At 36.2% G+C, this 245,399-nt stretch overlaps 8 protein-coding genes across 10 annotated transcripts; 5 read left to right on the plus strand and 3 right to left on the minus strand.

Moving 5' to 3' along the window:
- Window positions 1-16,123: 16,123 nt before the first annotated feature.
- Window positions 16,124-24,577, plus strand: LOC121424543 (NADH-cytochrome b5 reductase-like). Of its 2 annotated transcripts, XM_041620264.1 has the most exons (8): window positions 16,124-16,212; window positions 18,712-18,903; window positions 19,821-20,003; window positions 20,387-20,541; window positions 20,779-20,866; window positions 21,776-21,880; window positions 23,266-23,469; window positions 24,300-24,577. In XM_041620264.1, exons 3-8 carry the CDS (start codon window positions 19,830-19,832, stop codon window positions 24,501-24,503), a joined length of 930 nt encoding a protein of 309 aa, XP_041476198.1. In that variant the 5' UTR covers window positions 16,124-16,212; window positions 18,712-18,903; window positions 19,821-19,829; the 3' UTR covers window positions 24,504-24,577. The 2 variants fall into 2 exon arrangements, with proteins under 2 accessions (XP_041476198.1, XP_041476199.1); XM_041620265.1 differs by lacking the exons at window positions 16,124-16,212; window positions 18,712-18,903 and adding an exon at window positions 18,928-19,002.
- A 10,508-nt stretch (window positions 24,578-35,085) lies between these two features.
- Window positions 35,086-74,165, minus strand: LOC121423696 (sushi, von Willebrand factor type A, EGF and pentraxin domain-containing protein 1-like). Its single transcript, XM_041619122.1, has 33 exons — window positions 73,147-74,165; window positions 66,288-66,543; window positions 64,369-64,545; window positions 63,220-63,384; window positions 62,271-62,444; window positions 60,920-61,099; window positions 59,966-60,163; window positions 59,347-59,595; window positions 58,715-58,954; window positions 57,915-58,106; window positions 57,448-57,566; window positions 56,970-57,039; window positions 56,436-56,597; window positions 55,469-55,723; window positions 54,817-54,978; window positions 53,754-53,915; window positions 52,675-52,836; window positions 51,874-52,023; window positions 50,064-50,177; window positions 49,371-49,484; window positions 48,955-49,156; window positions 48,669-48,826; window positions 48,182-48,383; window positions 47,362-47,534; window positions 46,488-46,727; window positions 45,752-45,931; window positions 42,983-43,156; window positions 40,779-42,665; window positions 40,098-40,391; window positions 39,006-39,733; window positions 36,404-38,432; window positions 35,828-35,953; window positions 35,086-35,556 (listed from the first exon to the last, which is right to left on the minus strand). Exons 1-33 carry the CDS (start codon window positions 73,846-73,848, stop codon window positions 35,489-35,491), a joined length of 10,464 nt encoding a protein of 3,487 aa, XP_041475056.1. The 5' UTR covers window positions 73,849-74,165; the 3' UTR covers window positions 35,086-35,488.
- Window positions 74,166-81,167: 7,002 nt separating this feature from the next.
- Window positions 81,168-112,717, minus strand: LOC121423838. Its single transcript, XM_041619345.1, has 17 exons — window positions 112,655-112,717; window positions 109,080-109,170; window positions 106,253-106,300; window positions 105,057-105,135; window positions 104,047-104,248; window positions 99,885-99,991; window positions 98,943-99,064; window positions 97,196-97,259; window positions 95,533-95,696; window positions 94,156-94,311; window positions 93,546-93,638; window positions 93,070-93,162; window positions 89,174-89,243; window positions 87,533-88,951; window positions 86,825-86,999; window positions 84,732-84,798; window positions 81,168-81,463 (listed from the first exon to the last, which is right to left on the minus strand). Exons 2-17 carry the CDS (start codon window positions 109,161-109,163, stop codon window positions 81,410-81,412), a joined length of 2,997 nt encoding a protein of 998 aa, XP_041475279.1. The 5' UTR covers window positions 109,164-109,170; window positions 112,655-112,717; the 3' UTR covers window positions 81,168-81,409.
- Window positions 112,718-118,121: 5,404 nt separating this feature from the next.
- Window positions 118,122-189,271, plus strand: LOC121424198. The gene is made up of 25 exons (XM_041619808.1): window positions 118,122-118,423; window positions 136,083-136,240; window positions 137,144-137,256; window positions 145,960-146,090; window positions 149,157-149,293; window positions 150,072-150,187; window positions 152,181-152,332; window positions 153,609-153,757; window positions 155,239-155,357; window positions 164,128-164,267; window positions 165,530-165,847; window positions 166,793-167,074; window positions 168,357-168,491; window positions 168,794-168,943; window positions 169,635-169,777; window positions 175,723-175,754; window positions 178,245-178,315; window positions 178,871-179,145; window positions 179,481-179,580; window positions 180,183-180,256; window positions 181,031-181,159; window positions 184,403-184,531; window positions 185,890-186,044; window positions 186,517-186,652; window positions 187,838-189,271. The coding sequence occupies exons 1-25, from the start codon at window positions 118,315-118,317 to the stop codon at window positions 187,913-187,915; spliced, it is 3,531 nt and encodes a 1,176-aa protein (XP_041475742.1). The 5' UTR covers window positions 118,122-118,314; the 3' UTR covers window positions 187,916-189,271.
- LOC121423863 lies at window positions 157,817-161,167 on the minus strand. The gene is made up of 2 exons (XM_041619375.1): window positions 160,402-161,167; window positions 157,817-160,005 (listed from the first exon to the last, which is right to left on the minus strand). The coding sequence occupies exons 1-2, from the start codon at window positions 160,702-160,704 to the stop codon at window positions 158,698-158,700; spliced, it is 1,611 nt and encodes a 536-aa protein (XP_041475309.1). The 5' UTR covers window positions 160,705-161,167; the 3' UTR covers window positions 157,817-158,697.
- A 2,728-nt stretch (window positions 189,272-191,999) lies between the features above and the next one.
- On the plus strand, window positions 192,000-198,018 carry LOC121424490 (melanocortin receptor 4-like). The gene is made up of 2 exons (XM_041620197.1): window positions 192,000-192,323; window positions 197,300-198,018. Exons 1-2 carry the CDS (start codon window positions 192,117-192,119, stop codon window positions 197,984-197,986), a joined length of 894 nt encoding a protein of 297 aa, XP_041476131.1. The 5' UTR covers window positions 192,000-192,116; the 3' UTR covers window positions 197,987-198,018.
- Window positions 198,019-214,326: 16,308 nt separating this feature from the next.
- On the plus strand, window positions 214,327-222,890 carry LOC121424346 (E3 ubiquitin-protein ligase RNF170-like). The gene is made up of 5 exons (XM_041619997.1): window positions 214,327-214,551; window positions 219,055-219,338; window positions 220,532-220,605; window positions 221,302-221,415; window positions 222,166-222,890. The coding sequence occupies exons 1-5, from the start codon at window positions 214,439-214,441 to the stop codon at window positions 222,430-222,432; spliced, it is 852 nt and encodes a 283-aa protein (XP_041475931.1). The 5' UTR covers window positions 214,327-214,438; the 3' UTR covers window positions 222,433-222,890.
- A 9,875-nt stretch (window positions 222,891-232,765) lies between these two features.
- LOC121424314 (mediator of RNA polymerase II transcription subunit 26-like) lies at window positions 232,766-240,735 on the plus strand. Of its 2 annotated transcripts, none has more exons than XM_041619947.1 (3): window positions 232,766-233,091; window positions 237,061-237,135; window positions 238,695-240,735. In XM_041619947.1, exons 1-3 carry the CDS (start codon window positions 233,083-233,085, stop codon window positions 240,084-240,086), a joined length of 1,476 nt encoding a protein of 491 aa, XP_041475881.1. In that variant the 5' UTR covers window positions 232,766-233,082; the 3' UTR covers window positions 240,087-240,735. The 2 variants fall into 2 exon arrangements, with proteins under 2 accessions (XP_041475881.1, XP_041475880.1); XM_041619946.1 differs by lacking the exon at window positions 232,766-233,091 and adding an exon at window positions 233,115-233,330.
- The last annotated feature ends 4,664 nt before the right edge of the window (window positions 240,736-245,399 follow it).

The raw sequence follows: 245,399 nt of genomic DNA on the forward strand, positions 1-245,399 counted from the left end.
TAAATTGGCACTTTAAAAAATTCATAAAAAATAAGGATGAAATTCGGGGGTTGAATGTTTACTACCAGTGGATAGGATTTATATCTGGCAATCCATATCTGACCAGAAAAGGGTCCCTCGACCGGCTCATTTTAAAAATAAATTGGCGTGTTTGAAGACACCTTCGGGGGGAGCAGATTCATCACCTCAAACAGCAAAATAGCCCTAATCCTTCCGCCGGTGAAAATATAGTCCAAAATTGGTGATATTTCTTCCCAATTTGGGAAAAGGAAGTTCAGTAATTACCAAAAATAGAATCAGTGTTAGATGGACAATCATATGCATACACTTTGTCTATCAGCCATATCAAAATAAAAAAAATAGCAATGGGTTGGCTCGAATGAATATTTATGGCCTGCCACTAGTGATTAGGCCCGTGAAACCTGTATTGTATGGCACATGAAGGTTTCTTTTTAATTTACCTTCCTGGCTTTTCTTTAACATCTGTACACTCACTTTATCACAAAGAAATGCATGAAATATACAGATGTGTTATGTAATGACCATTTCTAATGTTACTCCTAATGTCCAGTGCCCTATGGATTTACACACATCCTACATGCCTATATGTAGCTCAACAATGGATGCAATGTAGGGCCCAAATCCTATAATACAAATTATAGATATGAATAGTGTGCATATCTGGATTCAAGATCTGCCCACAATATCAATACCAGATTCACATGAGTTAAATTAGATAACAATAAAAAGAAATGAGAATCAACATACAAGCATACTATACATTCACATCTTCCTATGACAAGGGCCCAAGCCAGGGTGTAAGAGAGAGAGACAGGGAGAGAGGGGGTTAGATGGCTTGTATTCTAAATGGATGGGGGCTAGTCTGGCTAGAAGTCAGTAAAAGTTGAACAAGATAGCAGTATAGAACTCATTCTCAGCCCCCCCCCCCCCCAACTAACTATATGCTTTTCTCTACCCCCCCCCCCCCCCCCCTCCCTCTTGAATCCACCACTCTTCAGTCAAATTCTAAAGTTTTCTCTTCTCATTCCCTTCCCCATGAACCAATTTCACAAGTGCAATTGATGCAAGGCCTATCTAATGTGTACTATATCTTGTGATGGGTGCTATACACGATTTACAGCAGCGCTCGTCGGTATACGAAAACACACGACAACATGCAAGCAACCCAGTTTTAGTGACAAACACACGCACAGCCTAGCTAGCCTAGGTACACACAAACACAGAGGTACTAATAACAACTTGTTACCTGTTATACCCCCTATGTAGCCTTGTATATAGCCATGAAGTTCAGTTTTTGGACCTCTTGATGATTGGAACATGTATACTAGTGAAATGCAATCTGCTACTGAAGAGTTGGGCAGGTATTTCATCCACTAGGGAATCCCCCATGTAATAGGCTATGGTCAGGGTTGTATTGTATGGCACATGAAGGTTTCTTTTAATTTACCTTCCTGGCTTTTCTTTAACATCTGTACACTCACTTTATCACAAAGAAATGCATGAAATATACAGATGTGTTATGTAATGACCATTTCTAATGTTACTCCTAATGTCCAGTGCCCTATGGATTTACACACATCCTACATGCCTATATGTAGCTCAACAATGGATGCAATGTAGGGCCCAAATCCTATAATACAAATTATAGATATGAATAGTGTGCATATCTGGATTCAAGATCTGCCCACAATATCAATACCAGATTCACATGAGTTAAATTAGATAACAATAAAAAGAAATGAGAATCAACATACAAGCATACTATACATTCACATCTTCCTATGACAAGGGCCCAAGCCAGGGTGTAAGAGGGAGAGACAGGGAGAGAGGGGGTTAGATGGCTTGTATTCTAAATGGATGGGGGCTAGTCTGGCTAGAAGTCAGTAAAAGTTGAACAAGATAGCAGTATAGAACTCATTCTCAGCCCCCCCCCCCCAGCTAACTATATGCTTTTCTCTACCCCCCCCCCCCCCCTCCCTCTTGAATCCACCACTCTTCAGTCAAATTCTAAAGTTTTCTCTTCTCATTCCCTTCCCCGTGAACCAATTTCACAAGTGCAATTGATGCAAGGCCTATCTAATGTGTACTATATCTTGTGATGGGTGCTATACACGATTTACAGCAGCGCTCGTCGGTATACGAAAACACACGACAACATGCAAGCAACCCAGTGTCAGTGACAAACACACGCACAGCCTAGCTAGCCTAGGTACACAAACACAGAGTTACTAATAACAACTTGTTACCTGTTATACCCCCTATGTAGCCTTGTATATAGCCATGAAGTTCAGTTTTTGGACCTCTTGATGATTGGAACATGTATACTAGTGAAATGCAATCTGCTACTGAAGAGTTGGGCAGGTATTTCATCCACTAGGGAATCCCCCATGTAATAGGCTATGGTCAGGGTTATAGGTTTCACAGGCTTAATTCATTCCCCATAGACTCATGTGTTAAATTGGCACTTTAAAAAATTCATAAAAAATAAGGATGAAATTCGGGGTTGAATGTTTACTACCAGTGGATAGGATTTATATCTGGCAATCCATATCTGACCAGAAAAGGGTCCCTCGACCGGCTCATTTTAAAAATAAATTGGCGTGTTTGAAGACACCTTCGGGGGGAGCAGATTCATCACCTCAAACAGCAAAATAGCCCTAATCCTTCCGCCGGTGAAAATATAGTCCAAAATTGGTGATATTTCTTCCCAATTTGGGAAAAGGAAGTTCAGTAATTACCAAAAATAGAATCAGTGTTAGATGGACAATCATATGCATACACTTTGTCTATCAGCCATATCAAAATTAAAAAAATAGCAATGGGTTGGCTCGAATGAATATTTATGGCCTGCCACTAGTGATTAGGCCCGTGAAACCTGTATTGTATGGCACATGAAGGTTTCTTTTTAATTTACCTTCCTGGCTTTTCTTTAACATCTGTACACTCACTTTATCACAAAGAAATGCATGAAATATACAGATGTGTTATGTAATGACCATTTCTAATGTTACTCCTAATGTCCAGTGCCCTATGGATTTACACACATCCTACATGCCTATATGTAGCTCAACAATGGATGCAATGTAGGGCCCAAATCCTATAATACAAATTATAGATATGAATAGTGTGCATATCTGGATTCAAGATCTGCCCACAATATCAATACCAGATTCACATGAGTTAAATTAGATAACAATAAAAAGAAATGAGAATCAACATACAAGCATACTATACATTCACATCTTCCTATGACAAGGGCCCAAGCCAGGGTGTAAGAGAGAGAGACAGGGAGAGAGGGGGTTAGATGGCTTGTATTCTAAATGGATGGGGGCTAGTCTGGCTAGAAGTCAGTAAAAGTTGAACAAGATAGCAGTATAGAACTCATTCTCAGCCCCCCCCCCCAGCTAACTATATGCTTTTCTCTACCCCCCCCCCCTCCTCCCTCTTGAATCCACCACTCTTCAGTCAAATTCTAAAGTTTTCTCTTCTCATTCCCTTCCCCATGAACCAATTTCACAAGTGCAATTGATGCAAGGCCTATCTAATGTGTACTATATCTTGTGATGGGTGCTATACACGATTTACAGCAGCGCTCGTCGGTATACGAAAACACACGACAACATGCAAGCAACCCAGTGTCAGTGACAAACACACGCACAGCCTAGCTAGCCTAGGTACACAAACACAGAGGTACTAATAACAACTTGTTACCTGTTATACCCCCTATGTAGCCTTGTATATAGCCATGAAGTTCAGTTTTTGGACCTCTTGATGATTGGAACATGTATACTAGTGAAATGCAATCTGCTACTGAAGAGTTGGGCAGGTATTTCATCCACTAGGGAATCCCCCATGTAATAGGCTATGGTCAGGGTTATAGGTTTCACAGGCTTAATTCATTCCCCATAGACTCATGTGTTAAATTGGCACTTTAAAAAATTCATAAAAAATAAGGATGAAATTCGGGGGTTGAATGTTTACTACCAGTGGATAGGATTTATATCTGGCAATCCATATCTGACCAGAAAAGGGTCCCTCGACCGGCTCATTTTAAAAATAAATTGGCGTGTTTGAAGACACCTTCGGGGGGAGCAGATTCATCACCTCAAACAGCAAAATAGCCCTAATCCTTCCGCCGGTGAAAATATAGTCCAAAATTGGTGATATTTCTTCCCAATTTGGGAAAAGGAAGTTCAGTAATTACCAAAAATAGAATCAGTGTTAGATGGACAATCATATGCATACACTTTGTCTATCAGCCATATCAAAATAAAAAAAATAGCAATGGGTTGGCTCGAATGAATATTTATGGCCTGCCACTAGTGATTAGGCCCGTGAAACCTGTATTGTATGGCACATGAAGGTTTCTTTTTAATTTACCTTCCTGGCTTTTCTTTAACATCTGTACACTCACTTTATCACAAAGAAATGCATGAAATATACAGATGTGTTATGTAATGACCATTTCTAATGTTACTCCTAATGTCCAGTGCCCTATGGATTTACACACATCCTACATGCCTATATGTAGCTCAACAATGGATGCAATGTAGGGCCCAAATCCTATAATACAAATTATAGATATGAATAGTGTGCATATCTGGATTCAAGATCTGCCCACAATATCAATACCAGATTCACATGAGTTAAATTAGATAACAATAAAAAGAAATGAGAATCAACATACAAGCATACTATACATTCACATCTTCCTATGACAAGGGCCCAAGCCAGGGTGTAAGAGAGAGAGACAGGGAGAGAGGGGGTTAGATGGCTTGTATTCTAAATGGATGGGGGCTAGTCTGGCTAGAAGTCAGTAAAAGTTGAACAAGATAGCAGTATAGAACTCATTCTCAGCCCCCCCCCCCCAGCTAACTATATGCTTTTCTCTACCCCCCCCCCCCCCTCCCTCTTGAATCCACCACTCTTCAGTCAAATTCTAAAGTTTTCTCTTCTCATTCCCTTCCCCGTGAACCAATTTCACAAGTGCAATTGATGCAAGGCCTATCTAATGTGTACTATATCTTGTGATGGGTGCTATACACGATTTACAGCAGCGCTCGTCGGTATACGAAAACACACGACAACATGCAAGCAACCCAGTGTCAGTGACAAACACACGCACAGCCTAGCTAGCCTAGGTACACAAACACAGAGGTACTAATAACAACTTGTTACCTGTTATACCCCCTATGTAGCCTTGTATATAGCCATGAAGTTCAGTTTTTGGACCTCTTGATGATTGGAACATGTATACTAGTGAAATGCAATCTGCTACTGAAGAGTTGGGCAGGTATTTCATCCACTAGGGAATCCCCCATGTAATAGGCTATGGTCAGGGTTATAGGTTTCACAGGCTTAATTCATTCCCCATAGACTCATGTGTTAAATTGGCACTTTAAAAAATTCATAAAAAATAAGGATGAAATTCGGGGTTGAATGTTTACTACCAGTGGATAGGATTTATATCTGGCAATCCATATCTGACCAGAAAAGGGTCCCTCGACCGGCTCATTTTAAAAATAAATTGGCGTGTTTGAAGACACCTTCGGGGGGAGCAGATTCATCACCTCAAACAGCAAAATAGCCCTAATCCTTCCGCCGGTGAAAATATAGTCCAAAATTGGTGATATTTCTTCCCAATTTGGGAAAAGGAAGTTCAGTAATTACCAAAAATAGAATCAGTGTTAGATGGACAATCATATGCATACACTTTGTCTATCAGCCATATCAAAATAAAAAAAATAGCAATGGGTTGGCTCGAATGAATATTTATGGCCTGCCACTAGTGATTAGGCCCGTGAAACCTGTATTGTATGGCACATGAAGGTTTCTTTTTAATTTACCTTCCTGGCTTTTCTTTAACATCTGTACACTCACTTTATCACAAAGAAATGCATGAAATATACAGATGTGTTATGTAATGACCATTTCTAATGTTACTCCTAATGTCCAGTGCCCTATGGATTTACACACTTCCTACATGCCTATATGTAGCTCAACAATGGATGCAATGTAGGGCCCAAATCCTATAATACAAATTATAGATATGAATAGTGTGCATATCTGGATTCAAGATCTGCCCACAATATCAATACCAGATTCACATGAGTTAAATTAGATAACAATAAAAAGAAATGAGAATCAACATACAATCATACTATACATTCACATCTTCCTATGACAAGGGCCCAAGCCAGGGTGTAAGAGAGAGAGACAGGGAGAGAGGGGTTGGATGGCTTGTATTCTAAATGGATGGGGGCTAGTCTGGCTAGAAGTCAGTAAAAGTTGAACAAGATAGCAGTATAGAACTCATTCTCAGCCCCCCCCCCCCCCAGCTAACTATATGCTTTTCTCTACCCCCCCCCCCCCTCCTCCCTCTTGAATCCACCACTCTTCAGTCAAATTCTAAAGTTTTCTCTTCTCATTCCCTTCCCCATGAACCAATTTCACAAGTGCAATTGATGCAAGGCCTATCTAATGTGTACTATATCTTGTGATGGGTGCTATACACGATTTACAGCAGCGCTCGTCGGTATACGAAAACACACGACAACATGCAAGCAACCCAGTGTCAGTGACAAACACACGCACAGCCTAGCTAGCCTAGGTACACAAACACAGAGGTACTAATAACAACTTGTTACCTGTTATACCCCCTATGTAGCCTTGTATATAGCCATGAAGTTCAGTTTTTGGACCTCTTGATGATTGGAACATGTATACTAGTGAAATGCAATCTGCTACTGAAGAGTTGGGCAGGTATTTCATCCACTAGGGAATCCCCCATGTAATAGGCTATGGTCAGGGTTATAGGTTTCACAGGCTTAATTCATTCCCCATAGACTCATGTGTTAAATTGGCACTTTAAAAAATTCATAAAAAATAAGGATGAAATTCGGGGGTTGAATGTTTACTACCAGTGGATAGGATTTATATCTGGCAATCCATATCTGACCAGAAAAGGGTCCCTCGACCGGCTCATTTTAAAAATAAATTGGCGTGTTTGAAGACACCTTCGGGGGAGCAGATTCATCACCTCAAACAGCAAAATAGCCCTAATCCTTCCGCCAGTGAAAATATAGTCCAAAATTGGTGATATTTCTTCCCAATTTGGGAAAAGGAAGTTCAGTAATTACCAAAAATAGAATCAGTGTTAGATGGACAATCATATGCATACACTTTGTCTATCAGCCATATCAAAATAAAAAAAATAGCAATGGGTTGGCTCGAATGAATATTTATGGCCTGCCACTAGTGATTAGGCCCGTGAAACCTGTATTGTATGGCACATGAAGGTTTCTTTTTAATTTACCTTCCTGGCTTTTCTTTAACATCTGTACACTCACTTTATCACAAAGAAATGCATGAAATATACAGATGTGTTATGTAATGACCATTTCTAATGTTACTCCTAATGTCCAGTGCCCTATGGATTTACACACATCCTACATGCCTATATGTAGCTCAACAATGGATGCAATGTAGGGCCCAAATCCTATAATACAAATTATAGATATGAATAGTGTGCATATCTGGATTCAAGATCTGCCCACAATATCAATACCAGATTCACATGAGTTAAATTAGATAACAATAAAAAGAAATGAGAATCAACATACAATCATACTATACATTCACATCTTCCTATGACAAGGGCCCAAGCCAGGGTGTAAGAGAGAGAGACAGGGAGAGAGGGGGTTAGATGGCTTGTATTCTAAATGGATGGGGGCTAGTCTGGCTAGAAGTCAGTAAAAGTTGAACAAGATAGCAGTATAGAACTCATTCTCAGCCCCCCCCCCCCCAGCTAACTATATGCTTTTCTCTACCCCCCCCCCCTCCTCCCTCTTGAATCCACCACTCTTCAGTCAAATTCTAAAGTTTTCTCTTCTCATTCCCTTCCCCATGAACCAATTTCACAAGTGCAATTGATGCAAGGCCTATCTAATGTGTACTATATCTTGTGATGGGTGCTATACACGATTTACAGCAGCGCTCGTCGGTATACGAAAACACACGACAACATGCAAGCAACCCAGTGTCAGTGACAAACACACGCACAGCCTAGCTAGCCTAGGTACACAAACACAGAGTTACTAATAACAACTTGTTACCTGTTATACCCCCTATGTAGCCTTGTATATAGCCATGAAGTTCAGTTTTTGGACCTCTTGATGATTGGAACATGTATACTAGTGAAATGCAATCTGCTACTGAAGAGTTGGGCAGGTATTTCATCCACTAGGGAATCCCCCATGTAATAGGCTATGGTCAGGGTTATAGGTTTCACAGGCTTAATTCATTCCCCATAGACTCATGTGTTAAATTGGCACTTTAAAAAATTCATAAAAAATAAGGATGAAATTCGGGGGTTGAATGTTTACTACCAGTGGATAGGATTTATATCTGGCAATCCATATCTGACCAGAAAAGGGTCCCTCGACCGGCTCATTTTAAAAATAAATTGGCGTGTTTGAAGACACCTTCGGGGGGAGCAGATTCATCACCTCAAACAGCAAAATAGCCCTAATCCTTCCGCCGGTGAAAATATAGTCCAAAATTGGTGATATTTCTTCCCAATTTGGGAAAAGGAAGTTCAGTAATTACCAAAAATAGAATCAGTGTTAGATGGACAATCATATGCATACACTTTGTCTATCAGCCATATCAAAATTAAAAAAATAGCAATGGGTTGGCTCGAATGAATATTTATGGCCTGCCACTAGTGATTAGGCCCGTGAAACCTGTATTGTATGGCACATGAAGGTTTCTTTTTAATTTACCTTCCTGGCTTTTCTTTAACATCTGTACACTCACTTTATCACAAAGAAATGCATGAAATATACAGATGTGTTATGTAATGACCATTTCTAATGTTACTCCTAATGTCCAGTGCCCTATGGATTTACACACATCCTACATGCCTATATGTAGCTCAACAATGGATGCAATGTAGGGCCCAAATCCTATAATACAAATTATAGATATGAATAGTGTGCATATCTGGATTCAAGATCTGCCCACAATATCAATACCAGATTCACATGAGTTAAATTAGATAACAATAAAAAGAAATGAGAATCAACATACAATCATACTATACATTCACATCTTCCTATGACAAGGGCCCAAGCCAGGGTGTAAGAGAGAGAGACAGGGAGAGAGGGGGTTAGATGGCTTGTATTCTAAATGGATGGGGGCTAGTCTGGCTAGAAGTCAGTAAAAGTTGAACAAGATAGCAGTATAGAACTCATTCTCAGCCCCCCCCCCCCCCAGCTAACTATATGCTTTTCTCTACCCCCCCCCCCCCCCCCTCCTCCCTCTTGAATCCACCACTCTTCAGTCAAATTCTAAAGTTTTCTCTTCTCATTCCCTTCCCCATGAACCAATTTCACAAGTGCAATTGATGCAAGGCCTATCTAATGTGTACTATATCTTGTGATGGGTGCTATACACGATTTACAGCAGCGCTCGTCGGTATACGAAAACACACGACAACATGCAAGCAACCCAGTGTCAGTGACAAACACACGCACAGCCTAGCTAGCCTAGGTACACAAACACAGAGGTACTAATAACAACTTGTTACCTGTTATACCCCCTATGTAGCCTTGTATATAGCCATGAAGTTCAGTTTTTGGACCTCTTGATGATTGGAACATGTATACTAGTGAAATGCAATCTGCTACTGAAGAGTTGGGCAGGTATTTCATCCACTAGGGAATCCCCCATGTAATAGGCTATGGTCAGGGTTATAGGTTTCACAGGCTTAATTCATTCCCCATAGACTCATGTGTTAAATTGGCACTTTAAAAAATTCATAAAAAATAAGGATGAAATTCGGGGGTTGAATGTTTACTACCAGTGGATAGGATTTATATCTGGCAATCCATATCTGACCAGAAAAGGGTCCCTCGACCGGCTCATTTTAAAAATAAATTGGCGTGTTTGAAGACACCTTCGGGGGGAGCAGATTCATCACCTCAAACAGCAAAATAGCCCTAATCCTTCCGCCGGTGAAAATATAGTCCAAAATTGGTGATATTTCTTCCCAATTTGGGAAAAGGAAGTTCAGTAATTACCAAAAATAGAATCAGTGTTAGATGGACAATCATATGCATACACTTTGTCTATCAGCCATATCAAAATAAAAAAAATAGCAATGGGTTGGCTCGAATGAATATTTATGGCCTGCCACTAGTGATTAGGCCCGTGAAACCTGTATTGTATGGCACATGAAGGTTTCTTTTTAATTTACCTTCCTGGCTTTTCTTTAACATCTGTACACTCACTTTATCACAAAGAAATGCATGAAATATACAGATGTGTTATGTAATGACCATTTCTAATGTTACTCCTAATGTCCAGTGCCCTATGGATTTACACACTTCCTACATGCCTATATGTAGCTCAACAATGGATGCAATGTAGGGCCCAAATCCTATAATACAAATTATAGATATGAATAGTGTGCATATCTGGATTCAAGATCTGCCCACAATATCAATACCAGATTCACATGAGTTAAATTAGATAACAATAAAAAGAAATGAGAATCAACATACAAGCATACTATACATTCACATCTTCCTATGACAAGGGCCCAAGCCAGGGTGTAAGAGAGAGAGACAGGGAGAGAGGGGGTTAGATGGCTTGTATTCTAAATGGATGGGGGCTAGTCTGGCTAGAAGTCAGTAAAAGTTGAACAAGATAGCAGTATAGAACTCATTCTCAGCCCCCCCCCCCCAGCTAACTATATGCTTTTCTCTACCCCCCCCCCCCCTCCTCCCTCTTGAATCCACCACTCTTCAGTCAAATTCTAAAGTTTTCTCTTCTCATTCCCTTCCCCATGAACCAATTTCACAAGTGCAATTGATGCAAGGCCTATCTAATGTGTACTATATCTTGTGATGGGTGCTATACACGATTTACAGCAGCGCTCGTCGGTATACGAAAACACACGACAACATGCAAGCAACCCAGTGTCAGTGACAAACACACGCACAGCCTAGCTAGCCTAGGTACACAAACACAGAGGTACTAATAACAACTTGTTACCTGTTATACCCCCTATGTAGCCTTGTATATAGCCATGAAGTTCAGTTTTTGGACCTCTTGATGATTGGAACATGTATACTAGTGAAATGCAATCTGCTACTGAAGAGTTGGGCAGGTATTTCATCCACTAGGGAATCCCCCATGTAATAGGCTATGGTCAGGGTTATAGGTTTCACAGGCTTAATTCATTCCCCATAGACTCATGTGTTAAATTGGCACTTTAAAAAATTCATAAAAAATAAGGATGAAATTCGGGGGTTGAATGTTTACTACCAGTGGATAGGATTTATATCTGGCAATCCATATCTGACCAGAAAAGGGTCCCTCGACCGGCTCATTTTAAAAATAAATTGGCGTGTTTGAAGACACCTTCGGGGGAGCAGATTCATCACCTCAAACAGCAAAATAGCCCTAATCCTTCCGCCAGTGAAAATATAGTCCAAAATTGGTGATATTTCTTCCCAATTTGGGAAAAGGAAGTTCAGTAATTACCAAAAATAGAATCAGTGTTAGATGGACAATCATATGCATACACTTTGTCTATCAGCCATATCAAAATTAAAAAAATAGCAATGGGTTGGCTCGAATGAATATTTATGGCCTGCCACTAGTGATTAGGCCCGTGAAACCTGTATTGTATGGCACATGAAGGTTTCTTTTTAATTTACCTTCCTGGCTTTTCTTTAACATCTGTACACTCACTTTATCACAAAGAAATGCATGAAATATACAGATGTGTTATGTAATGACCATTTCTAATGTTACTCCTAATGTCCAGTGCCCTATGGATTTACACACATCCTACATGCCTATATGTAGCTCAACAATGGATGCAATGTAGGGCCCAAATCCTATAATACAAATTATAGATATGAATAGTGTGCATATCTGGATTCAAGATCTGCCCACAATATCAATACCAGATTCACATGAGTTAAATTAGATAACAATAAAAAGAAATGAGAATCAACATACAATCATACTATACATTCACATCTTCCTATGACAAGGGCCCAAGCCAGGGTGTAAGAGAGAGAGACAGGGAGAGAGGGGTTGGATGGCTTGTATTCTAAATGGATGGGGGCTAGTCTGGCTAGAAGTCAGTAAAAGTTGAACAAGATAGCAGTATAGAACTCATTCTCAGCCCCCCCCCCCCAGCTAACTATATGCTTTTCTCTACCACCCCCCCCCCCCCCTCCTCCCTCTTGAATCCACCACTCTTCAGTCAAATTCTAAAGTTTTCTCTTCTCATTCCCTTCCCCATGAACCAATTTCACAAGTGCAATTGATGCAAGGCCTATCTAATGTGTACTATATCTTGTGATGGGTGCTATACACGATTTACAGCAGCGCTCGTCGGTATACGAAAACACACGACAACATGCAAGCAACCCAGTGTCAGTGACAAACACACGCACAGCCTAGCTAGCCTAGGTACACAAACACAGAGGTACTAATAACAACTTGTTACCTGTTATACCCCCTATGTAGCCTTGTATATAGCCATGAAGTTCAGTTTTTGGACCTCTTGATGATTGGAACATGTATACTAGTGAAATGCAATCTGCTACTGAAGAGTTGGGCAGGTATTTCATCCACTAGGGAATCCCCCATGTAATAGGCTATGGTCAGGGTTATAGGTTTCACAGGCTTAATTCATTCCCCATAGACTCATGTGTTAAATTGGCACTTTAAAAAATTCATAAAAAATAAGGATGAAATTCGGGGGTTGAATGTTTACTACCAGTGGATAGGATTTATATCTGGCAATCCATATCTGACCAGAAAAGGGTCCCTCGACCGGCTCATTTTAAAAATAAATTGGCGTGTTTGAAGACACCTTCGGGGGAGCAGATTCATCACCTCAAACAGCAAAATAGCCCTAATCCTTCCGCCAGTGAAAATATAGTCCAAAATTGGTGATATTTCTTCCCAATTTGGGAAAAGGAAGTTCAGTAATTACCAAAAATAGAATCAGTGTTAGATGGACAATCATATGCATACACTTTGTCTATCAGCCATATCAAAATTAAAAAAATAGCAATGGGTTGGCTCGAATGAATATTTATGGCCTGCCACTAGTGATTAGGCCCGTGAAACCTGTATTGTATGGCACATGAAGGTTTCTTTTTAATTTACCTTCCTGGCTTTTCTTTAACATCTGTACACTCACTTTATCACAAAGAAATGCATGAAATATACAGATGTGTTATGTAATGACCATTTCTAATGTTACTCCTAATGTCCAGTGCCCTATGGATTTACACACATCCTACATGCCTATATGTAGCTCAACAATGGATGCAATGTAGGGCCCAAATCCTATAATACAAATTATAGATATGAATAGTGTGCATATCTGGATTCAAGATCTGCCCACAATATCAATACCAGATTCACATGAGTTAAATTAGATAACAATAAAAAGAAATGAGAATCAACATACAAGCATACTATACATTCACATCTTCCTATGACAAGGGCCCAAGCCAGGGTGTAAGAGAGAGAGACAGGGAGAGAGGGGGTTAGATGGCTTGTATTCTAAATGGATGGGGGCTAGTCTGGCTAGAAGTCAGTAAAAGTTGAACAAGATAGCAGTATAGAACTCATTCTCAGCCCCCCCCCCCCAGCTAACTATATGCTTTTCTCTACCCCCCCCCCCCCTCCTCCCTCTTGAATCCACCACTCTTCAGTCAAATTCTAAAGTTTTCTCTTCTCATTCCCTTCCCCATGAACCAATTTCACAAGTGCAATTGATGCAAGGCCTATCTAATGTGTACTATATCTTGTGATGGGTGCTATACACGATTTACAGCAGCGCTCGTCGGTATACGAAAACACACGACAACATGCAAGCAACCCAGTGTCAGTGACAAACACACGCACAGCCTAGCTAGCCTAGGTACACAAACACAGAGGTACTAATAACAACTTGTTACCTGTTATACCCCCTATGTAGCCTTGTATATAGCCATGAAGTTCAGTTTTTGGACCTCTTGATGATTGGAACATGTATACTAGTGAAATGCAATCTGCTACTGAAGAGTTGGGCAGGTATTTCATCCACTAGGGAATCCCCCATGTAATAGGCTATGGTCAGGGTTATAGGTTTCACAGGCTTAATTCATTCCCCATAGACTCATGTGTTAAATTGGCACTTTAAAAAATTCATAAAAAATAAGGATGAAATTCGGGGGTTGAATGTTTACTACCAGTGGATAGGATTTATATCTGGCAATCCATATCTGACCAGAAAAGGGTCCCTCGACCGGCTCATTTTAAAAATAAATTGGCGTGTTTGAAGACACCTTCGGGGGGAGCAGATTCATCACCTCAAACAGCAAAATAGCCCTAATCCTTCCGCCGGTGAAAATATAGTCCAAAATTGGTGATATTTCTTCCCAATTTGGGAAAAGGAAGTTCAGTAATTACCAAAAATAGAATCAGTGTTAGATGGACAATCATATGCATACACTTTGTCTATCAGCCATATCAAAATAAAAAAAATAGCAATGGGTTGGCTCGAATGAATATTTATGGCCTGCCACTAGTGATTAGGCCCGTGAAACCTGTATTGTATGGCACATGAAGGTTTCTTTTTAATTTACCTTCCTGGCTTTTCTTTAACATCTGTACACTCACTTTATCACAAAGAAATGCATGAAATATACAGATGTGTTATGTAATGACCATTTCTAATGTTACTCCTAATGTCCAGTGCCCTATGGATTTACACACATCCTACATGCCTATATGTAGCTCAACAATGGATGCAATGTAGGGCCCAAATCCTATAATACAAATTATAGATATGAATAGTGTGCATATCTGGATTCAAGATCTGCCCACAATATCAATACCAGATTCACATGAGTTAAATTAGATAACAATAAAAAGAAATGAGAATCAACATACAATCATACTATACATTCACATCTTCCTATGACAAGGGCCCAAGCCAGGGTGTAAGAGAGAGAGACAGGGAGAGAGGGGGTTAGATGGCTTGTATTCTAAATGGATGGGGGCTAGTCTGGCTAGAAGTCAGTAAAAGTTGAACAAGATAGCAGTATAGAACTCATTCTCAGCCCCCCCCCCCAGCTAACTATATGCTTTTCTCTACCCCCCCCCCCCCTCCTCCCTCTTGAATCCACCACTCTTCAGTCAAATTCTAAAGTTTTCTCTTCTCATTCCCTTCCCCGTGAACCAATTTCACAAGTGCAATTGATGCAAGGCCTATCTAATGTGTACTATATCTTGTGATGGGTGCTATACACGATTTACAGCAGCGCTCGTCGGTATACGAAAACACACGACAACATGCAAGCAACCCAGTGTCAGTGACAAACACACGCACAGCCTAGCTAGCCTAGGTACACAAACACAGAGGTACTAATAACAACTTGTTACCTGTTATACCCCCTATGTAGCCTTGTATATAGCCATGAAGTTCAGTTTTTGGACCTCTTGATGATTGGAACATGTATACTAGTGAAATGCAATCTGCTACTGAAGAGTTGGGCAGGTATTTCATCCACTAGGGAATCCCCCATGTAATAGGCTATGGTCAGGGTTATAGGTTTCACAGGCTTAATTCATTCCCCATAGACTCATGTGTTAAATTGGCACTTTAAAAAATTCATGAAAAATAAGGATGAAATTCGGGGGTTGAATGTTTACTACCAGTGGATAGGATTTATATCTGGCAATCCATATCTGACCAGAAAAGGGTCCCTCGACCGGCTCATTTTAAAAATAAATTGGCGTGTTTGAAGACACCTTCGGGGGGAGCAGATTCATCACCTCAAACAGCAAAATAGCCCTAATCCTTCCGCCGGTGAAAATATAGTCCAAAATTGGTGATATTTCTTCCCAATTTGGGAAAAGGAAGTTCAGTAATTACCAAAAATAGAATCAGTGTTAGATGGACAATCATATGCATACACTTTGTCTATCAGCCATATCAAAATTAAAAAAATAGCAATGGGTTGGCTCGAATGAATATTTATGGCCTGCCACTAGTGATTAGGCCCGTGAAACCGTGACTGTGACCGGCTGTGTCTGAGAATTTTTACGTAATTTTGTTTAATACACTCTTCTTCAAGGTCGATCATGTTTAGCATTTTGAGATGGACGGTAAATACTCTATACTGTTTCATTTTAATGATTATTACTTTGTTAGAATCGAATAGTATTAGGTAATTATTGCGCTTTCGCTACCGAATCCCCGGCCATGCGGACACCGGCACTTGCTCTCGTTCGACGGGAAACTCCCGGGATGCTCACCGCGCCGTACGCGTGTATTTCATTTTGGCCATAGACATAGTCACGGGATTAGGGTAATTTATGGTCAATATTTTTATCAAACTGAATTGTGAAAACAGAAATTATGCACTTACCACGATTATATGGATGAAGGGGCATTATCGTGATATTGGGAACCACCGTTCAGTTCATACAGCAGCGCTTTATTCAGTCACACGCACGGTTCCCTATTTCCACCTCAATTCACTTTGTACACAAGTGCGCGTACACAAATCTACGAGTGGTTCCTAAATCCCAAAACCACGATTTGGCCAATGAAGGTCTAATCTAATATAGCTATACTATGTGTGCAGTATTGATAAGTATCTAACCCAGGGCGGGCGGGAGCCCAGGACCTTACCGTGTAATTGACCATACTCATCTGACTAGCGTGAAGTATGGTCAAAATAATTCTCCGAATAAATAGTTAAAACAGAAATCAAGCACTTACCACGATTATATGGATGAAGGTCTAACGAGTGGCAGTTTCCTGACATCTGGGCACAAACTGGAACCTCAAAAAAAAACGAAAAAGTTATCTCCTACCCCAGTCTCGATCGACCATTTTGTTACGATTCATAACAAAAAAGGCTGATCGAGACGGGGGTAGAAGTAGCCAGGAGGCGTTCTGGGGTAAAAAATCATAGTACTATTCGTACCTTAAAAGGTACGAATAGTACTATGATTTTTTACCCCAGAACGCCTCCTGGCTAGGTAGAAGGAGAGAACTTTTCATTTTTTTGAGGTTCCAGTTTGTGCCCAGATGTCAGGAAACTGCCACTCATTAGACCTTCATCCATATAATCGTGGTAAGTGCATAATTTCTGTTTTCACAATTCAGTTTGATAGATATTTTGACCATAAATTACCCTAGTCCCGTGACTATGGCCAAATAACCTTGTTCATTGAATAATACACAGTGAGTCCCTGGGCTCCCTGGCCTGGGTTAGGTGGAGCGTGGAAACTAGCTGAGGCTGAGATAACCGTTTATGAAACAACTGTCAGGAGTTTGGCAAGAAATCTGGCTTTTTTTACTTATTTTTGGAATACAACCATATGTCTCCTCCCCTCCACTAATCTAAATTTAGAAATAAAAAAGTAAGCCTAGCTATGGTCTTGATTGTGATTATGGCAATGCCTTTTTTTACTTTTAGTTTTACTTTTAGTGTTACAGAGGAAGTGGGCCTTCATTCAAGATAATATAACATTTGTCATTTAGAATAAAAAAATCTGGACAAAAATGGTCGTCCGCATTGCTGACCTGATTAAACATGCAGGCTCGCACTAACTACCGTCGGTGAATGGGGATTATAGTAAAATGTCAGAAATTGTTAAATAAATCCCCACAAACGACGGTTATTCCTGTCTACTCGTACACAGACTTTCTCACGATCATGCAGCTGCTATTAAAAAAGGCATTAGGGGGTTTACAATGCAAAATAGACTGGGCTATTTTGACACCTAAGATTGAAGACTGAGGGGGGGGGGGGCTGATTCAGCCCCCACTTATGATCACTGGCGTCGATCGCGACGAAAATTGGCTCGTGCGTTATCTATGGCATAATCTCCAAGACCAGAAGATCAAATTCTGCAAAAATCTCATTGCTCATTAATTATGCCATAAATGTCATAGAACGAGAGAAGTGAGTCAGAGAGTGGATGAGAGCGCTGTGGTGGGAGTGGTTAAAGTGTAAGGGTTGCAGAGATAGGAAAGTTGATCGAGAGAGCAGTTGGGGAGTGGTGAAGAGAGAGTTGTAACATCAGAGGGAAGATTAATGGAAAGCCAAAGAACTTGAATTTGGAATCAGAAGACGCACATTAATTAGTTCCCTTTTATAAACTAATTTTACAGGCAGATTATTTTGGTACATTGCACCAAAAGTGATATGACCAATTTGGTGAGGGTTTTGTCGCCACGTTTTTTGAGCCAAGAAGTGCTATTAAAGCCGGGCGGGATAGTACTTTTCGTTCATGATTTGTTTTGCTGCCGTTAGCCATGCTGGTTTAGTTCTACCCCAATATCGGTCGTCCAGTCCAGAGATGCGACGTTATACCAGCCTATTGATTTGACACTGATTTGAAATAAATATTATGTACAACTTCATCTCATCGTTCGAATTTGTCATTTCTTGACTCCTTCTTTCTTTGTTCGTGTGCAGCACAAGACAGTAGGCGGCCACCTTCCGTCTTGCAAAGCTGTGCCGCTATATTTTATTACTTTTTTTAGTTTCTCTACACATATAAATGTCTCATCCTGGATTGGGTTTTTGTTATAATCAGAGACTATAAATGTTTATCTTTTGGTTTGCTTTTTGGCGTGTGTTCAATCAGAGCCGGAGCTAGAGAAAGTGATCAGTCAGAAAAGGAAACGGGAGAGTGAAGAGGAACCAAGGCAGTGTGCAAACAGCAAGCAAGTAGTAGAAGAAGGAAAGTCATGGTGGACATGTATGATGCTAGGGATCTCACAAGATAACACAAAGCCCCAGGGAAGGAGAGTCGACATGACACAGAACAACTCTCAAAGTAAATGATCAGCGAATGACAGCCGAACATTGTACTAGTCCCATTGATCTGATTTTATCCTAATTCCTTGATTTGTGCATGAGGCCATTTATCATACAGGTAATATTGTTACAGTTAGTTTTTTTTTACCTTCTATTTGAAAATGCCAAGCCTACCCCAATTAAAATATTGATATGAATTCAAAAAGAAAAATTGGGCAGGAATTTATTTGTTGATATCCTCAACTGCCTAATTGTCAGCTACATTATTGTTTGTGTTGTGTGTTAAGGTATTAACCCACCCCTTTCAAAAGTGTAGGCTATGACTCAGTTGAAAACTCTTCATTCATCAGATAACATGTTAAATGGAGACCTTGTGTAGAGAAGAGTCACCTCCTTTGCAACTTGCATTTTAAGAGACCCTGAGTACTCATATTCAGTTTATTGTTTTTGTTTTTGTTTTGTTTAGTTTTTTTGCCTCCCAGTCACACTTGATGCCAAAACATATAATTTTGAAAAAAGGATAAGTTTTCAATGATGAACATGTTTATGTATACTCAAGGTAGACTACCAGTTTATATCTGATCATCCCATGAGTGAAAATGTAGTGGCCGGATCAGAAGAATTTAACCAAATTGATCACGACTGACAGAAGATGCTGGAGATGGAGAATTGTCAGGGATAAGATGGTCTTACCAAAATTTATGAAAACTTCCATGTGTCTTACACATGGAAATGCTGATAAATAGTATCATTTTGATGAGAGGTGACCGATTATTATACCAAGTCAGTATAAGTTATTGATGAAAGCTAATTCAAATGTTGAAGTATATCCCATTTTCCTCCTGTTTAGTTTTGTGGATCCAATCCGTATTTTGTCAGTACTTACTCTTCCATGGTTTTGCTCCTAATTTTCACCTATTTCATTCATCCAAGCAGAGTTGATTCATGGCTAATGAACCTGATGTTTGTGAGGAATGTCAATCAGTCCGCCCAGCCACGCCCCCTTCTGATTCCTGCTGTGGTTCAGGATGTGCGGTCTGTGTTTATGATATTCATGATCAGGAGATAGATCTGTGGAAGAAGACTTGCAAGCGTAAACATGGTGCTGATAAAAGTCAGGTCAGTCAGTTAGGGGAATCCCCCTTCATGAATATTAATGCTTTAGTAACTTGGGGAAACCAAACTCAACTCCTTTGTACAGGGAAAACAAACTCATCTATTTTTCTTTTCATCATTGACCAGTTTATACATGCATTGTCAACACAAATATCCAAGTTTAGTTTTATATGATATGCTTCTCTGGATTTATTTTTTACCAGATTATGTATCTCTTACGGGGGTGTGAAAATTCAGGTTTTAAGCTGATTTCAGCAGCTTTTTGTGTACTTTGTACCAAAATATATGAGCTTTGGCAATTTCAGCTATTTTTTTTTATTGTGGGCATTCACACCCTGGTCACAATAATTATTTATCAATTTATAATTGTCTCGCTTATTTTCCAGTTAGAAAGCAGTGAAACTGTCATGGATCTGATGGACTATAAATATTACACTCTGCAATCTATTGTCGCGGTTTGTACCAATACAGCAGTCTACAGATTCGCATTACCACCTGGGAAGAAACTGGATCTGTCTATTGCAAAGCACATCATACTCAGGTAAGAGCTTAGTTGTCATCTTTAGTATTTCAAAATACAAAGGATGGTGGTGAAGGGCCCCCGTGATAATTAAATGGCAATGAAGTTTGGGATTGCAGTGGGTGAAAAAATTATTCCCCCCCTTTCTCTCTCTCTGTCATCTTTCTTTTCTCTCACCTCTCCCCCTTCTCTCTCCCCTTCTTTCCCCTTTATCACCAACTCTCTGCCTATCTCTCCCATTTGTATTTTTTTGGACAGGGGTAAACACGATGGCAAGATGATAACCAGGCAGTACACACCCATCTCTCAGCCGCATGATACAGGATTCTTTGATGTTCTTATTAAGGTATGAAAATGAAATATGCAACAGTGCTTTGCATTAATGTTGTAGAAATTATTCCAAGATAATGCATTGGTTTCTACCATATTTGGTGTGTTTGACATTGGATGCACAATTTCTTTGCATGTATGGATGCCACATGTAGGTGAGAGATTCTTCATGTCACTACTTTTCTTTTACATGTAATATATTATTTTTTATTAGTATTTTTGTGGGGATTTTAAAGCACCTCTGTAGATCTCATAACACACTTGAAATGAAAACTGCTGCTACAATAGAAATAATCAGTGTCAGGTTTCTTGCATCTAGGCTCTTATGTCAAAACACTGCTTGATATTCAATTCTGAATGTGCTAGACTAGTTACAGGTCTGTGGGCTTATGTGTGTTATGAATATGTGTATGCCATATGGCAATATATTTGGACATTAAGTGTTAAGGTGCCTGCATACCAAATACAGTCTGGGAGATGACTTTGATAGTATGCCTACTAATCATGAAGTGAAAAAAGAATTGTTCGTCTATCAAGAAAGACTGAGAGATTCAAGTTGCAAGGCTGATGGAGAAAGCATTCTCCCTTAGATAATACACATGACTCTAAACTGTCGGCCAGCAACTATGGCCTTGATGCAGCCTTAAACCCATCTCTGAATACCTTCATCTAGAAAAAAAAAATACCAGAACAGTTTTGCAATCATTTTACAAGTGTTTATTAGGACATGGGATATGGTTACCCAGACCATAATTGGTGTTTAGGCGCCTGGAGTATGTATCAGACTAGTGATGTTTGTAGCGCTGTTGATTCTTGGAAGACCATCTAGCTGATATCTCACCAAGTATTGTAACTTCAGGTAATAAAGAGAACCCTATTGATCAGGTATTATCTTGTAATGTTATGCATTTAATTTTTCTTGCAGTTGTATGTGGATGGGGATATGTCTCAGTACATTAAGGAGTGGAAGATAGGTGATAATATAGAATGGAGAGGACCTTTTGGGTCTTTTACATACCAGCCAAACAAGGTAATCTATCAAGACTTAAAGGTCAAGTCCACCTCAGAAAAATGTTGATTTGAAATAATAGAAAAAATCAGACAAGCACAATGCTGAAAATATCATCAAAATCGGATGTAAAATAAGAAAGTTATGACATTTCAAATTTTTGCTTATTTTTAACAAAAGAGTTATATGAACGAGCCAGTTATATCCAAATGAGAGAGTCGATGATGTCACTCTCTCACTATTTCTTTTGTTTTTTTATTGTTTGAATTATACAATATTTCAATTTTTATGAATTTGACGATTAGGACCTCCTTGCCTGAAGTATAAAATGTTAAAATAATGGAATTCCACATGTTCAGCGAGGAATGAAACTTCATTTCACATGACAATGATGAGAAAATAAAAATATTTCATATAATAAAATACAAAAGAAATAGTGAGTGATGTCATCAGTTCCTCATTTGCATACCGACCGATATGTGCATATAACTGTTTTGTGAAATGAAGCAAAGCTTTAAAATGCCATAACTTTCTTCTTTTACATCCAATTTTGATGAAATTTTCAGTGTTATGCTTGTTGAATTTTTCTCTTTTTATTGAAATCAAATTTTTGTTGGGGTGGACTCGTCCTTTAATGTACCTTTCGCATGAAAACTTTTATATCGTTTCTGTTGTTTTCCATAGAAAACACCTGCTGTTTATTTTGCCAGGTTTGGAAGTTTGATTGAGTCCAATTTCTTGTGTGGTACATTGTTCCTGCAGGAATTCCACAAGTGACCTTTCATTACGAATTCTCACACTTTCATCATAGACAAAAGAAAACAGGGTTGAATAATTATCAGAGAATTTTTAAACTTCATCAAGGAAAAATCAGGGAATTTTGTTTTCTTTAAAAGCTTGGAATCCTGGAAAGGGAAATGCAGGAAAACTGCTGTAAAAATGATGCACAGTCTCTTTGTAGCACAATTCTTGCTTAAAGATGCTGCACAAAGATTTGACAAGGTACTGCATTTGACCATCATTGATGCATTTTACACCAGTAAATTTAAAGAGAAATGATGATGTAATGATTTTGTTCCCTGAATTTTCTTTAGGTATTATTGGTATTTCAAATTTGGTACTAGTCAACTACTATACCCTTAGTTTCATTTCGTATCTATCATTTACAGGACCATTTTTTTTGCTATTGCCGCTGGTACTGGTAAAACACCCATGACACCCTTAGTTTCATTTCAATTTATGATGTACAGGGCCATTATATTCTTGCTATTGCCGCTGTTACCGGTATAACACCCATGATACCCTTAGTTTCATTCCAATCTACCATGTAAAGACCAATATTTTCTTGCCGGTACCGGTATAACACCCATGATACCCTTAGTTTCATTCCAATCTACCATGTACAGGGCCACTATATTCTTGCTATTGCCGCTGGTACCGGTATCACACCGATCATCCAGGTAATGAGGCATCTTGTTGAGAATGAGGAAGATGAGACAGTCTTCAGATTACTCTACACCTGTCGTTCCTATGATGAAATTCTACTCAGGGAAACCCTTAATGAGCTCGCTCTCTACTGGAATATCACTATCATCTTTAATCTTACACAGGTATTGAATGCATTAGGTTTCATATCAAAATAGTTGTCCATATCTAAGCAAAAAATTCCATATTTCCTTGTTCGAAATGGAAATCTGAATTAGAAATAAAAATCTTGTTCTCGCGATAAGTAAAGAACAGTTATAGGACTTAAATTTTGACCGTATGCAGTCAAGAGTCCGTTTAATTTTGCCTACTTTGATGAATATCAATTGTTCAAATAAATTGTTTTGATTATTACAGGCATGATATTCTCCCAGCTAAAATCGGAATTGCAATTTTTTTAATAGTTTTTTTCGGATTTTTTTACGTGAACTCCTTTGCCCAAGAACATTCTCATGCTGTTATTTACTGCTCTTTTAAGTCAAATGAAGATATCCTGCAGACTCGCCTTGAAAAATCACTTTCGATTTCTTTACTATGCAAGAGCTTGTAACCCCGACTGGGTGTCTCGGACTTGGCGGGGACTTAGCCACCCTTGGCTACTCATCAGATTTTTTTTCAGAGGGGAATATCATGCCTGTTATTAACAAAATATGAAGCAAGAATTTATTAAATTCTATGATACTAGAACATTTTTATAATGTATAGAATTTGTGTAGTGCACTTTCCATTTCTCGTTGATACTCAAGGCCCTTAACTTTAACCTGCATTGATTAGTGGGTAATTGAGATATTGTGCATTAATAATTTTATTAGTAATTCTTCAATGCAAGGCTTGGTAATAAGTTCATGATCTAATAGTTTCCACTGTAGTTGCTTAATTGCCTGTGCATATTCCATGGGGTTTTCATGCATATTGAATAATCCTTGTTTTTTGTGTTTATTTTATGTTTTCCTAGAGCTCGCCTGGCAGTCATCCTATTGGTTATGGCGAGACTATCCAATATGGTCGCTTCACACGGGAGAGGCTATCCAAAGAAGTAGCAGCATCAATGGGACGTCATGTAAGGGCATTGATATGTGGAACTCGTTCTTTTGAAAATGACATGAGCACATTCCTGAAAGAATCAGGAGTACCAGGAGATTCCATTGAAAAGTTTTGATATGCAGGGTATTTTATTCTAGCTTTCTGTAAAGGTTATTTTAAGTTATGATAAATTTCTTTAAAAATGTAATAATAGGTTTCATTTCCAATTCACTACTAAATTGTATAAATGTTTATGCCCCAGAACAGTTATGTGAGGTACTTGTATGAAAAGGAATGATCATAATATTACAATATCACAAACTTAACCCCTCAAAAAAAGTTTGGAAGTCTGAGTTTGTCCATTAATTTCTCCCAACTGCCAATTTTACACAATGCATATTTGACATCATTCAAAAGATCATTAAATTTTCTTTAAAATGATACCATGCTTGTTATGATCATGCCATCACAAAAAGAGTAGGATTCAAAAGTGTTGGATGAGGTCTGAATTGAAAAGCTGCAAAACAAGAAAAAAGTTTGGAAATCTGAGTTTGGCCAGTAATTTCTCCCAACTCCCAATTTTACACGATGCATATTTTATATCATTTCAACAGATCATTTAATTCTCTTTAAAATGATACTATGCTTTGTTAACATCATGCCATCCCGAAAAGAGCAGGATTCAAAAGTGTTGGATAAGGTCTGAACTGAAAAGCTGATACACGAGCAGAAATAGTCATAAAGGGTCAAATACAGAACATGATTCTTTTGTCTGTGTCAATACAGATGAAAATCCATTCAAATCAAGCCCCTGCTTCTGTAGTGATGGTTCTGTGAAATAACATGGTTTGAGTCGTGGTCTGGAAAATCCATGCATGTTTGATTGTTTTTAAGTGTTTGCTTGTGCAGAGGTGCGTTTGATTCCTTGTTAATGTTGATGTTAAGGTGCATGAGAATAATTAAAAGAAAACCGCTGAGAAACTCACTCATCACCACTGAAAAAAAAGAAGAGTGACATTCAATATTGTGTAATTCTGCATCTTTTGAATTTTGACCTTGCCCCACATTTGAAGGCACTGCACCTCCATTTGAACCATAATCACATAATGTAGGGTATCATTTTAAAGAAAATTAAATGACCTGTTCATTGATATTTACTAAAACCGATGTGAAATTATCGATCAAAGTCAAAAGAAACCGCTGAGAAACTCACTCATCAACACAGAAAAAAGAACAGTGACTTCCAATATTGAGTAATTTTGGAACTTTTGAATTTTGACCTTGCCCCACATTTCAAGGCACTGCACCTCCATGTGAACCATTATCATATCATGTAGGGTATCATTTTAAAGAAAATTAAATGCTCTATTCATTGATATTAATTATACATTGACATTTACTAAAATCGTGGAGGGATTATCAATCAAAGACAGATTTCCAAACTTTTTTTGAGGAGTTTATATAAGTGCATTCAACAAGGTCATTTGTCACAATTTTTATTGCACTCCTAATCTGATGAATGAAAATAACATTCATTGTTTTTTAATAAATATATATATAAATTCTTTATCCCGAAGTATTATGAAACCCAGGGCCATAATAGTATATGAGAATGGTTTTGATGGTGGGAGGGGAGGTATCAAGAGTTCTAGAAAACATACTAGTGATAGAATGAGGCTACCAAACTTAATATAAAAGGCATGTTTTTAGTTTGAATTGAATTAAAGGATCTGGTGCTTGGGCGTTACTGAAAATTTATTTCTTTTTTTCTTCAGGGAGTTGTTGGCTCTTGCCAGTAAGTCCACTTTGTAATGCTAAGACCAAGGCTACTAGATTTGTATGTGTATAAAAGTGAGGCCAACCATAATATGACAGTGACCATCAGTGAACAAGTTTGAATAGAAATTGAAAAACAACTATTATCAAGCATATCAAACGAAAATGGAGCGATAAAATGTGTGTGTTTGGAATGCAAAGCATAATGGGTAATAGGCATTTATATATCGCCATCTATCTAGAAATATTCTATTCTGACGCGCGTTGTTATTATTACCCCGGCTTTAGCTCGAGCTGCCTTTCAGCGCTCATGCATTCAAGGAATTAATCCTTCCGGGTACCCATTCACCTCACCTGGGTCTAGTGCAGCAGAATGTGAATGTGGATAAATTTCTTGCTGAAGGAAATTACGCCATGGCTGGAATTCGAACCCACGACCCTCTGTTTCAAAGTCAGAAGACTTATCCTCTGGGCCACAATGCTCCACAAACTTTGTGTGCATTCCAATTGATCTCATCCTACCTGCTCTGAACATATTTTTCTACAACCAGTTTGCTGACTAACCATTCGGTTCATCTAATCGGGCTATACATGGGATATAAACTTGGTCTAAATAATGATAAGATGAACCGAACCAAATTTCATTGGAAACAAATGCACAATAACGTATAGAAGTTGAAATAAACACAGTGAACTAAACTAAATGGTAGTTTGACCAAGTGAGTGTTGTGTAACCTCTATTTCTGACAGATGTTTGAAATGTACCCCTCCCCCCCCTTGCTTCAGATCAAGGCCTTGAATGTTTGGTCTAAACGATGCATACTTTTATAGAACTATTATACAGGTGTAATTAGTGTTGATTTCTATTGTAATCTGTAAATTATATTCAATCATGCGAATCGGGTGCAAAATTCTATTTTCTATTTAAATATTAATAGGTTCCTTGAATTACATTCAGTTGTATAGATGTTGCATCTTTGCAGATATTTGGTGAAAATGATTCAATTTGTTGTGGCACATTGACCGTCGATGTTTTCTTTTGTTAATTGATAATTTGCTGCTTTTTTTTAGATCTGTTATTAGCATACTGTATATCATTGCAGGATAAGTCCACCCCAACAAAAAGTTGATTTGAATAAAAATAGAAAAAAACAATTAGCATAACACTGAAAATTTCATCAAATCGGATATAAAATAAGTTATGACATTTTAAAGTTTGCTTAATAATATCTCAAAATAGTTATAGACTGATGACATCATCCACTTTCTATTTCTTTTGTATTTTAATATATAAAATATTCGAATTTTCCCCTCATTGTCAAATTGAGACAATTAATTCCTCCCTGAACATGTGTTTTAGCATTGTTTAAATGTCATTTTGCCTCCGAAGAAGATTCTGCTAGGATCGAAAGCTTAGGCCCCTTTTGACTCTTGTTTAAATGGTTCAGTGAAGTTGGTCCTTATCTTCAAATCTGTAAAAATGAAATACTGTATAATTCAAACAATAAAAAACAAAGAAATAGTGAGTGTGGGACATCATGGACTTTGAAATTTTCAGTGTTTTGCTAGATTTATTTTTCTCTATTTATTCAAATAAACATTTTGCTGAGGTGGACTTGGCCTTGAATAATTTTGCTTTGTGTGATTCCATAGACTCCAGCTTGTATCTGTGGGCTCAGTCTCCTTACAATGACCACAGAGCTATTTGCAATGACAGTACATTTTGGAGATCAACCTTTAATCCAAAAGATGATCTGAATTAAAGGTCAAAATTTAAACAAACTCCAACATGACTCTATTAAGAGCTTTTTTCTGTCATTTTTTGTATTTTATCATGTTTTATTCTTGTACATGTTATTTTATTATATTTATTCATCATACTTGATTCATTTTTGTGTGCAATCCATTTACTTGCACAATTTTATCTTTAATTACCTCTCCTGCAAATACTTGAAGAATGCTGTAGAAGCAGTTTAGCTTCCAGGTCTATCTTATGTTCAACTATATTCTTAGAATTTTAACCTGTATATTATTCCTTTGATGAAAAAAAGTGAAAATCTACAAAAATATTTGCAATAAATAAAAAAATATTGACTTCTCACTATATTGTGTTCATTATACTTGTGAATGTCCAGTGTATAAACTTCACCCCCCCCCCAAAAAAAAAAGAAAAATCCTAAAGATATGGCTACATGTAAATGAATAAATACAATTTTTCATTCTATTATCATAACTTTTCTCAACAAGTTTTGAGGTTGTCAGCTATATTTTGTAGAGAACTTTTCATTTGGAGTACGTAAAGATACATATAAGGAAATTCACTTCTGCCGAAAATTATGACACATGCAATTTAATACAAGTACATTTCACATTTCTTTTATCATTACTTTAATTCAAATGGAATTTACAAAAATAATCTACAGATATAAACATTTACATGTAGATAGTGCAATCGCAGCCTCAAGTATAGACTAATTTGGCTTGGTTGCTGTTTTCTGTAAGAATTTTTAAATGGGGGCCTCAAGTATGGCTAACAAAAGATAATTTCTACACTGACAATGTACCTGGCTCACCGTATGATGCGCTGAAGGTATTTTTTATTCTGTGGAAGCACCCCCCCCCCCCCCCCCGTTATAACCACCAGAAGTTGCTAGTCTGCTGTGCAAACCCTTCACTCGAATTAAGGGTCTGAATGTGCAGCCTACTCATGCACTGTGTACTGAAGGCCCTCTCTCTCTCTAGCAAGTTTTGTATGTCCTAGTCTTTGCGTGGAGACACACCTGTTGATCAAAGTTTCAATCAAGGTCTGTGCCTGCAGACTTAGAGTTGCAGTGACCTGAAATCAATTCATCTATAGGTATTCACTGTCCTGATTTTAGATCACTGGTTGTGAAGGTCAAGAAAAAAGACAGAATGAAAGAGGCATGGAGAAAGTGAAATAATTGTTAAGGGAGGAAAGGTTGTGTTAAGGAGTGGAAGCTGGATGTTATATAAGATATTTCAGAGCCGTTCCAGCTGATTTAGATTTTGGAGCAATATACATGTAGTGCTTGATGGTTAGCTCTTCATAACTACTACTGTGTGAGTAAAAGAGATCTTGACACCTCACAAATCTCCAATTTAAGGAGAAAATATGTCATGAACAAATGAATATATGGCTTGAAAGAGTATGTTCTCCCAAATAATTTGATACAATATTAATTTTATGTTGTATGTGTTAACGTATGGATAATCAGGAGGTATTCTTAGTCATTTAAATTTTGATTTGCACCAAAGTAAGGCATGACTGCAATGAATGAATTCAGAGGTCAATGATGCCATAATCCTACAAGGGTTGCATTAAAATCCATATCAAAACACCTTTTCAATAATTTACATTATAATTTTTAAAAATAAATGTTTTAGTATCAATTCTCAAGTTAATTTCATTGAAGAGGGATTCGCAAATATTTACTAATTCATGTAGGATTATGACATCATTGACATCTGGATTCATTCATTGCAGTCATACCTTACTTTGGTGCAAATCAAAATTTACATCACTGCATAGAATGCCTACTAATTATCCAAGCATGAAGTCATCTACCACATACTGGTATCAAATTATTTGGAAGAAAATACTTTTTTCATACACTGTAAAACTGTGGTGTTAAAACTGACACCAATTTGTGTTAATAGCGGACCACACCCTGAGGTGTTAAAATAACACCCTAGAGATTGAACACATAACACCAAAGAGTGTAAATTTAACAACCATATGTGTTGTAATAACACCTATAGGTGTAAAACTAACACCACCAATTTAAATATTAATAGGTTCCTTGAATTACATTCAGTTGTATAGATGTTGCATCTTTGCAGATATTTGGTGAAAATGATTCAATTTGTTGTGGCACATTGACTGTCAATGTTTTCTTTTGTTAATTGATGATTTGCTGCTTTTTTTTTAAATCTGTTATTAGCGTACTGTATATCATAACAGGATAAGTCCACCCCAACAAAAAGTTGATTTGAATAAAAATAGAAAAATCCAATAAGCATAACACTGAAAATTTCATCAAAATCGGATATAAAATAAGTTATGACATTTTAAAGTTTGCTTAATAATATCTCAAAATAGTTATAGACTGATGACATCATCCACTTTCTATTTCTTTTGTATTTTAATATATAAAATATTCGAATTTTCCCCTCATTGTCAAATTTGCCTCCGAAGAAGATTCTGCTAGGATCGAAAGCTTAGGCCCCTTTTGACTCTTGTTTAAATGGTTCAGTGAAGTTGGTCCTTATCTTCAAATCTGTAAAAATGAAATACTGTATAATTCAAACAATAAAAAGCAAAGAAATAGTGAGTGTGGGACATCATGGACTTTGAAATTTTCAGTGTTTTGCTAGATTTATTTTTCTCTATTTATTCAAATAAACATTTTGCTGAGGTGGACTTGGCCTTGAATAATTTTGCTTTGTGTGATTCCATAGACTCCAGCTTGCATCTGTGGGCTCAGTCTCCTTACAATGACCACAGAGCTATTTGCAATGACAGTACATTTTGGAGATCAACCTTTAATCCAAAAGATGATCTGAATTAAAGGTCAAAATTTAAACAAACTCCAACATGACTCTATTAAGAGCTTTTTTCTGTCATTTTTCTTATGTATTTTATCATGTTTTATTCTTGTACATGTTATTTTATTATATTTATTCATCATACTTGATTCATTTTTGTGTGCAATCCATTTACTTGCACAATTTTATCTTTAATTACCTCTCCTGCAAATACTTGAAGAATGCTGTAGAAGCAGTTTAGCTTCCAGGTCTATCTTATGTTCAACTATATTCTTAGAATTTTAACCTGTATATTATTCCTTTGATGAAAAAAATGAAAATCTACAAAAATATTTGCAATAAATAAAAGAATATTGACTTCTCACTATATTGTGTTCATTGTACTTGTGAATGTCCAGTGTATAAGCTTCACCCCCCCCCCCCCCAAGAAAAATCCTAAAGATATGGCTACATGTAAATGAATAAATACAATTTTTCATTCTATTATCATAACTTTTCTCAACAAGTTTTGAGGTTGTCAGCTATATTTTGTAGAGAATTTTTCATTTGGAGTACGTAAAGATATAAGGAAATTCACTTCTGCCGAAAATTATGACACATGCAATTTAATACAAGTACATTTCACATTTCTTTTATCATTAATTTAATTCAAATGGAATTTACAAAAATAATCTACAGATATAAACATTTACATGTAGATAATGCAATCGCAGCCTCAAGTATAGACTAATTTGGCTTGGTTGCTGTTTTCTGTAAGAATTTTTAAATGGGGGCCTCAAGTATGGCTAACAAAAGATAATTTCTACACTGACAATGTACCTGGCTCACCGTATGATGCGCTGAAGGTATTTTTTATTCTGTGGAAGCACCCCCCCCCCCCCCCCCGTTATAACCACCAGAAGTTGCTAGTCTGCTGTGCAAACCCTTCACTCGAATTAAGGGTCTGAATGTGCAGCCTACTCATGCACTGTGTACTGAAGGCCCTCTCTCTCTAGCAAGTTTTGTATGTGCTAGTCTTTGCGTGGAGACACACCTGTTGATCAAAGTTTCAATCAAGGTCTGTGCCTGCAGACTTAGAGTTGCAGTGACCTGAAATCAATTCATCTATAGGTATTCACTGTCCTGATTTTAGATCACTGGTTGTGAAGGTCAAGAAAAAAGACAGAATGAAAGAGGCATGGAGAAAGTGAAAGAATTGTTAAGGGAGGAAAGGTTGTGTTAAGGAGAGGAAGCTGGATGTTATATAAGATATTTCAGAGCCGTTCCAGCTGATTTAGATTTTGGAGCAATATACATGTAGTGCTTGATGGTTAGCTCTTCATAACTACTACTGTGTGAGTAAAAGAGATCTTGACACCTCACAAATCTCCAATTTAAGGAGAAAATATGTCATGAACAAATGAATATATGGCTTGAAAGAGTATGTTCTCCCAAATAATTTGATACAATATTAATTTTATGTTGTATGTGTTAACGTATGGATAATCAGGAGGTATTCTTAGTAATTTAAATTTTGATTTGCACCAAAGTAAGGCATGACTGCAATGAATGAATTCAGAGGTCAATGATGCCATAATCCTACAAGGGTTGCATTAAAATCCATATCAAAACACCTTTTCAATAATTTACATTATAATTTTTAAAAATAAATGTTTTAGTATCAATTCTCAAGTTAATTTCATTGAAGAGGGATTCGCAAATATTTACTAATTCATGTAGGATTATGACATCATTGACATCTGGATTCATTCATTGCAGTCATACCTTACTTTGGTGCAAATCAAAATTTACATCACTGCATAGAATGCCTACTAATTATCCAAGCATGAAGTCATCTACCACATACTGGTATCAAATTATTTGGAAGAAAATACTTTTTTCATACACTGTAAAACTGTGGTGTTAAAACTGACACCAATTTGTGTTAATAGCGGACCACACCCTGAGGTGTTAAAATAACACCCTAGAGATTGAACACATAACACCAAAGAGTGTAAATTTAACAACCATATGTGTTGTAATAACACCTATAGGTGTAAAACTAACACCACCAATTTAACACTGGTGTAAAATAACTGGTGTGGGCCTCTATGTACATCGGTTAACACCACAATTTTTGCTGTGTATATAATAATTATGTGTTTGAGATATATATTTTTTCCTTAAAGGGATGGTCCAGGCTGGAGATATTTATATCTCAATAAATAAAGTAAAATCTACAAAGCAAAATGCTGAAAATTGGATAGCAAATAACAAAGTTATTGAATTTTAAAGATTTGCATTATTCAGGTGAAACACTTCTGGGCATGTCTTTATGAACATGCATTAGGTGGACTGATGATGTCATATCCCCACTTGTTCTTAAGTATTTTATTTTCTGAAATTAGGTTTATTCAAAAATTTCCTACCAAGAACTAAAACAATTGGATTGAAAACTGATTAAATGCATTAGTTTTATCGACGCAATGTGTTTCATCATAATGGAGACACATCATTTATACATGCATGAAAAAAATGAAACATTTATGATTTCATTTAATAACATAAGAAAAGGGAAAGTAGGGATGTGAAATCATCAGCCCACTTAATGAATATTCATGATGATGTGCATATAACTGTTTTCACAGAAGGAAAAATACAAGTATATTATATTAGAAAACATCACGGTCACATTCCATTGGTATCTCAAGTAAAATCTACATTAAAAAAAATATTAAAAGCCTTTAATATCACTGAAATGGGGTAGGCCCACAAAGATCTTTGAAAACCACCATCATTCCCATTTTATGTTAGATACAAATATCTGACCTGCTTGTCAATAGAGGAATTGAATTACATGTACATCCAGCAATGGGCACCTAATGTAAGAAAAATATAGTTTGTCTTCGTTTCTAAATGCAAAGTGAAAATAATTCCTAAAATATTTCCAGTTCTCCAGAAATAATATTCATATTTCAGTCTTTTTTTCAGGGGGGGGGGGGTTAAAAATACATAGAACATCTCTAGCCCTTGAGAAATCATTACCTCAGTCACAGGATTCTGTGTTTACCACATATGATTGTAATTAGATATGAATTACTACAGAACCCTTCAGCATTCTTTGACGAGCACTACTATAACAGTACAAAACACTAGATCTTGTTCCCTCAATAAAAAAGTGAACTAATGACTACATGTACATTGTACTTCAACAAACTACCACATCAAAACAGTTATCGAAATATCATGAATAATAACAGAGTCTTTGCATGTCACATGATACACAAACAACCAATCAAGACACAAATTGTTAGTACACTATTTACAATACCAAATTACAAATATGACCACCTAGCTCAAACATGGTTTGCTTTGCAAAGCCTTTCGCTCGAGGATAGTGGTCTGAATATGCAGCCCAAGATCTCTGACTAGGACTTGTGCGCAATAGGTACCTCTTGTTCCTTAACCTGAAGCAAGTTGTATTTCTGCTAGTCTTGTCCCAAAAGATTCCAGACACATTTGTTGATCAAAGTTTGAAATGAAGATTACTAAAATCCTACAAACCATTACCAGACGAGGTTCTCAGTAAATATTGCAAAAGGTCATTCAGGCTTCAAAATAAAATTTGGAAAATCGGGTTAAATTACAGGGAAACTCTTCCTCTTGTTGAAGTGTCAGAATATGGAGTTCGATATTCAACCAACCACAAAATACAAGCATTTCTTTAAAGCCATTTTATTATTTAATATCTGGAACAGCATGCAGGTCTGATGTTCAAGTGACCTACAAATTTCAAACATTTTCTCCATCTTTTTAGAATTTCTCTGTTGAATTCTTCCACATTCAATCAATGTTTCAGATTGTTATGTTTTTGATTGATCTAAACTAGTTATATATCATTTTGTAGCTTCATTTCTCTCTCTTCAAGCTGAATAAATAAAATTAATTTCATCAGACTGTTTAATGACTTTTGAGCCTGTAAGTGACAAATATAAAAAAATGTATACATGCTGTGCTTTAAACAGATGTAATAAGAATATATTTGTCAAACAGACATAGCTCCAGACTGGTATACAAAAAAAATCTCCATTATGAATTAATAATAATCAATACAAATAAACAATTATCAAAGTAATCATCAGAAAGAAACTGCAATTAGAAAGCAAACATTATGCAGACTTACAAATACAGACTAGAGGTTTTGAAATAGCAAGAATTGAAATACAAATTTTCTTTAACATCACATGAGTTATAAAGAAAATACAAAGTTTTGCATTGTTTTGTTGTGTGAAGTTCAATAATGATTTTGACATCCAGACTTATTCTTTGGCATTTTATTATACATTGATGAAATTACAATTATTCATTTTTTTTCAAGCATCTGAAAACATTTTTTAAACATTTATATAGAGGTATAAATAATAAAATGTTTCAGATTTCATACAATTATTAAAAAACAAGAAATGGCGGATGTGACATCAGCTCAGCAGCATATTCATGATAACATGCAAATACCTTTTAACCACAATAATTCAAAAGTTAAGAATTCAATAAAAACAAAGTATTATTGCTCATCTGATTTAGATGCCAAAATTTTCAGTGTTTTTCTTTATCAATTTAATTTTTCTACATTGTATTTCAAGCTCAGAGTAGACCTTCTTACATCACATTCAACTTTGGGTATATCCATTGAAAAGGCAGCCAAGACACATCTGATTATGCACAAAACTCATCAATAAGATAAGCAGATTTCTGTCAGCCAAGCAGTTGATATCATCAGTGAAAGGCTCATAGAGTACTTCATGTTTGGCAGCTTGGATGTCTTGCTTTACAACGTGCTCCTCCAATACAGCGTGTAGTACACAAAACTGGAAGAAAAAAAATGATGCATAATTCTGTAAGACCGAGAGCAAATAATATATTGAATCATAGTGCAATGGGTACAATCTTTGTAATTTATTGTAAGGTGTGCCCTTGTATTTTGTATCGTATCAATACCCACCATTTCCTGTTTATATTGAATTTGTAAAGACATTCATAAGAAATAAGACAGTAGCCTGATATTCAAAATACATGTATCAGAGTTTAAACCACCTGATGTAGATTGGATTGGGAAGATAAAAGGCTTCTCATATTTACCATGTTCACATCTGGAACCAGTGAATCCATAAGGACATTGACATGTGTATGGTCCCACACACTTCCCTCCATGTAGACAGGGTAACACACAAACGGGCCTCTCAAGAGCTGCTATAGATCCAAAGGCTATTAAAAACAACAAAGAAATGAACAGAGGAAGATGAATCATCAGGGATGAAAATTTTATATTAGATTGGATTTATAAAGAATTCACAAGTTTCAGGAAGTTTGGAACTAACCACAGTCTATCAGGGGACGAACACACATTTTATTCATCAGTATTACAAACAATGACACCTTGTTCTTGTGACTTCATAAAAATCAAGTGGCAAATACTTATCTATAAATACGTGTATATGTATGATGCAAGTTTGGGTTCAAAAGAAAAACACTTAATGATTTAAATTATCCCATAATCAACATATAATTGTCTCTGAAACATGAAGAGATATAACAAACTGAAAGGTATATTGCACTTGAACTAGAAATATGTTGCCATTGACCCTAGATTGATATCAATTATAAGATACTTTGTATTTTTTTATGTTGCAGATTATAAATGATACAAATACTTACAGACACATCTGGGTGTTGAATCACTCCATGTATAATCTGACATACATCTGATTGAACCACTCCCAACTCGGTAGAAACCACGGTTACATCTAAAGCTGACAACATCTCCAGGAGAATAGCTCTCTCCAAAACTTCTTCCATTCGCAACGGGGGGAGGTGGTCCACAGCTGGCTGCTTCACATCTTGGCAAGGAATGACTCCAGGACCCTTCAGTGGTACAAAGAATCCTGCTAGCTCCAACCAACATCAAACCATCCCTGCAGGAAACAAAGACGGCCTCTCCAACTGAATTGGACACACTGGAATACACCATGTGTTCGCTGATGGGAAGCTGTGGGCAAGTCACAGGCTGACAACGTGGTGACAGGTTACTCCATCTTTGATTCTCATCACATGATGCCATTGCCTGACCACTTAGGGTGTACCCAGTATCACATGAATATGTTACAATAGATCCAATGGATAGTTCTCTGTATTCTGCATGACCATTCTCAGGTGCTTCTGGTCGAGGACACTCAAGAGGATCACATGAAAACTCCACCGTTGACCATGACTGATCTGGGAGGCACTCGACCATACCTTCCGCAGAGGGTTGGAAACCATTCTCACATTCTAGCTGCACAAAGTCTCCAACCACAAAGTTAGTCTTATCAGGAGGGTAGATGGCATGTGGTATGAGAGGTAAGGCTGAACAGGGGTTTGGTGTACAGTCGGGTTCCCTTCCACTCCATGTCCCGTTAGCCAAACATGTCCTACTCCTTGGCCCATTCGTTGAGTAACCATCATGGCATACATAATGAACTTGGCTTTGGTACACTTTGCTTTCTAGTATCACCTTTCCATGTTGAGGGTTGGTTAACGGTCCACATTTGACAGGCCTGCAGTGTGGAGGGTTAGGTAACCAGCTACCATTACTCGTACATCTGACTAATCTTGCACCATGCAGGGTGTAGCCAGAGTGACAGTCATAAACTGCAGAATTGTTGAATGTAGTTGCCTTGTAGGAACGAACTCCATTCATCACCATTGGAGGAGTATCACATGACACCGGACGACACTCTGGTAATGACCCACTCCAGTTCTGGTCTGCTTGGCATATTCTCCTACTGACTCCTTGAATCTTGTACCCTTCAGTGCAGTGATATTCTATTTCATCAAAAAGTTGCCAATTGCCGTGACTGATGATGATACCATGCTCTATATCTTCAGGATGAGCGCAAGAAATAGGTTGGCAATCTGGTGTGGATCCAGACCATTTTCCAAGTAAACTACAAGTGCGTGTCCTTGATCCATTGAGCACATATCCATGATTGCAAGAATACCTTGCAATGCCATCAAGTGTTATGTTAGTAGTTGTTACTTCTCCATGTATTGGCAGAGGCAGTGGTCCACAGGACACAGGTTCACATGATTGGCTTACAACACTCCATGAGCCATTAGCTAAACACGTTCTTACACTTTCACCAGTAAAGGTATAACCGGTCCAACAACGATAAGTTGCTTGCGACCTAAATGATGTGACATTGAAGGAAACAATCCCTTTGTACAAAGAAGGTGGCATTCCACATGAAACAAGTTCACAACTTGGTAAGGTGTTTGTCCATGATCCTTGTTCATCGCATGTTAGAATGTGGTCTCCTCTTACTGTATATCCCACATCACATGTATACGTTAGCTTGGACTTGTAAATTGGAACCTGGGTATTCATAGCAAATGTCCCATGTTCAATTGGTTGAGGACTTGGGCACTCAATGACTCTACAATTATGGTTGGAAAATGACCATGATCCATTTGACAAGCATTGCCTAGAAGTAGGTCCATCCAGAGTATACCCCAAGGAACATGAGTAAGTAGCATTGCTTTCATACTTGTCATTGGGTAAAGTTACATTGCCATTTAGCAGATCTGGAGGAGGACCACATGTTACTCTGATGCATGTAGGTTGTTCACCAGCAAGTATTCCATCGTTTCCACAGATCCTGAAAGCTTGACCAGCTATCTTGTAACCAGGATTGCAAGAATACAGAACCTTTGATAAAATTAAAGATACAAGATGGTTAATTTGCATTTGGTGTCTGCAAATATTGACACAGAAATACAGTTCCAGTTCTAGTAGGATCCATGTTCTGATGAAATAGCAATATTTACATTCAATATTGAAAAAAAAGTATATAAAAAATTCAAAAATCTAGTTTGAAGAAGAATTGTAAATTAAGATATTCTGTTACAAGTATAATTCATTCATTCTTGCATGAAATCTCAAGCTTGACACCAGTCTAAGAGTAAAACTTAGATGAGTGATATTAAAATTTGGTAAAAGCATGGCATTCATGGTTTAAGAAGTTTGGCTTCAGTTAGAAGATTGCACAATGTACCTATTTTAGTTTTCTTTCTTCATTTGAGAAAGCAAGCAAATGAGACTGAGAGTATGAAGGTTTGGTCAAGGTGGGGGATGCACTGAATCATTAAAAATGGAACAAGATGGTAAAGGTGGTTACTGCTTGTGCAAGGTAAATCAGGCCTACCTGTTCAATAGGACAAAACGTGATATCATGTAAATATCTTGATATACTACTCCTACCACAACTACAAGAAGGCTTACCTTATCCCCTCTGAACACAGTATGGTTCCTTATGACAATGCCGAGAGGGAATGCTTCGTTTACTCTGCATTCAACTGGAATACAAGTAGGCTGATTGCCACTCCAGGTTCCGTTCTCTTGGCAGTGTCGTCTTGCTAACCCTACCAACCTATACCCTGGTTCACACTGAAATGTCACTTCATCCCGGTACCGATTGTTGATGAATATTGCAATACCATGAGCGGGGTTGATAGGTAGTGGACATTCCATAAGGGTGCAGACAGGGGGTGGGTTTGACCATATACCTTGACCACTACACTCTGTAACCCTCTCTCCAACCAGTTCAAATCCATTATCACAAGCATATACCCCCTGACTTCCATAGGATACCCCATTGGACTGTACAGATCCATTCTGAGGTGTTAACAGATCATCACAGATGATTGGTAAACATCTAGGTATGTCTCCACTCCATTGCCCATCTCCTTCACAAAGCAATGTGTTGTTTCCTACCATGGAGAACCCCTCATTACAATCAAACACCATGGACTCTCCATTTGAGCTAGACTTCACTGCAATGAAACCATTGTCCATTGGAAGCACTGGTGGACATGTTATTGGTATGCAAGTGATGTTCAGCGGATCCCATGTTCCATATTGAGAGCACCGCATCTTATGCACTTCGGGGGCTTTGAAACCTTGATGGCAGTCAGCTCTGACAATGTCTCCATAAACAAACTTGCCTTCACCTGAGCAAAAGAGCATGACACATATATTTGCAAAAAAATCATCGCTACATAAGATTTTTCATCAAAGCCCATCACTATTCTTACTTTTTCATTGCACATTTTAGTGCAGAAAGATTGTAATTTGTGCTATATAAAAACTGAGTACTTTTTTATTAACCATATAAGAATTCAAAATGATAAAAATCATCAATCAATAAATCTGAACCATTAGTATCATTAACGTCTCTAAAACATCTTTTACACCATGTTTTGAATAAGAAATCTTTAGAAATAACATAATGCTAACATTCAACCAATTCTTAAAGGCCTAAAATGAAATCCATTAACATCATAATAGCAAAAACACCACAGATTATAATGTTACCTTCGATCAATCCATTATAAACAAAGGGAGTATCTAAACAGGCAACAGGCTGGCAGCTATTGTTGGTAACAATCCCACTCCATACACCAGCTTCATCACACCTTGTTCTGATGGGTGAAAGAGAATGATAGCCTACATCACAGTGATACTTGGTTGTTGATCCATACGTCGTAGTAGTGTTCAAATCATATGCAGCGTTGTCTATATCTGGAGGTAACCCACAGTCCAGTGGATCACATCTGGTGTCCAGGTAACTCCAGGTACCATCTGCAGTACAGGTTGCTGAATCTGAGCCTGTGATAAATAGAAATATCAAAGAGTAACTTATGAAACCTTATGGATGACAATTTTTATGAAACTTATGGATGCAGCTATTATGAAAACCTATGGATGACAACCCTGATGAAACTTATTGATGTGGCCATTATGAAAAACCTTTGGAAGACAACTTTTATCAAACTTATGCATTCAACTACTAAAAAACTAATAGATAATTAGTATTATGGCAACTTATATAATCCATAACATAACAGCAACATTTGTGCCAAGTTAGGGTACTTTGAGACTGAGATAATTATCTACTTGTTCAGAGTTTATTTTCAAAATCCACCTTCTAATAGCAGTGCCCCCACCCTGCCTTAGATGCATAGAGTGTCTGAAAAAGTTAATACATGTACATACCAGTCAAGACATATCCTAGGTCACATTCAAACTGTACACTGTCTAAATAGCTGAAATTTGATCCAACAATAATGCTATGTGGGGGAATAGGAGGCATCCCACAAGTGACTGCCTCACAATCTATAACTTCTTCACTCCATCTTCCATCAGACTGACAAGTGGTTTCCATGGAAACAATATCATCTCCAAAGATGAATCCATCAGCACAGAAATATACAAGAGTACTGTTAAATGTAAAGTTATTTCCCACAAAGAAGCCATTTTCTATCAAAGGAGGGTTGCCACATTCAATCAATGTACAAGTTGGGGGTTCCTGAGGCCATTCCCCTTCAGCAGAACAATTCCGAGTTGATTGCCCCACAAGAATGTATCCATCATGGCATTCATACATTGCAGTGCTTCCATAGATGAGTTTGTCAAAATGGACACTGCCATGGGGTATTGTAGGAGGTTCTGGACACTTTATTGGAATGCATGCGGCGGAAATGTTTGACCATTGACCTGAACTTTGGCATTGTACCAATGCCCTGCCCTGTAGATGGTAACCAACATCACATTGTATAACAACTTCACTCTGGAAGGACCGGTTGGTTCCAATGATGAACCCATGATCAGGTGCTATCGGTACATCACAGGTGATGGGATTACACACCGGAAGATCACCCTGCCACTGTCCCTCAGCAGAGCATCTGAGATCGGAGGAACCTTGAGGAACAAAGCCAGATTCGCATGTATACGTCACAGATTCACTATAAAGCCTTTCCTGTGAAACAACTGCATGAAGAACAGCAGGAGGATCTTCACATTGTATAATATCACATCGCACAGAACTTTCCATCCATTGTCCTGATGCCAAACATCTGACAACAGGATCACCAGATAGAATGAAGCCAGTTTTGCAGTAATAGGTGACAGTGTGGTTGAATGAGTAGTCTTCCCCTTCAAAGTTGGTATTAGGTATTTCATTTGGAGGACCACAAGATATAGGGTCACAGTCAGACAGGGTACCAATCCATTCTCCATCTGCTCCACATGTTAGTTCAATACTGTCTGAAGCAAACAAGTATCCTATTTTACATGTGTACTCGACAGTCATTCCATATGTGAATTCTGTCACTTGATCTACAAGAGGTTGATGGATGTCCATCTCTGGAGGTTTTCCACAAGGAACTGCTTGACAAAAAGGAGGGCTACTTGACCACTGTCCATTGCTCATGCACAAAATCTCTCTGTCACCGTTGATTATGTATCCGTGGTCGCAGTCATAAGTGACACTACTGTTAAATCTGTAATCCCCTCCTGTCATTGAACCATTTGCTATGGCAGGAGGCATGGAGCATTGTATACGTCTACATTCTGGAGGAGAGGGTTCCCATTGGCCATTTGCTCCGCAATGGCTGACAGTCCAGTCTGCCTCGTATCCATCATGGCAGGCATACACCACACTGTTTCCATATGTTATTCCTTCATATGAGGAGGTGGCATGGGAAACATCTGGTGGATGTCCACAAGACATGATTGTACAGGTTGGTATTGGATTGTCCCAGCTTCCAGTCTCTTGACACTGAAGGACATTGGCCCCTGTCATCCTGTATCCTGTGATGCAGCGGTACTCTGCGATGCTGGTGAACACACTCCCGTTAGTCGTAATGAGCATAGAGTTTAGTGGGGATGCCAGTGGTGGACAGGTGACGATCCTGCACGTTGGTGGTGCTGTCCATTCTCCGTCTATCTGACAGGTAACATTCGGTGAACCGATCAGACGGTAACCTTGTGCACACTGGTAGGTTGCATTCTGGTGAGGAAATGCCATGTGGACAGGCCTAGCACCCTCAGAGGAAAAGACAACAGCATTAGGAACTTGCTGTGGTTCTCTGCAATATATATCTATCAGGAAAATGATACAATATCAAAATAAAGATGTTAGAAATTAATATATAAATATAATTCAAGGTTCTATGATTATTCGCCATTCCTAATTCTTTTGCCATATTTGAAAGAAAAATGTATTGAAAACTTTTAATTAATATACTTTGCCATGGTACCTGCATGTATTTGCAACATTGTAACTCTTTTACAAACTATGAGACAAGGACAATAACATTCTTATGTTTAGAATAAAAGCAATTCTCTTTCATTCAAGTTGATGGACCAAACTATCATAAATATTTCTTCTTTTTCATGGATGGTGAATTTGCACTCACATCTGCATTGTGGTGTGAAAGCTGACCAATAACCGTTCTCCATACATTGCCTCGTTAAAGGACCAACAAGAGTGAAGTTTTCCACACAGGTATAAAAAACTTGGTCCCCATACAGATACATCCTGCCGATCACATATCCATGCTTCAGATGTCCTGGGTAGCCACAGTTTATTCCTGCAAGGATAATAGTAATACCAAATCAAAGGAAAGTTACCGATATTAGAGGTAATAGTTTCAGAGGAAACATTTATTTTGCATTTATTTTTTTTTTCATTTACAGTGGAAACACTATTTCCCTGTTCAGTTGTGGAGCTACCTTTAATGAAAAATATTCAAATTCAAAATAGTTTATTATTAACACTGATTTCTCTTTTACTCTAAAGTAAATTAATTCATATTCGGGGGAAAAAATCAATAATTCTTGGAATGGGATTGATGTGTTTGATTTCATTACTTAACCCTATCTAGGCCGGGGGGGCCTCAGAGGGCCCCCCTCAACGAATCGTGCGATATTTCCGCTGTGCAAAATTTTTTTACCACGCCGCTGGCTGACTTTTTACTTTCAAGTCTTGGGCAAATTTTGAGACCAATTTTGCGTCACCCGGGTACGTGGTTCCGAAATTACGCAACATTATGTAAGAGCATGTCAGACCAAAAATTGCTCAAAAATGTGATTTCGTGTACAAAGTCAATGCAAATTGTGTTTTCAACCAAAGTTCATAAATGCATGATTATTTTTAGTTTTGCTTGTCTAAATGTACTTATTTTATAATAATTATGATCACAGAAAAGTCCCCAACGAATTTCATTGAAAAAACAATGAAAAACAAAGGTAAAAAAACAAAGAAATACATAAGAAATTGCAAAAAACAATATAATACATAAGAAAATGATTTGATATCGCAATTTTTTTCACGTACAATTGCTAAGAACACCACATAGAGTTTGTATACCAAAAATTAGTACATTTGGAGCTTTATTTAGGGAGAAAAAGTATGATTTTGCATACTAATTTCGAATAAATTAGCATAATCACTGAATAGCAATTCGTATGAAATAAATCACTATACAATCTTGTAGATCATGTCCAAGGCAACCCGCATGCCAATTTTCGGCGCGATCGCGCGGTCGAGATCATAACGGGGGCCTGGGAGGCCCCCCCCCGGCCAGATGAACTCCCAAAATACACCAGCCTAGATAGGGTTAAGAGTGATTCTGTTTTCTTACATGATCCTTACTAAAGTAATGTGCTGTGGGTAAAATACTTGAACCCATAATATGTAGCTGTGTTACAAAGATCTCTATGGGTTTTCAGACTATCTGGTGTCATCAATATGTATCTGTATATGTATCTGGACATTTGAAATGTCCAGATATTGTGACCTGAGCCACAAAGATGTAAGCATGTTACAGAGATTTCTAATTTCTGATGTCAAGAATTTGCAATATATTTTTCTCTTACCTTATAACAAGTGGAATGCCTCTGGCTGTCTCACCTGCATCACGCGGTTCAATATAGCAGCAGTGCTGACTTTGAATACTACTCTAACTCGCACAAGATGTTCAGTGATACATGGTTACTCTTATGTCCACTTTTTATTAACTAGACCAATAAACTTACAGAGATATGATGGTTATTCAACAAAAAACCCCAACATGGCCAAAGTTCATTGACCTTACATGACCTTTGACCTTGATCATGTGACCTGAAACTCAAACAGGATGTTCAGTGATACTTGATTACTCTTATGTACAAGTTTCATGAATCAGATCCATAAACTTTCAAACTTATGATGGTAATTCAACAGATACACCCAATTCGGCAAAAGTTCATTGACCTTTGACCTTGGTCATGAGACCTGAAACGCGCACAGGATGTTCAGTGATACTTGATTACTTTAATGTCCAAGTTTAATGAACTAGACCAATAAACTTTTAAAGTTATGATGGTAATGTACCCCCGATTCGGCCAAAGTTCATTGACCCTAAATGACCTTTGACCTTAATCATGAGACCTGAAACTTGCACAAAATGTTCAGTGATGCTTGATTACTATTATGTCCAAGTTTCATGAATCAGATCCATAAACTTTCAAAGTTATGATGGGAATTCAACAGATATCCCAATTCGGCCAAAGTTCATTGACCCTAAATGACCTTTGACCTTGGTCATGTGATGTGAAACTCATGCAGGATGTTTAGTAATACTTGATTAACCTTATGGCCAAGTTTGATTAACTAGGTTCATATACTTTCTAAGTTATGACGTCATTTCAAAAACTTAACCTCAGGTTAAGATTTGATGTTGACGCCGCCGTCGCTGCCGCCGTCGGAAAAGCGGCGCCTTTAGTCTCACTTTGCTTCGCAGGTGAGACAAAAACGTGTAATACTAATAGTAATAATTGGCTATATGTAGCGCAATATCAACCTAGGATCTGCTCAAATCCCTTTATATTTATCATAACCCGGTCAATGGAATCATAGTTCTTTTTAGCAGCCTGTTAAGAACATACTTGCTAAAAACAACCACAGAAGCGGTTGTTTCCTACCGGTACCCAATCAGCATCTGGGTGAGAGTGGCAAAGTATGGATTGATGCCTTGCAAAAGGCCGCTAAGCCATGGTGGGATTCAAACAAAAGACCCTGTGATTACAAGGTGAGAGTCAGAAATGCTAAACCACAGGGTCCATGGCCATGAACGAAGGTAAATCGACCCAATTGTTGAGATGTCAATTTAGACAGGCTTTCATGGGATTTGAATGATACTTACTGTCACAATAAGCTCTGTCACCAGGACTCCATTCTCCTGATATCTGACATTCAGCCCGACGGACTTCATGTCTTGGCATCTCAAAGCCTAGATTGCAATGGTATGTAACAGAGGTCAAAGGTCGTCCTGGTAGGTATCCTTTCACAAAACCCATCTCTGGCATAGTAGGACGAGGACAACCTAGATTGAATATATAAAAAGCGTACATATTTATGTGAGAAAAAAGTTATGATTATTCTCTTAATTCACTCTGACACATTAGAAAATCATTGTGTTTGAAAGAGAGAAAAATATTAAGTAAAACCAAGAGGCAAAGAGTCCCATCAATATTTAGAAATACACAAATAAGCACAACAGAGAGGTTAGGTTTATTATCTGACAATTTAGCTATATTAGGCCAGTCTTTTGCTTCTATTTAAAGCATGATATGACATTAAAAAAATCACCAGATTTTTAGAAAATAATAGAGTTAGTCTCTTACAAAAAAAAATTATTACTTAAAAACACTAACACTAGTAATTTTCTCTGAGAAAATTTGTAAATGCATTTTGTTGAATTTAAAATGCACTTTCATTTAAAAAGTATAATATTGTCATCAATAGCACCAGAAAATTCAGGCCAAAAGAAGTTTTTGTAGATGAACAGTTGTGCTATAGGAATTGTTCAAAACCCCAAATCGTTGCTCAAAGCGTTCTGGTGCTACTCCATGAAAATGAACAATATGAACTCCCCCTACCTTGGCAGAAGGTATTATTCACTTGTTTAATTTGGCCTTCTATTCCAGATAAAAAGTCTGGCCAAGCTATGATGACATCTGATGGCTTTTCACATGTTCTACCAAGCTCATAAATCTCATCTGCTCCAAGAACCCTATCCCAAACAGTCAGAAATGTGATCTCTCCAATGAAAGATTCAATATGGGCAAAGCCTCCACCAAGGGCATCTTGGTCTTGACCGATAATCAGCTTACCACCACCTGTAACAGAGGCAATGAAAGTATCAGACAAATATTATTCTAATTGGGTATTCCTGTTTTCAATATAATGCTTTTCATTGAATAGCTAGATATTTAAAGTGCTTTTTGCCCGAGGAAACATATCGCTGCTACTATTACCCCGGATATAGCTGTGCTACCTACTGGCACTCTGGCACTGAAGGACATTCTTCATACCGGTTACCCGTTCACCTCACCTGGATGGAGTGCAGCACAATGTGGCTAAATTTACTGCTAAAGGAAAACATGCCATGGCTGGGCATTGAACCCACGACCCTCAGATTGAAAGACGAGAGTCTTAACCATAAGAACATGATGCCCAGAATCAGATTCTACTATTATAAAATTCAATAACATATTTGTATGAATAAAGGTCTAAATGTAAACCCGAATGGAAAATTCAATACTATCACAGTTTGATAAAAATAATGTTAACTGAAATGTACTTCCAATGTAATAAAACAAGGAATGTGGGTTATCTCATCAGCAAAGATAAATGCACTTGTCAGAGGTACTTATGAACAGCTTAATGTTTAGTTTGTATGAAATTTAGAAAACAATATGAAATCTTGGATATATCTAAACCTCAGATAAACAAATATTCCATTGTTTTTACCTGGGACAGTTGTTCCACTTGCAAGTCCCGTACCATTCGCTTCAAGTACCCCGTCTTTGTACATTGTATAAGTGCCTCCATTGGAATCCCATGTTGCTACTATGTGGTGCCATCTCCCGTCATTACCCGTGATGTCACTCACTATATTCTCTTCATTCACACTCAGTACAAATCTACATAAAACATTCAAGAAATAAATGATACAGTATATTATGAACATCATTTAACCAAGAAATGCTGCAGAAAGAGTTTCAATTAAATACAACACAAAAAAAAAAAACAGTCGGCCTTGCAACCGAAGAACTGCATTTATTCTTTTTTTTGTTGAATTAAAACACAGCTCTATTTTGGATGGCCGGTGATGAAAATGTTTGGTATAGTCATTTGGATTTTTCTGGTTATTTTTTGAAAATGTGATTCGTTTTATTCAGAGTGGACTTATAGAACTACACTTCATGTTGATTAGTTGGATTTGAATGCAACTGTTTTGACAGCCTGCAATGACAATGGGTCAATACTAAATGACTTATCATTTTGTTTTGTTATGTTTCGAGAATGCTATCCACATAGATTAAATTCACCTAAGCTGAATTTGTGGGAATGTTAGAGAATGAAAATGTATTAATTCACTCTAGTGGTAATCTAATGAAAAAGTTTTTTTCTAAGATTAACAAAATTCAACAAGTTTCAAATTGACGTATTTATTCAAAGCACTTTAACAGCAAAGGAGCATAGGCCCCTATATATTACTTCTATAACAAATCTTTTAACTTAAAACAATTTTTGAATATGTACTCAACTCAAATTGCAGTCATCTTACCCTGTATAGTCTTTGATGGTCAAAGCATTATCAATTGTATCGCTGACAGCATACGAAAAAACAGTACCATAGTTTCCTTCATTGTCCGTATACATCCAGAATGAGATTGTAACAGCAGTGAGAGTTGGGAAATCATGCTCCAGTAAGACATAGTCATCTATACCTCCTCTATCAAACACCATGGTGTAATCCCATGACATTTCTGGAATAAAGAAAATAATCGTGTATATAGTTAAAACTAAGCTGATCATCGTAGCCGTTTTCTCTGTTATAATAGCACAAAAATGTTAAATTTGTCTGTTGGGTTATTCTTCAAGTGTTTCAAAAGGGCGATGAAAGTTGCCCATGTGATAAGCAGTTTTACCAACTTGTTAGTTATTTGACATGGTGTCATTCATGCTGTTGTACGGTCCTAAGGGTAATAAAATGCTTGATAATTTCAATTAGAGATATATTCAATTGGTATTGAAATGGTACTAATACATACCTTCTTCACAGAATACCCCTGTATAACCAGGCATACATACACAATGTATACCATCTATGAGATCATTGCAAGTCGCTCCATTCTGACAAGGTCTTGATGCACATTCATCTATATTGATTTCACATAGTGAACCAGAGAATCCAGCTAGGCACTCGCATCTATATGGAAATATGATTATGAATCATGAAAAACAATAAAAAACTAATGATAAAGAATAGCACAAAGACATGTTTAGATAGAGAAAGATCAAACTTGGTTAACATTTTTAATAAGATCATTTACCTACCGGAATTCATTGACAAGGTTGTGACAGGTTGCATTGTTATCACATGGATAAGAAAGACACTCGTCGATCTCCATCTCACATAGATCACCATGGTAACCAAGAGGACAGGTGCAATTATAACCTCCAATGAAGTCAGTACAGGTCGCATGGTTGTAGCATGGGTCAAGGGCACAGTCATCAATATCTTCTTCACAGTTTTTCCCTGAAAATATAAGTAAACAAATAAGGCTAGTAAAGAAAAGAATCTAAAACTCAGGTAATATAGTAGGAGTTGCTCCAATCCAAACAGATATTCTTGTCCTTCAGCAATGCACAACTGTTAAGTGTTTTATAACTATACATGAGGAGAACAGCTCATTTCACACTGAAACCATGACCTGAATTTGTCAAATGATACATATGTAAAAGATACTAACCTGTATAACCATCAGGACAGATGCATTCGTAATACTGTGGTCCATCAACACATGTTGCTCCATTGAAACATGGGTTTGTATTGCATTCGTCTACATCTTCTGAACAATGTCTACCTATATCAAATAGAAAAAGAAAGAAATATTTCCATGCATTAGTATTGAAGGCAATAAATATTGCTTTGTAATAAACCACATGAAGAGTGCTCAACCCTATTTCCCTGGGTTGACTATCTATGGTTGATTCACATTAGCAATGTCTCCTTTTAACAGATAGGGCTAGCATATTAGCAAGTAAAACCCCATTCAAGCTTAAAAATTTTCATACATTTACCTCAAAATTAACAGCCCATTTTCCTTTTGTCTACCAAGCTATGATCAAATATTAACAGCCCATTTTCATTTTGTCTCCCAAGCTATGATCAAAATCTTGTATAGAATGATTTTATAGCATTATGAAGTTACTTCCACATCCAACTTCTCAAAACCTATGAAAATATGTTTTGAGGATTTTTTTATAGTATTCAATTGAAATGAACTATTTATAAACCATTTGACTTTTTTATATCACAAACATATATTTTGTTTTCTGTAGCAATGTATAATTTGTGTCATTTCTTGTGTTTTGTCTGTTTCTTCAGGATTTTGATGAATTATTTGTTTTGCTTTGATATCAAGATTGTGATAATAACTTACCAGTAAAACCTCTTCTGCAATGGCACATATATCCATCTATAAGATCACGACATGATCCGTTATTCATACATATTGCTGTTTCACATTCATTGATGTCGACTTCACATCGTAATCCTGTTAAAAAGTGAGAAACATATGCATCTCAGTAATTTTTTACATAGTGTCATCATGTATTGTTTTTTTTTAATATTAGAATGATTAAAGCATATTTAGCATTTGACACTGCTCAATAGTTAGGGGAAACACATATACCTAAGATCTATTATCATCTAAGCATACTAAAAAAAATTGATCAATATCCAAAATAAAATCTATTTTCTGTTTCTGCTACAATCAATAATTTTCAAGGTAGTATCAAAGTCCATATTTTCCATTCATTTGATCCTATTTTGTGTAGATTTACATGTTTCTTTAACTCTTTTCATGCTGGAATAATTTTTTTTTTGGGGGGGTAATAATGACAATTGTTTACATGCTATTTTCTTTGTATCAAAATTTCCATTTTGAACCATTGATACTGATGATTGTTCTTTAGAGGTTATCCAAGAGTTTTGGCCATTTATTCGCATCTTTAATATGAACTTAGGGGAGAAAACTGATTATTAAGATTGTTGAATTTGATTGTATGAATGTGCAAAATTGCAATATCAGTGTGCAAAGGGTTAATAACTCGGAGTGGAAAGAAGACCTAATGGTAACAATTATTTAGTTAAAGGTTTTTCTTTCTCCAATTGCAACATCAGTGTGCAAAGGGTTAATAACTCGGAGTGAAAAGAAGTCCTAAGGGTAACAATTATTTAGTTAAAGGTTTTTCTTTCTCCAATCTCAACATCAGTGTGCAAAGGGTTAATAACTAGGAGTGGAAAGAAGTCCTAAGGGTAACAATTATTTAGCTAAAGGTTTTTCTTTCTCCAATTGCAACATCAGTGTGCAAAGGGTTAATAACTAGGAGTGGAAAGAAGACCTAATGGTAACAATTATTTAGCTAAAGGTTTTTCTTTCTCCAATAGCAACATCAGTGTGCAAAGGGTTCATAACTCAGAGTGGAAAGAAGACCTAAGGGTAACAATTATTTAGCTAAAGGTTTTTCTTTCTCCAATTGCAACATCAGTGTGCAAAGGGTTAATAAATCGGAGTGAAAAGAAGTCCTAACCCCTACAGAAATTTAAGCGTGCCGCTTGCTAGTAACTAGCATGCGACTAGCAGGGCGCTCGCTTAATAAGCGAGTGCATGCTAGCGAACAGTCCCTGCTTGCTAAAAGATCGCTTAACTATTACTCTGCACGCATATTACACGCTTATTAAGCTAGCCGCATGCTAGTTACTAGCATGCCGCAAGCTTGCGCAAGCTAGTCGCACGCTTCCCGCAAGCTTGGAAATTTCTGTAGGGGAAGGGTAACAATTATTTAGTTAAAGGTTTTTCTTTCTCCAATCGCAACATCAGTGTGCAAAGGGTTAATAACTAGGAGTGGAAAGAAGTCCTAAGGGTAACAATTATTTAGCTAAAGGTTTTTCTTTCTCCAATTGCAATATCAGTGTGCAAAGGGTTAATAACTTGGAGTGAAAAGAAGACCTAAGGGTAACAATTATTTAGTTACAGGTTTTTCTTTTTCCAGTATTCATGTGGGGTTTTATTTTTTATAGTTATCACGTCTGTTATTGTTTTTTCTTTTTCTGTAACATATTACATACGTCCCATCTCTCACGAATGACATAATGAATTTAAATAATTACTGCATTTGTATTTCAAGCATCATCATCCTTAATATCTATGGAAATTAGATGAGTAATAAAATACTGAAAATAGATACCAGTGTATCCCGGACGGCAGGTGCATATGAAACCACCGGGTGATGACTCACAGGTTCCTCCATTACGACAGGGTGAAGAGAAACATTCACTGAATGGCAAGGATCTCAAAGACATCATACGACCAGCTGGGCTTCTCTGTTTAGCAGAATCTAAACATTGTATGATTAGCTTGTATTAGGAATTCAGGATATCATTCAAATCTCTCACAGAAATGTGAGCAGTTTTATAATAATTTGAAAAAAAATAGTATATTATAGATATAATGACTTGAAAATGTGAAAAAATTGGTTGTGTAAAAAGAAAAGAGCATGGTACGTTAGATACAGATTGCCTTTGCATAATAAAACATCAAATAGGGAAGATAAATATGTACATTGTTAATTAAGTTCATCAATGTATGATATAGGTCTATATGTACATGTTTCATAAAAAAATATATCAGGTTTTTTATGCATATGTAACATTTGATCTCATATTAAACTGAGGATGAACAGAATTCTGGCATGATATTTGAACTACAACTTAAAGGCTTTAAGAAAATTACTCGAAAATGAACCAGGAAAATTATTTCAAGAATGTCCTTAAAGAATAACTTAATATGCATTGATTATCATACACTCATATGCATAAAACTGTGATACCATAACAATATGAAATAAATGGTTATTGTAGTTAACTATGAAATAACTACTACAAAATTCAAATAATAACAATGAAAATATACTGTTACTACTTTGATGCAGTGGTTTTCAACCATATTTCTTTCTTCTCTTTCCTTTAAGAAAATTAGTCAAACTCACTTCTGCAGTATGTAATTGTGATAGAGCCTGGATTAGAGAGTGGGTAGTCCTCTGGACACAAGAGACAATAGCTTGACCGTTGACTCATCTTGAAAGTACCAGCTGGACAAGGCAGGCATGGTGTCAAGCCATTGGCCGAAGTTTTACCACGAGGACAGTAAGCTGTAGGAAGGATATGATGGATGGAAAGTGTTCTTCACTTCAAGGGCATTCATTTAGAAATAATATTTACTTGATAAAATATGAATTGTCCTTTAGTTTCGAGATACTAGTAGTAGTAAATAGTCTAATTAGGTACCTTGTCAAGATTAACAGCTGTGTCTATCATGTGGGAATCCCACAAGTGGCCTCTCATTACTAATCCTCACGCTTCATCATTGACAAAACAATAGGAATTGCAGGAAAGCCGCATGAAAAAATGCAAAGTGCATTTATAGCAGGATAACATTATTCACATTAGTGCCCCGTCTTACAAAGAGTTACAATTGATCCAATCAATCGTAATACTATGGATATCCATCAGTGCCATAATTTGTTCTACAGGAAATGTGCACAATGTCCTTGGTAAACAAAGAGAAGCACAGTGAATTTTCAAGGAAACAATGAATGCTTGAATATACATCATAGTTTGAAAATATTTTGAACAAACATGCATTGTAGATGTTGACGTTGCTGGCCATCCATAGTTGTGATTGATCGGATCAATTGCAATTCTTTGTAAGATGGGACCCTGTTTATTGAACCCCTAAGTTTATTTCTTTTGGATCACTTTATTAATAAGGTTGAGGAAACACTGAATGGCCTGAGGAAAAGGCAAAATTGTAAAAGGTACCTATTGCACATAAAATACTGAGCTCCCCTAAAATAAAACATATCAAATTTAAGTTAGCCTTTTATCAGTCTGATTGGAATCTATGAAAATTACATACAAACTTGTCTGAATATATTGATTAGTTGTGTAATCTAAATCTGACAAAAAAATATCAATAACTTTGAATAATTAGCGCCCGAGGTGCATTGTCATGGTATCTTTGATTATCTGTCGAACAGGAAGATTTCTGTGTAATTAATGGTTTTACCTCTGCAGTCTGATAGTGTCCTAGCACCATGTGATGCAGTATAACGTCTTCTTGGGCATTGGAGACATTGGGTACTACCCCTGTTGGGTTGGTATGTGTTCGTTGGACACAGTTCACACAGCTCTAAGCCAGTTGATGATCTACTCCCAGGCTCACAGTACGCTGTTGAAGGCATTGGTTAAACAAGAATTTCTCAAAACTGAAACTCAATCTTGAACTTTAATGGTTCTACCTTATCATGAAAACTACACAAGTTTGAAAATTAATGGTTATAACTTTTAATGAAATATATAAAAGTATAAACAATAATAATTGTGAAGCGCTTTGTAGATTAATAAAGCGCTATATAAATGCCAATTATTATTATTATTATACAATGCAGGTCATTGGAAGAGTAGTTGTTTGTGTCATTGACTATGCCAAGTATGTCTCGTAATATGGATATGATTGTGAGCATCTGTAAATGTTTATTTCAAGGACAATGATCAATCCAAGTATCAAACAATTAGGCAGATAAATCTCTAGAATCTACAAAAGCTCAAAGTGAAAGGATCGCATTGATATTTCTTTCACGCTCACAGTGAAAAAGAAATTGAAATGTAAAATGATATAATATCAATTCATTTTTATTTACTTGCAATTCTATTTGACAAGACAAATACAAGAGTGATCAAGTTAGTTATTTCAATATTAGATCACTATTGCACTATTCAATAGAAGAAACAACAAAATAGATATAAGTCTGTATACCACAACACAAATTAAAAAGATATCTGAATGTCAATAAGCCATCGGGATCAGATCGCATTGAAATTCTTTTGGGTTATAGTTGGATAACCCAACTAGAAATAACACAGTGCCATAAAGTGTCTTAAAACGTGTGAACACTGTCGAAATGCTCAATTTAACAGAGAGAAAATAATTTCACACTGTGGACACCATAATAGTGTAAGAGTTAACGATGTGTTCACACTGCATTCATTCCAGTGGGGATAAATCAGAAGAATAATGTGAGTTACAGATCACTAAAATGCCAAATGCTTGAATATAATATCTCACTCACCTTTGCAATCTGCTAGTGATGTGGACTTCGTACTGACTGTAGAAGTTCCATTAGGACAATGTATGCATGTTAATTGACCAATCAGATTCTGGTATTGACCAATCTCACAGTACTCACACGATGATGTCATCATATCAAAGTATGTTCCAGGGATGCATTGCACTGCGAAAGAGAACGACGTACAGGTTATTCATAATCTCACATTATCATAGAAAGTCTGCAACCATTCTGTACCTAATAACACTCGTTTGTCAAAAATATGTTCGGAACTGAATTTATGAATCTGAATATCAGATTCATAAATTCAGTTATGAACAAAACTCTGCTTACAAACTTTTGCAGCATATAAATAGTCTGTACCTTTTTGAATAATCATAAAAAATATTGAACCCCTTGTCATGAACTAAGAGCCTTAAGGTGTCAACATAATAAATCTTCATTCTTCTAGATGGTGAAATAAACTTTTCTTCTGCGACAATTGTTCCTGTTTTAATATTGAGCAAGACATAGGTTTAGAATTAAAGTTGTGACATGGTTTTAGGTTAGGTTCGAGGTTAGGTTTCAAGTTTGGTTTAATATATAATTTTCATCAAAATAATCGTTGCTCAACTATCATCATGGAATCTGTAGAACTCATAATTTCGACACCTACCACATTTAGCATCTTCTCCTTCACCCCGTCTCACCGAACCAACCGAACACTCTGGCTGGATATCCTCCCGGTAGACGGTTATCCTATCAATCTGAAATGATCTATCTAGAGTACGGTTGGTACTGCTCGCAATAGTCCCGTTAGCAAGATTAGATTGTATTTGACCTGGAACAGAAGCAGCAACCTGTACCACCATCTGATAGGTCTGCTCTGTTGGACCAGTTAACGCTGCTGTCTCGTTTGGACTTGCAGATGCTGTAATGGGATGATGTGAGCAAAATGTTAGATTCATCCAAAACAATAAACCAACCATATTGCATAGAATATGAAGAGCAATTTAGATTTGATATTACTCTTCAAAACTATCGACACTGTGCTGTGCTTGACCAAGGTGAGGTATAAATGGGAAGCTGGCAGGAATCACTCACTCACATGATTGTGCATGGTGTAAAAGCCTTAGGTAAAATCCAGAGTAATACAATTGAAAATACAAAAGTTACAGTGAAAACCATTTTCAATTTTCTGAGAAAATGACATTTCATTGATTTTTTACCATTCGCTATGTAGGAATGCTGCTCGCATATGACGTCACAAATCAAATAATTGAAATTCTAATAACTTTTTAATTATTTGATGAATTTTTCTCAAACCTTCGGCAATATTTCTCATTAATTTTTCTGCTATTTTTACAATAAACTTTTTGTCAGGGTGAACTTCCCCTTTAAAAGGGTAAATTAAATATCTAAATTTTCACGATTTTGCTTTAGATGTCTGATTTGGATAATAATAAAAATATTGACTGGCTCTTCTTTCGGGAAACATTAAATATATTGCCCTTAAAAGAACCATATTGCCCTCATAAAGATTCAGGCCAATATGATTCTACTGTGGGCAATATATTTGGTATTCCCCTCAAGGCCAGTCAATATTATAAAAATATCTTTTAATCCACTGATTCAATACTCACCATTTACAACAATGTTGACAAATAGATTCGGAGACTGTAATATTTGAAGTCTTTGAGCAGTCAAACTGACCTCACCACCACCCTGTAGAGCAAGACGGGAATCAGATACAGAACCTGATTGCTGCAGGCTCGATGATGCACCATGAAGGAATCGAATAGGATCTAATACACATAAAGAATGTTGAAATTAGGATGGATGATTAATGGGTAGAAGATCATGTCAAGGAATTCATGTCTGTAATATTTCATTTTAACTATCATAAAAGGCTAGATACGGTTTAATAATAAGGCAATAGCATGACAAACAAATCAACTTTGAACAGCAGAGTTTTCTGATTTAAAGAGTGTTAATAGAGATTTTTAGAATGAGTAAACATGGTACTGGTATATTAGATAACACAATATCTTCCCATGTGAGGATCATGAATGCAATTGATAAATGTAGTACTAAGCAAATTTCTCTTCATAATTCCTGGAATAATGATATTCCAGTTTCAGAACAGAAATTTCATAACCTGATTCATTTCAACCTACCTCTGTCTTCACAGTCGGCCCTGACACTGGCTAGCTCACATCTCACATTGTCTCCACAGTAGTCCCGAATCTATTCCAAAAGCAAAACAAAGACAGAACTATTAATCCCATGTTTCATACGTTATATGATACCAGTTGGACTATGAGAATCATGTAATTTCTTTAAAAAATGGGATGAAAGACAAGAAATAAAGATTTAAAAAACCATGTCTATATACATTTTCTAGCTATTGTAATTTTAAATTCAATATCGTTTCAAAAACACAGATGAATTATCAGCACAGGTCGTATCCCACCGCTGCCACCATAAGTCATACTCGAATGGCAAATCAGGGTGATTAATAAACAGCGATGGATGCAGTTTGTGAAGAGGATCATGTCAAACTTTAACAAGTATCAAATCTGATAAACACTGAAACTATGGAAAGCCATTTGTGTCAAAGATAATTATCCCCTACTGGCATATGCAATATCTTACCGGTTCTTCCAGGTTGGTTGCCAGTAACTTCTCCATGTTCCGAGCAAATACAGAATCGCATTTGGATGTCTCATATAGAAAGGTCATAGGTTGTAGAACATTGTTGGCATGATGGGTTTCTGCAAGTCAAAAATAAAATCAAAGACACCTGTACTGAGTGAGGATTGAATAATTATGTAGTAGTGCTACATTAGATCATACCATTCTGGTAATGATATTCCAATGCTTAATAATGGCATAATCTCTACCGAAGTAGTGATTTGTCTCTTTCAACAAAGTTGACTGTCTGTAATAGGTAATTCTTATGCTAAGAAAAGTCAGAGTGTTCATAATCCACCTTTAGTGAAGGTGATCTGGTCCCTTAAATAGATATCCAATGCTCTTCATGGGTGTTGTGTGGTTGTGAAATGTGCTGACAAGCACAACATTTAGGGTGTAATCAATATCAATAGCAAATAAACTATTACCTGAACAGTCATCCCAAGGTACTTTGCCATCAGGATACCAAGTACCATTGAGCGCACAGAAGTATTGATTCCTTGGCCGTGTTGACATAGCATAACCTGGTCCACAGGTTACTGAGCAGTTCATTCCTTGAGTAGTATGGAAACAGATTGCTGATCCTCCTACAGGGTCACGTGGCTTCTCACACAGGTTTTCTGATATCAAGAGATAGTGGCATAAGAAGATGATGGATTTCATTAAGATACCCTATAAGGACACATTATGTCCAAAGTTTTAAAGTTGTGAATCAGCCTAAGTCAGTTTAAAGACACAGGTAAATTACAGGGTAGCAGAATAGATAATATTCATGAAGTTTTTAGAAAAAAAATGTTGAAGACGTGTACGATATTACTCTTCTCTTTTCTTCCTCCTTCTTTATGATGTCTACATCTCCTTCTCAATTACTGTGCCTTCCTCTTCATCCTCCTATTTCTTCACCTTCTTTCTTCTTCTTCCTGCTTCTTCTTCCCTTCCTGTCCCTTTTCCTTCATCCCCTTCTCTTTCTTATTTCCCTGTCTTTTCTGTGCATATTTTAATACAATGTTTAGATGAAAACCATATCAAAAACATATCAACAATGTAATGGATAGTGGTATGACTATTAATGATGTTGGTATGAATGAAGTTTGTGGGTAAATTAGATACCCATATATCCTTTTTAAGCATTACAGTATCCACGTATATATAATTCACATTAACAGGTGTAGAGTCTTGTTACATGTGCATTCTTATCATGCAACTGTAAATTGGCAAAGCTACTTACGCTGAACATCCACATAGATTACACATGAACGTGTGTTTCCAGCTGCATCAGTTGCTAGATACTCCACAAGTGTAGTGCCCAATGGGAATGAGCTTCCAGGGTCATGTGACCTTGTTACTGTGACATCACCTCCAGAGTTGTCTGAGAAGAGCGGTTCTTCCCAAGTTACTTCATGTTCTTGCTTTGATGTAATGAAGGTGGTAGGTGAACGACATCGCCTGATTGATGGTGGCTCACGATCTATCACATTAAAAAGTCACAAAAAGAAAAAATTACTGTATAATAATAAAAACATCAAACAGTAGTTCTATCATTCATCATAGCGTTGGAACATTGCGATCAGATATAGGTTAGAAGAGTCAATCAAGCCATTTGTGTTGATATTGGTTTACCCTCCAGCACTAGGCGGTACTAGTACTCTACTATATGAAACTTTATCACTATATAGATACTTGCCATTTAATAATATTAATAATAATAATAATAGTTACATTTACATAGCACTTGATACTTTGTTTCTAAGCATTTTACATTGTATTCATTATTACCCCTGTCATTGGATCCTGACATGCCTGCACACAATGTATGCACTTTCTCCACACCCTGGGGAGCATTCTAACCAGCATCCCTACCTTCAACAATTACACTGAAGACACACTGAGCGATGTTTCCAGACTGGTCAGTAGCACTGTAGGTGATGTTCCAGTGACCAAGAGGAAACGTCCAGGGTGGATAAACATTAGGAAGAGCATGTAGGAGTGGCATTTCTCCCGAGTTATCTATTGGTCTGGGTACTTCCCACTCTAGGACTACTCGGTCCATGTGAGGGGAAGTCACCGTGTTGATATCTGATGGACATTCCAAGGAGGGTGGCATGTAATCTGTACAGGTTGTAAAACAGACAGACAAGGAAGGATTATATGATCTGAGTTAAAAGTTTTACTTTATATCCCACAGACATAGATATTGGTACAACAAAGATATCTTAATTGCACCACTCACACGTATTGCTAGGTTAGTATGCTATACATTTCCTTGGCACTTCCTTTGGCAAGAACATTTCAGTCAGTTGATACTGGGATAAACTTGAAAAATCTCAATATTTTTGTTTCTGTTTCTGTAATGTAAATACATTTGGAGTACAAAGCAGAAATGGGAATTTAACATTATTGGTCAATATTAAGTATGGTTTGTTAAATTCAACTAAAAAATATATTGTTTCATGTTAAGCTTTAGGATGCATTTACTTACCAATACAGGCCCGACTAGGATCAAACTTGTTGTTCCATCTTCCATTAGCCAAACATTCTTTCTTCCTTGGTCCTCTTCTGTAGAAACCTTGACTACATTCAATCTTACAAACATTCCCGTAGTCTTGTCTGTGTGTGCTGCAGTGTGATGGGGTCATATACCCATGAGGTATGGTGGGGAGCATCGGGCACTGGATTGCTAAAATCAACATTGAATTATAGTGTAGGACTATTATTTTGGCATTGCGTTTCAGTTCAGTTATTAACTTTAGTTATTCAGTTCCAGCTTTAGTATCTAGTTCAGCTTGTCTATAATCTTGATGTGTATCCTTTCTATTTAACCTTCACTCTGCTTTTTTTTGTTATTTGTTTCCTATTCAGATGTGTTCATTCATTACATTCTCACATCTGATTCTTTTGTTCAACCATGGAGTAGTAGCTCAATGGTTCAACATTCTTTCATGTAATCATGGAGCTAGTAGCTCCATGATGTAATTGTCCCAGCATGTTATCAATCTCTAATTATCTCTTGCTGATTTTACTATGAAATTTTGACAACAGAGATTAATATTTTAAATCAATGATACATATGTATAAAATATTATTTTGATTATCATATTTGTAAGAACATCAAAGTACAAATACTTGAGTTTCATTGAAAATAGGGAATTCAAACAGGCTATGCAAGATTAAAATACCGAAGTTTAAACTGGGTACCCAATAAACATTTAAAAGTATGAGTAACCTACTTTTTCAAAACCAAGTCTGGGATCAAAAGTTATTTCTTCACAATAGGCTTTTTGACTATTTGCAACCAATGCAATTGTCTTCAAAATGTGTTGTAACCATCTGTGGGGTTACCTTCACACAATTATTCATACCAGGTGTGCTCATGTACAAGTTATGTTGTAATTAACTGGTCCCTAGTGATTTTTGTGAAAGCCCTCAACCATACCTCTACAGTGAACTGGTAGTCCATCCCAATGTGCGATAGGTAGACAACGTCTTGACTGTGATCCTATGAGCTTGAAACCAGTATCACATGTAGCAGCACACACTGTACCAAAGGCATGATCATCAGAGGTACACTGAAGAGAGCCGTTCAGAGGAGCAGTCAACACCTCACAAGTCTTTACTGTAATGTCAATGAAAGGGAAATAATATCATGAGGTATCTAAAGGCGACCGCACACCTTACAAATGGACTGCGACTCAATTTTGAAATAAAATGAAGTAGATGCTAATATTGAGACTTGGAAGATCTTACTGTGTAATGTTCGAAATCATCGTTCAAATCTGTGACTATGCTGTATTCCTTCTTAGAATAAAATCGAATTCAATATTTAGTCGTAATGACGTCATAGGAGTCGTACGATTGGCTACGATTTGAAACTAATTTTGCATTTACTCTAAAATAAAGGCTTACAATCTTACAAAATGGTTACATTAGTATTCTTTCAATTAATTTCAACCTCAAATAAAATTATATGTTCTATTCACATATTTCGAAAATGAGCAAAATGCGATTTGCTCCAAAATCGGATCGCGAACAGTGTGCGGTGGCCTTAAGATGTATGGCATGGAGCGATATATAATGCAAACCCCATTGGGGAATAAAGAGATCAGACTGCATGGCGTACCTTCATTGTGGAAAAATCATGTGTAGGCATGAAAAAAATTATACAAAACAAAACATGGAGAAAATGTTAAAGAATAGTCTTTCCAGAGTATAACAGAAACATGATACAGGAAGATCAGCATAGGCTCCAAAAGTTACAAGACTAAACATGATGTAAAGTAACTACATAATATTTTGAATTTTGTTACTAATTTTATTTGACAATTCATGATAAGGTATATATATCACTATGTCAGATGACAGTTCTTGTGAATATGCAACACTTACTTAGCAGGATATTCATATGGAAACAGACCAGGCACGGATCCAGGGGGCACAGGGGGAACATTCCCCCCCCCCCCCTTGATAAGCAAAATTAAAATTTCTAATGTAAATATCCTTTTTTTTCTTTTTTTTTGCTTGTCAAATTTTTTCGGGTACAAATTATCCTTAATTTTGGTTGAAAACCTTTTCTTTTTTTTTTGGGGGGGGGGCTTGTCAAAATTTTCCTCCGAAAAATTTGCCCCCCCCTCCTTTTAGAAAATCGTGAAGCAGGCATTTTAATGTGCGGATCTAAAACATTTTCATTATTCCATTATTTAAAAAAAAAACATTCATTTGAATATTACAATCTGTGCCAAGAATCATCGCATAAAATCAATGGACAAATACATCATTGACAGGTATACCTCGACAATTAAAATCTTCTCCAGACCAGGACCCATTTGAGAAGCAGAGTCGGATACTGCTTCCAGTCACTTCATATCCACGGTTACACCGTATCGCACAGGCTCCATTCACAACGTTGCTACATTCAACAAACTCTCCATTCTCGGGCCTTTGAAGCAGAGGGCAATGGATAACTAGAAGAGAAAGTAAAAAGATCAAGAATTAAATTGAAGAAATTGCCATATATAATTAACAACTTAATGCACAAACAGATCATGTTATTCCTTTAAAAAGGGTAATAACACTAAACTGTATGCCTGGATATCACCAAAATGTGTACTGTTAATTGCATTTAATAATAATGATAATATTTGCTTCTTATAAAGCGCTTTTTCAAAAAGTTACAAATGACAAAAACAAATACAATCGGTAAAAACTTGAAATAAAACGACACAAAATGAAACATTGCTTGCAATATATCAAAACAAATGAGATTTGAGCATCTTCTTTTAATATTTGATATGGATTCATGTATTCAACTCAGTTAATTTAATTAAATATTTAGAAATAATTACTTTCAAATTTCAAATGTGTTAACAACTAGCAATGGCAAAGTAATCCAAGTTATGCTGTATGGAGCTACCTCCATAATTGCTATTTCGACAGTATCTTAGGTCCTACCTGTGGTGTATGTATCAAATTAATTGAAATTTGAATTGAAATTGAAATTAAATTGAAATGCTTCCCAAAAGAGCGTTGCGAACATATGGGCCCCACTAAAATGCGGCCAAATTCAATATATTATGCTCAACTGATCTGAATACCTATGTTTCTTAAAACACAAGTAAAAAATTATATATAAATTGCATTATCATCTTTATTTCATAGAAATGAACTCTGTATATGAAGCAAGAGTGAGAGAGAGAGTGTGTGTTGGAGATGTCAAGAAAGGAAAAGCTAAGATATTACCTTTACATCTCTGTGTAGCAATATCCCATCTGTATCCATCTTTACATACACACATGTTAGGACTAGTATTGTTGAGAGGGCTCACATGGTTTTGATCAGGACATGGTAAACACGTGTTGATTCCTCCAGGTAAAGCTTCACGTTTGTAGCTTCCGATTGGACAAGCTGGATTGAATATTTTAAGAAAATAAACATTCATGGGGTTTTTTTACGAGGGATTATGTTTTGTTTTCACTACTCTTTGAAATCGGTTATAATCTCAGATTTAGGCCTATAAGTCAGAAGTTTTTTTTTCAATCTTCTGTTGATCTAATGTAAGCTCTTCAAGCCACAATCGCTTACATGTCGTTGAAATAGTTAAGGAACAAATGTTTTTGCAACAAACAAATCCCTTTAATCCAGAGAATAAAAACTGTAATTCTGATTCGACTGACAGCTGAACTACATTTGTGAAGCTATCACAGAAAAGCTGATTTTTTTTCATCCAAATGCAAGAAATTAAGATAAAATTATTACTGCAAATTTTTCGGCTGAATCATTCACTATTAAGAGAATTGCCCTTTGTTCTAACCTCGACCAAAATTGTTATATTCGGATGTAGATATTTTACATTAATTAATTAATAGTATTTTGTGACGGCCACATGTTTTGTGATGGCAGCATCCCACCGCTGCCACCAATAATGCCGACGATATATGGAACAAAGCATAAGGTAGTGTTGTTCCTGTCAGTCACGCACAGACAGATATAGGCAATCACACTTACACCCACGCAGAAACATGAACCCCCCCCCCCCCACTACACACACACACACACACACCCTCACACATTTCTTTTTTTTTTTCAACATATTTTTAATAAGGATTTCATTCAAATAAATTCAAGGTAAATACAAAAAAATGACCGATTTTCATTTTACATCAATAAGAATATACACATATATTTACCCGGGTATTTACCAAAAAAAGCTGAAGCAAATAATGATGAAATGAAATACCTTTGGAAATATATATTTATACTGAACTCACACTCACGCACGCGCAAACAAATGCCAGCGATTCTTCCATCAATTTACAATTTATTTTGTCATTTTTCGAATACCAACATGATAGGAAGATTAATTTGTTTCCATGCTTTCTTTGTACTTACGACTGCATTTTCCACGAAGCCCACTACCATAAAAACCAGCCGGGCAGACACAGTCATAGGATCCAGTATGGGTTCCACACCTACACGATGCCATTACATCACAGCAGTGGCTCTCATCTAAACATCGTGATGAACATTTCTCTGGCGTCTCCTCGATAAACTCTCCCATGCGAAGATCTATTAGGAGGAAAAGCATAAGATGAACGGACATTGAAAGAACTATGATGGATTTAAATACTTCATAATAGTAAAGATGATGATGGTGTACGTAGTTTTATATGATTTAAATGAATTTGAATGTATTCAGCAACATTAAAAATCAAAGGCACCCTCAAAATCATTTACCATCACATACCCGGGACTTCTACATGATAGTGATTTTGCATGATGATGCCGATCTTGATGATGATGGTGATGACGATGCTGATGATGATTGTGATGGCGATGCTGATGATGCTGATGATGCTAATGATGATGATGATGGTGATGATGATAATGATGATGAAGATGATGATGATGATGATGATGGTGATGACGATGCTGATGATGCTGATGATGCTGATGATGATGATGATGATGATGATGGTGATGATGATGATGATGATGATGATGATGAAGATGATGATGATCATCTCATTATAATGACGACCACCACGATGACGCTAGTGATGACACTGTTGATGACAAACCAATTACGATAATAATGAAGCTCTCATATATGAAGATGGTGATGATGGCGATAATGATGTTGATTTTGATGATGATAATGATGATGATAAATGTGATCTTGATGGTGACAACGACGATGACGATGAAAAGGGCAAACATGTACGTATTAGAGGTATTGGCGATTGTGAATATGATAACAGAAATAAAAAAAACACATTGAGATAAATATATTTGTATAATTTACATGTCTTATAATCAGGATTAGTATTTTTCATTCCAATATGAATATCAACACGGAGTATAAAGAAAAACAGTGATTTCCCCCATATATTTCTATCCAGTGAATATACTTAGATGTAGGTTCAGGGAAGAAGCACTCTCGGCACCAAGAAAATAATAAGAACAATAATAACAATAATAATAATAACAATGATAAAAATAATAATAACAATTATGATAACATGAAATATGTATATAGCGTTTACGTTTCTAAGCACTGCATATTACCCCGGCTTTAGCACGGCTTTCCTGATCGCACGCTCGAGCATTTATTCAAGGAATTCCGTCCTACCGGGTACCCATTTACTACCACCTGGATGGAGAGTTGCAAATGTTGATGTGCTATTCTTCACTTTGCTTCACATTTCATTATCAAATGAAAACAATTCATGAGCGCTTTATACACGAACTGTCTCGCACCATCTTTTGGAAAGTTCTTTACACTTGTATATATATATATCGGGGTTAAGCATAACCCATAGGCATGATAGGTCTACTGTTATATCTGATAGCAATGACAGGTAAAATTTATTCACGGCTATGACATTGATAAGTGTCTCTGCGGCTGCTCTTTTCGACATTGCCCTACTTTCTATGAATATTCTTGATGCATTCTTAGTCTATTTAAAGGTTATATGTCTAAGAATATTTTGTATCCATATTCCTCTCACTACCCATCGGAGATAACATGAGGAAAGGTATATGGAGAAGAAAAGGGAAGAAGGAGGAGCAGAAGAAGAAGAAATAAGAAGAAAAAGAAGAAGAATAACGGGTATTTATATGCGCTATACACAAAAAGTATCACAGCACTTATTTACAATTGTCAAAAATAAAAGATAAATATGTAACAAAAAAGTATAGAATTATATACATTAAATTGCATCAACTATTGAGGAGGGGGGGAGGAGGAGAAGGGGAAGAAGAAGCACTATTGAAATAATTCATTAAAATATTCAAAGTGTTATAAGTACCTTCGTGAAGTGCCCGTCGTGCTAAGGCTTCAAACTCTGCAAAGCTGTCAAGAATATAACAGTGTTCGTCTTTCTTTTCAGATGCCATTTCAAGCAGTTCTGGGATATAACCATCCCTAATTCCAAATGTGAACACCTCCACGCCATCTTCCTTGAGACTAGCAGCTACGGGTACAGGATTTGGCCCATTAGAAAGACCGTCAGTGAGTAAGAACACGGCTTGAGTGGAGTTGCCACGAGCCCCCTGCAGCACTTTCTGACAAAAGGTGAAATAAAGAAATCTAAATTCAGAACTGAATATTGAATAATTTGTGGTCAACATGAGACTATAGCTACCATGAAATATATGTTGTCTGTGCCTTTATCAGCTGAGACATGCCTCTAATGAATAAGAATTCATGTCCCGACTCCTAACATTTTCACTTCTAACCAATGGCCTATAGGGAAGCCAAAGCTTGGGTGGGACCATATCCCCCCCCCAAAAAAAAAAAAAGAGAGAGAGAGAAGAAAAAAAAGCTCCGAGACCAAGGGGAAATAGGAAAAGCATGAAAAAGAGACAGGAAGGGGAAATGAAAATCAGTAAGATATCAGGTAGGATGTCATTTTCTGTACATCATGTCAAAATATAACACAAATTAAATTTACATTTTCAAACGGGCAAGATTTGTGTTCGCTTCCTGAGCTTGCTCGGGACTTTTAAGAAATATTGTTCCACACGCCATTGTCATGATTGTGCCGCTCAACTACTTATAGCTCATAACGCCACTGCACATTTATACGAATCATGATACTTTGAAAATTCCCTAAATGAATATTAAGGGGATTGTCAAAATATGTATACCACTTCCAACATGTCCAATGATTCATTGGCTTAATTAGTTTCAGTTTAGCAGGATGTATCTTACAGCAAAATGATGTTTACCTTCAAGGTTCTGAAACAAAGGAAAACATTGTTCAGTACACTATTGATCCACATTAACATTCCAATTGTTATACAATCCATTATTCTATCATCCAATTATTATACAATTTATTTATTAGAACATATTTAATCAGGTACAAAAGATCAGTATAAAACTGTTTTTCATCAATGACCTGATGAAAACATAAAGAACAACATAAATCATCATATCATACATGAAAATAAAGTCAAAATCTAAATCAAAGAAAAAAATACTTAGTAACATAAATAAACATATATTTTTACTTAAGTGATAATATGTATCAAACTAAAATATTGTAAGTAATCAAAAGGAAACAGTTACTAATTTAAAAACTACTAATTGTATCATTTATTCGCTGATAAAAACACTGAACAAGGAAATAATTATGGCATTATAGAAAATCGAGTGAAACAATGGCAATCAGTAATCTATAAATGTATGTCTAACAATCCATTATTCTATGAATTAAAGTAAGATGAGCGATTTTGATAATTTTCTTATTCACACTTGATATTTTATTTCCAATATGTTGCAATGGAAGAGCTTATCAGAATAATTCTACCTGCTCTTTTCTTCGTGGCGGAAACCGTTTCATCGGGAAGGAAGTCGAACCAAATCAATACTCTCTGGTAAGAAGATATTAATAGTCTAATAACCACAAGAAATGGGTAGGATTTGACACAATATATTGGATAAAGTGAATAATGTAACGATTTGAGTAGTACATCAAGCTAAAAGATTGCAATAGAAGGAAATCGTTTAGCAATCAATTAGCAACTCTTTTTTTTAAACAAAAGCATATCAATTACCTGATCCCCTGTATATTATAATCATTCATTAATGACACCTATTACATCAATTTATGCAAAACTAGAACAATCCAGTTCCCTTTAGTTGACCCTCCATCATGTCCATGCTCTTGATTAACAATCGTGATAACTGGTTTTTCGTCTTGTATTATGAATGTTTCCTCTTCGTTTGTCTCCACATCCTTATTTCACGAAATTTATTTTGGTTTGGTTTGGTTTGGAAAACAGAGAAATAAAATAATCAAAAAGTGAAGATTTGCAGGCGGCGCCACACCTGGTGGGAGCAGGGCAAACGCTCCTATTTGGTAAACGAAATGCAATATCACTTTATTTAAGAATTTAAAAAAAAAGAGACAGTGACGGTTGTATATAGCTAACCAACTATTCAAATTGATATTATGAAGACCTATATTTCTAAAAATAGACACACAAAAAGTCACCCCAGAGCTGTCTTTATTTAAAAGTAATAAGGAATTTTATAATACTTTAATAAGGAAATAATGACAGGTTTAATCTTCACAAATTAACGCAATGTATGGATGAACGAGGAGTCGTGATGTTTATCTTTCGCACTGATCTGTTGAATGTGCCTTTAACTTCATGTTCGAACCTCCCATTTGCCAAACAAATGATGCACATAGCAATGGTACTGCTAATGAGTTAATTTCCCTTTGGTCTTGATTTCCATCTAAACTACTGTTACAGATCTTCTGACCCAATGAGGTAGACCTATCATGAATTGTTCTGTTCAATCGTTTTAAGTAAACACTTCCGGTGGCATTGACGTTCATGCACATCTGATGTCTGCCTTACCACTTAAACGAAATTGTGTGAACTTAAAATTCAACAACCGTTCAAATTAATTCTTCACCACTTGATAATTAAACTATTCTTTTCGCATTTACTCAATAATCCATAGATATCCATGAAATGTCGGTCGTTACAAAATTGGATGCAATGGTGCCGTAAAGTTTTGGCAAGACAAAAAATAAGAGAGGCGCAATGTACCTGGGAGCGCACCATTGTATGGATAGAGATGAGAGATAACAGTAAAAAAAAACTACCAGACGTCTGTTACACATAGGTACACGTAGTCTTACCAAGGAGTTACCAGCACTGGAGGTTCGGCCAATGTTTTTTTTACGATCGCTTACGATCAGATAACGACCTTTTACGATCAGGTAACTTCTTGGTCCTATTTATATTGCCCTTTGGTATGTATGGGGTTATCCCTCCTTCGTGATGAATCGCCAAAAATATAAACACGAAACTTTATTTTAAGACTAAAGTTCTGCAATTGTTACACTTTTTATACAGTTGCAAAAATCTTTTTAGAGCCGGTTGTCAAAGACCCTTGCTATAGTTTCGCTTGTCCTCAGCTTTGTCATGTGTCATGTCTGTATACTGTATCTTGTAAACAGAATATTTCTTTCACACCTGTTTCAAGTGTTTTTACCACCAACACAAAGAGGAAGTAATATAAACAGAATCCCATGTGTTATGCAGGTGACTGTGGCTTGGTGTGGGAGCGCAGAACTTTGAAGGTTTACAGTATTTATTATTGTACTCTCCGAGGCGTGTTATGATTTATTATATGTACAAGCTGATTCGATCCCTAAGCTGTTTCCCGATGAAATGCAGCTTAATACTGCTTGATATATAAGGCGGGAAGTTGTTTTCCTTATCACTTTCATAATCTATTGATTAATTTTCGCCCAACAAACAAATAAAAATGGTGGCTCTAGAATCTAGATATACGCTGGACAGAAAATAAGTGTAGGCCAATATAATACTTCGGACGAGCACGATGATGCCCAAAGCCAATCATAAGTCTCGTATCTATGCTTCTGAAGTTCAATTGAAAATCATTATGTACATTGATACATATTATATGAGTCTATTAAAGCCAATAATGGTATTTGATTTCACAAATTCAATAGCATACATGGCAGCCAACTGACTGAAATTTTAGCATGCTTACAAGAATTCTCCAACACATTACATTTCAAATTAGAAGACAGCAAGTATATACATGTAGATAACCACAGTAGCATGATATCATTATACACATACAGTCATAATGAGAATACATTTTATTAAGTATTCTATAAAAAATCGAAAAATTGATTATGTAACCAAATATGCATATGACATTTGTTAAAAATTACCAACCCAAAAACCTAACACATTATTTTAAAAAAATCTTAACGGAAAACGCATAAATTAGTAGTGCAGTAGTAGTAGTAGTAGTAGTATTAGTAGTAGTAGTAGTAGTAGTAGTAGTAGTAGTAGTAGTAGTAGTATTTATTCAAACCAAATCAAACACAAACAGTGGTAAAACACATAACATTGTAGAAATCAGAATGACAGGTTTGGGACCCCAGTGAAACACATCTTGTTGATGGGCCCCTTTACATAGTGTTATATCACAAAAAGTTTTTTTTTAAGATGTAACAATCTAATAATAGGGGTAGGTTATAGTGATGTTTCTGTCTGCCCAGGGTGCCAGCCTAAATGAAGCAGGACGTTCCCCGAGCATCCTACTATACCTCATCCTTCTGTTAACCGCTCTATGCCTCATCCATTAAAATCGGTCAAAAATTTAGAATTACATTAAAATAATAAAGTAAAGTAAGAGTGATGGTGACAGACTGGTATAAAGTATTGCACGGACTAACACATTGAGAATGAAATTAATAAATCATTGTCAATTTCAAAGATTTATCATAAAAGGTATTACACTTTTATTTATTCATAATCATGTTCAGAAAAGAATGGCTGCGAATTCCCCATCATAAGAATGATGAATATCAAACCAATATAGTGAAGGAGAAATGAATTTCAAATAAACTTCAAAAAGATCGTATTCAGCAAAATGACAATATAGCTATGCCTATATGCTATATTATTGGGAAATATATTTTCAACCTAAAACAGTCTTCGCAAGACTTCTCGATCACACTTCGTCCCATCTGATAGGCTCACTGCATGATTATTATCAATAAAATCAAAGTTCTACCCGTTGGGTTTTAGAGAGCGACCGAGAAATCCAGCCATGATTTCCCTCTCCAAATACCAGGATAACCTGGACAGACCACAATGTTATTCTTTGCCGAACGATTGCTTGTTTAATGCCCTGTAATTACGAAAAGATCGTTTCCTATCCATATTTTCTCTCCTGTCAAGTGTATTGTCGAATTCACGAGCTGCTATCCTAGCTAGCGCCCCGCAAAATTATGGTTTTGTTTTCCTTTTACATGAAAAAAGCCGGGAAAAAAAGTAAAAAACCAAGCACTCTTGAAATTGTTTGCATGGATCTACTCCTTTGGTGATACACATGGATCGAAGTAAGAGGTAAAGATATAAGGTAGAATGCCCACCTCCTCGCCACCACCCCCCCCCCCCCAAGAAAATAGAGGAGCATTTGCTTTAGTCGGACTTATATTTTTGCTCCTCATGACAAGGCTTTCCAGGTACACATCAATGCATCATATACAGATATAAATGCGAAATTAATTTCTGATGTCATGTGCAGCTCGGCAAAGAAACTTTTTATCGTTGAATTTTGTTTTTAATATAAAAAGTTCTGTTATACTCTCAGTGGTGGAAATGTATAGATTTAAATTAAAGTTTCTTTTGTATATTACAATCAATTATCAATTCACTCTAATAATGAAAAGTAAAATTAAGATTAAAAAGGTTGGAGGAGTTACAACATTTTCTTAATGTTTCAATAACCCTTTTAAATGGTTCGATCCTGTAACCATGCATGGTAACACTTAAAATATTGGGTTTACCTCTTCATCATTTCTCTTTTCAAAGATTATGAGTTATAAGTAGACCGAAAGTTTCAGTCTCTGATTTGTCGGTTCTTTCACTACTAATCGTCTTGTCTCACTTTATACACCTCCTCTCCAGAGGGGAAAATTTGTTAAATAAAAAAAAATGTTTAAAACCTCATCTTAACAGAATGATTCCAGCTGTCTTTTTGACCTAGTGCAGCGGTCATTTTAGAGCGTAATAGTTATGATCCCCATACGAACAAAAGATCAAGATCGAATTGGTCGTGCTATATCTATCATCAAATGATTGTTCGATCATTCAAAGGCATGTACTCTATTATGTTATCATAACGCAATACAATACAACAATCAATTAAAGCAACATAACTAGTATATGATATCAGAAACAATCCATAATGTATATCAAGAGCTTACAATGTCTTACACCAACCTGCAAGTTGATAAGTTGACATATAGGCCCTACACTGTTACAAAACTGATTTTACTGAAAATAAAAAGATTTTGCAGAAAGCAATAACAGAATCATTCTGTGAATTCATAAAACAAGAATTTTTCTGCAATTTATCAGAACAATTCTGTTTAAAAGGGGGAAAAGGGTGTTTTATTGAAGGAAATTTGTAAGGTTCCATACACCGAATACCAATTTCCTGTAAGATTACGCAATCTGGTAAGATTACAGGTGTTCTCGAGAATCTACTGCATGAACTTCTTTTATTTTAAGGATAAATTTTATAACAGTGTATATAATGTGTTAATTGGTCGAGGCGTTTTCAGTCATCCTCTTTAAAAGTTACTTTCGGGTCATCAGGAAATCACTTTGATGTAATCTTCCTTCCTTGAAAGAAACATTGATCAGCTTATCATGAACCATGATGCACCTGAACATATTTAACATTTTATTTTACAAAAAGTTTGTGTTTGTGTATTCCACAAAGGTAAAGATTATTGTTTCAACATTTACAAGACAAGCATTTATTGAAAGCAAGCTATTCCAGAAATATAATGCATTGACCAAGTTAACAGTATCGGAAAAGATTGCCATTTTTAATGGATAGTTTTTCCCCTATTCCCATAAGACATTATAAATCAAACAATAAGTCAGGGTTATTAAAAATTAAATCTAGGATTTAAGTCATATGACTTTCACACTGGTTGGCATTTTGTTTGAGGTTAATTTTAGTAAGGATATTATAATATAATTAACAGACAATACACTTGCACAATATTTGAGAAAGGCCCGTGAATACAGCCCCTCCAGCTCTATGAAATAAAATAAAGATAATGAAAAGTATAAAGTGATTACCTTGGCAAGCTCGAAGGCTCCTTTAGTGTATGTTCCTCCACCAACGTAGGTAATCATAGGAAGATCTTCATTCAATAGAGCACATTTATGATGATGTTTACCAGGGATGCTGTTATCAAGCTGATTAACATTCAATTCAACTCGATGTTTGGAGGAGAAGGTGATGATAGCTACTCGGGTCGCATCAGGTGCCACTGTGAAGTCCGCCAAAAGTTTCTTCACAAATTTCAGCTCATTGAAGAAATTCTCTATCCCGACACTGGCCGAGCTATCGACAAGAAACACCAACTCAACCTGACCATTGCTCACCCGCCGAAGTTTTTCCACTTGTTTCTTGAGGAGGTATCCGAGGACATCTATTTTAGTAGCAGATGTGGTATCCATGGGAACGTCTGCATTCCTCCATAGCGCTTCGTAAAGCTCGTGATGGGATCGTTCTAGGTCGATATTAAGGTATGAAAGAGATTGAAGGAGAGGGAGAGGGAGCGGATCATCAGCGGGACGGGGCTGGCTGGCTAAGCCATCAGCTTGAGGGTAATCCGCAAAGTCCAACTGTCGGTGTTCATCTGGGAAAGAGACGTTTATTCCTGAGTCGAGGAGGAGCTTTAAATCTGGAGCTCGAACTGGAAGTCGCCGTTCATACGACACTTCGAAACACATGAAAAGAAGCAGAATATTGATTAAATAATACATCCCCATCATTACACAGTAAACCGCGTTCAAACTATGAATAAAACGATGATGTCATCTAAAAAAAGTATCATCCACCAACTTTCCACCAGAAATAAATAGACGATATCATCAATACACATTCCGTGATCATGTTTGTAATGTATAGATACAGCTGTCTATTCAAGATAATGATCAAATCAACACATTATATGGCAGCAGCAGGAACATGATGTCGACCAACAAAGAGAGTTCATTGGAAGTGACTCTACAGCGAGCGACAAACTCACAGCCAGACTCCGGAAAAGGTTACGTTTATTCTACCAGTACTATTAGCCTGTCATGCAAAGATCTCTTTCCTATATTGGTAGGAGGGTTCGGGGAAGGACACCTGTCGTGTGCTCTTATAACGGGAATCAATGGAAATTGGAGTTCCATTGCAGAGTCGGGACGAGGGGGATTTCCAGATGTCAAAAACCATAATTATCAAACATATCTTTCATCTATGCAATGAAAAGAAGCTATGTATATGAAAAACGCAATAACTCGATACTCTCGAATCAATATTTTCTCTTTCTCTAGCTGTCACCGTTCACCACAAATTACAATGAATTTTACACTTTTTCTGGTCGGGCTATAGCTATCAATCGGTATGGAAGAAGAGTCAAGTGTTTTGTTTTATAACCATTGCTCATACGATTCGTAAGGAAAACATTACTTTGTTATTGGTAGTCTTCACAAATCTAAAGTCACTGACCAAAATATAACACCGACAACTCCTTTAAGATATATGGGGCACCTAGAAGCATATTCATTGTGGGAGAAATTCTCGGCAAATTGTGGGGAAAATGTTCATGAACAACGAGAAAATTATTTAAAGGGATGGTCCAAGCTGGAATTATTTATATCTCAATAAAGAGAGCAAAATTCACAAAGCAAAATACTGAAAATTTGATCAAAATCGGATACCAAATAACAAAGCTATTGAATTTTAAATATGTGCATTATTCTGGTGAAGTTCTAGGCATGACTTTATGAATATTGATTAGCTGGGGTGATGATGTCATATCCCCATTTGTTCTTTTTTATATTTTGTTAAGAAATTAAGTTTATTCAAAACTTTTCTACCAAGAACTCAAACAATTGGATTGACAACTGATTAAGTGCATTAGTTATTTATTGCCGCAACTTATTTCATCATAGTGGAGACACATCATTTACACAATCATGTATGAAAAAAAGAAACATTTATGATTCAATGTAATAACATATTAGAAAAAGGAAAGTGGGGATGTGACATCATCAACCCACCTAATGAATATTCATGACGATGTGCATATAACTGTTTTCACAAAATATTGATAAACTTTAAAATTCAATAGCTTCATTATTTGTTATCCGATTTTTATGACATTTTCAGCATTTTGCTCCGTGAATATTACTCTATTTATTTTCCGTGTGTCACCAACGCGCAAAATAACTATACAATTCATAACATGAACATTAGTTGGTCGTGTTTTTTTTCCTCAATTCATCCTGCGGATAAAAAATACCCTGAGTTCACTACATATACTCGCTCATCATCAGCAGTAGGAGTGCTATTGGGCATCGCCATGGGGTAACTATGGTATCACTTAACACACGCGCCCAGAACTCTTTTTATGTCAATAAGCTTTCATCTCATTCTTTCTCGACTGTCAGTTTGAATGTCGTTTATTCCAGTGTCACGGTGATGGGAGGTCATGTAATTTATACCTGTGGTGAAGCTCTTTGATACTGACTTTCAGCTCTCCTTGTGAGGTATACATGTCATCCAAACTTTCCTCACCTTTCCTCGGAGCTTCCTCATAAAAATATCATATTATAATAATCATTCTACCCGATGGAGCAAGACGATCGAACTATACACTTCTAGAATGTTCATGAATAGATTTATAATTTTGCGTATCATTGGTTCATATTGTTTAATCATGGAGCTAACAGAATTTTAACTTCATGTCTGATAATGTCTGATAAGATTAAAAATAAGAATAATTTCACTCAAACCAAATAATCTGAATCCTCTTTTCGTCAGTAGGCCTAACAATTTTTACACACTTAAAACGTTGGACAAGCTTAGGTATATCCATGGGTATAGTAGGCCTCAATTTTTGGTTTTTAAAAAAATCATGATTATGGGGTATTGTAACCCACTTGGGTATTCGAGTTAATTACCCATTACTACCAGCATCGTATTATATGGCAATGAGAGTTGGGAATTTTTTTACCCCGTAATTGGTTAACTTTGTTGGCATCTGAAGGTTGGGTACTTTGCCTATATCCTCTCTTTACTATTTAGGCGTACTAATTACGGTAGGCGTTTTCTCCTGTAATACCAAAGTTGGGGATTTTTGTTGGTCATTTTTCGATTATGCATATTCGTTAAACAGCATTTTCATTTTTTGTAAAATTGTACTGGACCCATTGTGAAATATTTCAAGAAAAGAAAAAGTGTAATACACTATTTTTTCAATGATATTTGTTCCGAATAGTTCTGAGAAACTTCAAAAATGGAATGCACCGGACGATATCGTTTTGTTCTTCGAAATTAAAAGTCCTCATGGCATGAAATACAGAAAAAATCATGTAACTATTTCCTGATATAGGCATTGGGTCATTCTTGAATAAATTCATGTACTCGAATTCCATGACATTATTATTTCATATCCAATTTTGATCCATCAGGGCTCCCTTATAAAAGCAGCCCACTTGGCTTGAAAAGGACAACCCTGTCTTTTGAAGAAAACGTGAATAAATGATAACATCAAATAATGTTCATTCTCACATTTTTTACTCTTCTTTTTCTCATAATTTTTTTCTTCAAATCAGTTTAGATATAACGCTTCCAATTTGCAAGGTCTTCGCCAATATGTCCTAAAATGGTCATTTCGTGTCAACCATTTTCTAAAGCAAAGGCAGCCTTATCTGGCATCCCGGTCGAGCATACAAATATAAGACACAATTGCAGAAATGTGGCTCGCGCCTATGATTGGCGGCACCCAAGTGGGCGATAACCCACGATATGGTATATAATTGATAACCTACGCTGCTCGCACCAATCACGAAGGTTCGCATCTGTACGACAGGTGTAGCTCCGACTCGCTTCATATAATTGAGTGACAGAAAGGGGTTGAACTTCAGGAATGGTTGATTTCAAATATGTCTTTTAGTCTGATATGTCGAATTCCAAAACATCAAGTCTACATAATGATTACATTGTGATTTATATGGTTATTTGTAAATCGCCAAATAGTGGAGCGAGTCCCGGGAGCGAGTGCAATCATATTTTTCGGTAAACAAATAATATAAATCAAACAAAAGCAAAATATTTTTTTTTCTGAGACTACTCATTGAAATTTGCAAATGCTAATATTACGACTCATTAAATTGTTGATATTATGCAACTATTGAGGAAAGTCTCAAAAATCATCTCGAATAACCCCTTTCCTACATGAAAAAAAGTGTTTTTCCATAGCCGAAAATATGCTGAAAATTTCTGAAATGTGTCGTCCGTGAATTACGGTGTTTGCAATTTGATATTTCAGCATTCTTTTTCCCTTAAACTGCACAGTATGAAACAAATCTCGTGATGCATATGAGATGATGCAAAGCAAACAAAAACCTAGTAATCTTCTATTTTAATCATAATGGGATTTTTTAGCTATCAGAGCAAATTAATGTTTTCTAGGACCAAGGTAGGGCATTAAACACAATAGATTTGGATTGTCTTTTAATTTGTTTATACATGATATGCATACACTAGGCTTGGTAAAGACAAGGGGAAAGCATAGATTTGCAACACACAACTCCAACCCTTCTCCCCCCCCAAAAAAAAAAAAAATAAATAACTAAATAAATAAATAGAATATAAAATATTCTATCAAATTTGTTGAAAAGAAAGAAATTCATTTATAGTCAAGTAGAATTATGTTGCTTATTATCCAACGTATATTCTCTTAGTAATTCTGTACGTGCAAAACGAGGGCAATAACATGACTTTGCAAAGTACAATACACATTAATCAAAATGGAATATTTTAAGACACTGTATTTGTGATAATTCATTGAATACCTTTAATATTTCAAATTCTTGAAAGCTCCATGTAGCGCATCGAAATTTTGAAAAATATCACATTAAAAAAGCACATCAATATCAAACACAGATCTACATTTGTGTTCAAAAGTTAGTGAACCCCGCCACAAAATGGACTCCTTCATGCTGAGTGTTGGATGGAGACAACAACACTACAGTTTTTAGCAAGCCCAGAGGAAGAAACTTTATTGAATACAATATTTAATCACCTGACTTCACAATTAAATATCTACCGGGGGGTAATACATGGTACAACCTGAACAGTTCATATATTTTCATTTTCTGGTGGGGTTGACTAACTTTTGAGCACCAATGTATATCAAAGCATAGACAATGAAAATTAATCCTATATATATTTGGCATTTGCCTAAATATATTCTTATAACTTGGATGGCAATAATACAGACATACAGAGGAATCTGTCAAAGTCAAATCTATTGGAATTTGGAACCTCATAAATATTCACATGGAAGAGGAAAATAATGTTTTTTTCTGAAAAATAACTTAGACTGGAGATTATTTGAATTTTGATAGGTTGAATTATGTAGACTGTGGCACTTATTTATCATAATACATGAATATAATGCATATCATCTCACAACAAATTTGTCTAACATAATGCATAGAGAGAAGTCATGAAGTACATTGTCATAATTGAAGAGAGAGGAGATCATTTCTTGTTTCTTGTTCTTAGCAGCATGGGATGCATGGTCAGGCAAGTAAGTTTGTGGAATAAGGCAAAATGGTTATGACCTGTGTAAGCGGAGGGCCACGTAGTATATATTAACTGGTCTAGAATAAGGCAAAGCGTCATCAATACACATAGGACACAAGATTTTTTGTTTTCTGCAGATATCACCGCTTGGGAGTGTGGCACTCATTCAAATAATAAACACTTATTTTCTTCCATTATTCACACACAAAAAAAATAATTTTTACTTTAATATCTTGAATGATATCAGTTTGTGTTAACTTGGTCTACTAGCAGATGTTCTACTTTAATATACTATCATTGAATACCATCATGGCTAATATAAACCCACTTAGTCTGCTATCGGTCCTGTTACTACTTGGTCTACCAATCACTTGGGCTACCTCTTATACAGTCTTAATGCCCACATGGGCTAACTACTTACCTTATTTTGAACTTTGTGAAAATGAAAATTTGGTTCTTGAATAGTTCGTCTTATCACATAGAATGGGTGGTATAAGACCAAGTGGTTATAAGGTGAAATAGCAAAACCTAACTGGAAATTAGACAAAGAGGTTAATTTGGAAATATGTGGGGGTGTCATGGTCTAGTGGTTAAGACTCGTCTTTCCATCTGAGGGACGCGGGTTCAATTCCCAGCCCTGGCGCGTATTCCTTCAGCAAGAAATTTACCCACGTTGTGCTGCACTCAACCCAGGTGAGGTAAATGGGTACCTGCAGGAATTCCTCAAATCCTGTGAGTGTGAGCACCGAAATCAGTAGATTAGCTTAGCCAGGGCAATATAAGAGTGCCTGGAGACCAAACAAGGTGGATATGTGCGCTATACAAATCATATTTTATATGCGAAAGTTTCATGAACGAGATTCATATACTTTCAAAGTTATGACAAACTAGACAAAGTCCATCCAGGATTAAACAAAGTGGGTGAGACCAGATGGAAAGTAGACAAAGTCGGTGTGGACCAAGTGGCAAATTACCTACCCATCATCACTTGTCAAGGCTTAGTCTCAAAACAATGTCAAGTGAAACTACAATGCATTATCAGTAATATCAGAGAAGTTTTACTCTTTACCATTATAAGAAAAACAAATTGGATGAAAATAAAATCAATTATTTTTAAATTATTACACAAGCTGGCCAAGATAAGTAATTTTATTTCACAAACAAGGGTGACTTTCCATTTAATCATTCATTGGCTCTTTTGGATTGATAAATACATTTCCAGCAATTAGCTGTAATTATTTTTTTATTGAATTCAAAAATTTGAGTGTGAATTCCATACAACTTTATTTAATAATTAGGCTTACAACAGATCAAAATAATCAACAGGTAAATACATCTTCAATAGAGCATGAGAGGACTTACAATGGTAGCATTTTAAAACTAATTTGTCTTCCTCATTTACCTGAATAGTCGTATATTCTGTGTGGATGGTGTAGCATGCAAAACCTCTAAAGAGGGCGACATTTACTTTCTATGTTTATCTCCATTGACGGGACAGCAAATACAAGTTAAATCGTATGAAACATAAGAGTAACAGATCTATGAAAGTTTGAGATAAATTGAAGACATTAAAAGACATGACCATTTGAGTGTCCAGATCACTGATGGTATGTAGAACACCCCACTGACAATACAACCATGATGTGTTATGTCACACATTATCAACATTTGTAGACATTGCATTTAATTTGGCTCTTTTAACATGTTGGTAGATTAGATTTTCTCTTCATGGGAGGATATGTAATAATGATTTCACACAAAATGTATCATGGACGAAGAGTTTGTAGAATGAGCAAAACAATATGTTTTGAGGTAAACTATTGTTACCATCAAATAATAATAACAATATGCAACATTTATATGGCGCTTAATACAAATGTTTCTAAGCGCTGCATACTATTACCCCGGCTTCAGCACGGCTACCCTGATCGGGTGCAACAAGCATTCAAGGAATTCCTTCCTACCGGGTGCCCATTTACTACACCTGGGTTGAGAGTGGCAAATGTAGATAAACACCTTGTCAAAGGACGTTATTGCTGCGGTGGGATTTGAACCCCAGACCTTGTGGTTCAAAGTCCGAAGACTTATCCACTGAGCCACAACACCTCAAAGGAGGGAGTGAACTAGTTGGCTGCCAACTACCTCCCCAAGAACAGACTGCTTTAATCATGCACTTAAAACATCCAAAAATATTATGTAAGAAGAAAAAGATATGACTTTTATTTCAAGGATTTCTTTGGTACATTTTCTTTACCATGAAAATTGAATGAGGGAGATGAAATCTCCGTAGAAATTTGGACTTGATTTCTTGATTAGTCTGAAAAAGACAAATGCCCTTTTTTATCCCGTTTCCTGATACAGGAGGAAAACGTTACCTGAAGCAGGAAAATGTTTCATCAATATTTTTGTCAGACAAGTTGTCAGATCTGACAACTTTCCTCTATTTTGATTGACTGAATAGCACTGTTATGGTAAGTATCGGATCCAACAAGTCCTTTCATGAAATAGCAGATTAATGGGATGATTCCAGGGAAGATGTTAGGTTGATCTGTGAGCCTTGAGAGCAAAGAATTCCTCTTTTCCTGGTGATGTTAGGTTGATCTGTGGGCCTTGAGAGCAAAGAATTCCTCTTTTCCTGGTGATATTAGGTTGATATGTGGACTTGAGAGCAAAAAATTCCCCTTTTCCTGGTGATGTTAGGTTGATATTTGGCCTTGAGAGCAAAAAATTCTTCTTTTCCTGGTGATGTTAGGTTGATATGTGGGCCTTGAGAGCAAAGAATTCCTCTTTTCCAGGGGAATCCTGGAAACAAGCAAGACAGAAGTTTGATACATGATTCTATTTTATTATGTGTTACAACAAAATATGCAAACCAGCGATGACAATACATGGTAGTTTACATAACAGTAACAACACTTAACCCTATCTAGCCCCCCAAGGAGGCCCCCCAAACGAATCGCCCAATATTTTCGCTGCGCATAATTTTTTTTACCACACCCCTCGCTGACTTTTTACTTTCAAGTCTTCTGCATCTTTGGAGACCAAATTTGTGACACCAGGTACACGGTTCCAAAATTACGCAACATTTTTTTAAGTGCATGTCAGACTAAAAATTGCTCCAAAATGTGATTTTGTGTACAAAGTCAATGCAAATTGTGTTTTCAACCAAAAATCATAAATGTATGATTGTCTTTGATTTGCTAGTCTAAATGGATTTACTTTATGCTGTTTATGACCTCAAAAGAATCCCATACAAAGTTCATAACTGAACAATGAAAAAAGGTTTAAAAAAAAGAAATACATATGAAATTACAAAAAACAGTAAGAAATTGATCTGATATCACAAATTTTTCATGTACATTTGCTAAAATCACCATAAGGAGTTATTACATCAACAAGTGGAATGCCTCTGGCCGTCTCACCTGCATCACGCAGTTCAATATAGCAGCAGTGCTGACTTTGAATACTACTCTAACTCGCACAAGATGTTCAGTGATACATGGTTACTCTTATGTCCACTTTTTATGAACTAGACCAATGAACTTACAGAGATATGATGGTTATTCAACAGATACACCCAATTCGGCCAAAGTTCATTGACCTTTGACCTTGGTCATGTGACCTGAAACGCGCACAGGATGTTCAGTGATACTTGATTACTCTAATGTCCAAGTTTAACGAACTAGACCAATAAAATTTCAAAGTTATGATGGTAATTTAACAGATACCCCCGATTCGGCCAAAGTTCATTGACCCTAAATGACCTTTGACCTTGATCATGTGAGCTGAAACTCAAACAGGATGTTCAGTGATACTTGATTACTCTTATGTACAAGTTTCATGAATCAGATCCATAAACTTTCAAAGTTATGATGGTAATTCAACAGATACACCCAATTCGGCCAAAGTTCATTGACCTTTGACCTTGGTCATGTGACCTGAAACGCGCACAGGATGTTCAGTGATACTTGATTACTCTAATGTCCAAGTTTAACGAACTAGACCAATAAACTTTCAAAGTTATGATGGTAATTCAACAGATACCCCCGATTCGGCCAAAGTTCATTGACCCTAAATGACCTTTGACCTTAATCATGAGACCTGAAACTTGCACAAAATTTTCAGTGATGCTTGATTACTATTATGTCTAAGTTTCATGAATCAGATCCATAAACTTTCAAAGTTATGATGGGAATTCAACAGATATTCCCAATTCGGCCAAAGTTCATTGACCCTAAATGACCTTTGACCTTGGTCATGTGACGTGAAACTCGTGCAGGATGTTCAGTGATACTTGATTAACCTTATGTCCAAGTTTCATGAACTAGGTCCATATATTTTCTAAGTTATGATGACATTTCAAAAACTTAACCTCGGGTTAAGATTTCGATGTTGATCCCTCCAACATGGTCTAAGTTCATTGACCCTAAATGACCTTTGACCTTGGTCATGTGACATGAAACTCTAATAGGATGTTCAGTAATACTTGATTAACCTTATGGCCAAGTTTTATTAACTAGGTCCATATACTTTCTAAGTTATGACGTCATTTCAAAAACTTAACCTCAGGTTAAGATTTGATGTTGACGCCGCCGCCGCCGCCGCCGCCGCCGCCGCCGCCGCCGCCGCCGCCGCCGCCGCCGCCGCCATCGCCGCCGCCGTCGGAAAAGCGGCGCCTATAGTCTCACTTTGCTTCGCAGGTGAGACAAAAATTAGGTCATTTGGAGTTTTATTTAGGGAGTTGGATGAAAAAGCAGGATTTTGCATACTAGTAGTAGCATATAAATTACTATTATCAATTAATCGCAATTTGCATGAAATAAATTCATATAGAAATTTGTAGATTATGCCCAGACAACCTCCATGCAAATTTACGGTGTGATTGACAGCCCGAGATCTCGAGGGGGGACCTGGGGGGGGCCAAAAAATCTGGCTGTGCATCAAACCATAATAAAACATTGTTTCTATTGGCATCGCACTCCTTACCATTGGTCAACGATCTGATTTTGTAACGAATCGCACTTAGCTCTTTTTCTGAAAATGTGAATGAAAATTGTACCTTTATTGGAGCTTCAATTAGCTGTAAGAAAAGGAATATAACAATTTTGGATGATTGCAAGCATTTATTTTGAAAATAAAAGCCAAATTGGCTTCAAATTGTAGCCAATCGTGTGTTTGCTATGATGTCATTATGCTTAGATTTTAAATTTGCCTTTATTCTTTGTCATAGATTTGAACATAGGTATTTGTAAGATAATTTCAAACTTAACACAATAAGATGTTCCATGTCTCAAAATTAGATCAAATTTTATTACGTTTAATTCCAAAATCAGGTGTAAGGTGTGCGGTGGCCTTAACCCTAAAAGGACGGTGGGAGGCCATGACAGCCCCTACTCAATGCTTTGCACGATATTTCTGAAAGACAAAAAAATTGCGCCGCAAATTTTCTTGAATTTTTTCTTTAAAGTCGTGTGGCAACTTTTGAGACCAAATTCGTAACATATGGCTATAGCATCATGATGCCATGTGACTTATTAGAAGACGATGTTATGCCGAAGATGGCTCATATTTATACAAAGTCTATGGGTGATGAAATTCATAACAGGGTGATTATTTTTCATTCTAATTAGTCTGCTTGATAAATTTAGGGTTTTATTTAGTTGTTACATGGTCTGTAATAATTAATTTCCATTGAAAAAAAGATTAAAAAACAGAAAAATACATATGAAATTCTAATAACAAAAAATACATGACATCTGAAAAAAGAAGAAAATTTGAAGTGAAATTGGGTGTTAAATTTGCAAATGATATTTTTCACGAATAAATTTGCATATTTTATTCATAATAAATAAAAAATAATTATTCTCAGAATTTCTTTTCTTTTTTATACTGGCCTATGGCAAAGAATATGCATGCCAAATTTTGGCACGATCGCAAGCATGGCGACCAAGATCAGAAGGGGGGCCATTATTGCATGGAGTCGACAGAACAAGAATATAGCAAGAGTAAATACAAGAGATAGAAAAGCAGTTAGAGTGAAAAGTAAGAGATGGAGACAAATAATCCCTACCTTGAGAGGTGTTTTCCAGTCATTTTGGTTGATGCCTGGTGAAGGACCACTGCTTCCAGTTGATGTCCTGTGGATATAGAACACAAAATATCAACATGTGATCTTCATAAAATATGAAAAAAAACTGTATAAGAAAATCTATTCACATTCTTATTTTCAGAAGGAAATTAAAGATAAAGGAAAGTAGTTGCAGCAACAGTGATTTCTTTGGGAAAGTCTGTAAATCCAAAGTCAATTGTCATCACATCATAGTAGATCCTGATCTGGTCCCATATTCCATGAAGCAAGCTTAAATTGAAAAATTTAAGCATTTTGTCTTATTTTCTGTCTAAGAAAAAATTCTTCGCCAAAACACGTATTCCATAAAGAATGGACTAAGAATTCTGTCTTAGAATTTGTCCAAGAGTTTTTGCGCAACTTAGACAGATATAGGCTAAGTAACTCTTCTTAAAAATGCAGAGTCTGTATTCCATAAATACAACATGGCTAAGAATGTTGCCCTAACTTTAAGACAGTTGTGCGTTGTCATAATTGTTTTAGTTTCAAGGCAATCTCTGCCCATGCCTTTTCTTTATCCTGAAACGTGATAGGTGAATTAAGCTTGGGTCTCAAGATCTCTTCCCTCTGTCTTATTTCTGCTATTAGCGTAATTTTCTCTCCTTCAGTGAAATTTAACTTACTTTTCTCTCAGACTCTATCTTAATATTTGTTATGTTGCGATTTAAAACACATTACCGTAGAGCAGCTGTTACGTTGCGTAAACAAAAGTTGCGTGACAATATAAAGTTTCTCATGACATCATAGAATTTGAGACTATGGCTTAGCCATATTGTCTGACTCGAGACAAATGTCTTTAATTTTATAGAATATCTGGAAGATTTCTGAAACAAGCAAAATCCTATTAAAGACAAATTGCTCAAACTTAGGCAAAAAGCTTATCTTGTTTATGGAATACTGGCCCAGGGCCCCGTAACAGAAGTTCAGCCATTAATCACTAAATAAAATGACCTATCAAGATCATCGTTTCATGCGCATTTTGCTCAGGAGACTGACCAGGAACCAATCAGAATCGTTTGTTCAAATTAGTGATTAACCACTAACCTTTGTGTTAAGGAGCCCTGGTGTATTTACATAAGCTAATTATGTGAAATCATGAAATACTGCTGAGTTATGATGGCAATTCAATAAATACCCCCAACATGGCCAAAGTTCATTGACCTTGGTCATGGGACCTGAAACTCACAGGATGTTAACTGATGCTTGATTACTTGTATGTAGAAGTTTCATGATTAAATGTACTTTCAGAGTCATGACATTTCAAAAACTTAACCTTGGTTAAGAATTTGTTTTTATTCCCCCAACATTATACAAGTTCATTGACCCTAAATGACCTTTGACCTTGGTCATGTGACCTGAAACTCAATTGTTCAGTAATACTTGATTACCCTTATGTCCAAGTTTAATTTAACTATGTCCATATACTTTCAAGTCATGATGACATTTCAAAAACTTGTCCTTCAGTTAAGATTTTGATGTAGATTCCTCCAATATGGTCTGAGTTCTTTGACCCTATAATTGATCTTTGACCTTGGTCATGTGACCTCAAACTCAGGCAGGATGTTCATTAATACTTGATAACCCTAATGTCCAAGTTTTAAGAACTAGATCCATATACTTTCTAAGTTATGATGACATTTCAAAAACTTAACCTTAGGTTAAAAGGTTAAGATTTGATGTTGACGCCGCCGTCGGAAATATGGCGCCTATAGTCTCGATCTGCTATACATGCAAGGCAAAAATTGAAATATTTAATATGGACTCTACATACTTTCTCATAATGAAATAGAAATGGGGGTTTGCCAGAAAATCTATTTTACATTTGATTAATCAGGTTTTGTTGCAGCAAATCAGTACACACTACCTTTTTCAAGAAGAACATCGCCCAATCAAGAGGCATCAACAATAAAATGAGAATTCGCAATCAATTGCTAGGCATTAGATTGGCTCAGGGACCCCAAATAGATTTGCAACTGATTGTTCAATACCTTGCACCTCGTCCTCCCAATTGAACCTGAAACCAGTGAAGTCCTTACCTCTTGGAAGCAGGAGTACTTGTTGCAGATATTTCCAGCTCACTTAGCTTTGGCATGGATACATGGATTGTCCTCCCTGCTGATGCATTACGGGATGTCCCTGTAGGCAATGGTCTCTGTGATGGTGGCTCTCTTGATATTGGTGAAACAGGAGGTGAAGCTCCAATCAACACACCTAATGGATATAATATGTAGTGGCTATGATTATAGGGATGCCAGTTGGAATTGATCAGAGGGCCTGAAAATCACCTAGAATACAATATTTTGTACACAAAAATGCTAAAAATATGGCCTGAAAATAAATTGTCAGAGCCTGAATTCAGGCTTTTGCCTGAAAACTGGCATCCTTGTGATTAAGGTTTCTCAAGGAAGCAAAGGCCTCTACAGGTTTCCCTTATGCTGAATGAAAGGTGTTGACTAAATCCATAAGTAAAGCTAGAACATTCAATTATTCAATCATCCCCTACTGATGAAAAATGATTTATTTTAGAGATTTATGCGACCAGTTTCTGCCTATCAAAGCTACTTGATTGGAATTTTGGAATATCCCAATTATAAACACAAAATTTTTTCAATAAATGTATTGCCAGAATTTTAGTGTTGGTACACCTTGTTATCATTGGTACTTATTTGATACCACCAATGATAATACAATAAGGAATGAATAAATACCAATTTGAAATTCATATCTACTGAGAATCCACTGACCTGTAGGTTTGGTAGGGATCTTATTTTCCGTAGCTTCTCGTCCACTGGTGGTAGGTCTTTCCTCCCCACCATACATATCCTTGAGATGTTCAAGTCTGGCCTGAGCTTCAACCCTCTGTCTAGACAGTGATGCTATCTTCTCATTCATATCAACAGATGTATCCTCCCTTCCAGCTGGCTCTACTGATCCATCAAGGGATGCTTCATAGACAGTATCCATCGTCATTGGATGAACGTTCCTCAAGGGTTGGTGTTGCTGTTGATCTTGCCCGTTCGGTCCTGGCCTGTCCGGTTGCAGAAGAGATGGGTTGGTGTTGCCATGATGTAGAATGTTCTTGATCATATTGGTTTCACCAGGAATGCCAGGAAGAGAGAGGTATCGCGTAGATGAACTGCCCACAGATAAGGTCGGAGACACACCTTCCCTGAGACCATCAGGATCAGAGGTATAGTTGTTGAGTAGAGGCTCCCTTGGAGGATATCCTGATGGGTTAACAAAATCATTTCTGTTCACATCAAGACTCGGGTCCCCTGAAAATTTCGATCTCGTGCCTAAGAACACTGCTTGAGGCTGGAAGGTGGATCCCTTTACACCACCACTTAGCGTAGATGTAGGATTGGATATACCACCATGGGTGAGTACATGAGGAGCACCTTTAGCAAGTTGAGACTGATAGCCAGGTGGTTTGATGAAATCTCTCCTATCCTTCTGCCTGGGTGGTGACAGGAGCATTGCAGGCTGGATAGGACGGAGATGAAAGTCTGAAGATTCTTGCTGTCTTGAGCTACCGAAGGGACCCAGTCTACTCCCCTGTGATGTCAAATTAGTACCTTTCTGCACACTAGAAGGCATTGATGATATACTAAACCCTGATTTGCTACTTGGTCTGTGCATAGCTCTCTCGCCATCACCAGATTGGAATAATCCACTATTCTGAATACCAATTGGAACGTTGGTTTGAATGCTTCTGAGATTCCCTGAAAAATGAACATCATCTCTCTCTTGCCCAGGTCGAGTTGACATCAATTTCTCCACTGTGTGCTGGCTTAACTGAGGTACTTGATGACCACCAGTGTCCTGGTGTCCAGTAGCGTCCTGGTTTGCATTACCTGCAGTAGTATTATTTCTGGAGGTGATGAATGAGCTGACTGCTGTAGACTGTACTTGGGAGGTACTAGATTGATCTCCAGGCTGTCCTGTCACTATTGTCTGTCCTGAACTTGTCCTTGTCGGCAGCGTAGATTCTACAAGGGACACGGCTGGTAAAGAGCCTGAGGCCGAAGTAGTAATTTGCGTAGGTCCAGGATGAGGGTCAGTTTGTTGATCTTGTTTGATGTCACTTGAACGTATTGCTTCTGAATGAGCAGTAGCCATGGTAGACGCTGATTTTGATGGCTGGGTTGGACGAGAACCGAGGGCTACATGGAAAGAAGAAGCAAATTGGTTCAAATTCACAAACAAAATGAAATAATTTATTTCTGGTAACATCAACAAGTAACATGAAGCATATAAATATCCATTAGGAAAATTCATCAATAAGGTTATTTACTAACTGGTTGTAAAAAAAAAAAGATTATGGGACCTATGCATTAATCAGGGAGTGAAAATAAAATTCAAAGGACCTGATCTGTAAAGCATACCTTCCTTCTGGTTTGCAGTCTCACAAGGCTCAACCTTCTCTTCTAAAAACTCTCTGTTAGCCAGCAAATGCTGAAAAGAGAAATTAAAAAAGACAGAGGTAATATATTATACTCCATAATATCCCAGAAAAAAGTGCACCTATACCTGTTATAGATTTTCCTAAGATTCCCTCTCTCACTGTCCCTTTTTTGTTCTGCGGTTGAAATTATTGAATGACCCTCAAGACCATGATTCCATTATGTATTAAGTATCAAAATGATGACATCACATGTTTTATACCAAATTAATAATGCATTAACTTCAAAGGGGAAAATTATGTATTCATGAGGTCATATCTTTACCCTAAATCTCCCAAGGTATTTTTATTCTTGTCATTCCCGGGAGGGGGGGGGCATTAGTATGGGCCCCCCCCCCCGTAAGATCTCAGCCGCGGATTGCGCGATCACAACGAAAATTTGCATAATCGTAGAGAATGATGTAATCTACGCAGTTGCATGGGTAAATTTCACTGAATTCATATATTTTTATTTAATATGAATTAATTATGCTAATTTATTCATGAAATCATACTTTTTGCTCTGATTCACTAAATAAAGCTCCTAGAGATAGAATGCAATTTTTTGGTGAAAATATTCTTTATAGCATTCTTAACAATGTGAACGAAAACAAATTCTGGTACCAAGACCGATTTCTTATGTATTTTATTGGGTTTTTTTAAGTTTCTTATGTATTTCCTTTTTTTCCTTTTTGTTTTTTTATTGTTTTTTCGATAGAAATCGTTCCAGACTTAATTCTGATCATTAACAAGGCAAAATTAATTAAGTTTAATCAGTAAAAGTAAAAATAATGATATGAATTTTGGCTAAATAGACAATTTGCATTTGTCACAATGCGACTGTAAGTCTATTTAGTGTTAACCCCTAGTAACCATTCAGCTTGTATATAATAAAAGGAATTTGGGTGGTTGACTCTTGTCATAGTCCCAGAGTCAATCAACTGTATCTTTAAGTAAGTGATCAAACCCGCTGGGGTGTAAGGATTAGAATTTTACTTTGACTTCTTGACAAGCTTAGGTCATGAGCATTGGGTCATTTAACTTGATATATTTAGTTAAGTTCAATGGGGCTCTAAAATTCTATAGATGTTTGTTTTTATGTATGAGAGGAAAAGACTGTTGAGAATGTTTGAGATGGGAGTTTTGAATAGGTGAAATTAAAGCTTGGATAGTTAAGTAGTTTTAATTGGATATGTTCAGCGTGGAAGAGTAAAGCAGAGGAATATTGAGAATGTTAATGACTTTGTCTTTGTGAGAGTCAAGATGGAGTGGTGTTTGAGTAAAAGCAAATCAGAAATCGTTTGATTCTCGGGAGAGGAAGACCCTTCCACATTTGGTCTTAACTCGGAGTGTGAGGGTGTGGTTCTCGTAGGCCATTACTTTGGGTGTATGTTGCAGGCTGTGTAGTGCAGGCACAGCGGAGTCTTAATCCCCATCGTTGGCAGGCTGGATCCAGGCAGCACAGGCCAGGTAAAGCCACCACATCTGCCCTCATCTCACCAGGCACGACTGTTCCAAAGAACTGTAAGTTCACTATTTTATTGGTATAATTAATTATTGTAATTAAAAGCAAAACTTAGTGTTTTCAAAGAAAACAGAAATTCAGTAATTATTTTGCTTATGATAATGTTGGAGTATTGAACACTAAAGTGCAAAGAATATTAAATGCTTTGTTGTATTGTATAGTAAATCATATTTCATAAATGAAAACTTTGTGAAATCAAACCAAGGAGAAACCAACTAAACATGAAGTAATTAAATGTTATTAAAGTAGACATTTTATTATGGAAGAATAGTTGGTTTATACGCTCAATGACAATGACGATTCCCATATATTTTAAACTGATAGTTATGTGATATATGGCTTGTGAACTGAACAAGAGTAATAGCCAGGATCAGTTTATTGATGTTGTATATGATATAGTTGATGTAAATATTCATTGAACTGAGAAGTATACTTCTAGGAGAAGAGAGATTTCCTTTTGCTATTTAGGGATAAAAGATACCGTAGTTTGTTTTTACATTATTTTCCGTAAGTAGTTCAGTGAATTCAAGCTAGTATATCGTAACTGACTTGTGAACATTTATAGTGTTATTACTGGACCTTGTCTATTAGGAGATGGTTATTTATTTACTCTCTTTAGGGACGAGCTGGGCTCGTACTTCATCCTTGAACTCAGAGTTTGTGACTTGTGATTCATCGTAGCAATCTTCATACTGTGGCTCTCAGCCCTCATCATTTCGTCCGCGAATCTGGACTGGCTTTTCGTCGAGAGTTCGCTCGCTTTACTTCGCGTCGTCGAAGCCACCGCAGTTCGCTCTTAGACGACTATATTCATCGGACCAACGATAGTCATTGACGATGTCGAAGGGGCCCTTATTCTGAACTATATAAATTATAACCAGATTAGATATACTACGGTCCAGTGTAGGTATTCATCCAAGTATAAACCCTCGTTTGATGAAACTTAATTGGTGGAATTAATAACCAAAAATATTGTCACGTTTGGATGCCAAATTATTAGGCCTTGATTAAATATAAATAAATCACTCTCATTAGATACATATTGCAACATATTCAGTATAGGTTAATTCATGCTGATGTTAACTGCTGAATACAGTTTGATGTTATGTTGATATGCATGTGATTCATGATTTAATTCTGATTATTCAATTTCTTTAACTATATGTACATTTATAGAGCTGGTCGTTCTGAATTAAATTTATGTTACATATAGATATTGAATGATTGTGTGATTATTGCAAGTGGTAACTACTTTCGTTTCAAGCAGAACCAAATCTATTACCAGACTGGGAATTTCAGTCCCAAGATCTGACAGCATTGGATTTGTGCATGAAATCACGTTTTTGAGCAATTTTGGGTCTGACATGCACTTACATAATGTTGCACAATGTCGTAACCGCGTACCTGGGCATCACAAATTTGGTCTCAAAATTTGCGCGAGACTTGAAAGTAAAAAGTCAGTGAGCGGCAAAGTCAAAAAATTTTGTGCAACAGATATATCGCGAAAATTGTCGAGGGGGGGGCCATTATGCCCCCCCCCCCCCCGGGAGAATTAGGATTAAGGCCCCACAGACCGATTGACCAATTTCCACCAAAATTGGGTTGTGGAAGTATTTCACCATGCTCAACAGAAATATGGTATCAAAAACAACTAAATTACAACAAAAACTGATGATGTCACACTACAATTTGTATAATTGTTGGAATTTCTGTCAACACAGATCATGGCCAGATATAAGCATTTTTTACAAGACCACTTTGAAACAATTTACAAACTTTCAGGCTTATGGAGCTGCTGTAAGAAAATTCAATATAGGTTCCAATATAAAGTCCTACATGAAAACGCAAGTTGGTAGTTGATTTGTGTTCTCACAAATGCCAATTATGCATGATTTTGGGACATGTACTTGATTATCTATTGTGCGTAAGTCTCTTGAAACACCTCATTATCCTCTTAGATCACAAAATAGAGTCAAATGTGTCATCAAAAGTGTAATCAAATATGTAATCAAATGTGTAAAGAAATATGTAATAAAATGTGTAATGAAATGTGTAATAAAAGGTGTGATCAAATGTGCAATGAAATGTTGAACAAAATATGTCATCAAAGGAGTAATCAAATGTGTAATTAATTGCATAATCAAATAATTAAATGTGTAATCAAATATATAATCAAATATATAATCAAATATGTAATCAAATGTGTAATCAAAAACGAAATGTAATGTGTAATTGAATGCACCATCAAAAGTGCTGTGTAATCCTGTCAGTAAGGTGTCTTCTACAGAAGATATCCCCTTTGTATGACAGTTTACCTCTACAATCTGCAGTCTCTGTTCCATCTGATTGATGTGTTTTCTTGCTTCTGCTTGGATCTTCATATTTAGTTCTTGTGATTGCATCATGTCCTGTACAATGAAAGAATAAATGAACAAAATCAAATTCAGGTAACTTTGCTGAAATAAAATATTTTGGGACCACTTGATCACACTGTTAGTTATATATGAAAGAAAGTGCCTTCCATGGAAAGCTACTTATAAACTAACAAGAAAAAAGTCAAGCTGCCCAAGATATTGTCTTTACCCCCTACTCTACAACTCTACTCACCAACTAAAGCCAGCCTTCTCTCATCTCCCCAACCCATCATGACTCTCATCTTCTCTTCTTTACAACCCTTTTAACAAGGGCACTCATCTACCACATGGTAATTATCCATGAATTTGGGGAAATATTATTTCACCTGAATAGAATAAGTAAAAATGTGTAGTTGTACAAATTAAAGTGGACTTACAACAGTCATGGCATCAATGAGTTTTCTCTGTTGAGCAGTCTCCTGTTCCAGTCTTTGTTTTGCTGCCCTCTCTTGTTCAAGATTGGCTTCACTCTAGAAAGGATTAAAGATACATGATGGGTTATCTGGTAGGATCACTTTCTGTGCGTACACTGGGCGTTGAGAGCAGCACATGGAGGCAAAACTAGGGTAATGTCAACTTACAATTAAACCCTTACTCTCCAGTGGTTATGCACTTTCAAGTGACTTTGAGCCAAAGTGAAATGTTCATCACTCAAAAAGGATTTGAGCTCCCAAGTGTTTAAAGCATAACAGTTACGTACCAGTTATGTAATTTATCATGTTTAAGTATGTATAAAAAACAAAATATGTACCAAATTTGGGAATGAGAAATTTACAAAATAAACATAGCATTTCAGCAAGAGGAAAGTCTTTTTCGAAACAACAAAATGTTGTCCCTCATGCACTTTTAGTGTGTCTTTCAATGTAGTTGGTTTTCAGCCAGGATTTCATCACAGAAAGCTATAAATATTAACATGATTTTTGTTTTAAAATTTCTCATGAAATCATAATTTGCTGCAACAACTAGTAAATAGTTTTAACAGTGTACCTGAGTAAGATGCTTTAAAATCTTTGTGAGCGTCTGGACTAAGAAAGCAGTATAGCCACTCAGATGTGGAAAACCCGAGGTGAAGGTATGACTGATGTCAGCTTCCCCTCTGACCTGGTCAAAGGCACTGCAAGCCGTCATTAGCTCATTCAAATACTGTATTAAAAAACAATGTAAGAGATGACATTTCTCCTTCAAAACCGTTGGCTTGTCAAAGAAAATAATGAAATAATTGATTGAAATTATAAACTAAATACGCTTGCACATGAACTGCTTAAAAAGTGGACTTTGCATCCATGATATTTGTTTTTATGGTATAATGCTTAACCCTAAAAAGACTGGGGGGCTGATTCAGCCCTCCCCCCTCGACATTTTTCGCGATAAATCCGCCGCGCAACATTTTTTGACCGCGTTGCTCGCTGACATTTGACTTTCAAGTCTCGCGCAACTTTTGAGACTAAAATTGTGACCCCCGGGTACGCGGTTCCAAAATTACGCAACATATCATAAGTGCATGCAGACCCCAAATTACTCAAAAACGTGAATTTGTGTACAAATCCAATGCAAATAGTGTTCATAGCCAAAATTCATAAATGTATCATTATTTTTACTTTTACTGCTTAAAATCAATCAATTTTATCTTTTTTATGGTCAAAATAAATTCCCCAACAATTTCCATTGAAAAAACAATTAAAAACAAAAAGTAAAAAAACAAAGAAATACATAAGAAATTTAGAAAACAATAGAATACATAGGAAAATAAATGTGATTTTGAAACTTTTTTAAATCAATTTGATCAGATGCCTATCTAGAGTATGTGAAACAAAAATTAGCATTTCAGGGGCATTATTTTATTAATTAGAGCAAACTTATGATTTACGCATAAATTAGCATAATTAATGAGACATGAGATTTTTTGCAGAATTTGATGTTATAGTTTTGTAGATAATGCCATGGGTAACGCATGTGCCAATTTTCGTCGTGATCGCGCGATCGACGGCCGAGATCATAAGGGGGGGCTGAATCAGCCCCCCCCCAGTCTTCTTAGGCATCGAAATAGCCCAGTCTATTTAGGGTTAATAGCAACAAAGAACACAGCTGTGAGAGTTCTAAAGTAAAATCACATAACTAGTTGCCACAGATAAGCATCTGAAACTATTGCAGTAAAGTATGTCAACTACTAACATTCCATAAAATTAGATATTGACTTGAAGTAAAGTGCAGGAGATCAGGAAGTCATTGCAGCTATTGCTAAATCAATAAAATATTTCTTTTTTTATCATACACATGATAAACTTATAAAAGTCTACATGATATGAAAATAGAAGTCATGACAACATGATTTAAATAAATAGAAAATAAAGAAACTGTGAATACCATTCTTAGGTCTTCCGGTTTAGTTTTCTGACTGATTTCTAAGAATGAACTTTGACTTTTAGACTTTGACTTTGAGCCCATTTTCTTGTTCGCCTTGGCAGTGTCATTGATGGTATCTTGCTGAGACTTTGCAAGCGGCAACCTCTCTGGAGTAACAACAGGGTCTGAAATATAATAATATTCATGGTGCAGAGGATAAAATAAAAATGCTAATTGTTGGAGCAGTGGACTTGGTTAAATATCAGGAGAGCATTTATTAAAACATTTTGTCAGTGAATTTCACTAGTATGATCTCAACCAATCAGATGCAAGGATTTCAGTGGCTTATAACATCTGTCGGTGAAAATTACTGTTTTATCAAACACTCCACAGGTCGATGTGATCATCGCTTGGATAAAAACTTCTTAAGGATTAAATGCAGTCATTCCATCTAGTGTTCATTAACAAGCATGCAATTTCTGCACATCAAGTTCTGAAACTACAGAGGGTTCTGACTACAGAGGGGTATCCAAATCCAGTTTTAATTCACTGAACAAAAGTGTTTTTAAAGATTCTTTTCTTTTAAACTCTTGCGATTCACTACTTTTGTTCCAGAGGTTTGATACAAAGACCAAATATTATTGATATTATCGAGATCAAAATCGCGACCCCAGGTTCGTAGTTCTGAAATTACACATTTCTTGCATGCAGACCCACAATTGTTCAAAAACGTGAATTTGCATATAAATCCAACAAAAATATTGTTTTTAGCTAAAATTCACTATGTATCATTATTTTTCCTTTTACTGATTAAAATCAAATAATTTCATCTTGTTTATGGTCAAAATAAAATTTCCATTGAAAAAAACAATAAAAAACAGAAATAAATAAGAAATTTATAATATATTTATTTATAACAATAAAATACAAAAAAAATGTGATGTTGACTTTTTGATAGTACATTTGATCCTATGAAGAGTATAGCCATGATCATAAGGGGGCTGAATCAGCACCCCCCCCCCACCCCTGTCTTTTTAGGCACCTCAATAGCCCAGTCTATTTAGGGTTAAGCTAGCTGATGCATCTAGCACTCAGTGCATTCAAGGTATACTATTACTCCAGCCAGGTACTCATTCCCATCACCTGGGGGCCGTTTCATAAAGCTGTTCGTAAGTTAAGAGCGACTTTAAGAACGACTGGTAAACCTTTCTTACGTGCTAAACCATCGCCAATTCAATATACCACTTACCACAAGAAAGGATCACCAGTCGTTCTTAAAGTCGCTCTTAACTTACGAACAGCTTTATGAAACACCCACCCGGGTTGAGTGCAGCACAATGTGACTAATTTCTTGCTGAAAGAATACCTGCTTTGGCCGACTTGAACCCACGATCCCCTATATGACAGATGAGAGTCAGAACCGCTACACAACAATCCCACCATCAAATTACCAAATTCAAGATCAATTGAAACAAGGAAGAGGATGATCGATAGAATTGTTGAGAGATCCTATATCGATCAAAACTGTAAGCTAATATCTGGGTAACCTTTCTCTTGGTCTGCACATTATCAAAGTTAACATGAGAAAAACCAGGTATTGGCTCTCAGTCAATACTTGGTTATGGATGTCAGTAGTTTACATGCCATGCTGTCCATTACTTCTGTTCCATCTCAGGTAACTTACCCATGTTTTCTTTGTTGTTGGATCCATGCCTCAGGTTGGCTCTCTCCCTCTCATCAACAGGTTTCTATGAATAACAAAACTCAAATTGCATAAACAAACATGTACATAGACAGTAAAGGGAAATGTAGGATAAGTCACCAGTAGCTTACATGCAAATGTGACTTAATATCAATTTCATGAAGATATAGTAACTTCTAGATGACATATGATTGAAATGTTTGCACGTGCAAAATCAAATCGCACACTGGCGTCCAACTCTACACGAGTCAAAACGCGAGTTTGGGTGAAGATGTGCAACTCCTCATCTACTACACCATGAACCAACCTTCCACCCACAACCCTCGCATAGAGAGATGAAAAAGGGTGGTAGAAGGAAGAGCAAATGAAGGAATTAAAGGTATTGTTTAACTTTGTGAGCAGCTGATTTTAAAAATTCTCAAACCAAGATGAAACATGTGTACAATTAAGTGCATGTATTAGAAATAATAAACCCTGAAAAGAACCATTTTTTTGAATGAAAAGCTAAAACTACAAGGCAAACCCCGATTTTGTAAATAGGCATCTTATAGACACATAAATAGTACACCTAAAAGTGTATGGGATGAAATTAAGATGGTGTTTCCGGTCACTTTATATTTCAATTTTTGAAGCACTAAATAATTATTTTCGAACGCAATTTTTTCTGGGCTTCATTTTTGTAACATATCACAGACAAAGGTGACAAGTGTGACCTAGCTCAGATTTTTTAAAAGTCAAACCAATGTTAACCAATCACTTTAATCTCTGATGACATGAAATTACAAATCAACCATTGCTTAGGTGATGTGAGGAACGGTCCTCAGGGCCATGTCACGTGAAGCTTGGTGGTTCACCCTGGGATGATTTTTATGATTGATCATACACATCAATCATTGTAATCAATTGTAGAGCATTGCCCCAAAATCAATTTTTGTGCTTTATGTAACTGGGGCTAAGCTAATTGTATTGTAGACAGTGAAAATTTGCAAAAGTAAGAAAGAAACAATTGTTAAATCATATTACAAAGGTGCACGCAAATCAAAAGGAAAGCTATGGAACTAGTCATTTTGAAACCTATAGGCTACTGTTTACTTGTTGTAACAAGGCAATGTCTATTTTTACATGTTAAAAGTACAAGCTACATGAAACCATGACTTTCATGGGCAGACAGCTAATGAGTACTTCTGAAAGTTTAAGTAGAAGTCAGCTGCCTTTATAGAAGGGAAATCCAACTCAAATGGCAAGTTCTTCTTAATCCAAAAAGTATGATTCACACAAAACTTAGCATAATTAATTCATATTAAAAAAAAATTGTTGATTCCTGAAAAATTAGCCATACAGCATTGTACATTACACCCCCCACTAATATCATGCAGATTTTCACGGCGTTTGCAAAATCGGCAGGACAGCTAACACCCAAAAAAGCCCAGTCTGGTTGAGTTCAAAGTTTTAAGAGTTAATAAAAGATTCTATAATTTGTTTTTAATCTCTAATCACTACACCTAAAGCAACTTTAAACAGGCTGAGTTCCCCTTGTTATGAAACAAGGGAGCATTTCACGAAAAATAGTCATTGATTTGCATTGACAAATTTGTTCTGAGCCAATCGGGTGCAAGGATTTCAGTTGCTTATAACAATAGTCAGTAAATATTACCAACTCTGTGTTTTATGAAAGGCTCCCCTACAGGAAACTCAGGCCATGTACTTCAGCTGTGAAGAAACCATTTACCTGGGTAGCTGATCGATGGATATAACTCTGAAATCGATCAACATCTAGCTTACTGTCAAACACCGGTGTCTCTCCATCTTCCTCATCATCATCATCTGTCTCTTCTTCCTCTAGCTGAGAGTCTGTGTAAGAAAAGTAATTTTCAACCAACATTTACAGGGATATAGACATATCTTCACTTCTACCAAACAGGCAGCTTGGGCGTTCGTTTGAAACAAAAAACTTTGTTACAATTTCATCAGCAGTCATCCGAACTATTGTATCGCAGAAACGACAGTGCAAACCATTTTCAGAGAAAATCGGCTTTAAAGTTTACTGTAATTTCCACACTTTTGTAAAATGTCCTCAAATACCTTTGGCATGAAAAAAATGTGTTTTATAGTTGATCCAGAGATGTCAAATTCTACACACATACTTGCTGATTCTTTCCATCCATAATATTTAAGTTTCATGAAAAGTCACTCATAATAGTCAAATTATCTTGATATTTCACAATCTTCTAAAACTTTAAGTTTTTGCTATTGATAGTTAGATATACCACTTCATGGCAAAAGGTCATACGACATCAATAAATTATTTAATTACGTGTTTCATTGTAGCGGTCAATGACCTTAATTTTGTGCCTTGCAAATTCATACCAAATGAGTGACACTTCCTTGTCCATACATGTATATCAATTTTATATGTAATAGAACCTTATAAATGAAAAGTAATGATGGCATTTCACAAAAACTGAAGCCAGAGCTTAAGATCATGTTGCTGCCACACCCTCCATCACAACTGTTGGTAATATGATGCCCCCTCTGCCTAACATGCAAATCCTAAACTAAATTTAATTCCAACTAAAATCCATTGAAAGGTCTCTCATCATAAAACATCAAAAGACCATAAACAAGGAAATGTATTGGATACATGAACGCAGGAAGAAGTTATATGACTCACCAATATCTTGTTGATATTCATTGAGTGCTGATGGATCCATGATAGAATCACTGAGGGTATCTAAATAGCTGGTGTGAGGGCCTTTCTCTTTGATAGGACCACCTCTTCTGGATAATTAATGGATGAAAACAGGCAAACAAATACATATAATTTTTTTTCAGGGGCTTCTCCTAACAGCCTACTGCCTCAATCTAAAACATAAAGGTTGCACATTGTGATAAATGGGAAATTCCAGGGCCCCATCTTTGAAAAAGTTATGATTGATCCGATCAATCTCAAGCATATGGATATCCAACAATGTCACTATTTTTTTCAGAAATTTGTTTGATGTCCTTTGAAAACAAAAAGAAGCATACTCAATTATCAAGAAAACGGATAATATACGGATTTACATCATTTCTAGTAATTATTTTGAACAAAAATTTTTATATTGACGTTGCTGGCTTTCCATAGTTGCCATTGATCAGATCAATCGCAACTCTTTGTAAGATGGGCCCTAGGGCTCCCTTTTTTAGTTTCCAATGCTCTTTTGAGCATTTCGGTGCTAATACCTTGGTCACATTTACTCTATGGCAGCCATATGGCAATTCAAAATCAGCCATTTTAACATTTTTGTACCAGCTACAACATATAGGTGACTTGGATTGAAATTAAAGGACAAGTCCACCCCAACAAAAACTTGATTTGAATAAAAAGAGAAAAATTCAACAAGCATAACACTAAAAATTTCATCAAATCGGATGTGAAATAAGAAAGTTATGGCATTTTAAAGTTTCGCTTCATTTAAAAAAACAGTTATATGCACATCTGATCTCGGTTGGTATGCAAATGAGGAACTGATGACATCACTCACTCACTATTTCTTTTGTATTTTATTATATGAAATATTTTTATTGCCTCGTCATTGTCATGTGAAATGAAGTGTCATTCCTCCCTGAACACATAGAATTCCATTTTTATCATTTTGTGCTTCAGGCACGGAGGTCCTAATCGTCAGATTCGTAAAAATTGAAATATTGTATAATTCAAACAATAAAAAAACAAAAGAAATAATGAGTGAGTGACATCATCGACTCTCATTTGGATGTAACTGGCTCGTTCATATAACTATTTTGTTAAAAATAACGGAAATTTTGAAAAATCATAACTTTCATATTTTACATCCGATTTTGATGAAATATTCAGCAATGTGCTTGTCCGTTTTTTCTCTATTGATTCAAATCGACATTTTTCCGAGGTGGACTTGACCTTTAATAAAACAGCATTTTGTTACTCGCCGTACCTCTGCCGTAGAGCAGATGTGATTGAGGTATAAATCGCCCAGCCCCTATGCAATTTTTTCCCCTGGATGAAAGTGATACTCAAAGGACAATCCTGCAAACAAGTTTGATGACTGTAGACAGTTAAATGGAGAGTTGTCAAAGGACTGCATCAAAATCAGCTAAGAGTAAGTCTAGAGGATAATTTATGACAACTTAAATATTGCTGAAAGCAGGTGGGTTTTTCATAAAGCTGTTAGCAAGATACGATGACGCTATTTTATTCATGAATAAAATAGTGTATCTAACCACGGTAACAGGCGTCAATTTGGCGCACTGTGACAAATGCGTGCATCAGAATTGGACAATTTCTATACACGCGCCAGATACGTGCTGAATTAAGCGTAATTTATACAGGAAATCTGCATAAACCATGGACTTAACCATGGGTTTTCACAACCACCTTTGTTAATTTCGGGCCAATGACCCGCCAACCTCATCCTTCTTGCTTGTACTTTGATAGATACTTTTAGCAAACCACCGTACAGATTAACAGTTCGTACAAAATCATTCCAGGACACATTTAGGGCTATCCTAAGCATGCGTGTGTACATTCCATCCACTGCTTTCTCTCGTTGGACCATAGGTGTGCATGTCTCTGATCCATACAGCAGCACAGACTCAACCGTTGAAACAAACAGGATTGATTTAGGCTGCATACTTTAGGCTCATCATGCCACTTTCCTCCAGAGAATTTCTTCGCCAACCACCACCACCAATTATACTTGACATCAACTCAAATACACTAGAAGTTGTTTCATCCCTGAAACTTCTTGGGATCTCGCTTCAGAATAATCTCAAATGGGATGAACAAGTGAGTCGTCTGATCTCCAATGCCTCTAGAAGACTTTACATCCTGACCAAGCTTCGGAGAAATGGTGTGAACGCCAAAGACCTTGCCATCATATACAAGATGTATATTCGACCGACGCTTGAATTTGCGACTCCCGTCTGTACATCTGGCATCACATGTGACCACTCTGCCTGCATTGAGCGTGTTCAAAGAGCTCTTAGGATTATCTCATACCCGAACATTAAGCCGTATGATCAATTGCTCTCAGAATTCAATGTAACCTCTCTAGAAGAGAGACGCTCTACCCTTTCACTTAAATTTGCTCAATCTCTTCTCAAATCTAAGACGCATCGACATCTCCTTCCTGCAGATAGAGGTAGTGACTGTGGTCGTACTCTGAGGAATGCATCTGCACTATCCCTTCCCATGATGAGAACTGACAGATATCGGAATTCCCCCATTCCTTATTTCATTCGAACTTTACACAGTCAGTGAATTTAATTTACTGTGTGCAATTTATCCAGTTACATTTTCATTTCTGCTAGCCCATTGAATACAAGTATGGTTAATCTAAGACTATATCTGTATGCATAAATTCTTTTTCTCTCATCTGATGTGCAATACTCTTGTGATGTTTTCTTTCTCTCTCCTCTATCACTTTCTCTCCTCTCTTTTTCCTTGTTCCTTTGATCTCTTCCCCTTTTTTTACTTTTCTATAACTTCTCTTTTCTGATTTCATCACACTGTTATCTGCCACATTTATATAAATATTCTGAAAGCTCTATCTACACATATACTTGTCGGTTTGCTCATCCTGGGGATGATGGTGATTTTATTGTAATGTTTGCCAAAATGTATTCACAATGAAATTTTCAAATATATGTATAAGTTTTATGATTGCATTTTAACATAGCATGTACTTTGTCGTGCAATATTCCCTAACTGCATGCGATGTACTTTTTCTTTTCCTGTCTCTCTCTCTCCCTTATTTTTCTCCTTTTTATCTCTTTCTCTGTCTTTTTGCTCTCTTGCTTCTTTCTCCTTTTCTTTTTTTTCCTTTCATCAATGCAGTAAACTCCCACTTGCCTCTTTCACTTTGGACAGCGTTGTTTTGTGAATCAGTATTGCAAATCATTAATGTTATATTTTTGTATTTCTCCATTTCACATGGTGTCTGACCAGTATTCATTATTATTGATGCTTATCTTTTTTTTATGTATATCTAGTTTACTTATTGAACTTATGATTAGATATGATGTCCTTTCAGATTCTGTCTGTGTCTGACCTTTCTATTTCTCTCTTTCTGTCTTTCTCCCTCCTTCTCTCTCTATCTCCTTGTTGCTCTTTCCCACTCTCTCGTCTATTATGATTGCCATCATGTCATTTTTTTTCTCACATAATTCTTATATTTGTAATCTGCAATTTATTGTTTACTTGTGGGTCTTTCTTGTTCTCCTCCTTCATTACTCTTTTCCCTCTTTATCTTTTGCTACACCCCCTCTCTATTCTCACCTTTTCACATGCTCACTCTTGCCATTCTTGCTCCCCTTTCTTGCTCCTCACCTGTTTTTTTTTTTATATATATATACACAAATTAAATCTGTCTTATTACATGCAACTCCTCATTCTATTTCTTTTTATACTATTATTGCATTTTAAACAATGTTTTTTCTTCTTTAATGGTCACTGCATGTTATGTATTTATTTATTTCTTTGTTATGTATTTTTTTAAATGTAAACTCACATTGTTAGTCCTCAGACTTTTGATGAGTATTTTTTAATAAAACCGAATTGAATTTGAATTTGAATTTAGATAATCAGGGAAGGGGTCTAAGGAAATTACATATACTATAGGCCTATGTATCATACCTAATTAAGAAGTTAATCCAGTGTCTATGGGAGCCAAGAGATTCATGTACAAAGCCTATCCAAGTCAGAGAATACAATAGCGAAGAGTTAATCCAATATCAAGAGAAGGTGTGAATCCCCTGTACAAAATATGAGGCTATCAGAGAATTCAATCATCAAAGGGTTAATAATCAATCCCTACCTTCTATCAGCATCTCCCCCAGGTGCTCGTGTAATAAGAGGTATAGCTTTCAAACGCTTTGGGTCATCATAGAAGAGGTCCTTGACAACAGACATGACCCGATCGGAATGAGCGAGGGCAGCATTCAGTTGTTTCTCGTCGTACAGGATCTCCTGTAGCAAGCCAGCCTGTGATCCCTCACTTTGGGATCTCTCTTTCCTAGCTGTCAATGAAACATAAAATTACATTTTTTTTCTTACAGTTACTTACATCGATCCTTTCTACATTTCAAGATACATACAAGTTGTGGTAACAATCTCAAAATGAGTTCGAACAGAATCTCATGAAATTACCACAGAGTGTTTGTATGTATAAATAAAAAAATATATGCCAATTGATTGAAATATATGCCAATTGATTCTGGAAGAAAATGTGTGACTGCTGAGAAACTAGCAAAATAAGCATGGAATTTCATCAAATGTCGTTTTTTTCAAAGCAATATTAATAAACTGTCCCACGTATGCTTTTCTGTTCTTGTGATTATCAGAATTATTGATTTTGAGCTAAGATTTCATGATTTTACAGAGATAAGTTTACATTATTGTATCAGATCTAACTGTATGATATTTTGACAATTTTTGGCCTTGATTTAAAAGACTGTCTATGAAATAATTCTTCGCTGCAACTACTGTCTATTTATTTGTAAAGTTACATTGATCCTTTCTACATTAATCAAATAATGTAACTACCGGTACCAAATTTCCACATATTCAGGGGCATGAGTGATCCAAAAATAAAAAATATATGAAGAGCTGAGAAAAAGCTGAATTGAAGGAGCTCCCATACTTTTGTAAAAAGGACAGCTGAAATTAAGCTGAAAATCAACTCCCCACCCCCCACTACACTGTCAGATCTATGCATATTATTGAAAGGATTTGTTCAATGGGGCACCGTTTTTCAAATTGCATGCATTCAGAATTATGATGACATACAATGATAAATGGAATATTGCCCATACATGAATACTGTACCTTTAAGAATAGCTTTTTTTCTTTTCTCCTCTTTGATAATCTCTAAATTAGCCGACTGATGAACGGCATGACGTCGATCCTGAATAAAGAATAAGAAAATTATAAGATGGCAGATCATTACAAATTTGGCAGGGAGATTACTTAAACAAGAGCCTGCAAAAATGTGACAATTACTCTGGTCTTACAAAACCTACAGGCTACCTGCCTATTCCTGTATTATTAAAGCATTTTTACACATGAACGTTTTTTTTATTTTTTCATTAGCATGACCAAGGCTTTGAGATTAGCTGGCTCACTCATAAAGCATGCTTGTTATTCTTAACAACCCAACCATGCATAATGATTGAATCTTGAAGCTAGGGAATTCCAGTTTCCATGTAAAGTTGAATCCAATAAAACATATTTTCATAAAGACCTCCACATCTTATTTTTTCAGGGAATACATACTCATACCGAGAAGATGACACCTCTCCTTGCTTTATAAGTATAAGCCAATAGTGATAAATTTGAATGGTTACATGTTTAAGATATTAACCAAAACTTGAAATATATTACAGGTGTTTAAAAGTTTCATACAATTATTAGTTGTAATGATGGGCCTTCATTCAAAGGCAACTTGCAATAAGTCTATGGCATGTCTTTTACCAGGAACCAAGCTATAATAATAATGATATACATGTCGTAATAATATTCTGCATTTATATCGTGCTAAATATATAGCACTTAGTATCGGAATGACATTTCTAGAGCGCTCTACAGATATATATTAACCCGGTCATCAGATCCTTGTATGCCCGCATACAATGTACATGTGCTAGAGGACGCTAGGTCATGGTGGGATTCTAACACATGACCCTCTGCTTACAAGGCGAGAGTCAGAACCGCTACACCATGACGCTTCCACAAAGGGATGCTACCTGTCTTTTCATTGCAGCTTTACTCCAGCCCCAATTTATCAGACTCCATATGGTGACTGTGTGTGTGATGACAAGCTGCTTTTAGGATATAGGATTTTAAGGCTCTGATTTTTTTGTCAACACACCGGATAGTGAACACTAAAACCACTATTCGGCATCAAACTTGCCAACACCCATTTTATATATTAATGCAGACTAACATAATAAACAAACTTCCCAAACTCAAACCCATATACAAAGTATGCAGCAATGACAAAATTCAGGAGTCAACGGGCTTACCAACTCATCTTTGCTCAGCTTATGGACTGTCAAGTCACTTGTTGTGCTCTGTGTAAGAAACAAAGGTAATTTAGTTGCTTTGACCAGTAAATAGCCACTTGATTCATCTCAACTTTTACTACTTTGTCTAGTGGCCTACAACCAGCTGAATCAGCTTGTCCACGAAACATTATTTCCCCTACGGCGAGTCGAAAACAGCCTTTTCAATAGTGTAATTTTTTTTAATTTAGCTACATACAGTGCGTTCCAGAATAAACGAAACCGAGATTTAGCGATCATTTATCATAACTTAACCCTATCTAGGCCGGGGTATTTTGGGAGTTCCTATGGCCGGGGGGGGGCCTGGGACCTAAGATCTCGGCCATCGCAATCGCGCCGAAAATTGGCACACGGGTTGCCTGGGACATAATCTACAAGATTGTATAGTAATTTATTTCATGCGAATCGCTATTAAGTGATTATGCTAATTTATGCGTAATTAGTATGCGAAATCATACTTTTTCCTCTAACTCCCTAAATAAAGCTCCAAATGTACTAATTTTTGGTATAGAAACTCTTTTTGGTGTCCTAAGCAAGAATACATGAAAAAAATTGTGATATCAAATCATTTTCTTATGTATTATATTTTTTTTGCAATTTCTTATGCATTTCTTTGTTTTTTTACCTTTTGTTTATCATTGTTTTTTTCAATGAAATTTGTTGGGGACTCTTCTATGATCATAAAAAGCATAAAATGAATACATTTAGACTAGCAAAACTAAAAATAATCATACATTTATGAAATTTGGTTGAAAACACAATTTGCATTGACTTTGTACACAAAATCACGTTTTTGAGCAATTTTCGGTCTGACATGCACTTACATAATGATGCGTAATTTCGGAACCACATACCCGGGTGACGCAAAATTGGTCTTAAAAGTTGCGCAAGACTTGAAAGTAAGAACTCAGCAAGCGGCGCGGTCAAAAAATTTCGCACGGCGAAAATATCGCGCGATTCGTTGAGGGGGGGGCCTCTGAGGCCCCCGCCTAGATAGGGTTGATCATAAATAGAATAGATAAATGACCTACCAATTTAAAGCTTAGAATCTCCTCTTTCATCTGATATTACTTAGTTCATTTCTTATTCACGTATGAGTGAGCAAAAACAATTTGAAGAAAGGATACCAAAAACTCATTTGGCGAGGGGTATCTGGGTTTCAAAAAGAAAACCAAATTTTTGAAAAGTTCAATATCTGCTCTTTAATTTGGTACCTCAATTACAGAAAATGGTAAAGAAATAAAAAAGTTCTGGTCATTTGAAAAAAGGCTTATATTTCCATAATTTCATGAGATAAACGTGTTTTCACCGGTTTCCCACAGAAGCTTTCGCATGGTGAACAAAAGATTTAATGCATGGCTGATCGTTAACAAAACGGAGTGTTGAGTGAGTTTGAAAGCCAGCCTGGAGAACCTCTTCATTTTATGAAATTATTGAAATTCAAGCCTTATTTCAAATGACCAGGGGTGGTATTCTGTAACTCTGTCATAACTTTTGTCATAAATTTTGTCGTTTCTCTCTGAGATGTGACACCGCTATGATTGTCACAAATCGGTATTCTGAACATTGTCTTTTCCCTGTCATATCTCTCAAAGTTCCCGCCCATCTTTTCGGAAGCAATCCAATCAAAATCATCGTTAGTTCCCAGTGGGAGCCCTTCTAGCCAATAGGAATGCCCCGTGACAGGTAGGGGGTATTCCCAATTCTGTTGGTGGCATCGCGCAACTACGCGAATATTGATGCGCTTAATTACAAAGAGAGACAGGGAGCTGTGAAGGATTTTAGAGAAGTAGAAAAATAAGGAAAACAGAGAAAAAAAGAGAAATTAATATGTAGGGCCTAACTAATTGTAGCATGAAAAAATAATTTTAAAAATTGTCGTGGATGATGAGTGAAACTAATACCACAATCTAATCTAAATGATATCGTTATATGCTTGACATTCAGTTGGCAGGGTCTCGGGATATTTGGTACTAAAAGATATGACAAAATTTATGACTGCTACCCCCTGTCATAACTTTTGTCATATCTTTTGCTTGTATAAAAGGATTACGCGCATTAAAGCCGCGTATTTTTGGTGCGCGCCAAAGAGACAAGACAAAATTTATGACAATTTTTGTGACAAAAGTTATGACATCCACCAGAATACCGATTTTGTCATATCTCTGAGATAAGATAAAATATGGAGATAAGACAATGTTCAGAATACCGCCCCGGATCTTTGTTATTTCTTGACCGTTTTCTGTTATTTAGGTATCAAATTAAAGAGATATTGAACTTTTCAAAAATGTGGTTTTCTTTTTGAAATCCAGATACCCCCACCAAATGAGTTTTTGATATCCTTTCTCAAATTGTATTTGCTCACTCATGCGTGAATGTGAAATAATCTAAGTAATATCAGATGAAAGAGGAGATTCTAAGCTTTAAATTGGTAGGTCATTTGTTTATTTCATTTATGATTCAGTAATGATAAATGATCGCTAAATCTCGGTTTCATTTTTTCTGGGACGCACTGTATATGTGGTTTGAATAAACCACTGGACTCCCCACACAGACACTGTACAGGAAATATGACTACATCATTAATTATCTTCTCTAATTTCCAATTAGGCTACACCCATTTTGCTTTGGACATACATATCGTTGGCATTCATCCGAACCATTGTAGCAGTCAATTTCGGTAAAAAAATGTATTTGAGTATGTTTGCAGAAAATGAAAGTACAAGTCCTATTCTATTCATAACCAAATTTCTAGGCAGCAATTGAACAGAAACAAGGTAATACTTACATCCCAAGTAGCTTTCTTTTTCTTTGGTTTCCTGCTCCTACCGGAAAGAGACTGGGACCGTCTAGGCACCCTCACAAAGGACATCTTCTTTCTGTATTTCAAGTATTGACAAACAAAATGTTTTCACTCACTTTTAGTTTTAGTCTACTTAGAGAACTTTTTCTCAGCCAATACTTCCTTGTGGAATTTTCATATCTAGCAGAGTCTTAAGGTTCATCTCCATCAGCCTGAGTTTTCAAATCAGCACGCTATTTCTGATCCAGCAAATTATTCCAATCTGAACAATCTCAAGATTATTTGTAATGGAGACGTAATTATCGTGCTAGTTCGCAGGATTAATCTCGAGATTGCAATCCCAAGTCAACTTGGAATTATTTGCAAAATAGCGCGCTATTTTACGAACTATCCCGGCAATCCCGCTAATTCATAGGTGCAGACGCACTCAGGATTATTCAATCACGGTGTCACACCATAATGCATTCCCCAATAACATTGGGGAAGAACAATAGAAAACATCGGGCAAGTCTCTTCCGTCTTTTCAGAATATTTTTCTCATTTTTTCGATGAATTCTTGTTTAAAAATAAAATTGATAGCGTACAAAGGTCAGAAATGACTTTGTAACCCATGTACATGATTTAGGGCTAAATAGAAGGAAAGTAGAAATCTCAGGGGCGAAAGTTTCATGTTTTGGGGCCATACTGCAGATGAATGGGGAGGAATACCTGGCTTCATTGAGAGTAAGCATACGTTAGTATGATGGCGGGCCCCCAAGTCTGCGCACCTAACAATTTGAGTTGAGATTTAACATGAATTTCTTCTTATTTCACAAAATCTTTCACTTAATAATGTTCCTTATATTATTCAGACTTAAAAGTGTACCAAATTTCTCAATAAAAAATGAAAGAAAATACAGGATTTTCTTGAAAAACCTCACGCAGTCATTTTCAGATTGAAAAAAAAAATGGTATCCCATGTCTGCGCACCCATTCACTTTGCACACGATTCCAGGATTTTGATGAGAAAGGCTGCATTTTGAGGCCGTCACATGAAATGCCCTAAATTCATTATTTTCCTTCATATTTGAGTCGGATTTTTTTATGAATACCTGTCTATGTATTGCATCATTTGCATGTGTAAAGTTCATGCTCGTTGAGTGTCTTCTTTTACTAGAATCGTGCAGATACGCGTGTGCAGACAAGGGGGACTGCGCAGACTTGGGGGGAACTTGCCATAAATGATTTTTACTCTCTAGAAGCCTCCTGGCTACGGAGTACATGTGACTACATGTATGATTGGCATAGGGCTATAAAGTATAAAGTTGACTAGACAGGAATAACCGTCGTTTCTTTCTTGGGTCTTGGGATTTATTCAACAATTTCTGACATTTTACTATAATCCTCAGTGAGCCAACGCAGTTCAGCGGAACAACCAAAATTACAGAGACTGAACTGAAGCTTTTGGTCTAAAACTTAAAGGGGAAGTTCACTCTGAAGAAAGCTTTGTTGTAAAAATAGCAGAAAAAATAGTAAAAAATATTGGTGAAGGTTTGAGGAAAATCTGTTAAAGAGTAAGAAAGTTATTAGAGTTCAAAGTTTTGGATTTGTGACGTCATAAACGAGCAGCTGCCCCATGTGTTATGCAATATAAAATGTATGAATTTCAAATTCTGTGTGGTTCCTGATGACTGAATTTTGTTTTCTATTCATGATCAGGTGTGAAATGATTTGTCTATAGATCTATACAAAAGTCAAAAGGTAGGCCCCCCTACAGTGAAAACCATTTTCAATTTTCTGAGAAAATGACATTTCATTGATTTTTTACCATTCGCTATGTAGGAATACTGCTCGCATATGACGTCACAAATCAAATAATTGAAATTCTAATAACTTTTTAATCATTTGATGAATTTTTCTCAAACCTTCGCCTTCGCTCGGCAATATTTTCAATTATTTTTTTCTGCTATTTTTACAATGGCTAAATTGCCATTTAGCCCACCTATAGTACGGGGTTAAGCTTAGTCCACTTTCTTTTTACACAGCATTTTTGCAAAGTGAGCTAACCCCACCTTTAGTACGGGATTATTTGGCCCTGCAAAAAAGCAGGGTTATCCCAGCAATTGCGGTGCTAAGAGCGATAGTACGGGGTTAAGATCGCTAGTGTAAAACGAAAGTGGGCTAAGCTTAGTCTTGAGGACACAATGATGATGATTTTTTTTAAGATATGTCATATACTTCTTCATCATTGACGAAGAAGTATATGACATATCTTAAAAAAAATCATCATCATTGCGTCCTCAAGACTAGGCTAAGCTTGCCTTTAACCCCTTAACTGGGCGTTGTGGCGTGCGCCTGTAATCCAAGCTGTGGGGAAGTTACAAACTGATGCAGAGGTTCGAAGTTCGAGCCCTTGTCACGTCTTTCGGATGGTGACGTTAAAGGTCGGTCCCAGACGTAAATAATCATATCTGATTGGTACACGTCTGACAAAACTCAAATACACACACACACACCCGTACTATAGGTGGGGCTAAATGGTAATTTAGCCCCACCTACATAGAGGCGCACGGCCAATATGGGAGACTCTCTCCAATAGGGGAGACAATCTCCCACATTGGAGACTTGCTTTGCAAAAGGACAAAAGAAACAACACCAACAAAAACACAAATTTTTTCCACCCAAAATTTTGTCTCGCTGAGGTCAGAAGCTCATTTGTTTTGTGTGTGGATGACAACAAAAATCCTTATCAAAACAAAAGTAGACGGTGAATTTTTAAAGTAGACGGTGAAAAGGTGTAAATTTTCATGAGGAATCTGCTTATCACATTCTTATTTGCCACCAAGGTAATCCTTTTGCCGCAAATGTAAACAAAGAAAATTAGTCTCCAACACTGGAGACTGTCTCTGAAATTGGATACCCAAATTCTTTACAAAAGTCTCTGATATTACTTTATTAGAGATAGTCTCCCACATTGGAGACAGTCTCCAATATTGGCCGTGCGCCTCTACTGACCTATAGTACAGGGTTAAGGTAATTTTACCGTGTGTAAAAAGTGTACGAGTGAAATACTTGTACTACGAATGATTGACAAAAACCACTAGTCCGGGGTTAGCGAGTTTCGTGTGAAAAGCAAGCATTCCTTATCCGGGGTTAGCAATAACAATTTGGCATGTGTGAAAAGGGAAAAAAATAGTACTAGTATGGGGTTAAGGATAGTACGGGATTAGCGATAGTTCGGGGCTAAGAAAATCCTGTGTAAAAAGGGTAATATTTATAAAGTACTAGACTCAGTTCCTGACTGGCGCTGGATCCGCCTCTACAGAACAGTGTCCGCGGCGCGCGGACCGCATACGGGTACGGTACGATAGGTTTGGCCGTGGTCCCGGCCGAGGTCTAACTGTACTCTTTGACAGTGGGTCCTGTGTCTGTGAAACGGTAGATCGAATTTTAAAATGTTGAAAAAGTAATGTTAATACGCTTTCCTAGCATATTTGGATTAGTAAATTTTTCTAAAATGCTAAGTATTTTATCTTAAAACAACCATTCAATAGAAAAACATGAGCAAAAGTAGTTTTTACCTTGACGATGAAGTTAAATGTTGGAATCCTCGCTGAATTTGCCGCTAGAAATAAGTATGGTAGGTCGAGAAAACCATAAATGAAGGGGGCCGGGGGAATCCGCTAGCTTTTCCGGTACTGAACTAACTAACTAAAGGCTTATATATTCATTCCCAGGGGCGGATCCAACTTTCGCCAATAGGGGGGGCCGAAAAATATTTTGATCAACATTTTTTTGATTGGCCGCTACAATATGGCTTTTTTTTGTTGGTTTTTCAAGAGGTATACTCCTAACTAAAGACTGAAGTTTTAAGTATATGTTAATATTTATTGCTATAAACAATATAAGGTATCTCATGTGGTCTTAATATATAATGCGAGCGCGAAGAGAGAGCTAAAAATCTTTGATATGTTATGTCCTTAGAACTGAAGATTCAGAGCAGTTTTTATAATCATGAACAAAGATAAGTATCCGACTAAACAATGCGATCAAGCGCGAAGCGCGAGCCGAAATTTTATCATATAGTAACGTGAAAAGTGACTCAATTAGGACTGTTTTTAGTGATTAATGAAGAGGATACAAGTATCACCAATCAAATAATGAGAGTGCGAAGCGCAAGTTCAAAACTTCTGATATTCCGACCTGAAAAAAATAAACAGTCTAAGCGCGTTTTAAGCTGTGTGTCTCAAACAATTTAATGCGAGCACGAAGCATGAGCTTAATTTTTTACATACTGACATGATAAAGGAGCATTTTGACAAATTTTGGTAAGAATTTCCAGAGTATAGGTTTCTCACAAATCAAACAATTTGTGTAAATCAAACAAAATAATGAAAGCTTGATGTGCGAGCTAGAAATTGTGTGCAAATTGATATCAGAACTGGATATATTGTATATATATTGGTTCTATATTAGTGTCATTTAACCCTCTTGAATGGGATTCATTACACAGGCAATGCGAGCGCGAAGCGCGAGCGAAAAATTTTACATAAAGTCTATTTTCCAATTCTTCCCCTCACCTTTTTTGGGGTATCCTTTCGGGGTCGGGCCGGTCGTTACGAGGCTGTAAATTACTCATCATGGGTAAAATACCTCTTTTTTACCTTTCTTTCTGTTTTTCGTAGTTTCTATCAAGGTAAAGAGTCCACTTTTTTCTGCAGGTTGTCAAAAAATAGGGGGGGGCCGGGGCCGGCTCGGCCCCCTCCTGGATCCGCGCCTGATTCCCATCATTCATTCATTTTATTCATCAAAATGCAATAAGATAAGTAAAAGCTTGTCAAGCAGAATATAACTCAAGCAATGGATTGAATCAAACATGTTGTCTTACCAGGATGTGCATAAAACTTTTTCGAAATTAAGAGGAACTTTGAAATGTCATTATTTTCTTATTTTACATCCCGATGAAATTTTCAGTGCTGTGCTTGTTGTTTCTCTCTTTATTCAAATCAACTTTTTGTTGGGGTGGATTTGTAAGAACATGTGAATGAGAATATAGGCCTAGTATGAATAATTTGCTTAAAATGATTCATCTTGTTTAAAGCTTGTAAGTCAATTGATATTAAAAGAAATCGTTTTATAGCCCTGACCACATAATAATAATAATAATAATAATATAATAATAATAATATCAAAAGTTTTCCATATACAGCTTTTTTTACCTAGGCCCTATACAGAAAAAGAAATAATTTTTATAATGCTTTGTCTTTCAAAAATAGGAATTAAGCTTCTGGTTTTCTGGTAAAATAGTTATACATATTTCTAAACCACTTTGCAGTATTTATCATTTATGTATTGAAAAGGGTACGTATTGCCTCAAAGTCAGAGTTGCTAAAGTTACTCCTATTCATACAAAGTGGCCAAACTTATTTAAAAATATAGACCTATTTCCTTACTACCACTATTTTCGATTTTTTTTTTAAGATGCATCTATACACGATTTCAAAACTATCTGATAAAAACAAAATTCTTTGTTATAAACGGTTTGGTTTAAGAGCTGGGCATTCCACTCATCATGCTATCTTATATTTTTTAAAGAATGTGTCAATGATATTATTGAAAACAAAGTTCTTAGACTTAAAAAAAACAGTTTGAATTTTTTTCATTATGGAATCCGTGGTGTTACTTTAAACTTATTACACACTTATTTGAGTAACCGCAAACAATTTACAGTGTACAATTCTAAAAGCTCTAATTGTCAAACTGGTATTCCGCAAGGATCAGTTCTTGGTGATACTTTTTTTTATTTAGGGCCGACATCAATGATTAAATTCAGTATCTCCACTATCAAATCGTTAGTTATTTGCAGACGACACCAATATATTTTATAAACACATGATGTAGAATGTCTTACTCAAAACTTTTATTGTGAACTTTCAAAGATTAGCAAATGGATATAAGCGAGTCTATAACTTAATTATTAAAAGACCCATGTAATGCTGTTCAATTATCCGAAATATAGTGCAAAATGAAGTAAATAAATATGGCAACCTAATTCAACATTCAAATATTATACACATTTTAGGAAATTAGTATAGAGAAAGATTTAAAATGGAAGACACACGTTATAATGAGGTCTAAAGGAAAGTTTTCAAAACAATAGGAATAATGAGTAAACTTAAAGACCTTTTACCAAAAAATATTCTTCTTACATTGTATAATTCATTGATTTTTCCTTACATAATGTTGCAATATTATTTGGGGATTCTGCAAGCACCACTTACTAAACCCCCTTTTTCTTCTTTAAAAAAGAGAGCAGTTCTGCCATAAACTGCCCTTTCTAAGTCATAGCAAACCTCTTTTCTTAAAATTAAAGGACAAGTCCACCCTAACAAAAAAGTTGATTTGAATAAAAAACATTAAAAAAACTCCATCAAGCACAACACTGACAATTTAATCAAGATCGGATGTAAAATAAGAAAGTTATGATATTTTAAAGTTTCGCTTAATTTCACAAAACAGTTATAAGCACATCCTGGTGGATATGCAAATGAGAAGACTGGTGAAGTCATGAACTCACTATTTCTTTTGTATTTTATTATGTGAAATAAGAAATATTCTAATTTTCTCCTCATTGTCAAGTGAAACAACAATTAATTCCTCCCTGAGCACATGGAATTAGCATTAATATAATATGGTTCAGTCAAGTTGGTTAGTATTGTCAAATTTGTAAAAAATGAAATATTGTATTATTCAAACAATAAAAAAAACTAAAGAAATAATGAGTGATGGAAATCATCGACTGACTCATTTGCATGTTACTGAGTTGTGCATATCACTATTATCATGATTATGTAAAAAAAAAAAGCGAAATTTTAAAATGCCATGTCTTTTTTTTTACATCCGATTTTGATGAAATTTTCAGCGTTATGCTCATTTGATTTTTCTCTTTTTATTCAAATCACCATTTTTATGGGGTGGACTTGACCTTTAAATATACTCCCAATTTCATGATTTTCAATTATCTGTTTAATGTATTCCTACTATAACAACACTTTGCCTAATAAATTTGACAATATTTTTCAAACCAACAGAAATATACACAGATATAATTCAGCTAATACTCGTGCAATTCTTTCTCAAACAACATATTTTCATAAATTTTTTTTATAGGGGTCCCATTATTCAGAATAAGCTTCCTCAAAACTCTTCAAAGCTTTAAAATCCATTAAATGCAGAAAATCTAATATTAATAGTAATACTGATATAGATACAATTGTATACATGTTATGTTTGTTTGTTCTGTATTTCATGACTGCATTTGTTTTTAATTGTGTGTTTTGTGTTAATTTCAGGATCACTTATATATCTTTGTAACTTTTCATTGATCCTTCCACTATTCTCAAATGTACTCACTTAATGCATTTTGTTGAAATATCTATATTTCTTGATTTGTATGTTTTTTTATGAAGATTGTGGTAAATAAAGTTTTAATTTCAATTTCAATAATATAAATAATAACAATTATATCAATATAGGTTTTCCCGTCCAATTTCATCAGAGTTGCAATTAAATTAATGAAAGGACGTTCAAATTCGAAATATTTCGTCCACCCTCTGCACACATATTTCATTTTCATTCATTAGCATTTAATTCCGTTCTATATCATTCCTTTGAATTTTGTAGAACTTCAATTCAGAGAGAAACTCGTTCAAATTAATGGCCCTAAGGTGTCATTTAATTTCGCGACGACGAGCTGATCGTTTAATTTCGCCTGAAACACCATTTTCAATTTCATTTATCAGAACACATATTTGCACTTTAAATTTCCAAAATCTGATAATGTTTCTGTATTTTTTTTTAAACTTTACCCTATATTTCTATTTTCTGCGGATCTTTTCAGTTAGAATTATTTTATTCCATTATGTTTGATAAAGACGTAATTCATGTAACACTTATAGGATATGGTTGTTAACGCTTATTCTCTAAGTGATTGATAAGTGGTGGCAGGGGCGGATCCAGGATTTCCCAAAAGGGGGACACATTTTCCGGAAGCATTTGACGAGTAAAAAAAACAAGGTTATTAACCAAAGAATAAGGGTATTTCGTCCACGAAAAAAATAATTGTGCCCAGTGGCGTACCGTTGGTCACGGCACTGGGGGGGGCACCAGTAAAAATTTCGGGTCACTGAGGGAGCGCGCGAAGCGCGCTCAGTTGTCAGGTATACTGCCATAATAGAGATATTTTAAGGACATGCAGTGCCATTAAACGGATATGTATCTCACTGATTAAATAATGCGAGCACGAAGCGCGAGCTGAAAATTTTTTATATTGAGGGCTAAAAATTTAAGCAAATTGTTTTGTAATCATGATACTTAACTGTCTCGCTAAAAAATATAAGCAAATTGTTTTGTAATCATGATAATTAACTGTCTCGCTAAACAAACAATGCAAGCGCGAGCAAAAATTTTTGTATATACTAACCCTAAACAAGGAAATTTTAAGGATTATATTTTAGAATCCATTAAGAGTATAAATATCTCACCATAGTCATCTAATGCTAGTGATATCCTTTGCTGATTTGGTTAGAACTACAACTAAACACAGTCATGAAGACCTGAAGAGGGGCATTCTAAGGGTTATTTGTAGGAATCCTCTAAGACCCTACGTATTTGACTGACCAAATGATGCGAGCGCGAAGCGCGAGCTGAAATTTTTCATGGATATTTTAAGGACTATAGTTATAGGAATCCATAAAGTCAGAGTATACATATCTCACCACAGTCCTCTAATGCGAGTGCCAAGCGCTTGCTTATTTTGTTAGAATTACATCTTAACACATGGAGCACTTTTTGAGTCATTCATTAAAATGCACCATTCACCACTAACACTTTTACAGAACATTCACTTGAGTTATATATTTGGTGACGTTCGAAAGGAAATCCATGTAATTTGATTCAATTCTACACAAACGCAATAATGCAAATTTGTTTTCTACTTCCTCAAACGCTCAGTACTTATTTTGAGGAAATAGAAAACAAATTACATTCTAACAACGAAACTTCACACAGACGACACACGTATTTGTATTCCTTGAATTAAAATCCTGACATTCTAAATATTGATTCACAAAGCTGCGGATAAAAGATTGCATTTAATTGGCGATCAACAAGCATAAGACGTCTTAACAACATTATGTTCATCATCTCTCCATAGTAACTAGTGATACCAGGAGCTAGGAATATGATGAAGGGTGTCCGCCAAGTTTACCATTTTCTGAAATCACTTCCAGTTGCAATGACTTCATCAGTGTTGGTTCTCCTGCCACTTATGTGTCTGTTAACAAGCCCTGGTAAGACATGAAAATGTGCTGTTATAATCACATAAAAATTTAATTAGTCAATATACTTCAAGCATATATTCGGAGGTCCATCTCAACTTTGAGTAAAAAGTACCTCATCCATGTCATCGTAAGACGTTTTTCATCCCTCACGTACAGACATATTGAAAAAAAACAACGGAGAAGGCTTAATTGTTCAATTTAAACTAGTTTCCCTTTATTTATTCATCAGGTAGTGAAATAGATATATTTATTTCACTATACATGTACATAGAGGACGTAGGTGGGTTTGCACTGATCGCCAGATGAACCATATTGAATAAACTTGGATAATACTCTTGATTTTGATGATATTCAAATGGAGTTCGGGATGTCTTGCCTTTCCTTTAGTATACTATATGCTAAAAAATCTCAGAGGAGTACTTTTTCTTGTACTTTCGTTTGAATAATTTTTATGCAATTTTAGTCCGTAACAGTGATTATGCAACTTGCATAGCCGATAAAAAATCACTTCACTTTGTACCTGAAGAGTGGAAGCAGAGTTCCTACAAAACAGATCTGTAGTGATATGTTCTCCGTCAAGGAAAGAAAATGGTGAACAAACTAATCATGCTAATCGAAGAAAAGTCGATGAAGGATAATTGATTTCACTGTAACTATTTTAGTATTACATTAGGAGTGGGCTATAAATGGGTGATTTTTGGTTTTACTGTGGGAACAGTTTTTTTGTGTTCCTTTTACCTTATCTCAATATGAAATGACAATATTTTTTGTCTCGGGTCCGAGAAAAAAGTGTGCCGGGCCAAAATCCAAAATGGCCGCCAAAACCCCCCAAAATCACAGTTTTGGCCACAACTTCTTTATTTGGTGGTCTTTTTCTCTGGTTTTGGTGTCTATTAATATGTTTTAGGGGGCAGGCAATTTGTTTTTCCTATAATTAGCCCTTTTAAACCATTATTTGTAGAGTTAAAAGGTAATTATACCTAAATTTCCAATTTTTATAGCTTTTTTTTCAGCCAAATGTAGGTTTTATCATCCTGGAGTTCTTGGATATTAGATGGTACGAGGTCAACAATAGCAAGCAGCTTCATAGAGTTATATTGCTTTTATTCCTCTACTATGGGTTTTACGGATATTAGTGAAATATATCTTATTAAATAAAAAAATGTTAATTATCCATAGGGGCAATACAGTATACAATGTACTGTTACTGTACATACTACACTGCCATTGACCACCATGACATATGACAAGACCTGTACATAAAATATGGTGTCATAGAAATACATTGTAAGCTCTTCAGGTTTAAAATTAGATTGGGAATTGTGAATTTGATTGCTTGTCAGCTGATGTACATAATAAAACCAGCAACGTAAATTGCACATAAAATGTCACATATGATATACGTACATCACATATCTACGTGTAGCCATATCTTCTTCATTTGGAGGCTTTTTTTTACCTGGTTGTGGTGTCTAACTGGCCTATGTTCATGGGGTCAGGTAACTATATAATCATGGTAACGTTGATCAACAGCCAATCAGAACCAAGGATTCCATGTAAGTTACCATTAAGTTAACATAATGGTAAATTTTTATGCACGGGGCCCAGAATATCTACAGTGTAAATGCCATGATGTGGGGTTAATTACCTTTCTCCGCCCCCTGAATTAATTAGCACATTTGACAAAACATGTCCTCAGTTTCTGAGACAAAATATATCTTCAATTTCTGAGGCATCTAATTCTAAACCTAAGAGCTCATTTCTACATGTATAACACTATATACATGCCTTGTCATGGTGGCCAATGCATTTATGCAGTGCAGTATGTACAGTACATTGTATACTGTATAGCCCCTATGGATAATTAACATTTTTTTTTATTTAAGATATATTTCACAAATATCCGTAAAACCCATAGTAGAGGAATAAAAGCGATATAGCTCTATGAAGCTGCTTGCTATTGTTGACCTCGTACCATCTAACATCCAAGAACCCCAGGACGATAAAATCTACTTATTGGCTGAAAAAGGGCTATAAAAATTGAAAAATTTAGGTATAATTACCTTTTAACTCTACAAATAATGGTTTAAAAGTACTAATTATAGGAAAAACAAATTGCCTGCCCCCAAATACATATGAATAGACACCAAAACCAAAGAAAAAGACCACCAAATAAAGAAGTTGTGGCCAAAACTGTGATTTTGGGTGGTTTTGGCGGCCATTTTGGATTTTGGCCCGGCACACTTTTTTCTCGGACCCGAGACAAAAAATATTGTCATTTCATGTTGAGATACATTACAAGGAATAAAAAAAAAACTGTTCCCATATTGAAATTACAAAAAAAGTATTTTTGACCCATGTATAGCCCACTCCTAATTACATACTGTTTATGTACAAATAATAGGGGACATCCCGATAGACCGCGGGTCCGATAGTCCGCGGGTCCGATAGACCGCGGGTCCGTTAGACCGCGGGTCCGTTAGACCTCGGGTCCGATAGACCGCGGGTCCGATAGACCGCGGGTCCGTTAGACCGCGGGTCCGATAGTCCGCAGTGCGTGTAAAATTATGATCAGTTATATCAAATGTCATCGAGAGGTCCAAAGGTCAAATGATACGAGACCATGGGGTTCTATCAGGTGCGGAACCATGGGGGGCGAGGGGAACTGCCTCACCCACCCCCCCCCCCCCCCGCTCAAAAAAAGAGGGGGAGAGGGGAAAAGGAGAGAATAAAAAGAGAGAGGAAGATGGGAAAGAAGATAATAGAAAAGAGAGTATAAGAGGGGGAAAGGAAAGAAAAAGAAAGGGGAGAAGAACAGGGGGAAAGAAGAGAAAAAAGAGAGGAGGGAAAAGGAAGAGAAGAAAAGAAAGATAGGAGAAAGGAAAACGAGGAAAAAGAAGAAGAAAAAAGAGGAAGGAAGAGAAGAATATTTAAATAGAGAGGAAGATGGGAAGAAAGATAAGAAAAAAGAGAGATAGAGGAAGAGAGGAAAAGAAGAGAATAAAAAGAGAGAGAGTGGAAGGGGGAGGGCGAGAAGAAAAAAATAAAAGAGAAAAAAGGGGAAAAGAAAGAAAAAGACAGAGGGATAAGTAATGGGGGAAAGAGAAATAGAGGAAGAGAAAGGAAAGAAAAGAAAGGAAAAGAAGAAGAAAAAATAGGAAGAAAATAATATTAAAAAGAGAGAAAGATGGGAAGAAAGATAAGAAAAAGAAAGATGGAAATGAATGTCGAATGTCCCATTGGGGGATTTGAAATCTCATCTTTTTAGGTTGGAATATCAAAAATTTTCAGTTTAATCGTTGAAATATGTATCGTCTTAATGACTAACTTTTCGACCAGTCCATAATATTTAACATTTCTTCTCGCGCTTCGCGCTCGTGGTAATTATCTAGTTACATACGCGTCCTGTTCAGGTTCACAAACATTGCCCAGAATGTTACATTTTCAGGACAATATACATGAAATTTAATTTTTAGCTTGCATATGGCTTATGAGATTTTAACACATTTATGTTGCTTATAAAGTAAATCTAGGAAATGACTGTCAGGAAATGGGCGTTTGCCCCCCCCCCAACAAAAAAGAGAGAATCAAGGCTAAGAAAAAATAGAGAGAAAAGGAAAGGGATTAGGATGTAATATACTATTATTTTCCAAATATTATTTCAAAATCTATCACAACCTTGTATTTTTGTAATAAAAGTGTCAACATATTTGCTTGCTCGCTTCGCTCACTGCCAACTTCTTATTAATTTTATGCGATACGCCATATCGAGCCCCCTCGAAATTGTTGGCTCATTACGGCACTTGGACAAATCAACTTTGAGCGGCCGATCGGGGAAAATATGGGTGAAATAAATGGCCCCTCCCCCTATTGGCGGAAGCTGGGTCCGCCCCTGACTTAGGCTTTCGGGATAAAATACAGGAAAATTCTATAAAAAAAATCACATTGCGCTTCGCGTTCTCATTATTTATTTAGGCCTTGTGAGATACCTCAATGTAATTTTCAAGAATAAAATCTCAGATTTTCTTTAACGTCTACCCCCCCCCCCATTTCATTTTTTTTCTTGGTGCCCTCGGCCCCCACCTGCACCCATGCTGAATTAATACGCCACTGATGAGGATAATTAGTCAAGATTGCATCATTTCCTAGAGGTTATCATTAATAATATTGAAGGGTATACTAAAACAACAGTACAGAAACTACAGCTCCCGTTCACAATATTCTAGTAGGGCCTACTCTGGTGAGAAGTTAAACCAAATTAAAACCCCCCAAAATCACTCGTGCTTCGCGCTCTCATTGATATTACATCATGGGCGGAAATCCCAGGGGGACGTGTCCCACCTACTCAAAATAGTAGGGGGACACAATATCAAATGTGCCCCTACTATTTTGGTCTTTGATAATCATAGAAATACATCATTCTAAATCGAAATAAAACATGTATTTTGGGACGCGATGACCTCACTTTGGCGATGATAACCTTTTTTTTTTGCTTGTCATATTTTCCCGCCCCTTGTCCCCATAGGCGGATCCAGGGGGCCGAGCTCCCCCTACCCTCTCTTGGCGGAGCAAAAAAAGAAAAAAAAAAGGAAAGAAAGAAGGAAAAAGGAGGGAAAAGAGAGGAGAAAAGGAAGAGAAGGACGACGAAGGCATAAAATAAGATGAGGGGAAGACTTGGAAAATAAAAAAAATCTTTCGTGCAACTATATAAAACTTTCGCTCGCGCTCACATTGCCTATTATTATTATTATTATTATTATTATTTGTTTGGCGTCACTTGTGCCTGGGAGGCGAAAAGCGAACTGAATCACTATGACCCGCAGGTCTCTCCTCCCGATATAACTGATTGGGAGGAATGCAGGTGGACCACTACACCGGGGTTACCCCCTACTCTTATACGAATAGTGCAGTGGGTTCTTAACGTGCAAAGGTGGTGACTTTCCTCTACACGGGGCCTCCATTTAACGTCCTATCCGAGGGACGGAGTGTTTTCCATTGTAACATAGCCTGCATCTATGAAACATGGGAGAGACGTTTACACACAACGCACTGGCTTCAGTCATCCGCCCGGGGTGGACTCGAACCCATGATCTTTGGTTCGACGGGCAGACGCGTTACCGACTGAGCCAACACCGCTCTCTATTAGGTGATTTGCATATCTTGTTCAATATGGAGTTCGAATATCAAGTTTGGAAGTTAATATACAACACATATTTCACCTCGGAAATCGAACTTTCATTTTTTTTTTTGTGTTATTTACAAATTGGTTTTTACAAAGTGCTATGTAAAAATGTCAATTTTATGGTTTGAATGTTAACATTTGCTGCTTGCGCTACGCGCTCGCAAATTTTGATTTATCAGGTACCTATATTTTCTAGTATTCCATAAAGTTTTCAAAACATCCCTTTTCTAGTCTGATTTTTAAGGCGCATCAGCTGGAGCGTTGCATGCTTGCATTTTGATTGGCGAGTTATATAAATGTTTCAATATTGTTTATACAACAGACTACTTAAAATCCCCTTTTCATGACAGTTTATCAAAAAGTATAGCTCGCGACTTGCGCTCGCATCAGTGGTTAAAAATATAATCTGATGTATCCTATTCATAATCACAAAAGTGAAATGTCCAGTTTTTATGCCATGATATCATCAGATATAGGCATTAATAAATATGATATCAATTTAATAATTAAATTGTCCCTTTGTTTCATCTCGCGCTTAGCAATAGGAAGATAGTCATCATTTTCATATGATGGCATGTCGTAAGGATGTCCCGGTCCTATGTCAAAACTCAAAGTAATAATAATATCAGCTCTTTTTTAAGTGCGATCCATATCCACCTTACAATTTTTCTACAAAGTGCCAGAAATATAAATCTGAAATCGACTCTTTTATTCAGATCGGACTATCAAAGTTTCATGATTTTCATGATTAAAGTTGTATTTAGAATGCCTAGATTCTAGGTCTAAATATGAAACACGCTCACGCATGTTGATTCAGATACCCAACTTGTTCTCTAATTGAAATCATTATCCAGTTTCAGATCACAATATCAAAAATTTTCTGCTCGCGCTTTGTGCTCGCATTATTTAATGAAGGAAGACCCCATATTTCTCATCATTTTGATGATTTACAAAACATGAACAGAGTGGCCCACTTTTAGGTCTAAATCACGATTTTTTTTCTGCTCGCGCTTCGCGCTCGCATCAATCGTTAAATTACATAGCTATCCTGTTCTCGATTACAAAAACTGATTGAAATTTTCTATTCTTTCTTTAAAAAAGTTCAAAAATGTTCAACTCGAGCTTCGCGCTCGCAATTTTTGATTGTTGAAATATGTGACGCCTTCATGGCTAAGTGCAAGCAGTCCTTAACAGGTACCAGTTTAAAACGTATAATTTTTTTGCTCGCGATTTGCGCTCGCATTATTAATACTCATCTTTTTTAGGATTTACAAATCATGAATAGAGTGTCTCGTTCAGTAAATATAATAGGACTAAATCTAGAAATTTTCCGCTCGCTTCGCGCTTGCTTTAATTGTTTACTCATATACCTATTCTGCTTGAGTTAAAAAGGTGCTTATAATTTCCTTTCTTTGGGTGAAAATTTCAAAAAGATTCAGCTCGCGCTTCGCGCTCGCATTATTTGATTGTTAAATGCTACTTTAACAGGTCTTTTTCATCAGTTCATTTCCCCTTGCGCTTTGCGTTCGTAGTAATTATTAAGTTGCATACATGTCTTTTTCAGGATAACAAACATTGCCCAGAATCAGTTCAAATTTTAGGAAAAAATACATAAAATTTTCCCCCAAATTAGCTCGCGCTTCGCATCATATAAACGAGGATTATGATATTATGTATTAATTTATAAGAATAAAGGCAAGAAGTGACTAATGAGGACTACCCCTCAAAGAAACAAACAAAAAATATCTTCGAGCTGACGATCGGCCGGGGAAAATATGGTTGAAACAAATTTCCGCCCCACCCCCCCCCCTAATGGCGAATGTGTGCCCCTACCTTTTGGTATTTATGTATTCATGGATTTTTTTCTAGAACACATTAAAAAGTGGTCTTTATTTTTTTTATGTGATTATAAGATAATTTAAGTTAGCCTGGCCGGGAGGGAGTGGGCGCCATTTTTCGAAAAGTACACATGGGCGCCAAACATCAGGTCAAATTTGCTCCCCCTCCCTCCCTTTGAAATCCTGGATCCGCGCCTGGGTTCTATAACAATAAGCCAATTAGGGGCAATCACCCCCTGACAACTACTTCAAGGAAAATATTATCCCCATATTTTTTACCGCCGGGGACTGTTACCCCCCCCCCCCGGAAATTTACTCTCCAGACAATTACCCCAGATTATGAAAATAATAATTGTGAAAATGCCTTAACGTGACGACATGGTGTGGTACTTTATCTTACCATGTCTTATCTTACCATGTCTTGATTAATCATTTGCGGCCGAAGGCAAAACATTTAGGGGATCCACCTGAAATTTTGGGATGGACACAGGTAAAAAATTGACAAGCAAATCAACCAAAATTTTAGGAGGGACCACCAAAACATTTTGACAAGGAAAAAAAAAGAAGGTTATCAACCAAAATTAGGGGGGGGACAAAAATATCTTAGGGTTGTCTACCTCAATTTAGGGGGGGGGGGCGTAGAAAAGAAATTGACTACCAAAAGAAATTGACTACCAAAAGGTTCTCAACTAAAAATTTAGGGGGAAGCCCCCCCCCCCGCTTCCGCCGCCTAAGTAATTAATAAGCTTATTATTTCGACATAGCAATGTATTCTATCTTGTCAAGTCGATATGTCCACATGGCGAGATATGGGGCCTGTTGCATGACGAGATGAGCGATACGTAGGAACGTCCTAGGACCATCCTTCCGAGATAGGAAGATTGGCGACAAATCAGCGCTTTCCGTTTCATGAAGGCATTTTTTTTTTGTTTTGTAGTGATCTTTATTATTCATTGAAAATAAATTTCGTACATACATAATCAAGAAAATATAGAACAGGAAAATAATTGCAGCAGTGCAGTACACAAATTAAATAACAGTGTAATAAACATAACAGGCAAATTGTTTCAGAACAGAGACATAATCCGAACTCATATAAACTATAACATTTTAACAAGTTATGTATGCATGCAGCTAAAGCAAGTAATAGAACAAAGACGAAACTACGCGAATTAAAAGAATGAATATATATATATACACACACACACACACACACACACACACATATATATATATATATGTGTGTGTGTGAGGTTCTCCCATCCCATGAGCCCCCCCCCCCCCTTAGACACCATTCACATAAAGGAGTAAAAAAAAATTGTCTTCCACGTCCGCGACATCGTTTGATATCGATTGTATCGGAAAAAAAATTTAGTCTTCATCGTCACCTGAACCTTTTATTTCCGAATGACGACTTTTCATAAAATCATTTATTTCAATAAAAGGAGATCAAATGAGGTTTTATTTATTACTGATTGTAGAATTTAAGTATGGAGCTTAGTTTATGAGGTAAAAAGAGAAAAAACTTTAAAGATTCACAAACATAACTGAATAAAATCGAATTTTTCATTATTTCATCTATTTAGAACATGGTGTCCTTTTAGAGACACCTTTCATTGATATTTCAACGAAAGAGACCCTTGTCCGATATAAAATTGATTTAACTAAGTAATTTCGACATTTTATTAGTTCAATATTCTGTATTTTTTTATAGAATACTTATGTATAATCATAATTTAGCAAATTATGCGTTAATATGTTATTTGTTGAGTAAAATAGGGTTTGAATGGAGTAAACAAAATCAACAGTGTCTGATTGTATGAGACTAAAGGGGAAATATGAGAGGCTGCGTGTGAAAAATCTAATTTCTTTATTTTATTTGTCAGATATAACGCAAGAAGTACAAATGTGAGTGATTAGAGTATAAACATACCTCAGTTGCATGATGAGTAACCGAAGAGAAGGAAAATATGAACATTGCTGCAAACATTTCCAAGTGAATAAAGTAGTGCTTTGCAATAATAATTAAAACACAGAAAAAGTTGTGCAATCCGCAATGGAGAAAATACTATTAACAGAAAAAATGCTAAAAATTAAAACGATCATAAACGTTGGTCATATTTAAAGTTGATCACTTGATTTATGGAAGTTTATATAAAAATATATAAGAATATACAATATATATATATGTTCAACATAGAGACTACCGTGATTCTTTTAACATAACATAGGAGCCGAAAGGGGGCCTACCCTACGATTTAAAATGCGCCTCTTCGTATGGACTTTTCATAATATTTTATTTGATGAACTTATCTTCATGTGATGGATTCGTATATAGGTCTAATCTGTATCTTAAATTTTTATTTTGATAGTGCAGATTTTTGTTTTGTTTCACTGTTTCACATCTCAAGTTATCCCAAATCCAAGAATTAATTTTCATTGATTAAAATTAATCTCATCAAAAAATAATAATCATAATGAAAATTAAATAAAAATAAATGATTTAGATGTTTAACATCTTAGTTTTGTATCTTTTTTTTTTTTGTTTTTTGCATAACGTTGTAAACATGTATTTTTTTTCTTACAAAATTTCTTTTAAAGAAGTTTTTCATGTTGTTCAATTATCTATAATGAGAAAGCATAGGGGTAAGAGAGATATTGCCGCCCATTTCGATAGTTCAAGTTTATTTTTTTTAATGGAAAAGGGGTGGGGATAGGACGGAGGGAGAATAAACGAAGACATATTTTAAAAAAATATTTGGGCCTACATTATCCCCCTGCATTATATACCCCCGGAGAGGTTAAATGACATGCGTTTTTGGTCGTCCTGTTGACCTGAAACTGATGACCACTAGCCCCCATATAAAAAATAACTTATTATGTAAAAATAAGTTTAAAGGTGATATGTCAGTCTGGCTTGCCGTAAACGCATTTTCTCTCAATGCCGACGGTGGCGGGCGGTGTGCAAAGAAGATCATGCCTACGTAGGACATGTCTGGAGGTGTCTTTCCAAGGACCATTCTTCGTATCGCCCAAATCGGCTTTGTGAAACAGTTGAGCGATATCTCGTTCTTACGTAGAATGGTTCTACGAAAGACCATTTCATGCAACAGGCCCCTGAAGTGTACAAGTCCCGGCAAGAATCCCGACATATCGCCATGTTGACATGTAACATATTTAAGTCGACTTGGCAAGATACAATATCTCGCCATGTCGACATATACCTTTTTATAAGTGGACTGACTTGGCAGGATAACGTATCAACGTAGAATCGCCTTGCGGACATAATAAACTTATTTAGTCGACATGGCGAGATAAAGTATCTCGCCATGTCGTCAAGTCGATGGCATTTTAGAGGCTCCATATGGCGTCTAAAGGGCATATTTCCCGGGGGGGGTATACAGTCCCCGACGATAAAAATATGGAGATATTATTTTCCTTGAAGTAGATGTCAGGGGGCGATTGTCCTGTGGGTCATCGTTATAGAACCCCATGGACTCGTGTCAATGACCTTTTGACCTCTTGATGACATGGATTTCACTATATTGTCCTGATCATAATTTTACACACACCGCGGACTATCGGACCCGTGGCTCGGTGTAAAAATGGCAGAGGTAATAATGGCAGAGGTAAAAATGGCAGAGGTATAAATGGCAAAGGTGAAAATGGCAGAGGTAAAAATGGCAGAGGTAATAATGGCAGAGGTAAAAATGGCAGAGGTAAAAATGGCAGAGGTAAAAATGGCAAAGGTCATAATGGTATAGGTAAAAAGAGTCTTAAACCCCCATGCAAGAAAAAAATCAAACAGCCCCAGCATGTAAGCCCTACATAGATTAACTAGGAGAGGTTCTAAGAAAATAAAAATAATGGAAAGGGTGACATTCTTAAAATCATAGATAGATCGTCTGCACCAAATTGATAATCTTTTGGCTAGAATATCTTTTTTTCTGGACTCTCATGGACGGCCTTCTCATGTCAAATCGCTGTATTAGTATTCAAATTTGAAGCACACTCTTAATCGCGATTGTACTTAATTCATTACAGGGGAAGTTCAACCTCAGTTAAAAGTCATTGTAGAATAGCAGAAAAAATAAAATGATATTAGTGAGGTTTTTAGGAAATCAAAGATTAAAAAAGCTATACTTTTACACTTTAATGATGACGTCATTTCCGAGCAGCTTTCCCATATTTGGTGTATAGAAAATATTAATGAAATGTAATTTTCCAGAAAAAAAATCAAAATGTTTTTTTTTCTTCAGTATACATCAAGAGACAAATCATTTCACTGACGCTCCTGAAATATTTTTTAAAACAATTATGAACCATTATTTAGTGCATAAAATGTCATGGGACAGCTTCCCATATATGACGTCAAACCCTTTGCTGGGAACCTGGTATCCGTTTGTACTAGCTGCATTGAGGTATTGCTCTAAAGACTGAACAATGATTGTATCATTTACATTTAATGTATCACACTAATCAGGGGCAAATCCAGGATTTTCCAGGGGGGGGGGCACATTTTCCTGAAAAATGACACGCAAAAAAGTTTTCCGCCTACAAACTCGTCCACAAAAATAATTAGCAAGCAGAAAAGGGTCTCGCTTTAAAAAGGGGGCACACTTGAGTAAGCATATTTGCTAAGATTTTAATTGTACCTCTCAAGGGGGGGGGGGCACGGGCCAGCTGTGCCCCATGGATCCGCCAATGACATCAATATCTATTCATCATGATCCATCATGATATGGAAATTTAAAAAAATTACTTTTATTACAGAATGTTCAATTATTTTTTTATCCAGTTTAAATTATGAAAGTAGTTCGACGTAGACACGAACTTGTTCGTTTCAGAGGGTTAGTGGCTGCACACATTGGTGTTTATATTTAAAAAAATCGTGGGTTTGTATGTAAAGCGTTGTTCTGCTTACGAGCTTAGTATTCTTTCATCATGCAGTCACTAACTGAAATCATTTTGGCGAGAAAATGCTTGAGTTTAGTCATATATAAATGACAGATTATGGATCTTAAATGACGAAAAACAACATAATATTTAATCAGTTTTTATAGCCCATTTCATCGACAAGAGTTCGGTCATGGATGATAATTATTATGATGTAGCCTATCTTTATCATCTTTACCTCTGCCATTGTTACCTCTGACATTTTTACCTCTGGCATTTTTACCTTTTCCATTTTTACCTCTGCCATTATTACCTCTGCCATTTTTACCTTTGCCATTTTTACCTTTGCCATTTTTACCTTTTCCATTTTTACCTCTGCCATTTTTACCTCTGCCATTTTTACCTTTGCCATTTTTACCTTTGCCATTTTTACCTCTGCCATTTTTACCTCTGCCATTATTACCTCTGCCATTTTTACCTGGCACCGGACCCGCGGTCTATCGGGCCCGCGGTCTATCGGACCCGCGGTCTATCGGACCCGCGGTCTATCGGACCCGCGGTCTAACGGACCCGCGGTCTATCGGACCCGCGGTCTATCGGGCTGTAACCCAAATAATATGTACTAATCAATTTTGCGTAATGAGATTCATGATCCTGTTGCATTCTTTCCATAAACAGAACTATTTAACCAATGTATCTTTTCAACCTTTAACCATGTCCAATATCTTGATTATCCTTTTACTGAATTATAAATGAACGTACATCCAACCTTGATTGTTAGATTCGATGAACGATTTTTACATGGTTTGTTATTAGTGAACTGATTAAATTTCAATCCAATCTTAATTGTTGGTTCGTTGAACCTCTCTCTTTGGTGATCCCTCCACTGTTTTGGAGATTCTCAAAAACGAATAAATCATTTCCAGTCTGATAAGTTAGGGATTCAGCATCAGGTTGGAGCGGTGGTCATTAATTTTATGTATATTTTTTACACGGTTTGTTATAAGTGAAAGTATAATTTCAATCCAATCTTAATTGTTGGTTCTTTGAACCATTTTACATGGTTTGTTATATGATTACATTTCAATCCAATCTTAATTGTTGGTTGGTTGATACGTTTTTACATCGTTTGTTTTAAGTGAACGTATAATTTCATTCCAATCTTAATTTTGGGTTCGATGAACCATTTTTACATGGTTTGTTATAAGTGAAGGGAAATTTAAATCCAATAGTATCCCATAATTAGTAACCATCTGGAATAAAATTATTGGAAATGGTTTTTTGACTGATTTAAGTAGGTATGGGTGTCAACATTTACCAAAAAAAAGTTAGGAGGAATAAGGGTTGGGGAAAGTGTTTTTTTTCGAGGTCAAAGGTCAATGACCTTTTCATATATACTGTATAATGGTATCTCTGAGATGGAAAGGCGCAGGTTGGTGATAATGGTGTCAAAATGCACAAATTCTTACCACAATATCAAATAAAATGAAATTAAGTACCAGAATGCACATTAAACGAAACCTTTCAAAGGTCATTGACCTTTTTTACATTATATACCATATACGATATAATGGTATCTCTGAGATGAAAAGGCGCAGGTTGATGATCTTGGTGTCAAAATGCACGGATTCTTACAAGAAGATCAAATAAAATCAAATCAAGTACATTCAGTGCTCATTCACCAATGAAATTCAAGGTCAAAACCTTTCAAAGGTCAATGACCTTTTTTTTTACATTATATACCATATACGGTATAATGGTATCTCTGAGATGAAAAGGCGCAGGTTAGTGATCTTGGTGTCAAAATGCAGAGTTTCTTACAGGAAGATTAAATAAAATGAAAATAAGTACCCAGAGTGCATATTAATCCATAAAGTTCAAGGTCAAAGGTCAATGACCTTTTTACATAGGCTATATATATCGTATAATGGTATCTCTGAGATAAAACGCTGCATGTTGGTGATTTTGGTGTCAAAAAGCAATTTTTGCAAGAAGATAAAAAGGCACAAAGGCAAAATAGTATTAAAGATTTATCTTTCACCTTTGATATCCAATGTCAAAGGTCAAAAGTTAATAAATATTGATATACCCATTCATGATTCCCCCCAAAAAATTAATCCATTATATTCACATTTTTTGTGAATAATAGAAAGAAAAATAGCTATTTGTAATGAAAACTTGGATGTTTAATAATTTCACTTTGAAATAAGGATAAATAATGGCCATGAAAAATATATTTAGGGGTTAGAGGTCAATGAACTATGTCAAAAAACGGCTGGAAATTTAAGAAAATAGGTCGATAACTTGATTGTGGCATGTAGGTATATAGTGATTCTGATGGGAAAAAGACTCACCTGCGTGGAAAATGAACAGAAATTTAATAGTTGATTCCTGGACCAATGATGATGTCAAAATACAAGTTCGAGGTGAAATTTAAATCAAATAGCACTCTTTAATATATACTGTAGTAATACATTGCCAAAAGTGTAAAAAAAATCATGTATGATATAATTTGAAATGGTGAAGTTGTCTAAAGTAGCAGCATTTAGATACGCATTTTATAAATCTAAATCAAGGTACCAATTTCTCTGTAGCAATATTTCACTAACCTCAAATGCTACAATCAATACTATATACTATAACTTAAGCTGTAAATGGAAAAGATAGGCATCATCCAAGAACATTTTCATATAGCCAGGGACAATGATGAAGAATTGAAATAAGGCAATCATTAGAGCTGCAGCTTTTGTCATAGTAAATGGAGTTAAGTGTCTCAACTTCAGCAAAGAGTAATCAAACTCTTGGAAACCTTCTTACATTTTCAGGACTTTGATCTGACCCATTCAATGAAAGCCTTATGTTCTGTAAAGGGATAACATACCAGGATCTATATTATTACTTATATGTTGCACAGCTTCATCCTCAAGAACTGGAAGTGGTGCTGTAGGAGTGTTGTTAGGTCAATGGATGTGTACTTGTAAGCTATTATCTCCTTTTGAATTTCATTACTATGCATGATAACAATCAGTTGTTCTGGACCAAATACATGATCCTTGTACAAACTGATACCTAGTAGAAATAGCATCATGGGTGACCTACGGCAGCTAGAGAGCAGATATGAAGTTTTGTCATGCAGCATTAGCATCTCAAGAGATTCTGGCAGCTCGCAATGAGAGGTAATTAATAATAATACGGGAATTTATCTTTGTTAAAGTTGAGATACATGCCATTTACTATGACAAAAACTGCAGCTCTAATGATGGCCTTCATTTCATCTTCATCATCATCCCTCTGCTGTTTGGAAATGCTCTCAGATGATGCTAGCTGTGACATGAGATTTAGACCTATCCTATCCATTTTCAGAAGATTAAGCTAATGAGATGAATGTACTATCGCTGGAGAGAAAAAGACACGACAACCTTAATTTAGATATTATGATGCATCAAATTTCAAATTGTATAATCCATTTCATTTTTTTTGCTTTTGGAAATGCATCGCAGTATATGAAGAATTGTTATTTGGTTATCCCCTTTTTTAAACTTAATTTCCACCGATATTTTGGAAAGAGTTCATTGACCTCTGACCCCTAAATACATTCTCCATGACCTTACTTCAGACTGAAATTATGAAACCTCCATGTTTACTTTACAAATTAGCAATCTTTATTTACATTATCACAAATATGAACACATAGGATAAATGTTTTGTAATTTTGTATGTCATACAGATTATACACACACACATATATATATATATATATGTATATATAATATTTCATCTGAACTTGGAATTTAAGGGTGAAACAATATTCTGTATACTGATTTTGGTGTTGTTTAATCTACTGGTACAAATCTTTGCATTTTGGCACCAAGATTACGAACCTGTGATGTTTTATCTCAGAGATACCATTATCTTATGTTAAAAAGGACATTGACCTTTGTCCTTGAATTTTAAAGGTGAATGTAAATTCTTGATGCTTAATTTTATTTAATCTTCCTGTAAGAATCTGTGTATTTTGACACCAAAAACACCAACCTTTGCCGTTTTATCTTAGAGATACCATTATATAATATGGTATATAATGTATAAAAGGTCATTGACCTTTGGCCTTAAATTTTATGGGTCAATGTGCATTCTAGGTATTTATTTTATTTCCTTTGATCTTATGGTCAGAATCTGTGCATTTTGACACCATGATCACCAACCTGTGCCTTTTCATCTCATAGATACCATTATACAGTATGGTAAATATAATGTAAAAAGGTCATTGACCTTTTAAAACCTTTGACCTTAAATTTCATTGGTGAATGTCAATTCTAAGTACTTGAATTCATTCTATTTTATCTTCTTGTAAGAATCTGTACATTTTGACACCATGATCGCCAGCCTGTACCTTATCATCTCAGAGATACCATTATGCAGTATGGTATATAATGTAAAAAAAGGTCATTGACCTTTGAAAGGCTTTGACCTTGAATTTTATCGGTGAATGTGCATTCTAGGTACTTAATTTTATTTTATTTTATATTCTGGTAAGAATTTGTGCATTTTGACACCATTATCACCAACCTGCACCTTTCCATCTCAGAGATACCATTATACAGTATATATGAAAAGGTCATTGACCTTTGACCTTGAAAAAAAGCACTTTCCCCAACCCGCATTCCTCCTAACTTTTTTTGGTAAATGTTGACACCCATACCTACTCAAATCAGTCAAAAAACCATTTCCAATAATTTTATTCCAGATTGGCTACTTTGGGGTCTAATTTAGGGATACTATAACATTATACTGTATTGTTCTATTCGATTAACCAGTTTTACTTGGAAGTGCCAGCATTCTTTGTAAGACGGGGCCTATGGCCCCATTTCATAAAAAGTTGATATGATAGCAAGTCTTGTTTGAATGTCAACTTCCATCATAAAAATAGTGTTAATTCCACTGGCACTTCTTGATTGGTTCCTTCAATGAATGCTGATTCCTTCAATGAAACCTTCTTTATCATTTCCCCTATATTTACCAGGCACTTGTTTACGTGTTGACCAAGTTCATTTTCACTCCTGTTATAGTTTCGTTTTGCACTACATTGTAAAATTTCATATATATGAAATATACTTTCGACTTTTGGTTTTGTCATACTGTTATGTTATTCTCCGTTGTTTTTCTTTCAGTGATTTTTTTCTAATTGGTAATTATTTTGTACTATTTCTTTTAATTTTGTTTTAGGGGTTTTGTTTGTCATACTGTTATGTTATTTTCTGTAGTTTTAGTTTCTTTCAGTGTTTTTTTTTATTGGTAATTAATTTGTACTATTTCTTTTTATTTTGTTTTAGGTGTTGTATTGTTGTATTGTAGAGGTCGAATGTATTGTGTCTGAAGACCTATATCTACGCAAAATCCAATTATTATTTACACCTTTTCATTACATTATTTTATCCGCCTTCATTGCAATTTCATTTTAAGTATCTATTTGCTCATATTTATGTTTATTTGTATAAATTCAATTTTTTAATCTATGTATTTATTTACTTAATTATTAAATTATTTTTTTCTTATGTATTTATGTATTCATGTATTTATTTGTTTATTTATTTATTCATTCATTAAGGTTTAAGGAAGGGGGGGGGGGGGCTTATCTGTACGGAAAAATGAAAATTATAATTCCTGGCAACTTTCTACCAAGGGTTTATTCGATGACGAAGTTAGTGACGACTTATTTAATAATTTTATTTACTGAATTACCTCAATACAGGGATTGGTCAGATATGTAATACATCAGGGTGGTTGGAGTTTGAGAAGAATCAGTATATTTTCGTGGATGATCCTGATTTTAGGACATACCGTGATGCTATGAATTATTGTCGATCACTAGGCGGGTACCTGGCCTTCATTACTTCTAATGAACAGAACGTAAGTGTTATATTTTTAGCAGCTTGTTTCTACGTGTTTTAGTACAAAAATTGTCATAATTCTCTTTAGAGTAAAAAAACTACATACTTTGGAATTCGTTATCCGTTTTATATATATTCATCAAAATAAAATCCATATCATATGTTTTTTTTTTATTTTATTTTATGAGGCATTAGAGCAGCTTGTATAAAAGAAACTTTGTACACTTTTTGGAACAAAGCCGTCTCAATTCTTATCCTACTTCTTTTCCCTAACTTACCAGCAAAGAATGAGAAGATGATTTCCATTCTGTACGGTAGAGATCATGGAGATAAAACACCCTTTTATACCGTCCTTTCATCTACAATAAAATAATGCCTTCCTTAATACTTCGTTCTATTTTATCCCGCCCCTTTCCATCTTTTTCCGCTTACTTCTTTCCATAATAACTAGCTAAAAAAATATTTCAATTCTGCAAACTTCGCAGAAGAATCAAATATCAGTTTTGTTTTGTCCCATTATCGACCGCAAAAGAGCGATTTATTTTCTTTTCGTGTTTCCTGGTTTCATTTAGAAAACAAAGAAGATTTTTTCTTCTTCTCTCCCTGATTAATTTTGCCTTCTTTCCTTGACTAACCCAAAAACGGTCAATGTTTTTTTCACTCTATTTTAATGAAGTAATGTAAAATAATGTAATATGATATAAAATAATGACATAATATATTAATAAGAAGAAAAGTAAATGCAATTATTTGAAATCAAAGGTTATATCAGATGCTCAGGTATCATGATTTCTCTCATCATAATGTCGGTGAGAAAAAAAGAGAAAACAAAAAACAGGAAGGAATGTAATGCGACATACAAATTTACTATACTTGTTGTACAAATAATCTCGATTTCATATACAATTATTTGTTTACAAAGGCATTTCTGAACACATTTACATTGAAATCTGGTTATTACAATTACTGGATTGGCCTGAATGACCTTGATGGGGACGGTATATACACATGGATAAACAGAACTACAATGTCAGGGTAAGTATCTTAAGTCCACCCCCCAAAAAGGTGGATTTGAATAAAAAGAGAAAAATCCAACAAGCATAACACTGAACATTTCATCAAAATCCGATGTAAAATAAAGTTATGACATTCTAAATTTTAATTTTAATTGCACAAAACAGTTATTTGCCCATGAAGATCGGTATGCAATCTTTAAAGAAACTAATGACGTCATCCACTCACTATTTCTTTTGTATTTTATTTTATGGAATATAAAAATATGAAATAATCAAATTTTCTTCTCATTGTCAAGTGAGACAATATCTAATTCCTCTATGAACATGTGGAAATACAATTGTATGATACTATATGGTTCAGTCAAGTTGGTCCTTATTGTCAAATCTGTAAAACAAGTGGAATGCGTCTGGCTGTCTCACCTGCATCACGCGATTCAATATAGCAGTAGTGCTGAGTTGAAAACTGCATAAACTCAAACAAGATGTTCAGTGATACTTGGTTACTCTTATGTCCACGTTTTATGAACTAGACCAATGCACTTATAGAGATATGATAATTCTCAAAAAAATAATTCAACAAAAAAAACCAACATGGCCAAAGTTCATTGACCTTACATGACCTTTGACCTTTATTATGTGGCCTGAAACTTGCATAGGATGTTCAGTGATACTTGATTACTATTATGTCCAAGTTTCATGAATCAGATCCATAAACTTTCAAAGTAATGATGGTAATTCAACAGATACCCCCGATTCGGCCAAAGTTCATTGACCCTAAATGACCTTTGACCTTGGTCATGTGACGTTAAACTCATGCAGGATGTTCAGTGATACTTGATTAAACTTATATCCAAGTTTCATGAACTAGGTCCATATATTTTCTAAGTTATGCTGCCATTTCAAAAACTTTGGTGAAGATTTGGTGTTGACGCCGCACAGTGGGCCAGAATGAGTTGAAAGTGCGCCAAAATTGTATTTCGTGTTAGATTTTTACTTTACGATGCTGATTAAGGGTAACTTTTGGCGTAGAATTTTGATTGATTTGATTTATTGTTTCACATTCCACAAAAACATACATCTTGAACACAATTATGAATACATGATGACAAAAAATACATTGTTGTAGTATTTAACAAGAAAATACAATTACGTGAAATATGAGGAACCTATTAAAAAGCAAAGCTTGTAAACATATAGGTTCCCATAGAATCGACTGAACATAATTTAAAGCCGACCTTGATACCAAATTTTGATTGGCTACTTAAAACCTGGCTGTGAAAAGACAAATTACGCTTAAAAATGGGTAGTATAAACTTTAGGTTATGTGCTACTTAAAGATTGCCCAGAGTGAATGTTGGTTCATGCTTCTCACATGCCTAAAAAGTGTGTATGAGATGCCGAAAATATTTGATGGCATCAAAATTATCATTAAGAAGATTTATAAAAACTGCTTTTAGAAACTTTTCTAAAATCTGAAAACATCAACCCTGCTCTATCAAACTGTCTTGACTTGTGTAAAACGCAGAGTATACAACACCACGAATGTATCACTATATGAGGATTGTTTTTGGCTGAAATTATTCTACAAGTAAATTTTATTTCTGGAAGAGTTGTGGGTATAGCCCTTATTTGCGTTAGCAACCTTTATTTTGTTTACATATGCCCGGAATTCATGTCATTTTCATGGAATGGAAGGGGAATCGTCCTCGTCGTTCAAAAGCGAACGGCAATGTACACCCATATACGGTGCGCTACGATGATTGCACGGTATAAAAATGACAGTTTTTTTAAACAGGTTTTGGGGGTGTTGTGTCAAGTAAAATCGGGTCTAACATGAAAACGGGCAAAAACGGTCAGCTAAATTTGGTATCGACTTAAAGCTTAGACATCAGAAAAATTTAGACGGAAATTTTTTGGAAATCTAAACGTTTCTAATGTAAATGCAAAAAGCATAGATTTTCAGCCTTTTTCCAGGAATAATCATCCTATAAACCTCCTGAAAGGTGTCTTTTATCTACTTTGAACACTTTCACACGAAAAAAGAATATATCAGGATTATGTGGGAGGCATTTCAGATTCCTACATGAAAAACCTCCTGTGAAATGGCATGTTTTTCAACTAGGTTGTCATACACGCGACATTTCGCAAAATGTCACATTTTACGATTTGAGGTAGGAAATTAACAACCTCTATGCGAATTCCGGAATGAAATATTTTGCTGACGCACTCTTCAAAGTGTTGTTTTTCAGCTGGGCATGACAAAAATTATAAATATGAAATTGCCCAAAATGACTTTTGGCGCACTTTTGTTTGACCCCGGCCCACTGTGCGGAAAAGCGGCGCCAATAGATGCAGGTGAGACAAAAATGAAATATTGTATAATTCAATCAATAGAAAAGAAAAGAAATAATGAGTGGGGGACATCATCGACTGTCTCATTTGCATGTCAATGACTTGCGCATTACACTGTTATGTGACAAATAAGCGAAACTTTAAAATGTCCCAAGTTCCTTATTTTACATTCGATTTTGATAAAATTTTCATCATTTTGCTACTTTGATTTTTCTCTATTTATTCACATCAACATTTTTCCGGGGTGGGCTTGACTTTAACCCTAAATAGGGCTATTTCGACGCCTAAGAAACTGGGGGGACTGATTCACCCCCCCCCCCCCCTCTTATGATCTCGGCCGTCGATCGCGAGATCGTGACGAAAATTGGCACATGCGTAACCCATGGCATTATCTACAAAACTATAACATCAAATTCTGCAAAATATCTCATGTCTCATTAATTATGCTAATTTATGCGTAAAATCATAAGTTTGCTCTAATTAATAAAATAATGCCCCTGAAATGCTAATTTTTACAATTTTGGTCTCAAAAGTTGCGCGAGACTTGAAAGTAAAAAATGTCGCGAAAAAATGTCGAGGGGGGGCTGAATCAGCCCCCCCCCCAATCTTTTTAGGGTTAAGGTCGAGTCCTTCCGAAGAAAGGAGAAATAACAAACAAGCTTGAATCTGAAAACAAAGCAATACACAAATGAGAGATATCTTTAAAAATAGTTCTTTTCTATCACAATCAATTATTATTATCTAGGCCTATCTATATATATTGCTGATTTATAATTCGTAAAATTGATTTCACATCTATGTATAATTATTTTTCTGTTCACATCTTATCTATATCTCACTCTATATTAAGCTAAATCTTAGCGTTTTTTATTTTATTTTTTTCTGATTTTCTAATTTTTTGGCATTCATTTTCATTGGCCGGTTAGTTGTATTTATTACTCTTGTGTAATTTCACTTTTTTAACTTGCGTATTTCCGTCTTTATGCAGGACAATTATATGAAATAGCCTGAAAGCTGATCAATGTTTTATCCCGTTGAAAGATGTTAATAATGAACGAAACAATATTCATGATATTTCCATTTTTGCAGACCCCAGAAATCCCAAATCCCAAGAGATTACAGCAATTACATTCCACAAGTTAAGTTGGAATCCAAATTTGCTTGACACTAAATTAATACTGCACTTTCCGTTTAAAGAAATACAAGCGAAAAAAGTGAGTGGGTCGATGACGGCCGTTGTTCTCCTTGTTTGCATACAGACCAGCATCATAAAATAACACAGTTGATGGCATTTTCTTTCTTTTCATTCCAATATTTTCGTTCACGCGAACTCCCTCTTTTTGTGTTTCGTATGCATTTTTTTGCACAGCCACATGAATTTATGCCCTGATGCCCTTTCTGTTTTGGAAATATTCTCTTTCAAAATCACTTCAAGGGAGAGATATACCCAGGGCGGATCCAGGATTTTGAAATAGGGGGGGGCGCCAGCGGCGAGGGAGCGAAGCGACCGAGGGGGGGAGGGTGTGGGAGGGGGGATACCCCCTCCCACAGCAAGGACTTTTTCAAAAAATCATGTCCAAAAGTCGTATTTTGAGAGCACCTTTAGAAGAAAAATGCACACTTAAATCACTGTAACTTCATGAATAAAAGACACATACTGACTCATTTAGGAGCTGGTTTCCAGTCACACACCGTATAAGCGGTCATTCAAAACATACATTTGGCAAAGGCTCTTCACTTGCTTCCATCGTGTGATTGAAACGTCAAATTTAAATGATACGAAACTGAGACTTGTAATCGATAAGTTCCGAATAATCCATTCTGTTTATTGTCATTTGTGTATTTACATTGTGTGTTTCAAACGAGAATTGTTTAGTCGTATGGCAACATGCATAAAATTTGGTTCTTTTTCCCACAAAATGCACAGTAAATTGTTACAAACTACAGAAAAAAACGACATCATCTTCTGGTAATCAACCTTTTCCCTCGTATTATTTTCAAATCATCTTCAATAATCCAGTCATTCTGCCCAACCTCAAAGTAAAATAATGCTTCTTAAGGGGATTCTCATCATTTTTATTGTTTACGTTCAAAGTCTCTCATTGCGTTGCCATCTTAACTTATGACCAGCCAGGATGAAATTGCATTTGTATTTATTTTAACATAAGATAATCAATTTTTACGAAGCACTTGTTAAAACTATACCACAAATAATTAAATAAGGTCAATGATAAAATGCTAGAAAATACATGTAAGGAGCTTTGATATCCAGTCCATAATTGTATAAGTTATAACTATCAGTGGCAGAAAATGTAAAATAAACCGAGGCTCGTCTTCGGTATACAGAGTTCAGAAGGCATTTTGTAAGCTTTTCATTTCTTGTTTAGACCATGAATTCATATAGGCTTCCAATTTGATGTTTTTTCTACATGTTGAATCAATGTATACTAGCTTTCCAACCAACAAAGTAAATGTTGTAAACTGTATTGATTGCCTTCTGTTGGGCAAAGCTATTCCTGCCAAGTTTGAGCTCAATCATGACTTTTATTTTTTTAAGATGAAAATATGGAAAGTTTATTTATGCAAGACAAACGAAGAACAGACGAAATAGTGGAATTTAATTACTCACACTATATTATATAAGGGATATACTTTTAAAGCTCTGGGGGGGTATTCTGAAAAGTCTCGTAAGTTTCCACTTAAATATCCTTTTAAGTTACCCATTTAATGGAGCGCTAATGTACCTCCAAATTCGTATTCTGAAAACTCTATTAGCGCTCAATTAAGTCCCTGTAGGCCACTCCCCTACTGAGCCGAATTAACCAATCAAATGCGCTCTTACAACGTAAATTTTTCTCCTAGCGCGCAGTGTCTCTTCACCCCGCTCTTCACTTTGCTGCCTTGCAGCGCAGCGCCCGGCTGCTGCAGTTGCACTGCACTGCACCACGATCTTGATACAAAGAATTTTTGCTGAAAAATAATGCTTAAGCATATTTGCATCGGAGATTAGAGGTTCGTTATGCTGTTGAAATTATCTGTTGTATTTTCCCTCTGTCTCTCATTTATTGTATGGTGAGACTACTACGTATCGACCACCTCTTTTGAAACCGACCACCTTGCTCGCGTTAAAATTATTGCGTATTACAAACGATACGCGCAGAAAAGTAGGCGCATTGTCCATAGAAACGGTAAGAATCGATTTTACGAGAAAAAAAAGAAGCAACAAAAAGTAAATATTTAGTAGAATTAATCAAAATTGTATTGACCAGACCCAAACCCCGCTGAAAAACCAAGAAATCCGATAGGAAACGGCTTTAGAACAAGTATCCGTCGTCAATCGTCGAATCATGTGCCGGAGCTCGCAATGGAAGTAGTGAGACGATCATTTAGCATGTTGACATCACAGAACTGATTTGGAAGAGTCAAAATACTTCGCCACAGCGACAAGAATAGGCCGTAAACTTAGTGTATCGCGGGTGGTCGGTTTCAAAAGATGGGTGCAAATGAGCAAATGTAAAATCGTCGCATTCGTTGTTCGTCGATATATACGCTGATTGAATCGGAGTCGCCGTGAGAAACATGGGAATCTGATCTGCTCAATTTTCTGCACAAATGAGATGAAAACTGGGTAAAATTGATGAATATTTTCGCAGATACAATGCTTAGAAGATTAGGTGGTCGATAAGGGGTAGTTCCAACCATACCTTCGTGCTTTTCTCTTTTTTTTCGAACGCGTTCTGATTTTCACAACCCCCTATCCATTGAATCCATTTGTAGCTTCTTTCTTTTTCTTTTTTTTTACAATATTTTATTTGCCTCTGTCTCGGGGCCATGATAGGGGGGTCTTCTTTAACCTAATTCCTACTTATTCTAAAAACTACATACTTTTCATTTATATGAGAAATCTTCTCCAACAAAATTTGAATAAACATATTTTGAAAATCAAACAAGCATAATTTAAAAAAAAGCCGACATTTTATTGAAATTAGATGTATACCCAGTTGTTGTGTATCCGGACGGGTTGTGTGTCCGGACGATCAATTTTAGAATGTCATTTGGAAAAATTTACTAGCGAACTTTCATCAATTTTTAGTACAAAATGTTAGAAAATATTATAAAGAACAAAATAGAAATTGATTACAAGTAATGGATTCATATTTTTAGTGTAATCCACAGACAAAAAAGAAGGCTTCAAAAAGATAAAGTGTCCGGACACCCGACCCCCCATCCTACAAACGTTATGACATAGGTTTTTATAGGTGGAGAAAACGATGGTATCACTTCATCATTTTTTTCTTTTGTATTTTATTCTATATTCGTTTAAATACTAAAGGGGCCGGTCTATGCTTATTTTTTCATTGTCAGAAACAAGGTTTAATTCACTCCTGCACATTGCTGCATCTGCCGTGATTTGGCAATTTCATTATTGTCAAAAAAGTGTGCAAAAATAAAACAGTTTATGATGCTAATAATAAAAGAAAATATAGAAAAAGTAATAGTCATGTTTTCCCTATAAGTACACAAATATTTCTGTCTCCCTTTTCCCCCTTTTCTAATTTATGTATTACCAAATATAGTCCCTAGGCCCTATTCCTTATTTTACTTGTTTCTATACACCACCTTTTCCCCCTTTGTTATATTCCCTTTTTAGCTCTCTCCTTTATTCTCTTCCTTCCTCCTAGTATCAAACCGATTTGATGATATTTATACGAAATGAAAGCAACATTTAGCAAAATATGGTGAGACTTAATGGACCTCTTATCACCATTATCTTTCCCCACTGGAAAGTCCGCTAATTGAGCGCTATGAGACTTTTCAGAATACCAAAAGTCTCGTAACTACTCAATTAAGTCTTCGCGCGGTCATAACGCGTAGAATTGCAAGTGCGCGCAACGCAACCCTGCCAAATAAGAAAGGGGCACTTAAGTGACTTTTCAGAATACCAAAATGCTAATTGAGCGCTAATTGACCGCTAATTGAGCTTTCAGAATACCGCCTCTGCACTATATAGATCCCGTTTGCTGCCTGTGCAAGTCTCGAGGTTCTGTGGGCATAGCCACAAAATATTATATACGTTTTTCGTAAGTGAAATACTTCAGTAAATAATTTAATAGCGAATATCACACCCAAATGTATTTCTATGACATGCATGATTAATTCAAGGAAGTTTTGCCGTACAATGCATTATCACGTAAGCGCGATTGGAGGAATGTTATGAGAATGTCCCGCTTTAGATTTAATACCGTATCCTCCCATTTTGTCATAATTATATTGTGTTAAGATACTGCATACTTAACTACTTCATCATCATTACAATATTTTTGATCCTTGATAATTCGTTGGAATGATTGCTTCGGCGAAACTTAGTTGGGGCGCCCTGGATAATATGCCTCTGAATCTACCAGAAAGTGTAAAAGTTAGTTTACATTAAATACAAATATGTCTGACCTATACATTTCAGTGAAAACGTACATGACCAAGGCAGAATGATAATGCTGCGCACGTGGCGCCCGATATAGGGCTTCATCTTTGAGTGAAGAATAATCTCGGGGATAGACATTAGCATTCGCATCGTTGACACTTTCTCTCGCGATCTGTTACTTACAATTTACATGTATTTGCCATAAAGACGGACAAACGCATGTTACAAAAAACACAAAATTTCGGGAAAAAAGGATATCCAATCCAACATCTTCACACTGGTCACTGCACTGCAACTCCCGATTACAAGTGGTGCAACTTTCCAACCAATCGACTTGCGCGCCCTGGAATTCAGGAATTTACATATTGCAATACAGTATGACAGAGGTGCATTTGTGCGAACACAAAGGCCATGAGCGTAAGTTAAAATATAGTTTTGACTAGATCTAGCCCTTGAAATTGACTACATTGTACCAATCCAGTAAATATAAACATCAAAAAAAAAAAAAAATCCGGCGAAAATAGGGGGGCGCGCGCCCGGGGCGCCCCCCTCTGGATCCGCCACTGTATACCTTCTTCACAAGTTGAAAAATAATCAGTAGGCCTACATCCTCCACCAAATCTTCATTGTAAAAAAGGGGGAGGAAATCGATAAATCTGTCTTCACGAACAATGCACGGTCAAGTTCATGGTTAGGGGTTGAGTCATTGCACCAACATCAACATGATGGTCAACACACGATATAGATAACATCCAGATTAATTTCAAACAACGTCTGTTGTAATCCTATGTGTGTCAAGAAGTATACACCAATGGACTTATCATGATCATAGTTTTGTTTCTCTTTCTCCTTTTGTCCCTCGATCTTTCCTTTCCTTTGCCTGACGAGAATCAATGTTCTGTGATAGGTATTAATCAAGTAAATCAACCATATGTCTTTCTCATAAAGGTATTCGAACCTACGTCCAGTGTCACAAAGGCCTGCAGGGGAATGTATTCTGCTAAGAGCTCGATATGGTGGACAATGGGAGGAGTCCACCTGTACAAAGCCGCGTCGACATATCTGCCAACGCCCTAAAGGTTAACGATTTTTAACTTCTGTTGAGAAATATAAGAAATTAAAGATTTAATCCATTCATGAAATTAAACTTTTACTATACCCGACAGAAATTTTATTTAGTGTCGGTGTCAGATAGGTTTGATTCGTGTAGGGGGGTGTGAGTGTGGGAAAGTGTGTGTGTGTGTAAGGTTGAGGGTGTGTGTATGTATTTTAAGATATATGACTCATGATTTTATTAAGTTAGTGAAAAAAAAGTGAAAATATGAAGTGTAAAGTATTATATGATTTGAAATGTTAAATTGAAATGTTTTGAAACTTTTTGTTCATGAAATCAGAATAAAAACATTATTCAAAACAAAAAAGTGTATCAGTTGGGATGTGTGCATTGTCGGCTTCTAGGTAGACTGCGGTGTTCCTTTAATTTATATTGATCTCCGAATTGGTCCTGCCATTGAATACTACCGAAATACACGTGTATGAGTATATTCATCATCATCCGTTAAAGTACAGTCCACCATGCAGGTTAGTGTATCATCGTACTTGCCGGGGGGGATGCACTTACATTGACGAGTGGGTACCATGCGCGACCAAAAAACACGTAAAAAGGATGTCTTTTTCAAGATAGGGCACGTTACGTACGTAACGTGATAAGGGTGTCAAAAACACACAAATAATGAAAAAAGGATATCTATTTTCGCTAGGAAAGCTACTTGTTTAGGGTCAAATTTTCGGGGATGATAAAACAAAATTAAAATGTTTTATACTGGATGACATTTTTGCCCCAACTACGTGTTTAGAGTCCAATTTGCACGAGTTGTGGAAGGTGAGGCCGTACAAAACCGAATGGTGTGTAAAGGTAAAACCGACGACCGACGGACCCGTGACATAACAATAAAATATCGCTGTACTTGTTTGGGGTTCAATTCAGGGAATACTTGCCAAGAGTAGGGGAAGGCCCCGGGGGCCACTTCCATTGACGAGTGGATACCATGGGGTCTCGAAAAGCACCCTAAACACGTATTTTCCATATTCTGAAAATGCACCCCTTAACAAGTATTGGCGTCTGAAACCCTACCCTTAACAGGTATTGGAAACAAAACGATACTTGGCAAGTATTCCCCATGGACATGATGGAGTCACGACGACTCTCCAGGGGAGTTGAGGTGACTCCCATTTGGGAGTCACCCAGACTCCCTTTTGGCTGTGAGTGTAACATATATATATATATATATATATATATATATATATATATATATATATATATATATATATATAGGTGAAAAACATTTCCCAAGAATCACTTATTTCTACAATATTACTAATCATATCAATTCTAACATGCAAAACGCAAAAAGTGTCACAACTTACCCCGCCTTCCCCAATCGTTTTGTTTCCAATACTTGTTAAGGGTAGGGCTTGAGACGCCAATACTTCTTAAGGGGAGCATTTTCAGAATATGGAAAATACGGGTTTAGGGTGCTTTTCGAGACCCCATCATGCCCATGGTCGCGCGTGGTATCCACTCGTCTCTGGAAGTGCCCCCGGGCGTACTTGTAGAATATTGTGCAGGAGTATGTAGCCTACAGTGCTTGAAGATCTATTCTACGTGCGGTTAAAAAGAATCAGTGCAGTCTAGCGCAATTGGATTTTCTGCACCTCAGCCTTGAAGCTGGCTACTGAAGTGCTGTAAACTGTAATCATGGTAATGGAAGGGAGAATATTTCACAGTATAATGGCATCAGGAATAAAAGTTTTCTGATTTATACCATAGAACCTTGACGCTTCTTGGGCATGAGTACAGGTTACGTTGCAAGAAGGCACGTGTAAATTACTAATAATAAAATCGAAACGATTTGTGTATTTTTTTAAATTCATAATTATATTTGGAAAAAAATACAATCCAGTACAAAATAGTTGCAGGCTTTAGGAGAGAGCAAAAAAATCACATCACCTTAAAAACAATACCAAATGCATACTATCATTATCAGGGTATCGAATAGATTTGAGCAGATAAAGAAAAATCAGACAAGCTACGCGTACAGTAAACATTTAGTCAAAATCTGACTAAAGGAATAACAAAGTAATTACATTTTTATTATTTCCATTATTTTGGTAAAAACAGTTCTATACATGTATTCATGAATATACAATGGGTAAAGTGGTGATGTCACATTCCCACTTCTTTATCGTATTTTATAACACCATGTACATGAAAGTATGTTTATTTAACTTTTGTCCTCCAAGAACAAAACAGATCAAAAATGGATTGACAACTTATTTAATTCGTTGGATATTTATTACTGCAACTTTAAGAGACATATCATAAACATGATAAATACATGTATGAAAATATGAAATAATTAGAATTTCATGTAATAACATAAGAAACAGGGAAGTGGGGATGTGACATTATCAGCCCACATAATCAATATTTATAATAACGTGCATATTACCTGTTTTCACAAAGTTTTGTTAAAGTTTTAATTTAAACGTTTGTAGTGCAGGAATGACATAATGCTAATTGTTATTTATTAATGTTGAGCCCCCCAACCCTTTCAAACTCGTTCCGAGGCCGCTAACATGGATGAGAAAATAATTATAAGGAACTTATATTTCTAGGCATTCAAAGCTAATCCTCAGTTGAATATCAAAGAGTTATTCAAACGTTTTTTTATATCCAGTACATTTCAAGAATGCGACCACATGTAGATTGCAAATGTGGTAAAATGTTCTTTCTGTATTTCTGTCATCAGGTAACCGCTATACCTACAGACCTGCTAGATCAGAATATTCATGCAAAGGTGGAAGTGTTTATATTGTACAATGTGGGTGACATAATTTTGCATATTTTGCTGCGCATCAGTATGAATTATTAGTTATACTTTATGTAAATTATGATAGTATTTACAAGCATTGGACTGGAATTAATACATTCCTATCTTAGGCTGGTATATCGCTCCTATGAAATCCCTACTCATCAATCAATGTTTAAAAAACCAAAATGTATACAGAAGATTCTTGGACCTATCTGCCGATGTGCAGAATGGTTTTTCAGTTTAAAATATAAAGCTTTTTTTATTTTACAGACGCTCGATGTTCTTGGAACCATTATGGACATTCCTTCTATCGTTTTCTGGGTGCTAGAAAATCCTTTGCTGCAGCCAAGAATGATTGTATGAGGAGCGGTGGAAGATTGGCGATTATCAAATCAACAGAATTGAACGTAAATACAAATCAACCCGATACATATTATTAATTTCATCTGTATATAGAGGACAAAGTTTGTTTCATTTAAGATTACCTTACACATGTTTGTCGATCCGGGGGATGGGAATCTATAACCATTATAATGCAGGTGACTCACAGTTATTATTTGAAAAGATCGAGATTAATGAAGGTATGCTTAGACTCAATGAAATGCTGCCTACAATGTATGAGGTATAGCCATACCATGCATCTGTACATCAACAATTATCAAGATCAAATAGAGCTTACTATATCGAGAGCACAAGTCAGAGTGATTTTTTTCTTTCAAATTCTAGTTTGAATGGGATAATGAAGGTGTGACATTGGAAAAAAGTAGCATAATACAAAAGTTTTTTTTTTTTGTTATTTGTTCCTGTTAAAAAAAAATACTTGAATCAACTTTGCCATGTTGAATGTTGTGAGTCTACTTTCTGAATAAAACTACAGTCTCTGACTACCTAGCTGAGCTGACTAGACGTAATGTTAGGCTTTGAATTCAAACTAGTGATTGACTGTGATTCTAACGTTTAGTATGGCAGTGTGTCCATACTTCGCGGACGGTCATTATCTCGAAACACAATTTTACAGCATTATTTCTAAGTGTAAACTTTTTTATACGCACCCTACCCCTAAACATAAATCCACAAATACAAACAAAGGTCCTTCAAAAATACACTGATAGATGCAACAGATAAATCAGGGCATGTAAAATGTATACATTATGTTTAATTATGTTTTAATGTATCTTATCACAGGCATTTCTAACATCTATTTTATCACCTGCCCTTTCATCTCCTCATTGTTACTGGTTTGGTTTGAATCAAAGTTCAGATAATGGTCCGTTTAACTGGGAAGATGGTACTCAAATGACGTAAGCATTTCTTTCACCTTCTGTTCGCTATATTAGATTTTTATGAGGTTTTGATCATGGTGGCAGCGTCGTCATCAGCTGCGTCTGATTCTTCAAAATTTGAAGCAAAACTTTGGCTCAATTTTCAATATATAAATCCCTTTGAACCTGATGTGGGATGTTTTTCAGGTAAAATTTTGATGGAATCGTAATTTGTAACTGCTATGCTAACGAATAAATCAACATCTTTGCTGTATTTCATGGGACCTTAATTGATTTACAAGACTCTCAAACTTCTGGATGCAAGTCAAAGAGATATTCGAATGCTCAATGAACATATAATGGAAACCAGTGAATGCAGGAATAAAAGATTACATTTGTTCAATACTGATGCAACACCCCCCTACCAGGGTACCTCTACTGGTAGAATTTACAATGATGCATGCAGATGCACCCACGTACTCTCTCCCACACACATTATTTTTTTATTTTTTTTTTTATTATTATACCAACATCCCGCACACACCCCCACGTACACGCACACACACCCACACACGCGCCCTCACGCACTCATGTTGTAATTGCTCCCAGACAGGATCGACCTTACTCTGTATACCCGCTTTCATCATGAAAAAAATGAAAGGGGACATCAAATGCGAGTTTAAAGGACAAGACTACCCCAACATAAAGTATATTTTAGTAAAAATAAAAAAATCTAAGAAGCATAAACTGAGAATTTTATCAAAATCAAATAAAAAATAAAGTTGTTAGATTTTTGAGTGTCGTTTATTTTCACAAAACAGTGATGCACATTCTGGTCGGTATGCAAATGAGAAGACCAACATTACTCACTCACTTTTCCTTTGTATTCTATAACTCTCCTCATTGTCATATATAAAAAAAAGTTTTATTCCTTCCTGAACATGATTATGGAATTACCATTACTTTAACATTTTATGGTTAGTCAAGTTGGTCATCATTGTCAAATTTGTAAAATATGAACTATTGTTTAACTCAAATAATAATAAAAAAGAAATAGTGAGTGAAGGACATCATCGACTCTGTCATTTGCATATCACTCATTTGTGCATATAACAATTTTGTGAAAAATAACCGAAATTTTGAAATGGCATAACTTTCTTATTCTACGTCAGATTTTGATGAAGTTTTCAGCGTTAGGTTTGTTTAATTTTCCTATTAATTCAAATCCACATTTTTTTTCTGGGGTGGACTTGACCTTAAAGGGGAATGAAACCTTTGGAACAAATAGGCTTGTGTAGAAACAGAAAAATCAAAGAATAAGAATAAAGAAAGTTTGAGAAAATCGGACAAATAATGAGAAAGTTATGAGCATTTGAATATTGCAATCACTAATGCTATGGAGATCCTCCCATTGGCAATGCGACAAGGATGTGTGATGTCACTGATGAACAACTTTCCCTTTGGTGGACTATAAAATACCCTCAAAATGTCTCTTTTTGCTTTTTCTTATGATGATACAAACTCTCTATCCATGATGTATTCTAAAAAAAAAATATGTATTAAATGCCCTCATGTAGAAAGAACACATGATCTATGGATAGATGTGATAAAAGAGGCAATTCAAGTGAAATATATACTAAAGTAATGGGGAGAGTTGTTCACAAGTGACATCACACATCTTTGTCGCATTGCCAATTTGCTATCTCCATAACATTAGTGATCCCAATATTCAAATGCTCATAACTTTCTAATTATTTGTCTGATTTTTCTCAAACTTTTGTTGATCTGTTTCTTTGATTTTTTTGTTTTCACACAAGCTATCTTGTTCCAATTGTTTCATTCTCCTTTAAATTATTCACCGGTAAAAAGGGATTTTACAGGACATTAAGTTTATTTCATACTTTCAAAGGTTATTACTGTATGAGGGACTCGCCAAAAGTGATTAGATTTGTCAGCCTTTTTCGATTTATCAATTTTGATTAATTGTAAATGACCAAATAAATTATGTCATTTTCTACATTAAACGCTCCAGCAACCCTATGTGGGTTTTCGGGGAGCCATCTAATTCTACAGGACGGTCATGTGGATGTCTGAGCTCTGATGGTAACGATGGTGACAATCATGGTCGATGGGCAAGCGTGAATTGTACACATAGGCTGCCTTACATCTGCGAAAGGCCACAAGGTATTAATGGAATTGTTTTTCAAAACATGTTGTCAACAGGGGTGCAGCTCTGTCGAATCCTGGTGATTTTTAAATATGTTACTCGTACAAGATGTTAATATGTAGTTTGAAAAGTTATTAATGAATTATTCCAAACATTTGGTGTGACTCGGACGATGAATTGGGTTTAACTTTTTTTTGCCTCTTCCAAGCCAATTTACATGAAGAAAATTCTATCATGTAAGCACAAGCAATAATCATGTTTCCTTAGTGTGAGTTAAACGAATAACATTTTTTCCTAAAATATATTTTCCTAAAATATTTTGATTAAGAAATTCTTCCGAGCTGAAATAGAAATCAATATGCGTTATCTATTAACATTGGAAAATACCAATTTAGGTTTAGTAATATTCATTGCCTTCTGGCGCGATGTCGTACAGATTGGGAGCTTAGGGGGCTCTTCTCCCCCCCCAAAAAAAAAAAAAATAAATAAATAAATAAATAAATCAGGATGAATAAAAATAAAACAGAAACGGAAAGAAAAGAAAGAAGGTTCAATTATATTATTTTCTGAACTTCATGTCAAAATCTATCACAAAATTTGAATGTTATAATAAAAATGTCGACATCTTGCCCAATACGCTATATCTGGCTCCCTATTTTTTTCTTTTGGGGGGAGGAGGGGGGGCTTGTTACGCCACTGCCTTATGGAGTGTTTAGACATTAATTTTGGGTGCGAAATTCACTTGCTTCTCATCGAAGGAATAACAGTCTGGTTTTCATATCTAAAAGGGAGATGAAGAAAGCTAGGATACATTTTAACAACAAACGACAAAGGAAAGAAAAGAGTTCCAAAATCGATTATTATATTACATTGAATTGTATAACTGTCGCTAAAAGGTCATGATAATAGATCTAATAATATGTCCATTTATATAGCGTAAATACTATGTGCATATACTCAACCGTGCTTTGACATGTTTGATATTTTGTGTCATTATTAAAAACCGGCTGTAGCTGAGCCGCCGTACTATTAATATAGGCGCTAAAGCGTTCAATGAATAAATCTTACCGGGTACCCATTCACCTCACCTGGGTCGAATGCAGCACAATATGGATAGCCTTCTTGCCGAAGGAAATTACGCCATGGCTGGGATTCGAACCCACGACCCTCTGATTCAAAGTCCGGACACTAACATACTGGGCCAGTCAGGCCACACAACGCTGCACTCCTGATTGTAATTATTTCCATCATTGTTTGTGTTATATCTTCACCATGTTCACTATTCTTTTACAGTCCCAATTATTGGTGAATGGATAGTTCTTCCATCACTACCAAGCGTTCAGTATTACTTTTCTTCATTTTCAACTAACTATTTCAACGCAAGCGAATATTGTCAACAAATAGGTGGACAGCTGGCGCAGTTGAAAACACGACATATTTACGTAAGATCAAATTCAATTCCATGTTTTCCTTTTCTGTAGATCAGTACAGTGATAATAACGATACTTATGAATAGTGATAGAGTAAAAATAGTAATAATGACAATTATGATAATGAAAACATTAATTGATGGTGATAATATTTAGAAGCAGAAGAAGAAAATAGTATTATGCAAGAATCGAAGAGACCCTTATTAAACGAGGATGAAAGCATTTGTCGCACATGCACAGAGCGCAAGTTACACCAGAGACCTTTGTTCATGGTTTTACTTAACCAAAAGCTCCATATTATCTTCCCCATCTTCTCCCACGGCCCTGGAAAGCAAGGTATATCATAGGCAGCACCCTCTTGAAATCAGGTATGCTAAAAAAAAAAAATATCCTTCATTTTGCGAGCGAGGACCTTTCTGTTCCTTTCTGATCCCCCCCCCCCCCCCCCCCGGACGAAGTAAGGGGGGGCATTAAGCGTTGTCCCTGACCGTCCCCCACTTGGTTTCCGCGCAATAACTCGAAAAATATTTTACAGATTTAAAAAAAAATGGTGTGTAGGTAGGTGACACCATACCGGCTAAGCTCGAATTAAGAGTCCGCAGGTCAAAGGTCACAGCTCATTAAAGATGCAAGTTGGTTTCCGCATAACAGCTAATATTCAACAGATTTTAAATGTGTTTGGTTTCTGAGTAGATGACACCAAAATACAGGGTAAGTTTGAAATCGAAGTCCACAGGTCAAGGGTCAAAGCTCACAGTTCATTATATATGCGAGTTGGTTACCGAATGATAACTAAAAAAATATTCAACAGATATTAAAAATGTTTGGTGTCTGGGTAGATGGCACCAAAATAAAGACTTAAAATCAGACCCCACAGGTCAAAGGTTATATACAGCTCATTACAGATATGCAAGTTGGTTTCTGCATAGTAACTTGGGGAATAATCAACAGATTTCAAAGAATTCTTGTGTGTGTGTAGGTAGATGACAGCAAAATACAGGCTAAGTTCTAAGTCCACAGGTCAAAGGTCACAGCTCATTATAAGTTGTTTGTGAATAGTAACTTAGGGAATAATTAACAGATTAACAAATTTATTGGTGTGTGTAGGTGTGTGCATGATGTTATTAATTTATTGGTGTGTGCACGATGTTAGGTTCAGTCATATCAAATGGATTTATATGATCGCGTTAAGCGGGGGCATCTGTGTCCTTTGGACACCTCAAATTTCTAGTTTTTTTTTGCTGGTCATAATTTACTGAGCAATATCACCTTAATTTGGGAGTAAAAAAAACATTTTTTTTCCAAATCAGTACCCCATCTTAAAAAATCGTTCCCAGTTTGTGTGTGTGGGTGGTTCATTTTTAAAATTCAGAGGTCAAATATGATGATTTTTAAAAGCAACTTTATTGTCAAAATAGCACTTCTGAAGAGTATTTGTAAAATCATGAATTTACATCGTGTGCTTGCTGATTAAATATTTCATTATGAAACAGTTACTAATGGTAGATGAATTCGGAAACCGTGGAGTCAAAAGTTTTTGGTTTGGCCTTGATGATCTGAGCAAGGAAGGCGATTTCCGATGGAGTGACGGGACATTGTTACGAAAAACAGGGTAAGATACGAAGGTTATACTTATCAAAACAATAGGTCAACTTATTAGCCGCTGACAGACGAACATGCGAGGGTCATAATACCCAATATTAACTTAATACAGGGTCTCCATTGCTGAAGGCCTACTCGTAGTTGATGCATAAGCCGAACCCCTTCTAGAAAACGGAATTGGCTGGAAGAAGTCGACATATTAGTATACCAATTTCTTTGTTTTCACCATTGACGATGCAAAGTGCCTTCGTGACAAGTTCGGTCACTTCGCTTACTCGCTCTGCAGGTTCTTAGTCTCCGCATTCCCATCCCCAAAATATCTATTTAAGGCCTACTTTGCCAGTCTATAATGGGATTAAAGACGTTTTTTTTCGCTTTACTAGCACTGCATGAAGCGGAATATTGTGGATACTATAGGGGGGTAAATTCATTATAATAATACTACAATTTTGAAGTAATGTCTACAATGTATGTCAAGAACAAGTTCCCGGCCCCCCCCCCCCCATCTGTTGGTCAACAAAAAAACGGAAGAAAAGGAGAAAAGAGAGGGAGAATAAAAGAGAAATGTAGGGCGAGGAAGAAGTAAAGTATATTCATGGGTGTCGATCACCGGGGGGTGGGTGGGGGATAAATCCCCAAACAAACAATTTCAAGTGGGGGGATGGCCTGTATTATCATCCCCCCAAATAATTTAGGGTAGAACAATTATAATAATAATGATGAAAAATGAAAAGTTTGATCATGATTATTATAGTGATGAGTATAGTATGACATCAATCAGTTTGTTTCCCTCGCAATTTGTGTATATTGTTATTAAATAAAAACATTCTTTTCCAGGACTTTTAAACATATGGATGGAGGTTCAAAATGAAAAAGAATGAAATGTTTATGTATATGATATTTTTGACACATGACATAAAAGGACCCCGACAACAAACAACTTTTGTTGATGGGTGTTCCTTCCCACCAGTGGTGAATAAAACAATTTTAATAAATCAATTAATCAATTTCTTATTCATTCCCGGAAAATTCAAAGAAAAAGAAAAATATCTTTGCATTTCTATAGAGTATAGGCTAATCACTTCATTTATTTGCCTGGTTATACACACTTTACCGATGTATGTCATGGTAGTATTATTGTATATTAAGTTCGGCATTCAGTAAACCTTTGAACAAGAAAATATACCAAAAGGAAGATGTACACAAAACGAAAGTCACCCCGACTTGTATATCCAAATACCTTGACTTGAACGATAAGTTTTGGTCAATAATACTTTGCAGGAGAGAGCATTGATGTCCTCATTACCTATCTATGTAGAAATGAGATGTTTTAGTCATGAAAGAGTGAGCCCATATCAAATGCAAAAATTTCACTTTTACAAAGTCATAATGGTCGTTTGGTGATCAGTAGCTCAGATGTATGGTGCTTGTGTTGTATGCGGTTGGATGTAATTAATATTAAACATTTAATCATGTGACCCCATCAGATACCTCTCATGAAAATATTGAGGTTCAGTGAGCTCAATATAATATGATCATATTTTTACAGTTTTTAAAGGTCAAGTCCACCCCACAAAATTGTTGATTTGAATCGATAGAGAAAAATCAAACAAAAATAACGATGCAAATTTCATTGAAATCGGATGTGAAATAAGAAAGTAATGACATTTTTAAGTTTCGCTCATTTTTCACAAAACAGTTCAATGCACAACTCAGCGATTTGCAAATGATGATGTCCATCACTCACTATTTCTTTTGTTTTTTTATTGTTTGAATGATACAATATTTCAATTTTTACAGATTTGACAATAAGGATCAACTTAATTTAACCATAAAATGTTAAAATAATAATTCCACATGTTCAGGGAGAAATAAAACTTTGTTTCACTTGAAGAGGAGGAGAAAATTAGAATATTTCATATAATAAAATACAAAAGAAATAGTGAGTGTGTGACGTCATCTGTCTGTCAATTTGCATACCGACCAGGATGTGTATATAACTGTTTTGTGAAATTAAGCGAAACTTTAAAATGTTATAACTTTCTTATTTTACATCCGATTTTGATGAAATTTTCAGTGTTTTGCTTGTTGGATTTTTCTCGATTTTTCTACTTTTTTCAAATAAAATTTTTGTTGGGGGTGGACTTGCCCTTTAATAAGTGAAATCAATTAATGGTTTCAGAAAGAATAATCATTCATTTCTCTCTAAAGCGTATCTTCGGATATGAACATCGAATATTTTTTTTCATGTTATTCTTGTTATTGTTATGGACTTGAATAACTAAACTTGATTGATTTTTTCATATTTTGGCAAAAAGAAATCTCTTTTGAGTTTGGAAAGGGATGACAGGTTTGCATTCTATATGAGCACACTCATGCGGTACGTAAATTTCATTTTAACACATATATTAGCTGATATTACACACTGATGGTTCAAGAAAATGTTGGAGAAGTATCATAACATGACAGTTGAGTTTTGATTGTTTTTATATTTGTTTTTTGTTTCATGCACTTATAAATATATAAATCATCTTTATTTCATAGTCAAATAGAGAAGTTACAATAAACCCAGGTCCTCTGCCAGTGATTATGGGACAAATTCCCCTTCACTGGCAATAGGCAGGGTGATAATACACAATATTAATTGAACAATTCATAAGGTACAATACATATAGTAAGATTTAACACATAATTTACATTACATAAGAAAGCTGAATATATACTTGACTAAATGGAATGGCGTAGAGTATGCAGAAAGTTACAAGCATGTTAAATGAAAAAGAAAGGTGACTGTCTCAATGAAATGAAAGAGAGATGAAGAGAGGGACCAGACAGTAATAAGAAAATACAAAATTGGAACCATCACTTTGTGATGAAGATATATATACATATAGGTACGCATCGCCACAACGAAAACAGTGTTACGTACTTATTCAAGTTCATAGAATCTTGTTATGATAAATATTTCCATTATGTGAACTATTGTAATTATGATGTTTTAAAATAGATAGACTAATAAATGTAAAAAAAAAGTTAAAGTTGTTTATCCTGATTGACATTTGGAAGTTATAGATATTACTAATAATCCATTGATTTAATCAAATATATTGTTTGAATGATTCACATTCTATGTATGTTATTATTAGACAGTAAGTATACATGTAATTGTTTCATAAACGTCACTGAATATAAATTATAATTAAGAGATCACAATACCTATATCTTGAGAGAAAAAAAAGTGGAGTTACTCATCTGTATAATGGTCAAAATTATCAAGCAGACAAAGAAGGCTAGCTTTGGTTGTTTTCCGGGACACTGAGCAATGGGGGCTCGGTCCAAGTTGGTTGGTCTTATGCAAGGAACAAAGAATAGCTAGTCATGATGCTCATCTTGCTTATTCTATTCAACATCATTTTGTTTTTCTTCCCTAGTTTTATCGTTTTGAGTAATGATTTGATTCTAACTTTATTTTGCTTAGACACATAACCTCTTGAACCTACTTCTATACAGAAAAGTTTGCATGAATATCCCTGGTCAATAATGTCAGTAGTTAGAGGTGCATACTTATTGCATTTGCTCACATGACGTGAATCAATGTTCTGTTCGAAGGGAACTGTGAGCTCAACAACAATGACTTCTTTATTTTGGACAGATGAAAGAACAAGATCAGGTCTTAGTGGAGTCGGTAGAATATTCATAGGAATTGTGGGATGATTGGCTTTGTCAGGAAGATCTACTCGGAGAGTGTAATCTCCAGATAATGATGACTGAAGACACTCGTATATCGCATTCAAAATGTTGTTGTGTCTCCATGTGTATCGACCTTGTTCTAACATGATTTTGCATCCATTTAGAACATGCAGGAGGGTCTGTTTATTTCCACACAGTTTACAATTTGCCGAGAGTTTTTTACCCCATCTCTGAAGGTTCCTGAAAGTAGGGAGACAGTCAATAGATGACCTGACTGCAAAACTAAGAACTTTGGATGGTAGGTCGTATATAATACTTTTCCAGGTGAGATCTTCCTGCTCAAGCCTCATGAGCTCCAAGAATTTACCTTGGAGCAGCAATCCCTCAACCTTATCGGTCCATATATCTTGATATTTGTTTTTAACAGCACATGTTATATTTGATTTCACTTTCGACCATTTTCTATCAGGCGTGGTGTTCATTGCAATGTTTACCATATCTCTAGCATCAGTATTACCATACGACTTCCTAGAGTAAGATTCTTCTCTTACTATACATGCCGTCATAGCGGCATTGACTCTTTCATCAGCACGAATAAGGCAATGTGCTACTGTCTGTGCATGACATTCGCTATAGACTTGGGAGATGGTAGGAATATCCATACCTTGTTGGCAGTGAACAATTGCAAGTGTTGCCCCTTGTGGCATATTCAGCCACTTCTTTAAGAACCTTGAGCTGCACTTGTCAAGACTGGATCTTTGCGTCTTAGTGAGGTCATGCACAGAAAGCAGGAATTTAATTGCATAAAGAAAATATTTCGTGTATATTTTCAGTTTATACTCTGGACGGATACATGCAGAATCTATGTTGTTTAAGGTTGTTTCTATTTTATCTCTTATCATATTCATGCAGCCATGAGACGAACCTGTGACCCATGTACCAAGAAATTTCTCAGGAGAATCTTTAACCTTAGTAAGGGGGGTGCCATCAATTCGAAAGATTACCTCTTTCATTGAACCACTACTTATTGACAACGATTTACATTTAGGTAGTTTTAGAGAGAAATTCATTGATCTAGCAATTCTTGAGATTTCGTTCATTAGCTTCTGGTGTTTTGTTTTGTGATTTGTAACAAGAATAAAATCGTCAGCATATGGTAGTGTTATAATCTTATACCCGTTCAATTCATATCCATGAGAATCTTCAAACGTTTTAAGGAAACTTATTATAGGGTCAAACACCATGATAAATAGTACTGGTGAAAATGGGTCTCCCTGAAAGGTTCCCTTTTTGAAAGGAAACCTAGATGATTTCCATCCCGGTCCTTGAACATAACCATTAAGTCCATTATACAGAGTTTTAACATATCTAATAATCGAAGGTGGGATCCCATTTCGTTCAAGGGTATGAGCTATCAAATCGTGATTCACAGATCCAAACGCATCCGCGAGATCGAAAAATGTTACATGAACTGTTCTCTTCCTATGACGGGCATCAGCGATGATCTCCGTAAGGCATCTCGAGTGTTCTATACATCCACTAACGTCAGGAAGAAATGCCTTTTGGGTTGTGGTATCGATTAGGTTATTAGCTTGGAGGTAACTTATCGTTCTGCTGGCTAGGATCTGGTGATATAACTTTCCTACGCAGGAGGTAAGAGCTATCATACGAAAATTTGAAGGGTCTTTAGTGTCGCCACCTTTGTGTAAGAGAGTTATTCTGCTGTTTTTCCAACATTCGGGTGGGTCCCCCTCAGTGAGTATTTAGGTGAACAGAGTGGCCATAAATCTGTGCGTAGTCGGGAGATTTCTCAGTATTCCATACATAATACCATCATCTCCAGGGGCTGATTTAGATTTCTTTGCTCGAAGGATGTTTTTGATATCTTTAGGTTTAATAGCATTCATGTCAAAACTGGTATCAAATCTATTCTGTAACCAGGGGAACCAGTTCAATTGTGAAAAGTCTAATGGGGATTGCTCAGAGTATTTGGATAGAAAGTACTTATCAGCTTCCTCCTTAGAGAACTGAGGTTTCTGTTGGGAGGAAAGTAGCTTTCCTTCTGAACATTTTTTCGCGAAGTCAAAAAAATTACTCCTGAACATTTTTTCCTGATGTGATGTGAGCTTACGCTCGTCACTTCTTCGCTTTATTTTGTTTAAGAAGCTCACTGTTTTGACTGCTTCTTGAAACGCTTTCCTATCTTCTTCCGTACCATGTCTACCAAATGCTTTTTTCCGCAATTCATTCTTCTTTTTCTTAGCCTCCGAGAGTGTTTTTGGTACATGACTTTGGAACCGACTTTATTTCTTCACGTGTGAATTCACTTTTGCTAGACAGGAAGGTTGTTAGCAGATGTGAAAATTGCTCTCCAGCTACTTTTGGAGAAACACTTTCAGAACCTAATTCAAAATGTAAGGGCTCGAGTATATCTGAAAGTTCGTCGTTGTAATTTGTCCATACGTGGCTTGGAAGAGATGGGACATCAAAACGTAAAGCATAGTTTTCACGTGAACATACAAGTACGGCAAGGATATGCACGAGATGGTAGAACAAGTTCAACGACATGTTACGTAACAGGTAGCACAATACGAACAGAACAATGGTTTCACGGTTACAAAAGAAGAGTATACTTCGAAACCCCGTAGTACATATATGTTTCACCAAGAACAAAACACGGGTAACTATCCGGGTGGTGTAACGGATAGTTCACGTTACCTTTACTTCGTATTGGCAGACGACTTGACGCTGGAGTTCCATTTAAATTTCTCTAAATGGAGTTCGTTGTAGAAGTCACACATAGTAATCACAATAGTCACAGTGAACATATAGATGTAAACACATAGAAAAGGAGATGTGAGTGTGGCTAAAATCCAGATTTAGAGCAAATTTTTGCAGTGGCTTTTATGTAACCGACTGGACGTTGCCGTGACTCGTAATGATATTTTATCATCGTGCATTTAAAACATGTTAAAATCCAGGGTTAAAATCGTATAAGGAATGACGGTAAGCCCGATGGCGCACGAGAAGCCACACAGTTTGTAACTTGTGCTAGTCTTAATTTGTCCGAATCTGCATTTTATCATCGTGCATTAAGAAGAAAAAAGATACTGCCAGTCGGCTTAGATTTAAGAGAGAAGTTGTATACATCATGCTCAATAAACAGATCACTTTGTACATGGTCCAGACAATTTTTGTCATTTTTTCTTTCGTACGAGTTTAGAATAGGCTTACTTGTAAAAAAACACAAATTGAATTTTCCAAAAAAATTATGTAAGTACAGTACACTGCAATAATGAAGGAATTTTCAAGAATACCATGCATATCAACCACTCCCAAATGTCCTAACTTGTGATTTTAGTGGGAATAATGTTGAAAGATCCCCATCCACAAAAACATTTGTGTCAATCACCCCCCCCCCCCCCCACCAAGAATACCGATCGACACCCATGAGTAAGCGCAAGCTATTGTATTTTATATCATATCATATAATGTTTTATGTTATATTCTATATTATACTGCATAAGATTTGTTCATAACTATATGGAACTTTCTTTTCTTAGGGCATATGTGTTCATCGGTTTTGGTGCTTGAATCGTCTGGTTACACGTAATTCCGAAGGTTCTTTATTCCGAAGGTTCGTTAATCCGAAAATGAAATAAGGTTCGTTGTTCCGGAGGTTCGACAGTCCGAAAAAGAAATAAGGTTAGATAATCATTTAGTTTTCGTACTAACGACCCTTCGAAATTACGAACCTCATTTCTTTTTCGGATTAACGAACCTTCGGAATTACAAACCTCACTTCGTTTTCGGACTAGCGAACCTTCGAAATTACGAACCTCATTTCTTTTTCGGATTAACGAACCTTCGGAATTACGAACCTTCGGAAATACGAACCTTCAGAATAATGAACCTTCGGAATTACGAACCTTCGGAAATACGAACCTTCGGAATAACGAACCTTCGGAATATCCGAACCTTCGGAATAACGAAGCTTCAGAATTACGAATGTATGCGGAATCGTCTGTATGATGAGATAAATAACCCTATTCAAGTGATTGCCCCCTTCTAAAGTCAGAATGTAAACATTTCAAGTCCGTGCTTACATTCGCATTATATTGGTGAGACAAGTCTGTTCTTTGTGAATTCCTGAAAACAGATCTTCAAATGTCCCCTTTTTTTCTGGTCTGAATCTCAAAAAGTTTTGCACCATTTGTGTAGTGAAGGACGTATGGTTTCAATGAATTCAAACAAACAAGCCTTATAATTCATCTCTTCGGGTCTGAATGTAAAAAAAAAATCAGCTAGCGTTTCGCACTCGCAATATATGAAATACACATAAGTTCCTGATTACAATGACTACAAAAGTGCTTCTTATGTTTTAGATGTAATTCTAAAAAAAGAAAAAAAATCAGCACTCGCTTTGTGCTCACATTAGATGACTATATGGTGAGATATGTATCTGTATATGATCTTCACGAATTCCCAGTAATACCCATAAAAGTATCCTTATTTGGGGTCAATATATATAATAATAATAACAATAATAATAGTACTACTAATAATAATGATGATGATAATAAAAATAGTAATAATAATAATAATTTGTAAAGCGCAATCTATCTAGAAACAATCTATTCCGATGTGTATTTTGAAACTAAATTACCCTTGCTTAAGCTCGAGCTGCCTTTACCTGGGTCGTGTGCAGCACAGTGTGGATAGATTCCTTGCTAGGAATGCACGCCATGGCTAGGATTCGAACCCACGACCGTTGAAAGGCGACAGTCAGAGCCACTAGATCACGATGCATCCTTACATACAAACATTTCAGCGCGCGCTTCGCGCTGGCATTGTTTGTTGATTGAAGCTGGTGCGTAGGCCTATCATAATTACAAAAAGTTGCTTACAACGTCCCATATTTAGGTCTTCGTGCTCACGTTATCATTTGGACAGTTATCCTTTTAATCGTACAGTCCTTAAAATGTCTCCTATGAGGTCAGTGTAAAATTGCTGCTGGTGCCCCCAAATGCCCTGATCCACGGCTCGCCATTGGTATTATAACTTAGGTGGGTTTTTTATCATTTCTGCAGATTCTCTAAATGGCATAGCGATAACCCAGATAACCTTCACGGGTGGGAACATTGTGTTGAATATAATTATGACCAAGGAGAAGGTTGGAATGACCTTCCCTGCGGGCGTCTACGAAAGTTTATCTGCGAGAAAAAAAAAGGTACTCAACTTGACTCTTTCATTTTGTTTTGTTCCCCGTTTCATTTCGTCCAAGGTAGTATTACGAATTCATTCTTCACCATGTGATTACAAATACAAGTCAGTGAATGCATTGATACACCCACTGATCGTCTTCATGACATCAACCTTTCGGAAAGTTCAATTTTTTGTCTTAACTAGTCAAGAAATAACAAAGTTCTGGCTATTTAAAATAAGGCTTGAATTTCAATAATTTCATAAAAAGAAGTTTTACAGGCTAGCGTTTAAACTCACTCGACATTCCGTTTTGTTGACGATCAGCTATGCATTAAGTCTTTTATTCACCGTGCGATAGCTTCTGTGGGAAAACATGTCTATTTAATTAGATTATGGAAATACAAGCATTATTTCGAGGGAACATAATTTTTTTATTTCTTGACCATTTTTTGTGATTAAGGTATCAATTAAAAGAGTAGATATTGAACCTCTTAGGCATGTGATTTTCTTTTTGAAATGCGGATACCCCCGCCAAATGAGTTTTTGGTATCCTTTCTTCAAATTGTTTTTGCCCACTCATGCGTGAATGAGGAATAATATAAGTAATATCAGTAAAAGAAGAGATTTTAAGCTTTAAATTGATAGGTCATTTGTCTATTTTATTTATGATTAAGTTATGATGAATCATCGGTAAATCTCGGTATCGTTTTTTTATGGGACGCACTGTATATCACAAAAAGGAAAAATGAAAATGGATATTAGGTTTTTACAGTCAAGGTCATAAGTTATAAATTATTATTATTAATAGGTCATTCTGAACGTGTAGGTGGAGGAATGACTGTATGTGCCCGTTGATTTATGTAATTGTGCAAACTTTACCAGTTCTTTTCTTTGTATTTTTTTAAATTTATTTTCATAGTTTGCTTTTCTATCATTTCTTTGATTTTTCATTTTATGGAATTTGAAAAATCTTTGAAAATTGATTTTGAGTTTACACATACCAATTTTATTTGGGTGCCTAGTTTATGGTTAACACAGCATATTCGATCATTGTAAAATCTGATGGACCGTTTCATGAAAGTTGTCAGTACTGGCAAACCAACAGTTAGTATGTATACGTTAACATATCTAAATTCAGCCAATCAAAGCCATGGATCGTTTTGTCAGATAACTTGTCACAAGACTGCTAGTATGAATTGATTGCCATTAAAGATGTATGACATTAAAAACAAATACGTTGTACGACTAAACGTTATATCTAGCTTTTCATTCTTTACCTATGGGCAGTACCGCCTCTACATCTTCTTGTCATGACTGCATCACCTTTTGGGAGCATCGGGACGGCTCCAAGTTTCTCTTGCATTCTTTCACCTGACAACGCAAATGATACAATAACGTACACTGAGAGAGTAGTACAACCAAGCCTTACTACTGAAGGATATTCACTTGAGGTACCGGGGACGAACACATCTCGAGTTGGCGGCTTTATACAAGAGCTACCTGATGACATGACGTCTGTAGGCGTTTATAGATGCACTAGTACTAGTACCTCTCCAATCACCGGTACTTCAACATCAGCAGATGTTACAATACTCTCACATGAAAGTACGTATAATTTTCAAGTGTTCAATGTGTGATAACGTATCCCATGCAGAAAAATAAAATTTAATAGCCATTACAAGTTCCTATCCCCCGCGGGCAACTTCCATTCACGAGTGGATACCATGCGCGACATGAGATCTCGAAAAGTATCCTAAACACGTATTTTCCATATTCTGAAAATGTACCCCTTAACAAGTATTGGCGTTTGAAACCCTACCCTTAACAAGTATTGGAAACAAAACGATACGATTGGCAAGTATTCCCTGAATTTAACCCTTAAACAAGTACAGCGATATTTCAATATTATGCCACGGACGTCGATCGTCGGTTTACCTTTACCGACATCATTTGGGTTTAGTAAAGCCGAACTCATGAACTCGCGCAAATCTTACTCTAAACACGTAATGTTGACTCCTGGTATGCCTGGGGCAAAAAGTACATTCTTTAAATAAACATTTTTAGTCTTGATTTTGTATACCCTCGCAGATTTGACCCTAAACACGTAGCTTTCATAGCGAAATAGATACACCTTTTTCCATTATTTTAGTGTCTTAACACCCTTATTACGTTACGCGTGTTTTTTTTTTTGGTCGCGCATGGTATCCACTCGTCAATGTAAGTGCCCCCCCCCCCCCCCGTCCTATCCTCGGTAATTCCCCATGCAGGTGAATGTTTCATATAGCTGTTCGTAAGTTAAGATAGACTTAAGAACGACTGGTGATCTTTTCTGCTGGTAAATGTTATACACCAAAATGTTCATTGGCGATGGGTTAGCGCGTATTAAAGGTTCACCAGTCGTTCTTAAAGTCGCTCTTGACTTACGAGCAACTTTATGAAACACCCATCAGGTATCTAACTTATTTTTATGTACATTTATAAAGTAGGATTCATTGTCCTCATCAATGTCATTGCTTCCGCTTCATAGATGATTATTTTATTCTGTTCCAGGACATTTTCAACCAAGAGACGGTCGCCTTACCAAAACAATTTATCCAGGTGACGACATCACGCTCTCAGTGTCTACCACTGATAGGTATTCAGCAGGGCCGGATGAAATCCGTTGGAGCACTTTCTCAAACTTTGCTGAAGGATCTTTGTCTCCAGAGGGAGATGGAAATCTGACCTATACTATTCATTCAGCAACTAAGAAGAATTCAGATATCTACGGAACATTCCAAAATAATACAGTGAACAACCGTCTCTACAGCTTGATTCGTGTCATAGTTAGTGGTGAGAACTTTAATAATATTCTTTCTCTTGTATACGGTAGAATACATAAAAACAACTAAATGCGAACCTATTCTTAAAAAAAAACATGTATTACATGTTTCTGTAATCTGATGTAGAAGACGGGCATGCTTTGGATATTTTATCGAGAAGTGTCTCGTATTTCCCAGTTTGTGCTAAAATATGTATAAAATATGCAATGCCTTAACAAGATCGAAATCCCAGTCTATGATTTTCTTTGATAATGAAACCGTGAAGTGTGCATAATTTTTATCTTAATATTTTGTCGGTTCATTCATATTCGTTCGTCTCTTCAAATTAACTTTAGTTCTTCATTGTTCAATTTATTTTCTTTATTAAACTTAATTGGTAAATGAATTGGATCACCCTCCGGAGGGATGTTATGCTGGTTATTCAGTAAACAAAACATTTTTGAAATTCAGGGAACAATACGTAATATACATGCAGGCCGTTAGCGAGGCATGTTGTGAATAATTTCATTATACAGTGCGTCCCAGAAAAAACGAAACCGAGATTTAGCGATGATTTATCATAACTTAATCATAAATAAAATAGACAAATGACCTATCAATGTAAAGCTTAGAATCTCCTCTTTCATCTGGTATTACTTAGATTATTCCTCATTCACGCATGAGTGAGTAAAAACAATTCGAAGAGAGGATGCCAAAAACTCACTTGGCGGGGGGTATCTGAATTTCAAAAAGAAAATCACATGACTAACAAGTTCAATATCTGCTCTTTTCTTTGATACCTCAATCACAGAAAATGGTCGCGAATTAAAAAAGTTATGATCCCTCAAAATAATGCTTGTATTTCCCTAATTTCATTAAATAAACTTGTTTTCACCGGTTTCCCACAGAAGCTATCGCACGTTAACAAAAGACTTCATGCATGGCTGATCGTTAACAAAACGGAGTGTCGAGTGAGTTTGAACGCTAGCCTGTAAAACCTCTTCATTTCTGAAATTATTGAAATTCAAGCCTTATTTCAAATAACCAGAACTTTGTTATTTCTTGACCATTTTCTGTAATTGAGGTATCAAATTAAAGAGCAGATATTGAACTTTTTAAAAATGTGGTTTTCTTTTTAAAACACAGATACGGCCCGCCATGTGACTTTTTGGTATCCCCTTTTCAAATTGTTTTTGCTCACTCATGCGTGAATGAGAAATAATCTAATTTTATTTATGATTAAGTCATGATAAATCATCACTAAATCTCGGTTTCGTTTTTTCTGGGACGCACTGTACATACTCTTAATAAAGATTGTCCCCGTGGCCGATGGAACCTACCGTTATGTGATCGTTTGTGTGATAACTGCTACAATGGAGGAATCTGTCATCCTCAATCAGGAGCGTGTATCTGTCCTCCAGGATTCAGGGGCAAGAATTGCCTCACCGGTGAGTGATTCCTTTTGATTTCTTATATAGGAGTATCGAGCATTCTAATCTGCCAAACGGTTTAAATTTACCCTTCTGTATATTTGTCGATTGGATTGGGGCAGAAGTGTACCGCTATATTACTCGCAAAGAAAGATTCTTGCATTCAACAGTAAGTTTGATTATTAAAAACAAGATTATTTATTTGGATTGATAAGATCTATGCACAGCAAGCGGAATAAAACGGAAAAACGGAAATGGTAAGTGTAGAATGTATTCTTAAACATAATTGCCCTTTTTAACGAATACTTGTTATTGACCAGCATGCGGCAAGCATCGTTTTGGATGGGAGTGTGAACTCGAATGTGGTCCTGGGAACGTTCTGGATGCTTGCAGCGGAAGTCAAATCTGTCTACCCGATCCCTACGGATGCAACTGTCTCTCTGGTTATACAGGAATATACTGCGATGAACGTAAGAATAATCACATAATATCAGTAAGCCTATTATATGAACTATATGTTTTAATTCAAATTGATCACTTCCTTTTTTTGTAGTTGTCAAGTAGATTGATACGTTGATTTATTCCAGCAGTTCTACAATTCACTATCAACATCAGTTCTTTGTTTCGTCAGTTAAGAAGGTTACCTGAATTTGTTTTTGTTTTTTTATTCGACTGCAGACATTTAATATGCGTACATGTTGGTGTTCTGTGTGGGATGAGGGTGTACGTGTGTGTGAGTGTGTTAGGGTGAGCGCGTGTGTGTTCATGTTTATATCCAAGAGGGAATGCAGATGAGACATAAATTTAGTATTACCAACGCCTATTTGGGTAATGCCATCACTTTGTGTTATCTCGTCCGGTTGTGAATGCAGTTGCATAATCCGACCATTGGAGAAAATGGTCCCCTAAATTTCCTAAAAGGTCAGGTTCAGTTTACCCGACGCCTTGTGAAAATTGTCAGACCAGTGACCCGTTGCAGAAACAGTTGCAATCAAACGCATCTCTAAAAATCATGCGCAACTTCATTTTCAACCAATCAACAGCGCGCATTTTGGACTCGCGATTGATTTTTTTTTATTTGTGTTTAAACGCAACTCTTTCTGCAACAGGCCCCAGAAAAGTCAAACTAATGTTATTTCATTGTCATAAATTTCCCCTCAGAATGTAGCCCTGGTAAGTATGGCGTTGACTGTCTTCAAGATTGTCACTGTGATGGAGGGAAACCATGCGATGCTTTCACTGGAAGATGTGAAGAAAGTAAGACAATACTCTATCATAAGCGTAGATTCAGATTGTTATTTGGAGTCTTTTAGCATTCGGCCCTATGCGAATTTTCATGAATTCTACTTCTAATCAGAACGAATTCAAGTATGATTCCCTCAGGTCAGTACCCGACATACACTAAATCTTAATTCTCTCTTTTCTAGCTTCACTCCTTAAAATAGTTATCATTTTGACTCAATTACTTAAAAGAGTGTACTCGAATAACTCTACAACTTCATAATGTAAGCTTATCACAATGCACAGGTCCCTTTTCACACCAGGTGGGTGCTTCATAAGGCTGTCCGTAAGGTACAAATGACTTTACGCACGACTGGTTATCCTTTCTTAAGCTATGTGATATCTCTATGTTGAGTTATTACATAAAAACATGTTCCAGTCGTTCGAAAAAGTCGTTCGTAACCTTACGAACAGCTTTATGAGATACCCACCTGGCAGTGTTGTAGTGCCTTGATGCTCGGCCTTGGCCTTAAGGCGCCTTAAGGCCTATTTTTTCAAAGCCTTGGCCTTGAACATTCAAGCCTTGGCCTTGAGAGGGCCTTGGCCTTGGCCTTGAGGATTTTGAGCCTTGAAATTTCAAGGCATTTTCAAGGCATTTTCAAGGCTTTTTCAAGGCATTTTGTATTTTGTACTTTCATTTGTTTTATAAAAGTAATTATAAATGTTTCAATTGTTCTGTATATCTAATGACACTAAATACTACCAGTCAGCAGCAGCAGAAGCAGTAAGTGTACTTAGCAGTGCCATCAATTGCAATTATCATCACATAATTATGTAACAAAGAGAAGTGATGAAAATTAATATTATTTATTGGTAATATGATGTAATCATGACTAATAAGGATAATGACAATATCAATAATAATGATAATAATTATGATAAGGATTATAGTCAGTGGCGTAACTACAGGGGAGGGGCATGGGGGCACGTGCCCCCCCCCCCCCCAATCGGCTGACTAAAAAAGGAGGAAAAGAGGGAGAAAGGAAGAGAAACGTAGTGGGAAAGAAAACATTAATGTTCATTATTATGTTATGTTACATTACATAAGAAACTTTTTTTTCATATAAATGAAACATAATGGGCTCAGGGCATATATGTCTTCATTGTTCCTGGTTCTCCCATTGTCTGTTTACCGAGATATATAATCCTGTTATACTAAAACCTCCCGTTTTCAAGTCAATATACACCAAACTACCAAATATATTTCCTCGCACTTCGAGTTATTCTTTTACATGTACAATAGTATGCTTCTTTTTCATGAATACTTTAAATGACTGTCCCATTTTAAGGTCTTAATATAAAACATTTCCTGTCCGTGCTTACGTTCGCAGTAGTGGATTGGTGAAAGATGTCTGCTCTCCATCAATTCCTAGAATGAGTCCTTAAAATGTCCCTTTTTTGTTTTCTGATCTGAATATCAAAATTTTCAGCTCGCGCTTCGCGCTCGCATCATTTGGTTAGTGAACTACGTCGTAAGGTCTTCTTGAATTCCTACAAACAAGCCTTAAAATGCCCCTCTTCAGGTCTGAATTTCCTAAATTTTCAGCTCGCGCTTCGCGCTCGCAAGATTTGATTAGTGAGATGGGTATGTTAATCATGATTACAAGTGCTTTATGTGCATGTTTAGATGTAATTCTAACAAAATCAGCAAGCGCTTATTGGCACTCCCATTAAATGACTATGGTGAGATGTGTATAATCTTAATAGATAAAAGATTCCTAAAATATAGTCCTTAAAATCTTCCTGTTTGGGGTCAATATTTACAAAAATTTCAGCTCGCGCTTCGCGCTCGCATTCTTTAGCGAGACAGGTACGTATCATGATTACAAAAGATTGATTGTAATGTCCCTTTTTAGGTTTGAATATCAAAAATTTTAAGCTCGCGCTTCGCGCTCGCATTATTTGACTAGTGAGATACATGCCCGTTTATTGGCACTGTCCTTATAAAAATATCTCTATTAGGTCAGTATACCTGGCAACTGGGCGCGCTTCGCAAGCTCACTAGGCAGTTCCAAGTTTTTGCTGGTGCCCCCCAATGTCGTGACCCACGGTATGCCACTGATAATAGTGATTTTATGACAGGAATAATTCTGACAGATCTGACTGCAATTTTGACAACAATTTTCATACTTTAAAAATAGCTTACTCTAAAGAATGATAACAAGGTTGATTTCTATTCCATTAGGTTTTCCTTGTATTATTTTCTTTGACCAACAAGAATGTTTTAAGTCTTAATGATATTCTGAAAAGATTCGGTAAACTTGAACACAAACTTAAATTTAGTCATTTCCAAATGGGCTATGGCATCAATGGCATGATGAGCCAAAAAAAATTTGAGGGACCAAGCATGGCATACAGAGCAAAATTTTAGGTTTCAAAATCAACAAATTTTTGGATTGTGCTTGCATAAATTATTAAGTAAGGTTCGCATTCAATTTACAAAAAAAAAATGCTTAGAATGTCTAGTTTTTAGGTCGGAATATTACAAATTTTTGAGCTCGCGCTTTGCGCTCGCATTATTTGATTGGTGAGTTATGTATCCTATTTATGAGTCACTAAATGCAGTCCAGAACAGCTTCCTTTTGTGGTCAGTAAAAAATTCAGCTCGCGTTAATTTGTTTAGTAAGATGCACACCTTTTTCATGATTACAAAAACAGCTCGAAATATTTAAATTTCATTTCTTATTACATCTTATTACAACATCTCGCAAGGATGCCCTTTTAACAGTGATTAGCACCATAATTGACCCAAAATCGAGTTTTACAACTTCAAAATTGATTTTTTTTTTCAAAACCACTTTCTCGCTATGCTTTCTATAGCGGGAAATTAAAGCCTAAATCAAAATATGTGTCTTATCAATTAGAAATCACTTAAAAAGCTTTGCTGAACTGCACCAAAATTCTCATTTTGACTTTGTAAGTGCATTTTTGGCTTTGACCTCCCCCCCAAAAAAAAAAAAAACATTCTGCCTCCCCTGTACCAGGTAGAGGAGAAAGACATATGTTGAGAATGGGCATGCGAGGATCAGATCACCTTGGTAATAATAATTATTGCAATGTGAATCGCCTAGAACAATAATTAAATGTTTTTATGTCTAAATCTACATGATCTATCATGAAATTATTTTCGTTTTAAATGTACAAGGGTAACAAATTTTGCTCACTCACACCTTTTATACATTCGGTCCTGTGTGTCATGTATGCCGCCTAAGCATTGTTGTCTAATTTTTTTTCTCCATATATTTTTATTGAAATGCCTTGGCCTTGGCCTTGGCCTTGAGGTTTTCAGGCCTTGGCCTTGGCCTTGGGTTTCCATGCCTTGGCCTCAGCCTTGGTTACTGAAGCCTTGGCCTTGGGTATTCAAGCCTTGGCCTTGGAGGTTTGAGCCTTGACTACAACACTTTATGAGATAGCCACCTGGGGATGTCACTTCACATCGGGCCAAACTTGCGCCTCGATCCACAGACTTTAACAAATCAAAATATCCTCGACAATATTCATGCAGTGGTCCTTTTTTGTTTTATACCATGCCTCGCATCAAGGCACAACGACATACACACTACATGTCTTACAATAAGTTACACAATATAAAAGTGGTTAGTGGTGTCGTACACCGGACTTATGGATTCAAACCGTTAAGATATACACTGATGTGGGTTTTTTTTTAGAAATTAGATCTGTACTATTTAAATCCACCCAGAGTTTGACTGCTCACTCACCACCTTTAAGGGAAAGTTCACCCTGCAAAAAAATTATTGTGACAATAGCAGAAGACAAATAAACATTAGTGATGATTTGTGGAAAATCCATCAAAGATTTACAGTTATTAACATGATTAAAAGTTTAATTTTCTTACTTGTGACGAATAGATTTCTCTCAAATCTTCAATAATATTTGTAATTGTTTTGTCAGCTATAGGCCGCAAACCTTTCAATTAATATATATATGATATTTCAAATAATCAATTCACAACGTATTGCCAGTGCGGTATGCATATACTGCTTTATATGCGGAGTGATGCAATGGGGACATGAGCAGGGGGCGCGTTTCCGTTTTACACCCTGGCGAAGGCATTTTCCGGAAAAGTAGCCAAAAAGCGACTAGTGAAGAGTCTACACATGTACATGTACACGTCGCTGGTTGCATGCAGCGTGCGACACAGGCGAGTCCACCACCGCATGCAATTTGCACAGTTACTGATCAGAGCACAGAGTTCATCGGCACTTCATGTACAGAGAGAGCGGCAGTCAGGAGTGAAATCCGAACATGCTTTTGCAGTCGCGTTGTTTATGATATTTTTTTTCTAAAAATAAATTATTAACTAAATGAATAGAATGACAGACAAAATCAAAATAAACAGATATTAATAATGGAAAGACAAATTGAAGTTTGATGGATTGATACGACTTAGAAGCTGCCGAAAGATAGATATTGAAGACTGATAAATAGATATAGACATATAGATAGATAGATAGATAGATAGAAATAGAGAAAGAGAGAGAGAGAGAGGTGGATAGATAGATAGAAAGAGAGAGAAAGAGGGAGAGATGGATGGATAGATAGATAAATAGAGAGAGGGGGAGAGACAGAGGGGGAGAGAGAGAAAGAGAGAGAGGATAGAGAGATGTTATAGATAGAAATATGGACGGACAATTAAAGAGAAAGAGAGAAAAAAGACAGACAGATGCTAGAGGAGAGAGATAGAGAATTTGAGAGACAGATAGATAGATGTTAGATAGATAGAAAGATAAAGAATGAGAGAGACAGAGAAGATAGACAAATTAACAGATAGATAAGTTAAAAAAATAGATAAATAGATAGAGAGAAAAAGAGAAAGACAGGCAGATTGATAGATAGATAGATAGATAGAGATATTAAATAGATAATTAAAGAATGAGAGAGACAGAGAAGATTATTAACAGATAGATACTCTAGTTAAAAAATAGATAAATAATAGAGAAAGACAGACAGATGGATTGATAGATGGATAGAGAGATAGATAGAGAATTTGAGAGATAGATAGATGTCAGTTATAGATCAAGAATGAGAGAGAAAAGCGACAAATTAACAGATAGATACTGTAGTTACATAGACAAATACGGGTCGTGTGGTCCAGTGGTTAGAGCATTGGACTCATAATCGTAAGGTTGTGAGTTCGAATCCCAACTCTGCCATTGTCTCCACTTTGATAAAAAGGCCCGAGAGTGATATCTGGCGTCTATAACGTCAGCCACTATGACTGATTAGCCTAGACGTAAAATGTTTCATAGGTAATTGGTTTTATACCAGCTTGGCGTTTACCAGCAAAATGCTGTCCTGCCGAGTTCCTACGGGAGTTACAACAAACAGAAACAAACAAACAGAAATAGAGAAAGACAGACAGATGGATGGCCCGATAGATAGAGAATTTGAGATAGATGTTAGATAAAGAATGAGAGAGACAGAGAAGATTATTAGATATATAGATACTGCAGTTACATAGATAGATAGAGAATTTGAGAGATAGATGTATAGACAGATAGAGAGAAAGACAGACATCAGCAAATCGGCAAGGCAAATGATCAAGGCAAACATTCGTATTGAACCTGGAAAGTATAAGCTCAGCTGCATTTGAAAGTTCTGCGGATAACTTCGGTGCGGACTTTGGATCGCGCGCCCAGCTGATAATGTAAACAAACGTAGACGTAGACTCTTCACTAGTCGCTTTTTGGCTACTTTTCCGGAAAATGCCTTCGCCAGGGTGTAAAACGGAAACGCGGGGGCCGCGCAACGGTTTTCAAAATGGGGGGCCGGGGGGCTGACCATAATAAAAATCACAATCCTATGGTCATTTTCACGTTTTTGTACACAGATTTTGGAGAAAAAAAAGTGGGGGCCCCCCACCGGTTTCGCGGCCCCTGATGAGTAGACACAACAGGATGAAACATAACATTATACCTCCATTATGTCACACTCTTCTCTTCAACAGAATCCCCCTTTGGTCTTATCGTTGGTGGCGCTGTAGGTGGAATAATCATCTTTCTGTTAATTGTTGGCCTGGTAATCATAATATTCAAAAGGAGAAGGTAATTAGTGCCTCTCGTCGGTTCTAACTCCTCTCAATTATTGATTGTCAGGCATCGTCACCATAAAACAGATTAGATAAGATGTCAAGACTAACGATGTCCCTACACCCTAACGTAACATACCAATCACTGCCGAAAAAATTTCAATCAAGATATGAAAGGGGGCTCTGCAAATTTGACCAAATGTATTTACCCGATTTGAGTAAATGTTAATCGGAGTGGTCGGTTTGGTTTAGGATCACAGTGGTCACTCTCTTCGAATACATGATGGAATTCTCGAAGAAATTTGGTCCATCCGTGTGTTGTTTATGCCGTAAACAATACCAGTAGTTATTTGTACTAGTGGTTGGGGTACGACAAATGGAAGGATTAATATATTGATGTGCGATTGATTGTGATCTTGAAAGGGGGAAGTTACCCACATGAAAGAATGACTTTGTATAAAAATGCAACCCAAGGAAAAAAATCTGATATAACTAAGAAAGTCGAGACTACAATTTTTGCTTATTTTCATGAAAGGGTTAAATGCACAATATGCGAATGAGAGTCAATGTGTGTGGGTGGCTGTAAAGTTAACTTGTGTAAGACGTGTATCAATCATTCAATGACATCATGCACCACTTATCTTGTATGTTGTATGGAATACACTCTAAAAATCGAAGAGCTACGAATAGCTAATTTATCTCTTAAAGGGCTTGTATATCGACCAGTGGCGTAGCTAGGTTTTTTTTCCCGGGGCACTGGGGGTCCTTGCTTTCTCAGGGGTGCATCGGCCATTTTTCCGGTGTGTGTATGTGTCCACAAGGGCGGATCCGACTTTCGCCAATAGGGGACGGGGCCCGAAATTATCTTCACCTATATCAGTCACTTGTTTGTTTTATTCTTATAAAACAACAAACATAAAATAATCTCATAAGCCTTATAAAAAGTGCGAGCGCGAAGCGCGAGCGATTTTTTTTTATTTTAATGTATTTTTTCCTGAAATTTAATTTTCTGGACAATGTTATGTGTGATCCTGAACAAGATTCGTATGTACCCCCAAGCGCAAACAGAAATTTCAGTTATCAACTGTTCTAGCATTATCGAAAAGGGACCTGTTAAGGAGTGCTTACAGTTACCCACGAAGACGGTATACATTTCAATAATGCGAGCGCGAAGCGCGAGCAAATTTTTTTGACATTCCGACAAAAAATGGTCATTCTATGCAATTCTTGTATTAATTAATGGGATAGGTATGTAACTAAACAATTGATGCGAGCGCAAAGCGCGAGAGGAAGAAAATTGAGATTTTAGACCTAAAATCGGGACACTCTATTCATATTTTGTAAGTCATAAATAGGATATAGTCGATTGGGTATCATTAATAATGCGATCGTGAAGCGTGAGCAGACAATTATTGATATTTTGATGTAAAACTGGATAATTTAAGTACATTTTAAATAAAGAACATGCAAGCTATCGCGCATGTTTTATATCAAGACCTAAAATCTAGGCAATCTGAACACATTTGTTTAATGGAACATTATGGAATACACGTAGACAATATGAACTTGGCAAATCAAACAATGTGACCACGCAGCGTGAGCTTAAAATGCTGATATGTAGACCATAAAACACACATTTTACAGAGCACTTAAATTTGTAAATGAAAAAAAAATAATGAAAGCTCGATGTCCCAGCTAAAAAAGGTTTTGCATATTGACTTCAAAACTTGCTCCACATCAGCCTATTGAGCATAGGAATGATATGATATGAATATAGATATGAATCCCATCGAACAGGCAATTATGGCGCGAAGCGCCAGCAAAAATTTTATATAGTAACATGAAAAGATTTTTGTTTAATTGCAAATCTTCCCATCACATTATTTCATTCACTCGTCTTCCTCCTCTTATTGTCCTCTTCTTTTTTCTTCTTTCTTTCTTCTTCTTTTTCTTTCTTCTTTCTCCCTTTTTTCTTTTCTTTTTTTTTGCTCTGCTAATTTTTTCCGGGGGGCACACCAAATCTCAGGGGGTGGTGGTGCCCCCCCCCCAGTGGTGCCCCCCAGGCCCCCCCCCCGTAGCTACGCCACTGATATCGACTGCGATTCGGAGTGCTAATTTTTCTAGTTCAATTTTGAACAATATACACGCTCTTTAAGAGCTAAATTATGCTATATGGTAATGAGGACAGACTTTCAATATCTTTCATTTACAATAGCTTTTGTGAAATTACCCAAAAATCTAAAAAAAAATTTGTTGCATCGGATATTTATGAAGCTTTAGTATTGATCTTGTTTGAATTTTCTCCTTTAACGCATGTCAACTTTTGAGGTTGAACGTCACCTTTAATCACCATTTACATCCATAATTACCATTACTCGTAATACACCTGCTATTGATCATTTTCACAATCCATTTTTCTTTTCTTGTGAATTTTAACTTAGAAATCGATCCGACGCAGTTTCCAAACCTGTGACTTGCAACACCGATGGATTCATTAAGAGCATTTCCACTGGTATGGTAACGCCAGATCATTCTTATCGAAATAAGTTACGAAATAGATATAATTTCTTACTCAGAATCACTCCTAATTCTCCTTTCCGATGTGATTTTATAGGGTCCCTATCCTGAACAGAAATATCAACAGGCTTCCATTGTTTCTCACAGCCATGCCTAAGAGTAGCCACCAAAAAGAACGCATTTAAATGGTTTAGAAGACGTAATATCAGAACCGGGCTTCAGGTTTTGTACTTTTCTGAATTTAAGCTTTTGTAGTTGACTGTCCTCCTGCTCTTGGTAACTTCTTTTGAGGAGGCAACTAAACACAATACAATTTGATTGTGATGAGTGTTGTCGACCTGGGGGAGCATTTCGTGAAAGGACTTGTCAGATGTTTTATCCGACGACAAATCCTGTTTTACAAGACAGTAACCAAGGAAATGATGCTCAGCCAATCAGATCAAGTAAAGTTGTCAAACGAAAATATTGATGAAAGGTTTTCCTGATAACAACCTTTGAGTGAACCTTCCAAATAAAGCACTATATTTTTCATTTCAACCGCATTCTAAAGATAAAAACAGAGAGGCAAAAGATCAATTCCCGCAGTATGGAGATCCAGGACCTAGTCAATCAATGAAACCTTCAGAGCAAACCCCTTTAGTGGACCTACCAACTCCTCGAGAAGGTTTAGATGAGGATTACCATGATTACGAAGTAATAAGAACTGCAGTAGAGGAATCTGTAAAGGACAAGCCAGAAGATCGCCGTTTCCCAGTACCTGTCTCAGAGTTTATCACCTTTGTTGAGAGCAATAGGCTCACTGACATGTTCTCTGAGGAGTTCCTCGTGAGTAATATACTAATAGTAGTAATATCGTATCCCAACAAACATTAATTTCATTCCTTGAACAGTTTACAGAAGGTAAGAGTATGGAAATTATATTCATTAAAATCCATTTAAAATCCATCTAAAATTAGGGTATTCTTTTTCAAGGACCCCCAACGCAAAATACTATTTGGTGATAGGGTGTTTTATCTACATACGAGTGTTTAATAAAGAAAGAAAACAAATGAATAGATAAAAAGATAATCAAGTGAATGAATGAATAAATAAATAAATTTGAATGAATTAATTGATAAATCTAAAATGTTTATTTCCCTCTATATTTCTTTCATTTGTAGACCCTAGCAAGGATTTGTCCTGACCCTTCAGCATTGTTGGTAAGAACTGGTTTGGAGAAATGCAACCGGTCAAAGAGTCGTAATGCCAACAGCCATCCATGTAATTGAAGCTGTCATATTAATATGTCATGTTCAAGGAGCAGACGATTTGATTTTCAACAAAAATTAATAAACGAACGTTTGAGAGCATCAGCAAACACTTATATCGGGCACCTTTCTTTGCCAAGCAGACATTCTCCAATGTGTTTAAATTATAAGTTGTAAAATACGCACCTGTGGCAATTGTGGTGTTTGTTATTAAGTAGGTCAAAACGCTGTCTCCAGTATTTTATTAATCATGTTAATCGGAGCCTAGTTTAAATAACACATGATTTCATCGCACAGAGCCGTTTCGTCAGCAAAACCTTGAATCCCCAAATTACGTGAAAGGCATGAAAGGAGTATAAATGAAAAAATATTACATCCAAAAATTATGTAAAATGAGAAATTCCCCTTGTTAGATATTGTGTTGTGGTTTTTCGATTTTCGGAAGGATATCAATTAATGTATATTATCTTGCCATTAAAAAGATGATTTTCCCCCATGATGTGATAAAAAGGGTTTTGTCACTAAAGATATGTAAGTTATAATAGTGGAAGAAGTTCATGATGAAATAGATGAAATAATTCCTTCATATCTTTTAACTATCACCTTGAAATCCAGTTGACCGGAACCGAGTAATCCTGGAGTCTCAAGGCTCTTCAGGGTCAAACTTCATCGATGCCAGCTATGTTAAGGTGAGATGTTAAATGTTCAAATTGGAAGTTTTTTAATCAAGGAAAGAGGTAATTGCAAATTCGGTAAGCCTCTAAAAAATGTCGAAAGGACAAATTATTCAAGAACAGAGCAAATGTATTGAAAATGCTCGAAAAGCTTGGAAGTCTTTGTCCAGATTGGAAACAGGATGAACAGTTTCGTCCTAAGTTTCAGCTCTGATAGAAAAATTGATTTAAGAAAAATCGTTTGTGCAGAATCAATGACTCATCCCGCTGTTTGATTTACAAATTTTCGACAGAGATTTCCTCGGTTGTCATGACGTGCATTTGACGATACGTTCTCTCTGTTCTTGACTTCTGTAATTTGTTCAGCTAAACTTCCTAGGCAACTTCTTCCGTGTCGCAAGTTCTGCGGCTCGTTTATTCAGCCATAATTAATATTATGTAAACGAGCAAGACAATTTATATATTTTCCCATAACTGCGTCCAACTAACTGCCTTGCATCACAAACTTTGTTGCAAATCTAAAGTCACATATCAATCGGAAACCGTAGGCATACCACTTTTGCTAGGAATGAGTACGTTCTATCGATTTATATATCTCTAAGATTTTTTTTAACATACAAGTGCACACCTAGTTGCCAAGAATGCGTATAGCATTTCCATTTGAATGCAGGATAAAAGAGATTAAATGCCTTGCTCACGGGCATAGGTGCCGCGGCCAGGGATCGAACTCTCGGCTACGGCACCTCTATGATTGGTTTATCATTTTGATTGTGCCATTATTGTATACAGGGTAATCGATGCAGGTTCATAACCACACAGATGCCCATGCCTAACACAGTCGCTGATTTCTGGGACGTGGTTTTTTACAATCAACCCTCCGTAATCATCATGCTTAATGATGTTGACAGACGTGACATGGTAAGGAATATTTTTATTTGGGGGGTAATAGTATTTCACGTTTTTCACATCTTTCATTAAAAATAATGATTAGAATGGTCCTTACTATGATGATGTTACTAGTTCTACAAAGCAATCTTATATTTCAGATCATTAATCACAAGTGGTTTTTTTTCATCATCTATACATATACCCAACTGTTCAAATTCTGTAGTGAAATTAGGCATCAAGGTTTGGTCCTCCATGACCAACTGAGTTTCAACACCCCATTTTTGGTCTCACCTGCATAGCTGGGCCCCGCATTCTCGACAAAGCCGGCTCGTCAATATTGAAAACCTAGCCAATGTTAATTGATTGAAATGTCATTATAACTTTGAAAGTATTATTTTATTAAACCCGAAACTGCACAGTGATTGAAGGAACTGTTTTAACTTGTACATCAGATATATATTTCTATCTGTCACGGTGATGAAAAGGAGGAACCTTGTTCTCGATGAAAAGTAGGACTGAAAGTCGAAAGCTTGCTTTATCCTATAACAAAATCAGGAGAAGCTGCGACCAATCTTAAATAGCTTCCATTTCGTTCACCTAGGCTACCGTATATTATACAAATAGCGAATAGGCATGAGTGCGATGGTGCGAGATTTCGCATGAGGTGAAAGAAAGATGCTCTATTCAACGAGGCGTTAGCCGAGTTGAATAGAGCGTTTCTTTCACCGAATGCAAAATCTCGCACCATTGCACGAATAAGAATATTCGCTATTTGTGTTGTACAACGCCTCGGAATCTAGCGAAAATATGAAAAAACACAAGAGTTTTTCCCTCCAGTAATCTATGAAAAGGGAGCAAAAATATTGAAAGCAAAAAGCAAAATCCCACAAGCCGGGCCCACAAGCGCACATGATCTTGGACAGCATTGCGCATTTAGCCAGCGGGCTGTACGCGCATTGTTACCTTATTCAATGAAATCGCATTGTGACGTCACCTCCTAAAGCCGTGCAATGGTACATTTTGGATGGTACGTCTTGTGTGCAACGGTACGAATGTGTAACATTCAGCCTCCCATTTGATCGCGTACAACAAGCTAAGTAGGCGTTGTACAATCTAAATTATTCATCGAAATATGACACAACGAACAACGTCGTTTGTCCGGGGAACCCTTGACTCGCTTTATATATGTTACATAACATGTGTCTGTGGTCAAGTTGTTCTGGGGTGGTATTCTGAGGTCATTTTATCTTTAAAATATTTTCTTTTATCTCTCAGATAAAATTTTAGATTTTATCTTGCGTATCTACTAATGATACGCAACAGAACAATGCCTGCGTACACATACCCATCGCGTATCTGGCCATTGCAACGCAGATGATGTGCTTGCGCCCATGTTACTTTGAAGGAAAAATAAAATAAACTTAAAAGAGGGTAGAGGCTATTTTATCTCTGCGACGTTGATTTCACCAGTATTTCTAGGTGTATTAACCCCAAATGGTGACATGAAAATGAAGAAAAATTATATATTAATTGAGAATAACACCTTAACGTTGTTCCTGTACAATCAGAGAGTATTTCATAAGACTTTTCTGTACTAATTCTGTCTTTGAAATGATGTTTGAAAAGATGCGATATAGACTTCGAAAAAAAGTTAAAAAGAAATCTCCGTAAAGACGCGCAAGCGTATAGTGCAAGCGTATTTGAAGTCAATAATACCGTGTTTACACATTGACTCGGCTCGCGTGTTGAATCCGCGAGCCGGGTTGAACACTGCGAAGAAGGGATCAGAGATCGCGTTTATACGTACATATAAAAAGGCGAGTTCAACACGGCTCGCGGATCTCGAACGGAAGAAGAATTATGACGTCGCAAATTAAAGGCGGGAAATTCACCGCCGGAATCGAATCTTGTCCGTGCGAACAACAACAATGCCAAAAGTGAAAGCGCGCGCAGTGACCTAGGTCAAGAGATACCGTGTTTACACATGACTCGGCTCGAGTGTTGAATCCTCAAGCAGGGTCGAACGCTGCGAAGAGGGCATGCTGTGATCGCGTTTATACGTACATATAAAAAGGCGAGTTCAACACGGCTCGCGGATCTCGAACGGAAGAAGAATTATGACGTCGCAAATTAAAGGCGGGAAATTCACCGCCGGAATCGAATCTTGTCCGTGCGAACAACAACAATGCCACAAGTGAAAGCGCGCGCAGTGACCTAGGTCAAGAGGGTTCGACACGGCTTTCTGTTTACACACGAAAAAATTGCCGAGTCTGACTCGGCTCGCGGGTTGAAACCTACGATTTTGGCGGATCAAAAAAGCCGTGTTCGACACGGCTCGCGGATCACAGTGATCGCGTTTACACAGCATAAAATTGCTGTGTTCGACACGGCTCGCGTGTCGAACCCCCGAGCCGTGTCCCTGTGTAAACACGGTAAGAGTTCGACACGGCTTTCTGTTTACACATGAAAAATTTGCCGAGTCTGACTCGGCTCGCGGGTTGAAACCTACGATTTTGGAGGATCGAAAAAGCCGTGTTCGACACGGCTCGCAGATCACACTGATCGCGTTTACACAGCATAAAATTGCCGTGTTGAGCACGCCTCGCGTGTCGAACCCCCGAGCCGTGTCCCTGTGTAAACACGGTATAACTTGACGCAATCTGGCCCCTTTGCCACACCTCCTGGCGGAATGGATTTTAATTGGTTGAGTGATATGAGAGAGCTATAAAGCGCGTTTCTAATTGGATATTGATTAAAAAATAGGGGTGTCTTACAGAGATAAAATGAAGATAAAATGGTTCTCAGAATACCAATTCGGAGAGATTTTAAGGGTATTTTATCTCACTGATTTTAACAGAGATAAAATATTTCATTTTATCTGAGATAAAATGGATCTCAGAATACCACCCCAGGCACTGGTGTTCTAAGCTGGGGGCCCTTGGGGGTGTTTCACAAAGATTTAAGTATGACTTAGAGTCGCACTTAAATACCGAGTTGCGTACGGTATGAAAGGCTTGACCGCATTGGTCAGATCGTGTAATGAGGAAGCGCACTAATGCGTAACAATCAATAAGATCGCGCGTTGCATATCATGTACGCGTCGGCATTTAAGTGCGACTTAAGTCATGCTTAAATCTTTGTGAAACACCCCCCAGGTTCCATTCCCGGCAAAGACGTTTTCCGGTCTCACCAATGTTTCAAAGGGTAGATATCTCTGGAAAACCTTAATTTGAGCTACTCCTATCGTTCTAATATTTATTGTGATATCTTTAGTGTTATGCACAATACTGGCTGGACGATGGTGTTGCTACTTTTGGATCTTTCTCTGTCACTACATTGTCTGTCACTGAGAAAGGAGGGCTGATAGAAAGGAAGATGGAAGTGACCAGCAATAAATCAAAGGTATATGCTTTCTTTTACGTCCTACGTTTTTAAAATATCATTTAAAAAATTAAACATTTGTTCGCCTGTACTGTAGTTCCTGTTCCTCCACAGATATGGTGCATAGTGATCACCGCTTCGTAAATAATGGATATAATAAAAAAAATGCAATTTCTATAACAAGTTTACTATTAGTCGATCAAATTGAAAGATTTCAGAAGCTTTAAAATGTTTATAACAAATTTTATTCAATGGCCCAGGAAAATCTATTCCTTTATCTACTTGGTCATATTAAGCGTATTCTAAATTTGGTAACCACCCCCCCCCCCCCCCCCCGACTGATTAAATCAAATAGTTCAGAGTTGGTAACTTCTATACAGTGCGTATCAAAAAGTTTACACTTTGAAAAAGGCCTGTGAATAAAAAATATACAACATGTGGGTAATTTTTTCACATATGATCTTGGGTTTGGGTCTCATCTATCCAATGACAGTAAAAGGTTTGACAGAATATTACACTTGAGTGAGCAATGTCCATTTTTGTAAGGCTCGCAGAAATCTGTTTGCGCAGAAATACTCGTGTTCACGCTGTGTCGAGGGGAAAGGGCGAAATCGAACTTACCCTGCGACACATTTCTCATACATTTCCCTTGCACTTTTAGTCAATTGAAATGAAACGGATACATTCAAGCATTTTGTAACAATTTTGCCACCCAAATTGAAATTTCAACACTTAGTAAGCACAACCTTTACCCTTTTTGTGCCAGCTGGATCTGAGGACATAACTGAATCTGAAAAAAAGCTTATATCAGACATCTCCAGCATTTTTTTCACTAAGCTTTTATCATTTAAAGTGGGTTTACAAATCATTTTTAATTCAATACTTGCTTCTCCACACTTTTCCCAAGCTTGACAATGATTAACAAAATGAAAATAAAACCTTAGCATTTTCATGTAAATTACCGCTCAGTGCAAAGCAAATATCGTCACGATGGCCTCGGTGTGTGGGGTGGGGTGCAAGCACTCTTTGAAGTGTTTTGGACAAGGAAGCAAGATAAAAAGGTAAAAGATATCTTCAAATCAATTTTAATAGCTAAATTCCGCATGTTTTTCATGATCAAGGTCTACTTTTATTCGCATAACTATTTCAAAGTTCTGCGCAAATCATTTTTCACTAACTTTACAAAAGTAAGTTGTGCTCACTCAAGCGGAAATATTTTTCGACAGTTATATCGTCATTTGCTTAAATGGATCTGTACCAACGTTAAAATGTGAAAAATGTTCAGGATATTACAGATGTATTATTTTACAGGAGTTTTTCTAAGTGTAAACATTTTTTTATACACCCTGTATATCTACAAATGTATTTACCCCTTCAAGACTTGTCATCTGGTGAAGCAGTATCAGTTCCTCGACTGGCCAACAGAGGCAGGGCAACTAAAGAACCGAGCCCTTCAACTAATCAATCTGATGGCAAAAGTGGAGGACGCTTTTAAAAGAGCTCCAGAGGGGTTTCCAGTTCTTGTTCATTGCATGTGAGTAAAAAAAATAATGAAAATTAAAGAAGGCATAAGGCGTTCTAATTTGATTGCGTTTCTCGTTCAGTTCTGCTCTCAAAAGGGTTTATTGGTTTTATAATCTAAAATTTACCGTATTCGGGTATGAAAAGCGCCAAATTAATTAACGGTGTTTTCAACAAAGAGAGATGTTTCCTTATTTCATTTCCCTTTTTGTTTATATTTCATCGACATTAATGCTCTCAACAGTCCAACACCTTTTCAATTGTCCTGTTCTATCGGCACTTCTACATTTTATAGAAAACGTAGATGGCAATATTATGTCAAGTCTCCCTGTCTTTGTTAATTTGCAAATTTAGGCATTTGTTGTTTTTTTAGAGAGAGAGAAGCTACGTCTGAATTGTCGTTATGATCGAGGCTATAATTCTGTAGTCTGTATTATTCATTAACAATCAAAATATAACTTTAACACATTTTCACCATTTTATAGCAATGGGGTTGGACGAACAGGTGTCTTCTGTAGCACGCTTGAGTGCATTGCACAAGTAAACGAAGAGGGTGCTGTGGATGTCTTTAAAGTGGTGAAGATGCTTAGAAATGAAAGGATGCATTTTGTACAAACCAAGGTAACCTTTAGCAATATTGTCAATTATATTTGTGTCGGGGTGTATGTGTGATACATTATACAGTGCGTATCAAAAAAAAAGTTTACACTAAGAAAAAATCCTGTAATATAATATCTTGAAGATTTTTCCACATTTTAACATTGGTATAGATCCATTCAAGCAAATGACGATATAATTGTCGATATTTCAATTTGGGTAGCAAAATTGTTACAAAATGCTTGAATGTATCCGTTTTATTTCAAATGACTAAAAGTGCAAGGGAAACGAATGAGAAATGCTTCGCAGGGTAAGTTTGATTTCACCCATTCCCCATGACACAGAGTGAAAACAAGCATTTCTGCGCAAACAGATTTCTGCGAGCTTTACAAAAATGGACAGTGCTCACTCAAGTGTAACATTCTTTCAAAACTTTCACTTTCATTGGATAGATGAAACCCAACACAAGAATATATGTGAAAAAATTTACCCACATGTTTTATATTTTTTAATTCCCAGGGCTTATTCAAAGTGTAAACTTTTTTTGATACGCACTGTATAGGGGAGTGTGTTTTTTTTTCATCGTAAAGAAAAAGTGCGCGTGTGAACGGGGTTGGATGTGAGTGTGTAGAACCTATAAATGTGGTGTGGGTGTGTGTGTGTGTGTTTGTGTCTATATGACCAGCTTATTGATGTGTTCACATATCAAATCAACGTACCTCGATTCGCCTGTAAACCATTATCATAATTTGTCGCCTGTTAGTATAAGTAGGGGTCACGGAAACTACTTTTTCAGTAAAGGTGAAGGCTTATACACAATCATAAAAATTACAATTTGTAATATGTTTTTCATATTCAACTCCCACCCCCCTCCATATTCATCACTGTAAAGTGATATTCAGCAGCCCCTTTTCAGAGAGGTAGGTACCTTTTATTATTACCGTGAGGATGCGGGGAATGCATGTTAAACAAATTCAGAATCTAAAATCTCTGTATAATAATAGTAATAATAATTAACCTTTATAACGCGCTTTTCCCACATAGCCCAAGCGCTCAATATCTATGATTCGTCACTCAGACTAGCTATTTACCATGTCTACTCTGAAAGAAGGCAAAGAATGGCTGCTTCCAATTACCACTCCCCCTACATTAATCCAAATCATACCAAACAGTTTTTCATATATCACTATTTCTATTCTTATAATGCAGGAAGAATATTTGCTCATCTACGAGCTTATTAAAGAATACCTTCGTGAAATTGAAAATTACATACAAGTGCTACCGTGACCGAGTGAATCCTCAGCAGACGTCGACTCGAGGTGCCATCGGTGAAAGTGATCATGTCTCCCGGTCATGTCTATACACAACTCTAAAACGGCGCCACCGATATCAAACTAGCGTGTACCCAGTACGCATATTACCAACAGGAAAGGACTCTTCCAACTAACGAATCAAAATCAGGGGCGTAACAGGGATCAGGGGGGGGGGCAAGAGTAAAACAATTCCTGGTCATAATCATGGCATGAACAGGCAGTGTGTAATGAGGCAAAATTTTGAGGGGGGGCAGAATACAAATAAAAGTTGCGAGAGAGCCAAAATTTTGACATTTTTATTACAGAAACCATATTTATGAGACAGATTTCGACATAGTATTCAGAAAACCATATCATTTTCATCCTTCTCTCTTTCCTTTTCTTTCCTTGTTTATTTTATTTTTATTGTCTTTACGCCACTGTGAATTGGATTAACTGCATAGTTTCTTAACATTTACTCATTATAAGTCAGTGTTCCAGAAATTAACTGTATACGATCTAAAACAGTCAACTTTTAATGAAAATTGATTTCATTCACCGTCATGTTTACCTGTTTTTTTATTTGAAATTATTCTTATATTTCAAAAAATAAATAACGAAATATGAAGACAATAAAAACAATACGTTTGATTATGACATAACATATAGTGTGGCAAAGTAATTCAGTATAAAAATACAAATAGAATACTTGTATAAGAATTTCAATAAATGAGTGTGGAATATGAAGGAACCTGTAAAAATCTGTGGAAGCAAAAATAAACTCGTGAAATGGGGGACAATTATTGACGGAATTATTGTGGTGTCTAAGATGGGAAGCAGTGATTTACAGGTATGTGGTAAGGAGATGAGGCACCCCCCCCCCCCCCCTCTTAAGATGAAATAATAATAAATGAATAAATAAATGGTCTCAAAGTGCGTAGAACCTTCTCAAACCGTACGTGATGTTCGCGTTCTTATAATTCCTTCGAAACTCTTTTCTGTAGGCTCGGTAATCATCATCAAGAAGGTCAAGAGACAAATAGCATTTGTATTAGTACGTTCGCACTCTTTCCTCTTGTTATGTATCATAGAGTAATAATGATAATTAACATTATTTGTATAGCACTTATAACAGCACCTGATGTATTATCATGATTACTGTATCGCACTATGCAAAGGATCATTCGATCATCATTAAAGATGTTCATCCAAATTAATTTGTCCTTTGATTCAGCTTCAAACCTCTCGATCTAGTTTTGATGGCGCTTGAATCTTTAGACTATTGAGATCAGGCTGCCAATATCATTCCCCCCAAAAAAAGAGAAGAAAAAACTACAAAAAACACAGCGAAAAATGTGGTGTTAACCGGTGTACATAGAGGACCACACCATTTATTTTACACCGGTGTTAAATTGGTGGTGTTAGTTTTACACCTATAGGTGTTATTACAACACCTTTGGTTGTTACATTTACACTCTTTGGTGTTATGTTCAATCTTTAGGGTGTAATTTTAACACCTCATAGGGTGTGGTCCTCTATTAACACCAATTGGTGTAAGTTTTAACACCACAGTTTTTACAGTGAAGGAGAAAAGTAGGGAAAGGAATAAAACATGTAAAAGGGGAAGATCTGCGCCGTGCAGTATTTCTATTATCAAGATAATGACGCCAGATATGACGTGATCGTCGTTTTACCCCCCCCCCCCCACTTTATTAAAACATCATGGCGCCGCTCTTAAATATATAGGTTAACCGATAATGTGAATTGTTTTTAAGTGAGCCTATATTACAAGTTTTAACGCCTGTAGTCTATCGTTCGCATTTTCTGAAGTGTACATTGTTATTGTGTTTGTTGTATACTAATAGCATCATCATTATCATGATAATCACTGATTACTGATGTAAATGCAGCGCCTCCCATAAAAAATAGTAAACGTAAATCATTGATGATTTATCAAAACTTATTCATAAAAACAATAGATAGTGACCAATCATTGTAAAGCTTAAAATCTCCTCTTTCACCCGGTATTACTACGATCGAGGCATGCGTGAGTAAGAATAATATGAAAATGGTTACCAAATGCCACTTTTTAATGTCCGATATCTGAATTTCAAAAGAAAAATCATGTTTCGTAAAATTCAAAATCTGATGGGGGCCGTTTCATAAAGCTGTTTGTAAGTTAAGAGCGACTTTAAGTTTAACGACTGGTGAACCCTTCTTATCCGCGCTAAACCATCGCCAATGGTGTATACCATCTACCAAAAAAAGGATCATCACCAGTCGTTCATAAAGTCGCTCTTATCTTGCGAACAGCTTTATGAAACACCCACTGCTCTTTGATTTGATCCATTATTCACATTAAACGGTCAACTAATAGTAGTGTCTGAAATAATGCTTACATCGAGGTATCGGCAATTTACGTGTTTCAGAATTACGAACCTTCAGAATAACGGATCTTCGGAATTACGAAGCGTAATCACACGGCTAACAAAACGCTATATGCATGTTGATCGTCCACAAAATGATGTCCGGTGAGTCCGACATTCTGTCTGTAAAAAAGTCTTCAATTACGAACCTTCAGAATAACCATAAGCGTCGGAATTACGAATGCATGCGGATAACTACGTAATTGAATCTGTGAATAAAAGCCGGGATACAACTTCATACAAGCATTATTTCAGAGTGACAGACAAAATGGATCGACGCATCTGATGCCCCTGATATAATAAGAGCTCTGTTATTTCATGCCATTTACTGTGAATGAGGTATCCAGTTATTAAGTGCACATTTTATCGAACTTTTTAGACATGTGATATTCTTTCAGAAGTTTTGATGCCGCCTACCAAGTGACTCTTCTTTGCTTATTTTTGTTTTTACTCGCTCATGAGTAAATAAATGAGCGTTACAAGGGTAAGTCATTTGTCAATACTGTATTTGTTTTTAAGCTATAACATATTGATTGTGTGCGTGTGTATATTATGTTGATTTTTGTTCACTTACTATATGTGTAATTGAGCGTATTTTTGTTGATTCGTGATTTTGACACCTATCCCCCCCCCCCTTGAAAAAATGGATCGACTATCCTGATATATATTATATATACGTGTTACAATGGACGTGTTACCATGGAAGATGGCCAAATACTTCTTTGTCATTTTCATCATTACAACGACATAATTATTTTAATTATTTCAATGCTGCACAAGGAAAAATTGTATGGAGGTCGATATAGGCTGTATTTTCAAGCGAGGGCAAACGAACAGTACGAGTTCCATGTCCGGGGAGGGGGGGACACATGCATTGCAAGACTTAAACGTGTCCAACCTGTCCCTTCATCCACACAGGTATGTCTACACACCACACAAAACATTCTATCATGCGTCATAAATGATTATTTCTTTGCATCATTTAAGCACTCGTATGCTCTGAATGTGAAAATTACCAAATAGAGTAGGCCTAATATGTTTTTCATTCTGCAATACACGCAACATACAATTGCATCACTGTATTTGTTTTGCTTTTGAACTACTTTTATCATGATAATGAAATATCAATAAATTGCTAAAATTAAGCCAATCAGACCTGTGTATTTTTTATTATGATTTTGGGATGTTTTGTTAATTTGTATTAATAGTGTGTGTGTGTGAATGGTAAAAAATGGATCGCAAGTTTCTATTTCTCGTGTGTATAAACACCGCGTATGAACAACACATCTACAAAGAAAATGTGTCGCGAGAGAGAAGGGGAGAGGGATAGCAAGGTAGAAAGTCGACATTCAACCTGTTCAGGAAGTAAAAATATATAGATTAAATTAGAGGTAGGGATGCACGATGGAAAAGAGGATGTTTTAACCGTCATCACTGGTTACGTAATGCATAAGTAAACCAATCGCGTATGACCAACGCCCTTTTGGAAAAATCGTCTTTCATGTTTATCTTTTATTTTCCGTTTTCTATCAGCAGTGTAACCTCCTTTTTATTACCGAATCCCATATGTCAGTTCTCCATTCTTCAGTCAAGGATTCTACAAGTAGAACATTTTTAAGAGATGGTGTTTGGGCTGAATGTTCCATTAACGATTCCCATCTTTTCGGCTCTCGGCATTTCTGTTCTCTCGGCGCCTTTCGTCGAGATTCTAAATTTTTAACCCTATTCTCTATTGAATATCGTGTTTTAAGAGGGGAAACAATCTTCATTATGGATCGAACCGTGTTTAACTCAGTTCTCCTGAGCATCAACGGTCTCGGTGTTGCGTTGAATGCTGTCACAGTGATCGCAATCTTAGCTGTTAAAAAGTTGAGAACTACACAGAACATCTTTACCCTTAACATCGCGTTGTCTGACATGGCAGCCGCTCTCATGAGCTTGATCATAACATTCCTCAATATGTCCTTTATTGCACAGGTAAGGAATATAATCTTTGTATTCAAATTTTGTCAGATACTCTTAATGAAAAAAATTAAAAAACACTGTTTTTGATTTATATATCGGAAGACACCAGAGAAGTGTTGAAAAAATACCAGTTTAGAATCAAACAGATTGTTAGTTCAATACTCATAGGTTATGCTTTAATGCCGATCAGGAGCCCATGATACAAAATCTTTGATTGATTGATTGATTGATTGATTGATTGATTGATTGATTGTGTTCTTCTGCGTCCATAACATTCGTATAATACATTTTCCATAATATAATAAACATAATATGTTAGCATTTTTGGCATGAATCATAAATAAAGTGTACTAAAAAATAATTCCAGACAAAAATGATTAACTACCAAATTATTATATGATATTCACAATTTGCAAGAGAAGGATTGTCATCATAGGGAGATTGCTTGAAAAAAATGACAATCCCAAACTAAAACTAATTAAATTAATACATTTATAAAGTAGAATGGGCATATATTTTCAATACGAAACATCAATTCATGCAATATTTTTAGTATGAAGATGAAGATGATTAGCAATGATCGTAGAACATAAAACGATTGATTGCATTGACTAAAATGTACAATCAATCGTGAAAATCAAGCGTACGATTACTTTTGTGTTACGGTACACGGGTATTAGCTAATTGCCAAATCGATGCCGCTTCAACACCCCCGGATGTTTTCCGATATAGTTACAAGGCTGGTGTTAAATTTACACCGGTGTTTTGCAGTGTATGCTTTCGATGGATGGACTTAATTCATATTTTGAATTCTACCCATACACAGAAACTAGAATGTTTTCCATAATTAGTGTGGTATAAATACAAAGGGAATTAGTGTGCTATCATTTAAGTGGACCTACATTACATGTATATCACGTGATTTAAAGTTTGAACAGTTCCGTTCCGGTAAATATAGCTAAACGAAAAAGTGAAAACAATTTTTCATCTGTGATATTTGTTGAGTCTTTCTTTAAGATTATTTTTTAATCAAAATAATCCAAAAACAACTTAAAACTTGTTTATTACTAATCTACAAGAACTATACAAATTAACAATCAAGGATGGTCACATGTGATTTTAATTTTACTGATGTAGAAATTTGTAAATTATTTGGATGTATCAGGAGTACAACTCTTATAAGAAAACAAAGGGAAATATCACTTTATGCTTTTACATGGAGTAATATAAGAACATTTGATGAGATTTGGTTTCGTGGGAGATAATTACTGCTCGTTTTGGTGTACAAAAACTGAATCGTACTTTCATATACTCATGGATTGCATAAAAGTTAAACCTCTGTGGCAATGTTGTATTTATCAGTTTTGTTTAGTTGAATTGAGAGCTTTGAATTGGAGGGAAATATTCTCAGGATTACTTGGAAATTCTTGGAGAATTAAATGTGTTAATTCTGTTATTTTTTTTTATTAAATATGCAATTTTTAATTCCAGAGCTGAAGGCCAAGTACCTTCATACATTAAGATACAAAAATATATTACAGGTTGTATAGAGGAAGAAAGTTGCCTGGCAACGAAGTCAGGCAAGTTGTGTAGGTTTACATTTACAGAAATTGGATGAACTGGAGGTGAAAAGAGATTTGAATGTTTACAGGTGGATGGGTCCAGTGTAGTGCGAGTGTGAATCCTGGTGTGAATGTTCATGTTTTTTTTTACTAGTTCTTTTCAATTTCCCCTTCTATTGTACCAATAGGCCTATGATTTGCAGGTTCTTTTCTTTCTGTATCCTATTTTGCGAAAAATTTAACGTTCATATGCAGATTTGTATATATTAGGTTTGTTTACGTGTGCATGGTAGGTACCTGTGTGTGATTCATTCATTCATTTATTTCCATTAAAATACATATATATACAACTAAAAAATGGAAATATCAAATCGATTAAAACGATACAAAATAGGAAATGTAATATACATAGCATACAAATAATAAAGTACAAAATAGAATTAAAAATAGTGGAAAGGGTGCATCCGTAAAAGCCAATGAGGCTTGATAAATTGGATGCACCAAAACGCACAACAATCATTATTACATGTATACAGGCTTTGTGAGAGGGTTAAGGTGGGTGTGTGTGTGTGTGTGTGTGTATAATGTAAAGTTATGTTGAAGCTTGATGTAAAATGGGATGCAATGATAGTACATGTATGTTGATATCTCTTTTCCTGCAAGTCATTCAGTCATTAGATATTAATTATTATTAAAAACATATAGGGTTGGGGGCTCCGTTTAGTGAGTTTGTTTGGGGTTTTAGATATAAAAATATTTTTTAAAGGACAAGTCCACCCGAACAAAAACTTGAATTGAATAAAAAGAGAAAAATTCAACAAGCATAACACTGAAAATTTCATCAAAATCGGATGTAAAATAAGAAAGTTATGGCATTTTAAAGTTTCGCTTTATTTCACAAAACAGTTATATGCACATCTCGGTCGGTATGCAAATGAGGAACTGATGACATCACTCACTCACTATTTCTTTTGTATTTTCTTACATGAAATCTGAAATATATTTATTTTCTCGTCATTGTAATGTGAAATGAAGTTTCATTCCTCCCTGAACACGTGGAATCCCATTATTTTAACATTTTATGCTTCAGGAAAGGAGGTCCTAATCGTCGAATTCGTAAAAAATGAAATATTGTATAATTTAAACAATAAAAAAACAAAAGAAATAGTGAGTGAGTGACATCATCGACTCTCTCATTTGGCTGAAACTGGCTCGTTCATATAACTATTTTGTTAAAAATAAGCGAAATTTTGAAATGTCATAACTTTCTTATTTTACATCCGATTTTGATGAAATTTTCAGCATTGTGCTTGTCTGATTTTTCTCTATTGATTCAAATCAACATTTTTCTGAGGTGGACTTGACCTTTAAGGAATTTCATTCCATCCTTATTTGCTTCAGGGTTTTTTTGCATAACCTTGCTGATATAAAATGAAGATTTGTAATTGTTTTGTATTTATCTTGAGAATATGTAATCCATTTCAATGAAATCCTTAATAAAACATGTTGGAACAAAAAGTGTGTGGGGGTGTGATGGTGGGTGTGAGTGTATGTATGTGTGGGAGTTTGGGTGGGTGTGTGTGTGTGTGAAAGAAAACAATGAAGAGAACAATAGTAGGCGTAGCTTAAATCAATGTTCCCCCGAGCTACCTGCCCTTTTGGAAAAATCGATGATGCTGAAAAATGTCTCTGCCGGGAATCGAACCCGGGGCCCCAGCTTGGAACGCCGTGCCTTAACCACTAGACAATACACAGAGATGGGTTAGTGACTATAGGTCGACCCCGATTCGACTGACCGTCAGATAAACAGACTTTCGACACTATGATACAAGAGTTATCAATTAAAGCTGTTATCCATGTATAATTTCTCACATTTATAAATAATACACTTTGAAAGAGGTGCGAATTTAGCACTTGCCCCGGGCGCCGTTTTCCTAGATACGCCACTGGTTAAACAGTGCTCCTCTGCAAAGTGGACCGGGGACTTTTCAATAAATCGGGACACTGGCGTACCTATAGGATTTTCCAAAGGGGTGGGGATAAAAAAGGTCTTCAGGTTCATTGCATTTTTACTTTACAAATTATTAATTTGCGGATCAGTTGTGACTCGTCAGAGGGGCCGGGATACGTCCCCTGTATGAGTTGTGACTCGTCAGGGGGGGAGTCTGGCCCACCCCCCGTTAGGTACGCTAGTGCATCGGGACCACGGAGTGGAATAATCTGAGGACTTTTTGCAGTAACCTTTTCTTGCAATTCAATTTTGAGTTTTTATTTTTATTGTAGTTATAATGTTTATTCTTTTGATCTGGGTTTTTTTTTTAGTAATACGCTAATACATGTATATGCCATTTTTATTGATGTATTCTTTGTTAATATTGTAAATATTGATTTTTATATCAGGGCTACCAAGGACAGTAGTTTGTGTAGCTAATGATGCCACCCTGGTTGAATAAAGTGAAAATAAATAAAAATGAATGAATTTCCACCAAAATATCATCGAATTCGGTCTCTGAACAAACACGTAGATTGTTGCCGATATACGGTCTGATATAAAGTCGGAAAGAAGAATTATCTTCTTAACTAATTATTCTTTCTCCCATCATTAATGAAACAACAATTGCTATCGTAATGACTTATCGAGAAGTGTTAGCATTCGAGTAGTGTTATCTATATCGAGTGGTGTTAGCTATAGGGAAAAAACGATTAATTTTAATTCTAACTAGGTGGTCCGGGCTGAAAATATGTACATATTAATACATAGAGTAGAATTCACTGAGCAACATGCCGAAAATTTCATCAAAATCGGATAACACATAATGAAGTTATTGAAGTGTAGCAATATTTTGTGAAAACAGTCGTCACGAATATTCATTAGGTGAGCTGATGTCACATCTCCACTTTCCGTTTTCTTGTGTTATTACATAAAATCACATTTTTTCATTATTTCATACTTGTTTGAATAATATATCATATATAATGAAATAAGTTGCAGCAACAAATATTGAATTCACTAAATCAGTTGCCAATCCAATTTTTCTAGTTCTTGGAGCGAAAAAATGAATAAACCTAATTTCATATAATAAATACAAAAGAACAAGTGGAGATGTGACATCATCAGCCTACCTAACATGCCTAATGAATATTCATGACGACTGTTCTCACAAAGTATTGCTACACTTTAAAATTCAATAACTTTGTTAAATTGTTATCCAATTTGGATGAAATTTTCGGCAATTTGCATGCTCAGTGAATTCTACTCTATTTATTAAGCTATACATACTTTCAGCCCGGACCACCCCTTTAACGGCGGCGCGCATGTCTAGCCTATATTTTTGTCTACCTTAAATCCTCACATGTTTGATATCGACACATTCGATATTTAAACTAAATAAATATATGTAATTTTCTTATCTTTCGTAAACACAGCCTGTAGTGGTATCAGCTCTCCTTAGTGTGGCATATACAACAGGTATCCTCAGCACTCTTGCGGTGGCTTTCCATCGTTTCATCGTCATCAAACTTGATCCTTTCAACAATCGACGCCTCGTGACAAGAGCCCGTTGTATCATCACATCTATCGTGTTCTGGTTGATGAACTCGGCCATCTTTGTTACCATCCACTACAACGTACTGGAGAATAGTCTGCTGGGTTTTATCACCCCTATCGTAATACTAGGTTCTCACATAGCATCGGCTCTTTGTTACATTATCATTTATTTTGCCGTTGCGGCTAGTGCGCGTAGAGCTGGTATTTCGGCCCAACGTGCTAAACAGAATGCGCGCATTCTCATCACATTTGCACTGGTGGTAGGTACGAATATCCTTTGCTGGGCTCCTGGGTGTATCTATATTATCATATTGTATACACAGCCGAGGTCATCTTGGGGGAAGTTGGGTGCTATTCTCATCCAAGTGTTACGCTGGTGGCTCATCAGTGCGAATTCGGTGTTAAATCCCATCATATACTGGTCCCGTTTATCGGATTTTCGTAAATTTCTGAACAAAATATGCTGCTCTAAGCCACTAAGTGGCGAGGGGCAAAATCCAAGTTCCAATTGGGAGGGCAATGAAACTAAGAACACAGTGGCTAGCGTTTCAAACACCAAAATGTAGACTAGCACGTAATAATATCATCTTGTGTATATCAATATACACTGCATGGCGCGGCCATGCAGCATGTGTGTTTATACAGTAAATATATTACTCTTGTCAAAGTGAAAACTGTCGTGCATGCATGTATCTAAGTATTCATTAAGATTTCAACATGGTCATTAATGTTTGATTTATGTACAAAATATCTACGAGGAAAGATATCATATTATGTCTTTCGTGTCATTTATTTCATTCATTAATGCTGAGGTGATTATCAAGTCCTACACAGCAAAAACTGTGGTGTTAACCGATGTACATAGAGGACCACACCAGTTGTTTTACACCGGTGTTAAATTGGTGGTGTTAGTTTTACACCCATAGGTGTTATTACAACACCTTTGGTTGTTATATTTACACTCTTTGGTGTTATGTTCAATCTCTAGGGTGTAGTTTTAACACCTCAGGGTGTGCTCCTCTATTAACACCAACTTGTGTCAGTTTTAACACCACAGTTGGCAGTGTATATTTATAAAGTCCGATTATGGAGAATCACCTTTCACACTCTAAAAAACTTAGAGCCGGTAAATATTACCAAATATTGGGTAGAAAGGGAACATGCATGTTTGCTGGGTATCCCCCTTATAAAAATCGCCAATGGTATTTGAATGGTGCCGAATGGTAGTTGAATGGTGATCTGAATGGTAAATGGTACGCGAATGGTATTTAAGTGGTGTTTCAATGGTAAGTTCTTAATGGTAATTGGTAGTTTATTTAATGGTAAATGGTATACCATATACCCAATGGTGTCTCAGTGGTATGTGTCTAATGGTATGATTAGTATGATGAATGGTATACCACACACCCAATGGTGTCTCAGTGGTATTCAATGGTGTTTCAGTGGTATGTGCTTGTAATGGTATGATTGGTATGATGGATGGTATACCATTTACTCAATGGTGTCTCAGTGGTATTCAATGGTGTCTCAGTGGTATTCAATGGTGTATCAGTGGTATGTGCTTGTAATGGTATGATTGGTATGGTGAATAGTATACCATACACCCAATGGTGTCTCAGTGGTATTCAATGGTGTATGAGTAGTATGTGCCTGTAATGGTATGATGAATGGTATACCATACACCCAATGGTGTCTCAGTGGTATTCAATGGTGTCTCAGTAGTATGTGCCTCCATAATGGTACGACTGGTATGATGAATGGTATACCATATACCCAATGGTGTCTCAGTGGTATACAATGATGTCTCAGTGGTATTCAATAGTGTTTCATTAGTGTGTGCCTCTAATGGTTTGACTGGTATAATGAATGGTATACCATACGCCCAATGGTGTCTCAGTGGTATACAATGGTGTCTCAGTGGTATTCAATGGTGTCTCAGTAGTATGTGCCTCCATAATGGTACGACTGGTATGATGAATGGTATACCATATACCCAATGGTGTCTCAGTGGTATACAATGATGTCTCAGTGGTATTCAATGGTGTCTCAGTAGTATGTGCCTGTAATGGTATGATGAATGGTATACCATACACCCAATGGTGTCTCAGTGGTATACAATGGTGTCTCAGTGGTATTCAATGGTGTCTCAGTAGTATGTGCCTGTAATGGTATGATGAATGGTATACCATTCACCCAATGATGTGTCAGTGGATACAATGGTGTCTCAGTGATATTCAATAGTGTTTCAGTAGTATGTGCCACTATAATCGTATGATTGGTATGCTGAACGGTATACCATGTACTCAATGGTGTTTCAGTAATATCCATCACCATCCTCTCTTTTCCCCTTTGTTTCCTTCTCGCTTTTTGTTTCTTGGTAGTGAAAATTGAACGGCAGAAATGTAGCTCCTCTATCGTACGGTATACTGTTCGTTTTTATTTTAAACTACGTTCTTCATATTTTTATTTTCAAAGTTTTATTCTATTTAATTTATAATCATTTTGCTTATTTATGGCCGCTTTTTATGAAAAGAACTATATCTGGAGTGTTCCAAAAAGATATTTGCAATTAATCCGAAGATGCAAATTTACAGGTTATATACATTAATTTTATCTAAAACATATCAATTTGGATTTTTTGATGGAAGAAACAATAAATCAGTTGCAAGTTTGCAATGAAAAGTATGACTTTCAATTGATTTTGGAGTGTGAAATTGATTTTCGTTCGATTGCAAGTTTCTTGCAATGCCCCATATTTTGCTCAAAATAAATTCACTGTTGGTTGTCTTGGTCCCCCAACCTCTATCAAATTCCCATCCGCAAACCCTGATATGGTCAGTCTGCAACGTCCAAATTTAGCCCCCTCCGAACCCATTTGTACGCTACTATAGCTGCTTCCAATCATGAATTATTCCTCTCTTTTTTTTTTACAAATGATATTTTCAAAATTCTAATTCTATTTTTAGGCCCTAATTCTTTCTCACGGACGGCGTTCATAAAGAGGAGAGCTATTCTATAGGCCGGTCATTACTTGATTGAAATGATTTATCCATATTGTCTTGCTCCCCCACCCCTATCAAAATTCCCTGCCGCCATACAGGATATAGTACAATGTAACAGAAAAGAAATATATACTGAATGAAATCTCAATTTCAATCAAAACAAAAGCAAATTAAAAGGGAAGAGGAATGAGTAAAAAATATAAAAAATATAAAAAAACCAAAAAAAGAAAAAGGCAAAGAAGAAAAGAAAGAAACAGAAAAGAAAAAAAGACAACGAAAATAAAAAAGAAAGAAGAGAGAGAAAAGGAAAAATATGAAGGGATCGAAAACTTTCTTTCATAGATTCCAAGATCCAAGGAAACAGTGGCAAAAATTGATCTCACGCCATCATGGTTTCCATCCCAGAACCAATCGAGAGGAAAAAGAAGACACCCCTGATTTGGTTTAATTCACCCCCACCCATATCGGGATGTGTATTTATCTTGGCGAAGAAGTCCCCTCCCCCAGATTTGGTCATAATTTATCCCCCCCCCCCCATATGCGTTGGCTAGCGGGGCCGCTTGGCTGCTTGCCAGGTAGCTCTATTATTCATGTTGTTCTCGCACGCACGCGTGCACGTCTAACCGCCAAGTGCAATATTTGAAAAAGAAAACTCGATCTACCGGTACTACCGTTTTGCCGTTGATAAGTCCGTCGATAATTCATCAAAAACTAAAGGAACACGGGTCAGATTCGGACAGCGACTTCAAAGTCATTTGTAGAAGGCTAAACAGTAAGTTCTATAACAATTTTCTTTGATTTATTTATCAAATTGTCTCAAAATGTTCGATGTCGTTGTACTGCCATGACCACTGCACTGCCACCGTCACTGCCCCGTGTGTGCTGGCCGCTGCTCTACGGGCTGGGACGTGGCTTTGATGATAGGGAGTGCTTATGGTTTATGCTTTGTATTTGCTGAGTTTAGCTCGGCGAGCATTGAATAGTAATTCGCTCATATTGCCTGATGTTTATTGTCAATGTTTTACAAAAACCATCTCTGAATACATTGAATTCATGAATGAATGATTTGTTAATGCTAATGTCAAGACTGTCAAAGTTTTAATTGTGATAATGTGAAATAGACTGTTACTGCACAACGTTAATTCACTGAAATTGAAAACTTGCTGACAAATATTGCTTTGAAATTAGGCCTATAATTTGTTGTTGTTGTTGTTGATAGATGTTGGTAAATGAGATAAAATGGAGGTGAAACATGGTAAGGGTCCTAAAGTTTAAAAAATGATAAAGGCTACGCAGGCCTATAACTTAGCTACACCGTACACACCACTCATTGCACATACTATTTCAATGGTAAAATGTGCACTTTGTGTGTGGAACTGTGACTGGACGGAGTGACAAACGATTCCTATTCAATTTTTCGAGGAATTATGCAGAGAAAACTGGCGCTAATGCAGTTTTGCACCGGCCGATTACCAGCATACCTCATCACCAAAACTTGTTCCCAAATGTCATGACAGGTCCCTCAGTCACATTTCGATGTTAATATACCCAACGCTTTTCAAAATATTGGGAATGACTGTATTTAGTCTGCGATCTCGACGTCGTTGATCTAATCCGTAGACATCACTTCGCGGATCGCTCGGATTCGCTGTAATATTTATATGGACTGAAGTTAGCAACCAAATCATGCTAACATGTGGCGAACAAACTGCCAGCATGCCGCATGCGAATATTTTGATCGCATAACTTCGGTCCATACCAACATGACGGCGAATCCAAGCGATCCGCAATATTTTGAAAAGTGGTGGGCATATTGTGTATTGATCTCAAAATGTGTGTAGACAATTCTGGTGGGGAGTTTTGCTCGAAGTTGCATGCACAACGAACAATTGTCCATAGACTGTGTACAACGGATAGATCGTCTCCGCAAAGCGATTCGAAGACCGCTGATTGGTCAATCGCGCAGATCACGTCATGACCACGTGGTCCCAAAAATAATTCCTTTGGACTGCGTGCGGAAGTATCGATAGCGATATCCGGTGACGTTGTGTACGCGGTAAATGGTCTTGGTTTGTGATCGGATCGCTCCGGTATCGATCGAAAATTATCGAAACTCTGCAATTTCATGCATATTCACGCGACGCTCCGAAACCCGGAAGCCAATTGACTTTGTGCACGTTGCGATAGACTCTACAAAAGGGGGACACTTGTGTAAGAAAGCCACATTTTTATCAAACACATCGACTATTGCTCTCAAGGTGGGGGCACAGGTCAAATGTGCCCACTTGGATCTGCTTCTGCGATTGTCAATACCAGAAAATTGGAATTTATGTCATCGATTACCCTCCTTTTGAAAATTGCTGCTCTAGAAATTTGATTTCAGATGACATAGCTATTACTAGAATAAAGCATGCACAGTTATAATACAGCCTTGTCTGAACTACGCTGAATACTATCACATTTCCTTATTTTTATCCTGAATTCTGGGCTGGTAATCAGAGATCCATGAAAAATATCTTTGACATTAAATTTCTAAGATCATTCTTTTTCTATTACTATATCAGTATTCTATTTTTGTTTGTATCTGCACATACATGCAGATTTTACAACACTCAAATTGATTTTATTTCATTTTCAAAGTTTGGACGACGGATACACTGGATGATAAGTTAGATGGTCCAGCCTTATCTGGGAATGACACGACGGGTGTTGAACACAGAAAACGTGCCGTGTACAAGAAACAATTGGAGTTTATGAAAGGTAGGTGTGTAAGAATTTTCTTGAGTAGAAAAAAATTGCAAAGCTTCATTAGATAAAACAGATTGTATTCCTGCAGTGGCATAGCTGAAAAAAAAAACCTTGTCAGGAATGGTAAAAAATCCTGAGAAAGGACAAATGTCATCCCTATTTAGAGGAGCACACGTCTTTTGTGACACCCCCCCCCCGAAAAAAAATCAGTATGTTGGCTGAGGGGGGAAGGGTGGACACTTTCCCCAGGTATTCATTTGTTGTGGTATTTGTCATCATTGGGGCAACCTCCCATTAGATAATTGTCTACCCATCTATGGTTAAACATAAATTTATTTATATTTTACAAAATGTTTTGTTGATATTTGTTAATTGGTATCATTCAATTGAATGGTAGATTATACTGCAAATTTCTCGATATATAAAAATATATGAACTTCTAAAGAAAGCTTACACACACGACAAGCATTCATATTTTGAACCCTTAGCTAATATACTGTCCTTTGCATTGTTTTCATCCAATATTTCTTATTGCAGCTTCAAGGAATTAATCCTGCCGGGTACCCATTCACTTCATCTGGGTCTAGTGATGCACAGTGTGGATGAATTTCGGGCTGAAGGAAAACACACCATGGCTAGGACTCAAATTCACGACCCTCTGTTTGAAAGGTGAGAGAAAGAACCACTAGACCACGACGTTATAAACCAGCTGATGTCATATCCCCACTTGTTCTTTTGTATTTTATTACAAGAAGTCGCGCTAATTTACATTTTGTCCTCCGAGAACTATAAGAAATGGAGTGAAAATTTATTTCAAAGACATGTCCACCCTAACAAAAAAGTTGATTTGAGTAAAAAGAGAAAAATCGAACATAAAAATCGGATGAAAAATAAGAAAGGTATGACATTTTTAAGTTTCGCTCAATTTCACTTAATAGTTACATGCACATCCAAGTCGGTATGCAAATGAGGGAACTGATGACATCACTCATTCACTTTTCTTTGTTTTTTAAATATGAAATATAATTTTCTCCTCATTGTCCAATGAAATAAAGTTTTATTTTTATTTTTTTATTGTCAAATCTGTAAAAATTGAAATATTGTACAATTCAAACAATGAAAACAAAACAAAAAGTGAGGGACATCATCGATTCCCTCATATGCATGTGGGTAAATTGTGTATATAACTATTTTGTGAAAAATAGGCAAAATTTCAAAATGTCATAACTTTCTTATTTTGCATCCGATTTTGATGAAATATTTTGCATGATGCTTGCCTGATTTTCTCTGTTGATTCAAAAAAACCTTTTCTGTGGTGGACTTGACCTTTAATGTGAAGATATGCATTGCTGGAAATAATGATATGATACTTGGGACATATCATACACACATGTATGAAAATATGAAATAATTATTTCATTTTATACAATAAGCCTAACAAATATTCCTGACGATCATGTGTTCATTGGGTTAATTTTTTACCAAAATGTTGTTAAATTTCAAATTCAATAACTTTGTTATCAGATTTTAATGAAATTTTCAGCATGATCCTTTTCTGATTCATTCTCTCCCTACCAAAATCTCCCCTTTTCTCATGCTTTCTTTCTATGGTCCCCTTCATTCTCCTTATAACTATGTTATATGTAAAATGTAACCGGTCGTCCAACCAATTTAATTGAAGGGCTATAGGTACTCGAGACTGAAAGCTATGTGATATAATTCAAAGTGTACATCAGACAAACAAAAAACACTGAAAATTTCATCAAAATTTGTTGAGGATTAACGAAGTTTTGACGAATTAAAGTTGTTATTTTTTGGTAAAACTGTTCTCTGCAAGTCCTCATGAATATACAAGATCACAATTTATATATTTTTTGTATTATATGAATTCAAATTTTGTCCAAGCTCGGTTGTAAAAAATTACGATTGACTACTGATTTACTGTGTAAGACAATAATCATATTATTTCTCACACATTGTTGAGTTATTCATTTGATTCAACACAACAAAAATAGAAAAGAAATAAGTGGGTATCTTGTATATATCATTTTCTATATATTTTGCAAAAATGGTCTCTATTTTTCTTCTGTTTTTTAGTGTTCCAAATTGAATAATTTTCTTTCCCTATTTTCATTATATTTTCTTTCTATTTGTGATATATTATTTATTTCTTAATGTATCATTATTGTATTTATGATAAACTTTTGGCGTGTTTCTACAGTAAATCATTAAAAACAGTTTATCTTTTCCGGACACGAATAACCTTATCATTCTTAAACCAACCTGTTTCTACAGACCTAATAATCTCATTAATTTGCATTTCGCGTCGCAAATACGGCGGAAATTGGAAAATTCAACCTATAACCTCACATTGCATTTTGGTATGTCAAAAATTGCATCTCGTTAGGAAAATTTTCAAAATTCATGGTAGATCTCACTCATTGTAGCAGGTACACATTTTTCGCGATCAGCTGGAGAGATAAAAAACGGCCAGAATATATGTATACTGTGAAATCGCACTTCTTGGTTCAAGCACTTAAGCCAGACACGTATGCTATTTTGCCCCGTGTTTTTACAGAAAAGTAAAACGGATTAACATGGCAATAACCACCTCTCAGAGAGATGGTTATGAGAAACCGTATTTTGCGCGATGCAATTTATCAATAAACCGCATCGCGTCTGTTTCTACAGGAAAGTTATCCGGGATTCTGGATACTTACTGTAGGCGGGTAATACCTTTTAACAATTCTATGTAGAAACATGCCATTGATATATCTTTTTAGGTGAAAAGAAAAAAGAGACCAATTTGGGAGTACTATTTTCCCCCCTTTTGGGGATATTTCATTTCCTCTAGGTGTGGCACCCTTTATTCATTTGGCCATGTGAAGGCTATCACACATTTTGAGTTTAATCTTCGAAATTTGGTGTTCATTAGTTTGTTGTCCAAACTCTGTCTTACATGTAAATGTTTATAGGAAGATTAACATAATATTTATGTGGAGTGCAATCATTGATCTCTTGTGGAGTCGCACAGTCACATGTATGCATAATATAGTGCTTTTATGCCATACCTGTCAATACTCTTTTGTACTTGAACTTATTAGTAAAAAAATGTTTATTAATGTCGTTGAAATCAATTACACACAACAGATTTAACATCAAGTTTATTGTATTACAAGTATCAGGTTTGTATGCAGAACAGTGGTTTTGCCAAGTACTCAATCCATGTAAAAAGCAATATGAGAGAACAGGTTTATTCTTGGAAATGTTAGTCTTCATTTGTTGTGTTTTTCAATCAAACTCTGTCTTGATGCATGTTTATTTTTAGATAACAAGATTGACAGAGTATAGATATCAACGAGTAGCTAAGTCATATATATTAATAACTTATGTGCTTTAATTATAAAGTCTATACTTGTGAATACTCTGTGCCATTTATGCTGTACTTAAACTTCTTATAGTAAAAACATTTTATTGACGTTCTTGAAATAAGTAACTGTTTTCATTTTTTTCTTGTGTATACTTATTCCATTATTAAGCCTACCACTAACCCCTCAGATATGCTGTTCACCATTGGTCTACCATTCACTGTACTTTATTGGCGTACTATACATTGCACATCGTTGTTCTACTGTCTACCATTCAGTGTAACCATTGGTCTACCATTGAATTTACACTTGTGGTCTATAGTGTATGACCAATGGTGTTATTTGAATGGTTGACTAATAGTATAGTGTGTATGACAGTGTTGTATGGTAAATGGTAGGTCAATGGTGTGCGGTGTATGGTAAGCCAATGGTGTATGGTAAGCCTATGGTGTACGGTGAATAGTAGTTCAATGGTGTATGGTAGGCCAATGGTGTACTGTAAATGGTAGGTCAATGGTATACGGTATATGGTAGAATGGTGTAAAGTGAATGGTCAATCAATGGTGAACGGTGTGTGGTGTACGACGAATGGTATTTGAATGGTGTATGGTGAGTGGTGAATGGTACACGAATGGTGTACTTTGAATGGTACGTGAATGGTGTACAGTGAATGGTACGCGAATGGTGTACGACGAATGGTAGTTGAATGGTGTATGGTGAGCAGTGAATGGTGTACGGCGAATGGTGTACAGTGAATGGTGTATGATGAATGGTACGCGGATGGTGAATGGTACACGAATGGTGAATGGTACACGAATGGTGTATGTTGAATGGTAGGCGAATGGTGTATGGTGAATGGTGTAAGGTAATTGGTAGGCCAATGGTGTCCAGTGAATGGTGGCTGAATGGTAAATGGTAGGCCAGTGAATGGTGGCTGAATGGTGAATGGTGGTCAATGGTAAACCTGTCTATAGTGGCCATATGGTAGATCAATGGTGAATGGTGTTTGATCAATGGTATATGAATGGTAAATGGTGCTCATGAATATGGTAATAGTAACGTCCGAATTATTTAAATTAGTTTGAATGGTATACCATTGAGGCTTGAATGGTATACCATTGATGGTATACCATTGGTGTATGGTGGGTGCTGTGCGAATGGTATTCCAATGGTATATCAATGGTGTATGATAAATGGTAGTCAATGGTATACCATTCATTTTTTTTATAAGGGCCCCCCCCCCCCCCCCTCCTCATACTGGGAAAAATGCATGTTTTAAGAGTAAATTTCAACGCAATATTGCGTTTACCCAATTAATAAATAAATTATGAATAATACAATAAATAATTAATAAACATGCATTTCCCATTTTACCCAATTATTGGTTAATTCCCTACTAATCTGTGAAAATGCATTTCATCATTATCATCACTCTAATTTTTGCTGTTATTCTTTTCTTCTTATCATCATTTACCTTGTTTAGATTTTCTCGCTGGAAATATCAGTGGTTCAGATACTGTAAGGGACCTTGGAGTTATTATTGATAACAACTTGACCCTTAACCAGCATATCAGAAATGTTTGTCGTTGTGCATCATGGGGTATTTGTAAGATAGGGAAGTTAAGAAAGTATCTTGATAAATCATCTACTGAACGTATAGTACATGCCTTTGTATCATCCCATTTAGATTATTGTAATGCTTTACTTGCTGGTTTACCTCAATCTAGTATAGCCCCCCTTCAAAGAATTCAAAATACTGCAGCTAGATTGGTAACCCTCACAAAGAAATTTTGAACATATTACCCCTATTCTCTACTCCCTCCATTGGCTTCAGGTTCATAATAGAATTATTTTCAAAATCATCCATGGTCTCGCCCCATCCTACCTTCAAAATCTTATCTCTCTCTGTCCCTCATCCTCTGCAACTCAACGTCTCCGATCTTCTTCTACTGCTCACCTTCGACTATCTCTAGGACCCCGCACTTTTACCCGTTATGGAGATCGTGCTTTTTCTGCTCTTGCCCCTAAACTCTGGAACAATCTCCCCATCTCCATCCGTAATGCATCCATAGGCGGCGGAAGCGGGGGGGGGACGTGTCCTCCACCTAAATTTTAGGTGGGGGGGACGGTCCCCCCTAAAAAAAATTTTTGATAACCTTTTTTTTTTGATAACCTTTTTTTTTTTTTTTTTTTTTCTTGTCAATTTTTTTTCCTGCGTCCCCCCCCCCCTCTAAATTCACGTGGCCACCCCTGAAATGTGTGTTGTCCCCCTCCCCCTAAAATTTAGGTTGATGACCTAATTTTTTTTTTTTTTTTTTTTTTTGCTTGTCAAAAATTTTTGGGGCGCTTGTCCTATTTTTTACATGTGTCCATCCCAAAATTTCTGGTGGACACCCCCTAAATTTATTTGCTTCCGCCGCCAATGAATGCATTCACTGTCGAATCTTTCAAAACACTCCTCAAATCTTACCTCATTAAGCAGTCCTCTTAATTCCATTTCCTGTTCTCTCTCACTGTATTTTGCTACTTCTTTTTTCTCTTTCCAATGCGCTTAGAAACTGTTGTATTATAAGCGCTATATAAATGTTAATTATTATTATCATTTTATCAGTATTTTAATATCTTTATAATCTATCAATAACTGGTATATAAGGAGTTGAATTATTTTTGTGTGTGCCTGGCCGCATTGCTTGTATACAAGCTACATTTATGACTTATACATTTAGATTAATTAATGTTACACTATGAAAAGTATGTCTGGACAATACAAATAAGTTAAGAATATTTATGATATTGTATATTCTAGGGGACTTGTAAGATAATACAAAGTAAAATAATTATAAAAATGTAGGCTCACTATAGGTGAGTGTTACACAACATATCATTAGTTAATTTTAGGTTTTCTATCCCAAAAGTATGAAAGCGTCGAGGCAAATTCAATTAAAATAATAAGGAAGTAGAGAAACACAAAATCATATGAGATAAAGGTTACAAGGAAATAGATCCTTGTTACATAACAAAATGCTTAAAAATAAACCAAAGCCCAAGTATTTTTTCATACGTGATAAAGTTAACACCGCATATTATATATGTAGCTTAATATATTTATGACTTATACATGCATGTAGATAATGTTACACTAAAAAGTAATTATGTCTGGACACCTGTACAAATATGTTTAGAATATTTATGATATTGTATACTTAAAGGTACTTGTAAGATAATTCAAAGTAAAATAATTATTAAAAATGTAGGCTCACTAAGAAAGAAATATGTGTGAATTTCAGGCTTACTAAAAGGCATCGAAGGAAATTCGATTCAAATAATAAAGGAGTAACGAAACAAATATTCATACAAGATAAAGGTTTACATAGATCCTTGTTATAAAATAAAATGCTAAGTCTATATTTTTTCTAACATTATATAAAGTTAACACCATATTGTACATGTTTTTATCAATTAACATCTTATAAATTAATGTTTAAAATGTTTTTGTTATTATAAACGTCGAATTTTTGTGTTTTTTTAGATATTTGATAACGTCTGTAAGAAGCGAAAAAACACACACGTGATTATTTGATTATACTTTTTAAAGCAGTTCCTTAACAATCGCACATTATACATCCTTTGGCTAACATCAGTAGCTTGGATTGTGTACCTCATCATTAAGACAGGCACCGGTTTAAATTATCGCCTTTTTCTTGGTCAGACACTTGTTTTGCACACGTCAATTTGATGTATACTTATTAAGAGTTTTTCATGGCTGTGAAAATTGCGGCGGTTATTATGAGTATGTGTTTTGAAAAAGAACCGAGGAGTAATGTTTTGGAAATGTCGAAATCGAATATCACAATAGTGCCCATTAGTGACCGTCGAAATCGAATATCACATTATTGCCCATTAGTCATGTTAGTGACCACGAGTCAGCATCGTGTGCCAACTAAAGAATGTTATAAAACACTGAATTATCTTTGACGCATTTCTTTTCTGACATCTGTTTTATCAAAAAGGGACTTATTATAGTTATTATAAACTTGCGTGTTTGTTTGCTTGATACAGTATTCATAAATGATCAATAAATGTATGAGGAAAGTCAAGGGAGTGAGTCATCGAGAGAAAGAAAGAGAGAGAGATAGTTTCGGAGGGAGGGGGAAAAGCAAATGGGGAGAGCTAGGGTAGGCTGAAAGATGGAAGAGAAAGAGTCAGAGAAACAGGGAGGGGAGAGGAATTGGGATGAGAGAGGTGGTAAAAGAAGGAGAGTGAGAGGATAGTGCAGGGACCGCGGGACCGGGGAAGATGGGGACTTCACCCCCCCCAAAAAAAAAAAAAAAAAAAACACACACACACACACAATTTCCAAACCGAGTACAAAAATGTAAAGATGACCATCTGTGATTTTTTTTTTAGGCTAGGCCAGAGAGAAAAAGACACACACACACACAATTTCCAAAACCGAGTACAAAAACGTAAAAATTGACTGCGGTTTTATTTCAGGCTAGGCCAGAGGAGGTGAGAGAGGAAATTATGATCGGTTGGCGGGGAAAGGTGGTGGCAGGGTAGAAGGGTAGAGCTAGGATGGTGAAGGGAGGTGGTGGGGTCAGCTAAAGAAGGTGAGAGAATGAGTATATAGAGAAGTAGTAGAGAACTACTAATTCCCTAATCCCAGACATGGCCCCGGAAATGGGAAAGACGAAATTCATTAAAGGATTCGATATAAGGTTTCGTAATTGTATGTGTTTGCCCCATTATGAATAGGCTATTTCTGTGGAGTCCTTTTACTGATCATGGAATCCGGGGGGGGGGGGGGCATTCAAATGTATTACTGTACATATGCGTGGCCAATTTTTTTTCCAAATACCTCCTCAACGAGTTTTTCTTTGTGTGCAAAATAACCCCCTGAACAAGTTTTCGCGAGCTTCATTTACACATTTTGGCCCATAAACAAGTTTTTCTTCTTGCTAACAATCAACAAAACTATATTCATTTGGTAGTGCATACCCCAGTGCAGATAGGGTTAAAATACCACAATCGGGAAGAACCTGAACACTTTTCAGAAAAGGCCCCGGGGAAAAAGCCCGGTAGGGCCAATTACATTGACGAGTTGATACCATGCGCGACCCAAAAAAAAACACGTAAAAAGGGAGTTTTCAAGATAGGGTACGTTACATACGTAATAAGGGTGTCAAAAACACTAAAATAGATAAAATTTAAATGGAAATTTAAATAGGAAGCTATGTGTTTAGGGTCAAATTTGCGAGGGTAAAAAGACTAAAATGTTATATAAAGAATATTCTTTTTGCCCCAGGCCAATAGTCAACACTACGTGTTTAGAGTCCGATTAGCATGAGGTGTGGGAAGTGGGGCTGTACTAAGCCCAATAATGTAGGTAAAGGTAAAACCGACGTCCGTGACATTAAAATATCGCTGTACTTGTTTTGGTAAAAACTTTCCAAGGGTATATCATTTTGTTTCCAATATACCTATTAAGGGAAAGGTTTCACACGCCAATACTTGTTAAAGGGTGCATTTTTAGAATATGGACAAGTCTGCTTTTCGAGACCCCATTGTCGCGCATGGTATCCACGCGTCAATGGAAGTGCCCTTTCCCGGCCCCTGGGGAAGCTTGGGGGAACATACCCTAAACACATTTGGCTAGTCTTAAAGAAAAAAAAAGCTTTGGAAAAAAAACATACCGTAATACGTTTGACCCCGCGATTGACAATTGAGAAAAAAGAAGAGGAAAAATAAGAGGAAGAAGACGGGTGAAAAAATGAGATGAGGGGAAACTCATGTCACTGTATAAATTTTCGCTCGCGCTCGCATTGCCTGTCACAGGTGATTCATATATCTTGCTCAATATGGAGCTTAACCATAAAAGGACTGAGCTATTTGAGATGTATTGAGGACCATGATTCCCCCCCCCCCCCCCCGGCCCCCCCCCCCCCCTTCTGATCTCGACCGCCGTTCGCGCGATCGCGCCGAAATTTGGCACGGACATTCTTTTCCACATGAACTACATGTACAAGTCGGTACCAAAAAAAATCTGAAAATTACTATCATTTATTATGAATAAAATATCTAACACCCAATTTCACTTCATTTTTTTCCAGATGTCATCTTTTTAATCTAATCGAAAGGTTTCCACAAATAAAAATTGCGAAACATATTCTTTTCCTTATGTATTTCTTTTTGCTGTTTTTTATGTCTTATGTATTCTCATTTTTTTATCTTTTGTTTTTCTTTTTCTTTTATGGACTTTATTACAGACCGTTTAACAACTAAATTAAACCCTAAAATAATTAAGCAGACCAATTAGAATTAACAATGATTCATCTCTCATAGACTTTGTACACAGTTATCAGATTGGAACATCAAGTATTTTTAAGCTCGCGATTCGCGCTCGCTTTATTAATTTTTATAATAAAAATGTATTTAGAATGCCCGGATTCTAGGTCTAAATCTGAAACACGCATGCGCATGTTTATTCAGACACGCAGCTTGTTTTAAATCATTATTCAGTTTCAGATCAGAATTATCAAAATTTTCTGTTCGCGTTTTTCGCTCACATTATTAATGTACTCATCCTTTTCATGATTTACAACACATGAATAGATCGGGTGTCCCGTTGTGGAGTCTAAATCTCGATTTTTTCCGCTCGCACGCTTGCATCATTATTGTTTAGTTATAGGATGGGGGTCGGGTGTCCGGACACTTTATCTTTTTGAAGCCTTCTTTTTTGTCTGTGGATTACACCAAAAATATGAATTCATTACTTGTAATCATCTCCTATTTTGTTCTTTACAATATTTCCTAACATTTTTTACTAAAAATTGATTAAACTTCGCTTGTAAATTTTTCCAAATGACTTTCTAAAAATCGATCGTCCGGACACACAACCCGTCCGGACACACAACAACATACAGTACCTATTGTTCGCGATTATAAAAAGTGCTTGGAATTTCAATTCTGTAGGTGTCAAAATTTTTCAACTCGCTCTTCGCGCTTGCATTACTTGATTTGATTGTTGAAATATGTAACGTCTTTATGACTAATTGCAAGCAGTCCATAACGGGTCCCTTTTCGATCAGATCAAAACGTATATATGCATACACATCTTGGTCAGGATAACGAACATTGCCCAGATTGTTCAAATTTAAGGACAAAATACATAACCCGGGATACATAAAATGAAAACATTAAAAATAGCTCGCGCTCGCTCTATATGAGATTAGAGCTATATTTATTTTCATTTATAAGAACAAAGCTAAAAAAAAGTGACTATTCGGACTGCCTTGAGTTTGAAAGAAAGAAACAAACAAACAAAAACTATCTTCGAGTCGCCGATCGGGGAAAATATGGCTTTAAAAAAATTGACCCCCACCCCCTTGGTGAAGGCTGGATCCGCCCCCTTAAGTTGTTCGCGAGCAAAGCGAGCGAGAAAAAAAAGACCTTCTGTTCATGTCTGTTTATAGAAAAATAGAAGCCAGAGATCATCGCCCTTTTTCCCATCGTTTTCTCTCTTTGTTTTCTCCTTTGTTTTTCTAGGTCAAGAATTTTTGGGAGGCCCCAAGCCCCCCCCCCCCCCCCCCCCCCCCCCTCTCTCTCTCTAACATGCACAGTTGATCTATGGTTGAACATGGGATCATTGAAAGCCGTGTAACTTTTCTCTAGCAGGGGAGGTCCAGGCGGGGTCATGGGAGATGATTGGGGGAATCCCGGATTACCGGTATATCTTAGCCTTGGGATATGGGCGTGGTCGCTCCGGCCACCGCGCGCGCGCGTACATTCGTCGTCGCATTGTCATCGAAAGAAATAGGTCATCTGACTGACGCTGGCACTGAGTAGAAATCATACGAAAACTGTGATGTTTGTGTTGTGAAATATTCAATTAAGTTTGAAAATGAGCCAGCCTGAAACAGGAACTATTGTTGAAGGTATAGGAGATGAGCTGTTTCATATCTTTGGGTTAATAATCGTAGTCGCCGTGCCGTTTTTTGTCGCTTATCGAAACCGGTAAGTAGAATCTCCATCGCTCGGATGAACATCGCCTCGCCGAAGCTTCGGGCGAAGATGGTAATGCGTGTCTGGACTGAACTTCTGAAGTGTAGATCTAACTACCATTCCGCATCATGCGCGATCGCAAATACGAAATTACGATGGGTGATTTCTAATTAAAGTATAGTCACGTATTGTATTACCGGACACTATCATATTTCCGGACGCGCATAGTACTGCGTACGAAATCAATTTCATACCGTAAGACTTCCGCAGTTCAATTTCACAGATCAATTAAAAGAACAAGTTTGCACAAACAAGGCGAAAAAATCCAACTTTTACCTTATTTTTCTCTAAAATGACAGAAAATGCTTAAAATATCATATAACATAGTTTTGCATTAACAATTGATCCCAACTGATCTATTTTCTGATGGCAATACGGACCTAATTTCGGGCCTGATTCGCCGAATTTTAATCTCGTCCGCTCCATCGATCAGATCGTCGACGGCGGCTAGTTCTCAAGGTATATATCCCGGCCGTCCGTGCGCGAGGTAGAGAGCCGTCAACGATCGTCTGCGCATCGATAGAACTTGACTGAGGGGTCACGATATGAACGAGCATAAATACTGGAAAGTGCCATATCGAACACGCAATCAAAAAATTTTTTAAAAAATGAAATTAGTTAGCAAACACCAATTTATTACAAAGATCTGCTCAAAATCGATATAAGAAAGCAAACTAAAACTTAGAATTTACTCATGAGATGATATATCATGAAAAAATCACACCAACTTTTTCTTACACCATTATAATTAAGAATATTTTTACCCGTCCGTGGCGCGTCCGGAATTATGATGTAATTTGTCACGCACGAAAATAATTGTTTTTCGCGGAGGGGTATGCGGCAAGTGCGGTGCAAAGAAAACGGTTGGAAAATATAAAATAATTTCATCATATTCATAATTTTCAGAATATTTGGAATAGAAAGGTATAATTTTTCTTCATTGTATTTCCTCTAGTTGTCATTTTTAAAGCACTGAAATAAAGGTGTCCGGCAATAGGATACACTGCCATACCAGCAGGCCTACCCATTATTTATCGACCACCTAATCTTCTATAAGCATCGTATCTGCGAAAATATCAATTTTACCCAGTTTTTGTCTCAATTGTGCACAATACAGATCAGATTCCCATGTTTCGCTCAGCGACTCGAATTCAATCTGCGTATATCTCCACGAACAACGAATATGACGATTTTACATTTGCTCATCACCTGTCTTTTAAAACCGACCACCCGCACACTGCGCCTACTCTCCCGCGCGTATTGTTTGTAATAGTACGCAATAATTTTAACGCGCGCAAGGCGGTTGGTTTCAAAAGAGGTGGTCGATATGTGGTAGTCTCGCCATACGGTAGATCCAACGTTAGGCATACGGTGTTGAAATCTGGTGTTGGTGTTGTGACAACACCTATACCAGCCTCAACACCGAACCGATACTGTCATGAATATGAACACAATATACCTTGACTTTCGTAAAGCTTTTGATTCTGTTCCCCATGAGCGTCTCTTAAGAAAACTCAAAGCTTATGGAATAGCTGGCAATCTTGAGGAGTGGATTTATGCTTTACTGTGGAATCCTGACAGGACGTAGACAGAGGGTTGCCATCAATGGTCAGGTTTCAAGGTGGAATGAGGTCAAGAGTGGAAAACCGCAAGGCAGTGTCCTCGGTCCAACAGTATTTGTGATATTTATCAATGACCTGCCAGAAATAGTGAGGAGTATTGTACGGATATATGCAGACGATGCCAGGATCTTCAGAGAAATAGTCACAAATGCTGATTGTGAAACCCTGCAAGCTGATTTAGATATATGCTCATCAAATGGTCAAAGGAATGGCAGCTTCAACATCGCAAAATGTAAGTTCTTGCACATTGGCAGAAACAGTTTGCATTACAACTACAACTCAGTACAACCTAGATAATAATAATAATAATAATAATAGGCATTTATATAGCGCCATCTATCTAGAAATATTCTATTCCGAGGCGCGTTGTTATTATTATTATTACCCCGGCTTTAGCTCGAGCTGCCTCTCAGCGCTCATGCATTCAAGGAATTAATCCTGCCGGGTACCCATTCACCTCACCTGGGTCTAGTGCAGCACAATGTGGATAAATTTCTTGCTGAAGGAAATTACGCCATGGCTGGGATTCGAACCCACGACCCTCTGTTTCAAAGTTAGATGGAACCGCTCTTGAGGAAGAATCACTTCAGAAGAAAAAGACCTGGGAGTTATAATGGATTCTGGAGTGAAATTTCACACGCATGTTGCTTCAGCTGTCTTGAAAGCTAGCCGAGTAGTTTGCAATCATCATGAGAAGCTTCCTCACCAGGGATAGGGATACAATGTCAAAACTCTTCAAGGGCCTTGTACGGCCAATCTTCGAATACAGCAATGCTATATGGCACCCTAGATACAAGGCAGACATGAAGGAGATTGAGAAGGTACAAAGAAGAGCAACAAAACTCATACCATCTTTGGCAATGCTAGACTATGGAGACAGACTTCAAGCCCTAAAACTACCATCCCTGCAATACAGAATGAGAAGAGATGACATGATCCAGACTTATAAAATAGTACATGGGATCGACTGGCTTGACAAGGATATGTTCTTCTCATCTACTGTTGAGGCAACTGGAGGTCACCCCTTCAAACTCTTCCAGAATAGAAGCAGATTGGATGTTAGAATAAATGCCTTCGGAGCTAGAGTAGTTCGTGATTGGAATTCACTATACCTACTGAAGTTGTCTCTGCTCCATCTATAAACTCCTTCAAAGCCAGGCTTGATAAGTTCTGGAATGCAGAGTGGTACTGTCATCCTTGGGAATGATACAGGTACATGTACATGCACACTTGGCACTGACACTGTTCTAACAAACTTTGAGGAGGAAGATACAAAGAGTTTGGAGGAGTGATAGACCTGGAAACTCGACTGCAGACCTCTGCATTTTTCCAGTACACTGGTAATAAGGTAATGATATTACGCTGGTGTTGCCTTGGAAAAAAGACCATTGGAAAATAAGACCAAAACTAAAGAAGCTTCAGTCTAGTCTGTGTGGTTGTTACGCTGAACTCCGTGGCGTTGGCTCCACTCACCGAAGAGACCGAAGTTCACAGTCTAGTCTGTGTGGTTGTTACGCTGAACTCCGTGGCGTTGGCTCCACTCACCGAAGAGACCGAAGTTCTAACTAGATCTGTACAGCCAGGGACTCAATGGCATATATGTTTATGTATTGTCAGATAAACCAGGGAAGTGGTAGTTGCACAACAGTTGGTTTTTCCCCGTTTAGGTGCGAGCCATCTGTGTATAAGGAGAAATACAAGAATTTCAAATGTTAAAAAACTTCTCGAAACAGACAGCTGCCAGCTGTCTACGGAAAAGTTTGTGTTGAGCACTGGCGTTGAATGATGTAGAACTGTTCTATATTTGGGCTAGATATATTATTTTTAGCCTTCATTGAATAATGAAGTTTCGATACAATTCTGTTGCATGCCTTTGCAAATCACAATATTTCTGGTTATTTTCATAATTGGGCGAGACACACATCGCTTATGCCTTGTTTTTTCCTTTTAAGTTAAGTTAGAGCATTCCATTCCATTGGCCCAAGCCCTTGCAATTGCATTATTCTGCAGTTGGTTCTTCATTCTTTTGAATGGAATTTTAAGTTTGTGAAAATAAAATCAGAAAAAAGGAGGCATGCCCACAAAAGAAATATGATGGTGAAGATTCAGCTGTGAGGATTTTTTGACAAGAACCCATCGCTTTTTTAGAGCTAGTGATTTATAGAATAGATTATCTAGCCATATGAAAATATGGACTGGCAAAATTGGACAGATTTATTGAAGCATTTCATAGGACTTGGGTCCTATGTCTGGAACCTTTAGCAGAAAAAAAAATTAACATTTGATCTGGGTTTTCTCAAGATACATGCATCAAATAACAGAAATGAAAGTTAGTCGTTTGTTGTAATATTACTTTTTTAAACAATTAAAAAAAATGATCACAAAGCTTCTGGAATTCCGGTCTTGCTTTGACAAAAAACCTGTCCAGACAAATAACTTAGTGTATGCCACGTAGATAGGATTAAGGGATTAAATTTATGTAACCACTGTGGAACACCCTGTACATGCTGCAGGATTCGTCAATTTTACAAACACAATATAAACCATCGTTAACTTTTAACATATATAATTTTTTAAGTTCTGAAAAATGAACACCATTTCGTAGTCTTATTTTTATTTGCCATGCAGAGTTAGATTTATGTATTTTTAAGTGTCAATGATATGTGTCATCACTAAACATACACAAATGCATCGTGTATGAAGCAATTAGCATAATTCTTGCAGATGCCTGATTTAAAGCTGCTAAGAGAAGGAGTTCCGAAATCATGCTTACAATTCGTGTAAACCAATTACAACTAAGTTTTTTTTTATTCTGTCCTTCAAAACTTTCCAGGTTAACATTAATAGCAACTAGAGCCATACACCCAGAGAGTGAAGCCCAGGTCCAGCATACACGCACCCAGCTCGGCTACGGCAGATCAAATGACCCCGATGGGATTGCAGCCACCAATGGGCAAGCAACTGGGGAGTCAATCAGACCAGACAGTGGTGACGGGCAGAGCAGTAATGGACGACGTGGTATGAGCACCCAGCAGTATAATGGAGACGCACCTTGCCCTATCTGCCTTGAAGAGAAAGAATGCGCAGCTGAGACTAATTGCGGTCATGTGTTTTGTGGTAGGTTTCGCGTTTGATGCCTTTATATTTGGATTAGAATTACCTTTTTTTCCAGAAATAGCTTTTTATTGCATTTCCGGGGAGATGAAATTTTCATTGTCTAGTATATGTATTCCTAAAGAATGCAAAATTGCAAATTATTATGCAGACTAGCTGAGTTTAATTTTAGTACTATTTTAGAAAAAGAAAAAGAAGTTTAGTTAGGTTTGATGTTGAAATTGGGGTCATATCATTATACTCGCTTTATACCTCAGAATAAATTTCCAATCACATTTTAGGACTCTCATCATATGTTTTCAACAGCATTATGAACACCACTTGGTCATGTTTCTGTGTCTTTGAAGACAGCTTAAAAGCTAGGACCGACCTGTGGTTGATTTATTCTTCAATTCAATGTTTGGTATATATATTTAGTAAGCTGAAGATTTTGTAATAGTTCTACTAATACTTGGGTGGATTGGCATTGATTAAAGGGATGGTCCAAGCTGAAAATATTTATATCTTAATAATACATAGAGTAGAGTTCTCTGAGCAAAATGCTGAAAATTTCATCAAAATCGGATAAAAAAATAATAAAGTTATTGAAGTGTAATGTTTAGCAATATTTTGTGAAAACAGTTGTCATGAATATTCATTAGGTGGGCTGATGATGTCACATCCCAACTTTCCATTTTCTTATGTTATTACATGAAATCATAATTTTTTCATTATTTCATACTTGTGTGAATAATATGTCTCCCTTATAATTCAATGAGTTGCAGCAATAAATATCTAATGCACTAAATCAGTTGTCAATCCAATTTTTCTAGTTCTGGGAGGAAAAAATTTGAATAATCCTTATTTCATATAATAAAATACAAAAGAACAAGTTGGGATGTGACATCATCAGCCCGCCTAATGAATATTCATGACAACTGTTTTCACAAAAATATTGCTAAACTTCAAAATTCAATAACTTTGTTGTTTGTTATCTGATTTTGATGAAATCTTCTGCATTTTGCTCAGTGAATGCTACTCTATTTATTAAACTATAAATACTTTCAGCCTGGACCATTCCTTTAAAAGTAGACTAAATGATCAAATGGCAATTTAACCTCATTATTAATAGTAGACCAAATAGGTTTAGCCCATGTGGCATTAGACCATCTGAGTCGATAGCCTGCTTAAAGAACAATTTTTTTTCTTTCTTTCAGGTAACTGTTTAATTGCCTACTGGAGACATGGTACATGGCTTGGTGCTATAAGCTGTCCTGTGTGTAGGCAAATGGTAAATAAACCAAACTAATCCTACATTAAGAAATTATTAAAAAGTATCAATTTGAAGGTTGCAATCTGTGTATCAAACATTGTTTTGCTTTTTTTAATTTGTAGATGATTGATATTCTATAATTGTGAAATGTGGCTCTGCTATCAATACTGTGACTGTTTTATGTTTGAATATAGTAGTGGTAGTGGAGATTATAGAAGTAAGGAAGTAGTAGTAGTAGTAGTAGCAGAAGTAGTAGTAGTAGTAGTAGCAGTAGTAGTATTAGTAGTAGCAGTAGTAGTAGTAGCAGTAGCAGTAGTAGTAGTAGTAGTAGAAGAAGTAGTAGTTGTTTATCAATTCCATGTTTATGAGTGTAGAAAGATGAAATGAATGATCCTTTCAACAAGGCACCATTTCATCTTTCGCTATGGTCTGTTGACTGTCACATACATACAACATGAGCACTGCAAGCACAAGCGGCTTTACAGGTAGCGCCTGAGGTCTCGGCATGCGCGTACAATGGACAAAATCATATGGATCTAAAATTGCAAAATGAATTGATCCAAAATTGCACAGATAATGATGTCCCTATAAAATGGGCTGAATGATCGACATCAAATGACAGGATCTATCTAGGTGTCTTATAATATTTAATGTCATTTTCTTATCTTCATTCTGTTATCCTATATATTTTGATTTACTGTTTATGCTGTTCAGGTAACAATTATCCTACCAGTCTTCCAACAAGATGAACAGAATAGTGGTGAGGGGAGAAGAATTCTTGCAGAAATCAGGGATTATAATAGAAGATTTTCAGGAGAGCCCAGACCTGTAAGTAGAAAAATATAATTTCTAATAAACAATTCTACATTTTTCATGAGGATTTGGTGAATCAAAGAATAACAGCCTATCTGTTCAAATAATTTCCATACATTTCTTTACCCCCTTTTCTAATTTTGTTTTCAAGCATTCACCAGCTCTAAATTGCAGCACAGTAGAATATATGCACATAGTTTCTGCGCTATATAAAATCAGTATATATTATTATTTATTTGAAATAGGGCTTATTACAATTCAAATGTATAAATAAAATTCATTTAGAGAGACGGATAATGAAATAATTTTTTTAAAATCTACAACTAGATATTAATGCATTGCTCAATGAATCAATCAGTCAATCAAATAAATGATAAATGAAAAGAGGAAATAGTAAACCTATTGAATAAATGGATAGATTAATGAATAAATGGATGAGAGTGAATGAGCATTAAAGCTATGGGTAAACAGAAAGTTTTAGTCTCAATGTAATCCTTGGTTGGTAGATGTTACTGTGTGAAAAAGGGATCAGGGTTCTACTTATTCATTCTGGAGAAATTGACTGAAGCTGTTGACATGTAACAAAGAGTAATTTTGTTCTGGTTTTATCCCAATTCTTTTAAATAAATTCAGGTGCTTTCTCTCACTAAAATATATTTTGGGACTACATTTATGATAGTTGGCTGTCAATTCTATTTGTTTATACTTATTGTATCCAATTCCATAGCTCTTTCATGTGATTGTACTTTTCTTTAACTATTGTAGTTTATGGACTACATCTATGATCTTCCAACCTTGCTACGTCACGTTGCACATGACTTCTTTTCTTTCCATGGAGTTGTTTGGATGTTCCGTCTGAGGATCATTTTCTGCTTCGCAGCGGCCCTTCTCTACCTTATATCCCCTCTAGACATCATTCCAGAGGCAGTCTTTGGGGTTCTAGGACTCTTTGATGACATCTTTGTGGTCCTGATCTTGGCTATCTATGTCACAGTTATCTACAGGGGTATTGTGGCGCAAAGGATGGAATAGCACCAAGGTCGTAATAAATGAATGGTCAATTGCTGATTGGTCTACAACCGCTACGTCTACTTTCCATTTGGTCTTATCCCACACGATCTAATCCTACCTCATATACAACCAGTTAATCTACAAATTACTAGGTCTGATTGCTATTGGTCCATTTACGATTCCAGTAAGGCTCTACCTATATTTTCTAATACCTACGTTCACATTGTTATTTTTATGGTTAAATGAGCTGTTCATGAAACAAATTTTAATTTTACAAGGTAACAAAAGAAAATAGATGAAGTGATATTGGACCAACTGGGCATTGAACTGAATGATAATTAGACAAAGTTGTTATTAGACCAAGTGTAGTGTTGACCAAATGGCTTGTAGATCAAGTGAATATAAACTTAAAGGACAAGTCTACCCCGACAAAAAGTTGATTTGAATAAAAAGAGAAAAATCCAACAAGCATAACACTGAAAATTTCATCAAAATCTGATGTAAAATAAGAAAGTTATGACCTTTTAAAGTTTCGCTAAATTTCACAAAACAGTTATATGCACATCCTGGCTGGTATGCAAATGTGGAGACTATGATGTCATCCACTCACTATTTCTTTTGTATTTTATTGTATGAAATATGAAATATTCTAATTTTCTCATTATCAAGTGATGCAATGATTAATTCCTCCCTGAACAAGTGGAATTAGCATTGTTTAATACTATATGGTTCAGTCAAGTTGGTCCTTATTTTCAAATCTATAAAAAATGAAATATTGAATAATTCAAACAATAAAAAAACGAGAAATAGTGAGTGATGGACATCATCAGCTGAGTCACTTAGTTGTGCATATCACTGTTATGTGAAGAATAAGCGAAACTTTAAAATATCATAACTTTCTTATTTTCCATCCGATTTTGACGAAATTTTCAGCACTATGCTAGTTTAATTTTTCTCTATTTATTCAAGTCAGCATTTTCCTGGGGTGGACTTGGCCTTTAATGAACTATGTGATGATTGGTAGGAAGAGGATTAAGTAGCACCAGGGTCAAAGGTCATGGTTTCTGTATAATTAACTGCACCCGTTAGGAGGATCACTTCACACCAATGTCAAACATAATTGTCCTTACAAAGTGAAGTACTGCATAGTGTCTTTGAAGAGGATGGAATATCACCAGGGTCAAAGGTCATGGATTCTGTATTATGAACTGCATCTGTTGTCACTTCATGCTGATGTCAAAGGTCATAGACTCCACACAGTGTAGGGGTCTTTGAATAGTTGAAATCATACCAATGTCAAAGGTCGTGAATTGTATGATGTATTTCATATTCCTGTCATGGCCTTACACATGTATCTGTTTATGGAGTGCCTTACTTATCATTTAAATTCAAAGACTGTATAGTTATGATATCATGCTGTTATCCTTCTACTATGCTTATTAGTTAAATCAGTTTTATAGATTTGTAAGCAAGCAAACTATGTGATTTCATGGCAATATATATCTAACTGCAATTATTTGTTTTTCTAGGTGTATTGCTGGTCATGCGAAAAGTGCTGTTTTTAGCTTTGTAGGATAGTTGTTGACAGGAATATGCCATTATTTGCCCACCATGTATTTGAAATGCATATCACAACTTATATTCCTGCAAATATTTGTTTCATGTTATGCAATTCTTCTTTCATCCACTCATGTTGCATTACTACTGCCTTTTATTGGAAGGGAATGGAAAAGGTGACTTTTCCAGTAAAAGAGTTATATGTTTCTTTGATATAATGTGATTCCTTGACCAACTTTATAAAGCAATTTGTACCTCCACCCTCCATTTGCTTTTATTCTCTTTTTTTTTCTTCTCATTTCACAAACTGAGCTATGATAAAATGGAGAGCATTATGTATTTTCAAATTGAAAAGGAGATAATTCATTTCAGAAAGGTCACTTATAAAGGTATTGTACGTACATTTTTTATGTAATCGCTCATATGTACATCAAGGCCCTGTCTTACAAAGAGTTGCGATTGATCCGATCAACCACAACTATGGAAAGCCAGCAGCATCAACATGTAAAATGGATGTTTGCTCAAAATATTTTCTAGATATGCTATAAAATGGAGAGCATTATGTATTTTCAAATTGAAAAGGAGATAATTCATTTCAGAAAGGTCACTTATAAAGGTATTGTGCGTACATTTTTTTGTAATCGCTCATATGTACATCAAGGCCCTGTCTTACAAAGAGTTGCGATTGATCCGATCAACCACAACTATGGAAAGCCAGCAGCATCAACATCTAAAATGGATGTTTGCTCAAAATATTTTCTAGATATGCTGTAAATTCATACATTCATTCCTTTTTTTTTCAGTGTGCTTCTCTTTGTGTACAAACAAAGGACATTGTGCAAATTTTTTATAGGAAAAATTTATCAAATCGCTGGATTTCCATACAGTTGAGGTGGATCGGATCAATCGTAACTCTATGGAAATCCATTAGTGTCATAATTTTTTCTACAGGAAATTTGCAAAATGTCCTTTGTAAACAAAGGGGAAAACTCAAAATTGTCAAGAAAACAATGAATTTATGAATGTACAGTATATCTAGAAAATATTTTGAACAAACATGATTTATAAGATGCTGACGTTGCTTGCTTTCCATAGTTTCGATTTGTGATCAATCATAACTCTTTGTAAGACAGGGCCCTGCTGAATTGATTCAAATTGTAATTTGTCATGAATACAAGTAGTACATTTTGCCAGAGTACAGACAATATTATTTATTTTGTATTTCTTGAGATGACAAATAATAGCCCAGAAGAATGGAATAATAAGATGCAATTAAGAAGAAACCAACATCTCAAGAAAGTTCAAGTGCAAGATTATATTTCTGTACATATGTGTATGTTTATAAAGATTTCAATTACACATTGAGGATCTCTAAATTTATTCTACAGATTTGTTTTAAGGTGTATTTTGTTTAGTACCAGAGTCCATATTGTTTTAAAGGGCTGCTCCAGGCTGAAAATCATTCACAAAACAAAATACTGAAGATTTCATCAAAATCTGATAATGGTTAATGACCTATAAATTCAAGCAATATTTTATAAAAACTGTTATATGCACATCATCATGAATATAATAGGTAGGCAGTGGGCCGTTGATGTTTCCCCACTTTCCTTCTTATGAAATCAGAAGTATGTTATATTTACATGCATTTACATGTATGTAGTCTTCCATATTAGTGAAATTATTTGCAGCAATGATTATCTCACAAAATTTGAAGAAATAGAATTTCATAAATTAATATACAGAAGAAAAATGTGGGATAAGACATCATTATCTTTCTCATTGCATATTCATGAAGAAATGCAAAGAACTGTTTCACTGAAATGATGCAAAAATTTCAAATGTTATGATTTTGTTATTCCTTGTCTGATTTTGATGAAAAGTTCAGTGTTTTGTTTTTTCTGAATTTACCATATCTGTTGAAACCGTATAATTTTTTTAGCTTGGAATAGGACGCCTTTATGAATGTTCCAGGGGTTAGGTAAACCTGGAGGTTAAGTTGGTTTTTGTACAGTGCATATAAAAAGTTACATTTTAGGAAAAACTGACCGAGTTAGGATTCTAAATATGAAGAAATAGTTTTTATATTTATACTAGATGTTCTCAAGCCTGTCCCTTCAGATTGCACACAAAAATACTAGATTGATGTTTATGTCTGAATAAACATTGACCTTTTTATCTGGGGTGTGAAATAATTGGTTGCAAATTTTTTTTTAATGGCACAATAAAACAGCCGTCTAAATTTGGTACCTGGTCCCTTATAGTATGAATTGCACTTTGCACATTAACCTACTTTCCCGGGGGAGGGGGGGGGGCAGTGGCACTCACATATATTGGTGGTACAGGGACATGCTGCTTTGATGACCCCCTTTTTCTAATTTTCAGTTCTCTATAGTTCCTCCTAATGGCAAAAGTTCCATTCAGAAGCCACCCCGCCCGGTATATATTCAGTTCCCAAGACCTTTGTGGACAGATCCCCATTTCATGGTTTCGTGAGGCACACCCCCATCAAAATATAATTTGAGTGCCCCCCCCCCGGCCTACTTTTATGTTATTTGTTAATTTCATACAATTCAGATTTGCAATTCATATTATACATGATAGTTTAATAACTAATATTTAGATGATAAATCACTCAAATTACCCCAAAAAAAGAAGAAACATAGAAACAGCAATCAATATGCCAGATATTCAGTCAAGAATTTTTACTAAATGAATTATTTTCTTCACTATGGAATAAGCATTTATTTTTCAACAAAACGTGTTCTATTGTTCTAGCACACTTCTCTGCTCTTTTTTTCAGGTTCATTATAAATGAAAATGGAAAGGTTGATAATTTAGTCCAGTGGCGACAGATGGGGGGCTTGGGGGCACTTACCCCTCCCTGCCAATTTTTCACGACCAGAAAAAAAAAGAACAGGAAAGAAGAAGAAAGATAGAAGAGTGAAATATATTGATATTTTCCTGAATTTTATGTCAAAGTCTGTCAATAAAATTGGATATTGTTTGTAAAATTTTGGTCACTCGCTAGCAGCTTTAATATATTTTGCCCAATATATGCCATATCTTGCCCCTCAAAAAATTTTACTGATTATTCCACTCACATAGTCAAACATCTATTCGTTGTCTGTATCTCACGCCCGAATCTCGGGGTAATTTTACACATCCTTAATCCCCAGTCAATCACAGAGCAAACCACTGATAATCTATAGTTTTCAGATCAGTATAGCAAACAGAATACTAGTAGTACTATCAGTCGAAGTAGAGGGCGTTAACACTTTTTTTAGTTACTATCACAGATGGGCAAAATATGATCTGGGAATGATGGAATTGAAGAAGTATCTCTGAGACTGAAATATGCATTGCTATGCAATAAACACAGAGAATTTCAATACGAACAATTTCAAGGGGCTGTATACACGAAAAGGGATCTTTTTAAATTTGGTTTTGAGACATCATTTTTTTTTCCTTTTTGTAAAAAAAAAGAAGTTGAGTCTTACCAACATTTATTTTTTATTGTCCTGAAGTTAAGCGATTATGGGAAGAGATGAGTAAAACATTTCAACTGAATGAACTTGGTAGTGACAGTTGGAAAACAATTTTCATGGGGATATCTGGAAATACTACAATAGAGTATCTTTTTCTTTTTTTTTCTTTTTTATAGTTTTTATTGGGTTTTTCATGATACTAAAAGAGTATATTTAATAAATTGTATTATATTCTTGATTAAGTATATTTTTTTAGTTCAAGAAAACGGAATATTGCCAACCATACAGAAAGTGACGCGTTTTGTTAAAGGATATAGAGATACGGAATATCAAATAGCGTTTAAATGGGGGAAGCTGGGGACACGCACTTAAGAAAATGGGAACAGATCAATGCATATCTTTCTTAATACTATATTATTGGTTGCTTCATTTTTGTTTCTGTTTTGTTCTGTTTATTTGTTCAAATACAGATTTTTTTCTTTTAAAATGATTTTATTGATAAAAATCACATGTAATAGTTACATAAAATGTAAACAATGTCATACAAAGCATAAAATATTTTCTTCAACAATACTGTTTTCAAAAATACACAAATTTTTACTTTTACAACGCTTCTCTATTTCTAAACGATTACAAAGATGTAACAGGTCACTGCCGTACCTTTGCATAGGAAGCTCTTTATGGGTCCAAGAAATTATACACCTTCGGACCTTTTCTTTCCTCAAAACTCAATACATTTCTTAGAATTTGCGTAGAAATACTGGATCGCGCTGTGCGATGGATGAAATAATGTTAATTTTCGCGAGCTGAAGGTTTGGTTTTTATTTTTTTTATTTTTTTTTTTTAGAGAAAGAGAGAGATTTGATTTAATGGAATGGGTATCCCACCCGCAAGCTGAAAATAATTTTATTTGAATAACTAAGCCTATAGTAAATTTCATGGAGAAAAATACTGAAAAAAATCTTCAAAATCTGATAACAATATGAAGTTAGTGATTTTTTTTAATTTCAAAATTAAACTAGGCCTACATTTTGTGAAAACAGTTATACGTCGATAATAATATCATGTCACCACTTTCCTTTGTCTTATGTTCAAGGGCACATGCAGAAATTTGAGGAAGGCAGGATGTATACACGTAAAAAATAGAAGAAACTCAAAAGTGAGTGAGCGAAGCGACCACTCATTGAGGTGCATTTTTAATAGTGAAATTGAAGGATTTTGTGCACACTTTTGTGAAAATTTTCAGTAAAACAAAAGTGCAGTTTTTTTTCAAAATTTCGGGGAGGGGGGGTGGGCGCAATACCAATTCGGGGTCATATTTGTTTTAAGAATAGACGCCGGCCCCCCCCCCCATTAGGCTGTGTACGGACGTGATTATGTTATTACATGCAACCACAATAATTATTTCAGATTTTCATGCATGTGTGTATGTCTCCCTGAATGATATGTTGTAGCGATGAATATGCATTCAATTTGTCAATCCGATTAGGACAAAAAAAATCGTTACCTGTTCAAATCATAGCATTATTTTCAGTCTGGAGTACGATTTTGAAATAAGCTGAAAATCTTTTCTTTTTTTATCTGGAAACGGGAGAATTTATGCACATGATGAATAGGATAACCAGATACGTTACCGTATCCCTATCTCGGAGCGCAACCAAAAACATGTATTACAAAAAATGCTAGGCGTTATTTATTTTTCTTGGGAATAGAAGGCAATGCGAACACAAAACGCAAGCTTAGTGAAATTAAAGTTTGTCTATTAAACCAATTCATCTTAGTTTCCCATGCAAACACTTTATTAGTTTTTCTTCTTATTTTAGTTTCTTCGCGTGCACTTACCGCCCCCTCCAAAATTAATTCCTGGCTACGCGGTTGATTTCTAAGGCATGTTTGTATTTCACAAATCAAATGATTCGAGCGCGAGCTGAAAATTTTCTGATCAGAAAAAGGGACATTTTGCACTGATTTAGGAATTCACGGAGACATATCTCATCAATCCACTAATGCGAATAGCGTAAGCACGGATCTATTATATTTTACATGAATACCTTAAAATGGGGCAATCACTTTAGGTAGTCATGAAAAGAAGCATATGTCACTACATAAAACAATAATAACTCGAAGTGCGAGGAAATATATTTGGTGTATAATGACTTGAAACAGACAATGCGAGCACCAGGAACAATGAAAACATATTTTTTATATATGTTTCAAACGTTATGAAAAAATGTTTCTTATGTGATAAAACATAACATACTGATATAACATTATAATAAACAATAATGTCTTCTTTCCCACTAAGTTTCTCTTCCTTTTCTCCTTTTCCCTTGTGTTTTTTTTTTAGAGGGGGGGGTCAGCCGATTGCAGGTGTCCCCATGCCCCCCCCCCCCTCCCGTAGTTGCACCACTGCGCGGACCTTCACGAGAACAGTACAGTCATGCCAGTCATGCTTGCAATAAAAGCTTATTGGCTAAGCCTATAGGTCTATTAAAAGATTCTAGCTCGATTGCATCAAGTATTTAGGCCTAAACAAAAGGAATTAAAAAAAATCTGACAAGGTAATCTGAAGTCTTCTGGGCTATAATTGGTAAATCACTAAAATTCTCTATCCTTAGAATAATGAAACAATGAAATATTGTTTGACTATATATTTCTATATTTACAGATTTGACAGTATATAAGGACCAAAATCATAAATTAAACAATAGTAATTCCACATGTTCAGGGAGATATAAAACTTTTTTGTTCGCAGGAAAATGATGAGAAAATAAAAATATTTTATTATATTTCATAAACAAAACAAATAGTGAGTGATGTCATCGGTTCCCTCATTTGAATCGGACGGGATGCGCATAAAACTATTTTGTGAAATTAAGCAAAAATTTAAACTGTCATTACTTTCTTAAGTTTACATCTGATTTTGATGAATTTTTCAGTGCTTGTTGGGTTTTTCTCTTTTTATTCAATAAACTTTTTGTTGAGATGGTAGAAGCGGATCTAGAGGGGGGGGGGGGTTGCAACCCCCCCAAAAAAAAAAAATCCGGAGACCACTTTTTTTAAATCTTATCTTTTTTTTTAAACTTGTAATTTTATTTTATTCCATTTCTATGTATTTATTTCATTTATTATTATTATTATTATTTCTTTTTTTTTTTTTGGGGGGGGGGTATTTTATTAAATAAAAGTATTAGGCTAACAGTGCTTATTCCAAGGTCCCCAATTCTTTGCATCTGTGTTGTTAACTGGCCTTACATTGCAGGAAAATGGAACTTAATTTTACAAATGTACATGGTGATTAAAGGGGAATCCAACCCAAATAAAAACTTGCTTTTATAAGAAAAAGAAAAATCGGACAAGTTGATAGGTGAAAGTTTGAAAAATATTGGACAAATAACAAGAAAGTTATGAATTTTTAAAAGTTGTAAATATTGGTAATCACTATACCCATGGAGACTTCAAATTGGCCGCTTATGTGATGTCATAGTGATGTAAGGCAAGGACTACTCTCCTATGTACTCCAATACATATTCTGGCTAAAATGTCATTTTCCCCAAAAGTTTTATTTCAAATGATATTTTTCTTTCATGAGGACATTAAACAACTACTATCTGAGTTATAATTAGATTACTGCCCCTGGGGAATGGGTACTTCTAGGAGAAAACCACAAATCCCTGATAATAAAGTACATAGCCTATGGGAAAGTTGTCCTTGCCTCTTGTCATAATTTACTCACCCAGTTGCCAATTTGAAATCTACATGGTACTAGTGATCTAAATTTTAAAGCAGCTATAACTTTCTTATTGCTTGTCTGATTTCTTTCAAACTTTCACCATCCTGTTTAATTCATTATTCTACTTCCCAACACAACATTCTATGGCCAAGGCTGGATTCCCCTTTAATATGACCATTCTTAGCAGCAACGACCTCTATACCAAAAATAGTGGTGTTTCAGATGCAAGAAAACGCCATTTTCACACACAGATTTTCAAAAATTTTCCCTACTGTGGGAGGGGGGACACCCCCCTCCCACACCCTCCCCCTCGCTCGCTCCGCTCGCTTGGACGCGGTTGCTACGCTCCCTCGCATACCACCCCAACCCCCCCCCCCTTTATAAAAAGCTGGATCCGCCCCTGGATGGACTTGTACTTTAACAGTTCGGAGTTGAAATTAAGTTGTTCACCGCCAGAAAAAATGTTGATTTGAATAAATATAGAAAAATCCAACTAGAATAACACTGAAAATTTCATCAAAATCGGATGTAAAATGAGAAAGTAATGATAATTTCAGGCTTTCCTTATTTTTCACATAACAATGATCAGTGACATTCAAATGAGACAGTCGATGATCTTAATTCACTCACTATTTCTTTTGTTTTTTATCGTTTGAATTATACAATATTTCATTTTTTACATAGGCCTATTTGACAAGACCAACTTGAGTGAACCATATAGTATTAAACAATGCTAATTCGACAGGTTAAGGGAGGAATTAATGGTTGTTTCACTTGACAACAAGGAGAAAATCAGAATATTTCATAAATAACTACAAAAGAAATGGTGAGTGAATGACGTCATCAGTCTCCTCATTTGCATCCCGACCATGGTGTGCATACAACTGTTTTGTGAAATTAAGCAAAACTTTTGTCATATTTTTATTTCACAATCGAATTTGATGAAATTTTCGTTATGCTTGTTGGATTTTTCTCCTTTCATTCGAATCATCTTTTTGTCGGGCTGGACTTGTCCTTTAAGTACTTTGGTTTCATTATGATTAAAAATACGCTGAACCGTCATCCGCAAGTTAAGTTTAAGAAGGGTTTTAAGAACTCACTTAAAAGTAAGCCCTACTGTGTGCTTCATTTTATTAGAGTTCCAAAAAATCTTCCCAATAATGACAAAATTGCCATTTCACCGCGATCTCCCCTAAATTAATAAATCGCTCTCATTTCTTTAAAACAACCTAACTGATTGTCAACGAATGTGCATTGCTGTTCATGCTTGACTGTGTTCGTGTGTATTTTTATGACAAGGGTTTTTTTCATAATTATTCATTTAGTTTCTCCTGTGAAATTCAGTGTGTGGCGCCTAAATGTGACGTCATATCGCAAGTTCCTGCCGCGATTTCCCATAAATCACCGCGCTGATATGTGAAAGAAATATCCGCGATGTCTGGATACTGCTTTTCGAGCAGGAATACGGCACTAGGGCTCCGTTTGGCTGCTTAGAAATGGTCTAATGCCGCCAACCCCCGAGTCAGATAAAGGAGCTGCTGCTCAGTGCAATCGACAAAGATGAAAATGTAAGCATTCACTTTTCGTATTTTTATGAGGATTCCTCACATTTTGACTTTATTCGACAGTCTTTCATCCACTGATGCTTGCAATGATATTCCGCCATAGCCAGCCGCGTGCTAAAGACGATCATTTTTTTTGGAATAAATGTCGCAGATTTCGGCGAGAATTCGTCGCAAGTATTGCCTGTCAAAAGACGTCGCCATATTCAGATTGAAGCTTGACTTCTGTAGACAAAACTGGTATATATTCCAAGTTGACTTAAGGCAGATTTTAGGTCAAATTTAGCGTCAATTTGGATGTTGTCACGATTTTTTAGAACGGCGAAGGTCCATGTACACGGTAAGCTCGCCTGCCGCAGAATGAATTGTTGACCCATTCGGGGCCTATGAGAGGTCTCGCCGAGCGCATGCGCAAGACTAATGGGATCCCACGTCGGTGAATACATTCAATAGAGTTTTTCATTATGCAGCAGGAGAGTCGAACAACGCTGCTCGGGCTCCCAGCCACAGCGGCTTGATCAGTCGGAAATGAACCGCAGGTTTGGCAGTGTGGCACTCCGCTCCTTCGCCTTTCAGCTGGTGTGTATTTGAATACATAACATGTATGGCCATGCCCATTGCATGACTGGTACACATTCATGCCTGCTGTATGATGGCTTGGCTTGGCTTTTGCCAGCAATTAGTCAAGACTAACATATGTTCTATCAATATTTAATTAAGAAGATAAATTTTTACAAGTAAATTAACCTTTGCTTTGGAAGTTTTGGGGAAGAAAGGAAAGAGTAGGACTAGCTAGAGAGTGTGAAGAGATTCCAAGTTCCAACTTCAGTCAAGACAAGTCAGTGATACTATATTATAGGGTCTATTCTGATTCTGAAGATCTAGATCTAGAAATTTTCTTTTTATGAGTAGGATCTAGACATAAAAAAAGTCGATCTAAAAGACTAAATATAGTCTAGTCTAGAGATCGTGCACATTTATAGTAGATGGTGGAATTGGAACACTGTTCTAAGCTAAAGTCTTTAAAGGGATGGTCCAGCCTGAAATATCTATATCTTAATAAAGTAAAATTCACAAAGCAAAATGCTGAAAATTTCATCAAAATCGGATAACAAATAACAAAGTTATTGAATTTCAAAGTTTATCAATATTTTGTGAAAACAGTTATATGTGCATCACCATGGATATTCATTAGGTTTTTTTTTCTTATGTTATTACTGTACATGAAATCATAAAAGTTTCATTTTTCATATATGTGTAGATGATGCGTCTCCACTATGAGGAAATAAGTTGCAGCAATAAGTACTAATTAATGCACTTAATGAGTTGTCAATCCAATAGTTCTTGGTAGAAAATTTTTTAATAAACATAATTTCATATAATAAAATACAAAGAACAAGTGGGGATATGACATCAGCCAACCTAATGAATATTCATGGTGATGTGCATATTACTGTTTTCACAAAATATTGAAAAACTTAAAAATTCAATAACTTTGTTATTTGTTATCCGATTTTGATCAAATTTTCAGCATTTTGTTCTGTGAATTTTACTATATTTATTGAGATATAAATATTTCCAGCCTGGACCATCACTTTAAAGGCTTCCTCCGCTGTGTCTCTATTAGAGATTTATAAATCGTAACGTCTGTCGTCTGCTGCCTTTTGCATGTACCTAGATAGGATTCGTACCAATCGATGAATTCTTGATCTGATTATATATGTTGGCCATTTCATGAAATATTCCAGAATCCAATTACTGCAAGAAAGTTGGAAGATATATTCCTGGCCATAAGTTAAAAAAAAGAGAATCAAGAGCTTTTGCAAATTATTTTTTAATGCCTAGAAACTGACCTAGTAAACAGTTCAAATAGATGCTCAGATAAAGGAATTTGACCTTTTTTTAATTTCCTTGGGTTTTAATAGAAATATGGAATGAAAACGAAAAGAGGGATAGGAGGACAATGCAAGTAGTAATGCACAATGAGTATAACAAAGCACAAGATATAATATACAGGTAGGCCTAAAGCATGAGATGGGTAAAGAAGGCCAATTTTGTGAGATAAAAGGTAAACGATATGTCGGATGAAACAATATTTTGTGATCAAAATGAAATCATTCACACCCCAAATATGAGATTGATAAAACTTAATTGCATATTGCAGTTTGGATTTGTCCCAAAATTATTGCATTTCCAGATTTACCACTCATCCTTAATTACCCCCTTTTATAGTTTGGATTCAGACACCCTTATTTCTACTTTTATATCAGTTTTATGAAAGCATAGATCTTGATGAGGGATGCAAAACTAGACTTACAAAGTTTAAAGGGGAAGTCTACCCCAACAAAGTGCTGATAAAGGGGGGGGGGGGGTAAACAAAATTGATTAACACTGAAAATTTCTTCAAAGCCAGATCTATGTAAATTTTCATTTCAATTTATTTAGAATTTCTGTATAAAAAAATATGATTGCTTTATGAATCAAGATGCAGGGCTTGACATTGACTTTAAATTTTGGTAGTCAATTGGCGGACCAAAAATGACTTATTTTCGATTTTGGTGGACTCAACACACAATTTAAGTGTGGTCCACATTAAAAAAAATAAAATTGAGCCTACAGATGATATTTTTCATTGCTTTTTAGCTCCTGGTACCTGCTTGAGTACCCACCTTAGACTGCATTGTTCCACTGCGGGTGACACTTTGTTTCATACAGTGGGTCAGTGGTTGGTGTTGTGTTGTGGGTGCTCAAGCATGCTGACAAGGTATATTTATTTTATTGATATATTTATTATTTTGATGTATTTATAGTTGTGATTATTTTTGTTTGCACTTTCTGTTAATAAGATTCTGAGGACAATTTTCGTGTTTTTGATCATTGAACACGACAATAAAATAATTGAATTTAATTGAATTTAATTTACATTTTTGAAGGTATTAAATCAATTGCATGTTGCTAGAACTTACATGTATTAAAGGGTGTTCATACATGTAATTTGATTTTTGTTCATTTTTATTCTCTCGCCTGCATAGCATAGTGAGAATATAGGCACCGCTTCTCTGTCGACGGCTGCATTGTCAACATTGAATTTTTTAACGAGGTCAAGTTTTTGAAAGCTCATCATGAAATGTGTTGTTTTTGGTAATCAAATAAAACTGATCATTTTGCATGTGTTTCAGGTCGCATTTATAACCAAGGTCAGAGGTCATTTAGGATCAATGAACTTTGACTATGCTTCCTTTGGGGTATCAACATCGAAACAGTATTAAGGTTGAGATTTTGAAATGCCATTATACATGTAACTTCAAAAGTATATTATTGATCTAGATTGAGAGTTTTGTGGTATCAAACATGTAGGTTAGTCTTGAAAAGGACAGTTGGTTTGTCTTTCTAATAATAGCTCTGAAAAGATTTTTTAGTTTCAAGCACATAAGCTTTGCTCTTCATCAGAGCAATCCTTAGTCACAGAAAAACAGAAAATATTGAGGGGGGTTGATTCAACAACCACCCCCCCCCCTGGCATTTTTTTAGGGTTAAAAGTATATTATGGACTTGTGTCATGAGGACATAAATGTAAGTGTAGTTAAGTATTACTGATTGTTTTGTTTTCAAGTGACACAAATTTCATGGCAATAGTCCCACCTCTTTCAAAACAAGAATTGCATACAGAAAAATTAGAAAAAGTGTAACAAACATACTTTTTTGTTGGGCGAGTTGCCCATATGGATTGTGGTTGTAGGTTTTGTAAAGAGTACCGAAATGTGACGTCATCAATCTTCACTTTTTGCATTTCATTTTTTTCATATACCATATTTTGGTAGAGCATGATGAAAAACCCCCACAACCCAAATTTTGTGGGAATCGGTCCATGGGGCCCCAAGATATGACCTCATGAATTGAATATATAATTAGCCCCATTGAATTCAATATATGATTGGTTCTAAATAATAATGTCAGGAACCAGGCCAATGATACATTAACTTCAATTGGGCTAATTATGTATTCATGAGGTCATATCTCAGGCCCCCATGCACCGATTCTCACCAGATTTTGGAAGTGGGTGTTTTTCATCATGCTCTACCAGAATATAGTATCTACATGTAAACGCTAAAATGCAAAAAAAAAAGTTTATTGTGACGTCATCACTTCGGTACTCTGTACATGAACAGTTGTGTTCACAGTGCAGCTCGACTATTTAGTACGGGTCCACAGAGCAATTTCTTGACTCATGATGATTATGAGTACTAATTTTCAATTTAAAAATTATTTTGGGTTATCTCCTTTTTTCTGATCTTTTTTTTAAATGCAGATTGTTGACATGGGCAGTGTTACAAAAGCAATCTCTCTTTTGGAGAGCAATCCAATCACCAAAGATGCTCTGGAGGTAAGTTCCTTCTGGATTTATGCAAAGGAGAAACTATATAAAGGCAAAACTTGCTAGTATGTACTATAAAATACACAAACTTTACAAATGTATCAATTTAATTTTCCTTTTACTGACAAGTTTTTCTGAGGTAACATTTACCAGAGTTACTGCTGATTAGCCAATTAGAACCAAGGATTTCTCTATATTTTTCAATTGAGACTTGAGAGAAAGAAGATATGCTGAAAACCTTTATATATTTTATATTAAAGGTCAAGTCCACCCCCAAAAATGTTAATTTGACTAAATAGAGAAAAATCAAACTAGTATAACAATGAAAATTTCATCGAAATCGGATGTAAAATAAGAAAGTTATGACATTTATAACGTCATAAGATAAGTTTCGCTTATTTTTCACAAAACACAACTCAGCGACATTCAAATGAGACAGATGATGTCCCTCACTATTTCTTTTTATTGTTTGAATTATACAATATTTCATTTTTTACAGATTTGACAATAAGGACCAACTTAAAGATAAATTCCATTATTGGTAACAATCTCAAAATGACTTTTTACAGAATCTAATATAATGACCACCCAAGTGTCTGTATGAATAAAGAATATGTGCCAAAGGATTCTGGAATAAATTGTGTAATTGCTGAGAAATAAGCAAAATAAGCGCGGATTCGGTCACTTCCGTCGGGTCTTTATTCCAGCAATAATAATACACTGTCCCACGTGTGCCTATCTCTGTTGGTGATCTTCAGTGTGAACATTTTTCAGCGTAGATTTCAAGATTTCACAAAGTTCAGTTTATGTAACTGTACCAGATCTAGATCCTCGATGATATATGACAGTTAAGCCTGGTTTTACAGACTTTCTCATGAAATCAGTGTTAACTGCAACTACTGGCATTTCTCTTGAACTGAACCATATATTATTTAAACAATGGTAATTCCACATGTTCAGGGTGTAACTGATATTTGTTTGACTTGACATTGAGGAGAAAATCAGAATATTTCATAATTCATAATATAGTAAAATACGGTACTAAAGAGAGTGGATGACGTCATCAGTTTCCTCATTTGCATACCGATCAGGATGTGCATGTAATTGTTTTGTTAAATAGGCGAAACTTAAATGTCGTAACTTTCTTATTTTACATCTAATTTTCGATTAAATTTTCAGTATTTTTCTTATTGGATTTTACTCTTTTTGTTCAAATCAACTTTTTGTTGGGTGGACTTGACCTTTAAGGCAGCAATAAGCACTGGAGGCATATTTTCCAAATGTAATTTAATTATTGTGCTAATGGCGTTCCACAAGAATAGATGATGATAAATCATTTTGAAATTTTGATAGAATTACTCATTCTACAAGCAATATTTGGAATTTGGCACACCTACATTGATCACTCTTGCAGTGAATCTATGCTACATGTAAGATATTTTGTTTTTGGAATGTGATAGAAAAAATGTCACCACCATAATAAAAGTATTCATCTCATAACTTTACCCAGTACCAAGTCCTTTTAAAACTTAGAATATATCATTCTCTTATTTTTTCTTTGTCTTTAGGAAACAAGACTCGGAAGGCTTGTCCAAATTGTACGTAAGAAGGCTACAACAAGTAATCTCAAGAAACGATGCACAGCTCTGATAAAGCAATGGCAGTCTCAGTTCCTTCCACCAAGTGCAGTCAAGCCTTCAAGAACAGAGTCTCCTGTACCAAATCAACAGGAGGCCAAAGGTCAGGAAGGGTCATCGACCTCCGATGGACAGAAACCAAAGCCTACAAAGCAGACAGTAAATGCCACCCCTGTGGATAAAAATAAAAGTGAAAATCTGCGAAGGAGAAAAAGACAGCCCGAAAACTCACCATCCATTTCCCCTTCATCACAGGCTCCCCCTTCTAAAAGGTTAATATCATCTCAAGGGCAATCTCCTCTATTGCAAGGTGAGGGAAATGGACAAGATGACTCTGGTCTCAATGGAATGTCTTCAAAGAAAGTGTCAGAACCTGGGAGAAAAAATATCAAAGATTCAGTTAAAACTGCTTCTCCTAAGACCAGTGCTCCTTCACCTAAGCCTAAACTCAGCATTAACAAAGACAAAGGTTCACTGAAGAAATTAAAGTCGGAGAGGTCTGCCTCTCCCAAACCTAGCCCAAAGGATTCATCATTAAATTCAGTATCTCCTTCACTGCAGCGCAAATCAGAGAAACATGTGAAATTGAAGGGAGTATCACCTAGTGTTGCAAAGGTACAGTCTGACAAGCCGGGGAAAGTTTCACCAGTTCCTCGTTGTGTAGCCATCGGAAAGAAGAGAAGTTCTTCCCATGAACAATCTCCTAGACCAGTGAACGATTCATCTTCTTCCACTTCACCAGCTGTTACATCTGGACCTTCTCTGAAATCCACAGGTATTTTCTCAACAGACTGGGACTCTGCTGGTTTCTGCTTCGGAGAAAGTGGTGGGGAATCCTCCCGGAGTGCAACTCCCCAGGATGTGTGCAACACCCCTAGTTCTTTGAAGCCTTCCTCAATTTTTGATTTAGATTTTACTGATCCTGTTTCATCTCAAGTGTCAAACAGCAGCCTGTTTGACAGACCAACATCACCATCAAGCTTTGTTGAGGAGCGACCTTTGACACCAATAATTAATGCATTTAGTGAAGAATTTCCTGAGAGGACAGAATATAGTCATCCTCCGTTTGACCCTCCGGAAGAGGACGAAGATGAAAAGGAGGAGACAATGGTTAATGTGATGGAAACCCTTGAAGATGAACCCATGAGTCCTCAGTGCCCTGTGCTTGAGGGTGATATAGATCGCATTCACAATGAGGAGTGGGAGGGGGTGAATGGTTGTTACAACGATACAGGTGAATGGTTCGACTGGATGCAGTGCCTGACTGTAAATACAGATGAGGAAAATTCTATACAAATTCTACCGTATGTATGTATTGATTAGCGAAATATGGATGTTTATTGTAAGTTATTTTCATATGAATTGAGAGAGTGAACCATTTTCCTAATTTCCTTTATTTCTCCATTTTCTTGTTTTTCCCAGGTCAGATATTTTCTTGGTGCAAATACAAGGGAACCTAGGAAAGTGAAATTGAAGTGTATTTATTCGTTGGAAAATTGTATTGGACAGAAGATACAGACTTGAATTGACAGTTACAGTTCTTAAATTTTTTTAGAACCTAAAAACAGCAAATGTCCTTAAATTTGACTTGACTGATATAAGTTATGCTCAGGTGGAATACTTTTTGTAGGTTGATAGAATACATCACTTTGCTAAAGAGTTAACATCTGTAAAACAGGGTAATATTTTCTGTATTTGGGGCTTTTTTAAATATTTTTTTTTACCAGGAATGATCTAGACTGCCTCCTTCATGCGAAGAACTACTTTGTTACATTCATTGTCTTATGGTATGAATTTGAAAGATGCATTCGATTAATATACAAGGAGGGGAAATAAAATTGTCCCACTTTCATGTGAAGTTTAAAAAGTGTTTACATAGGTATTAGAAATTTACATTGATTTTATACCAAAAGGTCTGATCAGCAGCAGCATCAATCATCATAATCATCAACACCATCATTATTATCATCATCATAATCATCAACATTATGACATCCACTACACCATCACCATCATCACCAATTCAACATTATCATCATCACCATCATCGTTATCATCATCATCACCACCATCACCAATTCACCATCATCATTATCATCATAATCACCACCATCATGATTTATAAATTGATTTATCATTTGATCTATAGGGGATAGTTAAATTATTGAAATTTGTCTGAGGTCACTTGCAATACAGAGCTTTAGAGAAATGAAGTGGTGATATCACAATACCACAATATTTTAGAAATAGATACAATGTATATGTGCTTTATTTTTGTCTTTACTGGGATTTTTTTTTTAATTCACTGCAGCTTTCTTCACATCAAAAAACATAGAAAATGGGAAATTATAAAGTGAGTTTCTTAAAAATAAACATGTTCCTAATGATATGTGCCAAATTTTGCTTTTGATATTACTCGAGACAAGTTCTTAAGCAGACAGAATCTGCTAAGTATAGAATTTTTTTCTTTATTTTACATGTTATATGCACTTATGCAGGTCTACTTATTGTACAACGGTATTAACAAATTCTATAGAGTATGATTTCCTATTGAAATGTAATGATAATAGATGTACACCATGTGTAGATCCAAGCTCAATGTGCATGTAATGTATGCTATTGAATTGCAGTTTCATGACCATATTTCAAACTTTTCTAGTGTAAGTAGGTTCATGTATGTTTCTACAGTCAGCTCAGCCTTATACAATCTATAGAATGCAATGTAATGTATGAATGAAGGTACATGTAATCAATTTTATGACATGACATTGAATGAACAGACAAATGTTGTCTATTAAGAAAGTTATTATAAATTAAAGGCTAAATTTCTTTTACACCACTACATACATACATTTAATGACAGGGGCAACGACATATTAAAGCAACCTGCCATTGACAAATCATGGGGAAATTGAATCAGTACGAAATTAGAAAAGGCCAATTGACTTGCATAATATAATCCGACCGTCATGAGAGCCTATCGATTTAATGCAATAAAATTTCGGACAGCACAAATTTTACCGAACTTGTGATTACTATTTACTTTGGGTCGTCGCATTTCCAGTTTCCAACAATCCCAATTCCTAGACTCTTTGCAGGTCTCTTGATTGCTAAACCAAAATAAATATCCTCTGTGAAGTTAACATTTATCAAGTGAAAACGGGCAGTTTCATTCTGGTTAGTTAGTCTACTAACTATTGCTCTCCTATATAAGACCTCCCAGACATGCCATCGGAATCCCTTCTCTGTCCTGAGATTGGCCTTGAATTCCCCATGATTTGTCAATGGAAGGTCGCTTTAAAGGGGAAGTTCACCCTGAAGAAAACTTTGTTGTAAAAATATTTGAAAATATTGGTGAAGAATTTAGGAAAATCCGTCAAAGAGTAAGAAAGTTATTAAAGTTCGAAGTTTTGGATTTGTGATGTCATAAACGAGCAGCTGCCCCATGTGTTATGTAATATAAAATGCATGAATTTCAAATTTTGCATGGTTCCTGATGACTTGATTTTGTTTTCTATTCATGATCGGTGTGAAATGATTTGTCTATCGATATACATAAGGTACAGTGAAAAACCATTTTTAATTTTCTGAGAAAATGAAATTTCATTGATTTTTTACCATTCGCTATGTAGGAATGCTGCTCGCATATGACGTCACAAATCAAATAATTGAAATTCTAATAACTTTAATTATTTGATGAATTTTTCTTAAACCTTCGGCAATATTTTTTATTATTTTTCTGCTATTTTTACAATAAACTTTTTGTCAGGGTAAACTTCCCCTTTAAGAGATGATGTATGCTGATGTATTTATAAGTAAGGTTCGTAATAAACTCGGATGTTTTAAAAAGGTTGAAAATGATGCAAAAAGCAAATACTGTCTTTTTATTTCATAAAATGAATTGAGTTGAACATGTGACACAAGGATATGCATAAATATTTATCTTAGTTCTGATGATATCGTACATTTTGTATCCCCCTAATTGCTCTTGTTGGCATTATTTATTTTTGTAAAAAGAAAAGACATTGTGCTTGACTTTGAAAAGTATTTTGTTAGTCTGTATGATAGTCTGTTGGACAGAAGAGGTATTTTTGTACTACATTTATTGTGTGTGCATAATTATTTCAAAGTTTGTATTACATCAGCAAAACTAACATGTTATAGACCTGTATTAGGTACTAAAAGGTGTAAAAGAAATAGGATCATAAGCTGGAGTATTGATAACCTGACAGTGGCAAGGAAAATGTGGTTACAACTTGCTGATGAAGGTTGAATTATTGTTGGTTTCAAAGTTTGATCCCTCCTGCATAATGGCACACACTTTTCCTACAAACACAGTTCAGTTTAATGTTCTCCCATTGCCTACGAGTGAAATGTGCAGTAATGCATACATGTTATGCAGTTTTTTCTACATTATTAATTTAAAAAACTGCAAAGCAAGGCATACTGGAAAAAAAACAGTTTGCAGACTATGTAATTTCTGAGAATATATGCAAATGAGTTTATCAATTCTGTTTCATTTCTATATGAGAGTAATCACATGTACACTGTCAGATAATATGGGAAATCTGTCCTTTAATAGTACCCAATACATCAGAAATACACTCACCGTGTATTGTGTATATTGGGCTTCACCTTAAAAATTTGTCTTAACAACTGTAATGCAGTGATACCATTATTTGTCATTGAAAAAATCTAAGTTGTCCAAGTGTTACAGTTGCACTTCAAGTCCAAGACTTTGTCATAGATTTGACCAATCAACTTGCTTTATGGTGTTTTCAAAAGGGATAGTGTAAATACTTTCTGGATGACTAATTGTGACAATCCTGGCTTCCATACAATGAAGTTGATCTGAATCAATTGATTTTAAGTTAAAATTTTTAACTGTTATCTTTACATGTACTGGTACTTGGATGGGAAAATTTGAGTCAAAAGTTTGTGTTACATATATTGAATTGATAATGCCAAATATCTAAAATTCCTAAGTAAAATACATTCCTCTTGATGTGACATCAATGCATTAGAGATTTAGTGGTAGAGGAAATTAGTTATAATATTTTAGAATAATTGAATTACCTATTAGCAAAACAATGTGTAACATAACACACTTCATTTTGTTTGCATTGGTTTATACTCTAAGGATAATTTTTGGTCACTTTTAGAAAGAAGAAACCTTTAGGAATTGAAATGTTTGGATTCATGAATATTATTTCATGAAGTGTATTTGAAAGTTAAATAAAACTCATTCAATCAAGCTAGAGTCTATTAGATTTATTACACAATATTTTCAAAAATAAATATGTTGTTCTAATGTAATGAATGAGAAAAGTTTATTTTTAAGGAAGAAATATAGATGCATATGAAGTTTAAAAAAAAAAGATAGCTCTTTGAATGCTATTTATACATTTTTTGTGAAATCAATTACCCAAGTTTGTGGTCATATCTCATAGAGGCTAGTGTAAAGATGTTTTGGAAAGAAGTCGAAGTAAGGTCTTGTTAAGCACCGTCATCATACCGTAATGATATAATTATTTAAGAAATGATGCATATTCTTGTTAATGTTTACCTTAAAACCACCTCATCTTTGATATTGAACAATGAAAATATGTTGTCTTCAACAGTTTGATACATTGAACTATTATTTTATAAAGAAATCAAACTGACAATGACAAGACTTACAAATTTAGAAATATCTTCAAGGAATATATGGATATTAGTGTTTCCCTTGAGTATAAGCAATATGTATTTTGTTTGTGCCTTCTTTAGATAAATCATCCTTATATTATAAAAGCAAAAAGAGAATTGCCACAATTGTAACTAATTGAAATTGATTATGTGATTTTTTTATGATTAATTTTTAGAATGGAATGTGTTCATGTAATGTTTTTTCATTCTTTGCATGTTATGATTATTATTATTTTAAAAAAGGAAGGAGCACCAGGCCTGAATGTTGCATGTTAAATGAATGTGTGAAATACACTATTCTGCGAGTGGTATCCTCATATGATAAAAAAAAAATATGGCTCTAAAGAGCATTTTCTAATCATTTTGATTTTGGATCTTCATTATGAGAAAAATAATAAAGAGTGAAAAACATACAAAATATCTGTGTTTTCAGACTATGGTAAGTTTGATGCTTATGCTTTTTAATTATGACATTATTAATAGTGGCGGATCCTGGGGTGGGGGGGACATCCAGCCCATCCCCCTCCCCCACATTGAGAGCCATAACAAATGTAAATATGCTGTTTTTACGCAAGTGTGCCCCCTTTTAAAAGTTACAGCATATATTTTTATGGGAATATTTTGTCCATCTATCTTTTTTTTATATTTATTTCAATTTTTTCTCAGGAGAATGAGCCCCCCCCCCCTTGGAAAATCCTTTTACGGTTTTAGCCTTTGGCCAAGCCCACCAAAATCTTAATGGGGGGGGGGTAGAAAACCTACGGTGACACATTTTTTTCTCGGTTGAAAAAGGGCATCTCAGAGGTAGATTTCTCATACATACTCTTCATCCCTTTTTCTGCTTTACATTTTTTTACTGCTCTAAAAAATTGGGGGGCACTTGCCCCTGGGCTATGAAGTAGAATGAAGTGAAAGAATAAAAGATGAGGTTGAAGTGAGATGGGTCTTTCT

This window comes from Lytechinus variegatus, chromosome 11, assembly GCF_018143015.1.
Source record: "Lytechinus variegatus isolate NC3 chromosome 11, Lvar_3.0, whole genome shotgun sequence".
Classification (NCBI taxonomy): domain Eukaryota; kingdom Metazoa; phylum Echinodermata; class Echinoidea; order Temnopleuroida; family Toxopneustidae; genus Lytechinus; species Lytechinus variegatus.

What these genes read in the sequence shown, in the direction of transcription:
- LOC121423696 (XM_041619122.1), bottom strand. Translation starts at nt 73,848, where the DNA reads ATGATGGGGATGTATTATTTAATCAATATTCTGCTTCTTTTCATGTGT. An exon ending in GAGCCTTCGAGCTTGCCAAG is followed by an intron (nt 66,544 to 73,146) that starts GTAATCACTTTA and finishes ACCTTTTGTCAG; the next exon opens with AAAGTGCTGCAGGGGGCTCG. An exon ending in TGACAGAGCTTATTGTGACA is followed by an intron (nt 43,157 to 45,751) that starts GTAAGTATCATT and finishes TTATCCTTGCAG; the next exon opens with GAATAAACTGTGGCTACCCA.
- LOC121424490 (XM_041620197.1), top strand. Translation starts at nt 192,117, where the DNA reads ATGGATCGAACCGTGTTTAACTCAGTTCTCCTGAGCATCAACGGTCTC. An exon ending in ATATGTCCTTTATTGCACAG is followed by an intron (nt 192,324 to 197,299) that starts GTAAGGAATATA and finishes TCGTAAACACAG; the next exon opens with CCTGTAGTGGTATCAGCTCT.
- LOC121423863 (XM_041619375.1), bottom strand. Translation starts at nt 160,704, where the DNA reads ATGATAGCTCTTACCTCCTGCGTAGGAAAGTTATATCACCAGATCCTA. An exon ending in CACCTTCGATTATTAGATAT is followed by an intron (nt 160,006 to 160,401) that starts GTTAAAACTCTG and finishes CCCCTTACTAAG; the next exon opens with GTTAAAGATTCTCCTGAGAA.
- LOC121423838 (XM_041619345.1), bottom strand. Translation starts at nt 109,163, where the DNA reads ATGTCCTTTGTGAGGGTGCCTAGACGGTCCCAGTCTCTTTCCGGTAGG. An exon ending in AAAAGAAAGCTACTTGGGAT is followed by an intron (nt 106,301 to 109,079) that starts GTAAGTATTACC and finishes TTTCTTACACAG; the next exon opens with AGCACAACAAGTGACTTGAC. An exon ending in CAACAACAAAGAAAACATGG is followed by an intron (nt 95,697 to 97,195) that starts GTAAGTTACCTG and finishes ATTATATTTCAG; the next exon opens with ACCCTGTTGTTACTCCAGAG.
- LOC121424543 (XM_041620264.1), top strand. Translation starts at nt 19,830, where the DNA reads ATGGCTAATGAACCTGATGTTTGTGAGGAATGTCAATCAGTCCGCCCA. An exon ending in ATGGTGCTGATAAAAGTCAG is followed by an intron (nt 20,004 to 20,386) that starts GTCAGTCAGTTA and finishes CTTATTTTCCAG; the next exon opens with TTAGAAAGCAGTGAAACTGT. An exon ending in TCTTTGATGTTCTTATTAAG is followed by an intron (nt 20,867 to 21,775) that starts GTATGAAAATGA and finishes TTTTTCTTGCAG; the next exon opens with TTGTATGTGGATGGGGATAT.
- LOC121424346 (XM_041619997.1), top strand. Translation starts at nt 214,439, where the DNA reads ATGAGCCAGCCTGAAACAGGAACTATTGTTGAAGGTATAGGAGATGAG. An exon ending in TTGCGGTCATGTGTTTTGTG is followed by an intron (nt 219,339 to 220,531) that starts GTAGGTTTCGCG and finishes TCTTTCTTTCAG; the next exon opens with GTAACTGTTTAATTGCCTAC. An exon ending in TTTCAGGAGAGCCCAGACCT is followed by an intron (nt 221,416 to 222,165) that starts GTAAGTAGAAAA and finishes TAACTATTGTAG; the next exon opens with TTTATGGACTACATCTATGA.
- LOC121424314 (XM_041619946.1), top strand. Translation starts at nt 233,280, where the DNA reads ATGAACCGCAGGTTTGGCAGTGTGGCACTCCGCTCCTTCGCCTTTCAG. An exon ending in GCTCCTTCGCCTTTCAGCTG is followed by an intron (nt 233,331 to 237,060) that starts GTGTGTATTTGA and finishes TTTTAAATGCAG; the next exon opens with ATTGTTGACATGGGCAGTGT. An exon ending in TCACCAAAGATGCTCTGGAG is followed by an intron (nt 237,136 to 238,694) that starts GTAAGTTCCTTC and finishes CTTTGTCTTTAG; the next exon opens with GAAACAAGACTCGGAAGGCT.
- LOC121424198 (XM_041619808.1), top strand. Translation starts at nt 118,315, where the DNA reads ATGATGAAGGGTGTCCGCCAAGTTTACCATTTTCTGAAATCACTTCCA. An exon ending in AACAGAACTACAATGTCAGG is followed by an intron (nt 137,257 to 145,959) that starts GTAAGTATCTTA and finishes TTTCTCATAAAG; the next exon opens with GTATTCGAACCTACGTCCAG. An exon ending in CATCTGCGAAAGGCCACAAG is followed by an intron (nt 152,333 to 153,608) that starts GTATTAATGGAA and finishes ATTCTTTTACAG; the next exon opens with TCCCAATTATTGGTGAATGG.